This window comes from Dendropsophus ebraccatus, chromosome 5 (genome assembly GCF_027789765.1).
Source record: "Dendropsophus ebraccatus isolate aDenEbr1 chromosome 5, aDenEbr1.pat, whole genome shotgun sequence".
In the NCBI taxonomy this organism is placed as follows: Eukaryota; Metazoa; Chordata; class Amphibia; order Anura; family Hylidae; genus Dendropsophus; species Dendropsophus ebraccatus.
Window position 1 is genome coordinate 19572941 of NC_091458.1, and position 221996 is coordinate 19794936.

The window sequence follows — 221996 nt, forward strand, 5'->3', positions numbered from 1 at the left end:
TTTTTCACGGAGCGTGATTTTGTCCGCTCCGTGAAAAACACTGAACGTCTGCTCATTGCATCCGTGCAGGGGAGTTGGGAGCCAGGAGCAAGTGACAGCATCAGGGGGACAGCATGGGGGGAAATGAGAGCCGGTAGCAGGGAGGGAGTGACCGCATCAGGGGAGATGGGAGCAAGTGACCGCATCGGGGGAGATGAGAGACGGGAGCAAGTGACCGCATCAGGGGAGATGGGAGCAAGTGACCACATTTGGGGAGATGAGAGACGGGAGCAAGGGACCGCATCGGGGGAGATGAGAGACGGGAGCAAGGGACCGCATCGGGGGAGATGAGAGACGAGAGCAAGTGACCGCATCGGGGGAGATGAGAGACGGGAGCAAGTGACCGCATCTGGGGAGATGAGAGACGGGAGCAAGGGACCGCATCGGGGGAGATGAGAGACGGGAGCAAGGGACCGCATCGGGGGAGATGAGAGACGGGAGCAAGTGACCGCATCAGGGGAGATGGGAGGCATCCGTGCTGCCATCTGCACTATGTCCTATTTTTCGCGGCACGGATGGTATGAATGCACACATAGGATTTCATGGGCCCTAAAATTGTCCGTGGTCGGATCTGCGACCACGGACAATTTTACGGGCTGTGTGAATAAGGCCTAAGGAGGAAAAGGGTCTGATGATGACCTCCATGTGATTGTGCATGCTGTTCACTGCTAAGCAGAAAAAAGAGCAGCTTAGTAATGGGCTGCAAAGCATCTCAGGGGAGGAAAGTCAGCATTTGGTGATGTCGATACAATGCAGACTCAAAGGGGTGCTCAATTGGTGCTAGAAAATTATACAGATTTGTAATTTACTTCTATTTAAAAATCTCCAGTCTTTTACTACTTATCAGTTGCTGTATGTCCTGCAGGAAGTGGTGTATTCTTCCCAGTCTGACATAGTGCTCTCTGTCCATGTCAGGAACTGTCCACAGCAGGAGCAAATCCCCCATAGAAAACCTCACCTGCTCTGGACAGTTCCTGACATGGACAGAGGTGGCAGCAGAGAGCACTGTGTCAGACTGGAAAGAATACACCACTTTCTGCAGGACATACAGCAGCTGATAAGTACTGGAAAGACTGGAGAATTTTTAATAGAAATAAATTAGGGTCCATTTACACAGAAAGATTATCTGACAGATTATCTGCCAAAGATTTGAAGCCAAAGCCAGAAACAGACTATAAATAGAGATCAGGTCATAAAGAAAAGCCTGAGATTTCTCCTCTCAAATCCATTCCTGGCTTTGGTTTCAAATCTTTGGCAGATAATCTTTCTGTGTAAATGGACCCTTACAAATCTCTGGCACAAGTTAATTTGAAAAAGCCCTTTAAGACACATTGGAGGAGATTTATCAAACATGGTGTAAAGTGAAACTGGCTCAGTTGCCCCTAGCAACCAATCAGATTCCACCTTTCATTTTCCAAAGAGTCTGTGAGGAATGAAAGGTGGAATCTGATTGGTTGCTAGGGGCAACTGGGCCAATTTCACTTTACACCATGTTTGGTAAATAAAAAAAATTTGCTATGGGGCCCAGCCATTTCTAGTTATGCCCCTGACTGGAGATAACTCAGATGGAGTTGTAGTCAGTTAGTGACCATGACATTTAGGGTACCAGGTGTTGTCCCTGTGTGACCGAATTCCCTCGATGTGACAAAATCACAGGGTGCCAATTAGTTGTCATGGTAGCCAGAGCCCTTTCCGCAGACCCGCATGGCTGCCGTGATTGTGCTCCTATTACACCCTTTGATGATGATGAAAACGGAAGTGCACTGCAATACATAAGAATTGCAGTGTACTGTGCAAATAAATGATTGCTTCCTGTTCAAATCCCATAGAGGGACTAAAATGTGACTAAAAAGTTAGTTTTTAAACTAACCTCGTAAACCGATAGCCAAATGCTGTAGTCAGTTATCTCAAAGAGGCTCTGTTGAAAAAAAAACATTTAAGAAATCAACAGGGGTTGCAATCACAAAGGGTTATGCAATATATTTTTTTTTTCCTAGGTTTAAATCAATATTATACATACAGCCAAACTGTCCTCCATGCTTCCTCCGTGCTGATATTTGTTCTTTTCTCTGTTAAAAAAAAAAGACCAAACACAGGAAGTCCCCGTCCTTTGTGTGGTCACACAAGGAAAGACACCTGTTCATCAGGCAGGTTGTATATCAGCTGAGGGCAATTAACTGTAATTATATTATTATTAGCTAATTCTATTACCAGGAGACACTGCTCTTTTTATGTAACAATTCAGTCAGTATAATATCACTGTGTGGCTACAGAGGTTTTGGTGCTGTGTGACAGGAGAGCTGACCGTACAATACAAGCACCCCCAGGATTCTCTGTTACTGAATGTGGACGGGCAGCAGCTGTACACATGTACAGTGAAGACTTGTCCGGCTCAGGAATGGCTGTCAATCAATACCAAGCCATGTCTGTGAGCGCACAAAGGACTGGGACTTCCTGTGTTTTTGTTCTATTTTTTGGACCAAGAAAAGACCAAATATCAGTACGCGGTGGCTCGTATGGTGATGGATCATTGAGGCATTGGGGCTTTGACTGGAAAAAGTCAATGGCATAACGAAGGCAACTACTTTTTTGGAGATTTTCACCCAAAATCTGATGTGGTTGGAGCTTTCATTGACAAAATGGCCCCAAATCCACTATATTACCCATGCAGAAATGCTTGTAGGTAGGCAAAAGAAAGTTTTACATTTATTAGGTTTTTTTTTCTGTTTGTTTTTTAAAAGTCAAATTTTTAAACCAGAACATTAAGGAATAAATTCCATTGAAAAATCTATTTCCGCCCCCCTGATATGGCGGGGTATGCTGAATCCGAAGAGCACGTATATGGGTTAATAATGTACACATTGCAATCTGAGCTTTGACCACTAGAGGCTGCTCACATAATATACATTAAAGGTATTCGCACAATGCAAACAATGGATGGAAGGCGTCCAAATTCGCCATTTAATTATTTTTTTCACAAGTTTTTTTTTTTTTTATCTGACATGTAAGTCACTGTTCATATTACACAGTGTACAGTGTCATTACAGTATACAGTCTGCGTTTTCCAATTTTTTTTTTGTTACCTAAGTCAATTATAAAATGTTTAGATGGTCAGATTATAGTGGTGCCTGGGGAAATTTTATACAGATTTGTAAATTACTGTTGTGTAAAAAAAACAAAAACAAAAAAAAAAAAACAACTTGTAGTAATTATCAGCTGCTGTATGTCCTGCAGGAAGTGGTGTATTATTTCCAGTCTGACACAGTGCTCTCTGCTGCCATCTCTGTCCATGTCAGGAACTGTCCAGATCAAAAAAAGTTTTCTATGGGGATTTGCTACTGCTCTGGATCTTTCCTGACATGGACAGAGGTGGCAGCAGAGAGCACTGTGTCAGACTGGAGAGAATTCACAACTTCCTCTTCTCTTCTTTCATCTTCTCCTTAGTTGGCTTGTCTAGTTGCTATATAACTCCTCATCTGATCAATTACTCTGGATCAGCTAACTTTGTTGTTCAGCTCAAGACTGTCTTGGAGGGGGAGTCTCTAACTGGTTAGTCTGAGCTTTGCAGTATAGTGTGGATTATAGCTTATACTCTGTCCAGACATGATAGGATTTGTAGTTTGTAATAGCTGGAGAGTTCCCCATCCCTGCACTAGACTCTTTGTTCGGTATCTGCTTAGCCTTGTTTTTTTTCCCTCTGGGTCCTAGTGTTCACCTGTTTTTTGTTAGGGTCAGATCAAGGTTTTCATTAGGGATATTTCAGGGACAGTATGGATCAGCAGTGTTCAGTGCTAGATCAAAGTAAAGAGTCAGGGATAGATACTTCGGGTCAGCTTATGTTCATTTTTAGCCTGCTTCACCTCCTGACCGCCTTCTTCATCTTTCTTTTGTGTCATCAACGTCCATCCCATCATCATTTGCTTTTTATCTAATGGATGGTTCCCCTTGTTGTTATTCATTACCTGCATTCATATATCTGTTTCTGGGACTGTCTGGTTGTTCTATAATTCAGCCCTACTGTAAGTCCTGAGGGTATCGGAGCACTGGCAGCTACAGTTATAGGTGAAGTCCAGTTCTATTGTTTTGTTACATATAATTGGCCAATATAAACACATCAGTACAGAAATAAATCACAGTGTTTGCATTAGTAATATAACATTCGATTTTTACTTCTATGTTGACAATGGAGTTTTTCCAAAGTGAAATCAAAACAAATGATTTTACGATGACTTCACCGTGTTCCACCCAAGTGCATGAAAACAGGAAGCGCTCAAAACTGCTCAATAACCCAGAAAGTAATCACTGTCAACATATAAGGATGGTTAACCCAGGGTAGTACAAAATACACATACCGGGGTTCTTATTGTTCATGGAAACACTTACCCCGGGGTTCTTATTGTTCATGGATACACATACCCAGGGGTATCATGGATACACATACCCCGGGGTGTCATCGATACACATACCCCGGGGTGTCATCGATACACATACCCCGGGGTGTCATCGATACACATACCCCGGGGTGTCATGGATACACATACCTTGGGGTATCATGGATACACATACCATTGGATATCATGGATACACATACCCCGGGGTGTCATGGATACACATACCCCAGGGTTCTTATTGTTCATGGATACACATGCAGTGTCCCGGAACATGCAGACTACTACTCCTATTATGCTCTTGTCTATTGCTATGTCAATGCCTGTTCTGGTAAGTGTTTGCACTGCAATTGCTGCTAGTATTCCCCTGGTATTCTCTGGTTATGTGTATTCTCATGCATATTCATATATATTCCTGTGTATTATTACATTGTACAGTGGTCTGCAAGGCTGCTGATCACGTGACCGTGTAACCATGGTTCCTCCAATGTCCGACTAGCTCTGGCCAGGGGCAACCATGTGACCTTCCACTTCCTCCTAACAAGTGAGTCTTCCCCCTGCTTCCAAGCAAGGAGGGTGTGTGTCGTCTCTCTCCTACCTCAGAGGAGTTGGACATGTCGCAGGTCCCACTTCACCACTAGAAGTGTGGATCAGGTGCTCTGCTGTATTCAAGTCTTCGGCTGTATCTGCCTGCTCAAGTGTCCGGAGTTCCTTCTCTCATCTGGGTGTCATTCCGTTGTTTCTCATCCTCGTTTCACAGCAAGTATTATTCTCAAGCTAATCCACCCAGCAACGCTATTTCTCTCATACTCCTACCCCCATCATCCGGCACGTATTCTCCCAGCCTATGCAGCACCACTCCTGCTTTATTTGTCAAAGCCTGCTATATACCCGGTTGCATCCGGACAGAACTGTTGCTACTAGTTACCTCATCTATAATAAAACCGCTGTTACTGAACCCTGGCATTGGTGTCCACTAACTGGTGCCCTGACTAGGTGCAGCGAAGAATCGCATGCCCATCATCACCCGCAGATTCCACAGACCGGCCCTACAGCTGTGCCGCCCTCAGGCCTATACCGTGACAAGTATACACCCTGCAGTTGCCCCGGTTATTGCCCGCTCATAACAACAGCACTGCGGAAGTGGCCCCCAGGGGCCAGGGCATTGCACACATACCCCGGGGTATCATGAATACACATACCCTGGGGTATCATGGATGCACATACCCCGGGTTCTTATTGTTGATGGATACACATACCCTGGGGTTCTTATTGTTCATGGATACACATACCCCGGGGTTCTTATTGTTCATGGATACACATACCCCGGGGTTCTTATTGTTCATGGATACACATACCCCGGGGTTCTTATTGTTCATGGATACACATACCCCGGGGTGTCATGGATACACATACCTTGGGGTATCGTGGATACACATACCCTGGGGTATCATGGATACACATACCCGGGGTATCATGAATACACATACCTTGGGGTATCATGGATACACATACCCTGGGGTTCTTATTATTAATGGATACACATACCCTGGGGTTCTTATTGTTCATGGATACACATACCCCGGGTTCTTATTATTAATGGATACTGTGACAGAGTGTCTGGAGAAATAGTAGATGGGGTGTATATATGCCCAAGATTTATCATGTCTGTGATATAAAAAAAAAAAGCAACCAGGAAAATAGAGTGTCCAGAGATCTGTGGTTTCTGCAGATCAGGTTTGGACAAAACTAATTATCAGGGCCTGTGTTGCTGGAGTGGGAAGTGAGGGTGGGCCCCACTCCATGCAGACAGTCCGGGTCTTCGGCTGTCTTATAAAAGGCCGGGAGTGCAGTGTTAGTGGGGTATCCTGCTGTTTAGTTAGTGCCGGACAGGCATAGGATTTTGTTTGTGTGGTTTTATTTCTGTACCACTATCTCTAAATAAAACTGTCTGAGGTCAGTTGTACGAACTCCAGTGTTCTGTCTGTTCCTGCCAGAGTGTGCCCGTCTACCCAGGAGACGACTACCCCGCTACCTAATCCCTTACAATTGGTGGAGGAGGTTTTAGGCACAAATCTTGGCACAAGAAAACAAGACTGGAAAATTTAAAGGGCCAATGTCACTCTTATTGCACTGGTTTAAAGACTGTGGGCCACATGTATCATCCGGCGAACGGATGATTTTCGTCGGAAAGTGCCGATTTGCATATTTTTTTATTCGCAAATGGCCGATTTGCGAATAAAATATTCGCAAATCGGCACTTTCCGCCGAGTACGCCAGGGGGGGGGCGGAAAGAGGGGCGTGTAGTGGGCGGAACGGAGGGCGCGGACTCAGAGTCCGCGCGATTTACCATCTGTTCCGCCCAAATATACGCCAAAAACCTACTCCAGTCCTCAGCTGGCGTAGGTTTTCGGCGGTGCGCACCGGCGCGCACGGGATTTATGTAGAGGCAGTCCGCCTCTACATAAATCTCCGTAGCGCCGGAGCTGCGGGGGCATTTATAAGTTCGGCGTAAAAAACGCCGGACTTAATAAATGCCCCCCTGTGTCTTTACATCTGACAAAATAGAGGATGTAGTAAAAGCTATTTTGAGTGCTGTTGCATCTCAGCAGGAGGCTACCCGAGTGCAACAAGAGGCTACCAGGATGCAGCAAAGGGTGCTCGAAGAAACAACCCGCAGGCTGACAGCCCAACTAGAAGCTGCCCAGGAGGAGCAAAGAAAAGACCGGGAGACATTAAAAACTGTGGTGCAGCAACTAACCACTGTCGCTGCACAGGTCCCACGTGTTGCAGATGCTGCCCCCACCTCCATAAGGGCTAGCCATTTTCTACAAAAGATGACATCAGCTGATGACGTGGACGCCTACCTGTCAGCTTTTGAAAGAACTGCGGAGCGAGAAAGTTGGCCAAAGGAGCAGTGGGCGGGACTTTTGGCACCTTTCCTTTCTGGGGAACCCCAAAAGGCATATTTTGACCTGGAAAATCGTGATGCTATGGACTATGACAAGCTGAAAAAGGAGATTCTAACACGCCTTGGAGTCACGGTTTCTGTCCACGCACAGCGAGTGCACAACTGGACCTACAGCACAGACAAACCTCCACGCTCTCAGATGCACGACCTCATTCACCTGACCAAGAAGTGGTTGCAGCCAGAGATCTGGTCAGGCCCACAGATGGTTGAACGGGTGGTAATGGATCAGTACTTAAGATCCCTCCCTGTTACCTTGCGCGAGTGGGTGAGTCATGGAGATCCCAAAAATGCTGACCAGATGGTGGAGAGGTACACAGCAGCGGAGGAGCTGATGAGTCTGCCGCAGCGCCCCCTAGCCCCACAGCGGAGAACTCCAGGACATTCTGGTAAGACTGTTCCAAGGGAAGAGGGGGCTGGCAGATCTAATATGGTTGTGCGTGCAAGGGGAGAGACTGAAGGCCCAGGCTCTAGAAGCTGGCAAGCCATGCCAGAGAGGTCTGTGGCTTATAAGAGACTAAATAAAGACTTAGTAAAATGCTTCCTATGTCATATGCCAGGTCATGTTGTTGCCAATTGCCCAATGTATGATGAACCCATGCAATGTGATGCTTCTTGTATAAACCGCCGTTTGTCCCTGTATGCTCAGATTGTGTGTGCTGCATTACCAAATGCTGGGGGGGGGGGGGGGGGAGAAACAAATGTGTGATATTACTGTGGAAGGTAAAGATGTAAATGCATTGTTAGACTCAGGCAGTCTAGTCACCCTGGTAAAAGCTGATTGGGTAGATCCCAGAAAACGCATGGTGAAAACCATTGGGGTGACATGCATACATGGGGACACCTGCCATTACAACACTGCCCTAGTGGACATACATACCCAGTTTGGTGCTGTAAAATTTATGGTGGGGATAGTTCCATCATTAATGCATGATGTCATCATGGGGCGGGATTTCCCACATTTCTGGAGGTTATGGGAACAGAGAGTCTCCAATACACTGCCTGAGAGGGGGGCTCTAGGTGAGGAGGAAACTTTCCCCTTCTCTGTTATGGCTGGGGAGAGTAAGGAAGCTGAACCCTATGATGTTGTGTCCCCTGAGGGTGAGAGCAGTCCAGACCTCCCTAGTGACAATATGCCATTGGTCTGGAGGAGGCCAGATACCTGGGTTACACTATAGGCCGTGGTCTTTTAAAGCCCCAAATAAATAAAATTCAAGCCATACAAAGTTGGCCTCAGCCCATGAATAAGAAGCAGGTTTGTGCCTTCTTGGGGATTACCGGCTACTACAGAAGGTTTATGCCAAACTTTGCTTCTCTTGCAGCCCCGTTGACTGACCTGACAAAAGGGAAAGACTCGGTCATGGTTAGGTGGACACCAGAGGCCGAGATAGCATTTCAGACCCTTAAAAGGCTTCTGTGTGCTCCGCCAGTGCTGATAACCCCAGACTTTGAGAAAGAGTTTGTACTTCAAACTGATGCATCGGATGTGGGACTAGGGGCTGTACTGTCACAGGTGCGGGATGGGGAAGAACACCCTGTACTGTATTTAAGTAGAAAACTTAATGACCACGAGAAAAGGTATCCGATTGTGGAAAAAGAGGGCCTCGCTATTAAATGGGCCCTGGAAGCACTCCGCTACTACCTGCTTGGGCGGCACTTTGTATTAATTACTGATCATGCTCCTCAAATGGATCTGCGAGAATAAGGAAAAGAATAGGAGGGTCACAAGGTGGTTCTTGGCTTTACAGGAGTACAGGTTTACTGTAAAGCATAGGCCAGGAACACAAATGGGAAATGCAGATGCCTTGTCCTGTGTACATTGTCTTGTGTCCAGATGTGCTCCAGCCCTGGGTCTGAAACACGGAGGGAGGATATGTGACAGAGTGTCTGGAGAAGTGGTAGATGGGGTGTATATATGCCCAAGATTTATCATGTCTGTGATATAAAAAAACAACCAGGAAAATAGAGTGTCCAGAGATCTGTGGTTTCTGCAGATCAGGTTTGGACAAAACCAGTTCTCAGGGCCTGTGTTGCTGCAGTGGGAAGTGAGGGTGGGCCCCACTCCATCCAGACAGTCCGGGTCTTGGGCTGTCTGATTAATCAGTCAATCTTCAGGTGTGCGAGCCTTATAAAAGGCCGGGAGTGCAGACACACCTTGGCTCTCAGCCTGGGAACAGGTCATCTGCTAAGAATCTGTGAGAGCCATACAAGTGGTACGTACAACTTCTGTTATGTGTGGTGCCCGGTATTAGGCCGGCACCTTGTTAGTGGGGTATCCTGCTGTTTAGTTAGTGCCGGACAGGCATAGGATTTTGTTTGTGTTGTTTTATTTCTGTACCAGAATCTCTAAATAAAACTGGCTGAGGTCAGTTGTACGAACTCCAGTGTTCTGTCTGTGCCTGTCAAAGTGTGCCCGTCTACCCAGGAGACGACTACCCCGCTACCTAATCCCTTACAATACACATACCCCAAAGTATCATGGATACACATACCCCGGGTTCTTATTATTAATGGATACACATACCCCAAAGTATCATGGATACACATCCCTCGGGGCTCTTAATGGATACACATCCCTCGGGGCTCTTATTGGTTCATGGATACACATACGCTGAATAACCGCATTATTAGAGCTTGATGCCCGCTCAGGATTCGCCCTTCCCTAGATGACCATTAGGGTCTGTTCACACCACAGAATCAGCGCCAAATCCTGCCTTCTATCTCTTTGAATAGGAGGGCTCACGCGCCTCTGCTCTCCACGCCTCTCCGGTCAAAGAATTCACATGTGAGGCACGTAAGACTTCCTATTCAAACAGAAGGCAAGATTTGGCACTGATTCCATTGTGTGAACAGGCCCTTAGACACGGTCATTCCACAGGAGCTGCTATTGTCTCCTCTATCTACTGGTGTCACATCGCTCTGCAATGCTGTACAGATGACTTTACCGCAGCTTCCTCTTATCACCACAGACACAACCGGATGTCTCAGCTTAGTTTCAGCCCCAGTGGTGAGAACGAAAACTAAGATATCAGGATTATTTTGTAATATAGATAGAAAAATGGAAAATTAGAAAAAAATGGAACTGAAAATTAAGTCATTAAGTCATTTTCAATAAGTCATTTTCTAATGACACATCCCTTTAGCTGTATGTGCTCCTGATTAGGAGCGTATGCAGTTAAAGGGCCAATGTCAGCACTCAGCAACATGGTTATTTATGCCCAATAAAACCCAATGGGCCTGGAAATTTACCTGGAATTTCTTGACTTTTGAGTTATTTTTATTTTTTTTTAATAATTTTTTTGTGACATGTATGACTGATCTGAATATGCTTCCTAAACAGGATGTAGCCTCGTAACATGTTAGCCCCATCCTATTTACAACCCATCACCTTTGCATTGATAAATCATTGTTATAGGGCAGGGGTAGGGAACCTTGACTCTCCAGCTGTTGCAAAACTACAACTCCTATCATTCCTGGACAGCTAAAGCTTTAGCTCCAGGCATGATGGGAGTTGTAGTTTAGCAACAGTTGGAGAGCCAAGGTTCCCTACTCCTGTTATAGGAAGAGACTAAATCCTGTCTTTCTGCAGCCACCACTAGAGGGCGTGTAGTCTACTGTACACCTTATATATTGATATCACTCCCTCTAGTGGTGGCTTCTGGCAGCCAGAATTTTATTATTTAATTAGGAGCTCTGTAACAGAAAAAAACACTCTAAAGATATAGATGATACTATACAGAAAGTAATAGGAGAAAAACAGATACGGACAAGCTTGTTTACCACAGTAAATGGATTATAGGGATCAATGCGGAGCCATTAGCCAGATATTAAGCAGCAATACGCCACCTGATCTGCGCACCTTATGTCACAAACAGCCTCAGCAGAGAAGCACATAAGACCTTAATCCTCCGGCTGCACACTGTATTCGTCTCTTTGTTAGGAAAACCCTTTTTAATTAAGTTCTGCACGTTGTATTGTGCTTGTTCTGCAGTCTAAATACAAATGTGTTGGTCAAGTAATTGCAGGATTGCTTCATCTTTGGCTCGGAGCCTTGTTGTATCATGCTGAGCCAGTATCTGGCACCATCTTGCTTCCCTTTTTTTTATGCGCCAGCCATCAGTAAGCAGGGGGTGATAGTGAAGTCGATTAGTGTTTACACTTGATAAAAATGAACGTTACTTATTTAAAGGGGAACTCCGTCGAAAATCTTTTTCTTTCAAATCAACTGAGTTAGTTATACAGATTTGTAATTTACTTCTATTTTAAAGTCTCAAGTCTTCAAGTGCTTATCAGCTGCTGTATGTGCTGCAGGAAAGGTATTCTTTCCAGTGTGACACAGTGCTCTCTGCTGCCACCTCTGTCCATGTCAGGTACTGTCCAGACCAGTAGCAAATACCCATAGAAAACCTCTCCTGCTCTGGACACTTCCCAACATGGTGGCAAAGTTGGCAGCAGAAAGCACTGTCAGACTGGAGAGAGTACACCACTTCCTGCCGAGCATACAGAAGCTGATAAGTACTGGAAGATTGGACATTTTTAAACAGAAGTAATTTACAAATGTATATAATGTTCTGAAACCAGTTAATTTGAAAGTAAACGGATTTCGCCAGAGTACCCCTTCAACTGGTATTTAGAGGGACCGATCACTGCGGCGCAAAACGTATAATAAGAGATGGGTGGCGACTAGAGATGAGCGAACCTGGAGCATGCTCGAATCCATCCGAACCCGAACTTTCGGCATTTGATTAGCGGTGGCTGCTGAAGTTGGATAAAGCCCTAAGGCTATGTGGAAATCATGGATATAGTCATTGGCTGTATCCATGTTTTCCAGACAACCTTAGAGCTTTATCCAAGTTCAGCAGCCCCCGCTAATCAAATACCGATCGTTCGGGTTCGGATCGACCCGAACCTGGTTCGCTCATCTCTAGTGGCGACACTAAGACACCAGAAGATGTAGCATGCTGGTATAAAACACAGTTAAGCCATTTAGATGTTGAGAATGATGACAGCAGGGGGAGAAGAGTGTGCTGATCTTGTGGGAAGCAGTGACCGATATCCTAATGTTATCATATTAGTGAGGACAAGGCCTAATATGGCATTGGGCAGTGTAGTGAAACAGATTTGATTATATCATAGCTCATCTGGTCTTTATAATAAAGAGAGCAGCAGGAGAGGAGTGTGCTGGTCTTGTGAGAAACAGTGACCAGTAAGTAAATGCAATTATATTATTAGGGATAGGGCTGAATCCAGCAGGGGCAAGGTAAAATGTAATGAAATGGATAACAGTATAACATCCTATAACCTATATAGTCACGGCATGATGACAGCAGCAGGATAAGAGTGTGTTCATCTTGTGGGAAGCAGTGACCAATAAGATATTGTGATTACATTAGTTAGGACAGGGCCCAATGTGGTATTGTGCAATGGAATGGAAAGGATGTGATCATCTGTTCATAGGAATATGCAGAGCATAACTCATACAGTCATGATCACAGCAGTAGGAGAGGAGTGTGCTGATCTTGTGAGAAGCAGTGACCAATAAGCAGATGTGATTATATTATTGAAGATAGGGCTAAATACAGCACGGCCATTGTAAAAAAAAAAGTTGGCAGGATTGTATAGGCAGGATTGTCCTATAACTCATACAGTCATGACAACAATGACAGCAGCAGGAGAGGAATGTGTTGATCTTGTGAGAAGCAGTGACCGATATTCTGATGTTATTATATTATTAAGGTCAGTAGGGGCAGTGTAATGAAATGGATAAGAGTACAACATCCTACAACTTATACAGTCATGGGAATGATGACAGCAGCAGAAGAAGATGTTTTGATCTTGTGGGGAGCAGTGACCGATCAGTTACTGGTACTATGTTAGTGAGGACAGGGCTCAATGTTGCACTGGGTAGTATAATGAAATGGAGGGGATTTTATAACCTATATCGGGGGTCTTCAACTGGCGGACTGCAGTCCGAACGCAGACCGCGGAGGCCAGCTGTCCGGACCCTGGCTGAGCTGCGCTGCTCCCCTTTGCACAGTAACTATGAGCACTCGTAACGAGCGCTCATAGTTGCTGTGCAGCAGCAGCACTGACAGAGAGGGAGCTATTGGCTCCCTCCCTGCCAGTCACTCTTGTGATCGCTGCAGTGCGGCCACCAGAGTCAAGAAAAGAAGAGACGCCCAGACCCAGGTGAGTATAAGTGTTTGTTTTTTATGTTATATGCTATATAGGAGGGGGAGCACAGGGGGGGGGCGCTATGTACTACTGGGGAGCACACAGCGGAGTCTCTATACAAACGGCGGGAGCACACAGGGGGCTCTATACAAACGGGGGAGCACACAGGGTGTTTCTATACAAACGGGGAGCACACAGGGTGTCTCTATACAAACGGGGGAGCACACAGGGGGTCTATATACTACTGGGGGAGCACACGGGGGGCTATATGGGAAGGGAAGCACACAGGGGAGCTATATACCACTGGGGAGCACAAAGCGGGCCGCTATATACTACTGGGGGAGCGCACATGAGAGCTATATACTTCTCGGGGAGCGCACAGGGATCAATATACTACTGGGGGAGCGCACAGGGGGGCTATATACTACTGGGGGAGCGCAAAGGGGGGCTATATACTACTGGGCGAGTGCACAGGGGGGCCATATACTACTGGGGGAAAGCACAGGGGGGCTATATACTACTGGGGGAGAGCACAGGGGGGCTATATACTACTGGAGGTGAACGCACATGGGAGCTATATACTACTGGGGGAGCGCACAGGGGTGCTATATACTACTGGGGTAGCACACATTGGGGCTATATACTACTGGGGGAGCACACAGGGGGGCTATATACTACTGGGCAAGCGCACAGGGGGACTATATAAGGACTGGTGATAGAGAAAAAAAATGCCAGTTTTCCCACTAATAAACATCAATTCTGTATGTAAATAGTTTAACGTTTGTGAAACATTAACAAAACAACATGAAGATGCTTTAACCCATACAATAATAGAAAAGGTGGCCGCACCAAGAGAGGATTGTATCAGCTTTGTAGGAGGCTGCGACCTGTGTTCTCACTGGATTCTGTTAATGTGTTGCTATCATACTGATAAGGATATCTATAATACAGCAGGTACATTCATTACAGAGAAGGAACATTTACACAAACATTTTAGCATGGAAATATACTGAAAAACATACATAGCATTATAATGTAAAACTTTGCTTCTATATTTATTCAAAGACTTTCTGCTGATCATCAGCCGACATGTTTCACGCAGGTGAGCTTAATCATGGAATGATGAACCAAAGAGAGTTACACATTCAAAACACGTAGAGCCAATGAACAGTATACATGTCACATGACTGGAACCTCTAACCAGATTGTTCTGACCTAACACAATATACCAAGTTTGCATATATATATATATATATATATATATATATATATATATATATATATATATTAATCACCACCCTGTTCAGGTTTATGAACCCTCTTTATTTAGGTGTTCTGGCCTGTGTATATGCTTCTCTGTAAGTGCCATATAGAAAGCAGACTAGTCAACATAAACAACACCCCGCCCCAAATGCACCAAACCACCTTATTAATTTCAATGAACGCAAAGAAAATTACCTTCATCCTTAAAGGGAACCATTCACCCCGTGGCCCCAGGCAGAAACTGACATACAGTGACATAAAGGTCAATATACTTACCACATCGCTCCCGGTCCCGTCCAGCATCCCGTTGTTGACACGGAGAAATCACCGATTCTTCTTCTCACGCCCATTATGGTAATGAGCCGAGATGAGTCCAACGTCCATAGGAAACGACGGACGAGTCCAACTTATTCATGAGGTCCTCTTCTCGTCGCCGCCCATCCACGCCTCCTGGAACTTGATTGACGTCTTCAGTCTTCTGATGAATTCCCGCGCAGGCGCTGTTGCGATGGTCTCGTCACCTCTTCTTCGCCTGCGCGGTAAACAGGATACATGCTCGAGACAATCCGCGCACGCGCAGTAAACAGTGAAGCTGCTGAGCCGCTCCAATTGTGAACTGCGCATGCGCCGAAAACGACCGTCACGGCGCCTGCGCGGGATACGGCGAGAAGAAAGAAGACGAGGAGGAAGAAGACCCGGCGTCAATCAAGTGTCAGAGGCAGGGAGAAGGCTGGACTTCGGGCCCGGCGGCGCTCATTACCATAATGGGCGCGAGAAGAAGAATCAGAGATTTCTCTGTGTCAACAACGGGATCCGGGACGGGAACGGGAGCGATGTGGTAAGTATATTGACCTTTATGTCACTGTATGTCAGTTTCTGCCTGGGGCCACGGGGTGAATGGTTCCCTTTAACTTCCCGTGCACTATAGGGATATATCAGCTGCTTCTAACCTGCTGATAGTTTCCCTTTAAGTCCCAGTGTATTTCTATGAGATGCAGCATCACTTACATAGAACTTCTGTCTCCTAACGCACGCCATAGAGTCTCAGTGTATTCCTACGATATGCAGCTTCAGTGACATAGAACTTCTGTCTCCTAACTCACACCATAGTCTCAGTGTATTCTTATGAGATGCAGCTTCAGTGACATAGAACTTCTGTCTCCTAACTCACACCATAGTCTCAGTGTATTCTTATGAGATGCAGCTTCAGTGACATAGAACATCTGTCTCCTAACTCACACCATAGTCTCAGTGTATTCTTATGAGATGCAGCTTCAGTGACATAGAACATGTCTCCTAACTCACGCCATAGTCAGTGTATTCCTATGAGATGCAGCTTCAGTGTCTTCTAACTCACGCCATAAAGTCTTAGTGTATTCCTATGATATGCAGCTTCAGTCACATAGAACTAGAGATGAGCGAACCTCGAGCATGCTCAAGTCCATCCGAACCCGAACTTTCGGTATTTGATTAGCGGTGGCTGCTGAAGTTAGATAAAGCCCTAAGGCTATGTGGAAAACATGGACATAGTCATTGGCTGTATACATGTTTTTCAGACAACCTTAGAGCTTTATCCAAGTTCAGCAGCCCCACTAATCAAATGCCGATCGTTCGGGTTCGGATGGACTCGAACCCGAACCTGGTTTGCTTATCTCTAATTCTGTCTCCTAACTCACACCATAGTCTCAGTGTACTCCTATGAGATGCAGCTTCAGTGACATAGAAATTCTGTCCCCCAACTCACACCCTAGAGTCTCTGTGTATTCCTATGAGATGCAGTTTCAGTCTGTCTCCTTGTGATAAGATTCTCTGCATTTTACCCCCTTAAATAATATTATATTTCCTCTGGGCCATGTAGTTCTATAAGTCTACAGTATGTCCGCAGCATTGCACACTCTGGAGAGATGCAAACATATCCATTTTCATAGCTTGATAATGAGTGTCCTTTTGGCATGTTATAATGCAGGCTAGACTGGTGGGTACAATCTAAGGAGTCCCCTCATTTTTTTCCCCCGTAACCCCACAGAAAGTTGTGGACTTGCTGCAGGAGCATCCCTAGGTCATGTATTGGTGTTGGTGGCCTGATGAAGTGAGATATAGTTAGACATGGAACTAAGGCTGGGTTCACACTGCATTTTTTCAATCTGTTTTTTTCATCCATTTTATGCGAAAAACGGATGAAAAAACGGATACATTTGTGTGCATCCCTTTTTCCATTAACTTCCATTATTGAAAAAAACTGATTAAAATGCATGTTTTTTTAGCGTTCAAAAACGTAAAAAAAAAAAATCCATTTTTTTTTACCCTTTTTTTTATAGTGGAAGTCAATGAAAAAAAACGGATGCACGCAAATGCTTCATATCAGAGCAGTAGCAAATAAAAACTCATAAAAACCTCTCCTGCTCTGGACAGTTCCTGACATGGACAGAGGTGGCAGCAGACAGCACTCTGTCAGACTGGAGAAAATACATCACTTCCTGCAGGACATACAGTAGCTGATAAGTACTGGAAGACTGGAGATTTTTAATAGAAGTAATTTACAAATCTTATATAACTTTCTGACACCAATGCTGTAAACCAGTAAGAATGTTCCGGCCCGTCTCTATAACCCAGTCACACTTATCCAGCCGTGTAGATGGCGGTTGGAGGATTTTCGAGTTTTAATCGTGTTTTAATAATGAGTCACGCTGCTTCTCTTCTCCTCTGGAAAGTTGGATGCTTGTGTTTGCTTCTCTATGAAATGAAGCCGATGACTTGAACTTCTCCTGACCCTCCGGCTGGACCTAATCCATGAACCTCTCCAGCATCTCGGCAGCACCGCTAATAAGTACCGTGCAATGTTAAGCCGCCACTCTAATCTCCCATTGAACTTCTATTTCAGAAATGTTCTCAGGGAAGGCGACCCGAACATGGCGGACGGCATCTCACCTTCAAAAACCACTGAAGCTGCAGCCTGAAAATGTCACAGCAAGCAAATAAATCCGGGATTGTTATGGTGGAAAACTCTCCAGTGGGTCCCCATGATAGTACTGCTGGGTAGTAGCCAGTGCTGCAACGTTTCTGTCTCATCACGAGACCTTTCTCAAGCTTGAGAAAGGTCTCGTGATGAGACAGAAACGTTGCAGCACTGGCTAATGTTTTTTTGAAACAATAAATCACAGTTTTTTCACTCTACGGAGGTGCCGCGAAGTCTTTTGTGTATCTATCTATCTCCTATCCTATCTATCTATCTCCTATCTATCTATCTACCTTATCTATCTCCTATCTATCTATCTCATATCTTTATATTCATCTACCTATATATGAATAAAGGGATTATCCAGGATTAGAAAAAGCACAGCTACTTTCTTGCAAAAACAGCACCACCCCTCTTCTCAGGTTGTGTGTAGTATTACAACCCTGCTCCATTCACTCCATATTGAGGACAGGGGGGGGGGGGGGGCGCTGTTTCTAAAGGAAAACAGACATGCTTTTTTAAGTCTGTACAACCCCTTTAGGAACCAGTATAAAAATATGATGGAGCTAAATTTCGCTGGGTCACCCCCACAAGGGTCAGTGTGATAAGAAACCAGTGAGTGTCCTATGATGTTGTACATCTTCAGTCATTGATGTTGCTGTCAGCACATGTGATACAGGAGATCTGCAGAGAGGGCGGCCGAGGAGCAGCTGTGAGATTCTTGGAGTCCGTGTAAATCTCCATTCTGCTGCCTGTGACCTTCTCTGCACCTTCTCCACTCTTACAGACCGCTACATAGGCCTGCTGTGCTTATATAGATGATTTTTGTTATATACAGTGAGGTTAGATCTATGTATACCACCACTACCTGTGTTCAGGGTTTGCCATGTGTAACTCAAAATGCAATTGAGCTGAAAAAGCCCTGCGTACTGGACAGGCAGGAAAAGCTACATGATTTCAGCTCTGGGGTACGGACTTGGGATCCATGTGTAGGAAGAACATCTCCTATGCTGATTAGCGATAACTAAGTAAAAATAGGATGCCACATTGAGTAAATTGAGTACAACTACTTTCTTGCAAAAATAGCAATTTATAAATCTCAAGCCTTCCAGTACTTATCAGCTGCTGTATGTCCTGCAGGAAGTGGTGTATTCTTTCCAGTCTGACACAGTGCTCTCTGCTGCCACCTCTGTCCATGTCAGAAACTGTGCAGAGCAGGAGAGGTTTTCTATGGGGATTTGCTGCTGCACTGGACAGTTCCTGACATGGACAGAGGTGGCAGCAGAGAGCACTGTGTCAGATTGGAAAGAATACACCACTTCCTGCAGGACATACAGCAGCTGATAAGTACTGGAAGACTTGAGATTTTGATACTTAAGGCTTTGATGGGAAGAATAGTGCAGCATACTACAATTTTTCTTCCTTCTCCCTATAGGTCCATATAGTTTAAGACACCTGTACACTTTAGGCTATGTTCACACTACGTAAAACTACGGCAATAGTTCTCGCTGCAGAACTATGGCCGTAGTTTTGCGGTGTGGACAATGCCTTGTGTGCAATGGGATCCCGGATGGAGCGTACACACATGGTATGCGCTCCGGCCGGGATCCTTGCGGCGCTGGAAAAAACTGACAGATCCGGCCAGAGACCGGCCGTTCCGTGACCCAGCCGGGGTCACGGAACGGCTGGTCTAATACGTAGTGTGAACATAGCCCTAGACTGTAGTCAGCTGTACCCGCCATTTGGATAAATCTAAAGGTTCTTTTACATTCAAAGATTTGTAGGCCACAACAATTTTGTGGTTTGTCTATACTTACCATCCACGCTGCTTGTAATCAGGCATCCCACTCTACCGGCTCTCCTATTCTGTATCTTCAGAATGAGAGAGCTGGAGAACAGGATGCCAGATCACAAGCAGCGTGCATGGTAAGTATAGACTGCTGCCTGTGATCTTGCCTCCTGTTCTCCGTCTTTCCTGTCCTGAAGATACAGAATGGGAGAGCCGGTAGAGTGGGATGCCGGATTAAAAGCAGCGTGGATGGTAAGTATAGACTGCTGCCTGTGATCTGGAAACTGACAGCACAGACGTATACATATCCTATATAGATGTCTGTGCTGTCAGTTTCACTTTATTGTTATCGGCTGCACATCCGATGTGCGGTCAATAACTATTAATTATGAAGCCCGCTCTAACAATACGATCAGCCAAGGATCAGCTTGTCACTTTTACACAGGCTGATTATCGGCTTAAGGAGCGTTTCTAGCAAACGTCCTGGCTCATAATCAGCCTGTGTAAAAGGCCCATAATGTGTAAGGGGCCCTTCCGAACAACCACTGACAGATGATGTCGGTGGTGATAAAAAATCACTATTTGACCCCTTTTGTTCTTGCAGAGATAAGCCGCAGCGAGAGCTCTCTGGTCACAGCTTAGGCTGGGTTCACACTGTATTTTTGCAGTTAGTTTTTTTCATCCATTTTATGCAGAAAATGGATGAAAAACTGATGTATTTCTGCACATCCATTCTGATCTGTTTTTCCATTGACTAGCGAACACAAAAATGCGATCAACCACGTTGTTATGTACGCTAAAAAAAAAAATGTATTTTGATATATTTTTTACAATGGAAGTCAATGGAAAAATGGATCGAAACAGATGCACACAAATACATCCATTTTTTCATCCTTTTTTTTTTTTTCAAAAAACAAAAAAACAGACTGCGAAAATGCAGTGTGAACACAACCTTACCCCTCAATGTAGGGAGTACAGGAACGGAGTACAGCCAAACAGTTGTTATTGTTACTCACAATCATCAATGTGAATGAGACCTTAGAACATGTTACTCCAGTTACTGGTTAGTAAATGTAAAGATTATATACTATTATATTACTTCCTCTTGCTGGCACCTAGGGGGCGCTCTTTGACTTGCATTTCATATGGTTGCGAATCCTGTATGTAATATCTATCGACTTCAGCGTGATTTAATACAAATGTGATTCCATAAAATCTTCTTCTCCTTTAGATCCACTCCAAGCCCCCATACACTTTAACAACGATGGAACCTTGGCTCTCCAGCTGTTGAAAAACTACAACTCCCATCATGCCTGGACAGCTAAAGCTAAAGATTTGGCTGACAATGCATGATGGGAGTTGTAGTTTCGCAATAGCTGGACACAGTGGCGGATTAAATGTACCCTGGGCCCCGGGCTGTCCGCCCAACCTGCCACCCCCCCCCCCCCCCGTCCACCTAAACCGCAGGTTTGTGTGGGGTATATAAGAATACAGAGATCTGTGGGGGATCAGTATATAGAAGTGACCCCAGAACATCACTAATAGGGATAGGGGAGATGCTTTTGTTCTATCCCCTATTAGTGATGTTCTGGGGTCACTTCCCTGCACTGAGCCCCCACAAATCTATGTATTCTTAGACGCCACAAACCATCCAGTGTATAATCCACTTAGGACCCAACTACAACAGCTGCAGGCACTACAACTCCCAACATGTACTGACAGTCTGCAGCCCTCAGCATATGCTGGGAGTTGTAGTGCCTGCAGTTGTAGTTGGGTTCTAGTTTAAAAGTTTTTCGCTAGTGTACTGTAGTGACCTCGGGGCTGTGTCAGTACACTACCGCAAACAATATACTGACCCATTTAGACCCCAATGGTACACAGGCTCTGCACACTATAGAAGTGATTACAGTGCAGTTACTAATGACTCACAGGTGACGTCTTCTCCGATTGCCATCACTCACTTTTTGTTTTCTTTTCTATTTGGCGCAGCATCATGAAGACTTCTCCGACCCCAACTCAACTGCAGGCGGGGAGCTGGGGGTGACTGGGGAAGGGAGGCAGCTGGGGCGACAGGGGGAGAAGCTGGGGCGATAGGAAAAGAAGCTGGGGCAACAGGGGGAGCAGCTGGGGCAACAGGGGGAGCAGCTGGGGCAGGGAAGCAGCTGGGGGTGGCAGAAGGGGGAGACGCTGGGGGTGGCAGCAGGGGGAGAAGATGATGGGGGTGGCAGCAGGGGGAGAAGATGATGGGGGTGGCAGCAGGGGGAGAAGATGATGGGGGTGGCAGCAGGGGGAGATGATGATGGGGGTGGCAGCAGGGGGGGAAGATGATGGGGGTGGCAGCAGGAGGAGAAGTTGATGGGGGTGGCAGCAGGGGGGGAAGATGATGGGGGTGGCAGCAGGAGGAGAAGATGATGGGAGTGACAGCAGGGGGAGATGATGATGGGGGTGGCAGCAGGGGGAGAAGATGATGGGGGTGGCAGCAGGGGGAGAAGATGATGGGGGTGGCAGCAGGGGGGGAAGATGATGGGGGTGGCAGCAGGAGGAGAAGTTGATGGGGGTGGCAGCAGGGGGAGAAGATGATGGTGGTGGCAGCAGGGGGAGAAGATGATGGGGGTGGCAGCAGGGGGAGAAGATGATGGGTGTAGCAGCAGGGGGAGAAGATGATGGGGGTAGCAGCAGGGGGAGAAGATGATGGGGGTAGCAGCAGGGGGAGAAGATGATGGGGGTAGCAGCAGGGGGAGAAGATGATGGGGGTAGCAGCAGGGGGAGAAGATGATGGGGGTAGCAGCAGGGGGAGAAGATGATGGGGGTCGCAGCAGGGGGAGAAGATGATGGGGGTAGCAGCAGGGGGAGAAGATGATGGGGGTAGCAGCAGGGGGAGAAGATGATGGGGGTAGCAGCAGGGGGAGAAGATGATGGGGGTAGCAGCAGGGGGAGAAGATAATGAAGGGTAGCAGCAGGGGGAGAAGATGGGGCGGCATGGAGAGCAGCTAAGGGGCAAGGGGTACAGCCGGGCGGCAGGGAGCCGGGGTGAATTTCCGGAGTGCCTGTCACGCAGGCCGGAAGCTCACAGTACAGCCCTGCGGTGCCCGAACTTCTCTGCTTGGCGGCGCCCATGATGTGACGTCATCACGCCTCCAGGAGAGAAGTACGGGCACCGCAAAGACGGCAAGGAATCCAGCAGGCAAGGAATCAGAGAGAGGGGGCGGTGCCGCGGCGGACTCCAACGACAGCGCGCCACAGCAGAACATCACTCGGGGGCCCATTGGGCCCCGAAAGTGATGTGCTGCTGGCGCTGCTATGTAAGATCTTAATGTGGGTGGCGCGGGCCCCGGGCGGCCGCCCACATTATAATCCGCCACTGGCTGGACAGCCAAGGTTCCCTACACCTGCTATAGGTGTATGCTAGTGCCATAGGATGCTGTATAATGGGGATAACCTCCCATAGAGGCAGTAATACATATGGTGGAGTATGGAGGTGCCTATAGGTCCACATATATAGGTCTACATATCTTCATATTGTGGTGCACTGCTTGACTGCTTGACTGGTCACTTGCTAGGTGGTACTGTGAGACGGCACTACTGTGGTGGTTGGTCGAAGTTTAGCTCAGCCAGATGTTGTACTGTTGTGTCGCCAGTGCCAGGTGGGCACACAGGTATGGAGGCACACCTGCTTTTAGTTTAGAGTAGCAAGCTATACCCTTTCCCCTGTGGTCAGTGACCTGCCGGGCTGTGAGAGGTCTCTTAGGTGCTTATCACGGTGGTCCGGAGTGGAGTTGTGACCCACCAGGACTATAGGTACCACCACCCACAGAAAGGGGAGATGACCCAAGGATGGTGTAATTACTGTGTCGGTGTTTAAAGAGAACCTATCACCTAAAAATCACTGACCCTATTATTAAAGGTCCTCTCTCCCTAAGTCTATTCCTGAAGATACAGACTGCCTTTGCAGTCTGTATCTTATTCTTTACCTAATCCTCTTCTTCGGTGTAGTAATGCCGGGCGCCACCATCTTGATGACGTCACGCTGGAACGCACAGCGGTGCGTTCCAGCGTGACGTCATCAAGATGGCGGCGGCCGGCATTACTGCACCGGAACAAAGGAGTAAGTAAAGTATAAGATACAGACTGCAAATGCAGTCTGTATCTTTATGAAGTCTATTTATGAAGATGGGGGCTATGTTCACACTACGTATATGTCCGGCCGCATATTTTACGCGGTCGGACATATACGTGTTAAACTCCGGCCGGGGATTTACGTAAGTTGCGGCCGACTACGTACGGTCCGCGAACTTACGCCCGTAGTGTACTTACGCTTCCCGAGTGCCGTACATAGCGATCTGACAGCGGTCTTTTACTGGGATATCTTCGGCTAGGCCCGGACACCCCACAAAACCTTTTGGATTGGCAAATCAGAGTGCAAAAATGAAGAAATCACCACTCCGTACGGGACCGCATGTTACACTACGGGCGTAAGTTACAGCATTTCCGTCCCGAAACAATGGTCTGGTTCATTTTTTACGGCGCCGTGTACGATCCGGGTGTAAGTTCTTACGTAGTGTGAACTGTGCCGCCGTACATCGTATACTTTCCATTGTACGCAAACTACGTAAATCTCCATCCGCTTATTCACGGAACGCGCTACAGCCGGAAACTTACGTAGTGTGAACATAGCCACAGACTGCATTTGCAGTCTGTACCTTATACTTTACCTAATCCACTTGTTCCGGTGCAGCAAGGCCCGGACGTCCCCATCTTGATTACGTTACTTGCGTTCCACCACTGGAATGCAAGTGACGTATTCAAGATGGTGGCGGCCGGCCTTGCTGTACCGAACAAGAGGATTAGGTAAAGTATAAGGTACAGACTGCAAAGGCAGTCTGTATCTTCATTTAGTCTATTTATGAAGATACAGACTGCTTTGCAGTCTGTATCTTATACTTTACCCAATCCTCTTGTCCGCTGCCGGGCGCCACCATCTTAATTTAGTCACTTGCGTTCCAGTGGTGGAACGCAAAGTGCCGTCATCAAGATGGCGGCGCCCCAGCATTGCTGCCGCTCTGAATGACGGGAGCTTCCTGTCTTGCGCCGTCTCTTTTGAAAAGAGCCGTCGCGAGACAGGAAAGTAAAGTGTGTATATTTCAAAAACGCAGCTGTAAAAAGAATTAAGTCGATTTACAAATACTAATAAAATTTCAATTTACAGCTAATTAGCAAAAAAAAATTTCTTCACGTTCCCATAAATAAACTCTTCTTTACTTTAGAAATACAGTGGTACCTTGGTTTAAGAGTAACTTGGTTTAAGAGCGTTTTGGTTTAAGAGCTCACATTTTTTCAAAATTGTGACTTGGTTTAAGAGCATTGCTTTGGTTTAAGAGCTCCCTGTACTGGGTGGGAGTGCGAGTGGGGGAGGGGCATGGTCTGCATAGCGGGGTCTACAGCACTGTACTCTGACCCAGGAAGTCTCCCTCACCTTCCAAATCATAGCAGATCCACTTCAGGCTGGGGCTTGCATCAGGGGACAGGACTGTGGGGGTAATCTCTCCATAGCTGTAACCCCTCTCTCCCCGGACAGAGAGTGCTGCATGTATGTGCCCACATCTGCCCTGCTCATTCCTTCATGCTCCCTGCAGTCTCTGTTAGTCCTAATTGGTCCATGCTGAACACCCACCCCTTCCCCATTGCTGTCATGTGACTACACAGACCTCTGACAGCAGCCCTGCTTCTCTATTCTAGCCTATTGTACTACGCTACTGCATTATGGGGATCTGCAGCTCCATCCTGTATCTACAAACTGCTGCTGTGTTATCAGGTTTATGCAGTTACTATACATTATACTCCACATGCTGATTGCTATACTGTACAGTAACTTATAATATCACATATACAGCTGTTTTTCATTGTTTGTTTATTTGTTTTACATGTTATTCAGAATATTAAATCATTACTTTTGGGTTGTGGAACCAATTGTCTGCATTTCAATGATTTCCTATGGGAAAATTTGCTTTGGTTTAAGAGTGGATTTGGATTACAAGCACGGTCCCAGAACAAATTATGCTCGTAATCCAAGGCACCACTGTACTTGATACAGTGGTATACAGTAGAATTGTGACGTCACAATATACTTTGGCCTTGACTGACAAGACTTGTGCTGAGAGCTGGAGAGGTAGTATAGCCGTGCTGGCTTGGTTGCATACTAAGAAGTAGAGTAAGTGCAGAGGAGTAGAGAGGAGGATGTCACGAGAGTCCCAACCCAAGTAGTAATGTGCTCTGCCAGAACTTTACAAGTAGAATAAGTAGAATACTTAGTAGAGAGAATACTTGTGCCGTGTTTTGACTTCTTGTCTTTGCATTACCTATTGCCCCCCCGTGTTGAGTGACCCGTCCTATGAGGGTGACACAAGCCCCAGACCTTGTTACCTGGGTTGAACAGAGTAGCCAAGGTTTACTGGTTTGCCTGCGCTGCGAGACACGTAGACTTCTAGCAACTTGGCTCTATCCGGAACAGTTCCTTTTGCTTCAGAATACTGTCCTGCACCTCTAGAATTGTTCTTGGTGTGGGCTGGGATGATCCCTGACTGACTGTGACCTCTCTGTGAGCATTTAGTATTGCATAGTGTGTAGAAGTGCTGCTTTCAAGAAAAGAGTGTCTGTGCTTCCCATGTGTGTCTGTCCACTATCTTGCTTCAGACTACACTGGACTGTCCTCTAACAGGGGACCTGGCATAAGCCAGGGCCCAACGTGATTGTGTTCTGGCTTGTGTCCTCTCTGTACAGGGGACCAGACTAAGACTGACTAAGTGTAAGATCACACTTCCTCTCCCCATGTGACCTACAGGGTATGTAATACCTGTTGTGAGTGGTGGAGAAGAGAGTGCAGAAGATGAAGGAGAATAGAGATAGGTGCAGAAGATAAAAGAGCTCTCATTGGTGCACAAATCACAAACAACAATAACCCCTTGAGTACTACAGCTGAGCAATACATAGGTACAAGATATACATACTAGCGACATCTAGTGGCAAAACTTAGGTACTACTTCATTACCACTTTTTCTTAGAGTACAGGCTTTTGCGAGGGGTGTATAAACTAGTAACACCCATGGTGTGACACCAGAATATCACGTTTCCCCTGCCACTAATGTTCCTGGCTGTGTATCCTTTGATGACCTGAGTGTGAAGTCTAAAGTGGCAGAAGTGCCCTGTCACCCAGCTGTATTAGATACTTCTAAGTAAATCTATCCTAGAGATGATTTATCTGTGATTAAGCGGATGAAGAAATCATTCTAAATATAGTCTATAGAAGGAAAGATACCCTCACTGGCCGGGAGGCAAGGATCCCGAATATTGTAAGAGAAGAGGACAAAACCGCTAAGAACTGACACATTATACCATATAAAATGAAATGGATTCCAAAGAGGAATATAAATATATATAAATATATATATATATATATATATATATATATATATATATATACAGTGGCATAGCCACCGTGGTCGCGGGGGTCGCCGCCGCGACCGGGCCCGCCACAAAGGGGGGCCCGCAAGGCCCTCCCTTTCAATCACTCTTGTGACCGCAAGCATTGTTTTGCTTGCGGTCACAAGAGTCCGACTCTGTCTTCCCCCGGCTGCTGCGCAGCTGCCGGGGATGTCGCGTCTTATCCCCGGCAGCGCACGCATCCCAGAGCTCCCTGCGCGCCTTGGGCCCTGACTTCCGGTTCCGGCGCGCAGGGAGCTCCGGGATGCACGCGCTGCCGGGGATAAGACGCGACACCCCCGGCAGCCGCGCAGCAGCCGGGGACAGACCAAAGGAGTGAGGATCAACGTGGGAGCGCGTTGTCAGGTGAGTTAAGTTTTGTTTTTTATCAGCCTGTACGGGTGGGGGGAAAGAGGGGGGCATCTATGAGGGTGGGGGGAGAAGGGACCATCTATAAGGGAGGAGGGGGGGGTGAAGGGGACCATCTATAAGGGAGGGGGGGGGGGGGGAGAGGGGGCCATCTATAAGGGAGGGTTGGGGGAGAGGGGGCCATCCATAAGGGAGGGTGAGGAGAGAGGGGGCCATCTATAAGGGAGGGGGTAAAGGGGGCCATCTATATGGAGGGGGGGAGAGGAGGCCATCTATAAGGGAGGGTGGGGGGAGAGGGGGCCATCTATAAGGAGGGCAACATGGGGGGAGAGGGGCCATCTATTTGGGGGGGCAACATAGGGGGAGAGGGAATACACAGAGGGGGGCATATATTATTAGGGGGTCACATAGAGTCAGGGCTACCCACTAAAGGAGTGTGTAAAGGGGACAATACAGATGTGCAGTGTGTATATAGATGAGGATGGTGCCAGAGTGAGGAGACTAATATGTCTGTCTGGCAGATTCTGTGGATTCGTGGCTCGGAGAAGTTCTCATAACGGCCCAGGGCAAATGGAGAAGAAGATGAAAAGGGAAGAACTCCGATCAGAGAAGACGTCCCCCTGTGAGTCACCTGATATAACTGCACTGTAATGTATATGGTGTATAGAGCCTGTGTAGAGCTGGGGCCACCTCTATATGACTGGATGAGGTGATTTAGTGTACTGGATTTGGTTAGTAACAATATGGTGGTGATGGTTGTGGTGTGGCAGTAATGTTTCCTTCCTATATACTGGTATTACTGGTAATATAGGTCTCAGTATACAGGATTTGGTCGGTAACAGTACGGCAGTAATATGTACGGTGATAATACTTTCTCTTCCAATATGCTGGTGTTAGTGGTAATATCTGTCTTGGTGTGTGTGTATATATATATATATATATATATATATATATACACACACCAATAGCATCACTTGGTCGTGAAAGGAGGGGGGGGGGGGGCCCAAGTTGGCCTCTCGCACCAGGGCCCAGGAGACATTAGCTACGCCCCTGTATATATATATGAGCAGGGCCGGTTTTAGACTAAATGTGGCCCTGGGCAAAGTTGAAGGTGGGGCCCCATATGCTGAAATATTGTAGCAGCAATTTAAGGTTCCCATACACTTTTTGGTGGTACCTGCTGCTCGTGGTAGGTTCGGCCATCAGTGTAAGGTGAATTTGCTCTTTGTACAGTCCTCTGACAAGATATCAGTGGACATATGGGGTTGGGCTTGATGGAAAATCAACATCCAACCTCTTTGTTCTCAGAGAGACAAGCCGTCATCAGATCTGTCTGGCTATGGCTTACCCCTCCTATAGAGAACACAGAAACGCTCAGCTGTGCCGAACATTCCTGTGTATGGGGAGGATGGGGCCAGATGAGATTTTATATATATTGCTGTATATAGTGAACAATGAAGATATATACTACCTGACCACATTCCCTGGTGTCCTCAGGCCTTGTCTGTGGGATCCCCCAGTCCCAGCTCTCACTTCTGGTCCTCTCTCTGAAGTGATCGGCCATTCAGCCAATCACTGGCCATAACAAACAGACAAGGCCTGAGGACACCGGGGAACGTGATCAGGTAAGTACCAGCTTTGTTATGTTATACGCACAATCATCAGACAATGATTTTTACACTTGCCAAAAGACAATGATCATTTGATTACTGTTGTCTCTATATACACAGAGCGATATCGGCCAGGTTAGGACAATTTTCGCGTGTATTATGGCCCTTAGTAACATTGAGTCAATTCAGAAGGTTACATGCCGGTACTGCCGCTACATGCCGGGACTGCCGCTACATGCCGGGACTGCCGCTACATGCGGGGACTGCCGCTACATGTCAGGACTGCCGCTACATGTCAGGACTGCTGCTACATGTCAGGACTGCTGCTACATGTCAGGACTGCCGCTACATGTCAGCACCGCCGCTACATGTCAGCACCGCCGCTAGTGGTGTAAACACAAAAACTATCTATATGCATTGTTTTAAAAAATAAAATAAAAAAAATCACTATATCAGGACCAAATATTACCTCCATACCGTTATTGATGAAAACATACTATGTATAGGCCAATATTACCACCATAAAGTGACCGCCCCATAATGAAACTATATACACGCCAATATTAGCACCACACCATGACCACCACATAATGATTCTATATACAGACCAATATTACTACTATAGACTGACCATCACATAATGACTCTGTATACACTATATACAGACCAATATTACCACCATAGAGTGACCACCACATAATGACTCTATATACACTATATACAGACTAATATTACCGCCATAGACTGACCACCGCTTAATAACTCTATATACAGACCAATATTACTGCCATAGAGTGACCACCACATAATGACTCTGTATACACTATATACAGATCAATATTACTGCCATAGAGTGACCACCACATAATGATCCTATATACAGACTAATATTACTGCCATAGAGTGACCACTGCATAATGACTCTATATACACACTATATACAGACCAATATTACCGCTATAGACTGACCGCCACATAATGACTCTATATACAGACCAGCACACACCATGACCTCCACATAATGACTCCATATATACACCATATACAGACCAATATTACCACCATAGTGTGATCACCACATAATGACTCTATATACACACTATATACAGACCAATATCATGTGGCGGTCACTGTATGGGGGTAATATTGGTCTGTATATAGTGTATATATAGAGTCATTATGTGGCGGTCACTCTATGGCGGTAATATTGGTCTGTATATAGTGTATATAAAGAGTCATTATGTGACGGTCACTCTATGGCGGAAATAACTCTATATACACTATATACAGACCAATTTTACCACCATAGACTGACCACTGCATAATGACACTATACACACTATATATAGACCAATATTACCGCCATAGACTGACCACTGCATAATGACTCTATATACACTATATACGGACCAATATTACCACCATACAGTGACCGCCACCTTATTTTTTTCTCAATAAAATACACCGTGTTGCCTTAGTGACATCATCATATACTATACATAGGAGCTGCAGCCAATCAGCGGCCTCAGTGGTCACCAGAGAATGGCTGCAGCTCCTATACACAGTCTATTCACCTCAACACTTGGAGTCAGCAGTGCTTATTGTACACACACACACTAATATATATATATATATATATATATATATATATATACATATATATACATACACACACACACACTAACACATCCATAAAAACACATTATACAAATCCAAACCATCCAGCCCACACACTACACACATGACATGTAACAAACACTACAGTCATCCATTATACACATAGCATTCATACACACACTGCATGTACAGTATACTTACCCCCTCTAACAGCATGCTGGGTGTAGTTGTCCTTGTCCATGGCAGCAGCAGCAGGAGGCTGTGATCCTCACCCTGCAGCCCTCTCCTCCATCGTCCCGACAGCTCCACACCAGGAAGAGAGAGGAAATCACATGGTACAGAAGGGAGGGGGAGGGGAAGCTACACACTGAGGGAGCAGAGCGTCCTGTAGCTGCTGTGTGACCCCTGATAGCAGCCATAAGCTGCAGCCAGGGATCAGTGACAGAGGCTGCAGGACGCTGTCTGTGCGCTCCTGCACCTAACACTCACTGTAACTGGGGCAGGGGGCCCCTGGGGGATGGGGGCCCTGGGCAACTGCCCTCTTTGCCCCCCCCCCCCAACGCCGGCCCTGTATATGAGCGCCTCATAGCAAACTTCCAACTCTGTCAGGCTGCCTGAACGAGTCATCAGGGTGGTCCCCTGTGGCTTCTCCTTGCCTTGCCAGCCTTAAAGAATTTCTTAAAGTGTAACTGTCATTTAATGTCACTTTTCTGAAATCAAAATCAATAGTACAAGTGATTTTAAGAAAATCTGTAGGTTTCTTCTGTACTTAGAAAGCTGTTTTGCAGCCTCCCCTCCTCACTTCAGAAGAAGCAAGATTTTCTGTGTCTATTATGCTCTATGCTTTAATGTGGCCAGACAGTCTCCAAACAGCAAAGCTGCTTCTCTCCTCTTCCTCATCACTCATCCCCCTCGGCCCCTCCCCCCTCCATAGGTTATAATGGACTCAGCAAACCTGTATTCACTTTGCTCCTCTGTAATGAAGACGGCTTTGCCCGATAATGCACAGATAAGAAGTGAGGGGGAGGCTGTAAAACAGCTCTTCGAGTACAGAAAGAGGCTTTTTTGCCTAATAAAATCTAACAGTAGCTTCACTCTTCTGCCCAGTTTGGGTGTGAGTTTTGCAGCTCAACTCCATTGAAGTGAATGGAGCTGAATTGTAATACCACACATAACCTGAGGACAGGGGTGGCGCAGTGTCTAATACTGGATAACCCCTTTAATTCATAGATCTTTCCCTATTCTCAAACAAGATTATTGGGGCGGAGAACAGCCATAGGGTGATGACTAGTGGTTCAGGCAGCATTAAAATGCTTAAAACTTACGATGGATTTTTTTAAAGGTTTTTTATAATTACAGACTAATATAAGGTTTATATTTTTGTCAATTACTGTTCATGCGTTTTCATCATTCCTCTTCTGGTTTTTAATGCTTTGGTATAACAATAAGGCATTTATCACGTTGGCAGCTCAGGGCGAGTGCCGCCATCGCCAGTTGTACCACCGCATTAGTTTTTAATAAGAATTTAGATCTGACAATTGTTTTGCCAACAAGATAAGAAGAGAAAGAAAACCAGAGTCTAATGGGAGCGTCGGCATTGGAGAACACATTGGGAACGCAAATGAAATTTACTTATCTTAAGATGAGACAGTCTATATTAAAGGGGTTTTATAGGGGGGGGGGCTTTCTCATATGTATATGGTTATAGTGATGTCACACTGATGTCATCTATCCACAATGATTTCTAAACCTATTTACATCTGCATGCACTGTGCTATGTGTTCCTCTACTCTTCTGCCATCTAATGGTAGAACTGTGAAGTGCTTCTTAGACAGGTCCCATAGGCTTTTAAGGGGTTATCCAGCACAAATCGGCTATAAATCAGAAAGTTATATAGATTTGTAATTTACTTCTATTTAAAAATCTCCTGTCTTCCAGTACTTATCAGCTGCTGTATGCCCTACAGGAAGTGGTGTATTCTTTCCAGTCTGACACAGTGCTGTCTGCTGCCATCTCTGTCCAGGTTTTTTATGGGGATTTGCTACTGCTCTGGACAGGAGAGCCCGTGTCAGACTGGAAAGAATACACCACTTCCTGCAGGACATACAGCAGCTGATAAGTACTGAGCTAAGGATAAGCTAGAGGATTGACTGCTGCATTTCCAAGTGTGTTTTTGCATTCAGGTGGATATATATATATGATAAAAGCAGTAAATAACAGCGCCGCATCACCCACAGGGTGGTAGATTAGTTGTAATTTTTCTACACCTTTCACTTTAAGTAAAAAATACACCTAAAAACCTGAGCCTGTCTGCTGGAGTCTGGCTGTCCCCGTGTCACATAAGGTTACACCAACCTGCTTTAGCAAATACTAATCTAATGCATACATTGTGCTGTGCTAAGAGGCTCCGCCATCTGCTTTACATTAGAAAATCAATGTCCTTCTCATGTTTGGCTCCTGCACAGTCCCCGGCCCCTCGGACATCTCACTGCAGATGGAACCAGCAAATTAGTTTAACAAAATCCATACAAACCTGTTTACAAATCATATGTAAAGTGCTGCAACTTAATAGTCCAGGATACAATGACGGCTCCTACATTACAATCCACCGTATCAGAGGTATCTCCGGCCATACACCTGTGAAGAGTTAAAGGGGTTATCCAGGATTGGACAAAAAATAGATAATTTCTTCCAAAAACAGTGCCACCCCTGTCTTCAGGTTTCGTGTGGTATTAAAACTTATCTCCATTAGGGTGCGTTCACAGGTACAGGATCTGCAGCAGATTTGATGGTGAAGATTTGATGCTGTGTTGTTATTTAGATGAAATCTGCTGCGGATCTGCTGCAGATCCACAGCAGAAAATCCGCGGCGGATCCTGTACGTGTGAACGCACCCTTAAAGGTGTACTCCAGCTTTACCCTTAAAGGGGTACTTTTTCTTTCAAATCAACCGGTGTCAGAAAGTTATATAGATTTGTAATTAACTTCTATTTTAAAATCTCAAGTCTTACAGTACTTATCAGCTGCTGTATGTCATGCAGAAAGTGGTGTATTCTTTCCAGTCTGACACAGTGCTCTCTGCTGCCACCTCTATCCATGCCAGGAACTGCACAGAGCAGTAGCGAATCCCCATAGAAAACCTCTCCTGCTCTGGACAGTTCCTGACATGGACAGAGGTGGCAGCAGAGAGCTCTGCAAAGAACACACCACTTCCTGCAGGACATACAGCAGCTGATAAGTACTGGAAGGCTTAATATTTTTTTATTATAAGTACATTACAAATCTATATAGCCTTCTGAAACCAGTTGATTTGAAAGAAAAAGATTTTCGCTGGATAACTTCAAGGGACCGTGCTGCAATACCACACAGAAAACTGAGGACAAGGAGGGGCAATGTTTTGGGGAAAAAAGCAGCTATGTTTGTATAATCCCTTTAAGAACTCAGAGTAAATGACTAAAGCCGCCAGAAATTGAACACCACGTTGGCCGTAAAGTCCAGACGAGGAATCTGAATAAATGGAGCATAGAGCAACTTGAAAGTCTATGGCTGGGGACGTCTCGAGGAGCTTTGTACTTAGCTCTATATGCAGATAACTTTATTGAGTTATGTTTTGTTTTTTTTTGCTTTGCGTACAGTATTATCTATTATTACCTACCGTTAAGTTACAAACCATACATAGAGCAAGTATGTAATCAAGGCAAAAATGAAAATTATCTTTATTCAAAATGTATAAATATACAGAAAAAACACCCAAAACAATCTTAAAGGGGTACTCCAGCGAAAATCTTTTCCTTTCAAATCAACTGGTATCAGAAAGTTATATAGATTTGTAATTTACTTCTATTAAAAAACCTAAAGTATTCCCATACTTATCAGCTACTAAATGTCATGCAATAATGTTGTTTTATTTTCAGTCTGACACAGTGCTCTCTGTTGACATCTCTGGCCGAGACAGGAACTGTCCTCTATTGTATAAGTCATGCCACTGTACACTTGCACTACATATAGAAAAAATAGAAATGGATCCCACAGCTCCGATAAAATGTAGAAAATTTATTGAAACATAAATAAAAAATAACAAAGTGATAAAAATCGCGCCGACGCGTTTCGGGTATAACCCTTAGCCATGACACTTGCATTACACTTTGTCCAATCCCTGAGCCAGCTACCTCAGGAGCTACTGCCCTATTACAGAGGGTTATTCCATCCTTCTACCCAATCGGATCACCCCTGAAGGCCAAGGTTATACATAGCGGGGTTGGGACTGAGTTAGTTAGTTAGTCTGTAATCTGAGTCTAGTTGTAGTCTGTGTATGAGATAACATGACAGAGAGCCTGCTGAGAGACTTTCCTGAGACTGGCCAGGCGGCCAGGGCTCATGTGCAGGACTATACTCTATCTCTTTATAACTTCTGATACCCTAGCTATGTCCAGCTAGAGCACCGCGAGCAAGGGACTGTGGAACTCCGGGATTAAATCCTATCCACTCTGGGCTGATGTATTCTTTTATCCTGAGGATCATTCCAGGTACAAGTTAGTAGTTTAGCAAAGTGCATAAGCTGAGTCTCTACTGCTAACACGCAGGCCCTAATGGCTCTCTTTACCCACAAGGTGGGGCCTACATCACTGGATCTGTGTCACTCTGTGCCCATAGATAGCATTACACGGAAGTTTATACCCATGGGTGTAGGTAACTCTTCTCTAAAGACCTCCAGTTGAGTGCCAAAATATGCCTGCATAGGATCCCATTCACACTCCTTAGTTTCCAGAATCAACTCAGTACAGCTACACCAACTCTAAAGTCACTTCAGTACAACTCACACTACAAAGGTGATTTCGAACCGTTCTCATCAAGGTCTACAATACTATACAAATCTAATTGTCTGCAGAGACTGTACCTGTACTCCTACACAAGTGTGTCCAGCTGCTGAGCTGTGTAACGTATGGAGTCTTATCTATATCTGCTTCCAGTATGCGGTATACCAACTGTGTCTATTGTATCAAGAGAACGTACGAACATCTACTGTTCACCAAGACCCCTGAAGTTGTGAAAATCTTATATTAAAGTTTATTCAGTGAAGAGACTTTAACTGTTTAAGTCCCAGAGCGTGTCTCTCTATAGTGTGCAACTCTACACAACTAACTACAACTCCTAGCAAGTGGCGGTGTATCCATGGGTGGTTAGCTGGTCCCTCTCCTGGCCATGACCTTGGTACTTCCAACATTAGCCCCCCCCCCCCCGTTTTGCTGCCCCCACGCCCACCACATATGCCCTTCAGGAAAGAGACTACTACCAACATCTATGCATCCCAGCCAACCTGGGGGATCATGAGTGGACCAGTGAGATCACTTTGGTGACCGACATCGGAATAAGTGATACCTTCCGCTACCTACAGCTGTAGGAGTAGTGGTCGCCCAGACAGGAAGTTTCTCAATATTTCGCCCAGTCCATCAATATCATTCTATCCCCTATTCGGCTATGGAGTCATTGGCCTGTTATTCTCGGCTCCCGAGGACTGGGCTCAGTATTGTCAGGAGCCGTGTTGTGATTTATTAAATTGTCTTGCAGACTGAGTTTCCTTCCCACTCGTAGTCGCCCACTCACTGACACCGCACACAAGTGAGAAGAAATAATACCTCAGGATGATGCAACGCTCTGGGCCTACACGCTTCTTGGCTTATGGCGCATCTGTTAGTAAATCCTGACTCATCTGGAAATTTAATGTATGAAACAGATTTGGCCTTATTTCTCTTCTTTTCATCTGGCCACAAAAACAACACTTTCACCTAAAGATCGCTAGGCGTTACATAACAAGCGACCGGCGTCCACGGGAGGCACTGAAATATAGTTGTTTGTTCACTCTCCACCTGCGGCCATGGGCCTAGCTATAGGGGCTGTAACCGGACCACAGAGTCGGAGAAGGTATAAAGGCCCTGTACTATATACATTAGTATCATGAATGGCCCCTGGTCGGTGGCGGCCCTGTTATAGATTTTGCATTGGGACCCAGGAGCTTTAAGTTACGCCTCTGCCTAGGACAAATGCCTGTATACAACCTCTTTCTGCATTCTGGAGATGTGCAGCAGGTGGCAGCTGTATACAGTCTCTGATATCTGCCGGGTTTGACCTTCACTCTTCTCATGGCAGTTCGACCCCTAGATACCATGGTCAATAGGGAATGTAACATCAAGGCCGTTTTTTTTGACAGGTGGTAGTCCTGTCATGTCTCCATTTGTCCTATATCCTAACTGGTCAGTTGTCATGATCACCCATCCATTGTGTAGTCCCTCTTTAGTAGATGGCCCCCTTGTATAGGTCCTCCTATAGTAGATGACCATCTGTGTAGCCCCCTTTAGTAGATGGCCCCCTCTGTGTAGTCCCTCTTTAGTAGATAGGCCCCTATGTAGTCTCCCTATAGTAGATGGCCCCCTGTGAAGTCCCCCTTTAGTAGATAGCCCTCTGTGTAGTCCCCTTATAGTAGATGGTCCCTTGTGTCATCCCCCTATAGTAAATGGCCCACTCCCATGTAGTTCCCTCTTTAGTACATGCCCCTGTGTAATGCCTTATTTAGCAAATGGCCCCTTATGCAGCTCCTCCAAAGTAGATGGGAAAAAAACAACAACTCCCTCTGCATCTATGACACACACTGCCTGTGGCGGAAGACAGAAGAGGAGAGCACACACAATGGAGAGCACAGCAATGGGTGAGTGTGTGAGAGGTGAGTTGTTTGGGGGGAGGGGTTTCCATCATTTTTTGTAATTGACAAGCCCACATCACTGTGGGGCTCACCAGAGGATCCGGTGGACCTGTGACAAATATAGATGTGGGCGGTTTGAATGGCCTTGGACCCCCCCAGAAACCTCAGACCCTGGGCAGCCTCCCAAACTGCCGACATTATGATCCACCCTGTTTCTAGAGGTCAACATGGCTCTGCTAGAGACTGGCAGACGGTGGAGAAGAATCTCTACTGACTGTGATGACTGCTATTCTAGTCAAATCTTAACAACCATAGAATGACATCAAGAGACATCCAAAAAGAATGGCACACGGGAGCTGGGGGTGAAACACATGGCTGCGATCGTCCGTAACATGCTCCTAGAGGCAGGGCTGACATGGTGCAAAAAATGAGAAGCAACGAAGAGCCAGGCTGAAGTTTACCAAAGACAAAAGAGTCTTCTTTGTCAAGGATACATCAGCCTGGAAGAAAACTTTCTTCTGCTCTGTTCCCCTATTGTATTTTTTCAGCAGGACGCTGCCCTATGTAACACATCTCGATCGATCTAGGTGTGGATGAAGGACCACTAGTTCAAGACCCAGTTATGGCCGGCCCAATCTCCAGACATGAACCCTTTTGAGAACTTTTGGATTGTGATCAAGAGGAAGATGGAGGTTAACAAGCAATGAGAAAGATTAACCCATATGGGCAATCAGCTCTTGCTCCAACCCCGTCCGACCTGATATTTTTTAGTGGCAGAATCTAATAAGATTAATAGACTGATCTGACCCCTCTGTAAGTGGTTGCATGCTCTGGCCGGTAGATTGGGGGGTTGACTCCTATGGGCACATGGAAAATCACTGTCTTCATGAGACCATCCCTGGCCAAGGTGGAGTGGCTTGTTGGCACACTCTGGCACCCAGTAGGTTCAGTTTCGGTGCTATTGCTTTTCTGGTTTCATGTTGTGCTTAGTAAGTAAAAATTGTGATGTTCAAAAGAAAAAATAATCTACTGCGGAAACCGTCCTTCCTAAATGATTACTCTGTGATTTTCTGGTCAACAACACAACACGGTTTGTTTTCTGCCACTATTGATACGAGTTCTATGCCGTGTTCTAGAATATATATACACCAAACAATCCCTGCCCAGGCAGCAGTTGGCATCTGTGGCACATGGTGGCCTTGCCCCAAGCGGCTCTCAGATGTGTTGACCTCACCTCTGTATAGCAGAAGGTTGCATTTGCCTGTGACTCGCAAATCTTTGACTGTGAACACATTTTAAAGGTGTGGTGCCTTCATTTCTAAAATAACTGACCTTGTTTTATGATCCTGAAGAGTGAACCAAGACTGGAGGAACCATGGTCAGAAGATAATACAGTGGGTGCCACTGCCGGGGTTCAACTAGCTGGTGATGGCGGTGTCGTGGTCTGCGGAGCAATTTCCTGGGCTGCCCTAGGACTGTTGGTCATCATATCACAATCATGTTGAGCACTAGGTCTGAGGACACACTTTCTTTAAAGAGACACTGTGTTTTAAATCAACAGCAGCATTGATTGCAAGCAGTTGCACAATATACTTGATTTTTTTAAAGTTTTATACATTTAAATCGATGTTATACATACAGCCAAACTATGGTCCACGCTCCCTCCATGCTGATATTTGGTCTTTTTTTGTTCAAAAAAAGAGACCAAACACAGGAAGTCTCTGTCCTTTGTGCACTCACACAAGGAAAGACACCTGTCCATCATGCAGGTTATATATCAGCTGAGGACAATTAACTTAGGTTATTACCTTTTGCTAAACATGACTGTATCCATGTTTTCCACCAGGGTTCTCTGCTACTGAAGTGGACGCACAGCAGCTGTACACATGCGCAGTGAATACTTGTCCCGCTCTGTGCGCGCTCAGGAATGGCTGTCAATCAATACCAAGCCATGTCTGTGAGTGCACAAAGACGGGGACTTTCTGTGTTTGGTCTCTTTTTTTGAACAGACAAAAGACCAAATATCAGCACAGATATTTATGGTCGACCGGTCACTTGCCAGATGGTGATGTGTGACGCCACTAATGTAGTGATTGGGAATAGTTCAACCAGATGGCAGATTGTCGTGACGCCAGTGCCAGTGGGGCACACAGGTAGGGAGGCACACCTGCTTTTAGTTTAAAGGGGCTGGCTATGTCCTTTCCCCTGTGGTCGGTGACCTGCCGGACTGTGAGGGGGTCCCTTGGGTACTTATCAAGGTGGTCCGGAGTGGAGTTGTGACCCACCCGAACTATCGGTACCGCCACCCAGAGAAAGGAGAGATGACTCAAGGATAGAGTAGTGACTGTGTAGGTGCTGGAACAATAGTCACTAAGTTCTGTTGTCATAAATAAAAGCTTCTTTACTGTGAGAATACTTTGTACAATAGCTGATCATAGACTGCAGAATCTGCGCTAAGAGACTTTGGAGCAGAAGAGCTGAGCTGACTTGGTTGTGTGCTGAGAAGTAGAGTGAGCTGAGAATAGTAGAGAGGAGTTGGTACTGCAAGTTCAGAGTAGTGGAGAGGAGTTTGTGCTGAGAGTCCCAACCCAGGGTAGAAGTGTGCTCTGCCGGAACTTTAGAAGAACACGCAATAAGCCCTTGTTCACTACAGCTGTGCGATATACAAATGCATAATAGCAACATCTAGTGGTAAAACTTAAGTATCACTTCATTACCACGTCAACTTGTAGTACAGGCTTTTGCGAGGGGTGTATAAACTAATACCACCTGTGGTGGGACACCACAGATGGACCACAGTTTAAGGAAGTTTCAGGAAGAGAGACACCTAGTTGCCCTATGAATAAGGGCCAGTTCACACAGAGTAAAATCGGCGAAATTCCATGGCGGAATCCCACCCCCCTCAGTGTCCCGCAGTGTCTTTATGGAAGGCGCACGTGCTTCTGCTTTCTCCCCTCTCCGCTAGAAGAATTTCAATTCTGCGGGACACTGAGGCTGGCAGAGCTCTGCCGCGGAATACGGACAATTTTTAGAGTGACTTTATTCCGCCATCATTTTTTGTGTTTTTTGACAATGTTTACTATTCACTATATTCTGTGGGTCATTCTGATTTATATTTTTTGTTGTTCTAATTGTGAAAAATAAATATTTTTGTTTAGATTTAGATTTTGTGTTAAATTATAAACCCATAAAATGTATAGATTGTGTTGTTGCTGGAGCTTTGTGATTGCTTTTTTTGCTAACTACTATTCAGTCTTTATTAGTACCATTTTTTGGGTACATCACTTCCTTTTAGGGTATAAACCCACACACCGTATATGCAGCGTATTTACTGCTGCGATACGCAGCAAATACGCAGCAGATTAGATCTAACTGAACACAGCATCAAATCTGCACCATCAAATCTGCTGCGTATTTCCTGCGTATTTGCTGCGTATACGGTGTGTGGGTTTGTACCCTCAATCACATTTTATCCCCCCCCCCCCTTCCTTTTTTTTTAAAGATAGGATACACAAAAACAACAATTTCACCTTTTTTAATATTATTAGTTTTTATATGGTGTTCACTGTATGTGAGAAATAATATTTTATTTAATCATATATGTCATTATGGCTTTAGTGATACTATTTTTTTTATTTTAGAGGTTTTTTTTTCAACGAGTAAAAGACTATAAGAGTAAAATGTGATTTTTATTTTGTTTGTTTTTTACATTAGGACCTATTAGGACCAGTTCAGACGGAGCAAAAGAGGCAGAATTCCCGTCTGCCTCAGGCTCACACAGTGTCTCTATGGGAGGGCTTGTGCACCTCCACTTCCGTCGCTCTCTGCTCAAAGACACATCCGCCGCGGAATTCCGCCGCTTTTGCTCCATGTGAACTGGCCCTTTGAACCCTCTAACCACTTAGCTGCCACTGTCAGCTTTAACCAAGGCATCTAAGTGGTCAAATCAGACGGATCGGATCAATTCCGGCCATTAGAAAACGGAGTTAGGGTGGGCACCGTAAGACACAGATCCTGTTCTCATACCATCGCTGTGCTGTACTATTATGGCAGCTGGTGGACATTACTAGTCTTAGTATTACTTCCAGTATTAGTATTATTATTCCCACAAATAGTTCCCTTTGCTCACCAGATATACAAATTCCTATAAATGTATTTTTACACCGTAAAACAATGGCCCAGTAAGGCTTCCAGCAAGGCCGGGGGTTTACACTGCCATGAATAGTATTGCAAGCTGCCCTTTAAGATCTGTAACTATGAGACACAGCAGCGTATTTGCACATCTCTTCTGGTCTGCTGACCCTGGGGCCCAGTTTGATATGTAAATGTCCCATTACATGGGGATAAAAGATTGCCGAGCTCTGTGAAAACTGCTATCAATGTTTCAGCAACGTAGATGCTTCAGAGAAGTGCTCTATCAGCAGGATGTGCGCTGGGCTACAATCCATGTTTTCCTTATTTTCCAAAGAGTCATTGACCTTACATTCGGCAGAATGAAAATAGGATGAACAAAAAACCCCGACCAGTCGCGGCTGCAGGGAAATAATGCTCAGTTATCCGGCTGCTTACTTTGTGTTTTCCCACATTGGTTTGTAAGCCTGATATGGTTTCACAGCCACACAACGGTACAGATACCCCACACTGTACAGATACACCATACTGTACATATGCATCATACCCCACACTGTACAGATACACCATACTCCACAGATACACCATACACCACATTGTAGATAAACCATACCCCACCCTGTACAGATATGTGGTGTCCCACCATGGGTGTTGCTATAGGTTGCACCCTTTGTAAAAGCCTGTACTTATTGGCCTGTACTAAGTGGTGATGAAGGTAGTGATAAAGTTTCGCCGCTAGATGTCGTTGTATTAGATATATGTACACAGATGGTGCACGGCTGAAGTGTGTAAAGGGTTATTGTTTATTTGTGTGTCACATAGATCTGTGAACCTATGGGAATCTTTTCTTCTTCTGTCCTATCATCTCTCTCTTTACTTCTTCTATTGCACTCTTAACCCACTCACAGCACACCTTAGATACGCTAGGGAAGCAAGTCACATGGGTAAAGGAAGTGCATAGGTCTTTCGAGCTGAACATTGTAGAGGAAGGGGGCAAGCTAGACAGCTCTCTACAGTGGTCTTCTCTGGGCCCTGGTACTCTGCCAGGTCCCCTACTCTCAAGAGTTCAGTCTTAGGGCCCTATTCCACGAGACGATTATCATTCAGATTATCTTTAAGTCGTTCGAATCTAAGCGATAATCGTTCAGTTGAATAGCAGTTAACGATTAACGACCGAATGAGAAATCGTTGATCGCTTGATAAGACCTGGACCTATTTTATCGTTGCTCGTTCGCAAATCGTTCGCATTGAATAAAACGTCGTTCGGTCGTTCGCAGTAATGACGAACGCAATAGCGACGACAAGATGACCGCAAGAACGATAATAAGTAACCATTATCGTTCCATGTAAATGGGTGGACGATTACAGGTCTTTCGCAATAGCGGTCGTTTGAGATCGTTTATTGTTAACGATTATGAAAACGATAATTGTCCCGTGGAATAGGGCCCTTAGTCAGATCCCCGTATGGGTAGGAAGCAAGACAAGAAACAGCTAACAGTTTCTTCTCAGTTTACGCTACACAACAATATGCAGTGTTAGAACCCTCACAGGAGAGGACAAGTCAGAGACAACCTCAACCCACGCCGTGGACTAGGAGTCACAGTGCAGGACAGTCTCCACAGACAGCAGTAAGCTAGGAACTGATCCGGATAGAGAAAAGTTGCTAAGGCCTAGGAACTCTATCTCGCAGCGCGGTTGTCAGCAAGATATCCTCAGCATTCTGCTCATCCCAGGTAACAAGGTCTGGGGCCTTCACCCTCATAGTAAGGGTCACCCAACACTGGTGGGTCTTAGGTGGTGTGAAGACCTAAAGGTCAATACACAGGCACAAGTATTCTCTTCTTCTTCTAAGTATTCTTCTACCTCATCCTTCAACATCCCAGCAGAGCACAGTACTACTTGGGTTGAGACTCTCACGACATCCTCCTCTCTGCTACTCTGCTTCTTTGTATCTCTCAACACGCTATTCAGTCAGCACGACTGTTCTCTTCACTGTACCCCAATCACATATATAGTTGCTGCTTTATCAAGTGTTCGTCCAAAAGTATTATCAAGTGTATTATCAAGTGCTTTCTCAAGAGAACTTCTACTGTCAAAGCAAAACTGTATAACTTGCTGCACACAAGTACTTGTCAAGTGAAAACAAGCTTATTTATGATAAAGAGACTCTGTGATTCTTCACCCCACGCCGACACACGGAAATGCAGTCCCTATCCCCCAAAATAATGACTGACACCATTTTACTAACATTAGCCGGGGCACTTTAATAAGGGTTAGCATAAAACATAACTGTTACGCAACCATAAATAAATAATTAAAATCCCAATAATAAATATATAACCATTTAAAAAGCCTGACAGTTTAAAGGACCATGCCCGCCCCGCAAAGCAGGGCGACAATACCCCCACTATCAAAGTGCCACGACAGTCCTTGAGACCTTAAAACAAAAAGGGGGGGGGGGGGCTTCTTTCTTCTTCACAGCTCCCTTGCTGAATCTCCAGAGCCGCCGCGACCTCTCATATAAGTAAGCACTGTATCTTCCCGCTCCAGAGGGCCGGCCAGTCACAATGCTGTTCACTATTCTATTTTAAGCGCCTGAAATTCTCGCTCAGAGATCTCCTCCAATCAGCAGGCCGCACCGTCACCTGACTACAGAAACATCTGGAAGGTAATACCACCTGAAACATAAAGAGGGGGGAAAAGGGGGAGAGAGAGAACAACACAGCAAGGAACATACCATTCTTACCCCTATATACCTAGCATCTAAAACATCTTAAGGCCCGGCTGTATCTGGGCCAACCACCACAGGAGTGGCGTCACACTTCACCACCTAGCAAGCGACAGGCCGATCCTCCGACACAACATCCCCAGGGGCATACCACAGATACACTGTACAGATACACCATACCCCCACACCGCACAGATACCTCACACTGTAGATACACCATACCCCCTCACTGTACAGATACACCATACTCCCACACTGTACAGATACCCCACACTGTAGATACACCATACCCCCACACTGTACAGATACACCATACCCCCACACTGTACAGATACCCCACACTGTAGATACACCATACCCCCACACTGTACAGATACACCATACCCCCACACTGTACAGATACCCCACACTGTAGATACACCATACCCCCACACTGTAGATACACCATACCCCCACACTGTACAGATACACCATACTCCACACTCTACAGATACCCCACACTGTAGATACACCATACCCCCACACTGTACAGATACACCATACTCCACACTCTACAGATACCTCACACTGTAGATACACCATACCCGCTCACTGTACAGATACAACATACCCCCACACTGTACAGATACACCATACCCCCTCACTGTACAGATACACCATACCCCCACATTGTACAGATACACCATACCCCCACACTGTACAGATACACTATACCCCCACACTGTACAGATACACCATACCCCCACACTGTAGATACACCATACCCCCACACTGTAGATACACCATACCCCCACACTGTACAGATACACCATACCCCCACACTGTACAGATACACCATACTCCACACTCTACAGATACCTCACACTGTAGATACACCATACCCGCTCACTGTACAGATACAACATACCCCCACACTGTACAGATACACCATACCCCCTCACTGTACAGATACACCATACCCCCACATTGTACAGATACACCATACCCCCACACTGTACAGATACACTATACCCCCACACTGTACAGATACACCATACCCCCACACTGTACAGATACACCATACCCCCACACTGTAGATACACCATACTCCACACTCTACAGATACCCCACACTGTAGATACACCATACCTCACACAGGATGTGTGGTAACCCAGGGCAACCAGGTGGTGTTAGCCAGGGCAGGTGTTGGTGTACGGGCCGGCTTTAGCATTTGTCATGGGGTCTGACTCGTATATGGCCTCCCTGGATCCCAAACACATGGCCATTATAATACAGTCCAGCAGTCACTTCAACAATATGAAGATTTACTTGCAATACTTCTTAAAGGTACAGTACACGATGATAACAGTTTGTTCAATAAAGGTGCAGAAAATACTATAGGTTGAGAGTTTCTGACTGAGACCCCTTGTACTCGAATCACTTTAGACTTTGCAATCACTGCATACACAGGTATACTGGTAAATAATACTGGAGACTGGAGATAAATGACTGCACTTAACAGGTGAACTGGAGATATATATGTATAGGACTTGACTTAGAAGGCAGTGGGCTACTTGCAGGGAGGGGGCTTATCCAGACACTTGGGTACTCAGCTGTAGGGGCTCTAACCACCTTCAGTGGTGTTAAAGGGATAGTCTGTCGAAAATCTTTTTCTTTCACATCAACTGGTTTCATATAGATTATTATATAGATTTGTAATTTACTCTATTAAAAAATCTCAAATCTTCATGTACTCATTAGCTGCTTTATGTCCTGCAGGAAGTGATGTATTTTTTTCCAGTCTGACCCAATGCTCTCTTCTGCCACCTCTGTCCATGTCAGGAACTGTCCAGAGCAGGAGAGATTTTCTATGGGGATTTGTTACATCTCTGGGCAGTTCCTGACATGGACAGAGGTGGCAGCAGAGAGCGCTGTGTCAGACTGAAAAGAAAACACAATTTCCTGCAGGACATACAGCTGCTCATAAGTACTGAAAGACTTGAGATTTTTATATGGAAATAAATTACATACTATATAAGTTTCTGAAACCAAAAGATATAGCTGGTGGAACAGACACATACAACGATGTGCCATTCACAGCCACTCCGGTGCAACTCACCCTCCACTAAGTCAAAACAGAGTTAGTGGAGGGTGAGTTGCGCCGGAGTGGCTGTAAACAGCAGATCATTGTATGTGTCTGTTCCACCAGCTATATTTTTTGCATTTCAAGTGTGTGGATCCTGTCAGGCTCTGTCCCTCACTCTGAGCAGCACCATCTCAGAGGGAGTAGCGCAACTTGATCCCGGTCTGCATAGACGGGTTATTGTTATTTTATTTTAAGTTTCTGAAACCAGTTTGAATTTTTTTTCCCTGGAGTACCCCTTTAAACTTGAACAGCACCTATATCCATGGCTATGAAATTCTGCCTAATGCTGGTGGAGGGAACCAGGTGACACGAATCAAGGAATACAGGCCCCCACCTCTTGGGTAAATCTAGCTATTGGAGTTCTCCTTTAGGTCCTAGCAGGTTTGTAGGAGGGTTCTCTGCTTTAGTTGCACTTTCCTGGCTGCTGACTGTTTGATTTCTGTCTTTGTAATCATCGCTCTGGAAATAGAAGAAGATGATAGCCCCCCCCCCCCAGAACTCCTAGCCTTTACCCCATCTGCTCTACCATACTATATATAGAGTTCAAGGAGCTACCTGATTGGGCAAAAAACATCAGAAGACATCACATCTAACCTCTGATAGGTTAGGGTAATAAAGGAGGGTGTAATGTAGCACTGATGGATGGATGTTATCAGTGTTGCTATACAGCTCAGCCAGAGATGGTATAGTTGTGACGCCAGTGCTAGTAGAGTACACAGGTATGGTAGTGGTACTTGCTTTGTGTTGGGGGTGGCTGTACTCCACAAAATGGTCAATGACTTGCTGGGCTGTAGTGGGTCCCTTAGGCTCTTGTCACAGTAGTCCTGAGTGGAATCGACCCACCCGAACTATCGGTAGCGACACCCACAGAACGGAGAAAAACCCAACCCAAGGTGTGCGGCTAGTGTGTATAGGTGCTGGTGCGTTGGAAAGGATGACCCAGTTATATAAAAATATAACAGCTTTACTGTACAGTCTCTTGGTAGTACAATACATTTTGCAGAAATAGATAAATCTTTACACAGACTTTAGTTTTTGAACTCGTTTGTGCTTAAGGAGATGCTTGAAGAAGTAGAGTAGAGAGGTAGTTGTGGAAAAGTTGAAAGTAAAGAAGAGTAGCATAGAGGAGAAGAGTTGGTCGAGGGAGTCCTAACCCAATGTTGCAATGTATTCTGCCGGAACTTGGAAGAAATGTATTGTAGTGAGAAGTTACTTGTACCTGTGTATAGACTTTGGTCTGACCACCTTGTGCCCTACAGTGTGAAGTGATTCGTCCTAATAGAGTGATACAAGCCCCAGTCGTGGTTATCTGGGTGAAGCTAAGCTCCCGGGGGTGTCCCAGTTAACTGCACTGCAAGATAGGATACGTAGACCTTCCTTGGTAGCTTTGTCCTATCCAGGCTAGTCCCTCTTGTGTCTCAGAATACTGCCCTGCACTTTTTAGACTGGTTCACGGCATGGGCTAGGATGTTCCTAGACTCTTCTCCCTTTGTAGTGTCTAGCACTGCATAGTAGATATAGTAGGAATACTGAAATAACTGGTTGTCTCTAGCTGCATCTGTACACACTTGTGTTTTAGACTAGACTACACCAGACTTAACTAAACTCTTGTCCCGGACGAGGATCCTGGCAGAAGCCAGGCCCTGGCTTGGCTACAGCAGGGATGCTTACTCTGTGTGTCCTTTGCCCACGAGAATCTGGTTAAAGACTGACGCTACACCTCCTCCCACCAAGTAACTACTTCCTACAGGGACTAAGTAATTTACCCTGTGAGTGGTGAAAAGGAGAGAGAGAGAAAGAGAGAGAGAGCGAGAGAAGTCGAGAGCATCTCCTATAGGTTAGCAAAAGCACATGCTACTTACATCTAGTGGTGAAACTTTAAAACTACCTTCATTACCACTTAACCTTCAGTAAGAAGCTTTTTGAGAGGTGCACAGGCGTGATACAAAACACCACACCACAAAGGACTGCTATAAAACAGGGATTGTGATTGTTGGGCCAGGAGATAATATAGTTTAGATCTTTATGTGCTCTGCTACCCACAAAGTGCTGGAAGATCAAGAAGGTCAGAGACAGAGGTCACATGGAGATCTAAGGATGGCACAAGGTGCACAGGCCCCATCTATGATCTAACCTAAGGTTAGCCCTGCACCTGCCATATTTAAAGAAAAAAACTTCATGCATGAACTGGAGCAAAAAGGTAACAGCCAGTGTGAACAAGCTGCAAAAGGAACATCTGCTCCTGTCATCAGGACTTTATCTCACATATCTCCAGTTCTGAGAACCTCCAGTGACATTTACAGACATGTGTGGGATGGGATATCAGCCGCACATCTCACAAGATGCACTTCTCTAAGCTTCTGACTATAAGTCTAGTAGTGCTTCCCTGTCGCTGTGCATGAAACTTCACCAAACATGCTCATCTGTTACCACACCAGAACCCAACACCACAAGATCCTTTTGATTGGATTTTCGATCACCAATTCTCTTAGAGGGTCTGTAAAAGATTCAGAACTTTTTACCAAATAGCCACAGGTCAGGATGTACGGGAATTCAGCAGGAAGAGCAGACGGACATGTTTGCTACATATGCTGGAATGCAACAACACTCAGACAGGGAGGGGTGCTGGAGCTGATTTATATCGGTGCAGGCAGTCCTGAATTGGCGGATGGCAGTAGCAGGTGGAGACAACCTGCCTCTATAAATCCAAAGCAGTTGGATGCAGCCTCAAGCGTTAGTATTACAGATGCCCTGAGACAGAAGCATCTAAGAAGCGCATGGGATCGGTCACTCTATTGGCTACCAAGCAATGTGGCCACACCTGCAGAAGGATGAGCTTGTGTACACGCTTTGGGCCTACTTTGTATCTGATCTAGGGTCTGTGTCCATATCTCCTGCCACATGGGCCAACATCCAGTAGTTCAGCTGTTCTGTTCCTGATTGCACACTGTATATACCCATATACCTATATATCTGCGGCTCTCAGATGTGTGGTGCCCATTTGAAGTGACAAGCAACTGTTTACAGAAGGACGGAAGAATACACAGTCCACTCCCCTTACATATGTCAGCGATTTGCTTGGCTTCTATGGCATGTAACATTCGCTTTTTTTATTCCCTCGTTGTTATAAACAAACAATTTTGCTGTAATTTTCACTTCCAGTAAGACGCCGGGCCTGTTTACAGGAGATGCAAATGAACCCTCTTGTGATGAACCGGCAGAGCCGACATGTTTAGTGTCACCCTGTATAGTAAATGGGTGACAGATGCTTCGTTTCTTACATGTTACTGTACTGAGGTCATTCGGAAATGATGGAGCGTTTAGCTGATGCTTTCTCTTAGCTGCTGGTCCTGCAATATCTTATACTACACTGATAGATCATATATAGTATTTATACCTATGCTCCCAGGGTCTGAGAGTAGGGGACAGAGGCCTGCATCCTAGTAACATAACTTACACACCATGCAAACATAATGCCAAGCAGTGCCTAGACATGTTAAAAGGTGCAAACAGAGTGCTATGTTTTGTTGGAATGTGCCAAACAGTGGTCAAGTGCCAATCACTGCCCAGAGAGTGCTATATACCCGGAAAGTAGTATTGCCCCCCCTTCCCAACTCTCCTACACTGGCAGCAGCATCGTCCCCCTTCCCACCTCTCCCAAACTGTCAGCAGCATCACCCCCTTACCACCTCTCCTACACTGGCAGCAGCATCGTCCCCCTTCCCACCTCTCCCAAACTGTCAGCAGCATCACCCCCTTACCACCTCTCCTACACTGGCAGCAGCATTTCACCCCTTCCCACCTCTTCCACAGTTATCAGCATTGCCCCCCTTCTAACCTCTCCCACACTGGCAGAAGCATTGTCCCCCTTCCAATTTCTCCCACACTAGTAACAGCATAGTCCCTCTTCCCACCTCTCCCACACTGGCAGCAGCATTGCCCCCCTTCCCACCTCTTCCACACTGGCAGCAGCATTGCTCCCCTTCCCACCTCTGTGAAACTGCCCCCCTTCCCATTTCTACCACACTGGCACCAGAATTGCTCCCCTTCCCACTTCTCCCAAATCCTGCACCATTGCCCCCCCCTTTCCCACATTGGCAGCAGCATTGCCCCCCTTCCCACCTCTCCCACACTGGCAGCAGCATCACCCCCTTTTCCTTTAAATTACGAAAAATCCCAGCAGGTGGATCTCCTATAAACCTAAGAACAGGGCATAACTTGATTTCGAGGGACAAACCCTTTAAGCTTATGATATCTGGTGTTTAGTTCATTTACTATGTCACACGGAGACAATGAAACAATTCCTATATCATTAACATACTTAAAAAAAAAGCTTCAGACTGACTAAGTACATCAGTAGTGGGTTGTACGGGGTCTCCTGAGCGTAGCGGTGCTAATAGTTATCCAGTCCTAATAGAGTGATCCCCACCAGATGATCAATGGTCACCATCACAGTCGTGTATACATGCAGAGCCACATCTGTTTATACTGTCAGACCCCGCTCTTCGTGCTTTTCTCGGTCAGATAAAGTACATGGCAAGTTGTTGTGAAAGTCATGATGGAAATCTTATACAATGGCCGACACACAGGACCAGACACGAGAGTCATTTTTCTTTCTTACATATGAGATATATTGTTTGCTGAGGCTTCTACAGCTCAGAATTACTCAATGCAGAGAGCAAGACCACACTTGTCATCCCCATGTGCTGTAATAGAGCTGTTCTAGGGACATTTCCCAGACCTGCGGCTTCAGGAAAAAAATGGCCGACGTAGGGGAATTGTTTACTAGTTGGATTTTCTTCTAATGATCACCAGGGGCTCATGACACCAGACTAGAGATGGGCGCACTTCCAGCACACTCAGGTCCATCCAAATCCAAAGTCTCAGCATTTGATTACTGGTGGCTGAAGAAGTTGGATGCTGCCCTAAGGCGGCCGGGAAAACTTGGATACCGCCATAGGCCATAGGATGTATCCATGTTTTCCAGGACTCTCTAGGACAGCATCTAACTTCTCCAGCCACCGCTAATCAAATGCAGAGAGTTCAGGTTCGCTCACCTCTACACCTCTCTACACCATTACAATTAATGGCATCAGTACAAAATATTGTTGGAACAACCCTTAATTTGTATTTTTATTTTTTTTAACATTTTGGTTTTCTTTTCTTGGTTGTTTTTATTGGGTCTATAGGTATTTATAGTAATATATATCTACAGGTTATAAAAAAGTTACCACTTTGGACACCTACTCCATTGACAAGTTGATTACAAAATGTTTACCTCCAGTAATTACTTATAATCTTTGAGAAAAAAATAAATAAAAGAACTTAAAGGGGTATTCTAGAGAAAAAAGTTTTTTTAAAGCAACTGGTGTTAGAAAGTTATACAGATTTTTAAATTACCAGAATACCTCATTCACTCTTAGTTATTCTTTTTCTGCAGCACTCCCACTGGGCAATTAAAGTATTACACGATACTCTTTTAAATCAATAGGGTGTCTATTAGTGCAGGACAGGACAGGTCCTCCAGAGCAAGAGACACTCTTTTTTTTCTCTCTCCATCCTTTCTACCATAGGCAATCCCATTAAATCTCATCCATTACGCTTCAATAATTAAAGGGGTGAAATTATTGATCGCCTATCCATAGAAAAAGCTATTAACACATGATCGTTGGGACACCAAAGCCAGGAACTTCCACCAATTTTGCTTTTTGGCACATGCGGTACACCGATAAAGAGTCCGGAAGCAGTTGACTCTAGAGAAGGCCCCATGGTAGTGCAGCCACAGCTCCGATTGAAGTGGATCTGAAATGGACAGCTGATCAGTGTAAGTGTGGTGTCCCACAGTTAAGTGCCCTAGGCACCTATCGTAAAATTCTCTCTTAAGGTTCAGGGATCACAAAGGTAGTATTCTTTACCACCACTAGGTGTCAGCATTATTTCTAAACCTGTTTATCTTATGCACAGCTGAAGCTAACAAGGGTTACTGTTGTTGTTTTACCATGTGTTCAGTGCTGACCTGTGTGTGTGTGTGTGTGTGTGTGTCTGTGTGTATGTGTGTGCTCTACACACACACACACACACACACACACACACACAGCCCCTGGGGAAGTAGCTAGTTAGCCTCATGTGGGAGGAAGTCCAGTGCAGATAGTGGGTTTAGTGAGTCAAGTCTAAGACGGGTATGCAGAAGCAACCAGAGACACTCAGTTCTTTCAGTCTATCTACTATATCTATTATGCAGTGCTAGACAATACAAGAGAAAGAAAAGTCGGGGATCAAACTAGCACAAGCCATGAACCAGTCTAAAACGTGCAGGACAGTATTCTACAACACCAGAGGAACTAGCCTGGATAAAACAAAGCTACCAGAAGGTCTATGTATTCTATCTCGCAGTTCAAGTAAACCGGGAAACCTCGGACACTTAGCTTCACCCAGGTAACCACGGCTGGCGCTTGTAACACTCTATTAGGATGAGTCCCTCAACACTGTAGGGCAAAAGTTGGTCAGACCATAGTCTAAACATGCGTACAAGTAAACTTCTCACTCTCACTAAAGTCTGTACAAAGATTTATCTATTTCTGCCAAAGTGTTTTGTATTATTAAGAGACTGCAACAGTAAAGCTGATCTATTTTTTCATCACTGGGACTCAGTCATCTATTCCTCCGCACCAGCACCTATACACACTAGCCGCACACCTTGGGTTATTTTTCCCCTATCTGTGAGTGGCGGTACCGACAGTCTGGGTTGGTCGATTGCCACTCAGGACTACTGTGACAAGAGCCCAAGGGCCCATTTTCTGGAGTACCATCACCGGCTGAGTACTACTACCACACTGCATCCACCACATAAGTACTGTATTCATAGATCCCTGGATAGGATGGATAGGCTATCAATAGTTTTTTCTTTTCCAGACACCCCCTTTGAAACTAATAAACAGTACAACTATCCCATTGCCCATAGCAACCCAATAGAAGAGATCGGTTGCTATGGGCACCAATACCTGTTTTAATAAATGAGACCCACGACCCATGTCTGTGTATTATAACCTTATTATTATCACCACAGCGATATAATAACATATAATATTGTGTACAGCAGAGCGGACGCGTCCTGTGCGGCCCGCCGATCCTGGGACTACAATCTCCATTGGTGATAATGCTATCTCCTGGTGTTAGAAGAGAAATTGATTGCTGGGAGTAAATATCATTTAGCAGAGATGTGTTCCCGGCCATTATCTCCTCACTGTCTGTTTTTCCATTGCACCCGGTGTCAGGCACCAATAGATCTGTAGTTTTATCTAAAAGAATGGGCTATTTCCAGGTAAGAAAGAAAGGGAAAAAAAAAAAAACACCCTGGATTGTAAAAAACTATGAAGTCATAAAGCAGTCAAACAAGGCAAAAGCTCCTACCGCCTGGAGATAACATTGGCCGTGGTAGCTAGAGTAAACTCTTTACTATCTGGAAATTTAGGACCGATAGCCCCAACATTTTTAAAAAAATATCTTAAAGCTATAGTTCCCCCCAAAAAATTTTTTCTTTCAAATCAACTGGTGCCAGAAAGTGGCAGAGATTTGTAATTTACTTTTATTAAAAAATCTCACGCCTTCCAGGTCTTATCAGCTGCTGTATGTTTTGCAGGAAGTGGTGTATTCGTTCAAGTATAACACAGCGCTCTCTGCTGCCATCTCTGTCCATGTCAGGAACTGCCCAGAGCAGTAGCAAATCCCCATAGAAAACCTCTCCTGCTCTGGACAGTTCCTAAAACGGACAGAGGTGGCAGCAGAGAGCACTGTGTCAGACTGGAAAGAATACACCACTTCCTGCAGGATATACAGCAGCTGATAAGTACTGGAAGGCTTCTGATTTTATAATAGAAGTAAATTACAAATCTCTGGCATTTTCTGGCACCAGTTTATTTGAAAGAAAACATTTTTTGTGAATTACAAATGTTTTCAAAGTAACTGGTGTCAGAAAGTTATATAGACTTGTAAATTAATTCTAAAAAAATAAACCTAAAGTCTTCCAGTACTTATCAGCTGCTGTGTGGCCTGCAGGAAGTCGTGTATTCTCTCCAGTCTGACACAGTGCTGTCTGCTGCCACCTCTGTCCATGTCAGGAACTGTCCAGATCCACCATAGACCTACCAAAAGATGTTAGGCACAGATCCTTCTCCCTCTCCCAGTACACTGACTTCTTTATGTTATCGAGCATGCCCACTACATTCTCCATACTCCATTAGGCTGTGTTCTCATGTCACAGTGCCTATTGTATGTAAAGAAGATACTTCCTAGGCAGCTGCTATAAAGCAAATCTCCAATCAGAAATGGGAAAACGAATTAGAAATCTTATTCCTACATTTTAATTTTATATAAAAATATGTATGTATGAATTTTTTTTTAATTTAAATGAGCTATCCAAGAGTTAAAAAAAAAACCCTGCTGCTCCAGGGCTGGTGCTGTCATGGTGTCCCATCGGTCTTTATTCATATTCTACTTCAATGATGTGTTATATCAATGAGGTCACATGCTGGCATGGTGGGCATCACTCCTTATGTGCCCAAAGATCTTTGCTGTATGCCGGGTAGCTTGTGGCAGTGTTGTGGCAGCTGCATGGGTGTAGAATCACTTGGGCACTTGTTACGGTGGCCAGGAGTGGTGAACTGGTGTGTAGGTGTGGGTGCAGAATAATAGACCAGAGTCCAATAGCTTAAACAGGATAACTTCTGTTTACTTAAAATCGCCAGTGCAATACAGGACAAAAATAACACTTTGAAATGCAGGTGCAGGCAAGAGGTAGTTGCATTAGACTTTGTAGTTAAGAGTGGAGTAGAGTAGAGTAGCGTCTTGAGGGCCTTGTCCAAGGTAGCTGGGTACTCTGCCAGGATAGCATAGTAGAGAAGAGAAGAAGGAGAAGCTACACATACTCAAGTATATATAACTCTGATCTGACCGCATTATGCGCTATAGTGTCGGGTTACCCGTCCTGCTAGGGTAGTGCGAGGTCCCTGCCTAGAATAGCCGTGCGTTGCAGTAGATTACCTAGGCGTTAACTGCAGCTTTGTCCTACTGGAGTCAGTACCTAGCCTCAGATATACTGCCCTGTGTAGTGTAGATGGTATTACTGGCATGGACAAGGTTTTCCTCAGAGGACGTTCTTCCTCCTGAGGGGTCTAGCACTGCATGCTAGCGGTGGTTAACAGCATAGAAAGAAATCTATTTCTTGTTCCCTGATAAGGGGCCTGAGCCTTCACTGCAGCAGGAACTGCTCTCTGTGTGTCTTTCTCTCTCCACTAACTAAAGAAGGAGATCCTCCCACCAGAAATCAGCTCAACCTTTTTATAGGGTTCCCTTAGCTACTGTAGGATTGGTGAGGCTGTGTGTGTGTGTGTGTGTGTGTGTGTGTGTGTGTGTGTGTGTGTGTGTGTGTGTGTGTGTGTGTGTGTGTGTGTGAGAGAGAGAGAGAGAGAGAGAGAGAGAGAGAGAGAGAGAGAGAGAGAGAGAGAGAGAGAGAGGTGATAGGGTAGAAAAAAGACCTGCACCTGTGACAGGAGGAAAACAACCATGTGACATAAAACAAGTTAACCCAATGATTCCTTCAGCTGTGCTCAATACAAGACATACAGTGTATACAGCAGCGACACCTAGTGGGGAAAAACAAACAATACACTTTTCCTTCATCCCACTATGAGAACCTGAATGGGTAATTTTGCCCAGGTGCATAGAAGTGGCACACCTCTTCTGGGACACTACACCCTTGTATCAGTGCTGCAGCGGTGGATTTAACCAGTCAGTAATGTGTCTGTGACCTGGCATGTGCCGAGCGCCCCATTACATCAGGCCAAAGATGGACGTCTAACCTGATCTCTCTATATATTATTCTCTTACCTTTCTCTTTTATAGGGTATAAACCCACACACCGTATAAGCAGCGTATTTACTGCTGCGACACGCAGCAAATACGCAGCAAACACGCAGCAAATACGCAGCAGGTTAGATCTAAATAACTGAACACAGCATCAAATCTGTACCAACAAATCTGCTGCGTATTTGCTGCGTATTTGTTGCGTATCTGCTGTGTATACGGTGCGTGGGTTTGTACCCTTAAAGTTGTTGCCAATTGAGAAAATCGGTCATTTAGAAAGTTTATCAAATGGTACGTAGGCTGAGGACGTCAGAGCGGTGTGTGCCCGAATCACTTCCTAACCACAAATTCATCACAGGAAATCTGATTATAATATATCTTTCTATCATCTATCTCCTATCTATCTATCTATCTATCTATCTATCTATCTATCTATCTATCTATCTATCTATCTATCTATCTATCTATCTATCTATCTATCTATCTCTATGTAATTCTGCTGTATATATCTGGCACAGAGTCCCTGGAGCTGGCTGTACATGTCTCATCGCTATGTATCAGGTCACTAGTCAGTCTGCAGCGCTGTTTATAGGATGTGGTTAAGGACATTTAATGGTTTAGCCGCAAAGTTTAATTCAGCTCTGCAGGGAACAGTAAATACCCCATGTGTACTGGTGAGCAAGCACAGCTGTCCTAAATCCTGTCCGCAGCTCTGACCCCAATGTGTTTCCTCCAGTAGTCTCAGGAAATGTATGGAGTTGAAGTGTATAGAAGCACAGGATGCGCTGGGTAGCGTGCTTCCACCTCTACATCTGTACACTATGGTCACCACATCAATAAGGCGAGATAGAAATGGTCGTGTTACGTCCTGCCTCTTCTCTGTCCTCAGTGCAGTGGAAATTTTCTTCATGGCTATCTTTAGCAGTCCAATGATTTTTAATAGAACTGCAGTGTAAATTCTCAACCTCCATTCTTCTGACCAGTGAGGGTCCCAGCAGAAAACCCCATAGTGGTAGACCATGTGTGTCTTTATTGAGTGAGGACCCTGTTGAGAACCTGGGCGGGACTCTCCTCTCTAGAGAAATACTATATACCATACAGTAAAAGTTGCCCCTATATAGTAACAATATCCCCCATGGCCCTATATAGTAATACTCTCCCTGTTTTTCTATATAGCAATAATGTCCCCTGTGCACCTATATAGTAATAAGGTCCTTATGCCCCTATATAGTAATAATGTCCCCCGTGCCCCTGTATAGTAATAATGTCCCCCCGTGCCCCTATATAGTAATAATGTCCCCTGTGCCCTTGTATAGTAATAATGTCCCCCGTGCCCCTATATAGTAATAATGTCCCCCGTGCCCCTGTATAGTAATAATGTCCCCCCAAGGCCCCTTTATATAGTAATGATGTCCCCCATGCTCCTATATAGTAATAATGTCCCCATGCCCCTATATAGTAACAATGTCCCCCATGGCCCTGTATAGTAATAATGTCCCCATGGCCCTATATAATAATAATGTCCTCCATGCTCCTATATAGTAATACTCTTCCTGTGCCCGTATATAGTAATAATGTCCCCCTGTATAGTAATAATGTTCCCCATTCCCCTTTATAGTAATAATGTCCCCTGTGCTCCTATATAGTAATAATGCCCCCCCAATGCTCCTATATAGTAATAATGTCCCCCATGCTCCTATATAGTAATACTCTCCCTGTGCCCCTATATAGTAATAATGTCCCCCATGCTCCTTTATAGTAATAACTTCCCCCGTGCTCCTATATAATAATACTCTCCCTGTGTTTCTATATAGTAATAATGTCCCCCATGCTCCTTTATAGTAATAACTTCCCCCGTGCTCCTATATAATAATACTCTCCCTGTGTTTCTATATAGTAATAATGTCCTTCCATGCCCCTATATAGTAATAATGTCCCCCTGTGCCCCTATATAGTAATAATGTCCCCCTGTGCCCTTATATAGTAATAATGTCCACCTGTGCTCCTATATAGTACTAATGTCCCTTGTGCCTCCATATATTAATAACTTCCCCCGTGCTCCTATATAATAATACTCTCCCTGTGTTTCTATATAGTAATAATGTCCTTCCATGCCCCTATATAGTAATAATGTCCCCCTGTGCCTCTATATAGTAATAATGTCCCTCTCATGCCCCCATATAGTAATAATGTCCTCCTGTGCTCCTTTATAGTAATACTCTCCCTGTATTTCTGTATAGTAATAATGCTCCCCTGTGGCCCTATATAGTAATAATGTCTACCTGTGCTCCTATATAGTAATAATGTCCCCTGTGCTCCTATATAGTGATAATGTCCCCATACCCCTATATAGTAATAATGTCCCCCTGTGCCCCCATATAGTAATAATGTCCTTCTGTCTTCCTATACATTAATACTCTCCCCGTATTTCTATATAGTAATAATGTTCCCCTGTGGCCCTATATAGTAATAATGTCCCCCTGTGCTCCTATATAGTAATACTCTCCCCATGTTTCTATATAGCAATAATGTTCCCCCTTTGCCCCTTTATAGAAATAATGTCCCAATGCCCCTATATAGCAATAATGTTCCCCCTGTGCCCCTATATAGTAAAAATATCCCTCATGCCCCTATATAGTAATAATGTCCCTTGTGCCCTTGTATAGTAATAATGTCCCCCATGCCCCTATATTGTAATACTCTCCCCATGTTTCTATATAGCAATACTGTCCCCCTGTGCTCCTATATAGTAATAATGTTCCCTGTGCCTCCATATAGTAATAATGTCCCATGTGCCCCTATATAGTAATAATGTCCCCCCACGCCCCTATATAGTAAGAATTTTCACATAAAAAGGAACAATAAAATTAGGTACTAATGCACTTCTCACACCTCAACCCTTGGACCCCACACTACAGGAAGACTCGATTACTCAATGCTGTACCCGTAGGGTGCTACAGATCCACTTACTGAATTATAACTAATAGTGGCCTTTTTAAGATAATAAACAAATGTAACGTAAGGAAGAGAAGGAAGTTTTTGAACAGTAGATCAATACTAAGAAAATAAAAGTTGCATTGGAGAAATCTTTGAGACCTTGGAGAGTCCCTGGAGATGGGGGACATTTGGTGACTATAATTCAATGGGAAATAATAACCCTAATCTGCCACCCATTTAAAGGGACACTCACCTCAATTTTTTTCACTCTACACCACTCTGGCCATACATTTGCCTTGCATTGTTATAGATAAGTGCAACAATGTTATATACATAGTCACCCAGTAGTGATTATGGCAGCAGATTCTGATTAGATACGACATGGAGAGAAAGGAGCGACTGCACATCCCACTTATGGCTGACACTAATGCCGCTAGGCCTATTTTAAAAACCAACGCCAGGATGTCGGTATATAATTTAATCAAACCATATTGCCCCGTGTACCACGTGCAGGTCTCCTGGTTCACATGGGTCCCTACGTTAACTACACACTGTGCCGGTCAGCGACTGCCAACCCCGCAAAGCGTGCACATGCAGGGAAGGGTGGCCATGGAATGGACCTGCAACCCCAATGTCACAGATCCAAAACCAAAATGCCCCACCAAAACCCAGCCAGCACCACCGGCGGGGAAGGCTGCCCCCAAACAACACAAGTATGAATATGGTATTGCACTCACCACTGCTGCTGCAGACAGAATGGGAAAGACATAAGGTACTGACGTGAGCACAGGTATATCCTGCCAATTTGGGTCATGTGAGTTTTATGAAGGGGAGTGCCAGCTGCTCAGAAAAGGGAGAACTATAAAATACGACATGGAGAGAAAGGAGCGGCTGCACATCCTACCTATGGCTGACACTAATGCTGCTGCAGTGGTGAGTGCAATACCATATTCATACTTGTGTTGTTTGGGGGCAGCCTTCCCCGCCGGTCGTGCCGGCTGGGTTTTGGTGAGGTATTTTGGGTTTGGTCCTGTGACATTGGGGTTGCAGGTCCATTCCATGGCCTCCCTTCCCTGCATGTGCACGCTTTGCAGGGTCGGCGGTCGCTGAGGTCGCTGACCGACCCAGTGTGTAGTTAGCGTAGGGACCCGTGTGAACCAGGGGACCTGCACGTGGTACACGGGGCAATATGGTTTGATCAAATTATATACCAACATCCTGGCATTGGTTTTTAAAATAGGCCTAGCGGCATTAGTGTCAGCCATAGGTGGGATGTTCAGCCACTCCTTTCTCTCCATGTCGTAGATTCTGATTAGAGATGAGTGGACCGTCGGACTTTTGGTCCGACGGCATCGGCGCTCTCTCATGATGCCTTTGATCCCGGCCGCATACTTGCGCTCCTGCGAATATGCGGCCAGGATATTCCAGGGAATTCAACAGGGATTCCCTGGAATATCCTGGCCACATATTCCCGTGAGCACAAGTATGCGGCCGGGATCAAAGGCATGATGAGAGAGCAAACTGCTTTCGGACCAAAAGTCAGAGCAGTTCGCTAGTCTCTAATTCTGATCCTACAAACCTTCTGGCACTTTCTATAATGTAGGACCCTGTTAGCTATAATCGTTACATCTATGGTAACAAAGCTGTCAGACAACTTGGAACACTTTCCTATGAGGACAGTCATTACTGTTACTATAAGTCATAACTGGGTCTATAACTGTAAGAATAACTGTTGTCAGAAAGTTCTATGGATTTTTTATTTACTTCTATTTAAAAATCGCAAGACTTCCAGTCCTGTATGCCCTGCAGGAAGTGGTGTATTCTTTCCAGTCTGACACATTGCTCTCTGCTGCCACCTCTGTCCATGTCAGGAATTGTCCAGAGCAGGAGAGGTTTTCTATGGAGATTTGCTGCTGTCCTGGAAAGTTCCGGACATGAACAGAGATGGAAGCAGAGAGCAATGTATCAGACTGGAAAGAATACACCACTTCCTGCAGGACATACAGCCGCTGCTAAGTACAGGAAGACATGATATTTTTAAAAAGAAGCAAATTACAAATCGATATAATTTTCTGACATTAGTTGATTTAAATTGTTTGCCGGAGTATCCCTTTAAGAAAACCCCAAATTGCATTGAAATTGGTTATCTATAAGGGCCAATTTTCTAAAAAGAAAATGGCCACTATATATATTGTATGACATTCTGAAAATTCATCACATGAAACCTGGTCTGGATAACGGGGGGGTGATGAGTGGTTTTTTTTGGAGGGGGTTCACTGTATGTCTTATTATAGATTTATAATAAGTAAAATATAACGTAATATAATACCTTTAAAAAATAAATCTTCCACCACTGCCGCCATTTTATTTCTGAATTCTGACTTCCTACTAGGATCACTGAGGCAAAAGCAAGGAGAGGAGATAGCTGCTCCTGAGATGAAGCTTATGTATTTTATTGAGAATCTGGATAACATACAGTGATGCCAGGCTGGACACATTACTATTGATAATACTATTGGTGAACAACTATAGAAACAGATGTTCAATATAATAGTTTTATACTGTATTATTGTTGTCGATGCCATATTTATCGTCCTCGACCCCCCCTCCCCCACCTCATATCTGTACCAGAGCCCTGCAGCCCACCATGCCTATATAATGGAGCCTTGTGCTGCACTTCCTGATTAGTGGGTGGTGCAAAGCATGCCAGGCATATCTTGCATCAACGACTAACCAGAAAGTCCTAACCAGGCCTATGTTATAGAAGTCTGGCAGGCAGCGGCGCTCCCGTACAGACACCAGGTGGGGGAGCAAGGAAGGTAAGTATGGCCCCACCTGCCGAACACCATGTCTAAAATTAGGTTATGAGGTGGAAAACCCCTGTAACCTGTAAATGTTTGCTAACCAGATACAACTGGAAACTTTCTTAAAAAGGTTATCCCAAGATTTACTCATAGGATAGGTGGTAACCAGCTGATTGATGGGGGGGTCTGACAACTGGGGCCCCTTCACATTGTGATAACAGAGGTCAATTGTCCCAATGAGAAAATGGAGCAGAAGTGTGCATGCTCAGCCGCCACTTCATTCACTCTCTATGGGACATCTAAACAGTCACACTCAGCACTTAGTCCCATAGAGAGGGAATGGAGTGGTGGCTGAGCATGCCCACATCTGCTTTGTGCACTTGGGGGACCTCTGTCCTTGTGCTCAGAATACCACTGTTAGTTCTCCCTATCCTGTGGATACATGATAACTTTTAAGCTTGATAAAACCCATTTAAATTTTACTCTTTAGGTTGAGGCAATGGATGGTGATATAGTTCCCAATGGAAAAAGAGCTGTATACCTTATAATTTAAACATATTATTCAATACAAAACACAGCTTCAAAAAGGAGTGTAATAACCTCTAGTCTGTATCTTGGCCTAGGCCCTCGGTCTCAGGTTGTCATGACGACTTTTCCATACCCATGTAGCAGTGCCTTTCCTGTGTGTACTAGTGGAAAAAGACACATTGTAGGGACATCATTCACAAAGCTAAGAGACATAGAGAATATAGGAGGAAGAGAGGGGCACAGGAAACTATCTGCAGTCTTGTATGTAGATTCTGTGACCGGATGACTATATACAGTCCTCTATAGGTTCCAAAATGGCCGCCTTTAGCTGTAACTTCCTGTGTCAGTGGAGAGAATGGTTCTAGAAAACAAGTTGTCGTCTATCAAAGAAATATCGTGCGGGGGCAGGAAAGAAGAAGACCATTGTTTAGTTTTTCTGGACAGATCTCTCCTTTAAGGCCCTGATTTTCTTGTCCGACCTGGCAGGATTTCATGGCCGCTGTATCAGAGAGGAGGATCATAAAAGCAGAAGTGATATTTTATTATTCAGCCAAAGCCAAATGACCTAATAGAACTGATGAGACTGGTGTCATTTCCGCCACCCACTGCATTATCTGAAGTCCAAACCAAACCCTTCTGTTAGGGCGTAGACAACAGGGTTAGACTCTGTATTATACGGTATAAAGGATACGTTTCCTATGTCCTCGCCTAGTCAGCACAGAGGAGGAATAGATGGACCATCAATAAACTCCAGCTGCCCTTCAGCTGTCATGGTCATATAAGAAGCCGACTGGAGTCAGTGCCCACTCTAAGGGAGTCTGTACATACCAGACAGTCCAATGCTATTACAATTGATATCAGTTGCATGTGGGGGGGATAAGGGTGGAGAACTTAGAGAATGAGGGATCAAGGTAAAGCCTTATAGATTGTGCAAAATGGAGACATTGTCCCCCTTTTGCCTTTAAGGAACTATCAGGATGCCACAAGGGCAACATCACGGACTGTGGAGGCATAAAGTGAACAAATAATAGCACCATACGGTGTGTAAATAATACCGTCATACAGTCCAAAAAGAATACAACTGCTATTGCCAGATAACGCCTGCCATTTGCCCATCATAAAGGTGAATGCCCACTTGAGTCCCCCACTATTCCCATTTTTCTGGACATGAGCTATCTATCCTCAACACTGAAATTATGGCACCAATAAGGACAGGCTGTAAGGTTACAAAAATCGAAGAAGTAATCGGTGTCGCTAAGATCTGAAGATGATCACATTTTTGAGCTCCACATGTGTGGGATTTCAATGGTATAAAATGTAAAAAAAAAAAAAAAGCTCATTTTTTTTTCCAGTTACATGAAACCTCAGATACGGGATGGGGTTGGTGCAATGATTGTGTGATGACTCCTGATCATTGACATGCCAGTGATCACTACTGAAAGGGATAAAATCCTTGAACTGAGAGACCATGGTTTATCAGATCGCTATGAGGGTAGGCTGAGGTGTCAGCACCGTTTAATGTTGCGTGGCCCCCTGAGGTCCGGAGACCAAAGATAAATAGCGACAACATCAAGAGGTTCACAGACGAAACTCTGCACAGATAGGCAGTCAGAGTTTTAAAAATGGCATGTAGTGATCCATTCTGTAAAATTGAATGTTACATACCAAGCCCAGGGCGTCGAATCATGTCTATATAAACCATTAGAAGACAATGACATTAGGCTATGAGACAGCCATCTAGCTACAGGTGTGCCATTGACTTCAGATCACCACTCTCAGAAGCTATAATGGTGTAGAGTAATGCTGCGTTTACACAAAACGATTATCGTGCGAATTTGCGCAATAATGATCTAATTCGAATCATCACGTTCGAATAATCGTACGTGTACGTGTAAACGCAGCGAATGATCAAACGACGAGCTAGAAATCGTTCATTTTGATCTTTGAACATGTTCTCAAATCGTCGTTGATTGTTCCGTGTGAACAGTCGTTCGCCAATTTAACCAATTTGTGAGATAGGCTCAAGCGATCGCAAAACGATTGCAAAACAAATTTTCCGTACGATATATCGTACCGTCTAAACGCTGATCGTTATGAGAAGAAAACTGTTACTCCAACATCGTTAATCGTACGATCGGGCCAATTATCGTTTTGTGTAAACGGAGCATAAGACGGCAATGGAGGCTGGAATGGAGGAAGCAAGGTGGGCTTATTTCAATCCGTCGTTCCAATGTTGAGATTTAAGCTTTAGAAGTTTTATGCACATTAGGCATTGTACTGGGTGCAAAAGCCCAGCAATATTCGGAGTGTCGTCTGGCGGACATCTATTAGTGGGAATTAGGGCCCAGGTGAGCTTTATCTACAATTTGCATAAAACTCAGCACTGGAACGCTGATCCAGGGTCAGAAGCAATAGTGTACACTGCCTTGACTTAAGTCAGCAAACAGCTACTGGCAGATTCACTTTACAGTGTCATTGTCATTTCAAAAAGCTTTTGACATCATAGAGACATATCAGAAATTTTGATCAGTCCGGTTCTGAGTGTTCAGACTGATCGGCAGTAGCGGATTATAATAGGTCCGTTTCGGGCGGGAGCCCGGGGCCCTGAGCTCCTAGGGGGCCCATGGGCACCCAAAAAGACTTATACTTTCAGTTCTGCCATGATTTTTACCACAATTTTGCACAAATCGGGACACCATGACATTATCTATCCTGTACTATCAACACCACACTAGTGTTGCCATAGTTACAGTAGGGTTAGTGGGCCCAGGCTTTGTGAACAGCCCAGGGCCTATGGTAAAGTTAATCCGCCCCTGCTAAACGGGGAAACTAGCGGGGAGAAGACGCACTGTAGCGCGGTCCACTCTCTGCTCGTTCTCCTGATGAGTACGGGTCTGAAATCTCAGAACCAGACCGATCTAAATTTTTGACATGCCTCTATGACATGTCAAAAGTATTTTTGTAACGACAGTGACTCTTTAAAGTCAATAGGACACAGTTGTTTTTTGGCATTCCAACCAACCATTGTGGATGATACGAAGTCAGAAAGAACCATCAGGTTCTTAATTTACCTGACTTTCATAACGCCATACCCTATGTATAACACAATGTTTTGCCCGGAGTGTTCCTTTAAGATAATATCATCAAGTTACCATCACTCCTACGTAAAACCACAAAAGTTGCGCAGAACGGCTCTGCTACATTCGCAATACCATATTAGTGAAATTACTGTTTTATAAACAGTGCTGGTAACAAGTCTTTCATGTCCCAAGATACGTTTCAGAACATATTGTTTAGCAGATGTCATCTCTGTCTAAACCCCCAGGAAACAAGAGCATCGCATCCTCTTCAGCCGAGATGGTTAACGCTTTATTTCTGTACTTTTTTTGCAGCATACACTCGATGTCCTTTTCTTTGCAATAGCCGAGACTTGTTGTCTGCTATACGGCAAGTGCAAAGGAAATGCAAATAACTGTCAGGCTTCAGCATACTTGTTTTGCTAGGAAACAACCTTAGCTCATACGATCGCCTGTGTGCAGCCATTGGCTGCTCCTCTCCGGCTGCTGACGACACCCTGTTGCTGGGTGGACTTCACATCTCAGCAGTTTATTGCTAAACTTGAAGGGAAAAAAAAGAACAAGAAACAATCAATGTTTTCAGCAAATGACACAAAGTTGTCAGAGTGGAGTGCAATCTGCGGCTCGCCAGGGTTGTTGTGAGACTACAAGTTTCAGCATTTACTGCAATCCATTGAAAAGCCAAAACGGGTGATCAGGATTGGTCCTAAAAGTCCCCAGGGGGCCACAGATGACCTGATCCTGGACTCTTGTGAAAGTGGGAACCCTTGAAAAGACCACTCATTGGACCCATAGGTGATCTGAAATAACTGGTTGCATATCCAGGCTTTACCACATTACCGCAAGATGGAGGAGGAGACTTGCAAGAAGTATTAGGGGAAGATGGTTCCAGCACATGTCATGCTGCCCGTTCGGGAAAGGAGCCATGCTGGAGACTCTGAATGAGACAATGAGAGAGGAACCATGAATAACCAGGAATAAGTGGGAAGCCTAAATGAGGACCAAGAATGAGATAGAGAGCTATGCTGTAGACTAGGAATGAGATGGGAGCTATGCTGGAGACTAGGAATGAGATAGAGAGCTATGCTGTAGACTAGGAATGAGTTGGAGAGCCATGCTGTAGACTAGGAATGAGATGGGAGCTATGCTGGAGACTAGGAATGAGGTGGCAGCCATGCTGTGTAATAGGAATGACATGGGAGCCATGCTGTAGACTAGGAATGAGATGGGGAGCCATGCTGTGGACTAGGAATGAGGTGGGAGCCATGCTGTGTAATAGGAATGACATGGGAGCCATGCTGTAGACTAGGAATGAAATAGGGAGCCATGCTGGGGACTAGGAATGAGATGGGAGCCATAATGTAGACTTGGAATGAGCTGGGAGCCATGCTGGGGACTAGGAATGAGATAGGGAGCCATGATGTAGACTAGGAATGAGATGGGAGCCATGCTATAGACTAGGTATGAGAAGGGAGCCATGCTGTAGACTAGGAATGAGATGTGAGCCATGCTGTAGACTAGGAATGAGATGGAGCCATGCTGTAGACTAGGAATTAAATGGGGAGCCATGCTGTAGACTAGGAATGAGATGGCAGCCATGTTGTAGACTAGGAATGAGATGGGGAGCCATGCTGGGGGCTAGGAATGAAATGGGGAGCCATGCTGTAGACTAGGAATGAGATGGGGAGCCATGCTGGGGACTAGGAATGAAATGGGGAGCCATGCTATGTACTAGTAAGGAGATGGGAGCCATGTTGTAGACTAGGAATGAGATGGGAGCCATGCTGTTGACTAGGAAAGAGGTGGGGAGCCATGCTGGGGACTAGGAATGAGATGGGGAGCCATGCTGTAGACTAGGAAAGAGATGGAGAGCCATGCTAGAGACTAGGAATGAGATGGGAGCCATGCTGGGGACTAGGAATGAGATGGGAGCCATGCTGTAGACTAGGAATGAGATGAGGAGCCATGATGTGGACTAGGAATGAGATGGGAGCCATGCTGTAGACTAGGAATGAGATGGGGAGCCATGCTGTAGACTAGGAATGAGATGGGGAGCCATGCTGTTGACTAGGAAAGAGGTGGGGAGCCATGCTGGGGACTAGGAATGAATGAGATGGGGAGCCATGCTGTAGACTAGGAAAGAGATGGAGAGCCATGCTAGAGACTAGGAATGAGATGGGAGCCATGCTGGGGACTAGGAATGAGATGGGAGCCATGCTGTAGACTAGGAATGAGATGGGAGCCATGCTGGGGACTAGGAATGAGATGGGAGCCATGCTGTAGACTAGGAATGAGATGAGGAGCCATGATGTGGACTAGGAATGAGATGGGAGCCATGCTGTACACTAGGAATGAGATGGGAGCCATGCTGTACACTAGGAATGAGATGGGAGCCATGCTGTAGACTAGGAATGAGATGGAGAGCCATGCTGTAGACTAGGAATGAGATGGGGAGCCATGCTGTAGACTAGGAAAGAGATGGAGAGCCATGCTAGAGACTAGGAATGAGATGGGAGCCATGCTGGGGACTAGGAATGAGATGGGAGCCATGCTGGGGACTAGGAATGAGATGGGAGCCATGCTGTACACTAGGAATGAGATGGGAGCCATGCTGTAGACTAGGAATGAGATAGGGAGCCATGCTGTAGACTAGGAATGAGATGGGAGCCATGCTGTACACTAGGAATGAGATGGGAGCCATGCTGTAGACTAGGAATGAGATAGGGAGCCATGCTGTAGACTAGGAATGAGATGAGAGCCATGCTGTAGACTAGGAATGAGATAGGGAGCCATGCTGTAGACTAGGAATGAGATGGGGAGCCATGCTGTAGACTAGGAATGAGATGGGGAGCCATGCTGTAGACTAGGAATGAGATAGGGAGCCATGCTGTAGACTAGGAATGAGATAGGGAGCCATGCTGTAGACTAGGAATGAGATGGGGAGCCATGCTGTAGACTAGGAAAGAGATGGAGAGCCATGCTAGAGACTAGGAATGAGATGGGAGCCATGCTGTAGACTAGGAAAGAGATGGAGAGCCATGCTAGAGACTAGGAATGAGATGGGAGCCATGCTAGAGACTAGGAATGAGATGGGAGCCATGCTGGGGACTAGGAATGAAATGGGGAGCCATGCTGTAGACTAGGAATGAGATGGGAGCCATGCTATGTACTAGGAATGAGATGGGAGCCATGCTGTAGACTAGGAATGAGATGGGAGCCATGCTGTAGACTAGGAATGGATGGGAACCATGCTGGAGACTAGGAATGAGATGAGAGCCATGATGTGGACTAAGAAGGAGATGGGAGCCATACTGGCGACTTGGCTACTTCTGTTTGCCATACTGCATTGCTTATTTATGCAGCCTTATTTCTCACACCATTTCAGTTTATTTCAATCCTATGCTATGCAGAGTCACTGTGACCAATATGGAGGCCTAGTAAACGCTGCCATAGTAACCGATCAGCAGCCTGCAATATATCATTTGAGAGGTGCTGATCTGGCATGGGACACACCTATTACAGGTCAGTGAGGCATTTAAATACAGTGGTCGCTACTGATCATGGCATTTAAGTAGTTAAATGGTGGACATCAGCGTGATCATTGATGTCAGTCATTAGCAGTAAGTGTTGGCTACTGATAGTATGAGCTTATACTGGCCCACCATTCTTATGCCTTATATATATGGCAGTCAGCGTGAAGGACTTATAGTTTGGATGTTGATTTGAAGGGAAGCATCCACCAGTAGGTGGCACAGTAGAGCAATAATCTAAGGGCCCTATTCCACCAGACGATTATTGTTCTGATTATCGTTAAATCGTTCGAATCTAAACGATAATCGTTCGGTTGAAATGCAGTTAACGATTAACGAACAAACGAGAAATCGTTGATCGCTTTATAAAACGTTCGCAAATCGTTCGCATTGAATAAGACACCGTTCGGTCATTCGCAGTAGATACGAACGCAATAGCGAAGAAATAGCAAAGAAAAAACAATCGCAAATACGATCATAAGTAACGAATATCGTTCCATGGAAATGAGTGAATGTTTTCAGGTCTTTCGCAATAGCGGTCGTTTGAGATTGTTAATCGTTAACGATTATGCGAACGATAATCGTCTGGTGGAATAGGGCCCTTAGTCTCCTAAGAACTGGAGCTTAAACCTATTTAGGGTGCGTTTACACAGAGAGATTTATCTGACAGATTTTTTTAAGCCAAAGCCAGGAATGGATTTGAGAAGAGGAGAAATCTCAGTCTTTCCTTTATCATCTGTTCTCTGTTTATAGTCTGTTCCTGGCTTTGGATTCAAAAATCTGTTAGATAAATCTCTCTGTGTAAATATTTAAATAACCATTAGTCTCTACTGCAGAATAAGCAGCTGGAAAGGTTCTCAGAGTTGTAAATCAATGACTGCCTTCAGCCACCAACAGGGGGAGCTCTGCAGCTTAATGCATACTGTTTTATCATTGAATTCAATGTATAAATGATATAAAGCGACTCCGAGTCTCTGTACATAACTGCTGTATGTATACCGTTATGTCATTTAGCACAGTGTCTATGAAGCGCGGTATGAAAAAATGAAGATCCATCCACTCTGATGAGACATTAAGAAATTAGTAAGCACAGAATTCTGGACCTACAAAGGACATTCATCTTGAGGGTAGATTCACACGTACCGGATTCTCAGCTGATTTCACGCTGTGAGTTTACAGCGAAATCCTGGTACTGTTTCTTTAATGGAGTGACATACCCCCAGAGGAATTTTCATTCCGCTATATGTAACGCCGGCCTCTTTAACCCCCCCCCCCCCCCCCCCCCCCCCCCCCCGCTGCCTGCAGGTTGCAGCATACATTACCTGCTCGGCGCCGCGGCTACATGTGAGGCTCCCATCTGCCGTTGGTCCCGCTCAGCCAATCAGCTCCCATCTCCCGTCGGTCCCGCTCAGCCAATCAGTGACTGCTGAGCGGGACCGACGGGAGACGGAAGCCTCACATGTAGCCGCGGCGCAGAGCAGGTGATGTATGCTGCGGGCTGCGGGGGTTAAAGGGGCGGCGTTACATACTCGCAGAGGAATGAGAATTCTGCTGCGGGTATGTAACCCAATTGAAGTGACAGTACCAGGATTCGCAGCGGATTTCGCTGCAAACTCGCTGGCACATGTGAAGCTACGCTAAAGGGGTATTTAGGCAGGAATTATTTTTTTTTCATCAGAAAGTTATATAGATTTGTAATCTATTTCTATTTAAAAATATAAAGTCTTACAGTACTTATCAGCTGCTGTATGCCCTGCAGGAAGTGCCTTACACAGTGCTCTCTGCTGCCACCTCTGTTTATGTCAGAAACTATCTAGAGCAGGAGAGGTTTTCTCTGACGATTTTCTTGGACAGTTCCTGACATGGACAGAGGTGGCAGCCGAGAGCACTGTGTCAGGCCGGAAAGAATACACCACTTCCTGCAGGACATACAGCAGCTGATAAGTACTAGAAGACATGAGTTTTTTAAACAGAATTAAATTAGAAATCTCTATAACTTTCTGACACCTATTCATTTGAAGGAAAAACAATTTAGACAGAGTACCCCTTTAAGGATCAATGGTACAATGACAGAGATAGCAGAATGGTCACCCTAAAGGCTTAGACATCGGGAAGGGAGTAGGCTGGGAAAATGTAGCATAGCATAGTCAGCACCTTTAATATCAGTCTTTGACTCCAAATATAAATGGCAAAATCATCCTGGGAAGAGTCAATTACTTTCTTGGCTTTGTCGGGTAATAATGCTATTTACAGTGAAGGTTTCGTAACAAGTTTTCTTCCAGGATAAAGTTTCCTTAACCAGGAGAGCTGGAGGGTTCCTGCGAGAGTGTTGATGTTCAGGAAGAATCCATTCATGAGCACATTGCATTTTCCAGCTGTTTCCTTTTTTTGTGCCTTTACACTGGAGAACATTAAGGACCCTCTATGACCCCTCCATGGAATGTAGAGACTGGAAGCAACTATCCCTAAGGGCCCTATTTCACAGTAACGATAATCGGCCGGATCGGCCCCATTTGGCCCGATTCGGCCGATTATCGTTCGGTGAAATAGAGAGAACGATCAGCCGATGATCGTGTCATCGGCTGATCGTTCATTTAGGACCAGACCTAAAATCATCGTTCCCCCGCCGCGCAACGCTACGGTTGAATAGCGGTGCACGGCGGGCGACTGACGATTTCAGCAGCAGCATACATTACCTGTCAGGTCTTCTTCTCCGCGCTGTCTTCATCCCCGGGTCCCGCGCACTCTATCTTCCGAATGGCCAGTCAGCTGACGGAGCGCTCAGCCAATCACAGGCCGGGACCGCTGCGGCCTGTGATTGGCTGAGTGTGGCCTGTCAGCTGACCGGCCATTCTGAAGATAGAGAGCGCGGGACCCGAGGATGAAGACAGCGCGGAGGAGAAGACCTGACAGGTAATGTATGATGCTGCATGTCCTTGCAGCCCTCGCTCAACGATCATCGGGCCGTGGAATAGGCCCAGTAAACGAGCGCCGATCTAGCAGATCGCCGCTTGTTTACATCGTTGATCGTGCCCTCCTCAGCCCGTGGAATAGGACCCTAAGGCAATGCCAGCTGCCCACATGGCCACTCTGCCCTAGCTGGGTAAGATGGTGAGGCAGGCAGATGGAAAGATAGATATGAAAAAGACTGTTCAATAATTATAGACAAACACAAATCTAACTATATGATAGTTGTACTGTTCATATCTTTTAGTGTGCACAATACGTAAACATCCACAGTGCAGGGAGAAACAGTAAATGAACCCAAATTATCTGGATTTCTGTGTAGATTACTATTACAATGTGCCAATGATTGTGCCCATCTGAAGGATGACAATTCCGCCGCGAGTACGTAATCCTATGGAAACTAACAGGAGGAGAATCGCAGTGGATTTCAGTGCGAACTCGCAGCAATTCCGTTACGTGTGAACCCACCCTAAAAATATGTTAAACATTAAAACATTGGGGGAGATTTATCAAACATGGTGTAAAGTGAAACTGGCTCAGTTGCCCCTAGCAACCAGATTCCACCTTTCATTCCTCACAGACTGTCTGTAAAATGAAAGGTGGAATCTGATTGGTTGCTAGGGGGCAACTGACCCGGTTTCACTTCACACCGTGTTTGATAAATCTCCCCCATTATTCATACAGTAGGCCATTTTCTGATGACACATTCCCTTTAAGGCCTTATGCACATGTTATTTTTTTCTTGCCCGTATATTGTGTGCATCAATCAACATTTCCGCAAAAAATTACAGATTGTGCCTCTGTACTGTGTATCTGTAATCCACATTTTTTGTAGATCCCCTCCAAAAAAAATAAAATAACTGTGCTTGTTAAAGTATTGTATTGCCCCCCAAAATTATACAAATCACCAATATACACTTATTACGGGAAATGCTTATAAAGTGCTTTTTTCCCTGCACTTACTACTGCATCAAGGCTTCACTTCCTGGATAACATGGTGATGTCACTTCCTGGATAACATGGTGATGTCACTTCCTGGATAACATGGTGATGTCACTTCCTGGATAACATGGTGATGTCACTTCCTGGATAACATGGTGATGTCATTTCTAGGATAACATGGTGATGTCACTTTCTGGATAACATGGTGATGTCACTTCCTGGATAACATGGTGATGTCACTTCCTGGATAACATGGTGATGTCATTTCTAGGATAACATGGGGATGTCACTTCATGGATAACATGATGTAATTTCCTGGATAACATGGTGATGTCACTTCCTGGATAACATGGTGATGTCACTTCCTGGATAACATGGTGATGTCACTTCCTTGATAACATGGTGATGTCACGACCCGACTCCCAGAGCTGTGCGGGCTGTGGCTGCTGGAGAGGATGATGGCAGAGGGATGCTCAGTGTTTCTCCAGTGCCCTGTGTCCCTCAGTGTCCCCCTGCCATCATCCTCTTTAGCAGCCACAGCCCACACAGCTCTGGGAGTCGGGCCGTGACATCACCATTTTATCCAGGAAGTGACATTACTATGTTATCCAGGAAGTGACATCACCATGTTATCCAAGAAGTGACATCACCATGTTATCCAGGAAGTGACATCACCATGTTATCCAGGAAGTGACACCACTATGTTATCCAGGAAGTGAAGCCTTGATGTAGTAGTAAGTGCAGGGAAAAAAGCACTTTATAAGCATTTCCCGTAATAAGTGTATATTGGGGATTTGTATAACTTTTGTGGGGCAATACTATACTTTAATAAAATATTTTGCCGGACTTCTCCTTTAATAAAGTTGAACTGGTTCAAAAGGTCACATGATTGCTTTCAGCCTTTCTTTGGGAATTCTTTTTCTTCTGTAAAAAATTGCGCATCCCATAGATTTCAATTGATGAATCAGTAGAAAATTCTGGGTCTGTACTAGGACATGTGCTTGTTTTGTTTTGTTTTTTTGCGGATTGGATTGCGGACTTGATTATGTGACTAAGGGTGGTATTACACGGGCCGATGGGGGCCCGATAATACCTGTAAACGAGCAGCGATCTGCTAGATCAAAGTCTTTTGTTGCATCTTTCCAAAAGAAAATTTACCCAGTTATCTCCAGTTTTCTCCCTAACCTGTGGATGTTTACTCAGTGTTGTTCATAAAATATATAATACAATGTTTGTTTCTTTGTTTTTTAAATGATCAGTTTAGTAACATTTAGTAATTCCATGCAGGTAATAGCTTGCAGTTATAGATAGAGAATTATCGATAGAAAATCATTCTCAAGACATAGATCTATACAGATCAATCACAGTACCCAGTGCCTGGGAAACCTGAAGGTAACTCATGCAAAATCTGGAAAGTGCTAAACTGGCTGTGTCAACAATACATTTTGTACAATTTGTGTTATTCCAGCTTTCTTTACTAGACTGATGCCGGGCTGTGACACAATACAGATACAATGATATTATACAATTGGATGGGAGGGGCTTTGGTAAAACTATTGGCACCTTAAAGCATCTTCACATGTGTGGCCCCCAAGGACCAGATCCAAACCTGACCAGTCGTTAAAGGGGTACTCTGACATCAGGTAAAAAATAAACCTGCTGCTGAAGCATATACTGTAGCATTGCTTACTGGTCTGCCCCACAATTATTGTTTTGGGGTCTTAGTTCTGTACTTCCTAGTTAAACAGTTGCTCAGAACTATAATTACTAGAATGCATTGCTTCCCCGCAGCCCACCCTGCCTACTCCCCTCCCCCTAGCACTCCTGCTAGTTCCCCCACCCAAAGCTGTTACAGAACATCTTATTTTGCTGCAGACTATTGCACAGTGATGTTGCAGCACCTGCTGCATTTTCTTCCTGTCTCCTCTTTATGTAGCATCATTAATCACAAGGCAGCATGCTGTAATCATAATATATATATATATATATATATATATATATATATATACCTCCTATTGCTGGGGCTGTGCAAGAGAAAGAGGAAAGAGAAGTGTAGTTGACTGTGAACTGAGGTATCTGCACCTGTGATTGGCTAAAACAGTGAACGTACAATATAAAAGTTAACCCTTCATACTGCAGCCGTGCTCTTACAAATAGACGGTTAGGGGAAAGTGAGACACCAAGTGGTGAAAATGCAAAAGGCAGCTTCATCCCCTTTGGGTAACACCTGACAGAGTTACCTTTTACCTAGGTGACACAAAACTTTATGGCCTACCCGTGCTGGGACAGTACAATATGTATTGGGGTCATAGATTTTATTTTTTTTTTATACATTTTTGAGACCGGAGAACCCCTTTAATTGAATATCCTACTGCTAGGTTTACACGGAGCGATAATTCGCCCGATCGTACGATTAATGATTTTGAAGTAAAGATTTTTTTTTTATAACGATCAGCGTTTAGATGGAACGATATATCGTACAGAAAATTCGCTTTGCGATCGTTTTACGAACGAATTTTTTTCGAACGACGAACGACGATTTAAGAACATGCCCAAAAATCAAAATGAACGATTTCTCGCTCGTCGTTCGATCGTTCGCTGCGTTTACATGTACGATTATCGTTCGAATTCGATCGTTATCGTGCAAATTCGCACGATAATCGCTCCGTGTAAACGCAGCATAATGATACACTATCGATGTTGAAAAGTCACACAACCCCATGGGTTCATAGGGACAGAGTAGGATCCTGTACATGTGGATGTCTAATATTCAGGGCGCACTGAGGCGCGGTATGGGCCCATGAGGTTCCTTAGATTCCATACATGAAATCCAGATAAGTCTAGTGGAGTCACATACTGCTCTGACCCTTCCTCTAAGCAGACATTTTGCTGACTCTTTTGCCCCACTGTGCTATTCCATCTCACAGTATGCCTCGACATTTTTACTACCTTGCGGTCGTGTTATTCTGGGCACGATCCTCCCTCGCACGTGGATGTGACTTTTCTCAGGGTGGAGATGATTGACACAAGACTTTCCTTAAAGGAGTCAGCAAAAGTGCATTGTGTGAAATGCCAGAAGCGCATTACTCCATGACATCACCATATCTGGAACTTGTGTTACGTGACATATTCAGGTATTTAAAGTGAAAACCCTCGAAAACAGAAAATGTTCCCTCCCACCAAAATGATTCATTAGGGAGCCTATTGTTTCTCTGAGGGAGACGCATGTTTCCTGCTTCATCGGGAAGGTCTCATTTATCTTATTTATCCCTACAGTCCAGTGTCAGGTGGAAGCTTGTAAGCCTACAAGATAGCGTATTTATTGGAATCCCTGGTAGGGTAAGAGGAGATGACATTGCCATTGGAACTGGTGTATCTGGAGATGTGTCACAAGGCTATACTCTGGAGATTTGTCATTTACTATTTGTAATTTACTCCTATTTTATCAACTGGTGTAAGAAAGTTATATAGATTTGTAATTTACTTCTGTTAAGAAATCTCCAGTTTTCCACTAATTATCAGCTGCTGTATGTCCTGCAGGAAGTGGTGTATTCTTTCTAGTCTGACACAGTGCTCTCTGCTGCCACCTCTGTACATTTTAGGAACTGTCCAGAGTAGGAGAGGTTTGTTTGTTTTTTTAAAGATATTTTATTAAAGGGTTTTTTTGTTATAACTGTGGGATTTGTTACTGCTTTGTGCAGTTCTTGACACGGACAGAGGTGGCAGCAGAGAGCACGGTGTCAGAGAGGAAGCTGCATTGTGTTGCTCACAGTAGTCCTTCTGAAGACAAATGCTTGTTTGTTCATCTACCTCCCCCAGATGGCCCCAAAATTACTCATGCCTATTAGAGATGAGCATGCTCGAGTCTCATCATTTGGGATTTAAGTACCGGTGGCTGAAGAAGTTGGATGCAGCACTAGGGAAGTCCAGGAAAGCATGGATACAGCCTATGGCCTATGGCCTGTCTCTAATTCCCATCTCTTACAGCCCTGTCTGTTTCCTACAATATATACACTTTGCAGTTGTGTGGCTGCTGGTGGATTCATACTATATACATTATTAGCATAGCCCGGAGTGACCCCTGTTATATGAATAATAACCTTGTACCTGAGGGAAATAAAGGAAACTAAATGCGTGGCTGCTTTTAACAAATTGGCATTGTTCATTTTGCAAGCGATATTGGTACATGTAATTCTTGTTTACTGAGCTCTATACATAATGACTCAATGTGTGACTCATAGAGCCATAGAATAGTGCCGGATTGCTTAATAAATAAGGTGAGCGCCTCCATGGAGAACAGTGGCTACTCTAGGTTGTGTAGCACATAGTTAAAGGAGAACTCTGGCCTCCCGGTGTGTTTTTTTAAATGGCAGAGGCACAAGGGAAAATTACACCGGGTACTAACTTGCCTCTGCAGCACCGGATCGCTGCTCAGGGACCCCGCCGGGCACCAGGAACTCTGATGCTGCCGACGTAATGGCACGACTGATGGACTGTCAGTGACAGGGGGCAGGACGCTGCTCCAGTCACTGATTGGCTGAGCAGGCTGTCCATCAGCCAGGACTGGCATTTTCCTCCGAATCGTGAGGTTGTCACAACTCAGGGGTAGTTGCCTTGAGGCAGGGGTCTCGGAGCCGGTCATTGTGGGCACGGGGAGAGGTAAGCAATGCTTCATGGTTAGGGGCCTATTCCATGGACCGATTCGGCCGATTATCGCTCCGTGGAATAGAGAAAACGATCAGCCGATGATTGTGTCATCGGCTGACCGTTTATTTAGGTGCAAACCTAAGATCATCGGGCACCGACCACACATCGCTACGTGGAATAGCGGTGCGCAGTGGGCGGCCGGCAATTTAAAAACATCATACTTTACCTATCCAGGCTGCAGCTCTTGTCCTGCGCTCCTTTTCCCGCTCCCACGCGAAGCAGCAGCTGTGCACAGGACCGGGAGAAGGAGTGCAGGAGAAGAGCTGCAGCCTGGATAGGTAAAGTATGATGTTTAAACAAGGACTCCAAGGACAACAATGTCCCTGCAGCCATCGCTAAACGATAATCGGGCAGTGGAATAGGCCCAGTAAACAAGCCCGTTTACATTGTTGATCGGGCCCCCAACAGCCCGTGGAATAGGACCCTGGGCCCTATTCCACGGGCCCGATCAACAGTGTAAACTTGTTTACTGGGCCTATTCCACGGCCCGATGATCGTTTAGCATGTCCTTGCAGCCCTTGCAGCATCTATTACCTAGCAGGGTTTCTCCTCCGCTCCGTCTTCATCCTGGTCCCACTCGCAGCATCAACTCCGGAACTGTGCTGTCAGACCGCTCAGCCAATCACTGGCCGCTGCGGTCGCGGCCAGTGATTGGCTGAGCAGTCTGACAGCTTAGTCAAGCCGCACCGAAGCTGATGCTGCGCCGCGTGACCCGGGGAGGAAGACGGAGCGTAGGAGAAGCCCTGCTAGGTAATGTATGCTGCTTCTCAAATCGTCGATCGCCCGCCGCACACCGCTATTCCACAAAGTGATGCGCAGTGAGTGACCGATGATTTTAGGTTTGGGCCTAAATAAACTTTTCGTTATAAGAGCAGAAGAACGGCCAAGTCACTTAGATGTCGGCCGTGTATGGTGCCTGAGGGGGGTTGACATTTAACTTTGTAAATGCCGCCCTAGTCTGGTATTTCATACCACAGCAGGAACACCCCAAAACATGGACCTGAGAAATATGGGAGCCTCTGTTCTATGTACGGTCTGTATCTATACGTCCTCTCCAGGTGCACTCCGCACTTTGTCCTCTCTGAACTCGCTCACCATTGACCTCCTACTTTTATATGTATAGCTTCTATTTTTATACTGCTAATGATTTACTGTAATAAAGATAGGACCCATGGGGCAATACAGTTCATTGGTGGCATTGTTACCAGGGGGCACTGCAGTCTATATAGTTGTAGTGATTTTAAAGGGACAATGTTTTCTTTCAAATCAACTAGTGCCAGAAAGTGCCAGAGATTTGTAATTTACTTCAGTACTCATCAGCTGCTGTATGTCCTGCAGGAAGTGGTGTATTATTTCCAGTCTGGAGAGCAGGAGAGTCAGTGCTGACTTCAGAGGAAAAAGACGGTGATGTAGCTGTAAATTAACTTGTTGTTGTCCTGTTTTATTGCCTCATCTCCCTCCACCCCTCCCCTCTCCCTAGAGAACCATGAAGACAGAAACAAACTGCTTTTTCATGATAAAAATGCATTTTTCGGCTAATAAACCCAATTTCAAAGTTTCTTACAATCGTCTGTACTATTGATTTCTGCAAACAAAATTTAAACAACAGTGACACTTTAAATCAAAAGTACTTTTAAAAAAGTGTTGTTGTTTTTTTTTTTTTTTTTACAGTAGTAGATTAACGCCACGTGGTTCCTAGTGGCATGGTACTTTTTTGTGCTTTTTTTTTTTTTTTTAAACGCTGCCCGGTTGCCGCGCTAGGCATCATTCTTTGCCTATGCAAGACTCTGCTCTATGCACTGGGGACAGACCCGCCAATTGGACCATTTCTCCTCCCCTTTGTGACGCAACTTCATTAGAATCAATGTAGCTGCGTCACAGACGGATGGGGATAGGAAAAAAAAAAGCAATATACCTAATGATACATTCACTTTAAATTGACCGTGTCATTTGTTGTTCATTGGAGGTTCTAAGGAGCAATTTCCTAATAAATATATATATATATATATATATATATATATATATATATATATATATATATATAAAATTTTAAATTATGTCTTCTTATGTAAAACCAGAGAATTCAAAGCCCTTCTTCTTCCCATGACTGTAGCTTGCCATACAATCTGCTATATGTTGATAAAGTCCATGAGGCTTCCCAGATGTCTCCAGTTGTCGAATAACCAAGTCACGTCCTGTGACCCCGACTGGAGCCATCCATTGACTTCCATACATGGCAGCTTAGGAACCATTTTTTTCTCCTTGTAGAGCAGGAGATGTCTGTGCATGCCATGGTGACAGTCCTCCCTACTTTCCTGCTGGTTCTCCCTGAGGAGAATCAGTATTCCGTGCGGCTCTGCATGGTGGGTAATGTATGCCGGGGGAGACATTTACATTTTGTTTTATTCTGTATTCTTGTTGAGGCTGCTCAGGGTGCGCTAATGCTCAGGAGCGGCAGAACAGAGACGGGAGATTTATGGTATTTGCTCTGTGAATTTGTGGTTGTGAGACAAACTAAACAGGCACTAACTTATTCTGTCCTCCGGTCTGTCGTGTGGATTTCCCAGGCACGGCCGGAGCAGCTTTCTTTCAGACCTTTATTTTCTGAATGTGAGTAAGCAGAAGGTGGAGAACATGTTTGCCGGCTGTGGAAATTTCCAACTAAAAACAACAACAATATAAAGTATAAAGTAGACATCGATAGCATTAAAACCACCTGCCCAGTAGTGTGTAGAGACCATTGTACTTACCTGTGCAGGCCTGGATTTTACATGACCTGAGACGGTGTCTTGGGGTCAAAACGTCAGACCAAGATGGTGTGAGGTGCGGCCTCCATGGATGGGACATGTTGCTGATCGATCAGATTGAGATCGGGGGAATCTGAAGGCTGAGTTACCATCTTGATCTCTTTGTCCTGTACAATGTCTGCAGTGCGACCCCTGGGATATTACCTGCTGCCATGAGGGGGAGGACTTGGTGTGTACAATGGTCAGGTAGGTGGTCGGTGTAACAGTAACACCCACATGATACCAGGACACAAGGTCTTCAGCAGAACATTGCCCATCATACTGCCCCCCGCCATCTTGTCTTCTTCCCATAGTGCATCCTGGTGCCATCTCTTCCTCAAGTAAGTGGCGCACGCGCACCCGGCCTACCATATCATGTAATGTGATCCATCAGAACAGACGCCTTCTTACATCTATTCATGCTGTAATTTGATGCTCAATGTAGAAACCTTAAAGGGAATCTGTCACTAGATTTATTCCGCCTTAAATGAGGGCAGCATAAACTTGTGACAGAAACGCTAAACAAATCGGTGTTTTCCTTCCATCATTCTGCGATGCCCTGGCCCCTGGGGGCCACTTCCGCAGTGCTGGTGTTATGAGCGGGCAATGACCGGGGCAGCTGCAGGGGTTATACTTGTCACGGTATAGGCCTGAGGGCGGCACAGCTGTAGGGCCGGTCTGAGGAATCTGCGGGTGATGATGGGCATGCGATTCTTCGCTGCACCTAGTCAGGGCACCAGTTAGTGAACACCAATGCCAGGGTTCAGTAACAGCGGTTTTATTATAGATGAGGTAACTAGTAGCAACAGTTCTGTCCGGATGCAACCGGGTATATAGCAGGCTTTGACAAATAAAGCAGGAGTGGTGCTGCATAGGCTGTGAGAATACGTGCCGGATGATGGGAGTTGGAGTATGAGAGAAATAGCGTTGCTGGGTGGATTAGCTTGAGAGTAATACTTGCTGTGAATCCTTGCAGCGATGAGGAGAGATAACGGAATGACACCCAGATGAGAGAGAAGAATCCGGTCACTTGAGCAGGCAGATACAGCCGAAGACTTGAATATAGCAGAGCACTCGATCCACAACTCCTCTGAGGCAGGAGAGGGACGACACACACATCCTCCTTGCTTGGAAGCAGGGGGAAGACTCACTTGTTAGGAGGAAGTGGGAGGTCACATGGTTGCTCCTGGCCAGAACTAGTCGGCCATTGGAGGAACCATGGTTACAGGTCACGTGATCAACAGCCTTGCATACCACTGTACACTGTAATAATACACAGGAATACATGACAATACACATGAAAATGCACAATACCAGAGAATACTAGGGGAAAACCAGCAGCAGTTGCAGTGCAAACACTTACCAGAACAGGCATTGACACAGCAAGAGAAATGGCCATAATAGGAGTAGTAGTCTGCATGTTCTGGGACACTGCATACCTCCCTAGCAAATTTGAGCCGACCTCGGCGAATCTAGAAGGCAGCAAACATGAATAGACTGGACAATCAAACAACAGGAATGGATGATGAGAGTGAGTGTGATGAGGTGTGTGTTTCCCACGCCCAAAGCACAGGTGAAAAGAAAGAATGAGAAACCCTAGTGGCAGGACTTCACCTAGGGGTGCCTTACGTACTCTGGCGACCAGGTAGCTAGTGCGTGAACCATCTGACATGTAAGCCAGGACAACTTAACTGCTGGCGGGGGACCCTCAATATTCCAGCCAGTTAGACAGTAGGTTTTCTGTTAAATGTGTTACCCTACTGGAAAAGAGAACTGTGAAGACCTGTGTACTACCTTGGCGTGTCTGAGTAGTGTCTTGGATACCTGGAAGAGAAAAGAACAAAATAATAAAAGCAAACATACATGGGGAGCTCCCTTTCATACCACTCAATCACACACACAAGCACTCCACAGGCCAAACACACGAAAAGGCATCCAAAGTGCGATATGTATGGACCAGTGTGAAGGTTAGGTATGACTATGTGTGATAACTACTGTGTTGGGACAAGACAGAGGAGAACAAATACTGGAAACAAAAGGAAGGGAAACACAAGGGACAACAAATACTGCGAGGTCTTGAGGAGAACTGGCTCACATGAATCTGAATGAAAACCTGAGAGAAATCTGAATGAAAATCTGAGGAAAATCTGCATACGAACTGGCTCAACTAAATCTTTCCAGCTATAGATATGATAATATAGACAATAATGAGACTGGATGAGAAAATACACTCCTACATAAACTGGACTTTCTCTGAGGTATATATAAACTGACTTCTCTTACTCAGAGGAGGAGCTATCTGACTTAGACACTGGAAAAATATACTGTTTTACAAAAGAGGCACTCTACTCTGAGGCAATCTAAATAACCTTTTGCTTACTCAGAGGAGGAAATACAAAGACTTTGATAACACTGGAATGCAATAGTAGAAAAAAATGCAATAATGAAATAAGCTCAATAATACCCTGTGTGGAACACACAATCACAGGAAAGTGCATTAGGAAGGAATGGGTTAAGTGTCTCTGTTAGGTAGAGTCTCTTTTAGGCAATTAGACATCGTCCATGTAAAAGGCTCTGGGACAGGCACTAGAGAACCTTTTGTTATTGTAAGTGTCCATCAGCTCATGGCTGGTTAGTACAGGGAACTTGGTCAGGAGGACCAGGCACGAACCTTGAACGTTGCAGGAACTGGAACAAAACAGTTAGACAACAAAACAGTTTAAGGGCTCTGGTCTCTGTAGCGAAGTGGAGGAATTCCTCTGGTAGAGCGCTCAGACCGTCTCAGCGGAGGATCCTCTTCAACAGTGATTGGTGCAGGTACCGGTGGAAGATCACCCCCAGTGTCTGGTTGTAAAGATGGAGTCGTTGGAGGCACAATTGGAAGTGGAGAAACCGCTGAAACGGGTACAGGGAACGCTGGATAGCCTACGGCCATGAGGAACGGTTCAACTCGGAACATTTCTTCCAGAGAGAGAGGTTTAGCTGGAGCTGCCGGGGGAGCCGGAGGCGTGGATGCAGGTACCGGACACGGTGCTGTAAGGCCCTGTAGGTCCTCCTTAGTGCAACGTTTTATCCTATTCCGATGCACCGTCTGTGGGGCTAGCCCAGGCTTTTTGACTTCATACACATCAGTCTCTGGGTAAGGGATAGAGGAGATGACATAGGGCTCAGGCTCCCAAAGGCTTTCAAGTTTGTGAGAGCGATGATATTTCTTTAGCCAAACTTTATCCCCCACTTGTAGTGGTGTGGCATTCGCCCTTAGGTTGTAGGCATCCTCTTGGCGCTGCTGAGCCTCCCCCATCCTCCGGTCAACAATTTCCCGGGCATCCTGGATTCTCCTCTGATGTTCCCGAACCCAGTCCGTTTCAGGTAGGGGGTTGAAGGTGTCAGGAGCTTGGACTCCAAGAGCACGGTCCTGAGGAAGTTGGCCTTGGCGGCCGAACATCAGGTAGAACGGGGAGTAGCCAGTGGAACAATGAGTGGTATTGTTATAGATCTCCACTAGTTCATCCAACAAGTGGGGCCACTCTACTCTCTTGGTCACTGAAGCCGTTCGGAGCATGTTGATAAAGACCTGGTTAACTTTTTCACACAGACCATTCCCTTGAGGGTGATAGGCCGTGGTGCGGAGCTTCTTACATTCATGGTAGGCACACAGCTCCTGGAAAAGTTGCGACTCGAAGGCCGGACCCCGGTCCGTCAGCAGAGACTCTGGGCACCCATAGTGCTTTACATACTCCTTGTAAAAAGTAAGAGCAGTGGTCTTGGCGGTCAAGTCCCTGACAGGTACCACGACTACCCACTTGGAGTAGTGGTCAACCATGGTGAGGGCGTAGGTATACCCGCATCTTGTAGGGGCTAGCTTCACATGGTCCAGGGCGACTAGCTGATTCGGCCGGTGGGAGGTGATTGGATGCAAAGGGGCCCGGACTTCTCTTCCCCCAGCTTTGGAGATATTACAGGCAGGGCACTCAGCACACCAGTTCTCGATGTCAGCCCTCATCCCGATCCAGTAGAACCGCTGTCGGATAGTGGCCTCCGTCTTGTGTACCCCGAAATGACCGGACCGGTCATGGTAGGCATCTAGCACCATCTTAGCGTCTCGTCGGGGAATGAGGATCTGGTGGCACCTCTCCCCAGAGACCGGATCAAGAGAGTTCCGCAGGATCAGTCCCTTCTGTAAGAAGAGCCTCTTTCTTTGCCTCCAGAGTCGCCTTAGCTCGACATCAGGATAGGGCCTCTTTATCCGCATGGGGACCCGACCAGTAGAGAGGTAGTCATAGATCTCCCCCAGGACACGGGACTCTTCCTGGATGGTCTGCCACCTGGCCAAGTCTTGCGGGGCCCTAGGTGGAGGCGAAGGCGTTTCAGGCCCGGCTACATCAATAGCACTCTGGGTAGCGAACCTTTGATAGAAGGGAGGCATTTCTACGTCTTCCCAATCGCTGTCCTCTGGGGCCTCTTCGCCCTTGGATAGTCGGGACAGAAGGTCTGCATTGACGTTAGCCTTGCCACTGCGGTACTTAATTTCAAACTGGAAATTGGCCAGTCGAGAAGCCCACCGCTGTTCCAGGGCGCCCAGCCGAGCAGTGTTGAGATGCGCCAACGGGTTGTTATCCGTATAGATGGTAACAGGGGTGGCAGCCAGGTAGTCCTTGAACTTTTCGGTGACGGCCCACACTAGGGCTAGTAACTCCAACTTGAAGGAGCTATAATTGTTGTCGTTCTTTTCAGCGCCCCGAAGACTCCGGCTGGCATAAGCTACAACTCTCTCTTGGCCATCTTGAACCTGGGACAGCACAGCTCCCAGGCCTTGGAAGCTGGCGTCCGTGTAGAGCCGGAAAGGAAGGTTATAGTCCGGGTAGGCCAGGATAGGAGGCGTAGTCAACAGGCGTTTCAGGGTTTGAAAGGCAATCTCCTGCCGTTCGGACCACTCGACGGGGAGCCGTCGGTTGTAGCTTTCTCGAGGGCAACCCCGGAGTAACTCATTGAGGGGCTCGGCCACTTGGGCAAAGTGGGGAATGAAGCGGCGGTAATAGCCGGCAAATCCCAGAAAACTTCTCACCTCCTTGACTGTCTTAGGGGTATCCCAGTGTTCCACAGCCGAGATCTTCTCTGGATCGGGTTGTATCCCCTCAGCACTCACAACATGCCCCAGATAGTTCACTTGGGGTTTGAGAAGGTGGCACTTGGAAGGCTTGATTTTCAGGCCGTGATCGATTAGGACCTGGAACACTTCAGCCAGATGATGGACGTGATCTTCGTAGGTACGTGAATAGACAATCACATCATCTAGGTAGAGCAGGACACTCTGAAAGTTGAGATGGCCGAGACACCTTTCCATCAACCGCTGGAAGGTAGCGGGGGCGTTGCACAGACCGAAGGGCATGCTGGTGAATTCAAAGAGCCCCATGGGGGTGGTGAAGGCCGTCTTCTCACGGTCTTCGGGTGCCATGGGCACCTGCCAGTACCCACTGGTGAGGTCCAAGGTGGAGAAGTAGGCGGCTGACCCCAAAGCAGCAATAGACTCTTCGATCCGGGGCAAAGGATAGGCATCCTTGTGGGTGATTGTGTTTATCTTCCTATAATCCACGCAGAACCGGATGTTACCGTCTTTCTTTTTCACAAGGACAATAGGGGCAGCCCACGGACTCTGACTTTCTTGGATAACGTTAGAGTCTTTCATCTCCTTGAGCAGTTTCTTGACCTGCTGATAGTTGGCAGGGGGGATTGGCCGATGTTTCTCTTTGATAGGCAAATGGTCCCCAGTGTTGATCCGATGCTGGACCAGATTGGTCTTTCCGAAATCGAGAGAGTGTTTGCTGAAGGCCTCGTGATACCTTTTGGCCACCTTGAGGATGCCGTGGAGGTATTCAAGTGGGGTATTGGCATCGCCAATATGGAGCTCGTCCCACCAAGGGGCGAGAGCCCTGTTTGAGTCCCTTTGAGTGCCACGGATGGATCTCTGATAGGCAATGGTCTCCTCACAGACGATGTCCTCAGGATCGAGTTGGTATAGCATGGCCACGGTGGTGAACTTGGGTAGGTCAGCTGGGGAGTCTCCAAGGTTCACCAGACGGACAGGGACCTGACCATTGGAGACGGTCACCAGGCTTCTAGCGGCCCTGACAAGAGGTTGCCCCTCAATTTCAATAGCATCCAGAAGGGCCACATAGTCAGCATTGTTAAGGCCCGGACGGACCCTGCACCAGATGAGGAACTCACTGTTAGCTGGGATGATGATCGGACGAGCATCTCTAGTGCGGACACGGCAGATTTCTCCTCGAGGATTGGCAAACTTCCGCTGAGCGGTGAGCACTTTAATGGTCTTCTGGACGGCTTGCCTGTACTGAGGAGAAGCACAAGACATAGAGGCATTCAAGGCATCCAACACTTCAGTGAATACATGACGGATAATATTCATGCCTAATACCACGGTCCTACTATCTCCCTGAGCCTCAGTAACAATGATACCCTGACGTGCTAGCTCTTGCTTCCCTATGCAGACAGTGGGTTCCCAGTAACCTAGTTGCACAATAGGACGACCATTACTAGCAATAAGTTTCAGACGGTATTTCTCAACTGGACCTAGGGTTCTCAGATCCCAATGTTCTTCAAACACATGCCTCGGGATAGTGGTAACCTGGGAACCTGTATCTACCAGAGCCTCCAGGGGGACTCCGTCCACCCAGAGAGTCACATGCGGGCATTGTGAGAGGAACCTTGAGAACCACTGTGCTTCCTGCGGGCCTGGATCTCGACCTCCTGGGTATTGGCCCTCGGACCCAGGGGTAGCCCCGTTTAACTGATAGCATTGGGAGCGGTAGTGTCCATGTCGCCTACAGTGGCGGCAATAGGGGCGCTCAGGGGATCTAAGTCTCTGTGGAGGAGGCCGATCGGGAACTGCATACTCAGGGCAGGGGTCCTGTGGTGGTGGAGGTGTTGGATAGGCCCCTTGTAGCCCCCTTAGGGCTTGGCAGAGAGAGTCAACCACTTGCGTAAGGAGAGCAGGGATCGCTGGTGAGCTAGCCGGGATAGACTGTTGGGCAGCTTGTATAGCGGAAACCGGCGGAACCATATTGGGCACTGGAGGTGAGGGTATAGATCCCACCGGGTCCGGGCAATCTGAACCTGGAGTACAGCCGGCACAGGGATTGTCAATGCCAACCACCCTCAGAGCCAGAGTCTTGAAGTCCAGGAAAGGCATTGTAGGGTTTTGGGCAGCTAGCATACGCAGTTGGCTCTGGATGAGTCTAGAGTCCACCCCCTCTATGAAGCGGTCAGTGATCATACTCTCCACAGCCGAGGGGGCTATGGTATCAACCTGTCTCAGGGCCCGGTAGGCAGATTGGAGGGCTAGTGCATAGTCTCTGAGGGTCTCACCTGGCCTTTGTCGTCGGTCATAAAACTTAAGACGGACCTCCGTGGGTGACTGTACCTCAAATTCTTTACTCAGCCGGGCCAGGATCTGTTGTACATTAGCTTTCTCCGTAGCTGGCCACGACCGCACCTCCTCTGCAGCGGGACCCTCAAGTTGTCCTAGCAGCAACTGCACCTGCTGAGTGGGAGAGAGTGAGACAAGTTCAAGGGTGCGGGAAATTTTTTCCTTGAAATCAGCCAACGTGTGGGGTTCCCCTTTATAACTGGGAAGATTGTTGGGCCCAATGAAGAACGGGACCGCTGCGGTAGCCATAGCAACGGGAGCCGCGGGAAGTCTTCGCCGGGCCATCGGCGGACTGCCGGACCCGTCAGAGTCACTGTGATGGCCGGTGGACATGATGAGGGGTTCTGGTGTAAGGCGTCTGGAAGAGAGCAGAGGTGAGGAGAGCTTGCGGGAACAGCAGGCACCGATAGGCAGGGTGTCCGGGACCGGAGAGGGATAGGGCGGAAGTCAGCACCAACACTTCCGGCGGTCCGGGCACAATCTCCTTCCCTCCTGCAACAGAGGCTTGGATACTGCAGGGCCGGGGCGGAGCTTGAGTGGAGCGCGCGCGCGCGAAGACAGTGCGTCACAAGCTGACTTGACCCCTTAGCAGGCCGCAGCGCGGCAATAGCAGAGTCTCTGAGGATGATGAGGGGTAGCAGTACAGTTCTGGGGACACTGACAGTTGGCACAACACAGTCTGTATCCTGTTCGTGACGCCAAAAATGCGATGCCCTGGCCCCTGGGGGCCACTTCCGCAGTGCTGGTGTTATGAGCGGGCAATGACCGGGGCAGCTGCAGGGGTTATACTTGTCACGGTATAGGCCTGAGGGCGGCACAGCTGTAGGGCCGGTCTGAGGAATCTGCGGGTGATGATGGGCATGCGATTCTTCGCTGCACCTAGTCAGGGCACCAGTTAGTGAACACCAATGCCAGGGTTCAGTAACAGCGGTTTTATTATAGATGAGGTAACTAGTAGCAACAGTTCTGTCCGGATGCAACCGGGTATATAGCAGGCTTTGACAAATAAAGCAGGAGTGGTGCTGCATAGGCTGTGAGAATACGTGCCGGATGATGGGAGTTGGAGTATGAGAGAAATAGCGTTGCTGGGTGGATTAGCTTGAGAGTAATACTTGCTGTGAATCCTTGCAGCGATGAGGAGAGATAACGGAATGACACCCAGATGAGAGAGAAGAATCCGGTCACTTGAGCAGGCAGATACAGCCGAAGACTTGAATATAGCAGAGCACTCGATCCACAACTCCTCTGAGGCAGGAGAGGGACGACACACACATCCTCCTTGCTTGGAAGCAGGGGGAAGACTCACTTGTTAGGAGGAAGTGGGAGGTCACATGGTTGCTCCTGGCCAGAACTAGTCGGCCATTGGAGGAACCATGGTTACAGGTCACGTGATCAACAGCCTTGCATACCACTGTACACTGTAATAATACACAGGAATACATGACAATACACATGAAAATGCACAATACCAGAGAATACTAGGGGAAAACCAGCAGCAGTTGCAGTGCAAACACTTACCAGAACAGGCATTGACACAGCAAGAGAAATGGCCATAATAGGAGTAGTAGTCTGCATGTTCTGGGACACTGCAATTCTGTTCAGCCGTTCTCCTTATATGCAGGAGAATAGGATTCTAGCCACACCCCTCCACCCGCCCTCCAGCTGCTGATTGACCGTTCGCTGTCTATACATAGTATGGATAGATAACTGCCAATCAGCAGCTGGTGGGCGGAGTTTCCTGCTTCTCATGAATATTGAGGACTACTGGGCACATAATGGAGAGGACTACTTATTGTCCGTGTTATTCAGGAGGAAATTTCTGAATCAGCTGTACAGAACAATGTAAGTGATACATCATTCTGTTCAGCTTAGGACAGATAGGACACCATAAACCTACTGACAGAGTCTCTTTAAGTGATGAGCACTCAACATAGACAATCTGATCTGGTCTGGTCTGCAGTAGAAGAAGATGGATGCAACCCTAAGAAGTTGCTGAAGAAGTTGGATGCAGCCCTAAGGATGCCTGAAAAGCATGGATACATGTCTCCATGTTTTCCAGGACTACCTAGGGCTGCATCCAACTTCTTCAGCAACCGGTAATCAAATGCCGCACACTTTGGTTCAGACAAATCAAAGTGTGCTTGAGATTCCCTCATCTCTACAATACAGTATAATATAATAGTATTACATTGTACTGTAAAAGAAATGGTCCTAATACATCTAAAAAAAATCTTTACTGTCCCTATGCATATAAAATGAGAAAAAAAGTCTTAATAAAAAAAAGTCCTATTGTTTTCTTTTAACAGACCCTAAGCCGACAATGTGTCTACACAGTAACAGATTACAAAAAGAAGATTTTGTATAGTGTCTTCCATTTGTCCCTAGTTAGTGGTAACATAATTTGGTAGGTTAGCCAGAAGAAAAGGACAGATAGACGGATATACTGTATGACTGCAGGGTCAGACTACGCATTGTTTTGTGTGTAGTCTGTTACCATGGAGATTCACAGCCTGCACAGGAGCTGTAGAAACAAAATGGTTCAAAATGTTTCCTCTCTATTTTATATAAACTGAGAAAATAAAACATTGTTTGTGAAGGTGGTAATAGCCTTTAAAGGGAGCCAACATAATTTTCAAGCAGACTGAAGCATGAGTTATTGGAGTGGTCCCCCCCCCCCCCCCCCCCCCCCCGTGGCTACTCCTGTCCTGCTTTTCTTGACCAAACCAAAGAGAGATCTATCAATTAAGAGAATTGGGGCAGAAGGAAACTGCCAGGGACTGTTCCAATGACAACATGAAGGTAATGACAGGTTTCTTTCAAGTGACCATCTGTGGGGGAGCTGTGATGGTAGTCATTTGTCATTACCTAAAGGGGAACTGCAGCAAAAAAAATAAATAAATAAATATATATATATATATATATATATATATATATATATATATTTACAATCAACTGGTATCAGAAAGTTATACGGATTTGTAAATTACTTCTATTTAAAATACTTAAATCTTCCAGTACTTATCAGCCGCGGTATGTCCTGCAGGAAGTGGTGTATTCTTTCCAGTCTGACGCAGTTCTCTCTGCCGCCACCATTTCAGGAACTGTGCAGAGCAGGAGAGTTTTTCTATGGAGATTTGCTGCTGCTCTGTACAGTTCCTGACATGGACAGAGGTGGCAGCAGAGAGCACTGTGTCAGACTGGAAAGAATACACCACTTCCTGCAGGGCATACAGCAGCTGATAAGTACTGGAAGACTGGAGATTTTTAAATAGATATAATTTATAATCCTGATTTGAAGACAAATAAAATTGCCATAGTTCCCCTTTAACAGATACAACTTGGCAGTTGCTAAATGGGAAAATGACAGCTCAAAAACTATAGACAATTTATTTTTTTTATGTTCTTTTTCCTGATAATTTTTCACTTTACTGAGAACGCTTATAAAAAATCATAATTGGTTTGGTCGGCTATAAATGTCCCTTTAAATTTTAAGCCTCCATTTCATCAGCCCCATCCATATCCTTAATCATCTCGCCATAGACTCCGTTTTATACGTCCATATGAATTAACAGGAGCCATTTGCTCGGTGAGATAGGCTTCCGCTAATGCGAAATATAAAGTATCACCCAAATGCAATGACCGCCTAATAATCCGTCCGACAAACTGCCCATCCGGAATAAATCATTGTCAGCCAGGGCCTAACCCGCCATCGCGTACCATCCGGAATTCTGACAAATATTTCACAACATGTTGTTTATGAACGTGTGTCACGTCAGTCCCTCCGGGCCGAGCGTGTTATTACACACACAGAGGCTTATAATGCTCTTCAAGTCGACGCAGAGAATTAGCAGCATCAAAGAGATGGGAATGCGTTAATTTTTAATGTTGGAATTCACGCGGCTTTAATGTAGTCATAACATCTTGTAATTACTTCTCCCCCCCTCCCCAAACCACTAAAAGTCTTCCAGGTAATCGCCGTCAGGTTGATGGCAGCAATGAACTTGATTGTTCTATATCCTTAATGGCTATGGAGTAAATAGTGTTTAAAGCCTAACTCCACTTGTAAAATACATTTGTACTATTATAGTCATTGGATACCTGGATTCAGGCTTTTGTGCTTTTCTCTTGTCTTCCAATGGTCTATAAATCATGGGACTTCTCAGGCTATGTGCGTCTGCGAGGTGACCAGACCATCGGCGTTAGGAGTCTGGCAGCGATTGGCCCGCAAGAACAATGGCACTGTGAAAAAAACTCAATCTGGACACTGAAGGTTACTTAGAATTCAACTAACAAGGAGGCAACCGACTTAATAGTTATTATTTTACACTTTAAAGTAGTTGTCTGGGAAAGTCTTAAACTATACGTACTGCCTTCCCATGGCACAAAACAAAACAAAAAATTAAAAATAAATACTTACCCTCCCCTTGCTCCCCCTGCTGCTCCTGCTGTCAGGGCCGTTGTCAGCACAGGACTTACCTGGGCAAGTGCTAGGGCCCACAGCGCCTCTAGGGGCTCAGAGAGGGAGAGGGGCCTGGTGTTCTATTGTTCATCCCACTCACTGTAGTGCAGGTTGAGCGCTGAATATCAGAAGGCACAGGAGACAGAGCAGGACCTGCACAGCGAGAGAGAGGAGTGAAGGACCTGATCATATGACCTGAAGGTCCTTAACCTTACAGTATGGAGAGCAGCCCGACAGAGAGGAAGAGTGTGAAGACTGAACTGTAAGTGGTGTGTGTAAGTGTGTAAATGTGTCAGTCTGTCAGTCAGTCAGTCAATCAGTCAGTGTCAGTCAATCATCAGTCAGTGTGTCAGTCAGTTTTAATAAATGTGTGTTTGTGTATGTTAGTGGTGTCTCAAGTGATTGTGCATATTGTATGGATCATGGATGCATACTGGATGGATGAGGGGCCCACTGAGGGACTGTCACCCGAGGGCCCGCAAAAGCCTGGAGCCGCCCTGCCCGCTGTGTGGTCTTCCGGTCCCAGCTGTGTTCCCATTATGTTACTTTCTACTGACATCCTGCCTGGACATCATTGGAAGAAGAGAACACAGTGGGGACACCCTACTGATCAGAAACTGATGATTTATCCTGTGGCTAACATAGTAACATAGTTAATAAGGAGATCAGCAGAGGACCAGAAGCAGTGTGGCAGCTGTAAGGGCAAAAAGAGGAGGTGAGTATAGCATGTCTACTATTTTTATACAACCCTTTTAAGTATAAAATTAATGCTCTGGAGTACCCCTTTAAGTTATATAAATAGTTGAGAAAGATGGGCTGTGCGGTAGACCACATTTGCAGCTCTCCTTTCTTTGGGGCAATAACATCCCTTACATGAGGATGATTCCCTCACTATCTGACAGTATCTGTCAGCGTCTGTGACTACATAAGAACATAGAAAAAATGCCCCCCCCCCATAAATATAAGATTTTTCATGGGGTCTTCATCTATGGTTGTGCGCAGAGTCCCATGGCCAAGATTTCAACCATAATAATAGGAAAAGTGGCCGCCAGTAGTTATAGGTCAGGCCAGGGTACATCTATACTCGCTGGCAAACTGAGACAGGCCGATCAGCGTTTAGACAAATAGATTGTTAGAAAGATCATTGGAAAAGCGATCTGAAGAATCTGCGATCTGCGAATGACGAACAACGTTTTGAGAACATGTTGAAAAATTTCTCGCTCGTCGCTTGACCGTTGGCTATGTTTACATGGAACGATTATTGCTCAAATGCGATCGTTATTGCGAAAATTTGAACAATAATCATTCCATGTAAACGCAGCATAATAGGCCCAGTAAACGAGTGCCGATCTAGCAGATTGGCGCTCGTTTACAGTGATTATCGGGCCCCCATCGGGTCGTGGAATAGGACCCTTAGAAATTTGTACAATTGAAAATTTTTGTTTATTTTGCAAATCTCGGCAAGAGTGAAAAAAAACAAAAAAAGCAACAACCCTTTGAAAAAACAGGAGACATGGCCGGACTTGTTCACACCAGACATGTCTGTGAGCAGCTCTGTAATGATCCACAGCTTCTAAAGGGTTTTTTTGCTTACAGGGTTTTTCTAGGACTTTGCTACTAATGGACGGCCCATCCTAAGGACCATCAATGTCACAGTCACGTCAAGTGCCTCTAATTTTCATCATGAATGTCCACATGCTGCTACCCTGGCCGGCTATGATCTCTGACCACTTACAACCCACAGAAGTCCTGTAACCGGCAGGTAGGTTGCAGCAATTGGACTTACAGTGTAATTTAAAAAATGTTTGGCAGAAATTAATAGTACGAGTGATTTTAAGAAACTCTGTAATAGGGTTTATTGGGCAAAAAAAGCCTCTTTCTGTACTCAAAAAGCTGTTTTCCAGCCTGCACCCTCGCTTCTTATCAGCTCATTATCTGGCAAAGCCTTTTTTATTACAAAGGAGCAAAGTGAAGATGGGTTTGCTGTGTCTATTATAACCTATTGAGGGGGGGGGGGGAGGGGAATGTGTGAGCAGGGAGAGCAGAGAAGGAGCTCTGTAGTTTGCAGACTGGGCAAATAAAATGCTGGATTTACAGGTCAGAAAGGTCAGTGCTTATCTGGGATCTTGGTGAGAGAAGATTGCAGGATGTTGTGCTGTGCAGGGCTTCATTTTCTCCTCTCTGTGCTCACGCATCCCCCTCAGCCCCTCCCCTCTCCATAGACCATAATGGATGAAGAAACCCTGCTTCTTTTAAAGTGAGGTAGGAAACTTTTTTACTTAACCCCTAGACGACCTAGGATGTACCGGTACGTCCTGGAAGCGTGACATTAACTCCTTAAACGCCACGATTGCGGCGCGGCCGCGGCGTTTGAGTGTGACAGGGGGAGTCCCCTGTCACTTACCGATTGGGACCCCCGCAGTGTGACTGCGGGGGTCCCGATCAGTAAAACGGACCGTCGGAGGTCTCTCACTTGCCTCCGTGCGGTCCGATCGGCGCTCTGGTCACTAAACCTGCACAGGCAGGATCAATGAACAGATCGCTGATAACACTGATCAATGCTATGCCTATGGCATAGCAATCATCAGTGTAGAAAATGAAAGTAGTGTATGTACAAGTCCCCCAAAGGGACTTCAAATGTATAAAAAAAAAAGTTAAAATCACTATTACACTGCCCCAAAACCCCTCCCCCAATAAAAGTTTAAATCACCCCCCCCTTTCCCATTATATAAATAAAACATATAAAAATAAATAAATAAACGTATAATATACCGTAGCATGCGTAATTGTCCGATCTATTAAAATATAACAAGCGTCATTGCAAACGGTGAACGGCGTACACGAAAAGGGGGGGGGAATTGCGCGGATTACCGATTTAATGTTACATTATTTATAAAAAAATTTATAAAAAGTGATCAAAATGTCCGATCTTCACAAATATGGTATTAATAAAAACTAGAGATCATGGTGGAAAAAATGACACCCCATACAGCCCCGTAGGTGAAAAAATAAAACCGTTATAAGCGTCACAATAGTCCCATTTTATTAATATTTAATTGCCAAAAAAAAGGATTTCATTAAGGATTTCAAAAATATATATAACATTAGAGAATATGTGTAACCTGCATGTGGTTGTGTTCGGACTGACCTATAGAATAATAGTATCATGTCACTGTTACCATATAGTGCATTACGTAGACACAGGAACCCCCCAAACGTTACCATATTGCATTCTTTTTACCGATTTCACCTATTTATATCTTCATAAATAATATATTTGGGATTCCATCGTACATGTTATGGTAAAATGAAAGACGCCATTACACAGTACAACTATTCCTGTAACAAACAAGCACTTACATGGCTTGTAGATAGAAAACTGAAAGTGCTGGAGCTCTTAGAAGGGGAGGAGGGAAAAACGAAAGCGCAAAGATCAAAATTTGCGCGGTCCACTGGGTCATTTTGGGCCTGGTCCTCAAAGGGTTAATAAAACCTATTAAACTCGCTTGTGCTATTGATATTTATTGATTTCTGAAAAATTACATTTAAATGACAGGTACACTGTAAAGTGAGTGTCAAAATACAGTGTGTACACGTAGCCCAAAGGCCCCCCATAGAAAAGTTAACAATATATGGGGGCCTCATGAGTGTTCCCCGACAGATGTTGTTGGTGGAGATAGGGATGGAGTGTGATGGTTTTTTCCGCTGCAGGACCCCTTTGTTCTTGAAGATAAGCCAGAACCTGAGCTTGTTTGCTGCAGTGTATCCCTCCCCATAGAGAACACAGGAATGTTCAGCCGTGCCATATGTGTATGAGGACGGGAGAGAAAACTCACGGCCAACAATTATTTTAAATAATTTAATACCAGAAAGTTATATAGATTTGTAATTTACTTCTATATAAAAATCTCCAGTCTTTATGTGCTTATCAGCTGCTGTATGTCCTGCAGGAAGTGGTGTATTCTCTCCAGTCTGACACAGTGCTCTCTGCTGCCACCTCTGTCCATGTCAGGAACTGTCCGGAGCTGTAGAAAATCCCCATAGAAAAACCTCTCCTGTGTCAGACTGGAAAGAATACACCACTGCATTGTGGCTGCACAACATAAGATGCCTGTTTTTAGCCCGACTAGTTGCATCTTCAGTGATCTAGTGTCTCTTAGTCACGAGTGGTCAGCTGCCTACAGTATGAAATGCGTCGGCCACAGCACATCAGCGGACAATTATGCAGATCCAGCCGTATTGTGTAACAGCTGCAGCATATGTGTTTGTAGGGCCCAAAATTCTTGGCCATTTGGTGTCTTGCTTTCTCATTAACTGATGTCTACTGCCTGTTGTTAGGGTAAATCTGTCTTTAGTAAGAACCAAGAAACCAAGACAGAACACAGGGAACTGGGGCGGGGCTTAGCTACTGATATGTGCAGAAGAGAGATATTTAGCTTGGGCTGTGTACTTACAGTCTGTAAGGATCACTGTTTAGTGTAACCCCTTCCTTGCTGTCCCCCTGCTGTTTCTTTCATCTCTGCTGGCATAGCGCCTCAGTAACCCCTTCTCCCTCCACATGCCATTCATGCTACTGTACTGTAAATCAGCCTCTAGCACCTCATCTTGTTTAGTCCAATGCACTTTTTTTCCCAACAATATGTCATGCCATAGCAGAGAGGATTAGGCGCTGTGCTGTGATTAGTCAGAGTAGTAAGGTAGGAAGTCCATGGATGTGTACTACTGGCAAACGCACCAGCTCTGGTCCCTGCTGACAGTAGCCGAATGTTTTTGCGCGACTAGTCACTTTATTCCTAACAAAGTCTCAGGACCCCTATGTCCAGATTGCAGGCCCGGTGGTTGGACCCCCTGTGGTCTGACACTATCCTGTGTATAGGGAATAGGTTATTTTAACATTGAACGACAAAATCTTAGGCTAGCGCCATATGACGACTTTGTCCGAGATGGCAACTAACATAAGTGGATGGGGTTGGACTGCGACCGATTAGACCTCGTTCTTTACAGCCTTGCAGCCTGAGCCTTATGCTGCGTTTACACGGAGCGATAATTCGCCCGATCGTGCTAGTAACGATTTCAGAGTAACAATTTTTTTTAATAACAATCAGCATTTAGACGGAATGATATATCGTATGGAAAAATCGTTTTGCGATCGCTTAAGTCTAGCTCGCACATAGGTTAAATCAGTGAACGACTGTTTACACGGAACGATCTGCAAATTTTTTGGGAACGACCAACTACGATTTGAGAACATGTTCAAAGATCAAAATGAAGGATTTCTCACTCGTCGTTCGATCGTTCGCTGCGTTTACACGTACGCATATCGTTCAAATTCGATCGTTATCGCGCAAATTCGAACGATAATCGTTCTGTGTAAAAGCAGCATTACATTAGGGGTAGGGAACCTTCTGTCCTCCAGCTGTGGCAAAACTACAATAGCCATCAGCCTTTGGCTGTCCAGGCATGATGGGTATTGTAGTGACGTGTCAATTCTTTGGCCGAATTCCGCTAGAGGAATCCTATAGAAGTGAATGGGGCTTGAATTCCGCCCGAGCTGAATAGGCAAGGAAATTCAAGCAGAAAACTTTCCTCTACAATTCCTCAGTGTGAACCTACCCTTAGAGGGTGTACACAGCACGCTATTACTATACGTCGGTAGTTTACGTCTGCATTCTGTTGACATGTACCACCCTATTAACCTAGTCATCTAGCGACCGCTTTAGGTCCGTAAACATTCATCAGCCGACCACATAAATGGCTGATACAGTCCTTTACATTAAAGCCAATGAAGTGGACACTCGTATGTGACGATATATGTATGTATATATACATATATATATATATATATATATATATATAAATATATATATATATAGGGAAGCGCTTATTTGCCCCTAGCAACCAATCAGATTCCACCTTTCATTCCTCACAGACTCTTAGGAAAATGAAAGGTGGAATCTGATTGGTTGCTAGGGGCAACTGGGCCAGTCTCACTTTACACCATGTTTGATAAATCTCCCCCATACTCTGTACACATAACCCTAAATCCTCAGATATTTTTCATTCAGGACTCTAGGAAAGCTGGGTGAGCCTTCTCTGAGGGCAGTAGCGGCGGCCATGTTGTTTTTCCACAGATATGGGATATAACTTAGAGGTAATATGGATATTTTTTATTTAAAGGGCATGTTTTCTTAAGCCCCGTTTAAGCTGTCATTACTCCCAATTCCTCCTGTTTACTAAAACTTCGCTAGTCTTCTCCCTCACAACCCCCACGGCCGGCCCCCCCTCTCCTCCTCCTCCCTCCAGCGCTGCGCCCCTTCTAATCACTGTTCTCTTTGTCCTGCAACTAAAAAGCTTAAAAGCTCCGGTGGGCGTGGCCTCGCCTGTTTTCGAGTTTTTCCTATTGGCCAGAGCGCCGTTCTCTTTTCTCGGCCTCTGATTGGCCACCTGCAGCAGTTACCAGGGGGCGTGACGCAAGTAGCGGCCCGCTCGTTATTGGCCGGCCAGAACGTGAAGGCGAAAAGGAGGGCGGGGCGCTGTCAGAATGACAGAAGCTGAGCGAGAACATGTACGTGGGCGGGTTTAGCTTCGCAAAGGGGGCGGGGCTATCATTGAATGTGGTAAATTTCCCCACTGCGTGGGCGTGGTGATTGTGAAAGAGGGCGTGGTCTCGTCCGAGGTGATAAAGGCCGGCGCGCTGTGGGCGTCCGCGGGGCCTGTCGCTCAGTGTATCCCTCCGCCTCCTGTGCCCGGTCTGTGCTCTCGGGTCGGCCCGCAGTGTACAGCTCGCCGGCTGCTCTCTTTCTCCCCGACGCCACAACCGGAGCACCGGACGGGGAGGTGACACCATGAACAGCACAGAGAGCAGCGACTATGTCATCTGCAGCAACTGCCACAAAGTGCTGAGGAAGGTGAGCGCCCCAAACTGCTGCCAAAGCGCCAGAACCCCCATTCAACTGGCCCCAACTACTTCTGCTTAGTCCTGGCATATCCCTGCAAGGGTTTGCTGGTCCTTGTAGTCCTACAGGTCACTTTACAGCCTTCCGTAGACGCCAGATCCCGTGCGTCCGTTACTGCGCGTCGTGTCCTATTTTTCGCCATGAAAATTTAGATTTTTCGTGCAAAAATCCCCAAACGATATATTTTTTTTACGTTGTGCAGAATTTTTTCATTGGTGGAAAACAATGGTCGCTGCGCCATTAATCCCGATCTACGAGCGGCTGTATACCTGCGCTCCATGGTTTCCGTGCAGCGCCGTCCTGTTGCTACGTGAAAAACATCTTCCCTCTTTTCCCAAAAAAACATTGTTGCCCCATTGGCAATGATAAGATTTGCCCCCCCCCCCCCTTAGTGTTCTGTACCTTATCATATACGCCAAACATTCGTCCGAAGAGGGTTGTACGTCGGGGCAAAAAAATAAGGCTGTGGCCCTTTAAATCCCTTGTATTATTTGTCGCAGAGCTTGCAATCTAATTTTCGATAGGAATAGTTGGGATGTTTGCATGCACTATAAGCTGTGTGATTTGTCATTGTCCGTGTTCTGTTACGGTTATGCAACAGTGATAGATGTAGCAGAGCCGAGTGGGTTATCTGCTCCGTTCCGTCCTGCAGGGTGCTTGCTGCATTGTCTCAACTCTCTCAGCTCTGCTACATCTGCTGTTTATCTCGCTGTTGCTCGGATTGGTGGCCGTGTTGTTGCCCTGAGGTGGCAGGTAATATGTGCCCCCTCCCTGGCTGTCACTAAAGTCTCCTGACCCTCTCTTGTGGTATTCATCCCGATTGTTCGCACCTGACAAGATTATGTCGCTGTAGAGGTAGTAGCGGCACCGTTCCTCCTTCTTCTACATTTGTTGAAGAAATTTAAATTCAAAATTTTTTATTTTTTTTTATTTATTTTTTTAAATAACCGGTAAATAAAAGTCCTTGAGTCGTCCTCCGGTCATCCGGGATTTCCGATGAATATATTCACCTGTGGGGGTTGTCAGTAGCTCTGACTGTTTGCGCTGTGATGCGAGGACCCAGGGGTATGTGGCGGCATAAATAGTCTCTGTAGGGAAGCTCGGCTACAACCAGAGATGAGAGAATTTCAGGAAATTTGTTTGGGTGCAATTTGGTTGGAAGTCGGTTAAAAAATCGAAATCTCCCTGAAACGTTGAGTACGACATTCTGAGGTCTCCTAGGACTGTATCCAACTGTATCCAAGCTTTTCAGCTGTATCTAAGCTGTTTTACACCAGGAGTGTGAGAAATAGAAAATGTTATGAATACTAGGGTTAGGGTCCCAAATGTTAACCCTAATTTAGGGTTGGGGGGGTCCCTAAACCTAATCTAACCTAATCGCCATTAGCCCAGATTGAAACCTAAAAGTTTTAGATGCTCCAGTTTGTTCTGAATCAGTGCAATTTAGGGTGCGTTCACACCTACAGGATCCGCAGCAGATTTGATGGTGCAGATTTGATGCTGTGTTCAGTTATTTAAATGAAATAGGTGAAATTCTCCAGTTCTGATAATTGGTGACATACCTTTCAATAATAAAGGTGAAATCCCCCTTTAAATACTTAAAGGTGTTATCCAGCGCTATGGTTTTGAAACTCAGTTCCATTGAAGTAAATGGAGCTTATTGCAAACCACACCTGACCTGGAGACAACAGTAGGGGGAAAAGTGGCCATGTTTTTGTAGCGCTGGATAACCCCTTTAAAGGAATTGTCCGATTCTGATAACTGGTTACATGCCTTTAAAGTGTCACTGTTGTTATTGCAGAAATCAATAGTCCAGGTGATTTTAAGAAACTTTTTAATTGGATTTATTAGGCAAATATGCCATTATCTGCATTCAAAAAAGACTTTCCCCAGGTTCCCCCCCCCCCTCTTCTCTCTCATTCACTGCTCATTATCAGGAAATCTTGACTCTTTTACATCAGTTGAGCCCTGTGTAATTTATGGAGAGGGGAGGAGGGAGATAAGTCGCCAGCAGAGAGCCGAGAACAAAGGATAACACAGCGGGACCTGTGTGAAAGCCGGTATTAAGAGGTCAGAGAGGTCTGTGCTGACTTCAGAGGAGATAACCCAGTGATGTAGCTGTAAATTGACTTTGTTGTCCTGTTTTGGTGCCTCATCTCTCACTTCTCCATAGAGGACAATGAAGACAGGGGGGAGAGCTTCAAACTGCTTTTTCATCATAAAAATGCATTTTTCAGCTAATAAACCCAATTACAAAGTTTCTTAAGATCGCCTGGACTATTGATTTCTGCAAAAAAAAAAAATAATAATAATAATTAATCAACAATGACACTTAAATAATAAAGGTGAAATTCTCCTTTAAAATACTTAAAGGGATTGTCCAGATTTCGGTTAATCTTATTAAGTATAGGAAACTTCTGCAGCTTTAAAGCATCTCCGCTTGCTGTCAGCGACTGATTCCAGTGGGGGGAGAGAGCGCCATGGATATAACATTTTGCTGTTGTATAGAATTCTACGAATCGCTCAAGTTCTTGGAACTGGCGACATGCCTTATCAAGGCGGAGTTCCCCTTTAAATACTTGAAGGGATTGTCCAGATTTATGTAACACACACAGAATATTAGAAAGTTTTACCAGCTTGGGTTTCGGTTCCTTACGGCGAGGGGGAATAACTCTCTCCAGTCCTAGCCACTCTACTGTCCTGCACTTTGCAACAATGTATCTGTCTGGAATCCAGGCCGTATAGATTAGATTACATTGTAGCAAAGTGCCAGCTGTGAGACCCATTTGATCTGTCTGGATGTGATCCCATTTCCCCTGTATTGACAGCAGCAGAGAGTATTGCTTTTATATGGTCGGAACAGTTGTTGTTTGTATTCGGTTGCAGAGTGATCTAATCTCGGCCTTGCCGAGATGTTATATATTATATTGTATCCAGGTGCCGGGGAGCCCCATACCTCCTCTGCACCGGCCCTGGCTCCGGCACATTCCTGCACGCGCGAGAACAGTAGTCGGATCCCGCTACTTGTTCAGACACATCCTATTTACGTCCATTAATTTCTTTGTTTGTCTCATTAGTCTCCATGGAGAATCAGACGTTGTTTATTTCACGCGTTTAAACCCAACATAAAAAACATAAAATAATTTGGGGGGGGGGGGGCAGGAATTGAAATTAATTTAGGATTTATTACCGGTTATGTATTCAGGACCATCGTGTTGGATGGGGGGGAAGGGAGCTCTTGGCATCGGCCGTGTCCACAGTAGAGCTCATAATCTGATTTCTAGGACCGGGTTAATTACGAGCCAATTCGTTTAAAGGGGAATGTAGCCTCCGAAAAGGACCGATTATTTATATCAAGTCTAAATGTAAGAAGGAATAATTCAGATTCAGAATTTAAAAATAAAATGAAGATTTAAACTTTTGCAAAAGGTTGACACTTCCTGTACTGTAGAGATCACTTCCCTGCAGTCATCTCCTTATAATATGGTCGGATTCCAATAAGGAAGATAACACAGAATCCACCATTCACCATAGGCTGACGCTTCCTGTACTGTAGAGAGCACCTCCCTGAAGTCATCCCATTAAAATAAGACAGGATTCCAATGACACGTATATAAAGATAACACAGGAACCACAGTGGGGTGACTCTTCATGTACCGTAGAGATCACTTCCCTGCAACCTATATAATGATAATACAGGATCTACCATTCAGCATCCTCGGCATCATAATAGGCATTGACAAGTAACTTCTATAGGTAGGATTACTATGAGAGGTAACACCTGTATATAGCTAACACGGGATCCGCCATTCACAATAGGCTGACACTGCCTGTTCTGTAGAGATCACCTCTCAGCAGATATGTGACCCTCATTTACAGACAGGATTACTTAGACGTAACTCCCCTATTATAAGCCGGAGACGGATAACATAGGATCCTCACTGATCTTTGCACAGGTCACAGAGCATGCTCACAACATTAGCCCATAGAAGTCAACAGGTCAGATTTATGCAACTGCTGTAAAGCACGTCTCCAAATGCTGTCAACAGCCAACTCATAATAGTAAACAAAAAAGTTTTAGGGTACGTTCACACTTACCGGATCCGCTGCTTATTTTGCAGCAGATCCGCAGCAGATTTCATTTAAATAACTGAACACCGCATCAAATCTGCTGCGGATCCTGTAGGTGTGAACGCACCCTTAAACTGATGTCAGACGTGAAAGAAAACCATACAACCATGGGCAGAATTGGTGTTTTTTCTTTACCTTGGGCAACCCCTTTGTAACCACAACCTCCAAGTGACTTTGCAGATGAATGTTACAGCCCACAATGATGGTGGGTGAAGGGTGAAGCCGCCACCAAGAGATTCGTGGTCAGGGGAAGGTTTTAAATCACAGCGTGTTTTGTAAGATACAAGACAGACCCCTGACTGCGGCCACGGAGGTCAGGGGGGTCACTGATAATGTGCTCATTGTTTACCACCATGCTCCCAGTCCGTGCTCTTATCTCCCAGCTGCTCTGTCTACATGTTTCCCATACCCTCCATATCGTAGATTACACCTCTGTAAAATGACTCTCTAATCCTATACTTTATTATGGATTAAGGCCTGTCCACACTTGAGGATTATAGATTTAAGCCATTACGAATGGTTGTCCAAAAAGGCGAAAATTGATCATCAATCGATCGGATGTATAGATGAAGCTGTTCTGTGCCTGCTTTATTTCCCTTCTGGGTGTAACGCCTGTCATGCCTCAAAATGCCTTTGCCTTTGGGTTGAGCTTTTTCAGAGCTTTTTTCTTTTTTTTTTTTTTTTTTTAAATATGTGCTCAGTGTTGTCCTATACAAAGGCTGGGGGAAGGCTGTCATGGCTTGATGTTAATAATGTGAAGTATTGACTAGAGCATGGATCTCCAAACTGCGGCCCTCCAGCTCTTGTGAAACCACAATTCCCATCATGCCTGGACAGCTAAAGCTTTGGATTTGGCTGTCCAGGCATGATGGGAAATGTAGTTTTGCAACAGCTAGAGGGCCGCAGTTTGGAGACCCATGGACAAGAGTATGACTCTGAGCATCTAAGGCAGGGATGGGGAACCTTCAGCCTTCCAGCTGTTGCGAAACTACAATTCCCATCATGCCTGGACAGCCAAAGCTTCGCTTTGGCTGTCCAGGCATGATGGAAATTATAATTTCGCAACAGATGGAGGGCCCAAGGTTCCCCATCCCTGATCTAAGGGGCAGTAGCATCATGTTTTGGGTATATGTTGAGATACAGTCAAAAAGGTATAGAGATCAGTACCATATGTATGCGCGTCAATGCCTTTGACTTATCTTCACTATAGAAGGTCAAAAGGATACTAGGTCTCCTTTAGGAGACTGCCAAAACGACATGTGGAGACTAATATTGAACAGACTTTTAAAGGGGTTATCCAGCGCTACAAAAACATGGCCACTTTCCCCCTACTGTTGTCTCCAGTTTGGGTACAGGTTTTGAAACTCAGTTCCATTGAAGTAAACGGAGCTTAATTGCAAACCGTACCTGAACTGGAGACAACAGTATGGGGAAAAGTGGCCATGTTTTTTGTAGCGCTGGATAACCCCTTTAAGGAAACTGTCCAGGCAACTTCTCCGAACCTGAATGCTCAACATTATATTTCCAGCATCTAGAGAAGTTTGATGCTGCCCTAGGTAGTGCTGGAAAACATAGATATAGCCTATGGCCTATAGCTGTATCTATGTTTTCCTGGCAGCTCAAGCTTCGCCAGACGTCTGTAATCAATTGCCAAACATTCGGGTTTCGGAGAAGTTGCCAAACCTGGACAGTTTCCTCAAGTGCGCTCAACACTAGTGGAGACTCAATGCCATTCCTGTTCCACTGGGAATTCTGGGAAGAAAGGATATGTAAACTAGCTCTCACACCACCTAGGAAAAGGTGTCGTTTAGTGTTTCAATCCATCTCGGAGTCTTAGAACATTGACTGGGGATATTATGCCAAGCCAAACAATCTCTCCAAAAGGAAAGATCGCCCCTCTGCAGACAGCTGTTTCAGGGTTGTTACCCCTCATCAGTTAAGAGCAGGGCGTTGGTTGGCTAGCAGGAGGTCTATCGTCTTTGGCATTTGTCGGTTTTCTTAAGGAAAATTCATATCCTTTTGACTACGTCGATAAGTCTCTTATTATCCAGCCAACACCCTGCTCTGCACTGATGAGGGGCAGTCACCTCGAAACACCTGTCTTCAGATGGGAAGCCTTTCCTTTTGGAGAGATCTTTGGCTTGGCATTAGAGATGAGAGCAACTCCAGAATACTCAAGTTTGATCATTCGGCATTTGAATACTGGTAGCTGAAAAAGTTGGATTCAGCCCTAGGGAGTATATAGGTTGTATCCAAGTTTTTAAAGGGATATTCCACTCAAAATACCTTTTCATATGTTGCTGCCCATGGTGAGACTAACAATTCTTTCCATACTTGTTATTATCTATTCAGCCTCCTTCCAACAGTTCTGAGCTGCTGCTTTCTGCTGAAAACACTAAAATCTGTGTGTGAGCGTTTCTCACCCTTCTTCCCCCTCCCTTCTGAGACAGATAAAGCCTGCCAGGGACTTGCTTACATTATCTGCAACATTGTAGCTTCTCTGTAATGCTGGGAGGTTTAATCTGAGGTCAAGTTGCTGATGAACTCAATGTGATTATCCTTCCCAGCATTACAAAGAAGCTACATTTTTGCAGATGTTTACAGTTGTACAGTTGTTTACATCAGCCGTCTCAGAAGGAAGGGGGAGACGGAGAGAAAAGCTCACACACAGATTTTTGTGTCTTTAACAGAAAGCAGCAGCTCAGAACTGGGGGAAGGAGACTGATTAGATAATACAAGAATGGAAGGAATTGTTAGTCTCACCATGAGCAGCAACATATCAAGTTATGTTTCAGTGGAGTACCCCTTTAAGGACTCCCTAGGGCTGCGTCCAACTTCTTAAGCCAAAAGTATTAAAATGCAGAATGATCAGTCTAGCATCCTCGAATTGCGCTTATCTTTACCTGGCATATATCCCCAGTCAATGGTCTAAGACTTCTAGATGGAGTGAAACACTGACTCTAGTATAGTTGTCTTTTTGTCCTTTTTGTTAGTAGGTGTCCAGGGCCATTTGGGGGCGCTGTGTAGCAAACTGCACCAAAAAAAAAAAAAACTTTTTGGTGACCTGGACTTCAGAGACCGGTCGGGAGTGGGATATAGTCTCAGGTCACATGGAGTTTTTCCATTTGCTGTGCAGAAATATTTACAGCGATGTGTTAAACATTAGTATCTCAAAGTCCAGAGCAGCGAGCGTTGCCAGGAGGCCGAGCCCTTACGGCGAGAGGTTTGGATGCGGGTTCTGTTGCGCGGAGCTCATTGCAATGTGCGGCTTCTCTGGTGGAGAATTTTTGTGATCGTCCACCGGCCTGTAACTCTGCTACAGGAGTCCTGTTTATTGTCTCTGTGGTGTTTATACTCCAGGGATACAAGTTACTGTATAGTTCTGTCTGGATCCAGGACGTAACAAGGCAGTAGATGATATCAAGAGCTCCGAGCTTTGTTTTGTATACAGAGGATGATACTTAGTAGCCCTAATGGGTTTGGCTACGAGGGAGGCTTCAGTTTTGGCTCTGGATCTTTCATTACATTTAAAGGGGTTATCCAGCGTTAGAAAAACTTAGCCACTATCTTCCAGCGACAGCCTGTATCGTGTCTCCAGTTTGGGTGCAGGTTTTGCGCTGTCTCTGGCAGAAAGTGGCCATGTTTTTTTTTTTTTTACGCTGGATTACCCCCTTTAACAACCAGAAATCTTGCCCTGACCTCGGGTCTAATAAGTGAAAGTGAGCTTTCACTTTAAGGGGCCTACTCCACGTAGCAATAATCGCCCAAATCAGCCTGATTCGGCCGATTATCGCTCGGTGGAATGAAAACAAAGATCAGCCGATTACAACGATCCTCGGCTGATCGTTGATATAGGTTTGAACCTATAATTGTTGGGCACTGACCGCGCATCACTATGTGTAATAGCGATGCGTGGCTGGCGGCTGACGATTTACATTACCTATCCATGCTGCAGGGCTCCCCTTGTGCTCTGCTTCTCCCCAGGTCCTGCGCTCTTCAGCTTCACCACCGCAGCCAGTGATTGGCTGAGCGGCCTGTCAGTGGAGACAGGCCACTCTGAAGCTGGAGCGTGCGGGACCCAGGGAGAAGAAGACCGCAAGAGGAGCCCTGCAGCATGGACAGGTAATGTATAAAGTTTAAGCAAGGGCTGCAAGGACATCAGTAACGATGTCCATGCAGCCCTTGTCAAATGATAATCGGGCCGTGGAATAGGCCCAGTAAACGAGCACCGATCTAGCAGATGGGCGCTCATTTACAGTTATTATCGGGCCCCCATCGGCCCGTGGAATAGGACCCTTAAGTTATCAGACCCGGGGTCAGGCCAGGACTGGCATAAGATGGGTGCAGAATGAGTCCTTATCACATTAGTGTGAAACTGACCTTATTTTTTTGTTTATAGGGTAGAGTAGGTGGTCTGGACAAGCTATGGTGGTCTTCCTCCGACCTCATTTTTTTTCCTTTTAATAAAGATCTGTATTGAATAATTTCACAAGTAAGAAATTAATAATTCGTAAACCCTATCAAAGTCACCCTTAAAGTCGTACTATCTAAACTAAAGATAATCATGTTATAACATTCCGTTTTACTGCAGGCTGTAAAACGAGATGCTCTCTGCACTATTAGCTCTCTGTACTGACACCTAGTGGACGGTATGAGAATGTTAATATTTTGATGGATATGAAAAATAAGTTAATAATAAGGAAAAATTATTTCATCAGGATTAGATAAACATGGCTTATTCTTCTAAAAACATTGCCGCCCCTGTGGCTGTGGTTGGTACTGCAGCTCCATTCCTGAAACCTGTTAAACCAATGCATCTAGCCGTGCACCTCTTGATTGTTAAAAACTAATATACCTGGTCTTCCGTTCTTCTACTAAAGATGGGGGCAGCTCTGACCTCAGTGTAGAGAAGCGCAGGTGGTCGTAGGACTAGCAGATGCCTCCGCAACCATCAAGGTCTTGAAGACAAAGTGTGTTTTGTGGCTGCCCTTAGTTCACTTACCAGATGGATTCTTCCCCCAGTGACAGGTTCACTTTAACAAGGCAGATGTGGGCTGGAACAGAGGTTTGTGTGTCACATAGTGACACCGGATCAGATGCTGTAGCATGGGGGCGAGTGACAGGTGGGGGATGAGGAGTATGGAGGGCAGCACTTGTTCTTAGTTCAACCCTGGAAGGAATGCCAGGAGTGACCTCTCGGGTCTTAAAAAGGTTAATTCACCCATAGTGTCCACATTCCAGCGTCCTCTATAATCTTATTGGAAAAGTAAAAGATTATCCCCTGTATTTGGTGTGTAAAGGGCCAGCTGCGTAATCTGTCTAATGCAGCGTCATATAACTCACACCGTCTGCACAGCGGCTTAAAGGGTGTTCACACCTAGGCGCACTATATCACCTTCTACACATACAAATAATCAGAATAATAAGTGACTAATGGTGCGTTTACACAGGCAGATTTATCAGACAGATTTTTTAAGCCAAAGTCAGGAACAGACCATAAACAGGGAATGGGTCATAAAGGAAAGACTGAGATTTCGCCTCTTTTCAAATCCATTCCTGGTTTTGGCTTCCAAAATCTGTCAGATAAATCTGTCTGTGTAAACGCACCATAATACCTAACAATTTACAGATCCTGTGTTATACCCCAGAGCTGCACTCACTATTTTGCTGGTGGGGTCACTGTGTACATACATTACATTAATAATCCTGAGTTACATCCTGTATTATACTCCAGAGCTGCACTCACTATTCTGCTGGTGGGATCACTGTGTACATACATTACATTAATAATCCTGAGTTACATCCTGTATTATACTCCAGAGCTGCACTCACTATTCTGCTGGTGGGGTCACTGTGTACATACATTACATTAATAATCCTGAGTTACATCCTGTATTATACTCCAGAGCTGCACTCTCTCTTCTGCTGGTGGGGTAACTGTGTACATACATTACATTAATAATCCTGAGTTACATCCTGTATTATACTCCAGAGCTGCACTCACTATTCTGCTGGTGGGATCACTGTGTACATACATTACATTAATAATCCTTAGTTACATCCTGTATTATACCCCAGAGCTGCGGTCACTATTCTGCTGGTGGGGTCACTGTGTACATACATTACATTAATAATCCTGAGTTACATCCTGTATTATACTCCAGAGCTGCACTCATTAATTTTGTTGTGGTTTGGGGCTATAATGGAATACACATAGCAGTACCAGATCCGTCAACAGCACGTGATGAATCCCACTAATGCTACGTTTACACGAAGCGATAATTCCCACAATCGATCGTTTAACGATTTTGTAGCAACGATTTGGTTTTCATAACGATCAGCGTTTAGACGAATAAATCGTTAGAAAATTTGTAAGAAAAATCGTTATTGCGATCGTTTTTAAGATCGCTTAAGCCCAACTCTCACATAGGGTGAATCTTTGGAAGACTGTTTACACGAAGCGATCTGCGAATTTTTAGCGAACGATGATTTAAGAACATGTTAAAAGATCAAAATGAACGATTTTTCACTCATCACTTGATCGTTTGCTGTGTTTATATGGAACGATTATCGCTCAATGCGATCTTTTTTGCGAAAATTTGACCGATAATCGTTCCGTGTAAACGCAGCATAACTTGTAACAAAATCCGTCAGCATCCACCAATGTGTCTGCTGTTTTGTCGAAAAGACTGTATGTGTGTTACTCAGACAGCGCCGCCCCTCTGGCCTGGGCCGGTATTGCACCTGATAGACTCTGGGTCACTCTTGCCTTCTCCACCCTTTGGGGCTCCGGACTGTAGTGCCGGGGGCCAGAGCTGCTTATTCCTATCTGGCTGTTTGAGCTCTTAGTAAGGGGGGGGGTAATGTTTTTGTAGCAGAGCCCTGGCTGGGGGCCAGCAGCAGTTGTTTGTCAGGCCCCGCTCTGCCTTTGGCAGCTGGATTCTATGTAAAAGGATCTTGTTGTTGAAGTGAACAGTTGCAGAGAGAAGGGGTTTTTGCAAATTGCAGACAGTTTCGAGTTTTCACTTTTTTTTTTTTATTTTAATTTTTTAATTTTATTTATTTTTTTCTGAAACCGGGGAGAGGAGGCCGGGCCGAAAAACACCAACAAACCCCTACTGGCCGTGTATGGAGAGGGTGCTCCGCCATGGCCCCTCAGGATCAGGTTACATCTAATGCTTTCAAGGACCCCACACTGCAGGGGGGAGGGCTCCTGGCTTTAACCCTCGCCTCCCCGCCAGCCTATTTTTACTACTTGTTTTTCTCTTCAGGAATGCTTTCTATTCATAAGGTTGGAGGAGGCGTCAGGCTGCAGGGACTGGCACTGCTGAAGTGTGTCAAGGGAAAAAAAGTCAATGGCTCCCGCTGAGAGGGTTATTGCTCAATGTGAGATAGAGTTATAAGAAAGTTATGTGGATGGGGTAAACAACAGCGAGCTATGGGGCGGGGGCGCTAGAAGGACTACTGATCCCAGCATGCACTGACAGCTGCCAGGATGTAACTCAGGATAAGTAATGTATGTACATAGTAATACCACCAGCAGAATAGTGAGGGCAGCTCTGGGGTATAATACAGGATGTAACTCAGGATTAGTACAGGATAAGTAATGTATGTACATAGTAATACCACCAGCAGAATAGCGGGTGCAGCTCTGGAGTATAATACAGGATGTAACTCAGGATCAGTACAGGATAAGTAATGTAGTGTATGTACACAGTGACCCTACCAGCAAAATAATGAGTGCAGCTCTGGAGTATAATATAGGATGTAACTCAGAATCAGTACAGGATAAGTAATTTGTGTACACAGTGACCCCACAAGCAGAATAGTGAGTGCAGCTCTGGGGTATAATATAGGATATAACTCGGGATTAGTAATGTATGTACACAGTGACCCCACCAGCAGAATAGTGAGTGCAGCTCTGGGGTATAATACAGGATGTAACTCAGAATCAGTAGGCAACAAGTAATGTAATCTATTTTTAAAGCTGTGATTTTTATTAATGGTCGGGCAGGCCATGCTGGGAGTTGTAGTCTCACATCAGCTTGCTGCAGACCTCTGCTTTAACCCTCTGTGGAGCAGTAACCCTGCTGGCGCCTCTGTCTCCTCGCACAGTCTCGCTGAGGTCAGTGCTTGCTGTCTCTTGCATAAGAGAGGGTGCAGTACAGATAAGTGTTGTATCGGTCGCTCCCCTCGCGGCCTCCTGTGTTTTTATAATACCAGAAGTCATATTCTGCTGACACGGCTGATATATCATACATGATAGAGCTGTGTACAGTAAATGGACTGTACAAAAAAAAAACCCTGGCCAGTTACTTGTGGTATTTACCAGTCAATCCCAGAGACTGCAGCTGACTGACGACTGATGGGGGACTGATAACCGCAACCATTTGTCATTTATCAGATGGGGGCGTTCTTCTCTGACCTCTGACCCCACTGCCTTGCAGAATATCCCTTGTCAATAAATAACAAGAACAATGTCAGATGCCGCCTGATTGTGGGAATTCTCTATATCTTTTATATGGCATTTATCACCAGTTTTCCCCTCTGCAGTTTAGTTTCTATGTTGGCCCTCATATTCTGCACACACAGAGGAGGGGATCTAGCTTCCTATATTGCTATAGCACACCCTTAGAGGTAGTATTCTGGAGGACATTATAGAGCACAACCTTAGAGGCAGCATCCTGCAGGACAATATAGAGCTCACATCTATAGCACACCCTCAGATGCAACAGCATCCTGGAGGACAATGTAGAGCACATATCTATAGCACACCCTCAGAGGCAGCATCCTGGAGGACATTATAGAGCACATATCTATAGCACACCCTCAGAGGCAGCATCCTGGAGGACAATATAGAGCTCATATCTATAGCACACCCTCAGAGGCAGCATCCTGGAGGACATTATAGAGCACATATCTATAGCACACCCTCAGAGGCAGCATCCTGGAGGACATTATAGAGCACATATCTATAGCACACCCTCAGAGGCAGCATCCTGGAGGACATTATAGAGCACACATCTAATGCACACCCTCAGATGCAACAGCATCCTGGAGGACATTATAGAGCACTTATCTATTGCACACCCTCAGAGACAGCTGCCTGCAGGACAATATAGAGCTCACATCTATAGCACACACTCAGATGCAGCAGCATCCTGGAGGACAATGTAGAACACATATCTATAGCACACCCTCAGAGGCAGCATTCTGGAGGACATTACAGAGAACACATCTATAGCACATCCTAAGAAGCAGCAGGATGGAAGATATTATAAAGAACACATCTATAGTACACCCTCAGAAGGAGAAACAGCATGGAGTACGTTTTAGAGTACACATCCATACCATGCCTTCAGAGGCAGCAGCATGGAGAGCATTATAGAGCATATATCTATAGCACACCCTCAAAGGCAGCATCCTGGAGGAAAATATAGAGCCCACATCAATAGCACACTTTCAGAAGCTGCAGCAGAGGTTATCCTGCTCCTGCCTATCTCTATTGAGACTCTGAAAAGCAGCATGAAGGACATTATTTTATAGAGTAGTACTAAGCAGTATAAGCTAAGAATCCACCAGCAGAATAGTGAGTGCAGCTCTGGAGTATAACACAGGATGTAACTCAGGATCAGTACAGGATAAGTATTGTATGTACACGGTGACCCCACCAGCAGAATAGTGAGTGCAGCTCTGGAGTATAATACAGGATGTAACTCAGGATCAGTAATGTATGTACATGGTGACCCCACTAGCAGAATAGTGAGTGCAGCTCTGGAGTATAATACAGGATATAACTCGGGATGCATTTTGTATAAATTTATATAGAACATTCACTTTATGGCAGAGAATACAATGATATGATGTGTGGGTTGTGGTAAGACGAGGATATGGTCGGCTGCCAGCTGGTTTCGTCTGATGATATGATGAAAACATGTGCAGGGTGATATATGCCAGTTAATAGATTACGGTTATTGATTCCAAGAACGGGTCTGGGCGCAGTGATGGCTAGGACAATAAACACAGCCTCTGCTTCCCTTATTACAGTCCTGGAAAGCCTGGCATCACCCGGGGTACAGGAGGCATCCAACGGGGAATCCTCTACTGATGGATAAATAATCAACAACCAGGCAATGCAGCCGACTAAGACAACCCCCATCTTCTCAGAAGAATGGTTACCATCCTATCAGGCAGGCATTATTGGCGATGGCTTCTGTGGTTTTAGCCAACTTTCTGTTTTTCTCCAGCTGTATCTTCTGTCCGTACATTTGAGGTGCAGTACCAGACACAGTCTATAGAGTGGCGCTGTTTCTGAAAAAAAAAAAAAAAAAAAAAAACCCTATTCTGAACATTGTCAAGATAAGTAAAGTATGTACACAGTGACCCCACCAGCAGAATAGCGGGTGCAGCTCTGGATTATAATACAGGATGTAACTCAGGATCAGTACAGGATCAGTAATGTAATGTATGTACACAGTGACCCCACCAGCAGAATAGTGAGTGCAGCTCTGGAGTATAATACAGGATGTAACTCAGGATCAGTACAGGATAAGTAATGTAATGTATGTACACAGTGACCCCACCAGCAGAATAGCGAGTGCAGCTCTAGCGTATATAACAGGATGTAACTCAGGATCAGTAATGTAATGTATGTACACAGTGATCCCACCAGCAGAATAGCGAGTGCAGCTCTAGCGTATATAACAGGATGTAACTCAGGATCAGTAATTTAATGTATGTACACAGTGACCCCCACCAGCAGAATAGTGCGTTCAGCTCTGAAGTATAATACAGGATGTAACTCAGGATCAGTAATGTAGTGTATGTACACAGTGACCCGACCAGCAGAATATTGAGTGCAGCTCTGGAGTATAATACCGTTTGTGATAAGGGCACTATTACACGGAGCAATAATTGGCCAATCCGGCCCGATTTGGCCGATTATCGCTCCGTGTAATAAATACAACGATCAGTCGTTGTCATCGGCTGACCGTTGATATACAGTATGTTAGAACCTATAACCGGCCTTTGATTGGCTGAGTGGCCTGTCAGCTGACGGGCCACTCTGAAGCTAGAGCATGCGGGACTCTGAGAAGAAGCCGGCCCCAGCAGCCCTGCAACGTGGATAGGTAAAGTATATGGTTCAAACAAGGGCTGCAAGGACATCGTTAACGATGTCCTTGCAGCCCTTGTTAAACGATTATCGGGCTGTGTAATAGGCCCAGTAAACGAGCGCCGATCTAGCAAATCGTTGCTTGTTTACAGGTATTATCGGGTCCCCATCGGCACGTGTAATACCACCATAAGTAATGTAATGTATGTACACAGTGATCTCACCAGCAGAATAGTGCATGCAGCTCTGGAGTATAATACAGGATGTAACTCAGGATCAATAATGTATGTACACAGTGCAGCTCCAGAGTATAATACAGGATGTAACTTAGGATCAGTAGTGTATGTACACAGTGATCCCACCAGCAGAATTGTGAGTGCAGCTCTGGGGTGTAATACAGGATTTAACTGAGGATCAGTACAGGATCAGTAATGTAATGTATGTACACAGTGACCTTACCAGCAGAATAGTGAGTGCAGCTCTGGAGTATAAATACAGGATAGATATTGTGTGTACACAGTGACTCCGTCAGTATACTCATCCCATGGAGACTGGTTACAGAGTGCGCCTCTCTTTCTTGAGATCATGCCATGTATTATACCCACAGCCTGTTGATGTGAATGGGCACAGTGTAATGCTTTATTTCCCCTGCGGTGGCGCTGTGGAGAAATGAGACCCTTTCAGTTAGGATTCTGCACTCATCACTGGGGATCTCAGCAGATAGTTTTGCATTCAGGGGATCCACCTAACACATAAGACCTGTCTATGCCGAATCCTCCTACTCTCTTCTGAATCCCCGTTCTTGTTCCCTCTCGTGTTTACTCAGCAGCATCCTGAATATACTCCGTCCGTTGCTTAGCAATATAACAAAGTGGCAAGTGGGTGGCACAGTGATGCTTCTTGATTTAGCAATATCTGAGCATTGTGCTAGCATATAACATACTGAGCAGTGGGGGTCTGACCTTTCCAAACCAATACCATCTCGGGTGGCGGAAGGTGTTGCCATGATCGCCTCCTTTTGCGGTATTGCAGTTACATATATAATGGGGGTAACCCATTATAAGTGGCTAGATTGAACATGATGGTGGTTGTAGTGCAGAGATGGGGAACCTTCTGTACTCCAGCTGTTGCAAAACTACAATTCCCATCATGCCTGTTCACAGTTCCTGCAGCTGCCTGTTAAAATCCAATTTTGATTGCATGAATAATTGTTTAGCGGAGGTCACTACGTGGTCTCTCCCCCCCCCCCCCCCCCCCCCCCTTACATAGCTTTCATAGTTTTGCTTGCCCCTCCGAAAAAAAATAAAATTGTAATTGAATAGTCCCGGCTGCACTTTGGGTTTAACATCATGTTATGTGCCGCCGGTGTCAGGTTGTGCTTACTATGCAATAAGCCGTAACAAGATTCCCTGCCGTTATTGCACAGTAAACCCCCCGTCTGTATCTGATTTTATTGTTTTGTACAGCTAAATCATCACTTCTGTATGTTCGGGGAAAAGGGACTCGACACCAGGTCTGCGTGCCCCACAATGGTACTGTTATAACTGGTGCTAGACAGCAACTCTAACAAGGCAGTGTTGCGAGAGAGAAAATTGTGGTCGCAAGCCGTTTTGCAATATACTCTAGGCGGAGATTTATCAAACATGGTGTAAAGTGAAACTGGCCCAGTTGCCCCTAGCAACCAATCAGATTCCACCTTTCATTTTCCAAAGAGTCTGTGAGGAATGAAAGGTGGAATCTGGTTGCTAGGGGCAACTGAGCCAGTCTCACTTTACACCATTAGGGAGATTTATCAAACGTGGTGTAAAAAGAAACTGGCTCAGTTGCCCCTAGCAACCAATCAGATTCCACCTTTCATTTTCCAAAGAGTCTGCGAGGAATGAAAGGTGGAATCTGATTGGTTGCTAGGGGCAAATGAGCTAGTTTCACTTTACACCATGTTTGATAAATCTCCTCCTAGGTTTTTTTTATACTCTAGTTTTTCATGTTTAAATCAACATTATACATACGGCCCTTTGTGCTGATATTAACTGTTTAAAAAAAGAGACTGAACACAGGAAGTCCCTGTCCTTTGTGCGCTCACGCAAGGAAAGACCCCTGTTCATCATGCAGGTTGTATATCAGCTGAGTTCAATTAACTTCGGCTATTTATATGAATTTTTTGCTAATTCTACTATCAGTTCTGCAGATTCCCAGTAGACAATGCTCTTTGTTATATAGTAATTCAGGCAGAATAACGTCACTGTGTAGTTACAGAGGTTTGGGTGCTCTGTTACAGGAGAACTGACCATACAATGCTAGCACCCTCTTCTACTGATTGTGGACGGTCAGCAGCTGCACACATGCATAGTGAACACTTAGGGCCCTATTACATGAAGCGATAAAAGGCCGAATCGGGCCGATCATCGCTCTGTGTAATAGAGACAACGATCAGCCCATGACAATGATCACAGGCCTAAAAACGTTGGGCGCCGACCGTGTATCGCTATGTGTAATACCGATGTCCATGCGGCCCTTACTGCCCGATTATTAGGCCGTCTAATAGGTCCAGTAAATGAGCTTGTTTACTAAAATGATCAGGCCATTGTCGGCCCGTGTAATAGGTCCCTTATCATGGCCCGTACACAGTTAGGAATGGCTGTCAATCAATACCAAGCCATGTCTGTCAGTGCTTAGAGGATTGGGATTTCCTGTGTTTGGTCTTTTCTTTGTTCAAAACAAGAGACGAAATATCGGCACGAAGGGAGCATGGACCAAAGTTTGGCCGTATGTACAGTATAACATTGATAGAAATCATAACTGGGTATATTGCAAAACTGGCAATCACAACCTCTGTTGATTTCTTTAAAAAAAATTAAAAAAAAATTTCGGGGCACTGCCTTTTTAATCCTGCTAAAATTTTTGAGGCAGAAGCGTACTGTTGGACTAAAAAAACAAGGACCGCAACTCCTTTGTTCTCTCTGCCCTTTGGACACCTACCAGTCAGAAATGAATAGCGATTATTTTTGCATTTAAATTATTTTCTGTTGGACTTTCGTAGTTGCCCCACTGTGATATGTCACACTAAAATGGCAGTCAGGCGCAGCTTAGTATCAAAGTTGTTTTGAGTCGCAAGAACATTCCAGCAATTGTCACGAAATCACAGCAAAAGGCGACATTAGTACATAGAAGTTGTTAGGAGGTCGGCACCTGTCCAAACCCTTTAATCCTCCAATACCACCGTAAAGTGACCCCTGCACAGGTCACAGAGCATGCTTACAAACCTGTCCCATACACAGAATTGTGTCTGGGGATGTTTGTTGTGTCCATGGGGCTTGCTGTAAAGCATATCACTAAATGCTGTTAAAACAACTGAGGCAAGCCACCATAATAATTTACTTAAAAAAATACAATCAGAAAATAGAAACTGATTAGAAAAAGAGACGTTTAATATCTGGCTCTAATCAGTGTAAAAAGGATTCTCCAGAAAAATAAGTGTTTTTTTTTTTTATTTGCCAAAAGAGGAAGTCCTAAATGTTACAACATTTGTATGTGTGGATTATCAGTATTGTCCCCTAACTTTATTGGGTTTCCCCTTACTCCACAATAGATTATGATGAGAGGCGTTAGTAGTATAGTAAAATGTTTGAGAAATTACCACAGTTCCCTTAAGAGTTTTGTAGTTGGCGACAATGATCTAAAATACACAAAAATAAACAGAAAAGCCAATAGGGACATCTACCATCTAAAGAAGAGAACAGCTGTAGAGAGTGTCTTTCATGCTGGAGGACCCAAACAATTAATTTCAATGGTTCCTGTGTAATACTTAATTTCACCTGTTGAGGTGCTGCAGGGAAACGTACATTTGTCAGACAGAGCAGATCGCTAGGGATCCCCGCAGCGAGACACCCCGGCAGGTGACTTTGTTAACAAAATTAGGTCTAGTGGGGTTACTGTACTCGTATAAAAACTCGTATAGAAGATTTTAATTTCCAAGAATTCACATTTATATAGAACACGGCCTATAGGCACATATGGATGCATAGACTAACTGGGAGCTAAAAACTCGATTCAGCAAAGCAGAAGTGTACAAAGTTCAACAAAGTGATTACTGACCCGGCGTGTGAGTCATAACACCGCGATAGAAGGATCTGCTGTCTATCTGCGGTTTCTGCACGCTCAGCAAAAAAAAGAAACAGCCAGAAGAGATTGTAAAAGCGAAGAAGAGGGGTTATCTGCTTCATACACATTGATACATACATGGTAGGAAGAAAAACAGCCGTATCCCAGTGACACGCTATATACTCTACGTGCACAGAAACACACACCGCCGCCTGCCAGGAATCTTCCACCGACATCTGCTCGCCTGCTCGGGGCACAGGACTTTCAACCCTTCTGGAAATAGCTGGGTCACTGTACAGAGTTCACGCTCGGGCTGGGTATCATGGAAGGATACAAATGTTTTGTAAACAATCTTATCCCGAAACAAAAACATTACCCCTCACCGTTCCCCCTCTCCCCTTCATATTACGACCAAGTCGTTATAAGAAAACAGAAGCCTATGCTGGAATTTGGAGTCTTGTTTTTGTTATACTATTTTACACTAGCATTCTATGGATAATAATTTTTGTGAATTCCCCCCCCCCCCCCCATATATATATATATATATATATACACACACTCACCGGCCACTTTATTTGGTACACCTGTCCAACTGCGCTTTACCACTTAATTTCTAATCAGCCAATCACATGGCGGCAACTCAATGCATTTAGGCATGTAGACATGGTCAAGACAATCTCCTGCAGTTCAAACCGAGCATCAGTATGGGGAAGAAAGGTGATTTGAGTGCCTTTGAACGTGGCATGGTTGTTGGTGCCAGAAGGGCTGGTCTGAGTATTTCAAAAACTTCTGATCTACTGGGATTTTCACGCACAACCATCTCTAGGGTTTACAGAGAATGGTCCGAAAAAGAAAAAACATCCAGTGAGCGGCAGTTCTGTGGGCGGAAATGCCTTGTTGATGCCAGAGGTCAGAGGAGAATGGGCAGACTGGTTCGAGCTGATAGAAAGGCAACATTGACTCAAATAGCCAACCGTTACAACCAAGGTAGGCAGAAGAGCCTCTCTGAACGCACAGTACCTCCAACTTTGAGGCAGATGGGCTACAGCAGCAGAAGACCACACCGGGTGCCACTCCTTTCAGCTAAGAACAGGAAACTGAGGCTACAATTTGCACAAGCTCATCGAAATTGGACAGTAGAAGATTGGAAAAACGTTGCCTGGTCTGATGAGTCTCGATTTCTGCTGCGACATTCGGATGGTAGGGTCAGAATTTGGCGTCAACAACATGAAAGCATGGATCCATCCTGCCTTGTATCAACGGTTCAGGCTGGTGGTGGTGGTGTCATGGTGTGGGGAATATTTTCTTGGCACTCTTTGGGCCCCTTGGTACCAATTGAGCATCGTTGCAACGCCACAGCCTACCTGAGTATTATTGCTGACCATGTCCATCCCTTTATGACCACAATGTACCCAACATCTGATGGCTACTCTCAGCAGGATAATGCGCCATGTCATAAAGCTAGAATCATCTCAGACTGGTTTCTTGAACATGACAATGAGTTCACTGTACTCCAATGGCCTCCACAGTCACCAGATCTCAATCCAATAGAGCATCTTTGGGATTTCCATAGTGGTGCCAGTTGAAATGTTTGTGATGGCAAGGACAATTATCCCTGGTGCAATTGGGAAACCTTAAACAGGTTTTATGGCAGCGCTTAAAAAGGGATGCATTTTTTTTAAAGTCAAATGAAAAATGTCTTGATTGGTTGGTATCGAGTTGGGGTCGGGGGTCAAGTGTTCAGACCCTGAACGATCATTAGAAGCGACAGGGAGAGAAGTGTGGCTGAGCACTTCTCTCCCCACTCTATGTGCTTGCGACCGAGACGATCTTGCTTTCATGGTTTGTTACCTCTTACTTTTCTCACCTTGTTCTAGGGATCAAAACTTTTTACCTGTTTTTATGACAGGTCTAAAGTTTTGTTGTTTTTTTTTTTTTTAAAGAGAGGAAAAAGAGGATACCCACCTGCCCAGTCTACAGCTGTCGCTGTTGTGACAGTGCCTCTTTCCCCATAAGGCTGGGTTCACACTGCATTTTTGCAATCCGTTTTTTTTTTTCATCCATTTTTTACAAAAAACATGCATTTGTGGGCATCCGTTTTGATCCGTTTTTCCATTGACTTTCATTGTGAAAAAAAAAACGGATCAGTTTTTTTAACGTACACAAAAACGTAGGTGACCCTACTTTTGTGTCCATTAAAAAAACGGACCCGTTTTGATCCGTTTTTTTTTTTTTACAATAGAAGTCAATGGAAAAACGGATGCTCACAAATGCATCTGTTTTTTGTAAACAATGGATGAAGAAAACGGATTGCAAAAATGTAGTGTGAACCCAGCCTTGCTCAATGCTTCTTGGCTCCATCTGGACACTGAGAAATTGCCAATCATTTTCTGCAGAGGGGACCCACCTCAACCAATAACTTGCAGAGCACATATCTCGAGTGTGTCAAGACATCACCAGAAAGTGAGAACAGTGGGTACCCGAGCACTGTTTGAATAGAAATTATGATTAGTGTTGACCAAAACCACTTCCACACAGCGCCACCCATGTGGGTTGTGTCTGGTATTGCAGCTCATCCCCAAACACAACCACAGCTATTGGGATTGGAGATCCACCATAGACAACCCCTTTAATAGGTGCCAACTACTAACATAAGGGATACTACAGGTCTCATTCATTGTCATTATTGTTGAGCAGACTTGACAAACTATTGGGGTTCGGCAACCCAAATGGTTTGGCAAGTCTACTCAACACTAATGACGATGAATGAGACAGGTAGTATCCCTTATGTTACTTCTTTTTACACCACCCCGCACCTTTTTCACCAAACAAGTCCTAGTGGGACAAATAGTCGATCACTATCTATCTGGTGTGGCACCTATTAAAGGGGTTGTCCATGGTGGATCTCCAATCCCAATAGCTGTGGTTGTGTTTGGGGATGAGCTGCAATACCAGACACAACCCACATGGGTGGTGCTGTGTGGAAGTGGTTTTGGTAATAAAATCCTTTTAAGAAGTTAAAATTGCCCACCCTCCCCACCTGTGCACTGTACTGCATAATGTAGGCTGTATCCTCCATTAACCTGAATGTGATCTGTGCTTACGCCCTCTCAAAGCCATTTAGGTCGATTAATAATTTGCATTGAGTTTGTATAAACCACAGCTCAGATGATAAAGCAGTTCTGTGAGAACACTGTAATGTATGCGCAGGAAGAGAACGATATCAAACGCTCTGCAAGTGGTGACATATACTGCCATGTAAATACCCAAACCAGGCACCATCCAAACCCATCAATCATGGCTGTGCCACCAGCGCACATTGAGAACCTTACTTGACCTGTGTCATGTACTCACTAAGGATGAAGATCTACATAAAGGTAGGTAGGCTGTATACTGGAAGCTGGGACTACTTTATACTCCTTTTAGATTGGCCATTTGCACTCACTTGGCTGTAGCCCCCCAAAAATGGCTTCACATGCATATTAAAGGGGAAATATTTTCCTTTTAAAATCAACTGAATTCAGAAAATTCTATTGATTTGTAATTTATTTCTATTTTTAAAAAAATCTTTCAGTACTTATCAGCTGCTGTATGTCCTGAACAAAGTGGTGTATTCTCTCCAGTCTGACACAGTGCTCTCTGCTGCCCCCTTTGTCCATGACAGGAACTGTCCAGAGCAATAGAAAATCTCCAGAGAAAACCTCTCCTGCCCTGGACAGTTCCTGACATGGACAGAGGTGGCAGCAGAGAGCACTGTGTCAGACTGGAAAGAATACACCACTTCCTGCAGGACATACAGCAGATGGAAGACTGGAGATTTTTTAAATAGAAGTAATTTACAAATCAAAATAACTTTGTGAAACCAGTTGATCTGAAAGAAAAAAATCGTTTGAGTACCCCTTTAAGAACTAGGACGAGTTCTTTTGTAGAGGAGCAGCGACAAATCTGATGTAGCGCTTGTGACTATTCCCGTGGTTTATATTTATTTGGCAATTCACAGCAGACTTTACACTGCGAATTGAATTCCTGCCCGGGAGATTGTAATCTTTTTCTGCAGTCAGCGTTTACGAGATAAGGAAATATCAGCAGATTATGTAGAGCCGGAGAGTCAGGCGGTTTCGGAATAACTAGAGACATTATGTTGTGGTTTGTGATCCTTTGTTTTGCCTTGCATCTTACTAAATGTATTGATAACCTCATGTATAGGGATCAAAGTGAATCGCTTATTTGGCAGCCATTTTTCCTTTAATTTTCGTATGATCCGTTCCTTAATATTATGTTATTTTTAGGAAATGTAACAGGAACAACTCCATTAAAAGCCAGCGGGGTGCAAAAACATCGGATTGTTCTCCACTTCCCGATAGGCAGTGTCAGAAGAATTAAGTGAATGGCCTTCTTAAAGGGTTAGTTCACAAAAAAAAAAACATTTCTTTCAAATCAACTGGTGACAGAAAGTACCAGAGATTTGTAATTTACTTCTATTAAAAAGTCGTCTTAGCTTCTTAGCTGCTGTATATCCTGCAGGAAGTGGTATTCTTTCCAATCTGGAGAGAAGATTTTGCTTCTGCTTTGGACAGTTCCTGACATGGACAGCGGTGGCAGCAAAGAGCATTGTTGTCAGACTGGAGAGAATACACCACTTCCTGCAGGACATACAGCATCTGATAAATACTGTAAACTTGAGGTTTTCTTAATAGAAGTAAATTACAAATCTCTGGCACTTTATGGCACCAGTTGATTTGAAAGAATTTTTTTGGGGAACTACTGCTTTAAAGGGTTGTCGTAGTGCCCATTGTGGTACCTCTTTCACTTCTGATAATGTTCTATTATATATTTGCACATAGGTAATACTTTTTTGTTTGTCAAACGTGAATAGGACATGTGACTCCTGTTAGCCGGGTTGTGACGTACCCGGAAGGGAGCTGAGAAGACAGCTGGCTGGGGTCCTGGAGCAGGACACGGCGCTGTGCAGGCTCTGAGACATGTGAATATACCTTTTTTATGTTTTCCCACCCCGGCTTGAAATAATTTTTTAAAGGAAAGGTCCGGCGAAAATTTTTGTTAAAGTGTTGTATTGCCCCCCAAAAGTTATACAAATTACCAATATTTACTTATTACAGGAAATGCTTATAAAGTACTTTTTTCCTTGCACTTACTACTGCATCAAGACTTTACTTCCTGGATAAAATGGTGATATCACGACTAGAGATGACCGAACCTCGAGCATGCTCAAGTCTGTCCAATCCCGATCGTTCGGCATTTGATTAGCGGGGGCTGCTGAACTTGGATAAAGCCCTAAGGCTATGTGGAAATCATGGATATTGTCATTGGCTGTATCCATGTTTTCCGGACAACCTTAGAGCTTTATCCAAGTTCAGCAGCCCCAGCTAATCAAATGCCGAATGATCAGGTTCGGACGGACTTGAGCATGCTCGAGGTTCGATCTTCTCTAGTCACGACCCGACTCCTTGAGCAGTGCGTGCTGTGGCTTTTGGGGAGGATGATGGCAGGGGGACACAGGGCACTGGAGGGACACTGAGCATCCCTCTGCCATCATCCTCTCCAGCAGCCACAGCCCGCACAGCTCCAGGAAGTGACATCACCATGTTATCCAGGAAGTGAAGCCTTGATGCAGTAGTAAGTGCAAGGAAAAAAGCACTTTATAGGCGTTTCCCATAATAAGTGTATATTGGTAAATTGTATAACCTTTGAGGGGCAATACAATACTTTAATAAAAAATTTTGCCGGACTTCTTTAAAAAGAAAACTGTCCCGGAGGTGTCAAGTGTTGGGCTCCGCAACGTTCTCCATTTTTTTTCTGCATTTGATTCTCTACAGCTGCAGAAGTTGGATGCTGCCCTAGGAAGTCCTAAAAAACATGGGTTCAGCCGTAGGCTGTATCAATGTTTTCCTGGCAACCCTAGGGGAATGTTGCCAAACCCGAACAGTTTGACAGGTTCACTCAACACTAGTAAGTCTTTGGAGATGGATATTACAATGAGCCGGTAAGTAAAGCACTTAGCCAAGCACTCTTCCTGGCTCTGTCTAAGGTTTGGTGGGGGTCGGAATACCCACATCTCTAGGACTTGTCAAAAGTTTTTTTTGACAGGGACACTTTAAAGGGATTGCCTGATTTAGAAACCCATTAGATATTTTTAAAGTGTTACTGTCATTTGTCGAAGATTTTGACAGGTCAAATGTTACTGATCGCATTAGGTCTCACCTCTGACACCCACTGCAAAACCGATATACAGTTGGTGGAATGGACATTTTGTCTGTCTGAGTTCTTGGAATAAACCTCATGACTTGAATTGCTAGCTGGAGCCTGTGTGTCATCACCACCCCAACCAACAAACAAAAAGTAATTGTCCAAAGTGGACAAACCCTTTGAGTGATCCCAGACCTGAAAGTCTAGCACAAAACATGAGAATCCTTTGGCTCTTAATAAGACAATTGAGCTCCAGCTGATGTCAACAAGATAGTGTATATATCATTATCAAAAGTAGTCTAGAACAAGGTACAAAGCCTATAAACTTTCAGTTTTGATGTTGGACAAACATTTATTATATAACCCGGCATGAAGCTGATCCCAGACACAGGGGGCTTGTGTGGTACCCATTGCGGTACCCTTACATTCAGGATTTCAGTGGCTGTTTAGCATTGTTAAGTGACTTGTAAATAACATGCTGGAACACCCTATTAATGTATTATCTCTACAGGGCCTAGATTTTAGTATATTATATAACATTATTATAATGAACACTCTATTCTTTGATCAGATAAAAGTCCCATAGTAAATTGGCTACAAAACGCAGAACATTTGACTCCACCAACAACAACAACGAACATGTCTAAACCAGTAATAAGTGTTTTTTATCGAGCCATAAAAGCTTGTTCTAAGCCTCTTTATATGCGTTATTCGGATGGTCTGAATGTGTCTGCTGAGACATGTACAGCGTCAGTGCGTTCTCTATGGGAAGATCATGACTGTGCAAACATGCCCCATTAGAATAAGCACCATCAGGTAATATTACTAAACCTTCTTTCCCTGGGAACTGTGCCCATTAGGTACAACAGAACACCGTGGGGGGTTGGGGGCTAAACCGACATCACCATCTGTAGAGTTGCCAGGACATGCCGTATTATACTGAAAAGCAAAAAAAGGACTTTGCTTGAGAAGCTACAAGAAGTAATGAACTTACATATATGTCTTATTCGTCATCGATCGATGAAGTGGAAATTCCCCTATTTTTCAACTTTCTAGTTGTGTAGTAATAACGTATGTTGTTTAGAAATACCTTTTGGTTTTGTTTTGTGCTGTTTTTTGGTGTTTTTTTCCATTTTCGCAATACTTATAGGTGCGGCTTTGAGGGAGATAAATGAAGATCTAGATATCTGATATCTGTGTATAGCCTTGGACCACCGCTGTAGAAAGAATCCAAAGCCCTGTGGCACTGCTCAAAGATTTGTTACTGGAGCTCCCAATCTCTGTACAGCTGATCATGGGGGCTTACAGTGAGACCATCTCTTGTGATCAGCATGCCTGAGGATGACCTGCAGCTTGAACAGGGGCTTTCAAAATAAGAGGTGATTTGTTTGAGGGATACACTGGCTAAACTGTAATGGAGTCCCTAGTTCTCATAGTAGATGAAGGGTGGAATCTTCTCTACCTTCTTTGTCAATGATTGATTGGATTACCCCATCAATTACTCAAAGCAAAACAAGTGCCAGTAGATAAGTGCACACTGGTGTAAGCGTGACCATGCACATTTGATATGCCGAATGCCTATATGGTTAACAGCTTTTTCTCCCAATCACTTCCTGCACTTGCAAACTTGGTTCTGAATTTATTAAACTTTTTATATATACAGAACACAATGCACCTACAGAAGTCACATGAAGTTGGGTACATTGACAAGACAACATCTAATACATATGACAGTAAGGGTATGTCCACACAACGGAATCCCAGCAAATCACCCTTCGCAGATTCTGCAGCTCACGGCCGCGCGCCTCTCCACTGGTCCCATAGGCTTCATTCTATGGTTTGGCAGATTCCGCCATCTGCCCGAAGAATGAGCGAGTTCATTCTTCTGGTGGGCAGCAGAATCTGGCAAACCGTAGAATGAAGGCTATTTGACCACTGAAGATGCGGGCTGCGAGTGATCCGCTGGGATTCCATAGTGTGGACATACCCTAACAGTAACCGGTCAGAGGGGGAAATACACTTTACAAGAAGAACAATAGTCAGCTTCACCGACACAAAAAAAAAAGAAGAGAGAGAGTAGGAGAATATGCACCACTCACTGAGCCATTAGGGTTTTATATTCTGTGGATTTGGTGAACTGATCCCAGTAATACTATGTTTGGAAAAAGTGGGGAGAACGGTCAGATCTGTGAGATTTTCCAGACCCCTAATGTCCTCGACTCTACCCGTCCATGTGCATGTATTCCTAATGAAAAGTTTGGGCCCAATTGCATGGGGTGATTATTGGCCCATATCACTCTGCTGACGTACAAACAAATGCGTGTAATGACTTTGTATAGGAGTGTTGGTCAAAGAGGTTAATACTTATCTACAGACCACTTCCAACCTTTCAATAATTTTTTTTGTTTTACATGGGCCAGTTATCGGGATCCAATGTAAAGTGGTCTTTATGTAGGTTATGGGAAGAGGACACAAGAGAAGACATGTTGTTCTCTCTTAATAAGCCATGCATCTGATAAAGACTTCTATGTGATTGATATTTGTTGAACAACCATGTGAGATACAATGAGTAGAATCGATGAATGGAACTGAGCTTTACGAAAGACCGTCGGAATCTGACCAGCTCTGAGCTAGGCTTTTATGGCAACATGGATGTTTTAAGTGAAAGAGCAGTTAATAGGCTGGTAAGACAAGGTCCTACGTAGAAAGTTAGGTTAATGGATAGTAAGCAAGAATTCCCCTTATTTGAACAGGTGGATTTCCCCTTGTTGGGTGGTTCTCATTCATTTTCTCTGCAAATACTGAGCGACATTCTCAAGTCCTGAAGAAGTCAGTGGATTCAGTTGATCCGCTGACCATGTCGAGTAAAGAAAGATCTCCTCAAGCAGAAGAGGTTAGTTATAACTGCGGTCTTACCAATAAAATGTTTAGAGCTATATAGGTGATATTACCTACACGTCGGTATTGATTCATGGCTGTTTTTCAGGATCTTTTTTGGGGGTGGGGGGGTTGTGTTTCTTAGATGGGTTCTTAGAACTGTTAACGTTTATGAATGATATTTTTTGATTTATATTTTTATACTTATTTAATTAAATAAGTTGAATATGATATTTTTTGAGGCCGAGTAACTGATGTGCCCAGGGATGTCCCAAAAATTCCCATACTTAGTAGATTTATCCGCCAAACCTGATGGTCTTCTAATGTGTACGGGGCCTCCCGAATCTCCCCTGACAGATAAGGGAAGAGGATCAGGCATGTTTGAGTTCATCTGTCCAATCCTTTTGTTCTCGGAGAACCGAGTTGCCACTGGATGAGTCTGGCAGTAGCTTAGCCTCCCCTCTCTCCATTTTACAAAATGTAGATTCTGAGCCAGCATGGATATGTCACCAGCTTCCAATGCATCCGTACATTGATCAGGCATCTGCGGCGGTGGCTTATCAAATATTGAGGCCAAAGTTCTCATCTTTCGAGGAAGATTTGGCACACCTCTGTGCTCTTAAGATTGTTGGCTGGTCTTGACGAAATCAACGTCTTTGGACGACTTAACTTTTTATGTGTGTTAGTGCCAATCTGCTTGAGTCTTTGTCAGCTTTTGGAAAATCCAACCAGAACGAAAGAAACTCTGATGGTTAGAAAAAAGCCGAGACTTGCTAGAATCAGACAGAACTGAGTTTCCAGAAAATAGGAACCAAAACCTTTAAGAATTTCTAGGACTGACTAAGATCCATGAATTGCTATATGTGCCCTATGTAATGGTTTTGGAATGAAGTCGTGTTTGGGCGTCCGGCCTTGAGCTTGTTGTCAGAACGTTATGACCTTTGAGTCATACTATATACGATTTACACCCTGAACCTTGTTCATGGTATGTAACGTGTAGCTGTGTGACAGTAACCCACAGGAGGATCTCTGCAAATAGCATATTCTGTCTTCCTAAATGCTGATGGTGATGTTTTTCACTTATTACCAACATAGATGTTGTGATGCAGTACAGGTGATAAAGTATCGGTATGACTTTAGTAGGTGACTCACGATTGGGACTGTGTAGGGTGTTTTTCTTGAATTAGTAGATTTTGTGAACTTTTTGCTTGGGATCCAAAACCTACAGATAGTTCTTGAGCTCCTACCCCCTAAAGTGGTCCAAATACTTGACTAGTAGAGCGATTCTGGAGGCAGAATGTGCATACTTTCCAATGTCTAGCTAACCTGTTAGGACATTCATATTTTCCCAAGGGTATCTGATTCACAAGTAATAAGCTTTGTTCACACCAAAAGATATACCAATATAATATATATACCAATATAAAGTTGACCGTAGTTGATCCAGGAACACTGGTGACCTCTACACTACCAGTTACCCGTTGAAATAAATAGGGTTTATGCAGTTATAGAGTTGCCCAAGGCTTTTTGTACGTATTTGTGGCACCTAACATATTTGCCATAGGTTTGGCTCTGTACCCCGTTTCAGCCTATGGAGCAACAGGTGGGACACTGGATGCAAAACTTCTAGCTTGTGGTGGAAACTCAGACCCAATTAAAAGCTTTTGATATATCTCTTGGAACACCCCCTTTAAGGCCTGTTCGCATGCATAAAAAAAATTTTATTTGGTAAAACGTAGTGCAAAAGTTTAAACTTTTTTTTTTTTTTTAATTCTTCAAAACTTCGACTACTTTTGACTTTTTATTATTCATATCTGTATACTTTTATGTTGTGCAATGGCATAATATAGAATACCATAAAATATGTACATAATTCTTGTTGGTTTATTGTGTATATTACTATAAATCACATGATTGGCTTTCAATAGATCTAGCATGTACAATGAGCGTCAGCTCTAGGTTTCCTGGTCAGACGGGATTGATCACCCTGGTCAGGAACACGTTGGGTTCCTAAAGGGCAACATCAGCAAAAAGTTGGGGAAAAAAAAACAAGAAGTAAAAGTTGATGCGGGGTCAATGCGGGGCCCCCTCGACACTTTTACTTTCTGTCTTTTTAAAAATTTCCCTTTGTCCGACTTCATATTCTTCCGCTTAGTAGACAAATAGGTTAAGAGCCAAAATGCCAAGAGTTCAAATAGCAGAATGGGAGAGTGATATTAAAAGTTCACATGCTGCGATAGCTTAGATAATCCTAAAAAGCAAAATCCCTGTGGCGTTCAGCCAGTCTACGTCTTCAGAGAGTCATGTGGTTACATTATATATGCTGAATGCACCGCGCTCAGGGCAGGATTTATTTCACTTTTTTTTTCTTTCTTTTAAATTTTATGGTTGGTTTTATGTAAGGAGTAGTGATGAGTGACGGCTGTAGCTATGTTTTAATGGCCGTTCTAGGGCTGCATGCAACGGGTTCAGACAGTTCACTTATCACTAGTAAGGAGTCTTATTCGACCTGATCATTCATGTATCTGTTCTCTAGAATTCCCACTTGGGAAAAGATTTTCTACAGGCTACTCTGCAGGTGTTGGTTATGTAGTATTCGAAAGTAGTTCCACAAGATACTCGCCTTTTAAAAAAATCTTCCTCTTTCTTGCACTGCCCATCTTGATGGTAAATAACGGTGACAGATTTAATAAGATTTTTCTTTTATCTGAGCCATCCTGGAGCACTACTACTCCCTGCCAAACTTCTACACCCTTCAGCCAATGACATCTAATGGTGGATTGTCATTTTTTTTTTAAATTGATACAAACTTGTAGAAATTTCCTTTGCGACTGCTGGTTGGTTCCACTATTCTGCACTACCTCAAGTCCTGGGGATATCTGAGTACTGGGAGCCATTGGTTGACTGCTAAAGGTGAAGCCAGGTTTTGTAGTTTAGCACTCCATCTCTTGTCACTTTCCAAGCCTATTGGTTGTCTGAAACTTTACTATTTTTCTATACTTTATAATAGCACTCACTACATACAGGAATGCTCTAGCATTGGTTACATATTCAGCAATTTGTTGGATGGAGAAGCAGAGAGCGAGCGATGATGAAGCCGGGGCACTTTGCACGTTTTCTTACAGTAGACAAGGTTGAAAGATTTAACCAGGTACAGGTAGCTGACTCATATCACACCAGTGGCAAACCGCACGAAGAGAGGAACTTAGTTTTGTAATGGAACATTTTGCACAGTCTGTTCTATAAAAAACAACCTGGCGTGACATATATATGCTGCAGATTTATTGCTTTGAAGGCAATTCCAACAGGGGGGGGGGGTGGTCGGCGAAATTTCAACACGCCTGATCCTACTTGGGGAAGACCCAGGAGGCAACCAAGCATATTAGACAGTTGGCCATTTTGACGATTTTATTACACGGTGTATGGAGACCACTTGACTATTCGCTTACCTTGTTGGAGGTGGAGTGATCAGGATCAAGAGGTGAAATGCATACTCGTAGGTGGAATAAAATAGTTTCAGCTAAATTATTGTTCCCCCTACGACTATCCTCGGTGTTAAAGTTTAGAAGGTATGTGGTAACGGCAGAGATCCTTGAAAGAACTACGAGTAAATGTTCTGCTGACTATGAAGGTTTGGGTTAAGACACTGAAATAAAGGAGTCATAACCCAAAGCCTATAATGGTTGGACTTAATGGTTCGTTTGCTCCTCACTGTCGGCCTGTGGAATAGGGCCTTTACTAGTTGACTACATAGATGGTTGGGTGGGTATATTCTGAAATATTTGGGTTGATATGTACAATTTTGCAAGCTTCTAAAGGTGATGCCAACCTTCCTTTGGCATACCTTGCGCGGTCTTAAGCCCTAAGGCAGCCTGGGCTGCATTCAACTTCTTCAGCCACCGGTATTCAAATGCCACGCGTTCAAGATTCACTCATCTCTAATTTTATCCATTCTGCTCCCAAGCGCTTACTTGCTCCCGTCTTCTTGTTTCGGAACAAAACTTTCCAAGATGAGAGGAGGGCGGGCGCCAGTTGCCATTATCACAGGGAAACGATATAAGCGCTGAGGAGCAGAACGGGTATGACCTTTTCAAACAACTCCTTTAAGAGCTAAGTTGTCTGAACCCCCAATATTGGCTGTTTTCTCTGTGTGGGAAGATGCCGACTCTTCTCCGACAGATGATGATTGGGTATAGAAGGATCAGGCATCTTATATTAGAGGGAGATAAGCCAATTTCAGAGGTATTTGGCCGACTCCCAACCGTAACCATGCACGTTTCAAGATGGAGAAGGGAACAAGGGTTATGGTTAAGTCCAACATTCACGTTTTCCTGGCATCTTCCATCGAAGTAGACTCAAGACCCTCATCCTCAAAAAAACATTAGGGTATCCCACCAAAATCAGTAGATTCAGCAACATTTATTTTAGCTCTATTGCCAGGTTTACTCGTGCTTAGTTTTTTTTTTTGTTTTTTTTCTTTCTCGGTCCTGTATACATGTATAATTTATGCGCATATTCTGCATTCAAGATAAGCCACATCATGCTAAAAACAGCAGAAGCGTGCTCTCAAAAGGAGATGTGGCCAGTGAAAAAAGGAAGTAGCCAGATGGGATTAAGAAAAACCTATATAAATAGTTACAAGACTCTCGTGTGTATGTGCGGGGGTGATAGCTGGGCATGCATGCCAACGTATACAAACAATATGCAAGAAACCTTTTTGGGTTTAAGGAGCTGACAATACGGAGTTGGCTCACCGCGACCCAACCACTGTGCGGCAACCATTGGTTTATGTAACTTAAACCGGTATTGGAGTATTACATTACGGCAATGGTATAAATAGGAATTCTCCCATAGTCTAGACCAGGGTGAGGAACCTTTGCCGCTCCAGCTGTTGCAAAACTACAATTCCCATCATGCCTGGATAGCCGTCGGCTGTCCAGGCATGATGGGAATTGTAGTTTTCCAACAGCTGGAGGTCCAAATGTTCCCCGCCCTCCTCTTTATGCATACCACCATCCGTTCACGCCATTGACCTCCAAATAATCACAACCAATTAGAACTGCGATATTTAGCGCTTGGTCAACGCTGGTTGCTTCATTGGGTATTTACAAACCGGGAAATAGCTGATACAGTCTAATCTGCTTCCTGATAACACGGCTCTGGCGATACGGTTTATATTAACTAAGCAAAGCTGTGCTGGGATTAGCCAAGGCCGGTTGTATCCTTGGTTTCACCATGTCCCGTCCCTTTGATCGTTTTGCAGAAAACGAGGCTAGGACTGAGAATTTTGGGGGTGAAATGGGCATGGCAGCCATTGTGTTATTAACATGATAATAGAAAACAAAATAAATAGTAAGGCAACTGTTCCCTACCCTTAGCTATATAACATATTGCGTGCAAGTCATCGGAGTTACTAAACTTATGACAAAAGAATCTTCCCTCATTGTTGGTTCCCGGGTCGGGGGCACCAGAACCACTTGGAGATGCCACCATTGTCTTCAAGGCTTCCCATCCTAAAGAGCTCCAAGACAGCCTATAAAATATTCCTGTAAAATTCTTGGCCATCCCCTTGATGAAAGCCCATCAACTATACTACCTCCTGAAGATCCTTTAAGGTGGAAGTGTCTGGTCTGTCAGGATGGTACGTGAACTGAAGAGAGATTGTCATGGGATTAGTACATGCTGTCTGTCAGTGGAGCCTAGCAAGGCCTGAGATAATACTGACCATCATGGATGTGGGACCAAATAGAGCAGTGCTCTCTGCTGCCACCTCTGTCCATGTCAGGAACTGTCCAGAGCAGCAGCAAATCCCCATAGAAAACCTCTCCTGCTCAGTTCCGACCATGGACAGAGGTGGCAGCAGAGATCACTTTGTCAGACTGGAACGAATACACCACTTCCTGCAGGACTTACAGCAGCTGATAAGTATGGAAAGACTGGAGATTTTTAAATCCAAGTACTGGAAGATCGAAGATTTTTAAACAGAAATAATTTACAAATCTATATAACTTTCTGACAACAGTTGATTTAAAAACATTTTTTTCCTCTGGAGTACCCCTTTAAAGGGATATGGTTAATTTCCACATAGTGACTGGATACAGACCTGAACTCACAACACTAGATACGGCTGTACGTTGCTGAAACACAGGTGCATCCTGTTTAACTGCAGCTGAGCTTCAGTGTCAACTACTTTCTTCTGTTATTTCCAATGTTTTGTTGTTCAATTTCAGGTCTTAGCATTCGTGTGTTAAAGGGGAACTTTATTACTTTAATCTTGATGGCCTATTAGGTCGGCTATCAGTATTAAACTGGTGGGGGTCGGAATTAGGTAATTAAAAGGGCCACAGCACATAAGCAAGTGCAGCACCTGATTCGTTGCTCACTAAGAGCAGCGCCAGGAGTTTTTTAGTGGCCGTGCCTGGTACTGCGTCTGTCCTGTTTATTCATTTCAGCCCAAACAGCAGAAAACTTAAGAGTTATCCAGGATTACAAAAAACCTAGTTGCCTTCATAGAGGAATAGCTCACACCTGTCCTCAGGTTGTATGCAGTATTAGAGCTCCGTTCCATTGAAGTAAATGCAGACCAATTGAACTTAGGACAGGGGTGATGCTTTTTCTGAAAGAAAGCAACTATGTTTTCATAATCCTGAATAACCCCCTTTAAGTAGACGTGCTTAGCTAAATTTTTTAAGTTTCCCAGCAATTTTACCCCATATAATATCACTCTGTTGTAAGGGTTAAATTTTCCCAGAAGATCTATGACTCCCAGAAGCCACTGAGTTTTATCTGTCAATTCTGGCAAGACCAAGGCCGAGGTCATGGAAGTATTGCGGCTCCGTCCTCCGGCTTCTGCAGCGATATCATAGACATTAGAGGCCTATCTGCATTGTGAAAGCTTCTCTGTTACCGCAACCCACTCTAATCTGAGCAAAATGCAACTCTTTGTAGGAGAAAATCCCTGACTTGTCACTTCTCTGCCGCTGTAATCTAAGCTGGAGAAGTTTCCACTCCCAGAATCCTCTGTGATAATATACAGGCAGACATTCCTGCACGTGCTGAGCTATGGCTTCCTCTTCTGGTTTGTGATAGCCCTGGCTCAGATTCAGAGCGAAAGCTGAAAGGCGGCGAAACTAGCCTGCCCTCCAGTGTGTACGACCCCCAGCCTTCTAGAGGTGCCTGTCCCATATATCCTTTTTTCTATCTATCATATTTATCTGTCCGTCCGTGCATCTATCGATCTATTAATCCATTCTATCTAACCAACTATATATATATATATCTATATATATCTGTCCATCTAATTCATCCATGTCCATCTATCTATCCGTCCATACATCCATCGTATCTATCTACCCATCCATCTATCCATTCTCTATCTATCTATCTATCTATCTATCTATCTATCTATCTATCTATCCATCCCTCCATCATATCTATCAACCCATCCTCTATCTATCCATCCACCCATCTATCCATTGTATCTATCTACCCATCCTTCCCCTATCCATCCATCCATCCATCTATCGTATCTATCCATCCATTGTATCTATCCATCAATCGTATCTATCCATCCATCTATCGTATCCATCCATCCATCCATTCATTGTATCTATCCATCCATCGTATCTATCCATCCATTGTATCCATTGTATCTATCCATCTAATCATTTTATCTATCGCGTCTATCTGTCCATTCTCTATATATCTATCCATTCATCCACCCATCCATCGTATCTATCTACCCATCCATCATCCATCCATCTCATCAATTTATCCATCTATTGCATCCCATTTTATCGCATTTATCGCATCTATCTATCCATCTATGTGTCCCACGTTTATCTTTTTTCTATAGTCCACACCCTGTTTTTTGTATCTATATCGCTGTACTTCACATAGCCGATCACCCAACTAGAAGTTTGTCTCTTTGCATTTATAGATTACTGTCACAAGTGATGTCAGCGCCCCCTATGGTTGTCCTCATATACAGTGTGACCCCCCTGGAGATAAACTCCCTGATCTGCCCATAGCAACCAATCACAGCTCCGCTTTCATTTTTCACCTCCTTCTGGTATACTGAAAGCTGTGCTCTGATTGGTTGCTATGGAAATAGTTTTTCTCACAATTTTTGTTAATCTGCCATAGTGTGGCCCCTGGACTACATTTATAAAAGGCAGAGAACCCGCCTCCATTGTTCACTACTGTTATGGTGGATTTCTAATAGGTGGTGCCAGCCATATCACCGTCCATATGACAGGTACCCACGTACCGCACTGTGGTGCCACATTGTCATCCCGAGCTGCAGATTGGGAGACTTTTGTGGTCCAGAGGTCACTCCAGGTCGCTGCACTTTTCTCCTACATATAAACAGGAAGGTGTGTCCTTCCCGTCCAATAGCACATGGCCTGGGGGCAAAACGTTGAGCGCAGTTGCCAGCGACCTATGTATCAACAAGTTATGGGAGACTTAGTCATGGTGGCCGGAGGGTGTTGTTTACTAACCTTTCACCGAGTGATTCACAGCCTGGATGAAGAAGCGTTTTTTTTTTTTTTTTTTTCCTTTCCAAAAACAGCGTCATTCTTATCCTCAGGCTTCATCTGGTATTGCATTCACCGGAATGGACTCAGCTGCAATACCGGACATAGCCATGGACCAGAGTGGCGCTCTTTCTGGACAAAAAGCAGACCTTCGTTGCTAAGTTCAAACAAGTTGCCTATCGCTCATCTCAAGCAGTGAAGGAACTATAGAGGTCACAAACCACTCACGCCACAATCGCAAAAAGGTCACATATCCTGGATTTTAGCCCCAGATGCCTAGGCGTTCACCACTTTTAACCGTACCCAAATCTTTGCAGGACCACTGGCATCATAGACCAAAATAGGACTCACTGCTCGTCATGGGATCAGGGGTCAGAGAGTATTATTTTATTAGGGCACAGATGTGGGCAGTGGGGCATGCAAAGGGGTAGTTAGTACTGTTTGGGGCAGACAGGGTATTATTGTAAGAGGGCAGGTTTACTGTGTGATGGGCAAGACTGCTTTGTGGGGCCTAAAGGGAATACTATTACTAAATTGGGGGGAGGGCACAAAAATGACACTCTTAATGTGTGGGGGTATTATTTGGTCCTTGTATAGTATTAATGGTAATATTGGTCTTTTTATAGTGTATGTTGTTCAGTAACCAAATGAAGTTAATCACAGTATGGTGGTAATATTTTGCTCTGGTATAGTAGTGTCATGTGTATCATATATACACATATATAGGTAGGTTTTGATCCTGTAATGCTTCATTTTTCCTCTAGAGGCGCTGTAGGGAAATTGAGCGCTTACTTGCCAGATTATCCCAGAGATCATAGCTGGTCTTTGGTGAGGAATGGGGGGGTGGGGGTCTCAGCATGGGAACGCTTTTTGATCAGCTTATTGTCATGGGACCTTTCTAACACCTAGGACAACCCCTTTAATTATGACCTCCTGACAATAACCAGGGATTTACCGTTTGTAACCACCATGTTTAGACAGATTATAGATGGTTCACGGTGCTGACATTCAGGCTCAGGCCTCTTTATGTTCACTAAGCCTCCAGGTTAAGTCAGCCATGCCAAATCAAGTTCATCAAAGGCCATGTAAATTGTATGGCCCCTGTTTGCTTAGTGGGACTGAATGGCATATAGCATGCCAGGTCAACAAATAATCAAAGGATTAGAGTTGGCAAGTAAAGTGGACGTCCTTATCTTTTCGTTCTTTTCCGTCTTGCTGTGGAAGTTTGTAACAAACTTAATGTCAATACTTACAGGGTTCAATTCCCAACAGAGGCCAAAGCCGCATGGAGTATGAATGTTTACATGGCCTTAAAGGGGTACTCCCATCTCTACGGATAGAGGAAAACAGCGTGAGATGGGAATACTCCTTTAAGTAAGATACTACTGATAGCTTATTTGCAGAGATGATTGAATTCCCTGATACTTGTTTTGGGTCCAATTTGGTTCATTCGACTTAGAAAAAAAATCTAAATAATAAAATTTAAAAAAAATCCAAATTGCGCTAACAAGTGTTCCTTTTGTCAATGTGGAGTGCCCCTAAACCCTTGGATGGCCTCCAATCGCTGCTGACATTATCAGTGTAGGGACACACCCTATTGCCGACAGGAAGGGTAACGCCTAGTTGTCAGTTTATCAGTACATTTCCAGGAGGAATAGCTAGAAACAACGCAATGCTTTATATTATAGGAGTACTAAGTATTTGCTAGAGCACACGAATGGAGCGTTATATTTTTTTGTTAATTTTTTGTGGCATGTGGTATTGCATAGTCATGTATGTGTATAGCGCTGCTTGTGTGTTTTTCTTGTTGTGTGTATTGTGTCCTTTCTAAATTGTTGTAGAAAAAAAGATCGATATTACCGAGTTGTCTTGGGTTTCTTTACCCTTTATTAAGTGTTGTCGCCACCTATTGGCAAGTATATTCTTCTTCCTTGATCATACAGCGGTCTTCTATAACTTTAAGGGGTTATACAAGTTTAGAAAAAGCTCAGCTACTTTCTTGCAAAAACAGGCCCACCTCTGTCCTCGGGTTGTGCGTGGTATTATATTTCAGCTCCATTTACATCAATGGAACTGAGCTGGAAAACCCACACCCAAACTGAGAACAAGAGTGGCGCTGTTTCTGGAAGAAAGTGGCTATGTTTACTAAACCTGGAGAACCCCTTTAAGTTTGGGCCTACACAATGATTTTGACCGCAGCAGGGGTCATGAGACCAAAGACCACCATGCCACATTGCACTGATCACGCTGTGTTGTACCTAAGGTCACTGAGTCAGGTTGTGACCTACGACAGTGGATATCGGATGGATTTCTTGTGACTACAGGGTCACATTTGATGCCACTTTTGGGTCGCAGTGTGATCCAGCCTATTTACCTCGAGCACGATGGCGATCTTTGGTTCGATGACCCCTGTCGCGGCATAAATCACCATTTAGCCCTAGCCTTAGAGGGGTGGCATGATATTAGTTAGTGAGGCAGGCATGGGGCAGAGGTGCACTAGTAGACCCAACGTATGGGAAAGAGAAGCGCTATTTCTGAGAGAGGGAGCCTTTTTCTAATCTTAAAGGTGAACTCTGTGCTAGGGAGGGTGAAAGAAGTAACATGCTCTCAGCTCTGCCACTCCAGCGCTGGTGCCATTATCCGGTCTGAGTGGGGACCTGGGTTGTGACCTGTTAGACCCGCTCAGTCGAGGCGGACCCCACTGCAGCTGCTGACTGGCTGAGCAGGCCTAACAGGTCATGACCTGCGTCCCCACTCAGACGTGGCAGGGACAAAGCTGCGGCATACTGGCACCAGTGCTGGAGTGGGAGAGGTAAGAGCATGTTACTACTTTCATCCTCCCCAGCAATCGCTAGCCCGGAGTTCCCCTTTAAACAACAAAATTAAAGGGTTAGTCCAGCGACATGGTCCCATGTGCTCTCCACAGTTTATCATGGAGAGGCGCACAAATATTCGAACTATTCGGACTCTTGGATTAAACTCACCAGGCGTTCCTCTGTTGCCTTGGTAACAAGCATTGTCACCCAGCTTTTTCAGAACCAGCTGGAATTCTTTCTCTGTATGAACTAGGCCTTAGGGAACTATTAGCCCTGCTATGAACATGGTGGCACACCACACTATCCGCACAATGTCACACCCTGAAGCACTTCATAGAGGACAGGTCAGACGTGTTACATGAATTCAGTATTTTATAAGACCTTTTGTCCATTTTATTTTAGGATAAGAAAATCATAATGTCCCAACCATCAAGAGGACCAAGTGCCTATATACCCGAGAAAGAGGTAAATGCATTCAGCGGCTTAATATAGAGCGATGGGCCAGGCCTTATAGATGTGATCAGAGATCATACAGTCACATGTCAGTGATCGATTCTACAATAATCTAAGAGCTATAGGAAGCCGCCATATATGTAAGCTGCTGCTGCTGTCCGTCACGTGCCGTGGTCCTGTGTGTGTCTGTGTGTCTATGTGTTGTGTGTCTACAGATATGGAAAAGACCACCAGAAATATAGTATATGATGGAAACCTTTTTCGCTGTTCTCCCTGAGTTCAGTGATTGGTGTGTTTTGTTGGTCTATTTTTCATTTCTCCTGGTAGCCAGAATCCTGCTCCACACTGATGATGGGCAAATACCCCGAAACAGCTGTCTGTGGATGAATGCCTAGCCTTGGTAAACCTTGTCTTATATTACACTCGCAACAGGGTTAGACTTTGACTTATAAGTCCCAATGCTCGCATTATCAGGGTGGAAGGCACCCCCCTTGGCAACAGGCTTCCTACTCTGGAGTGAGGGATATCCGGCTATTCCCGTGTTTTGAGACTCACAACTGAGGCTCCACGGACCCCTTCTTTGCACATTCAAATTTTGTTGGGGGCAATCAGTGGAGACTCTTAAATGAGAACTCCATTGGATTTTTTTCACTGATTTCCCTAAGTTCAGTGATAGGTAGATAGGTAGATAGATAGGTAGATAGATAGGTAGATAGATAGGTAGATAGATAGGTAGATAGATAGGTAGATAGATAGGAGATAGATAGGAGATAGATAGGAGATGGATAGATGAGACATAGATAGATAGATAGATAGATAGATAGATAGATAGATAGATAGATAGATAGATAGATAAGGAGATAGATAGATAGATAGATAGATAAGGAGATAGATAGATAGATAGATAGATAAGGAGATAGATAGATAGATAAGGAGATAGATAGATAGATAAGGAGATAGATAGATAGATAAGGAGATAGATAAGGAGATAGATAGATAAGGAGATAGATAGATAGATAGATAGGAGATAGATAGGAGATAGGAGATAGATAATAGATAGGAGATAGATAGATAGGTAGATAGGAGATAGATAGGAGATAGATAGGAGATAGATAGGAGATGGATAGATGAGACATAGATAGATAGATAAGTAGATAGATAGATAGATAAGGAGATAGATAGATAGATAAGGAGATAGATAGATAAGGAGATAGATAGATAGAGAGATAGGAGATAGGAGATAGATAATAGATAGGAGATAGATAGATAGGAGAGAGATCGATAGATCCTGATTATGTAACATAAGTATGACTATATATATTTATATTATACAAGCTGTTCTTGCTGTCCGCTTTATCATTACTCCATTAATATACCCCAGCACACTTGTGAGTATAAGGAAGGAAATAGGAATAGGAAACAGGAAAGGGATGAGCATCAGGGAAAAGAGAATGCACTTATTATTATGCGTCCATGTCTGCGACCTGCCGGACATCACGCTAGCTCAGTGCTCTGTCATAGGTGAACAGCTGATATGTGTATATGAGCCTGGGGATACACTGGGGAGCAGTGTGGGCGTGCTCAGTGAGGGGTTTAGGGCGTCCTGTGTGCTGCTGGGTTACATATACATATTACAGGGATCTAGTCCTAGCACAGATCTTCAGTTAAAGAGGAGACCATTTCCAGGGTCTATGAAAGGTGGGCACTGGGGTGGTGAGTGGGCACTGTGGGGTATGTAATGGGAACTGTGGGTGGTGAGTGGGCACTGGGGGTAAGTTGTGGGCTCTGTGGGTGGTGAGTGGGCACTGGGGGTATGTCGTGGGCATTGTTGGGGTGGTTTTATGCCCGTCAGCACATGGCTCCTGCTATGGGGGAAGCCTTTGCCTCTTGTCATCCATCTCTTTCATGTTCTCGGGTTTCTCTGTGATCGGGGTCAGTGGGTTTGTCAGTGCTGAGCTTGCATCTCTGCCGGGTGGAGGATACAGGCCATGTGTTTTCATTCCAGCTTAAAATAACTCCCAGCTGAACAGAGAGGGGACGGCAAGTGTCAACTAATGCACAAACTATACAGATATATATATTTTTTTTAAAAGCCCATGAATGGTTGTAAGGTCCCTTTAAGAGACCCCTTATCTAATGGTGGGTATGGGGTTTCTCTGGCAGCCCTCTGAAGAATACCAGAAGTCATATATAAAACATTGGCGCCTATATGTTTTTTTTTGTTTTTTTTTTTTACTTTATTCTGGATTTTCCAGTGGAGCAGTTTCAGCCGTCAAACATAGCAAAAAGTTTCAATTTAAACTTTATTGTGAAGCCAAATAAGCCCACAGGCCCTGTATATCATAGACGCATGGATCTTCTATGGGAGCCTTGTGGCTAAAGCCAGCAGAGTTTGGAGCTGTGTATCAGATAATTAAGCTTTGCCTCTGAATTGGACAGGTTCATCATCTATGTGACGTAGTGTAGGATATATAGTGTCAGGCTGTGTTATACGGAGGGGGGTGGTCACCCAACTGGGTATATAGTGAAGTTCCTTTAATCTGGTATCCTATAGTCCAGAAGTGCTTGGGCAATCCAGGCATAATGGATTGTAAGACTTCAGATGTAAAGATACAAATTAGCGAAGATAGATAGGAAATGAATGGATGGATGGGGAATGGATGGATGGATAGGAAATGGATGGATGGATAGGAAATGGATGGATGGATAGGAAATGGATGGATAGATAGATAGATAGATAGATAGATAGATAGATAGATAGATAGATAGATAGATAGATAGATAGATAGATTGATAGGTAGGAGAGATGGAAGATAGAGAGTCCACAACACACCAGCTCAGGTGGTACAAAAAGTGTAGTTTATTCCAAAATGGTGAACAGACAGATGCAACGTTTCGATAGCCTCACGCTATCTTTCTCAAGCAAGTTGCTTGAGAAAGATAGCGTGAGGCTATCGAAACGTTGCATCTGTCTGTTCACCATTTTGGAATAAACTACACTTTTTGTACCACCTGAGCTGGTGTGTTGTGGACTCTCTATCTTCTATTTGCGGAATCCTTGGCCTGAGGACTTATTCCCTGAGCATCCGCCTTATTGGATCTGGATGTGCGGCTTGTTTTCTACTTTCTATCTAGGTAGGAGAGATGGATAAATCATAGATGGATAGATCATAGATGGATAGATCAGATTTGAGATCGATATAGATGATATATGTATAATATAATGATGTGCAACAACCTGATTGGTTTACATGGATAATTCCTCTGTGTGAACAATGGCGTAGTGAAAGCTCACTGTCTTTTTCACTAAATCCTCTGGAAGACAGAACTATCTGGAATAGACGTCTGGTTTTCTTATGACTGTAAATCTTGATGCTAGGACGTTGGTTTATATAAGGAGGCGTCTGCCTTCTAGGCTCCTGAGTTGTCTTCTTTCTCTGTTAGTTTGGCCAAACCAATGATGTGGTGACGCTCATCAACCGGCTGGTGGAGGAGTACAGCACATCCGGCCGCCTGGACAACATCACCCGAGTCATGAGCCTCCACCCGCAGTACCTGGAGTCCTTCCTCCGCACACAGTTCTATATGCTACGTATGGACGGACCCCTGCCTTACCATTACCGGCACTACATCGCTATCATGGCAAGTATTCCTGTCCATGTGTTCTGTTTCAGTGGTTTTGTTATGATATTGCATTATTTCCTGGGACAAATACTGCTTTGTTGCCCTTTTGTACATGCAGATACACAATGGTGTAAATCTTGAGCACAATTCATACACCTGCCAAGACTGTTACATCGCTGCCTCATACAGCATCAGTCAAAATGTTTTCTAATACAGTGCCAGGTATATTTACCTCTTATACAGTGTCAGATGCAGTGCCCCCCTCATCGGTGTAGGCCACAGTGCCCCCCTCATCGGTGTCGGCCACAGTGCCCCCCTCATCGGTGTCGGCCACAGTGCCCCCCTCATCGGTGTCGGCCACAATATTGTGATTCAGCATAACCCAGCGTCCTCTAGTTGTTGGTGAGGCCCAGCTGGGGAGGCAGTTTGCACAAAAGTTACTATGATCTGCGCAGTCCTTTTGCTGTTTGCAAATATCTCCATTTCAGCAACATTATTACTGGCTTTATTAGAATCTAGAGCTTGGGAGATAGGTGAAAGGTAGCCCTTGCATTATTTTCAGCTTTTAAATGGACTTTCACCACAGATAGTGAGGCCCAGGCATCCTCTTGGTCAGTCTGGTGAGGCCCAGGCATTGCCTTGGTCTGTTGGGTGAGGCTTCTGTAAAAAAAAGTTTGAGAAGCACTGCTCTATACACCGCCAGCCTCAACGTGCCCACAGAATACTATAGTTACAACACACTCTCTCATAAATATGGATGAACCTCCAGAAAGCAGAGATATGGAGGCTCCTCTACTTCTTCTAGAAGTTGGCCCAAATTGGGAGCCTCCCAGTAGCGGCCTATGACAGATTGCTTATGCTGACAGAGATGGTCATCGCCTATGAAGCATCTATGTATAATCAGCCATAATACCTAAACACCAGAGCACCCCAACCCTTCACAGTCCTGTGGCGGCTCCGGCTAGGTGGGCAAGTGTGCGGTTGCATGGTGTACCTTATGGTACGTCTATTGCATGCACCTTTTTGAGGCATTCCTCCATATTTTTGCACTTATTGCACACCAGACCCCGCCTTGCCCATTAAATGTAATGGCATCTTCTCTCTCCTTTCAGGCTGCGGCGCGGCACCAGTGCGTGTACTTGATAAACATGCATGTGGATGAGTTCCTGAACACCGGCGGATCCTCCGAATGGCTTAACGGGTTGGAATACGTCCCACAAAGGCTAAAAAATCTCAACGAAATCAACAAGCTCCTCGCACACAGACCATGGTTAATAACTAAAGACCACATACAGGTAAGTGTGCCCACTATGACGCTCGCTCCAGTGGCCACTTACCATCGCACTTGTGTAATCCTGAACATATCACTAATGTTTTCCAGAAATTGGTGAAAACCGGAGAGAACAACTGGTCACTGGCAGAGCTGGTGCACGCGGTGGTACTGCTGGCTCACTATCACGCGTTGGCAAGTTTTGTTTTCGGCAGTGGCATAAATCCGGAGAGGGATCACGAACCTTCCAATGGGCTCCACCTAGTGGTGAAAAACAAGCTTTGCGTTTGTGATCTTGCCAATGACAACAGTATAGAGAACACGGGCCTGATGAGTAACAGCACTGAGGTCAGCAGAACCCATGAAATCTCTGTATATGTTCAGATATTGTATTGTTAGTATTCACTTCTTATGATGAATGTACTGGTAGTCCAGAGCTTCTTCCGGTCAGTAGCCCCAGATCATCCGCCTTAAAGGGGTTATCCAGGCTTAGAAAAACGTATTTGTTTGTTTTCAGCAACAGCGACACTCTTGTCCTCAGTTTGGGTGGGGGGATTTGCAGCTTTGTTCCATTGAGGTGACTGGAGGTGAATTGTAATATTGCACACAACCTGAGGACAGGGGTGATGCTGCTTTTACAAGAAAGTAGCTGTGTTTTTTTCTAATCCTGGATTAACCTCTTTAAGTTACAAAAGCTATCAATGTGTATGGGGATATTGGGAGAGATAGCAGTCTAATGTGTATTGATCTATCGGGAGAGATAGCAGTCTAATGTGAGTGAGGATATTGGGAGAAATAGCGGTCTAATGTTAGTGAAGCTATTAGGAGAGATAGCGGTCTAATATGTATGGGTATATCAGGAGAGATAGCGGTCTAATATGTATGGGTATATCAGGAGAGACAGCGGTCTAATGTGAGTTGGGATATTGGGAGAGATAGTGGTCTAATGTAAGTGGGGCTATTGTAAGAAATAGAGGTCTAATATGTATGGGTATATCTGGAGAGATAGCGGTCTAATGTGTATTGAAATATATATCAGGAGAGATAGAAGTCTAATGTCTATGGGTATATATTAGAAGAGATGGCAGTCTAATGTCTATGGGGTATATAGGGAGACATGGCAGTCTAATGTGTATAGGTATATATTGGGAGAGATGGCAGTCTAATGTCTATAGGTATATAGGGAGAGATGGCAGTCTAATGTCTATAGGTATATAGGGAGAGATGGCAGTCTAATGTCTATGGGGTATATAAGGAGAGATGGCAGTCTAATGTGTATGGGTATATATCGTGAGAGATGGCAGTCTAATGTCTCCAGGCAGGCCCGGACTGGTAATCTGGCAAGGCGGGCAAATGCCCGCTGGGCTGGCCAGATTACCAGTCTGTGGGCCGCCCGGGCTGTCTAATAGAAAAAAAAAATAATCACCGCTGCGGCCCGCTCCTGACATGCTCCTCCAGTCCAATCAACGTGGGGCCGATGCGGCCCGCCGCTGTGGCCCCTCGTTGATTGGCGGAGCACGTCAGGAGCGGGCCAGCCGGGCCAAGGTGAGCGGGCTGTGGTGGCGGGAGGGGGCTGCGGTGGCGTGTCTCCGCCCCGTTGTTCCCCTCCCAAGTGCCGAGGGCCGCAGACGTGCCGCGCGCAGGCACGTCTGCAGCCACCTCCACCAGGCCCCCAGCGGTGACGTCACTTCCCTGACGCGCCGCTGAGGACCTGGAGGAGAGAGAGGAGAGCCGCCGCCGCCGCCGTGGACCGAAGATACAGCCAAGGAAGAAGCTTCTGGGAGCGAGGTGAGGTGAGAATTTTTTTTTTTTTTTAACCCCTTCACATGTGGCCATGCAGGGGGGCTATTCTATATGGCAGGGGGGGCTATTTTATATAGGAGGAGGATGCAGGGGGGCTATTCTATATGGGAGGGGGTGCAGGGGGGGCTATTCTATATGGGAGGGGGATGCAGGGGGCTATTCTATATGGGAGGGGGTGCAGGGGGGGCTATTCTATATAGGAGGAGGATGCAGGGGGGCTATTCTATATGGGAGGGGGTGCAGGGGGGGCTATTCTATATGGGAGGGGGTGCAGGGGGGGCTATTCTATATAGGAGGAGGATGCAGGGGGGCTATTCTATATGGGAGGGGGTGCAGGGGGGGCTATTCTATATGGGAGGGGGATGCAGGGGGCTATTCTATATTGGGGGATGCAGGAGGCTATTTTATATGGGAGGGGGATTCAGGGGGCTATTCTATATTGGAGGGGGATGCAGGGGGCTAATTTATATGGGAGGGGGATGCAGGGGGCTATTCTATATGGGAGGGGGATGCAGGGGGCTATTCTATATGGGAGGGGGATTCAGGGGGCTATTCTATATTGGAGGGGGATGCAGGGGGCTAATTTATATGGGAGGGGGATGCAGGGGGCTATTCTATATGGGAGGGGGATGCAGGGGGCTAATTTATATAGGAGGGGGATGCAGGGGGCTATTCTATATGATAGGGGGATGCAGGGGGGCTATTCTATATGATAGGGGGTGCAGGGGGGCTATTCTATATGGGAGGGGGATGCAGGGGGCCATTCTATATAGGGGGGGGGATGCAGGGGGGCTATTCTATATGGGAGGGGGATGCAGGGGGGCTATTCTATATGGGAGGGGGATGCAGGGGGCCATTCTATATAGGGGGGGGGGATGCAGGGGGGCTATTCTATATGGGAGGGGGATGCAGGGGGGCTATTCTATATGGAAGGGGGGGTGCAGGGGGCTATTCTATATGGGAGGGGGATGGACAGGGGGGCTATTCTATATGATAGGGGGTGCAGGGGGGCTATTCTATATGGGAGGGGGATGCAGGGGGCCATTCTATATAGGGGGGGGGGGATGCAGGGGGGCTATTCTATATGGGAGGGGGATGCAGGGGGGCTATTCTATATGGAAGGGGGGGTGCAGGGGGCTATTCTATATGGGAGGGGGATGGACAGGGGGGCTATTCTATATGGAGGGGGATGCAGGGGGCTATTCTATATAGGAGGGGGATGCAGGGGGGCTATTCTATATGGGAGGGGGATGCAGGGGGCTATTCTATATGGGGGGATGCAGGGGGCTATTCTATATGGGAGGGGGTGCAGGGGAGGCTATTCTATATGGGAGGGGGGTGCAGGGGGGGGGCTATTCTATATGGGAGGGGGATGCAGGGGGGCTATTCTATATGGGAGGGGGTGCAGGGGAGGCTATTCTATATGGGAGGGGGGTGCAGGGGGGCTATTCTATATCGGAGGGGGATGCCGGGGGCTATTCTATATTGGAGGGGGATGCAGGGGGCTATTTTAAATGGGAGGGGGATGCAGGGGGGCATTCTATGTAGGAGGGGGATGCAGGGGGGCTATTCTATATGGGGGGATGCAGGGGGCTATTCTATATGGGGGGTGCAGGGGGGCTATTCTATATAAGGGGATGTACAGCAGGGGGGCTATTCTATAGGGGGGGGGGATGTACAGCAGGGGGGCTATTCTATAGGGGGGGGGATGTACAGCAGGGGGGCTATTCTATATGGGGGGATTTATAGATGAGGATGTTGCTGGAGCATGAAGCCTAAAATGTCTGTCTGGCAGATCCCGTGGAGAGGAGTCCTGGCCAGAGAAGCCTTCATAATGGCCGGAGCCAGATGGAGAAGAAAAGGAAAAGTGGACGTCTCTTCATGCAGAGAAGACACCTACTGTGAGTCACAGGATGTAACTGCACTATAATCACTTATAATGTCTGCAGAACCTTTATACAGCTGGGATCTACCTCAGTATCAGGGGTGTCACACTCCGGCCCTCCAGGTGTTGCAAAACTACAATTCTAATCATGCTTTAGCTGTCCAGGCATGATGGGATTTGTAGTTCTGTAACAGCTGGAGGGACAGAGTGTAACACCTGTGTTCTATGGTCACTGCTTTGGGAGAATATTGGTCTTTATATAGTGGCTGTTATTTGGTGCCAGTATAGTGGTATCCAGTCACTGTATGCTGAGAGTAGTGGGCATGGTGTGATGGTATAGGGGTATTATCCAGTCACCGTATGGTGAGAGTAGTGGGCATGGTGTGATGGTATAGGGGTATTATCCAGTCACTGTATGGTGGGAGTAGTGGGCATGGTGTGATGGTATAGTGGTATTATCCAGTCACTGTATGGTGGGAGTAGTGGGCATGGTGTGATGGTATAGTGGTATTATCCAGTCACTGTATGGTGGGAGTAGTGGGCATGGTGTGATGGTATAGTGGTATTATCCAGTCACTGTATGGTGGGAGTAGTGGGCATGGTGTGATGGTATAGTGGTATTATCCAGTCACCGTATGCTGAGGGTAGTGGGCATGGTGTGATGGTATAGTGGTATTATCCAGTCACTGTATGGTGAGAGTAGTGGGCATGGTGTGATGGTATTACTCGTATTATTGGTAATATTAGTGTTTTATATATGGATTGTATATATGGATATATATATATGGATTTTATATATGGATATATATGTGGATTGTATTCAGTCACAGTGTAGCGGTATTAGTCATTATGTGGTGGTAATGGCCGTGTTCATGGTGTGGTGATATTATTTGTTACTTATATACTGGTAGTATTGGCAATATTGGTGGGTTTGCTTAGTAACAGTATGGCAGTAACGTGTACAGTATGGTGATAATATTTGCTTACTGGTGTTATTAACTATGACAGTGTTATCATGCACAGAAAATTCTTACCCATGTTACCATTATATATCCTTCAATTTTTCCTGGGGCCCTACTGATAGATAGATAGATAGATAGATAGATAGATAGATAGATGGATATCCAGTAGGAAATGGCTATCTAGCAGCTTATTATGTAGCTTTGACCGCCATTATATGGTGTGCAAACATAGTCAGGATAAAAGGTATTTAAAAAATATTGTAACTTTTGTCCAAAAACAGCACCACCCCTGTCCTCAGTGTATGGTTATTACAACTTGGCTCCATTCACTTCAATGGAACTGAGCTGCAATACCTCACACAAACTGAAGAAGAGTGTGGCGCTGTTTCTGGAAGAAAGTGGCCATGTTTTTCTCCTATAAAGGGAATCTGTGAGGTCCGTACCAGGTCTAGGGCTGTAGCTCTTAGCAGACAGGGGTGAGGGAGATATCACTGATCTTTAGTCCAGTGTAAACTTATATAATTGTCCTTTTCATTTCCAACTAAAGTTTCACAACAGCAGCGGCAGCAGCAGCACTAACCTATACGTCCATCAGTCAGAGCAGGAAGGGGCGGGGCAGAAAGTGCTGCTGTGGCTCCACCTCTGTGACACTTCAGCTGGTAATGAAAAGAAAGATTATAGAGGTTTACAGTGGACTAAAGATCCGATCCCTGATCTGTACGCTGGGATCTACAGCTGTGTTACCTGGTATAGACCTCACAGGTTCCCTTTAAGGGCACGTTCATACCTAATCCAATGCGGATTTGATGCTTCTGATTTAATCAGTTGAATGAGTGCATATATATGTGCCACATCAAATCCACAGCAGATCATGTTATATCATTGTTTTTAGGTGCTGGTGGTGGGGTTCACATGTTAAAGGGAGTAGTGGGGGACATGGCTAAATAAAGTAGAATTTGCAACAGCTCGTATTTTATACCGCTATCCATGATATATAGGGAGGGATATGATATGTGGGCTGCTGGGGTTTGATTGCCAGGGCTGATTTTAAGTCCCAGTCCGGCCCTGTCTCCAGGTATTTAAGGAGAGATGGCAGTCTAATTTGTATGGATATGTAGGAAGAGAAGGCAGTCTAATGTGTATGGGGTGATGGGAAGAGATAGCGGTCTAATGTGTATGAGTATATAGGGAGAGATAGCAGTCTAATGTCTATGGGTATATATGGCGAGAAATGTCAGTCTAATGTGTATAGGGGGATGAGGAGACATGTCTGTCTTGTATATATGGAGAATCAGGAGAGGTAGCGGTGTAATGTGTACTGAGGATTGAGGAGACATGATTGTGGCTTGGCTGGTCTCCGTCTATAAGTAAGGTGTCTTTCCAGCTTTTACCTCAGCTGGGCTTGAAGTTGATTTGACCCCTGTCAATGACCCGTAATATAAAGGTCTATATACTTAGAGTTGATAATATTGAATCGTTTGCAGAATACGGACTATGAAAGTGAGATAGAGCTTTTAATGGAAAGAATGAAGAAGTTACAAGAAGAACGAGAAGAGGAGGAGGCATCGCAGGAGGAGATGGCCACCCGCTTCGAGAAAGAGAAAAAGGAAAGTCTGCTAGTTGTCTCCGGGGGTGAGTGCGGCACAATTATTATAGATTATAATGATGTAGTATAGCATTGTTACATCCAGCTCAACATCATCATTCCCAGAGATAACGGGCTATTCCAATCTTAAGTGTGACTTTAAGCAGATTATTTTCCCATTGAAATCAATGGAGAGTTTGTATTGCTGCAGGTTGGCTTAAAACCAAAAATGATGGAAATAACAAAGTGCATTAATCCTAATGGGTAGAGAAGAATTGCAGACAGGTCACCAGGTCTCCTTTTTTCCAATAAGTGTAGGAGACTTTGAATGTGTTAAACAGGAAAAATCCCTTTAAGCACCTTTTTGTGCTATGCACCATGTTCAGGAAACTGTGCCGCAGTTCACACAATCTGTTTATCTGATCTATCTAAAACCAGATAGAGATCTGAGAGGCGGAGCGGAGCGGGCCGCCCCTAGTGATTGACCCTGAACTGGTTATACATTAAGTTATGTAACAAGGAGCTATGACGGGATTTCATAATTGGGAACAGGTAGCGGCCTGTGTCTATGTGTCTGCGGATATTGGATCTGGTAACCTTTGCTTTGTAGCAGCAAGCTGCACTCCTGTAACATTTACCAGTCATTTATCTCCCAGAGAGACCGCGCTTCTGGAAAGGCATGACGTAGGTTATAAATGGTTAAATATTAATAGAGCGCTCCGAATGAATAATGACGGCCACTCCCCCGGCCTGATATGACTGATAACAGGGAACAATAGACTGCATTCATCTGCATGGCAAATACAAAGGTCGTCTAAACTTTAGGGTCAGCTGTCCTTTTATTGGAAAATTTCACCCAAAAACTCGCTAAATCTTATGGCTGATAGGGAGATCTCTCCGGTGTACTGAGGGGATCGGTGCTGGTTGGTGCTACGGGCTGTAGTGGTTTGTACCATTAGCTATGTGGTTCTTAAGTGCTGTGACTTCCTGCTGAGGTAGGGGAGGAAGAGCTGCTTCATTCACTGCCTCATACACTGCCGAGTCACATTATTATGACCAGCAGATAATATCCAATGGTTAGGTTCATCCCACAGATGATAATTCAGGATTATGTCTGAGGAATTAGGGGACCAGGGTAGTACATGGAAGTCTTGGCCAAAGTTGGACATTTCTGGTTATATTGCATTGTCTTGCTGGAAGGTTCCATCCGCCCCAGAGAAGACAATGGGGGAGATTTATCAAACATGGTGTAAAGTGAAACTGGCTCAGTTGCCCCTAGCAACCAATCAGATTCCACCTTTCATTTTCCAAAGAGTTTGTGAGGAATGAAAGGTGGAATCTGATTGGTTGCTAGGGGCAACTGAGCCAGTTTCACTTTACTCCATGTTTGATAAATCTCCCCTAATCAGCATGTGTGGGTGTACATAATCTGCAGGGATGGAGTCATACCCATATCGCTGAGAGCACCTCCACATGGATGAGTGTGATGTTTCTCTCCTGACACGCCAACGTCCAGAAGACTCCAATCTTGATTAGGGATGAGTGAATTTACAGTACTAGTAAAGTGAAGTGCCTCGCTGGGCTCAGCAATCGGCTTGTCAGCTGGCTGCCATTGAACTCTGTGCCGCTCTGCTTCGGGTGCCTGGAAAAGCTGGATCCAGTCGTGGGAAACTTTAGTCCTGGGAAACCTTTCCAGAGTCCAAAGGCAGCTGGCTGACAAGCCGAGGCACTTAACTTTCCTAGTACTGTAAATTCGCTGATCCCTAAGGCTGGATTCACACAGCGTTTTTTAAATGAGTTTTTTCTATCCATTTTATGCAACAAAAAAAAAGAATGAAAAACGGATGCATTTGTGTGCATCCCTTCTGATCCGTTTTTCTATTGACTCTCATTATTAAGAAAAAGGTGTTTTTTTTTATTTTTTTTTAAGTGTACACAAAAAATGTGGTTGAACATTTTTTTTGTACGCAAAAAAAGATGCGTTTTGATCCATTTTTTATTTTTTAAATTGGAAGTTTTATAGAAAAACAAATCAAAATGCATTCCTTTTTTTTTATCAGGTTTTTTTTTTTTTCTTGCATAAAACAGATGGAAAAAAGCAATGTGAACCCAGCCTACTCCTGATACTACCAGGAAAACTGAAGCGTTTTTTGCTGATGTAACTTCATTATAAGAGGAGCAGTGACCATCCATCTGCTCTGGAGCCCCATACACAGGAGAGTTCACTGATCTCGTGTTAGACACGTCTGGTAGCTCATTATGGTGGTGAGCTGCTCCGCTGTAGCATGTCACCCGCCCTCGCCGATGTTCACCTTTCACATCAATGGCTCCATGTCACTTATTCACAGTGTCCGCTCACCATACGGGGTCACCACAGCAGCACAGGATGGCAAACTCTGCTGCTCACAAATACCCCCACCCTGGCCTGAAAGCCAGTGATCATCCCTTACTGCAATTCCGATAAATCAGGGATGAGGGATATGTGTGCAGACTATTGCACCTAATATACTCCCCACCACGTGTCTCCTTCATGGGATCGGTCATATTAATGTGACTCTGACCGCTATAGAGATCAGGCATATTGGTAACACAAAACCTAGAGATTCTCCACAATGAAAAGATCACCTTGTTCTTTTATTGAGAGTGACGAATTTAACACAACTCCGTATAATCTGTACGTCCCCCTGAGGGTCACTTCACGCAGATCAGAGCTAATATTTGCTGAGGTCAATACCTGAAAAGTCGATGTTTGTCAATCATTCCTCTTTTTACGTAATCTCTATTTTTAGCATTCTAGTTACCCAAGAAAACTTGTATTTCTGGATTTTTTTGTATTGGTTCCTTTATTATTATTTTTTTTTTTTAGATTCTCTGTGTCAGCTGAAGTTCAGATTCACTGGCTGACGCAGAAAGATAAAGCACCATGTAATAGCATGAAGAGCACCGACTAGTCAGACCTGAGACTGATACTGTGGGGGCTGCTGTTTGCCTGACCGCCTTTCAGGAGCGTCTTCAGGGACTTGACGCTTTCTGACCAGGAAAACATGGATGCAGCCATAGGCTTTCTAGGGCTGCAATTAAGTACAGTGGTGCCTTGGATTACGAGCATAATTCGTTCCGGGATCTAAATCACTCTTACACCAAAGCAAATTTTCCCATAAAAAAATCATAGAAATGCAGACAATTGGTCCCCCAAAAATAATGATTTATTATTCTGAATAACATGTAAAGCAAATGAAACAAACATTCAGAAACAGCAGAATCTGTGATATTATAAGTTACTGTACAGTAATGGAGAGGATGGGAAACACAAGGGCGGACAGAGACTTCAGGGAGCAGGAAGGAATGAGCAGGACAGATGTGGGCACAGTATAGCAGCGCTCTCTGTCCGGGGGGCGAGGGGTTACAGCTATGGAGAGATTACCTCCACAGTCCTGTCCCCTGATGTAAGCCCCAGCCTGAAGTGGATCCACCATGATTTGCAAGGTGAGGGAGACTTTCTGGGTCAGAGCACAGTGCTGTAGACCCTGCTATACAGACCATGCCCCTCCCCCACTCCCCCTCCCACCCAGTACAGGGAGCTCTTACACCAAAGCAATGCTCTTAAACCAAGTCACAATTTTGAAAAACTATGAGCTCTTGAACCAAAACGCTCTTAAACCAAGTTACTCTTAAACCAAGGTACCACTCTATATGATTTTTTAAGAGGGTTCTCTGGAAATGAATGTTTCTGCGTAAAAGTGTTTTTTTTAGGCTGGGTTCACACACAGTATATTTCAGGCTGTATTTGGTCCTCATGTCAGGTCCTCATAGCAACCAAAACCAGGAGTGGATTAAAAGCACAGAAAGGCTCTGTTCACACAATGTGGAAATTGAGTGAATGGCCGTCATTTAATGGCAAATATTAGCTGTTATCTTAAAACAACAGCTGTTGTATTGAAATAATGGCCGTTATTTAACGTTATATGGCGGCCATCCACTCAATTTCAACATTGCGTAAACAGAGCCTTTCTGTGTTTTTAATCCACTCCTGGTTTTGGTTGCTATGACGACCTGCCATGACGACCAAATACTGCCTGAAATATACTGTGTGTGAACCCAGCCTTAAACTGTACTCACCTTGCCATTCCCTCCTGCTGCATATCCCAGTCCTGCTGCTGTGCCTTTCCTGGTGTTGACACTGGGAACTGCCTGTTCAGCCAATCGATGGCTAAGGTGGATCACCACTTTGCCCACTGATTGGAGTGATCACTTTCTTGTTTTAAGGCCAGGACTTGCAGTGACAGTAATTGGGGCAAGTGAGTATACTTTCTTTTTTTCCCCCAACTTTTTCAGCCACCCAGTATTCAAATCCCGAACAATCGGACTTGAGCATGTTCCAGTTATTCTTAACTCCCACCATAGAACCCATTATTATGCCCCAAATGTCCACCATAAAACCCACTGATGCCCGAATTTCCATCATAGAATCTGCTGCTATGCCCCAAATTCCCACCATAGAACCTTCTGCTTTGCCACTAACTCATGCCGTAGCAAATACTGCTATGCCTAGGACTCCCAGCATATAGCTGACTCATCATAGCATCCATCTTTATACCCGAACTCCCACATCAACATTCCCTGCTGTGCTCGGACTCCTCCCATACTACCCGCAAGTATGCCCCAAACTCCCTCCAAAGCACCCGCTGCTATGCCTAGAATGCCCTCCATATTACACATTGCTGTGACTTGAATGTCTGCTATGTCTCCAACTCCCACCACAGCACCTGCTGTACCACCCGCTGTCCGCTTTAATAAAGCTGGCGTCTGCTTTTTTCACCATAGCATATTTTTAGCTGGCAACATTGTACCTACACATTATCTGGAGTCAGAGATCACGGCTGAGAGCTCCGTCTTGTCAAGCCTGAACTGGTTCTTGCTACCACCCTAACTCCGAGCACTGTTTACTGATCACATTGCTGATATGTATTTCATGCACATGGAACGTCAACACTTCACAGAGCACAGGCTGCGTCTTCCAAGGACGGCAATGTAGATTTCCCACTGTAATCACTCTCCATGTATTGACAACAAGCTGTTCACCTCAGGGCTTCAGCTTTGGCTGTCCAGGCATGATGGGAGTTGCAGTTTTGCAACAGCTGGAGAGCCAATGTTCCCTTCCCCTGCTATAGAGTTTGATTGTCATGCTGGGAGTTGTAGTTTTGCTACACCTAGAGAGTGATTACTTTCTTGTTTAAGACCAGAAAGTGCTGACAAACAGGACCAGGCATTGTCAGGATTGCAGTGGCAGGAATTAGGGCAGGCGAGTATGCATTTTTAAAAAAAAAAAATTATTTGTCTAGTTTGGGTGCATTTATTCAGAACATTACCATTCTAATGTACACATGTAGTTCATTTCTAGACTAGGACCGAAAAAAAGGACTAACAATGGCATTCTAATGCCAACCACAAATAAAGATGCCACTGCAACAGGTCATTCACATAAGAAGGTCCAAGTGTTGTCATGTAATGCCAACTGAATAACTTCTCTCTGGGATAAGCTGGGATAGAGTATTTCCCAACATATCTAAAGGGTCCCTTTCAACCCACTGTATACCAAAAAAGTGCCGTTTTTGCTTACACTGGGTCTGTATGTGTCAGCATACAGCAGAGATCGGGGGGTCACTTTGTCAGGAGGACCCAGTATGTCCATGCAGTACATAAGCTGCTCATTGATTTAAAATAGACACCATGCAATACTTCATTTGCCCTGCGGAGGCTCTGCAGGGAAATTGACCACTTGCTGTGCAGCTGGTTGTTAGGGGTCCCTGCACCAGGACAGCTTGTGATAATCTTCTTTTCCAGGGGGTCCTGATGCATTTTTCCATAGCTTTTTATCCTACCCTGTAGTTAACCCTTGCAGAATGGCATTTTGATTAGTTAATGAAGCAGAGGGCACAAATCCTCCCTCGTGACTGTATTAACAAGAGACTGTTAGCAGCTAGTGAAGGCCATATGGCGGCTATGTTCTGCACGGCTCGGAGGAGCTGAGCATCACCGCCAGGGTCAGATGCAGTCAGCCAGGAGGTGATTAACTCCATGGAAGTTAGTTACACAATGCAGCCACCTGCCTCTTCAGGAATAAAGGACGCTCTTTATAGATAGAGGAACGTTATTTGCTTAGTAACACATTATTGGAACTCTAGAGAATTGCCTGGCTACTGCAAACACCACAGTCACATCAGCCTTCCCTACCTAGACACCAGTCCATAAAGCTGACAATTTAGTGACATCTCCAAATGATTAGTTACAATCCATGCATCACTGTGAACAGCAGAAAGGATATGTCACCTATAGGTACCAACGCATATAGGTTTCCATGAAATCCAATACAAATATTGCAGTGCTTATCCTGTACTGATCCTGAGTTACTTCCAGAGCTGCACTCACTATTAAGCTGGTGGAATCACTGTGGATATACATTACATTACTGATCCTGAGTTCCATCCTGTATTATACTCCAGAGCTGCACTCACTATTCTGCTGGTGGGGTCACTGTGTACATACATTACATTACTGATCCTGTACTGATCCTTAGTCACATACTGTATTATACTCCAGAGCTGCACTCACTATTCTGCTGGTGGGGTCACTGTGTACATACATTACATTACTGATCCTGTACTGATCTTGAGTTATATCATGTATTATACTCCAGAGCTGTATGCAACATTTTTTTTAAACTGATTCTGAGATTGATTCACATGTGAACAAAGCCTTAGTTGTTTGTACCTATACTGTTGAAATTTGCCCTATGAACTCCAAAAACCTGACGTTTCCTGTAACTTTCTCTTATCAGCTTTTGATGACGACGTGGTTTCAATGTCAAATGCCTCCCGTTATATAGAAGATCCAGGGTTTGGATATAAAGATTTTGCGAGGCGAGGAGAAGAACATCTGCCCACATTCCGAGCACATGTAGGTTTACGTTATCGGTCTGTACATTGATGCCAGGATTAAGGAGAATTTGTCAAACTGAACAAGCAGTCTGACCATGTTATAGAGCAGGGGAAGCTGAGCGGATTAATATATATTGGTGTGGGGAAAGATTCAGTAGAACCTGTTATTTATTCATTTATTTTTCTGTTTATTCTGGGCTTAAGAGTCCAGCAGGTGGTCCTAATCAATGAGTGAGCACGCCCACTGGACTCCTAAGCCCAAAATGAGCAGAGAAATAAATGAATAAATAATTAATTAACAGATTCTACTGAATCTTTTCCTGCAAAAATATATATCAATCTGCTCAGCTCCTCCCACCATATAACACGATGATGGTAGATTTTTATGGTGACATGTTCCCTTTAAAGTGAACTAGCCATCCATGTAGAGGATTGGAGCTCAGTATCACTAAAACAGGGTTTGTGATAGAACCAACCTGTATCCTCTGCAACATTGATAGGACAAGACTATGTAACAGCCAGTCTGACAATAGAAATATTTACTAGGCCCAGAGCCAGCGCTCACCAGCAATAAAGTTCAGACGAATGCCGCCCCTAGCGAAGGAAAGTTCATGCACCCGTCACAGTTTGCAGTAAAATTTTCACAGATCATCACATGATGGAGGATACAATGGAGGTTATAGATATGCTGAAGAATAGACCAGTGAGATTGTGTCTCCTTTATAGTTGTCTGCTTTTTCTTCTGCCCCAGCCAATAAATATTTCCTTGGTTTTGTTTATCTGGAGGATCACACCACATCAGCAGACGTGTCTATAAATTTAAAGGGACACTACCGACAAATTCTATAACAATGTTTAGCTTATTTAATAGCCCTTACACTCCAAAAGTTATGCAAAAATAAAATCCTGAAGGTTGCAGGTTGCTTTGATTACAGATATTATACAGTTTTGTGTGTTAAGCTCCTGTGCAGACTTGTGTTTCCATGGTAACAGACTACACATGAACCCTTTGTAGTCTGATCTTGCTGTTATTTATTATTCCGCTCCCTATTCTCCCTCTTCTTGCCAGCCTACATAGACCTCATGATCAGAAAACACACAGGGTTTCCCTTTTGATTACAGTCCTGTTGCACCATTGTATAGTAAACTTCACAAGGTATCTGTATGTGTTCTCATCTTATGGTCTATGTGGCACAGGACTACTCCTGGGAGGATCACGGTTTCTCACTGGTGAACAGACTTTACTCCGACATTGGCCATCTCCTCGATGACAAGTTTCGAATGGTCTATAATCTCACCTACAACACCATGGCCACCCATGAAGACGTGGACACCACCATGTTGAGAAGAGCCTTGTTTAACTATGTTCACTGTATGTTTGGAATCAGGTATGTACGGCACTTTACATAAGACCGCAGATTGAAGAACACAATATTGGAAATCTAAAAATAGCAGACATGGGCAGGGTGACTCAGGAGGAGTGCAGCTGCTTATTGTATGGACTCCACTACTATATCACTGCTGTCCTGCTCCCTTAAAGAATACAGAGTCTACAGTAGAGCTAGTACTTTTATTAGAGCAAGTACTTTTCTTACATGACCCAGCTGCAGTAATGCAAGGCCTCTATATATAGATGCAACTGAGCTGGGACGAAACAAATGACACTGTAGTAATCCTGGTCAGCATTATATGTGCAAATATGATTTTTTCCGTAGTGCTTCTTTAATGAACCTATCAGTAATCACTGTGGTCTCCCAGGCATCACATTAGGTTAGCCAGTGGCTCATGTGCAGGTGGATGGCATGTAATCATTAATGAAGGTGTCTAGGGTTGCTATATACTGTACATGTACACTCGAGAAATTGGCTGACTTGTTAATTGTTTGTCTCTGACCTGATTTTCCCCAGGTACGATGACTATGACTACGGGGAAGTTAATCAGTTACTTGAGAGAAGCCTTAAGGTTTACATTAAAACTGTGACCTGTTACCCTGAACGAGCCACCAAACGCATGTATGACGGGTACTGGCGCCAGTTCAAGCACTCTGAAAAGGTACGCTGAAGCCAGCCTTGTCTCGAGGGTTTTTTTTTGGCTATATTCATGGATGACCTGTCCTCAGGATAGATCATCACTATTGGTTGATCAGCTGCTTGCCAGTGGTGTGGGTCCCGTATATACAGAGAATAGAATTGCAAGCAGACAGCTCCATACATTGTGTAGTGGTCATAACAGCTTACTGCAGCTCCCAGTGAATTGAATGAGAGCTACAGCAACCTGCTATGGCCACTACTCTGTACAGAGCTGTCTATAGGAACAACGTATTCAGAATGTTACGTGCATTATGTCAGTTTCTATATGTTTTCAAGACCTTCGCTTCCAGTCTGGACTGTCTTCTAGCAACCCCTCAGCTTTATAGTACTTTTGTTATCTCATAAGATGATAGCATATTGCGTGGATATGCTTGCTGTCAATGAATGGGAATATGTGGTTACAGAATACAGACTGTAGCGGGTGACATAGCGGAATTAAATCATACCTGCACGCTGCAGCCCCCTGTATCTGCCTCATCCGGACCAGTGTACATGAATAGAGACATGTGCATGTATTGTATGCATCGCAGCTGTCTACACTACCAGAGCTGGGAGTCCGGCAGTAGAGTCCCTACTACTGTACGTACTGGCTGTAGCTTACTATGCTGAGGGTAAAATGCCGCTAATGTGTTGTGCAGCTCCTACATCTCTACCTAGATAGACCTATTGTATGGTATTCCTGTGTCATAAAGTGATGGTGGAAGACTGATTGCTCTGGGTCCTCCTCATACACATAAACATTCGGCATTGGCCAAACGTTCACATGTTCCCCCTACGCTGCCTGACTTTTCTACCACCAACTCATCCCTTCCAGAACAATAGGATTGGGTGTTAAAAATACATTATCCCCAACCCTTCTCTCCACTAGCCAATCCTATTTCTCGGAGGGATGAGTCAGTGGAGAGTTGGGAGGCCCCCATACACCTTATACTGATGGCTGACTTTAGCATGAAGTGTATGGGCACTTTAAGTAGTGCTTTTTTTTTTCCTGCACAGCAAAGCTCCTAGATACAGCTGTGCGGCAAAATACAGCCGACACTGCTGTGCAGAGGAATAAAAAGGTGGCAGGTCATAAGGTGATGGCATATCCTAGTCATATGTCATCACTTGGGGAGAGTACCCCTTTAAATATAAATTGGCTGTATCCAAAAATGTCCTTATTCCCTGACAGCAAGCAGACGCCATAAACTTTGTGAGGGATGTATAACTTTTCTTTACACTGCCATATAACCATGTCGAACCCGTACTTGTACTGTAGTCACATCCAGAGCTGCCAATTCCATTTGCCAGTAGGAATTATGGGGAAGATTTATCAAACTGGTGTAAAGTAAAACTGTCTCAGTTGCCCCTAGCAACCAATCAGATTCCACTTTTTTTCCTTCACAGATTCCTTGGAAGATAAAGGTGGAATCTGGTTGCTAGGGGCAACTGAGCCAATTCTACTTTTCACCATATTTGATAAATCTCCCCCTATGTGTATTTGTATGGTAGGCCGCCAACTTTACAGCCATCTCCTAACGTCCTCTCCTCTGCTCTTCTTTATGTTTTCAGGTCCACGTCAACCTGCTCCTCATGGAGGCCCGTATGCAGGCGGAGCTCCTCTACGCCCTACGCGCTATAACCCGTCACCTGACCTGAGGTCATGCACGTAATTATAGAACGTGCAACACACGACTTCAACTCTCAGTCCGATCCCATCGGCCGCCTGTCATGTAGCATCAAACATATATGCATTTCTAGTGTCCTTGCTGGCCCCAAAACAATGTGGCAGTAATGTGCAATGAACGACCTGTGTTTGATTTTTTTTTTTTTCTTACAGTGCTTTATCTAACGTTAGCAAAATGGCACTACTATGATGTTTTAGTTTTTTACTACTTTTCAGCAGTAATTAATCCCCACTGCTTTGTAAGATTTTTTTTTTTTATAGACACAGGATTAAGATTTTTTTTGGATTTTTTTCTCCCCCCTCTTGTACAGACATACATTTGTATATGTATAACCCACCCTCGGTTTGCCTTGTTCCAGTTACGTGTAGTGCTTTTGTTTTATATACAAGACGGAAAAAAATAACGGAAAACTTTAAAAAAAAAAAAAAAAAACGGAAAACGAAAACAGTAAAATAAGCTGTACTGTCTAATTCATAGAGAATATATAAGCTTTTTTAACCAGGTATTTTGCCAGCGACTCGGTTAAAAAGCAGAATGTGTGCCATAAAGATGTAGAACTGTATATACTGGTATTACGTTATAGCTCTGCGGCCTCCGCATCCTTCGTGATGTCGCGTCACACTTGGTAGTTAGAATTCACAGATTCTGCCAAAAAAAAAAGACTTCTTTTTACTGAATGTGGATAGTAGCTGTCGGCTAAAAAATAATAATAATGTGAAAATTTTTCCTTATCCCTATGGAATATCCCGCAGCTTCCTACTGAGGTGCAAAGTTTTGCTATACTTTTGATTATTGAATATCGTAGAGAGTACTTTGTAGTCGAGAGACTCTCTAAGTCTTTATTTTTTTTTAAACAGTATACACAGAAAACAATTATAAGCTAATGGAGGGTGTGAAAGTCAGTGGTGGGCAATGGGTGGGGGGGCTTGGACCTTCATCCAGTCCGTTAGACGATGAGAATAAGACAATGCTAACCAAAGCAGACACTGTGTATAGGGCGTTGGTCTGTGACTAAGTCCTCTCGTATCGGAGGTGGTAGATTCTGTTATGGTTTAACATGGAACATGTACTGCATATACAGTATGGTGGCTTCAACTTACCAATTAGTTTAGTATGACCCTTGGTGTCTTTCTTGATTATCTTCTGACCCATTATATGACTATGAATACCTTGCATAACCCAGATATGACCACCATTGGTCTCTATAGAAACCTAAGCACCAATGGCCTCTGTAGGATCCAAGACATGGCCACTAGTGGTCTTTATAGCAACTAAGTCATGACCACCAGTGGTCTCTACAGCAACCCAATTATAACCACCAGTGGTCTTTTTCCTGTCCCTGTAGCAACTTAACCATGACCCCTAGTGGCCTTTTTAGCAAGTGTATGGCCAGTAATTGTCTCACTACCAACCTAGGCATGACCACAAATGATCTCTTTGCTGGCGCCCAGGCGTGACTTCCAGTTGTCTCTATAGCAGCCCCCAGACATGACCACATATTGTTTCTCTAGAAAACCAGGCATGACTACCAGTGGTCTTTACAGTACCCAGATGTGACCACCAATGTCCTTCATATTATCCCAGACATGCTCTCTCTATGTCCAACCAGGCATGACCACCATTGCTCTCTAAATCATCCCACACAGGACCAGTGGTCTTGTAATGACTTTCACCACCTTGCATAGCCCAGCCATCATTTTTTTCTAACCCAGACATGACCAGAGTCTCTTGCCTGGCCCAAGTACATCTAAGGTGGCATTCACACATTCTGTGCACGGACTGTAATATGGGTGAAGTGCTACAGAGTTCGTAGCTCCCAGCATCATAGTTCACAATGATGCTGGGATCTCCGAAACTGTTAAAATCTTTTTGCTACTGTCCTGACATGCAGTTTTGGAGCTCTCGGCCTCATAATGGATGGTGATGCCAGGAGTTCTGAATACCAGTCCGTAGCACTGACTGGGTCCCCTAAGCCTTGTTACTGACAAATATTTGACCAATGACTCTTGTCTGAACCGTACTAATTCAGGCATAACCCATGGTCTACTGACAATCCCCAAGACTGAGAGTCCCTTGACTGGCCCATACATGGCTGTTGGCTGACTATCAATGGTCTGTTTTCTACTGACCTGGCCACCAGTGGTATGTTGCCATGACCTGTACCCAATAGGTTCTGAGTAGGCCATGTCTTTTTGACCCACACTTGACACCTCCCAAGCAGTGGTCTTATTTCTGAACTTGACCCATTAAGAATAGATATTGCCCACCCCTGACCTCTCATCCAGATCTTACAGGAGCCGCTTTGCTCCTATGACGCTCTCTTTCCCTGCAGCCCGTAATTGCCTACCTAGACTGTGCTTGAACTGGGCGCCATCTAATGTGCCATATTAGTCAACACAGATTTAGAAGATGGAGTCATGTATACTGAACGGAAAAAAAATATATATATATATAAAAAGCTGTTGTAACATTCACAGATGTATTGTAAAAAAGAGATGTGATGTATGTAATATAAACCTGATATAGGAAATAATAGCGGAAGGTATTTACCAGCGCACACCAGACTTCCTGCCCCGCAGAGCCAGACGCTGTGTTGTAAGGGAATGCAGGGAACAACTGTTTGCACTCCGGTAACATGTAGTCATGGCACATGGCATGATAATTTGTGAATGTAGTAATATAGCTTCTTTTTTTTTTTTATAGGGTTGGTAGAGATCTATTTGGTATTGACCTGTAGCTGTATACATTTTTGTCCACTTGTTTATGTGTCAGATACTCGCAGTGTAAGCCTCTATCTTGTGTGCCAAACCATGACATCTAAGAACGTCATCCTGCCAGCGGACCAGCATGGGGCGCCACTGAGGCTTCATGCAGAATACTCTTAAACTGGTTCAGCCCACAGAATCTATGCCTGCACTATGAGGAGTTTACTCTGAATCCTATTGCTGGGAGTTGTAGTTTTGCAATAGTCAGAGAGCCACAGATTGGCAGTGCTGCTCTACTAGGCTCCTATATCGATTATTCGCAATATCTTTGACTTCCTAATATACATGACTGGTGGTCTATAGTTTACATTTTGGGGTGCAGACTACAGGCTGCAAGCTATAGACTACTGTAGTTTGTCTAAAGGCGGCTGCAGTTAGGAAGAGTACATTAAGGAGTTATTAACAGTGTAACTTCCTATTAAATTTGTTTTGATACCTCCAAACACAGATTAAACGGGTTATCCAAAATTAGAAAAAAAAACACTATTCCTTTCTTGCCAAAACAGCACCACCCCTGTCCTCAGGTGGTTTGTGGTATTACAATCCAGCTCTATTCACATCACTAAACATGTGCAGCAAAACCCGCACGTAACTGAGGACAAGAGTGACGCTGTTTCTCGAAAAAAGTGTTTTTGTTAGCTTGGAAAACCCCCCTTTAACAACCCCATATATCCAGGGTACAATGTATAGGGGCTTGGATGAAAACTCTCAAATACCCCTATGAAGGGAGTTCCCCATCAGATAACCAGAGCGGAGAGGGGGAGGACCTTTTTTGTCTGTATATTTTTGACTGGCACCATGCAATGCTTCTTTTCCCCTGCGGAGGCACTGCAGTGGAATAAAACACCTCTTGCAGATCAGAGGATCATCCTATATTTTTACAAAGAGCATGGGGGTGCCAACACAGCAGTCAGTCCATTGGTGCTCCTTATTTTGGGGTCTGAAACATATCTGAGGACTGAGGACAGGCAATAAAAAATATCAGAGAATTGCTGTGCCAGCACATGTGCCCATGCAATAGCGTCCTCCATTGTGCCATCCGCACTTTCTTTTTCTTTATATAGTATTAAAGCACCCTCTCAGTGAAATATATATATATACAGCCTTGCAGCGGGGTGTTTGCCTATGTAACTATGTAGCTGCCTCATACTATAAAAAGGTGTTGGGTAAGGAAAAAGCTGACCAAAAAAAAAAAAATACATAAAAAAAATTTTAAAAAAAGTTTTGCACATACTTACAGCGCCTCCTTCTCTTCCTATACAAGAGCAGCGGGCGCCTGTCGTACTTGATTGATATATTTGTATGTTTTTTTTTGTTTGTTTTTTTTTGTAATGTACGAGATGTTTACTCCAGATCATTTTACCTTCATTCATCAGTGTGCTCACGATGGCTCCAAGCTGTGATATTTTGTATGCAATGTTGTTAAGTGAACAAAGGTAAAGTGCAATATTCACAGAAGGAAGGTGACCACCTTGCCCCCCCACCCCCCCATTGTAATGAAGCTGAAGTGTCCTTCATAACCTATAAGCAGATTGGTGGCGATGCACAATGTGATTTTTGTGGTTCAGGTTTTTTTTTATTTCAAAAATGTAAGTAAAAAAGAGGAGGTCTAAAAAAAAAAAAAAAAAAAAAAAAACAATGCAAACGCCAAAGCCGTACATCATGAGCCAACATGTATTGGCAGCAGGGATTTGGGTTCGGAATTAATTGGGTTTTGCCATCATGGAAACTGGATAGGTTTCTGATCGATAGCGAGAACAGTGCTGTTCCCCATAGACAATAAATAGAGGCGGCCAACCATGGGCACTCATAGATGAAGTGCCTATAAATAGTGCAGTACTCTTTGGTAGGCCTATCCCATATTCTAATGGTGCTAAAATAAAGGGTTCCCATAGGACCCCCACCCATGAGACTAGCATGCACTGTTAGGGCATGGTGGGCATGGTCTCCTCCAAGTGTGGGACCCGTAGCCTTTAACACTTTTCCCAATACCCTTAGGGTTTCCCACTAATATAGATGATGGCATATCTGACAACTTTTTGGTTGGTTCTTACCACCACCCAGAATTCAGAGTCCACACTTCTTAGTGGGTCGGTCTGGTTTGGTCAGTTACCCATATATATTTTGCACATTCTATTAGTTTTACTGAAGTTAAATGGGAGTTCAAATGATGAAACCTATTTATTATATCTAAAAAAAGAACATATTGGTCTATGTTATGTTACAACTTTTCTGTGTTTGATTTGTTTTTTTCATTGCCTCACTTCCTGTCAAGTGTACGTCCTGCAACAGAGTTCCTGTTATACGCTCTAGCTGGGAATGCAGCCAACTCTGTCTCCTTTTTAAACCATGTTGTCTATAACCCTGCCCACTACACTCACAGGTATTTGTTTTTTTACATTATGGGAAGGAGAGATAGTTAGCTGAATTCCCAGATGGAGTGTACAACAGGATTTACACCTAACAGGAAGTGGGGCAGTGAGAAGCAAGGAGCGGACAGTTTGCGTCAGATCTAAAGGAAACCATGAGAGACCACAGAAAAATAGTAAAATAACTGATATGTTTCCAAGTCAAGTTATATAAATTTTATTGTTGGAAAAGGGGTTCGTCTAGGATAAGAATAAAAAAAGGCTTCTTTCTTCCAAAAACAGTGTCACTCCCTTCAGGTTGTTATATGGTATTGCAGCTCAACTTTATGCACTGAGCAGAGCTGCAATACCAGACACGACCCATGGACAGGTGTGGCGCTGTTTCCGGAATCAAGTAGACAATCTTAGCGTAGGAAAGAGTGTTCTGTGCCAGCACAAGTACTATTAGGAATGCAGTTAAGGAAGTTCTACAAGGGAAGTCAACATTTAAAGGGGTTCTCCATAGTTGAGCACAAATCATCATGTGTGGCCTTCATTCCAATAACTGGGATTACTCTCTCAGCCATTGGGATGCAACAGATGGGAAAAGCACAGTGTGGATGGGAGGCCTTTCCTAGCTATGTACCATCTGTAATACTGTGTATGTGTGAACAAGGCCTAAGAGTCATTTTGGTTCTAGTATGTTTCAGTGTTGTATAATCTGACAATGTGACCGATGGGGACAGGTACATGTAGGGTTTGTTCGCTCAGGTGGCCGTGATAAATATTGGACACACTATATTAGACCTGCCGAAATTCAAAGAGGTGGTTTAAGACAAGAGAAACCAAGGCCTCGTTTTGATCTGGAAACGGCGCCACTTGTGTCCGCAGGCTGTAACTAATATTGCAGTTCAGCTGTAATACCGGATGCAGCCCGTGACTAAAGGTGGCGCTGTTTGTAAAATTAAAAAGAGACCCTGGTATTCTTCTGTAATACCCCTTTAAAGCTTGATTTGGCGAGCAGAGACCTCCTACTGACCACCTAGGCTTTTTTAATACGTGGCACGCACATGGTGGGCTGTAGTTCTTACCAATCAGCCGTTCTACAGCCAAACCCTTGCAGCACATTGCAGCATATCATTGCCATGTTATTGAATAAGTCCCAAATGGCAGAAGTTTTATCATTTTGCTTTTAAAACTTTATATTGTTACCGTGTCATTTGACTGATTGCTAGCAGTAATCCGATTACTGTATTCGGTGTATCCAACATCTTATAGAGACTCTGTATTTTATGTAAATAAAGAGAATTTTGCATAAAGAGGAGTTTTATGTCATCATTCTGTAGCTTGGGATATAAGGTGCAGAATGGGATTGAGAAAGTGTGTGAGGTCTGATGTCCAAGGGCACTGTGAGTCCTGCTCGCCCCCCCCCCCCCACCACTCATAGAGAAAGCCTGGGAGTCCTGCTCGCCCCACCACTCATAGAGAAAGCCTGGGAGTCCTGCTCGCCCCACCACTCATAGAGAAAGCCTGTGAGTCCTGCTCCCCCCACCACTCATATAGAAAGCCTGTGAGTCCTGCTCCCCCCACCACTCATAGAGAGAGCCTGTAATTCCTGTATCCTCCACCACATAGAGAGAGAGCCTGGGAGTCCTTCTTCCCCACCACTCATAGAGAGATCCTGGGAGTCCTGCTTCCCCACCACTCATAGAGAAAGCCTGTGAGTCCTGCTTCCCCCACCCCTCATAGAGAAAGCCTGTGAGTCCTGCTCCCCCCACCATTCATAGAGAAAGCCTGGGAGTCCTGCTTCCCCCATCACTCATAGAGAAAGCCTGTGAGTCCTGCTCCCCCCACCATTCATAGAGAAAGCCTGGGAGTCCTGCTCCGCCCACCACTCATAGAGAAAGCCTGTGAGTCCTGCTTCCCCCACCACTCATAGAGAAAGCCTGGGAGTCCTGCTTCCCCACCACTCATAGAGAAAGCCTGTGACTCCTGCTTCCCTCACCCCTCATAGAGAAAGCCTGTGACTCCTGCTTCCCCCACCCCTCATAGAGAAAGCCTGGGAGTCCTGCTTCCCCACCACTCATAGAGAAAGCCTGTGACTCCTGCTTCCCTCACCCCTCATAGAGAAAGCCTGTGACTCCTGCTTCCCCCATCACTCCGAGAAAGTCTGTGAGTCCTGCTTCCCCCATCACTCCGAGAAAGCCTGTGAGTCCTGCTTCCCCACCACTCATATAGAAAGCCTGTGAGTCCTGCTTTCCCCACCACTCATAGAGAGAGCCTGTGAGCCCTGCTTCCCCCACCACTCATAGAGAAAGCCTGTGAGTCCTGCTTCCCCCACCACTCATAGAGAAAGCCTGTGAGTCCTGCTTCCCCCACCACTCAGAGAAAGTGACAACAATGGTAAATGGGCTGCAGAATCCTAGGATGAGTGAGTGCCTCACAGTTTGGATCACCTAATTTATAAAAAGATGATGTAGTCTAGTGCCATGCCATCACTTTATAAGGCTCTTTTAAAAAGTAAGAAAAAAAAAATAATTAAATTATATATATATATATATATATATATATATATATATATATATATATATATATATATATACATATACATATACACACACTGAATAAGAAAGAGGCAACTGAGGACCCTGAAGGGGGTGGCAAAATAAAGTACACCGGCTTGTTTGCCTAACTACCCCTTCGGGAAGAGTCTATTAATATATGTGCCCATCTACACCTGAATGTACCTTGTGCTCATGCATCTGTGCAGTGAATGTTTGCGTGTAGTATGTGAGCGAGTACAATGCATAAGAGCCCGTACTCCTGGATGATCCTACTACTAATAGTATACCCACTGAAAGTCTCTTACAACATCAGGGATGGGGAAACCTGTGGCCCTCCAACTGTCGGCTTTAGGACTGCTCGATGGCTCTAGGCCCCCAGTCTTTTACAGCAGTGATGGAGAACCCTGTGGCCCTCCGTCTGTTAAAAAAACTACAATACTCATGAATTTTCTTTTCTGTATCTGCAGAAGTTGGATGCCAACCCAGTGCTGCCAGGGAAACCTAAATACAGCGTATGGCCATAGGCTGTATCCATGAGCACATAAAAATATCTATTACAACTGACAATAAAATCAACAAAACAGCCCTTAAAGGGGCTGTCTGTGGGGAGTAGAAAAGGTGGTGGTTTAAAGGGGTACTCCAGTGAAAATCTTTTTCTTCAAAATCAGCTGGTGTCAGGAAGTTATATAGATTTGTAATTTACTTCTATTTAAACATATCCAGTCCAGGCAGTGGTTTATTCTTTCCAGTCTGACACAGTGCTCTCTGCTGCCACCTCTGTCCATGTCAGGAACTGTCCAGAGCAGCAGGAAATCCCCATAGAAAACCTCTCCTGCTCTGGACAGTTCCTGACATGGACAGAGGTGGCAGCAGAGAGCACTGTGTCAGACTGGAAAGAATACACCACTTCCTGCAGGACATACAGCAAGTACTGGAAGACTGGAGATTTCTGAAACAAGTTTATTGGAAAGAACAAGATTGTTGCCGGAGTGCCCCTTTAACAACATTGTGCCGCTGTTGGAATCACATTTGGACATGTTTTTTTTCACATAAGGCTATGTTCACACATAGCATTTAATGCCCACTTAATTAGCGTTAATTTGCACCACTTTGTCGCAATTTGGTCAAAATCGCTGTAAAAATATGGCTACTTTACTGTATCGTGGTAAATACTTGTAATCAAAGTATTTTAGGAGCGATACCAACAAAAAATTATTAGAGCTGTTCACAATTTCACAAATGAAGTTTATGGATTTTTCTGGCTAACACGGTACCATACTATACATTTTTTCTACCTATTTTACTGTGAAATTGTGACTTTGTGGCAAAATAGCACTAATTAATGCTGAGTAAATGCTTTGTGTGAACATAGCCTGAGGTGATTGTGACTTGGTTCCTGTCCTGGCACGTCTTAGGAGGTATGCTACCGTGATGATTGGTTAGCACTCTGTGATTGACCACTTCATCACCAATGACCCAGCTCTTAAGTGTATAGAAGTCACCATCACAGCATTTACTTAGTTAAATGGCTGGCATTCTGTGGTTGGGAGGAGAAGGGGTTACCGATAGTGATGAGCGAATACGATTCGATCGAGATGGTATTCGATTTAATATTGCGGTATTCGAAAGATTCGAATTCAATCTAGCAGTGTGACAAATACGCGGGAAACATTCAAAAGCCCTCCCATCGCAGTTAGCGCTTTTTTATAATCCAATGACCATGCAGGGAGGTCGTGAGGGATCCTGGGAGTACGCACGCAGCGCGAAAACAGCGCCTACCCTCATTGGATGGCTGAACCACATGACCTCGAATCTTAAATACTTGACTTCTGCCTCTCGACCGCAGATGAGCTTTCAACCTAGTCAGGGAAAGATCTTGCAGCAGGGAGAGAGAGGTTTTAGTAGTGTTTTGGTCAGGCAGGATTACTAGAGAACCCAAAAGTCCTTGTCAGGGCTAAGATCCAGCGAAAAAGTCATCTCTGAATCCAAAGCTTCTCAGTGCTAAGAAATAGATGATATAACAGCAGCAGCATCAGCAGGTGGATTCATTCCAGTACCCTGTGTGTACAAGTGACTTATAGTGTCCCTGGTTTAGCCCACTAAGGGCACCTGATATATACTGTTCCAGTAGCCCAGTAAAAGGCACGTGATACCTATTGTGCCAGTTGCCTAATCTCTGCTGTTCTGCGGCCTAGCGTTCGTACAGCGAATAACATGAAGCTCTACGGACGCACATTGGAATCATGTATGTAATGCTGCGCACGAAATACGAAGGGAATGTGTGAACATTGCCATAAACATTCGTAAAGCGTTCGCAAATATTTTTCCTTCGCAACTGCAGAGAGTGGCATTATACTGCGATTTTGGGGTGTTGGGTGCACCCAGGCATGCTCCCCCTAATGTCCCAGTGTCATTCCGGAGGTGTTGGCATAGTTTAGGGAGGTTTCATGGGGGACTTGGTGACCTCCAAATGGTCGAATTTGGATTTCCAAGTGCCTAAAATTTTTTTCCCATAGACTATAATAGGATCGAATATTCGTTCGAATAGTCGAATATCGGTGCCTATTCGATTTGAATTCTCGAAAGTGGAATATTTCACTACTTGCTCATTGTAAAAGCACACTGTAAAAGCACATTGTAAAAGCACAGAAAGGAAGCAGTTACATTAGGCACTGAACTGCTGCTGCTGCGGCTGAGATAAGAAGGAAGCCATGATTTTAGATGTAGGTGACGATGTTCTGGAAACAATCAGCAGTCATTGGTATACCTGAGCAAGCCACTAGGTGGCAGCAAACACAAAGCCAATAAAAGATGAGGTCATCTACTGCAATACTTTATTGTTAACCTACCATAGACACAACAGATGACGCATTTAGTATCATTGGTTCACTGGGTGATTGGAGTAGTTAGCAATGAAGCGATCATATAACTGCAATGATATAAGCAATTACTATAATAATAATAAAATAAAAACAACACAGCACCATCTTTTTTTGTCCCCAAAGTTAGGAGACGTGCTGGTTACAGGGCCAGTCTCGGTCATATCACATCCACAGCTACCTGTACATGTCGTCTTCTTTTTTCATCATGTTATCAACCTTTTATTTCTTGTTCTTAATACCTGAAGCACCTGGTCACCAGTGTGTTTAGTGACCTCTACAGTAAAGTGCATTACCAGTCAGTAAAGGGTGAATACAGCAGATCACTGTGGGCACCTGTAGTCACCATGGCAACCGTGAGCTATGGGGACAATCACTTATGTCATAAAGAAGGTTCCATAAAAGAGAGGCCCGCTGCCTGAATCACTGCCATCTTGGATGCGCCAGTGGACCTTAAAGGGGTAATGCGCCGCTAAGAAATTATTCACAAAATAACACACATTACAAGTTATACAACTTTGTAATGTATGTTATGTATGTGAATGGCCCCCTTCCCCGTGTTCCCCGACCTCCGCCCGTGGACCCGCCCGTGTCGACCCCCTTTCCGCCGTCTTTTGACAGTGATGTAATCTTCGGGAGGCCGGCTGACCCACTCCTGCCATCCCTCATGCCGGCCCCCCTCTGCTGCGTCATAACTATGCTCAGAAACGACAGCCAGCTCTTTCTTACATCCGGTGTAGTATAATTAGTCTATTTTTGTTATTGTCTGTAAATTAGATAAAATGAACAAGTTCTTAAACTATGCTTTATAAGTTCTACCCTACCCTTAAGCGCTGGGGAGGGGCAACTCTTCAGCCATGACTCGCTTGAGGTTTCCTCCACTGAGGGTTTTTCTTTGCCTAAGTACTGGAGGGTGACTCTTCTTGAGTTGGGGGGGGGGGGGCTGCCCTGTTTGGTGTCATGTGATTTTGAATAAAATTGTGACCATTTGACACCTGATTACAATTTGTTGTGTCTTTATTTTGTGTTGTTTGGTTTTATTCATGTTGCAGAGTTATAATGCAGGACATCTGCCTGCCAAAGAAATACCTCCTTGTTCCATCTTCAAAAGGAGATGTCTGATATCTGTCTATGAGCTCACCATCAAAAATGGTAATTTAGGGCAAGAAGAATAGAGGCTTAGAGCCCATTCACTTTAATACTCAAGTAGACAGTGCCCCCTGGAGGTGACTTTTTAGAACACATCGCACCTGACTATACGGATCGCCATGACTATATGGAGCACAGGTCTCCAAAGTGTTGCAAACTACAACTCCCATCATGCCCAGACAGCTGCAGTTCTGCAACACCTGGAGAATATACAGCCAGTAATATAATGGTGACTGTGTGTGTATATAAGGGTGTACGCTAAGCCAGTACGGACTTTGCTCCTTTTCATAGACTGTATGGAATGTTCTATAGGGTGGGAGCGGTATAACTCTCAGCAGGTTTATCACTAAACACACATGTCACCATTGTCGACCATAATATGATATAGTGGAAACCAACAGCAAGTATGGCAGATGCTGCATGGGTTCCTTATATGCACCAGTGCAATGATCTCAATGTACTGTGAGTGATCGTGGCTTAGCTGCGATACCACCGACAACCTGTGGAGAAGTGTGGTGCTAATAGTGGAGTAAAACAACCATGTTTGAGTCATTCTGTACCACCCCTTTAAGTGGCTATACTTATCTTCATACTCATCCCCCTTGGGTGCAGTTAGAGAATTTCATGTCATATGGCAATGTAAAAAAATAGCAAAGAGAATCTAAGCGAGATGTTCATGTTTCCACTTATTTGGAAGTGACTGGTTATTTTTCAGAGTAGACTGGATCTCTGCCATCACTGTACTGGTGCCAATAGGTGCCAACGCCCGCCGCTGAGTCACATACTGGTGTGGATGCTGAGGGGTCGTGGGCCGAATCCTTTCCGGAGGTGTCACCTTTCCCTCACATGGTGGATATAACATATACAGTGTGATAGGCCAAGCTTAGATCTTTAATAATACAAAAATATCCCCGTCCTAGAGGAATTATAGGGAGAGCGATAGAGCAGCCAAACAACAGGAGGGAGAAATCTCTATCTAAATAGATTCCTTGTTTTCAGGATTTCGCAATAGAAAAAAAGAAACATTGTGTATGAAGTTATTGAATCAGACAGCTGTGATCCTTCTGAATACACCCCCTCATATAGCGAGCCGGATCAAGGCAAAAAATACCGCCATACAGAGCACTTATAATACCTCTGTACTGTGCGCTAATAATACTGCCATACAGTGCACAACATGAGAATGCTATGCAGTCAGTAGTGGATTATAATAGGGGCGTTTTGGGCGGCAGCTCGGGGCCCTGAGCTCCTGGGGGGCCCATGACCACCCAAAAAGACACATACTTTCAGCGGTGTACTGTCTCCTGGCTACACTTCCGCCATGATTTGCAAAAAAATCTGTTTTTCTATGGCAATTTTGCACAAATCAGGACATCATGACATTATCTGTCCTGTACTATGAACGCCAGGCTATTGCTACCATAGTTACAGTGGGGTGGGGAGGCCCAGGCTTGGTGAACCGCCCGGGGCCTATGGTAAAGTTAATCCGCCCCTGTATGCAGTACACTTATAATGCTGCCATATAGTGTACAACATGAGAGTGCTATGCAGTGTACTTATAATGCTGCCATATAGTGTACAACATGAGAGTGCTATGCAGTACACTTATAATGCTGCCATATAGTGTACAACATGAGAGTGCTATGCAGTGTACTTATAATGCTGCCACATAGTGCACAATATAGGAATGCTATGCAGTACACTTATAATGCTACTCTATAGTACAAAATATAGGAATGCTATGCAGTGCACTTATAATACCACCACATAGTGTACAACATAAGAATGCTAGGCAGTTTACTTATAATGCTGCCATATAGTGCACAACTTGAGAACGCTGTGCAGTGCACTTATAATGCTGCCATATAGTGCACAATGTAGGAATGCTATGCACATAGTGTACAATATAATTATGCTATGCGATTTACTTATAATATTGCCATATAGTGCACAACATGAGAATGCTAGGCAGTGCACCTATAACACTGTTGTAGATTGCACAAGATAAGAATGCCATGCAGTGCACTTATCATATTGCCATTCAGTACATAATATAGGAATGCTGTGCAGTAAAATACCGCCATATAGTACAAAACATAAAAATATGTGAATTTCCAGTAAGTTTGGGTTCACAAAACCCTGAACGCTTGACATTTTAATCCCGGTAGCTGGAGAAGATGGGCTGTGAACCTAAACTTACAGGACAATCACTCATCTCTAATACCACCACATAGTGCATAGTATAGGAATGCTATGCATTGCACTTATTATACCACCACATAGTGCACATAAGAATATTCTACAGTGCCCTTATAATACTGCCATACTGTGCACAACATACAAATTATATGCAGTGCCCTTATAATACTGCCATACTGTGCACAACATACAAATTATATGCAGTGCCCTTATAATACTGCTATACTGTGCACAACATACAAATTATATGCAGTGCCCTTATAATACTGCCATACTGTGCACAACATACACATTATATGCAGTGCCCTTATAATATCGCCATACTCCAGTTAATTCTTGAGGATTGTAGAGAATCGGACTGTATTATGATTAGTGTCCTGTTGTTCTATGTATAGAGTATACAACAATTGTATTATGGCGACATTGTTGGACATTGAAGTTTAGACTATATAATTGTATTATGGTCATGGGTTGGGTCATGCTGGGGGTTGTAGTGTGCTATGTAAAGAGTATAATAGACTTGTATTGTGATCATGTCAGGAGTTGTAATGTTCTACGTATTATGGAATTCTACTATAGTGATAACCAGTGGTCAGGTGATGTTGGGGGTTGTAGTGTTCTATAGATCAGTGATTTTCAACCTTTTTTGAGCCGCGGCACACTTTTTATACTTAAAAAATCCCGGGGCACACCACCAACCAAAATGGCACAAAATGACACTAAAACAGTACATATTATACATATAGTTAATAATACAGATTCTAAATGTATTTATACTCACTCAGTGTGAAACCTGGGCCTGTTTTCTTCTCCCCCCTGTGCTTTTCTCCACCATGCTTCTCTCCCCCATGCTTCTCTCCACCATACTTCTCCCCCCTGCTTCTCTCCACCATATTTCTCCCCCCTACTTCTCTCCTGTGCTTCTCTCCACCATACTTCTCCCCCCCTGCTTCTCTCCTGTGCTTGTCTCCCCCATACTTCTCTCCACCATACTTCTCTCCCCCTGCTTCTCTCCACCATACTTCTCCCCCCTGCTTCTCTCCTGTGCTTCTCTCCTGTGCTTCTCTCTCCTGTGCTTCTCTCCCCCATGCTTCTCTCCTGTGCTTCTCTCCCCCCTGCTTTTCTCCACCAAACTTCTCTCCGCTGTTTCTCTCCCCCATCCCCAGGTTTCTCTCCCCCATTGTTTTCTCCTGTTTCTCTCCCCCATCTCCAGGTTTCTCCCCCCCCCCCTTCCTCCTCACCTCCTCTGAGATGGTCGCCGCTGCTGTCCGCCTCACCTACTGGACGCCCATAGGGCCCGGAGCACGTCCGGGCGCTACAGGCGGACAGTAGGTGAGGCGGCCAGCAGCAGCGGAGCGATCAGCAGGGGCACCATAGTTTGGGGAACTTTCCCCGCGGCACACCCGACCATGTGTCGCGGCACACTAGTGTGCCACGGCACACTGGTTGAAAATCACTGCTATAGATCATACATAAGTTGGATCATGGTGAGGCGGGTGTATGACCCCCTCAGTCCATTATGTATGGGATATGAATGACCTGGGGATGTTTCCTTCTCCATATATTATTGCATTGATTTTCAGGCACTTATGTCTCCTATACCAGAAATGTAAGGATCTGACCAAATTCGATGGAATGAATAGAGCGTTGTGAGCGGGAGCCTCCGATAAAAGTCATGGGAATCCTATTATAGAAATACCCCACACACTGGAACAAATTACCGCTTGTAATGTAATCTAATAATCTGCTTGATGAGCTCAGGCCCGGCTACAATTATAATTAAAGAGATTAAAGCCGATCCTCGGCCCCCAAAGCTGGAGATCTACCCAACGCAGAAGAATACGGGTCCAGCATCAGTTTTACCGGATAACGTGGCATAGCATGGGCAGTGCCACAGGGGTGGGTTTTACAAGTCATGCAATGGGCGAGTGCACTGTTCGGATTAGAGAGCACCCCATGCCATATTACTGGTCTGGAGCGCCCCTTTAAATTGTGATCCAGCGTTAGAATGTCGTCCTACACAGGTGGTTCTGTGCCCATGGAGGTATAATGGCCATAGACTGCCAGTAGGTAAGATGTGGATATGCTGACTGAAACAAAAGTACCAAAAAACAGTCCAAAATGTTGGTAAATCTGATGACCTGAAATGACAGCCATGAGATCAGGTCACCCGCAACGCGTTGGTCTAGGCCCTGCTGCACCAATAGCATAGTTGCCAACATTTGAAATTTTTTTCCAGGGACACTTTAGCGTTAAAAAGGCATGTGGCTTATTGCAGGTGTGGTCTTGGTGGGGTGTGGCCTATTATGGGAGTGAGTTCAACATTTTCCAGTTAGAATTTACAGTCAGAACAACACAAAAGGAGCATTACACACCCCAGTATTAGGTCCCCAGTATATTACACACCCCAGTTTCAGGTCCCCAGTATATTACACACCCCAGTTTCAGGTCCCCAGTATATTACACAGCCCAGTATCAGGTCCTAAGTATATTACCCCACTCAGAGCAGGCTGAGACTCAGAGATAGCAATCTACCGACTGACTGTATATACTGGTAGTTTGTATCCATATGATGCAGCTGCACCCCATATCATCATACTACTACCCCTTCATCTTACTGCTCCTCCACCATCATACTACTACCCCCTTCATCCTCCTTGCCCCTCCATCATCATACTACTACCCCCTTCATCCTCCTGCCTTCCATCATCATAGTTCTACACCTTTCATCCTCCTGCCCCTCCATCATCATACTACTTCCCCCTTCATCCTCCTCCTGTCCCTTCATCATCATACCAGTACCCCCTTCAGCATCCTCTTTTCCCTTCATCTGTATTTAAAAAAAAAGAGCTATACTTACCTCATCAGTATGGTTCCTCTAGTCCCCCAGGGACTCCTCTCCCTGCTCTGCATGAATGACAGCTGGAAGGGGGCGGGGCTTACCGCGACAGGGGCGAGCTTCCCGGGACTTGGTTTTGCCGGGGCTGTCTCCTCAGAATCGGGACAGTCCCGGCAAAACAGTGACTGTTCGCAACTATGCAATAGGGAATCCAATCTTAGGCCTCCTTTACATGCCATAGCTTTGTGGACTGCAAAAATGCTGATGTGTCTGTCTGTACCAGATCCCTAAATATGGAAAGTAATCAGTATGCCATCTGTATTTTTCATGGATCCATTGACTTCTTTGGTATGTTCTGCAAATGAAAAATTGTCGTGCATATTGGCTCTGCAGACATTGCTGTAAAAGGGGTCCCGGATGGAGTACCCCTTTCATCCTTGTTATACACTTCATTCAATTTACTAATTTTGAAAAGACATTGTTAAAACCAAAGCAGGGACCCTTACCCATTAAGGGCCTATTCACATGAACAGGTTTGTCCTTGTTCATCGCCATTGGAAACACAGTAGGCCTCCTTTTTCACAACTAAGAGTAAACCTGTCCTTGTTGCCTATAGCAACCAGAGCTCAGCTTTCATTTTATCAGAGAAGTTCAAGAAATACAAACTGAGCTGGGATTGGTTGCCATGAGCAACAAGGACAGGTTTACTCCTGATAAACAAGGCCTGGTTTGTTTCCAATGGCAACAAGCAACATTTTAACCCCATCTCTGTATGTGAATGGAATACATCAAATAACTACATCTGTATCAAAATTATTTGCAAAATTACTCCTCACAGGGGCCGTTATGTATCCTTTACTGAGCTCTGACGTCTTTGCCGTGCTGGACATGTGCAAAATGGGCAGTGGGGATTGGACACTGATTTACTACACTGAGAGACAGTGAGGTCCCGGCTATAAGACCCCTACACAACAGCTAGGCATCAAAAGCATAGGATAAGGCTGGGTTCACATTGCATTTTTGCAGTCGTTTTTACAAAAACCAGATGTAAAAAAGGATGCATTTGTGTGCATCCGTTTTACCAAGGACGGATCAAAACGCATCCTTTTTTTTTTTAAACATACACAAAGACGTGGTGAAAAAACAGATGCACTTTGATGCGTTTTTTTCTAATGGTAGTCAATGGAAAAACGGATCAAAATGGATGAACACAAATGCATCTCTTTTTCCATCTGTGTTTTGCAAAAACGGATGAAAAAAAAACAGTCTACCACGTTTTTTGTGTATATTAAAAAAAACATGCGCTTTGATCTGTTCTTTTATAATGGAGGTCAATGAAAAACGGATACACACAAATCCATTTTTTATTTTCTTTTGCATAAGGCTTTTTCGATAAAACGGGTGAAAGAACCGTCTGCAAAAACTTAGGGGGAGATTTATCAAACATGGTGTAAAGTGAAACTGGCTCAGTTGCCCCTAGCAACCAATCAGATTCCACCTTTCATTTTCCAAAGAGTATGTGAGGTATGAAAGGTGGAATCTGATTGGTTGCTAGGGGCAACTGAGCCAGTTTCATTTTACACCATGTTTGATAAATCTCCCCCATAGTGTGAACCCAGCCGTACCCCTTTAAATGAGCTATTGGGCACCCTGCACTATACAGGAGCCCTGCGCCATTCATTGTATAGTGGTGGCGTCTGGTAATTGCAGCCATTTCCCATGAGATTGAATAGGAGCCGAGTTGCAGTTACCCAGCACTACCACTACACAATGGATGATGAGAGGCTCTGAGCAGCTGATCGGCACTGATCAGAGATTGAAGACTTTTACTGTAGATAGGCCATCAATCATGTAAGCCCAGAAAGATGGGATTAACGGTTCATCTCTTTTATACAACATCAAAAGTGAATGAGGCCTTACAAACAACTCCCTTTAAGCAGCCATACTTCCACCCACTTCAATAACAGAATGCAAACCAGAAAATTGACGTCTTAAGTTACTTTATTTCCTTGTAACCATACATGTGAAGAAAAAAAAAAAAAAAAGTACGAACGTGAACATATTTTACATACAGGACATGGTAAATGGTCACATGACAGATTCCACGAGGGGGGCACAAGCACACTGGTCAGCTGTAAGTAGTCTGTATGTTATTGCTGTGCAGCATGGATGGTAATGCGTTTCGCCCTCGCACCATTGTTCCTTCCTAGACCGAACGGTAAAGGTTATCCTGTTGCTTAGCAGCTCTCACAACACTAAGGTCAATGCTGCAAAAGCTGAAGATGTTCTGCTCACCCATCGACCACTTAAGCCATTTTGTACTCTGGTTTACTGATGATGCTATGGAGGCGGCCATTTTGTGGGACTAATCTGCAAGCATTAGATTCTAGTATACACTGGTGTCTTTTGGTGTCGCTTAGAGGCATCACCGCTGCAAGAGGAGAGGACCATCGATAATCCCAAACCCATTTGGGAAAAACATAAAAAAGAAAAAAAAAAACTATATATATAAAAAAAATTATAATAGTCCAAAATGGTAAATTTTACAAATTATTTACAATCGTGATTCTACAATCTTTTCTTGGCGCCTAGATCTTGTGGTATATGGCAAACGCCAAGTCAGGCAGGTCCAATCTCCACAGCACATACTCAGCTCGGCCTAACAAAACCGGTCCAGACAAACCAATGACACACGTCTAATATGGCGCCATCACGTGGACCCAATAAAAAAGACCCTTGGTAACAGTAACACAGACCACCACCCCAATATTTCCCCCATAAATAACACGAGATCTGACAAATCATGTAGGCTACAAACAACTACATAAAAGAAAACATTAGGGGGGAGATTTATGAGACACGGTGTAAAGTGAATCTAGCCCAGTTGCCCCTAGCAACCAATCAGATTCCACTTCTCATTCCTCTCAGACTATTTGAAAAATGAAAGGTGGAATCTGATTGGTTGCTAGGGGCAACTGAGACAGTTTCACTTTACACCATGTTTGATAAATCTCCCCAACGTGCGCCATTTTCCTCCATATAATACACAGGGGATTGTAATATACATGTAATAGGTTACCCTTACACACATTTAATGCTGGGGTTGGCATGATACTAAGAACTTAGAAATCAGGAATTAAAGGGGAACACCTCTTTAGGACAACTCAGTCTCTGAGCAGTGTCGAAAGGGTTCGGAAGCTCTATGTAGCATTAAGGCCTCAAGTTTAGCGTGGGGCTCAGTTTACCTCAGATGATCATTCATAACATAAACCAGAAGACAAATATAGGTGGAATACCCCTTTAAGGACACAATCCATAATACTTATCATGGTTCATACATCGTAAGAAAATATAGGCCCAAATATATCATTATTATAATGGTTAGAATTTTCAGGTGTTACTATAATAAATGGCGAGTTCTGATGACCTCACTAGTTAAGGAGTTATCCAGTGACAATCTTTTTCTTTCAAATCAACTGGTTTCAGAAAGTTATATAGATTTATGATTTACTTCTATTTAAAAATCTCAAATCTCTACTTATCAGCTGCTGTATGTCCTGCAGGAAATGATGTTTTCATCCCAGTCTGACACAGTGCTCTCTGCTGACATCTGTGGCTGAGACAGGAACAGTCCAGAGCAGGAGAGGTTTTCTATGAGGATTTGCTCCTGTTCTGGACAGTTCCTGACATGGACAGAGGTGGCAGCAGAGAGCACTGTGTCAGACTGGAGAGAATACATCACTTCCTAGGTGCAGGACATACAGCAGCTAATAAGTATGGGAAGACAAATTTATATAACTTTCTGAAACCAGTTGTTTTAAAAGAAAAAGTATTTTATGTATTTTTCAGTTGTGGAGCCCTCTCAATAAAGGGGAAATATGCATACAATTTTAAAGGTCTCTATCAAATTCTAAAAAAGGGGGTTACTCCTCTATAGAGCAATTTGCCAATAAGGCAACTAGTTACCCTCAATTGAAAAAAGTAACTATAAATAAAAATAAGACACACTGGTGGTGTCTATCTATATTTCTTGTGGATTTACAGATTCCTGCCCCCACCTACATATTTGCCCTCTGCTGCATTACAAGGTTTAGCAGTGTCCCTCAACGTGTTTCACCGCAATAAAAACAGCATCCTCAGGGACTAATGGGACAATGACCTATAATCTTCCTCTGAAGAGTAGCACTGCTCTATGAAGCGCTCATATTCCTACTAGGGCTACTATGCTAGCCTTAAACAGCCGCACATCTCCTGCCCTATCCATCTTGTCCTATACTGTACTACTACTACTACTATCCTACACAGCTGCATACCTCCTGCCTTATCCATCATGTGCTATACTGTACTACTACCCTACACAGCCGCACATCTCCTGCCTTATCCATCTTGTCCTATACTGTACTACTACCCTACACAGCCGCACATCTGCTGCCTTATCCATCTTGTCCTATACTGTACTACTACTACTACTATCCTACACAGCTGCATATCTCCTGCCTTATCCATCTTGTCCTATACTGTACTACTACTACTACTACTACTATCCTACACAGCTGCATATCTCCTGCCTTATCCATCTTGTCCTATACTGTACTACTACTACTACACACCGCACATCTCCTGCCTTATCCATCATGTACTATACTGTACTACTACCACACAGCCGCACATCTCCTGCCTTATCCATCATGTACTATACTGTACTACTACTACCCTACACATCCGTACATCTCGAGCCTTATCCATCATGTTCTATACTGTACTACTACTACTACCCTACACAGCCGCACATCTCCTGTCTAGTCCATGTTCCATAATGTACTACTACTACTACACAACCACATATCTCCTGCCTTATCTATCATGTCCTATACTGTACTACTACTACTACTACCCTACACAGGAGCACATCTCTTGTCTATTCCATCATCTCCTATACTGTACTACTATTACTACTACCCTACACAACCACACATCTCCTACCTTATCTATCATGTCCTAAACTGTACTACTACCACCCTACACAGCAGCACATCTCCTGTCTAGTCCATCATGTTCAATACTGTACTACTACTACAACCCTACACATCTCCTGTCTTGTCCATCATGTTCCATACTGTATTGCTACAACCCTACACGGCCGCACATCTCCTGCCTTATCCATGTTCTATACTGTACTACTACCCAGCCGCACATCTCCTGTCTTGTCCATCATGTTCTATACTGTACCACTACTACTATCCTTCATATCTCCTGTTTTGTCCATCATGTTTCATACTGTACTACTCCTACCCCCCTACAAATGCTGTGTGTGATATTGCAGCATGGCTCAATTCACTTCAATACCAGCTCATCTGCAATACCACATGCGACCAGTTGTGGCGCTGGTTCTGGAAAACAGCAGTTTTGTTTTTCTTAATAAAGAGGCGCTTTGTATGTGTATTATGGATGTACGTCCCATCACAACCCTGGGTCTGATGACCCTAATGGACTGTTTTACCAAAGACTGCGCATAAACATAGAGGAAGCTCAAAATCATATAAAGACACATTACATTTTATATGTTTATTTCTCAACAGGTTGTTAAAAAAAATTCCCTTTTTTTGTTCCTCAGGAATAATGAACGCCATTTTCCTGAATTCAACAGGACATTTTTCTTTCAGTGCAAACAGAACAAAGTCAGAAATAAATAATACGAGCTTAACGCGAGACGTAAAATGCAGGAGCTTTCAGATTCTCAACAGAGCAAAACGCTGGTTTCTAAATTTAAAATTTAGTCATTTTGTTTTTTTGTCAAATAATACTGATAGTATATTAATGGAAATCCATAGAAAATAATAGAGATACAGAACGGCACGTTAATAGTTGGCACAAGATGCCCAAAGAAGGCCGGATATAAAAACCGGACAACTGCCATAAAGCGGTCATATAAGCATCGACCAAAAATCATTCCGTATTTATCCTGATTTTAGTGTTAGATTAATTATAATCCACAAAAACATATGGTATTCTTTGGATTTAAAGACAATATCTAACTTCCGGTTAAAAAAAAACGAAAACTTAATTGATCATAGTGGTGACGATCACTTAATTTGAATTCAAACTCAAAAATTTCAACCCAACATTATTCTACATCTATTGGGGGAGATTTATCAAACATGGTGTAAAGTTAAACTGGCTCAGTTGCCCCTAGCAACCAATCAGATTCCACTTTTCATTCCTCACAGACTCTTTGGAAAATGAAAGGTGGAATCTGATTGGTTGCTAGGGGCAACTGAGCCAGTTTAACTTTACACCATGTTTGATAAATCTCCCCCATTGTGTTGAAATTTCCCACTACGTTAATGTCACATGTATAAACTGTATTGGTCAGAAAGAATTGGCAGATCATCCGGCTGTAGTTTGGGGTTCTCCCACCATTGAAGGATCAGGCCAACATGGGAATATTACGGCTCCTACCACCATAATGCGGTGTCGACAGATTTCTACTTATTCACACAGAAGAATACCATTAGGTGCCATATTTCAAAGACACTGCTTCTAGTGGCTTATCTTCTAGGAGAGAATACCCCCCCCCTAGAGAATACCACACACTAGAGAGACCATATGGTGGCACATTTTATGACCCTATTCCAAAAACTGTACATCTAAAACACAAAACAAAAAATAATGTGATGGTTAGAATAAAATGTTCCCCAAATTTTAATTGTGTTCAAACAAAATCAATTAAAAATTTGTTTGAATTTAGGGGAAAAAGAAAAAAAAAATTACCCCTTCAGCATGCAGTGACTTGATCCCCGGCTGTTCACCTACAGTGAAAGCTTTCACCAAAGAGACCGCTATGTTGTAGTATAAATCAATAGTTTTCCTTGTACCATAAAGTAGTAATTTTGTAACAATCCTTTAAAAAAAAAACAAAAAAAAAAAAAAACACCATATACACCTTATAATTTACACTGGTCTGCTCTCCTACCAAAGATTCTCATTATTTTACATCACTGCCTGGAACACCATCTACCTGCGTTCTCCATCTACATAGCCAAATCATCCTAAAAAAATTTGCCCAATTTTAAATTTTTTTCCGAGCGATAAAGCACTTACTCAACCCCGCCACAATAAAAAAAAAAATATATCAGACTGAACGCCATTTGCTCGATTCTATATAAATTTACTGAGAAGCCAGCATTACCATGGCATCTAAAGGAGTTGAATTCTCATGGGCTGATGGGGAAAAAAAAAGGCAGATAAGCAGGATAAAAAATTATGGAAATTTTGTAGAAATTCCACAAGAATTCCAAATGACTTGCGGTAAAGTGCGAGCACACCTATCGGTCGGCACTCGGGTTGCCCGGTCAATTTTCATAACCCTCAGACTGTCCAATGAACCTCTGGAAAACACTGCTCCCCGCAAAGGAGGCCACTGAGAACGAACCCCCAAATGCACCGAACACGGCCGAGAAGCCCAACATGAAGACCCCCCAGACACCGCTTAGTATATCGATACCGACATCCGGTATGGCGCAGAGAGTATAATACGGGAAGCTGGCCATGTCACAGAGGAATCTCGTTGGCAGCCTAAGTATGAGACAGACCACTGATAACGCATTGTCGAGGACTCGTACAAAGCCGCAAAGAATGTTGGCAAAGACACGGAGGACGTCGCAAGGAATGTTCAGCAAGACTTTGCTCAGGGCGAAGATGTAGGTGGTGAGCGCGGTCCAGATCCAGTACAGCCGGCCAAAGATTATGTTACAGACTTGTTTGACAAGGAACCATACCAAGCACAGGACACTCTTAATAATTTCATATACAACACAGAAAATAAACTGGAAAAATCGAGAAAATGCTCCGGGGGTCTGCTCCGCTGGTTCCTCCTCAGTCTGAGTTGAAGCTTCAGACGTTGATCTCAGTTCAGGGTGTAGAGCGCCACTGCCGCACGGGCCGGAAAACAACTTTACACCGCCAGAGAGTTGGTTCTCCAGCTCCTCCACCGAGACCTGTTCTAGTCCATCGATATCTCCAGTTCTCTTAATAACCGCTAAGGACCAAGCGTCAGGGAGGTCACAGCATGCCGCCAGCCAGATATACTCCGGAACAGCAACCTTATCATTTACTTTGGTATCAGATGGGACAGCTCCAGCCAGAAGATGAAGGTTCTCTCCGTTCCCACAGTGAGGCAAAAACTTCTCCTTAAGCAAATGATCCACATCTGAGGCCCACTTCTCCTTGAAGTCTGGGGTCAATGGCACTGAGCTGGTGAGGGTTGGTGGAGCTCGATGGTAGAGTGGACCAGGCTGGTAATCCGATGAGGCATAGTCTTCTTCTAGGGCTTGGTTTGTTCCCAGACCAGGAACCTGTTCTGCCACCTCAGATGCTTTGCTGACTTCATCCAGGCTGCTCTTGGAATCGTCCACCTGTAAAGATCAGACAAAAACTGCTGTAAGTACATGCCAGATGTATGACTTATGTAAATGATGTAAGCAACATAACATAAAAGTCAGGAAAGGTGCACTAGCCCAATGCTTGAAAATGTATGAAAAACAACTACAGAACTGATGTCAAAACTTCAGTCCTCCAGTTGTTGCAAAACTTTAATTTCCATCATGTCTCAACTGCCAAAGCATGATGGGAACGGTAGTTCTGCATACAGCTAGTAGTCATATCAGACTTATCAGGTCTGTAGTTTAAGTAACACTAACACTTTAACTTTGGCATTATTAGAGCGGAGTTCCCAATTTGGGCTCTTCATCTGTCCCAGAAAGGCTGTAAAGTGTATCTCCCATTCTGGAGGACGCAGACCTAATCATTTAAATTAGAATTATGTAATACTCCATTTCCCCTGTGGTGGCGCTGCAGGAATTAAAACACTTGTGCCAGATAACTGCCGATCATGTGGTGTTCCTGCAGCATAGTACCTTATAGTGTAGGAGATAGATAGATAGATAGATAGATAGATAGAGCTAAAATATCCTTTCTTATCTCTCAGTTTTTTGCCTTCTCTCTAATAGAGGATGGTGCTCATTGACATGATGGGTGAAGATAAAGTAGTCTTCCCCCTCCCCCCACACCAGATTTTCGCTCTCCTCCTCAGCTTCTGACCTTGATACATGACACAGACATTTCCCTGCTCTCCTGAGTGACAGCGCGGTCAATAAGAGCCTTTAGCAACCATTCCTAATGCTTCCCTATGTGCAGTGAGACGCGCTAACCAGGCGGTGCAGAGTACACTGATGGATCTCCATTTACCGCCATTAGCAAATGTTCTAGAATGGAGGAATACTGATTCTCCGGTGTCATCAGGGACATCTCACATGATGATTCAGCAGCTTAGATATTGATTGGGGAAAACATTGGACAGCTGCTGCGATACAGGCACCAAAACTGCTGCAACAATGACATTAGGGATGATTGCTAATCGATTAGGCCACCCTATATACCATCTGCAATCTTGTACATATAGAGAGCCCATACACATTAGACATGCGGCAGCTGCACCCACCGTCTACTGCAGGGGTGGGGAACCTTCGGCCCTCCAGCTGTTGCAAAACTACAATTCCCATCATGCCTGGGCAGCCGAAGCTAAAGCTTCGGCTGCCCAGGCATGATGGGAATTGTAGTTTTGCAACAGCTGGAGGGCCGAAGGTTCCCCATCCCTGGTCTACTGTGTATGGCGGGATGATAGAGAAGAGAACAATCAGGCATGTTGGATTTCAATTGTCCGATCCTTTTGTTCTTGGGGACATTTGTCAGAAAGACATCTGACTGCCAGAGATTTTGTCAAAATTTTTGTCAGCCAAACCCGGCTACTTCAAGCTAAGGAAATATAGAATTAGGCTAAGTTCACACTCCATTTATTTAATCCGTTTTGCATTTGTGAGCATGAGAATCTCCTGTTGTCGAAAAACTACAACTCCCAGCATTCCCCTGACTTTAAACATTACTTTTGAAAAGGTTTTATGGACCACAGCGCCACTCTTGTCCAAAGGTGGCATCTGGTACTGCAACTCAATCCCAGTTACGGGCTGAGCTGCAATACCAGCTGTGGCCCTTGGACATGAGAGGCGCTGTAGTCCAAAAAAGCCACTAATGGAGGAAAGCTACTCTGGTTCGCTTATCTCACACAATATAAGGACAACATTACTACAGTAACATTTATAGAAACCTTTGTTGATTTACTCTTCGCCAACAAGCATGTACATGGGTCAGGGCACAATCTGAGGCGCCTCTGTTTGTACTAGTCCCTGTATGGTTACCAGGTATGCGCCGCACCCTCACTACAGCCGTCGTTCCTGGCACACATAAAGCTGGCACCATCTTGTGTCTCAACAAAAGGCACAATAGACACAGAATCGTATATATATTTTTGTGACTTGTTACTGACTTTTTTTTTTATTTTTTTTTATTTTATTATTGTGACTGCCTATATAAAATATGAAATACTGCAGTATTTATAACGACCACTAGATGTCAGCACAAGAGGCTGGGTAAAGAAAAGCATCTCGCTTTACAGCCTAATGTAAAACCTAGCATTATGATTTTTTTCATCCCTATAACAGGTCTATTGTCCTGCGTGCATCCAGATGGAAAGAGGAGAAAAGAGGAGAGGAAACATGGCCCCCAAAATTACACAGAGCACATTCGGTGTGTGAATGGTCCTTTATCAATTCACAACCAATTCTGTCGTGTGTGAGAAGAGAAAAAACTTGGAGGCCTCCTATATAATGCAGCTCCATGTATACAGGATATATTGTGTGAGTAGCACTGTACAATGGCCCCTCTGAGCACAGTTCTGCAGACCAGCTGCCTAGGCCTGAGGGCTGTAGCTTTTCCTGTTCATTTAGGGGTGGATTTATACACGCCAGGTTCTCCATTGCATTTTCCCTTGAAGGGGTTATCCAGGCTTAGAAAAACATGTTCGCTTTCTTCGAGAAACAGCACCACTCTTGTCCCCAGTTCCATTAAAGTGACTAGAGTTGAACTGTAATACCACACACAACCTGAGGACAGGGGTGGCACTGTGTTTGCAAGAAAGTAACTGTGTTGTTTTTTTTCCTTCTAATTTTGGATAACCCCTTCAAGACCTAAAAGTCATAATAAATCCCCTACCCTCTATTGTGTATAAACCTGACTAACCTCCTAGGTGGTTATATACAAGTTACTCTTCCCTGTGGCTCCTGCAGCCCTAAAGGCGAGGAGCGTCCCTATTCTCCTAATGAAAGAGAAAGAGCTTTCCATCCCATGCGGCCCATTATACGCTGCCGGATGCCACGGCACGCCCCGGAGGTGTAGACTGCATGGCTAAGGTAACACTGCTGAGCAGCAGAGCTTGGTATGTGGTCATCCCAGCTATTATAGCTCTACTAATATAGAGGTAGCCATTATATTATATGAACAAGATATAAACACCAGATGGATGTAACCTGTCACCCTGCAAAGTAAAGTTTATATAGGTGTGACTGGGGTTAAAGGTCATGACCTATGGCTTTATACAACCATTCGGTATGGTGCTGTAGTATAGTATCTATAGGCCTCAGACTCCACTAGAATCAATGCTTTTAGGGACAAATACATCCGTACTATGGTGTTGAATGAAGTACTGTGTGGCGGTACAAGCCGTCCCTAGAGTCCTGTAGTATGATATATATATATATATATATATATATATATAGGTCCAAAAGTAGGTGGACAGTATGTGTAACAGGGGTATGAAGGGGGAGATTTATCAAACATGGAGTAAAGTGAGACTGGCTCAGTTGCCCCTAGCAACCAATCAGATTCCACTTTTCTTTCCTCACAGATTCTTTGGAAAATTAAAGGTGGAAGCTGATTGGTTGCTAGGGGCAACTGAGCCAGTTTCACAGATCCAGTTAAGGGTAGTTTCACACGTACCGACTCGCAGCATTAATAGCGCTGCGAGTCGGCTAGGTCCTGGCAGGTCACTTTCACCACATACACACAGCGGTCTGAAAGACCGCTACGTGTATGTAATTCTGCCGGCCGCTTAACCCCTTCAGCTGCCGCCCGTCTCCCGCTCTGTATACATTACCTGTCCTCGCTGCACGGGGTCCAGGCGTACTGCTCTCCCGCCCGGCCAATCAGTGTGTTGCCCTGCCGCAGCCACTGATTAGACAGTTAATGTATACAGAGCGGGAGCCGGGCGTCAGTTGAAGGGGTTAAGCGGCCGGCAGAATTACATACACGTAGCGGTCGTTCAGACCGCTGTGTGTATGTAGTGAAAGTGATCTGCCAGGACCTAGCCGACTCGAAGCGTTATATATATATATGTTTTTTTTTTTCTGTGATTTATGTAGTTGAAGAAGATGGAGGCATCCCTCTGCATTTATCTCTCACCCTGCTGCAAGCATGCCTCCTGCTACTTGATTGACAGCCCTCCCTGCAGTGACATCATCACAAGCTGTCATCATCACAGGAGGCGTGCTTGCAGGAGGTGGAGAGACGACTGTGTAACTACAATAACTCCAGCTACTTCCCTTACAACACAGAATATACAGCTTAATATCTAAAAACATAAGACTCAGATGTACAGATGCTCCCTGCAGCAGCTACAGATCTGGGACAAGTCATATATCACACAATGATCTCAGGTTGAAGCATCACTGCATTCTGTAACAGGAACACGATGAAGCAGTGCCGAGGAGCGGCAGCGGGCACGCCCATCCATGGTATTCATATCAGTATGCTGGCAAGCCCCACAACATGCAGAAGAGCCTGCTATCTGCGTACTGCCAGACATGGGCACCAGCCACGTGAGCGGCTTCTCCTAACAGACTTATGATCTCTTAAAGGAGACCGCCTGCTTCTATATAGCATCTGCTGAGGATATAGTGCGCCCTGGTAGTGAACGATCTGCATTTAGTATATTCGTCCCTTCAAGTCGAGAATCAAGCAGCTGCCAAACATCCTTAATCTCAGCTAAGTAGGCTGATCACAGAGAAGAAGGCTGGCACTAGGCTGACAGGGATATCCAGGATTACAGAAACATGGCTGGTGACTTCCAAAGAGAGCACCTGGATGTATCCAGATACACTGAAGTATATGGGGCCGAGCTGCAATACCACACACAACCTGTGGACAGGTGTGGCGCTGTTGCTGCTGTTGTTGTGTTGGAGTTGTCCCACTATTAGATGTCATCCCCTATCCTCAGGGGTCTGACTGCTAGGACCCCCCACAATCGTGGGAACAGGGACCTGTCAGAGCAGAGGTCATGCGTGTATATTGTCGCTCCATTTATTCTTTGTGCTTGGAAATGGCGGCCCCATAGACAATGAATTGAGTGATGGCCACCATTCATTGAAGGGATAATTATTTCCCTTCTTAGGATTGGTGGGGGTCCCAGCAGTCAGACCCCCCAGCAACCCGTATCCTGTGTATATGGGATAACTAACTGAGATAGGGGTACCTATAGTTAGGTTTTTTTTTTTCTTCTTTCAAATCAACTGGTGTCGGAAAATGCAAGAGATGTGTAATTTAATTTTTATTAAAGAATCATCAGTCTTTCAGTACTTATCAGCGCTGTATGTCCTGCAGGAAGTGGTGCATTCTTTCTAGTCTGACACAGTGCTCTCTGCTGCCACCTCTGTCCATGTCAGAAACTGCCCAGAGCAGCAGCAAATCCCCCATAGAAAAACTCTCCTGCTCAGGACACTTCCTGACATGGACAGAGGTGGCAGGCCGTGGCCATAATAGAGACAAAAAATGCATAAAAATATAAAGTGCTTTGATGCTGTCAGAACCAGTCAGGTCAGAGTTTAGCTGCAGCCATACTATACTCAGGCCTAAGGCCATTGTCACACAAGTATGGTGCATTTCTGTGCAAGTCCTGACCTGACTGCGGCTTTAGAGACACAAAGTGACAGCATTACAGATATCTATCATGCCAACAGGTTATAGGACCTGCAGAAGGCCGGAGCTTGCAGCTGTAATATGATGTAATATAATGTAGAACCATGGCCTGGCTAAAGAGGACCATATATATATATATATATATATATATATATATATATATATATATACATATACACACACACACATGAGAATGCTTAGTGTAGGGAATAGTATGGATACGTCACTGCGGGACACTTCTGGTGGCAGCTTATCTTCCTGAGGACAAAGGGAAGAGGGCAGCTGAAATCCAACATGCTCAATCCTTGTCGTTATATACATTAGCTGGTCAGACCATCCTGCCAAAATCACCAAATTCAGCACAACACATGGTCCCAGCAAGTGCTAGAGATTTGTAATTTACTTCTATTAAAAAATCTCAAGTCTTCCAGTACTTATCAGCTGCTGTGTGTCCTGCGGGAAATGTTGTTTTCTTTTCAGTCTGACACAGTGCTCTCTGCGGCCACCTCTGTCCAGAGCAGGAAAAGTTTTCTATGGGGATTTGCTGCTGCTCTGGACAGTTCCTGACATGGACAGAGGTGGCAGCAGAGAGCACTGTGTCAGACTGGAAAGAATACACCACTTCCTGCAGGACATACAGCAGCTGATAAGTACTGGAAGACTGGAGATTTTTTTAATAGAAGTCATGTACAAATCTCTGGACTTTTCTGGCACTAGTTGATTTGAAATAATTTTTTTGTGAACTACCCCTTTAAGGACTTGTTCATTCATATATTTATTTATTTTTTTCAGTGAATACGGGAACACATGATAAATATTCTCACAATTTTTGGAATTGCTGCTATAAATATTGAGATCACATAATAGTCATCCATGATGTTACACAGAATATTGTCCTCAGGAATTCCCAGCCTTATGGTCATACACCTGACTACCCTGTCTCGGCCTATAAACCTGCAGGATTTCTATGAGACACACAAAGGCAGAGAGCCACGCTGAGTGTAGCTGCGCCATAGTACCCGCTGACGCCTGCTGCCTCACCAGTCACACAATGACAGCAGTGGCGGGCGGGCGGGCAGCCAGCAGGCGTGGTGACAATGCCTCTTGTTCACAGCTGACGTCAGGCAAATCCGTGACAGCAGATACAAGCACTTAATTCTATTCAGCTGATCCGTCAGGAATTTATTCCCTGCCTGTCACAACATGCTGCCTGTCATGGCAGGCGCTCAGCCGAGCTGTCATCTGGACAGCCAGAAATAGGGGAGACCTGGGCTATATCCCTCATATATTATTGTATTCTGAGATCAGTGGTTGTATGATCTATGGCAGGAGGCACATTACATAGAGAGAGGAAGGAGTGATCAGCGACATGATACCAGCAAAAACCCCCGCTGTACAATGGCATGGTAAGGGGGGCCGCAAAGGGGTTACAGTAAGTAGTCAATACTAGAACAGGCCTGTTCTGTACTAAAGGGTCACCAGCTATACTATAGAAAAGTACTGTGAAACAGCGCCATCCCTGTCCTCCGGTTGTGTGTGGTATTGCAACATAGCTCTATTCACTTATATGGAACTGAGGCTACCATATAATGCCCACTGGGGGGTAAGGCTGCTGAGGCTACCATATGATGCCCAGTGCCCATATGAGGCTACCACTGGGGGGGGATAGCTGCTGAGGCTACCATATGATGCCCAGTGCCCATATGAGGCTACCACTGAGGGGGATAGCTGCTGAGGCTACCATATGATGCCCAGTGCCCATGAGGCTACCACTGGGGGGGGATAGCTGCTGAGGCTACCATATGATGCCCACTGGGGGGTAAGGCTGCTGAGGCTACCATATGATGCCCAGTGCCCATATGAGGCTACCACTGGGGGGGGGGGGTAGCTGCTGAGGCTACCATATGATGCCCACTGCCCATATGAGGCTACCACTGGGGGGGATAGCTGCTGAGGCTACCATATGATGCCCACTGCCCATATGAGGCTACCACTGGAGGGATAGCTGCTGAGGCTACCATATGATGCCCAGTGCCCATATAATGCCCACTGGGGGGTAAGGCTGCTGAGGCTACCATATGATGCCCAGTGCCCATATGAGGCTACCACTGGGGGGATAGCTGCTGAGGCTACCATATGATGCCCAGTAAGTATTATGCAAGGGCCAATCATTAGACAGTTGCCTTGGGAACTGTATCTCTCCAGGCTGGGTGTAAGACTAGTCAGGTCAGTATACCTGGCCATGCAGCACACAGCTCTGTACCCTCCTACTATTAAAGGCTCAGTACAATTCCACTCTGTTCATCCTGTTCTTCCTGGTTCCTGGCCTATGCTATAAGCACAGAAAAAGCAGGACTACAGTGCTGCATGCAAGCTGATCTCATGTCATTCTGGATCTGGGAAAAGCTGGGTTGAAGTTTAGAAATTGGTAACTGGTTTAGTAACTGGACTCTTATATGATGTGTAATAATACAATGAAGAATACAATGTAGAAGACTGTGGGCAGTGTATAGATTAGGGACACAAAGTATAAGAATATAGAGTGAACATGATCTATATGCTGTAAAGGATTGTGGATACACTATAAGGATTTGGATACACTGTATAGGATTGTGGATACACTATAGGAATTTGGATACACTGTATAGGATTGTGGATACAATTGTGATGTCTTTGTTTGGAAACAATGTATCAGCCGCCTCCCCTGTGCACCCACTGTATAGGGGAAGGGTCCACTCTATATATACACACCAGTATATACATTATACCCCCCATCTCTAAAGCCAGGCACAGCCCTATGTGATGCTGCAGGTTGCACATGATGTCATATATAGCAGGTTCTCCATCATCTCTCTGTATACATATATACACATGATGTCATATATAGCAGGGTCTTCATAGCCTCCCCTTTATACAGGGGCAGGGGACACTCTGTGTAATGCTGCTATATATATATATATATATAAGGGTTTCCATTGTCTCCCCATGACATAGGGGCAGGGGTCTCTGTATATATGTGTGTGTATATATATATATATATCCCCCCTCTCTGGGTCTCCATCCTCTATAGGGGCAGGGGTCTCTCTCTGTATATATACACACACCTATCCCCCCTCCCTCCTCAGGGTCTCCCCCTTATATAGGGGCAGGGGTCTCTCTCTGTATATATACCCACACCTATCCCCCCTCCCTCCTCAGGGTCTCCCCCTTATATAGGGGCAGGGGTCTCTCTCTGTATATATACCCCCCCCCCCCCCCCCCCCCCCCCCGCCGCCCCTCAGGGTCTCGATTGTCTCACCTGGGGCTCCACCATCCAGCCTCCCCAGGCTGCCCCCGCGTCCTCCCGGTAGGTGTAGGCGGAGTAGAGCGGGCTCCGGTGCTCGGTGCTGTACAGGGTGGCATAGTGCTTGTCCCCCTGGTACCGCTGGCAGATCTTCACGGTGCCCGGGTGGCTGAAGCCTTGGGGCGGGCTGCTGTGCGGGAAGAAGCCGTTACACTCGGAGAAGCCGTCCTCCCCCGGGTGCACCAGGCGGGGCAGAGCACCGGGCAGAGCGGCCAGGACCACGAGCAGCACGGCGGCCGTCATCCTCCTGCAGCGCTCACTACTACCTGCCTGACCGGGAGAGAGGAGACAAACCGGGGGGAGGAGGAGGATGGACGAGCCGCTCCCCTGCAGCCGCTCCTCCTCCAGGGCTGTGCTGCAGTGTACGGCGGACTGCGGGCCCGCACAGCCTGCTGGGAGATTCCTGACTGCTGAGGATGCAGCCTGTGCCAGTTGTGCCAGGGTCTGTACCATGTAACCTGCCAGTGCCAGGGGAATACTGTGCCATGGTCTGTACCATGTAACCTGCCAGTGCCAGGGGAATACTGTGTCAGGGTCTGTACCAGGCGTGTATCCTGCCAGTGCCAGGGGAATACTGTGCCAGGGTCTATACCATCTCATATAACCTGCCAGTGCCAGGGGAATACTGTGTCAGGGTCTGTACCAGGCTTGTATCCTGCCAGTGCCAGGGGAATACTGTGCCAGGGTCTATACCATCTCATATAACCTGCCAGTGCCAGGGTCTATACCATGTCATGAAACATGCCGGTGCCAGGGGAATACTGTGCCAGGGTATATACCATCTCATATAACCTGCCAGTGCCAGGGTCTATACCATGTCATGAAACATGCCAGTGCCAGGGGAATACTGTGCCAGGGTATATACCATCTCATATAACCTGCCAGTGCCAGTGTCTATACCATGTCATGAAACATGCCAGTGCCAGGGGAATACTGTGCCAGGGTCTATACCAGGCATGTAACCTGCCAGTGCCAGGGTCTATACCAGGCATGTAACCTGCCAGTGCCAGGGTCTACTCTATACCAGGCATGTAACCTGCCAGGGTCTATACCAGGCATGTAACCTGCCAGTGCCAAGGGAATACTGTGCCAGAGTCTATACCATGTCATGTAACCTTCCAGTGCCAGGGTCTATACCATGTCATGTAACATGCCAGTGCCAGGGTCTATACCATGTCATGTAACATGCCAGTGCCAGGGGAATACTGTGCCAGGGTATATACCAGGCATGTAACCTGCCAGTGCCAGGGTCTATACCATCTCATGTAACCTGCCAGCTGTGCCAGGGGAATACTGTGCCAGGGTCTATACAATGTCATGTAACCTGCCAGTGCCAGGGTCTATACCATCTCATGTAACCTGCCAGTGCCAGGGGAATAGAGAACCAGTGCCAGGGGAATAGAGAACCAGTGCCAGGGGAATAGAGAACCAGTGCCAGGGTATTGGGAGATAAATACCTACAGCTGCTCTAATAGCACAATCACCTGTACCCGGGGGATATGCAGCGGGGTACAGAGCAAAATGATCTGTGCCAGGTTATATCATATGGCAGATGTGGCTACAGAGAATGATCCCCCATGCCACACCAACAATCTGCTACCCCATACCACATAATGTAAACGGCTTGTGCCATTGCCCTCTAGCACCAGGGGGATAGGCAGCTTTACCCTGTACTGTGGGCAATGTGCATATCACCTGTGCCAGGATACTGGCCGGAGAGATGGCGACCAATGAGGAATGAAACCTGAACTGTAATTCTGCTACATCAGGTGCCATGGTAAATGCCAGGAACAGCTGCCACCTCTCTATAGCCAGATCTATACTATATCTTGTGATCCGCCTGTCCCAGGGACCGGCCGCACCCTATCAGGCCAGCTTTCCCTTCTATCTTGCACGATGACTGTTCCAGGGGAATTGTCTCTATGGCTGCGCCCGTATGTGCCACCTGTGCCAGATTACCTTGTCATCTACCATTGGGCAACCCTGGCTGTGATAGTCCTAGAGGGCCTGTGAGGAATTGCAGAGATGTCACTCATCCCAGTATGCATAGTGGATCCACATCTTCTACCATGGTTTGGAGTTGCTCAGCTGTTACTGGGAGCACTGGGAAAACAACAAAAAAAAAAACTCCCAGTGGTCTATTATATCATTGGCAATAGATGACGTCACTGTCAGGCACCATGAAGGAGTAGTGAGATGATAACCTCCTCAGGTTTCCAGACGATTAGGTTAGCAAGGAAGGAGCCGAAACAAAACCCGCGCCATTAACCTTTGACCTCCGCTCCAAGAGTAATAGGTACAAGAGGGAAAGCTTTAGAAGACAGGAACACAAGAAATTAAAGGGGTACTCCAATTTTTAAAAATGTTTTTAAATCAGCCGGTGTCAGAAAAATACATAGATTTGTAATTTACTTCTATTTAAAAATGTCATGTCTTCCAGTACTTATCAGCTGCTGGATGTCCTACAGGAAGTGGTGTATTCTTTCCAGTCTCGGTATATTGTTTCTCCGACAAGTATTGTGCATCCAGGACATGGACAAAGATATAGCGGTACTTCTTCCATGTATTTGTCTGTATCATCCGCTGTACGCAGTGTTTATGTAACACCAGACCCTATAATCATCCGACATGGAGGGCATATAGTCACACCGGCAGGAGATAGTCACACCAACAGGAGATAGTCACACCGGCTACAAATACAGCAGTCACACCGGCAAGAGATAGTCACGCTGGCTGCAGATAGTCACGCCAGCTGCAGATAGTCACACCGGCAGCAGGTAGTCACACCGGCTGCAGATAGTAACACCGGCAGCAGATAGTCACACCGGCTGCAGATAGTCACACCGGCTGCATGTAGTCACCCCGGCAGGAGATAGTCACACCGGCTGCAGATAGTAACGCCGGCTGCAGATAGTCACACCGGCAGCAGGTAGTCACACCGGCTGCAGATAGTAACGCCAGCTGCAGATAGTCACACCGGCAGCATATAGTCACACCGGCTGCAGATAGTAACGCCAGCTGCAGATAGTAACGCCAGCTGCAGATAGTCACACCGGCAGCAGATAGTCACACCGGAGGAGATAGTCACACCGGCAGCAGATAGTCACACCGGAGGAGATAGTCACACCGGCTGCAGATAGTAACGCCAGCTGCAGATAGTCACACCGGCAGCAGATAGTCACACCGGAGGAGATAGTCACACCGGCAGCAGATAGTCACACCGGCAGCAGATAGTCACACCGGCAGCAGGTAGTCACACCGGCTGCAGATAGTAACACCGGCTGCATATAGTCACACCGGCAGGAGATAGTCACACCGGCTGCAGATAGTAACGCCAGCTGCAGATAGTCACACCGGCAGCAGATAGTCACACCGAAGGAGATAGTCACACCGGCAGCAGATAGTCACACCGGCAGCAGATAGTCACACCGGCTGCATATAGTCACACCGGCAGCAGATAGTCACACAGGAGGAGATAGTCACACCGGCAGCAGGTAGTCACACCGGCTGCAGATAGTCACACCGGCTGCATATAGTCACACCGGCAGCAGATAGTCACACAGGAGGAGATAGTCACACCGGCAGCAGGTAGTCACACCGGCTGCAGATAGTCACACCGGCTGCATATAGTCACACCGGCAGGAGATAGTCACACCGGCAGCAGATAGTCACACCGGAGGAGATAGTCACACCGGCAGCAGATAGTCACACCGGAGGAGATAGTCACACCGGCAGCAGATAGTCACACCGGAGGAGATAGTCACACCGGCAGCAGATAGTCACAAAGGAGGAGATAGTCACACCGGCAGCAGGTAGTCACACCGGCTGCATATAGTCACACCGGCAGGAGATAGTCACACCGGCTGCAGATAGTAACGCCGGCTGCAGGTAGTCACACCGGCAGCAGTTAATCACACCGGCAGCAGATAGTCACACCGGCAGCAGGTAGTCACACCGACAGCAGATAGTCACACCGACAGCAGATAGTCACACCGGCAGCAGATAGTCACACCGGCAGCAGATAGTCACACCGACAGCAGATAGTCACACCGGCAGCAGATAGTCACACCGGCAGCAGATAGTCACACCGACAGCAGATAGTCACACTGACAGCTTGTATTACACCTTGTTCAGGAACATAACTGCTCGGTGAGTCACTGGGATAGAGAAAGTAAAAGGGAGATCACCTCGGCGCTCACATGGAACGCTGACTTCAGTACAAGGACCCTAAAGGCTTTAACCTCAGATGGGATATTGTGCTGCGTGTTATAGCAAGTAAGGACTGGCTTATGTGTGAAATGTGTCGTATGTTTTTATAGGTTTTCATAAAACTTGTGTTGGTCAATGGTACAGTAACGTCCGTGTAACGTCTGTGTAACGTCCGTGTAACATCCATGTAACAGCCATGCCCGATGGGGCTTCAGCACCATCCTCTGTCTATAAAGTTCGGCAGGGGATGCTCTGTTGACTATGACTGTATACATATAATCGGGGAGATTTATCAAACATAGTGTAAAGTGAAACTGGCTCAGTTGCCCCTAGCAACCAATCAGATTCCACCTTTCATTTTCCAAAGAGTCTGTGAGGAATGAGAGGTGGAATCTGATTGGTTGCTAGGGGCAACTGAGCCAGTTTCACTTTACACCATTAGGGCGCGTTCACATTGAGGAATTCTCGCGGATATACTCTGCGGAATTCCGCCGGCTGTACGCACTCACGGACGCACGCCTTTCCACCGGCTCCATAGACACCATTCTATAAGCCGGCTGACGCCGCATTCCGCCGAAAGAACTGACATGTCAATTCTTTTGGCGGAATGCAGAATGACGGCCCATAGAATGGTGGCTATGGAGCCGGCGGAAAGGCCGTGAGCGTGTACAGCCGGCAGAATTCCGCGGAGTTTATCCGTGAGAATTGCTCAATGTGAACCCACCCTTATTGATAAATCTCCCCCATTGTATTTTGTCTTCCATTGGTCTCAACACTGCTTTATATCACTCTTTGCTGTGTTAATTAGATTCTACCACACCCAGCTGTTAACGTAGAATTTCAGCAAAAATCTTTTACTTTAAATCAACTGTTTTCAGAACGTTATATAGATTTTTAGTTTACTTCTATTTAAAAATGTCAATTCTTCCAGTACTTATCAGCTGCTGTATGTCCTCTAGGAATTGGTGTATTCTCTCCAGTCTGACACAGTGCTCTCTGCTGCCACCTCTGTCCATGTCAGGAACTGTCCAGAGCAGGAGAGGTTTTCTCTGGGGATTTGTTACTGCTGTGGACAGTTCCTGACATGGACAGAGGTGGCAGCAGAGAGCACTGTGACAGACTGAAAAGACAACATTTCCTGCAGGACATACAGCAGCTGATAAGTATTGGAAGGCTTGAGATTTTAAAATAGAAGTAAATTACAAATCTATATAACTTTCTAAAATCAGTTGACTTAAAAAAAAAAGATCTTGGAATACCCCTTTAGGCTGGGTTCACACTACGTATATTTCAGTCAGTATTGTGGTCCTCATATTGCAACCGAAACCAGGAGTGGATTAAAAACACAGAAAGGATCTGTTCACACAATGCTGAAATTGAGTGGATGGCCGCCATATAACAGTAAATAACTGCCATTATTTCAATCAGGGGCATAACTACCACTATAGCAGCCATAGCGGCTGCTATGGGGCCCGCCGCATCAGGGGGCCCCATGGCCTGCTCCTGCAATACACTGGGCCCCCTGAGCCGTCATCATTTGCAGCACCGGGTGGCCCTGCTGGTCTCCTGGTCAGTGGTCAGTCGGGAGGGGGGGGCCCAATCAAAAGTTTGCTATGGGGCCCAGCCATTTCTAGTTACGCCCCTGATTTCAATATAACAGCCATTGTTTTAAAATAACAGCAAATATTTGCCATTAAATGGCGGCCATCCACTCAATTACAACATTATGTGAACAGATCCTTTCTGTGTTTTCAATCCACTCCTTGTTTTGGTTGCAATATGAGGACCACAATACTGACTGACATATACTGTATGTAGTGTGAACCCAGCCTTATAAGGCCGCATATTTTCGCGGTCGGACATATACGCGGTAAACTCCGGCCGGAGATTTATGCTACTTGCGTCCGGCTACGTACGGACCGCGAACTTACGCCAGTAGTCTACTTACGCTTCCCGAGCGCCCTACGTAGCGATCTGACAGCGGTGTTTTACTTGGAAAGCTTCGGCTAGCCCCGGACACCCCACAGAACCTTTTGGATCGCACAAAAAGCTGCAAAAATGAAGAAATCACCACTACGTACGGGACCGCATGTAACGCTACGGGCGTAAGTTACGGCATTTTCGTCCGCAAACAATGGTCTGGTTCATTTTTTACGGCGCCGCGTACGATCCGGGCGTAAGTTCGTACGTAGTGTGAACTGTGCAGCCGTACATCGTATACTTTCCATTGTACGCAAACTACGTAAATCTCCGGCCGCTTATTCACGAAACGCGCTATGGACGGAAACTTACGTAGTGTGAACATAGCCTTAAAGTGCATGGTAACTGCACTGCAATATCCAAGTGCAACCACTACACAACACATGCAGCCAGAGGTCTACATTCTTTACATCTGGGCACCATGACCGTTGGTTACAGGTTGCCAGCTGTTGAACCCTGCAATTCTGATACTTATGGCCTATGCTTTGGATAGGCCGTTAATGATTGAATGAATCAATGAAAACCCCTTTAAGTCTTCAGGCCAAATGTACTAACATATAGGGGGAGTATTATCAAACATGGTGTAAAGTGAAACTGGCCCAGTTGCCCCTAGCAACCATTCAGATTCCACCTTTCATTCCTCACAGACTCTTTGGAAAATGAAAGGTGGAATCTGATTGGTTGCTAGGGGCGACTGAGCCAGTTTCACTTTACACCAGTTTTATAAATCTCCCCCCAAGTGTTATTTTATTGGACTCAAAGGCCAGCAGACCAAAACTGGACATAGATTGAATGTAGTGGCTATTGGACTACAGTGTGTTTGACCCGAGAGGAATTCAGCGTCTACATTTTATGGGAGTTCAGAGGTAGCCATCTAGTCCACTAGAGATCTCCTGGGCCTGGTATAGAAGGGCAGAACAGGTTTGACCTGTATTTGCTTTAAATGCAATAGCCCCAGGTGTATTATGCAAGATCCTGAGTCAGTGACTTCTTTTGATGAAAACTAAATGTGTCTTATTTATATCTCCCGAGCCGCACCCTGTCGCTATATACCGTATACCGCACTTTGAACATGGCTTTTACTGCGCGCTGTAAAAACATTGTGCTCCCTGTATTGTTCCAGTATTGTCTCCACATGGTAACAGCCAGCGGCTACTGTTATAGACCGGCGGATTCACAATAGATTGTGTTGCGTCCCAGGAGCCTCTGAGTGAACTACGTTTTTTAGAGGAATCCTCATTTTTTTAGATTAAAGGAATCGGAGCCATTGATATGAATGGACACTTTGCACTATTTAGTTTCTCCTGTGGTGGTGCTGTTGGGTAATTGAACACTTAGGACCCTATTACACCAATTGATTGTCGGTCGTATTTGGCCAATTTCTGGCTGATAATCTGATGACCTATCAAAATGATAGTGACGGTCTGTTGCCTGTCGCTCCGCACAATAAGAGCGGTGGCAGAGGACAGCAACTCTCTTCAATGGGCCACCCAGACAATCTAAAGATAGTCCGGGCAGCCCCAGGCTGGATTTTGTCTCTGAGCTATAACTCTGCCCCCTGAGTGATGTCACAATCCCTAACCAGCCCCTCCAGCCTACTTCACCATCTTTCCGTCATGTACACATGCAGTGTCCCAGAACAGCCCTTCTTATGGTCGCACTTGTATTATAACCAGTTCTGTTCTGGAAAACTATGATCCACTGCAAACTGTGTGTATTGTGTTACCCTTCTCAGTATTCAGGTCTGCTATTCCATTCATTTATTATATATCTATTCAGGTATCAGTGCCTAATGGTATTATGTCACCCCCCAGTGTTCAAGTTTGGTACTTCTCATGTATATTTCTCTGTATGTGCCTAATGGTGTGATGATGCAATGGCTGGATGTCACGTGACTGTGCCCCTGCTTCCATGGTAACTCCAATGGTCATCGAGCTTTGGCTGGGGTTACCATGTGACTTCCTGTTCTACCTCAGTCTATCTCCTACCCCAGAGGGGATAGAGTGTGTTGCTCTGCTGTTCCTGTTCAGTCTAGTCTTGTCTTCCACCTTCAGGGAGACAAGTGTTTTTTTCGTCCTCTCTCCCTGCTAGGAGAGAGGCCTGCGTGTGCTCTGCTGCTCCAGTCCACTGGCTGTGTTCCTGTCTCAAGTCTCAAGATTTTCATCTGGGTGTCAATTCTTCAGTCATTACTCTGCTTTATTCAAGATTGCCTTATTCCCGGTTGCATCCGGAGAGACTGTTGCTACTAGTTACCACCGTTACAATAAATATACAACTACCATTGTTTCTAAACCTTGGCATTGGTGTGATAATTGGTGCCCTGACTAAGGACAACGAAGAATCGCATGCCCAGTATTCCCGCATGGTCAGGAGCCCGGTTTCCAGCTGTATCACCCTTGTGCCTACACCGTGACAACCCTATACCCTACAGCTGCCCCGGTTAGCACCATCTACACTGCGGAGTGGCCCCTAAGGGCCAGGGCATCGCACACAGGCACATAAATATATATATATATATGTTTGTTGGTATATTTAGGGAGAGTGTGGTGTGATTACAGCATGCTGCCTAATCATGAATGATACTACAGAAGGAGCAGACAAGGAATGAATACAGAAGGTGCTGCAACCTTACTGTGCAATAGCCTGAAGTGAAATACGCTTTGGCAGGAGTGCTTGGGGAAGGTAGTAAACAGGGTGGGAGGACTGAGGGAATGTAATGCATTCTGGGAATTGTAGTAAGCAACTGCTTAACTAGGAAGTACAGAACTCAGACCCCAAAACAAATGAATTTTTAGCGGTTTCAGAACTGGGGCAAACAGGTGAGCAATGCTATATGTTTCTGTAGCATGTTTTTTTTGTTTTTTTTTTACCCAATGGCGGTGTACCACTTTAAGAATGCAAGGATCTATCGCTATGTAACAGTATCTATATCAAGGAGCACTGCCTGGTCTACATGTTCCTCTGTCATCACACAACACACAAAGAACAGATTTTCTGGAAATGATCTGCAGATGTGATCAGAGCGATCATCCTGACAGACTTCCCGCCATGAGAAACACATGGTTAGCGATGGATGGGTCTGTGGCTGCAGACATTAGTCAGAGATGTTCGGGGCTGCTCACCATAATAACCTGAGGTCATTATATTCTCCATGAATAATTCATGGCATGGAAGCCGCTCTCTGTGCATATCCGTGAGCATGTTCTCTACAGGAAATGTAATCGTCTATTCCAGACACCATTTCCTTAGAAGCCATGTGATGATAGCAGCTACAGTGCGGCTCTGTGATGGGGCGGCATCACACGGAGAGTCACATGAGAAGTTTTACATGTTATTATAAAGAGGCCCTCTACAGTAACCACACAGGAAATGTAAATCCATACATTCTATACATGTTCAATTATTCAGGTTGTTGCTATATAGTTATGGGAAAGATGGCTGAAAACTGCAGGTGGGATTACTACCCAGCTCTGCTCCATAGGACCGGACGTGGGAGATTCATTATTGAACATATGTCATTCAGGATCCCAGGAAAGCTGTGTGACAACCCCTGGGATCGCTTCTCATCCTGGAGGACTGAACACTGTAATGCTTCTTTTATTCTGGGGAGGCGCTATAGGGAAGCTGAACCCACTGATCATTACTGATCGATGGGGATCCCTGCGGTGATAAAACCTTTGATCATCTTATTTTCAGGGATTCTTCTATCTAACAGGTATTTGAAAATCAACTTCGAAGATTTTAATGGAATTGACTGTCTAATGCTGGAAAGAAGAACCTGCGGCTATCTAGCTGTTGCAGAACTACAATTGCCATCATGCCTGAACAACCAATGCATTGGCTTCAGCTATCTCTGCATGACGGGAGTTGTAGTTTTGCAACAGCTGGAGGGCTGTAAGGGTCCTATTAGATGGAGCGATTTTTAACAGTTACCGATAAACGATCGCAAACAAGATTGTTTATGGTTAACCTGAAATGGCTCACCATATTACACAGAAGGATAGTCGTTAGTTACCATCGTTACTATGATCATTTACTCCATCTGATCCCAGCAAAGGCCCCGTTCACACTGAGCAAGAACGTCGGAATTTCTTTGACATGTCATTTCTCTGAGCGGAGAGCAGCGGCAGCGGACGCACATGCGCCTTCTCCTTCACTCAAAGCAGCACACTGAGCACGGCGGGATTCCGACGTTCTTGTTCAGTGTGAACAGGGCCAAAAGAAGGTAAGATTTGTAATTACACTGAACGATTAGTGAACGAATGCGGAAATAAAGCGATTGATTAACGAACGATTGACAATGATTTTAGGATCAGATCTGAATCAACGATCAACGACATGCAAGCGATTTTTCGGTCATTGCCTGCAATTACACAGGACGATTATCGTTTAAATTCAAACGATTTAAAGATTTTCGGCACGATAATCGTCCCGTGTAATAGGACCTTAACTTTCCCTTCTCTGGTCTAATGTTTAAGAGGGTCTCTTGAATCTGCTGCTGGAGGAGAGATCAATCAGACATGGTGGATTTTCAATATTTTTCTATTCATGGTTATATGATGATAACTTCCTATAGTCTATATTCTTTGCTGTATACTGGTGATGTTTTTGTTTCTATTTAAAAAAAAAAAAAAAAAAAAAAAAAAAAAAGTATTAAATAAAAAAAGTAATCTGCAATCTGATCATCAAATAGTGCAAACCCACCCATACCGCTAAGAGCAATGTTGCTGAACCCGCTGAACCTGGATGACTGCTTTATAAGCATGCGGGTGTGCCACTTCTTCCCAATTAGATGATATTGGGGGAAGGTAGGCTTGACAAGACGTTCATGTGTTCTGCTGCGTTTGCGCGGAACGATTATAGTTCGAATTTTCGCGATAATGATCGCATTTGAGCAATAAATCGGCTCATGTAAACACAGCGAACGATCAAGCGACGAGCGAGAAATCGCTCATTTTGATCTTTCAACATGTTCTCAAATCGTCATTTGCTAAAAATTCGCAGATTACTTCTTGTAAACAGTCTTATACCGATTTACCCTATGTGTGAGATAGGCTTAAGCGATCTTAAAACGGTTGTAATAACTATTTCTCTTACGAATTTTCTAACGATTTATTTGTCTAAACGCTGATCGTTATAAGAACCGTTGCTTCAAAATTTTTAAACGATTGATTGGGTGAATTATCGCTCTGTGTAAACGCATATGGAGGGGGATGAGTAAACCGCTATCACAGTCCTCTGGTGGCGGTAGATCTCACCATAAAAAAAAAAGATCAGGCATAATCTGGGTACTTTGCTTTTAGAAGGCATAAAAACATACACGTGTCATAACCAAGTAAGGGTACGTTCACACTGAGGAAAACAGGCAGAATTTACAAGCGGAACCCCCTCCATGGACTCAGCTCGGAATCCCGCCTGCCTCAGTGTCTCAATGTGATGTATGGCGCGCCTCCACTTTCTGCTCAGAGAATGCCATGATATGTCATGAGGCGAGATTCTGAGCGGAGTCTGTGGTGGAGGTTCTGCTTGGAATTTCCACCTGTTTTCCTCAGTGTGAACGGACCCTAATTGTGAACTGTAAGGAGTACACAGCGTGTGTGTACGTTCTCCTGTCCAGTGTACAAACACGGTGGGGGGAGATTTTTTAAACATGGTGTAAAGTGAAACTGGCTCAGTTGCCCCTAGCAACCAATCAGATTCCACCTTTCATTCCTCACACACTCTTAGGAAAATGAAAGGTGGAATCTGATTGGTTGCTAGGGGCAACTGAGCCAGTTTCACTTTGCACCATGTTAGATAAATCTCCCCCAGTGAGTGAGTGTACTCACAACACCTAAGTAAAGATCCAGTAATGGCCGTACAGAAGCTGAAGGCTCAGGGGAGGCCAGCATGACTGTGGCTTATTGGGACAGTGGTGAGGGGTCATGGATGAGGTGGGGGGGAGGACTTATGAGGGGGTGGTAGGGTATGTGGGGTCGTGATGGCAACAAGGGGATAGGGGGTGGGGGGTTAGGGGGGGTAAACCCCAGGCATTGGTCAAGAAAAGGTGGGGAGAGAAAAAGGGGGGGGTTTGATAAGGGGGGAGGATTGATATATAAAAGTAGTAAAAAGGGGGTGTGATTACTCACTTTTAGTCAGTACCTAGAAGAGCTGACAACCGTTATCTTGCTGCTGCATAATGGAGGCTGTGGAAGTGTTATGGGATCGTCTCAAGAGGGCAGCCGAAGGGAGAGATCCAGAATGGTTGCAGGCTCAGCTTCAAAGCCTGCTTGGGGGGTCGGAGTCGCCTGCTGCTGAGGCGTCTTCATCCCGTCACCGGCCGAGGAGGACCAGGCCTCCTGCGCGCCTAAGTCCTGAAGAGACCCCCAGGGCCAGGCGCCGTATAGGGAGCCCCTCTAGGGACCCTCCGGGCCCGGCCGCAGCCGGAACTTCATCCGTGCGCCGGTCGCGGCCCGGGAGGAATCCCGTTGTCAGGCGTGGCCTACACCCAGGGGAGGAGTCCCCCTCCCCTGCGACATTGCGATCGGCGGTGGTGGCGGGACCTGGAACGGTCGCGGGCCGCGGTGGCCGGACCCGGCAACGTGAGGTGGCGGATCGGAGGTCGCAGGAGCGACCGTTGGAGCCGGCGAGAACCGGGCAAGATGGCGCTGGCCCTGCCTCCTTTGGCCTCGGCCCGGCTTTCCTTGGTGGACGCGTCACTTCCGGGTCCGCCGGAAGTGGACGTCATGACGTTGTCTACGCCGCTGATCCCGGAAGTGAACGTGAGAGTGGAGGACTTCCGGCCCGGCCTGTCGAGGAGGCCCGACGTGAGATGGGAGAAGACCGGCTGGATGCAGGACCATCGGCTGCTGGGGACACAGCACCCAGGCGGCCAGGTGAGCTACATACATCCCCGGGGGGGGCCAGCGGGGGGTGGCATGGGCCAACGGAGGGTGGGGGAGCCGGTAATCAGGGGTCACTGGGGGCATTGCTAGTGGGGTTACAGGGTTTGGTAAAAGGGCTGGAGGCTTCCCTAGGGGTGCGGAATCCGTCACCGGCGGCAGCCTGGGTCCCGGGGGGGGGCGGGCCGGTAGGGTCTGGCACACAGGGGGGGGGGTCGCTGGGGGTACCGCAGTGGTGAGTGGGGGTATAGTTGTTGGTACCAGTGAGTCGGGGGTTGTTACGCCAGTGGGGGAAGGGGAGGTGGTCAAATTGGACGACGCGGCTAAGTCCGAAGTATATGTGTGCTTCGAGGGGCCCTTGGGGGCCCACCTGAAGAAGGAGGTTAGGGAGCAGATATGGCGGGGAGACTATGTAGAAATATTCTCCCTGTTGCCGCTGGAGAAGTTCAATCTGGATAGGGGAAAGAGGGTGGAGGAGAAGACTGAAAAGGAGGAGAGGAGGCGGTATAAATTGATCCCGCGGACGTTTGCCAATTGGTTGCAAGCGTTCGCTATATTAGCCAGCGTGATTGGGGAAAAGGCCCCGGAGAATTGCTCGGGGTTGTTCTGCTACCTCGACGCGATAGGGGAGGCATATCGGGTGTATGGGGGACAAGGGTGGCTCCGCTATGACGAGCAATTTCGTCAGCGGAAGGCGCTGCGGCCCGGTATACGCTGGGACCATAAAGACATCAGTCTTTGGTTGAGGGTTACGGCGCCGACGCGCCCTGGGGGGAATTTTCAGTCCTTTCCCGGGAGCGCAGGTGGCTCTTCACAGTCAGGGCAATCGGCGGCACTGCAGAAGGGGCTGTGCTTCATGTTTAATGATGGGTCCTGTAAATTTGGGTCAAAATGTAAATTTAAGCATGAATGTTCAGTGTGTGGTGGGGGGTCTCACGGGGCTTCCCGATGTTTTAGGGCAGGACGGGGGAGAGGTGGCGGTGACGGTCTTGCAAAAGGGGGAGACGCCGGTTCGAGTGGAAGAGATGGTCCCCTTTCTAAATAGATATGCAGACAGGGCGGCAGCTGAGTTGTTGGAGAATGGGTTTCGGGAGGGGTTCCGTATTCCTGGGGTTAAGGGGGTGACAGGGGGTGTTAGGCGTAACTTGCGGTCAGCAGTTGAACATGCGGCGGTGGTGTCTGCGAAGCTAAGCAAAGAGGTTTCGTTGGGCAGGATGGCCGGCCCGTTCCCTAGTCTGCCGGTGCCTGATTTGCGGGTATCCCCGCTAGGGGTGGTACCGAAAAAAGAGCCGAATAAATTCCGGCTCATCCACCATTTGTCTTTTCCAAAGGGGGCGTCGGTCAACGATGGGATCGACCCTGAGCTTTGCTCGGTGAGATATACATCGTTTGATGCGGCGGTTGAGTGGGTTCAACGGTTTGGGGCAGGTGCTCTTTTGGCTAAGACGGACGTGGAGGCGGCGTTTAGACTACTGCCGGTTCATCCGGAGAGCCAGCCATTGTTGGGTTGTTTTTGGGACGGGAGTTATTTTGTTGACAGATGTTTGCCAATGGGGTGTTCCCTGTCTTGCTCATACTTTGAAGCGTTTAGCACGTTTCTGGAATGGGTAATCAGGGACACGGCTGGGTCAAAGGCAGTCATTCATTATTTGGATGACTTTCTTTGCATCGGGCCCGCTGCTTCGAACGGCTGTTCGATTTTGCTACACACTGTGCGCCAGGTTATGGGGCGTTTTGGGGTGCCGTTGGCGGAAGAGAAGACTGAGGGGCCGTGCACGGAACTATGTTTTTTGGGAATTGTACTGGACACAGTTAGATTGGAATGCCGGTTGCCGGTGGGCAAGCTAGAGGATCTGAGGGCGACTGTGAAGTCGGTTAGACGGTCTCGGAAGGTCACCTTACGTGACCTGCAGTCGTTGTTGGGGAAGCTCAACTTCGCCTGCCGGATTATGCCCATGGGCAGGGTGTTCAGTCGGAGGTTGGCTATGGCAACAGCTGGGGTTCGAGCGCAGCATCATTTTATCCGGTTGTCGGCGGATCTAAAGGATGATCTGGCTGTGTGGGAGGAGTTTCTCGACCGATACAATGGCAGGTCATTGTTTGTGGAGCCGGGGCGGGATGTGGCGGATTTTGAATTGTTTACGGACGCGGCGGGCAGTGGGGGTTTCGGCGTCTATTGTCAGGGGCGTTGGTGTGGGGAGTTGTGGCCGGAAGCTTGGAAAGAGGCGGGGTTAGTTCGGAATCTGGTATGCATTGAGTTGTTTCCCATAGTGGTGGCGCTGGCATTGTGGGGGGAAAGGTTCAGGAACAAGAAGTTGCTGTTTCACTGTGACAATTTGGGGGTAGTGTCTGCGATCAATCAGGTGTCGGCCTCGTCCCCCCCGGTAGTGCGCTTGCTGCAGCACCTGGTGCTGCTGTGTCTGTCTGAAAACATCTGGGTGGTGGCGGTGCATGTTCCGGGGGTCCAGAATTGTATTGCTGACGCAATTTCTCGTTCGCAGTGGCAGCGATTTCGGGAGCTGGCGCCAACGGCAGAGAAGATAGGAGAGCAGTGTCCAGCGGAGTTGTGGGATCTGCCCTTCAATCGGCGCAGCTCCTAGTTCAGCGGTCTCTGGTGGAAGGTACCTGGGTAGCCTATGGGGCGGCTTGGGAGGAATGGGTTGGCTGGCAGCGCGCTGTGGGGGACGTGGGGGACGGTGGATCTTTGTTTTTATTGCTGGTGGGTCACTGTGCAGAGCGGGGGTGGTCTGTAGCGAGAATTAACAAGTTGGTAGCAGGTGTGTCATTTGGATGCAAGGCCAGAGGGGTGATGGATGTGACAAAAACCTTCTTAGTGCGCCAGGCGCTGAAGGGCTATAGAAGGGGGGGAACAGGGATGAACAAAAGGAGGCCTGTGTCCTTTGGTTTGTTGCAGCAGCTAGGGGAGCAGTTGTGTTTGGTTTGTTTTTCGCGCGCTGAGGTAGTTTTGTTTCGATTGGCTTTTTCGTTGGCCTTTTTTGGTGCCATGCGGATAGGTGAGCTGGTGTGTGCTTCTTCCAAGTGTGTGTGGGGGGGATTGTTGGCCGAGGACGTGAATCTGTACCAGGACAGGGTTGAGTTTCGGCTGCGGAGGTCCAAGGCGGATCAGCAAGGGAGAGGGAGAATGGTTGTTTTGTTTGAGGTTCCCGGAGTGGTCATGTGCCCGGTTTCTTGTCTCCGTGCGTACTGGCGGCCTGGTGTAGCGTTGGGTGGGCCGTTGTTGGTACATGGGGATGGGTCCTTTTTATCCCGGTATCAATTCGTGGCTGTCTTTAAGAAATGTGTATTGGGCCTGGGCCTTGAGCCGGGGGTGTTCGGTGGGCATTCCTTCCGTATAGGGGCCGCTACTGAAGCCGCGCGTCTTGGGCTGGGAGAGGAGGTCATCCGTAGAATTGGCCGCTGGGAGTCAGTGCGTTTCCGGTCTTATGTGCGGTTGGACGGTTAATCCAGGATAGGGTGTGGAGGCGGGGCGTTGTGCGGACATGGTGTTAGGGAGCGGGGCCTTGTTTTCTTGTGTACGGTGTTGGTTATTGTTCCTTGTGTTTTTCAGATGGCTCGCCCTGTTTGGTGTGGATTGTCGGCCACTCCTATGTAGCCTGGGGAGCGGTGAGGGCCGATGTGCGGCCGAATGGTCGCCAGCTTGGATTTGACAGGCGTCGGGCGTTGGTCCGGTGGATCGGTAAGGGGGGGATGGTTTGGCATCAGTTGCTACCGGAAGTACACAAGTTTGTGAGGTATGATCGCCCCCCGGATGTTTTACTTCTGCATTTAGGGGGTAACGATTTGGGTGCCAGGCCTTTTAGAGAACTGATTAGAGATATAAAATTTGACTTGTTGCGCCTCTGGTCTCTATTCCCCAAAATGGTGACAGTGTGGTCGGACATAGTTCCCAGGAAGAAATGGAATGGGGCCAGGTCAGTGTCCCGTATCAATAGGGCTCGCATTAAAGTAAACAGGGCGATTTCCCGGTTTATGGTGAGGAATGGTGCAATTGCGGTGCGGCATGTGGAGTTGGAAAAAGGCCAGGGAGCATACTGGCGCAAAGATGGAGTGCACCTGAATGCAGTGGGAATAGATATGTGGTGTCTAGCGTTGCAAGATGGCCTTGAGGTGGCGGTCAATGTGTGGGGGGACGCAAACGCGTAGGTTTTCCGCGTTTGCTCTGTGGCGTGGGGGGGTCCTCGGAATCGGTTGGAGATAATTCGGAGTGGAGGGAGTTCTGGTATGGAACCAACGGTCGGTTCCCTAATTAAGCACTTAGAGTGCGGGTTGGCAGTCACAGGGAATCTCTGGTGGCTTGTGGATTGTAACCCCGGATGGGGTAAAAAGGGATTTTTGGGCCCGCAGGTGTTAATGTTATGCCTCCGAGCAGGTGTTTACCGGCTGGAGGTCCAACCTGTGGGTGGGTGTACTTGGTGGTGACCGCCTATGGCAATTTTGGGGCTTCGAGGACCACCCCGCCGTAGATTATTATTGGGAATGGTATACAGTTATTTATGGTTATGCATTTTGATGTCTTGTTTGTAATAAAAATTCGGCTGCTGTGGCCGATTAAAATCCACATGGTGTCGTCTTTATTTGTAGGGGTTGGTATAGTATAAGGACTCAATAATGCACAGTCATGAAAGTTTTCCTGAGTTGCCACACTATGAGGAAAGTAACGCTTGAATGGGATTCCCAATGGGAAATTTCTTTGAACCTCTCTACTGTATTTATTTGATGCACTTTGGCTATGCCGTGTGGAATCTCTGGTGGGTGTGCGGAGAGCCAAGGTTTGGGATGTAGTGGTCTCACAGCAGTAAGTGGGTGATGAAACAAGGCAGTATATAAAGAGAGCCGCTGCCACGGAGCGATAATACGCCCAATCGTACGAATAACGATTTCGAAGTAACAATATGTTTTTCATAACTATCAGCGTTAAGACAGAAATATATATATATTGTTTGAAAAAGTTGTTATAAAGATCGTTTTAAGATCGCTTAATCCTATCTTACGCATACGGTAAATCGGTGAAAGACTGTCTACACGAAGCGATCTGCGAGTGTTTAGCGAACGAACAACGATGATTTGAGAACATTTGAGAAAGATCAAAATAAACGATTTCTCGTTCATTGTTTGATCGTTCGCTGTGTTTACACGAGCCGATTATCACTCAAATGTGATCGTTATTGCGAAAATTCAAACGATAATCGTTCTGTGTAAGCTCAGCAGCAGATGTGTGGCCAACAACCGATGATCTAAGATGTGAGGAGATATTGTGAGAGTTTTGCCCAATAATTGTAATAGGGCCTTAAAGGGGTGCTCCGGTGAAGATCTTTTTCTTTCGAATCAACTGGTTTCAGAAAGTTATATAGATTTGTAATTCTATTTAAAAATCTCCAGTCTTCCAGTACTTATCAGCTGCTGTATGTACTGCAGGAGGTGGTGTAATATTCCCAGTGTAACACAGTGCTCTCTGCTGCCACCTCTGTCCATGTCAGGAACTGTCCAGAGCAGCAGCAAATCCCCATAGAAAACCTCTCCTGCTCTGGACAGTTCCTGACATGGACAGAGATGGCAGCAGAAAGCACTGTGTGAGACTGGAAAGAATACACCACTTCCTGCAGGGCATACAGCAGCTGAGAAGTATTGGAAGACTGGAGATTTTTAAATAGAAGTAAATTACAAATCTATAAAACTTTCTGAAACCAGCTGATTTAAAGAAAGATTTTTGCTGGAGTACCACTTTAAGGAACTTTATTGATCAAATTTGCATTTTCCACAGGTTACTTGTTGTATTTGGAGGCAACAGAATAAGAAAATGATAGCTGACCCTTTAATAAATCTTGGCGCCTTTTCTATCCCAAGTAATTTGTTGTCTATATTTTATACTAGCGCTTTAGGTTTATACTAGGACAGTGTTACCTCTGTATGGATGTGCTTATTAGCCTTCGTGTCTGTGCCCTGGTAATTGAATCTTCATCATAAATCCGCCATACATTCCTTTTCCGTCTATATTTGTCCTCATCTGGGTGAATACCACCAGGCTTATCTAATATAAAAAGCCTGAACATGTAAGACACTATAAAAAAAGAGGATAATTGTATTAGAGAGGGCTGTGATGTGTGGAAGGAGGGAACAGAGACATCCTGAGAGATGGCTATTAAAGAAGAGAACATGTCTGCTGTAATATAGATTCTCCTACAAAGAGTCTGACCCTAGGCCGGGGTGTGAGAAGAAACTGCTGGACCTCACATGACTTCAGTTAAACTGTCTACATTATAGATAACCTAAAAATTTACAGTTTCCATTCTGCCCACTAAGCCTAATAATAAGCTCACACTTCCTGTTCTGTAGGAAAAACATTTCAACAGTGTCCTCTCTATCATCACAGACAGGATTACAATGAAAGGTGGCACCAGTATATAGCTAAGATGTGGTCAGGTCACTAACAAAATAGTCCCAGCTCCCCATGCCCTCTCTCAGTAAAGTGACCTTCGCATAGGTCACAGAGCCTGCCCTAAAGTGCAGAGCAGTAGTGAATAGGTTTAAAATCAGTGTATTGTACCTATGTCCATGGGGCTTGCTATAAAGCCCCATGCTATAAAGATCGCCAAGCAAAGCAGCCCCATGCCCCAGGACCCTGTTCAGCATGCAGCATATGGTACCATTACTCTTCATGTCTCCAGATCAGCCTGAAGTTCTATTGTATAAAATTTCTTTGATTCTAAAGAGCATGGTTTAATATCAGACAACATAGGGTCTGTTTGTAGTCTGTTACTATGGAAACACTTAGGTGTGGTTAGGATCTGTAGGCTCAACAGAAGATTTTTAAAGGGGATATCTAAAGAGCAGGAAAGGTCCTACCCTTTCTGCTCTCCAGCGCTCCAGTACCTCCTTCTGTCTGTGCTGATAACTGCTGCAGATAAAAGGGGAGAAGGAGAAAAGTGCGGGTGCTGCGGGCATTATGTGCGGGCAAATCCACACCTGCCTGCAATGTAAAATAGCTGCCTGATGTCAACGCAACATCAGTAAACTCTATTGATTATTTCCCGCAACATGGTTCCGCCTCCTCTCTCGTCTGCATAAGTATAAGCATTGATGGGCAGAGAGAGGAAGTGGAGCACCGGAGAGCAGAAAAGGTAGGACCATTAACTAAAGATCCCTATTCACTTTAGACTATTGTTAGCTGTACCTGCCGCTTATGTTGGGTTCATCTGACGTGTATGGAGCCGCCCTGAACAACCAAGACAGATAATGGTGGTGATGGAGGTCAACCGTGATGGAAAGTCACAGACGACCCCTTTGTTCAGAGAGAGATAAGCCCCGTAAACCTCTCCATAGACAACACAAGGATGTTTGGCTATGCCAAACATTCTTGTGTAAGGGGTGGACAGGCGGTGGGCAGGAGATTGGGTACTGGAGTTACTATGACATGAATTATCCTCTCTTATCCCCGTCCTGTGCTACGGATATGCCTTATAAAGGACTAAAAAGTAAAATAAAAGGGTAAATTCACTAAACAAAAATAAACTAATTGTGGTGACCCCCGGTGTGAGGGTACGGCCGGTCACTTGTCAGATGGTAAAGTATGACGCCAGTTCTGTGGTGGTTGGGGGCCCAGTGTTGTTGACGCCAGTGCCGGTTGGGCACACAGGTATGGTGGCACACCTGCTTTTAGTTCAAAGGGACGGTTGTACCTTGTTCCCCTGTGGACAGTCACCTGCTGTGTTGCTACAGGGTCCCTTGGGTTGTTATCACGGTGGGCCGGAGTGGTGTAGTGACCTTCCCGGACTATTGATACCACCACCCACAGAAAGGGGAAATGTCCCAAGAAGTGTGTGTATACTGTGCTGGCGCGGGCCGAAGAATCACAGAATCTTTTTATCATACATAGTCTCTTGTTTACTCTGAAGGTACTTAGGTGCAGCAGAACATACAGCTATGCATTGACAATATAAGTTACACTTGATAATCCACTTGAGAACACACTTGATAATACATTTGACAATACAGGATCCAGATCTGTGATAGGAGTATAGCGAGGAGTACAATCGTGCTGACTGTGTGCGTGTTGAGAGATACAAGGAATCAGAGGAGAAGATTAGAGTATGTCATGAGAGTCCCAACCCAAGTAGTACTGTGCTCTGCCAGGATGTTGGAGGATGAGGTAGAAATAGAGGAATACTTGAAAGAGAACCCTTGTGCTTACTACTTATTGCCCTACCAGTGTCGGGGGACCCATTCTGGAGGGTGACACAAGCCCCAGACCTTGTTACCTGGGATTAGCGGACTGCTGAGGATTTACTTCTGACAACCGCGCTGCCAGATAGAGTTCATAGGCTTCTGGCAACTTTGCTCTATCCGGATCAGTTCCTAGCTTTTCTTGCTTTTTGTGGATTCTCCTAGTCCATGGCATGGGTTGAGATAATCTCTGACGTGTCCTCTCCTGTGAGGGGTTTAACACTGCATAGAGCTTAGTAAGGTTGCTTGCGGAGAAACTGTTAGGAGCGTCTTGTCTTGCTTCCTCACCATACAGGAACCTGACTAAGACTACATACAAAGGCTGGGGACCTGGCAGAGGGTCAGGCACCCAAAGGAACCGCTGTAGGGAGCTTTCTAGCTTGTGTTCTTCCCCTACTAAGTCCAATATCAAAAAGACCTCTACACTTCCTCTACCCACGTGATTTTTCTATCTACAGCTACTGTAAGGTGCGCTGTGAATGGGTGAAGAGTGCATAAGAAGAAGTAAAGAAGAAAGTGATAGGATAGAAGAAAGGGACACTCCCATAGGTTCACAGATCCATGTGACACACAAATAAACAATAACCCTTCCCATACTTCAGCTGTGCAACAACTAAGTGCAAATACTTATAATAGCGACATCTAGTGGCAAAACTTTATCACTACTACATCACCACTTACAATAAATACAGGCTTTTGCGAAAAGTGTAACCAATGGCAACACCGTGGTGGGATACCACACTAATAACACAAAAAAAAATACTGATTCAAAAGAAATGATTCAGGGTGGCCAAACACTAGGCAACTGTTGTAGTGTAAACGAAGAAGGAAAGTGAAACTGCACTCACCGGTTTAAAATTCTCTTCATCTTTATTCGTACATCGTGGTAAAATCCGTACAATTTGGACAAGGTGCAGACAGTGCGGCAGCAGACGCCACGGAGGTAAGGTGACAGGCTGTTTCACGCCTTTGTGGCGCTTCTACAGACCACCCTCCTTCAGAACGTCATCACGTAGCTTAAATCAGTTCATTATCAGTGACGTGTAAACGCAGCGAACGATCAAACGACGAACGAGAAATCGTTCATTTTGATCTTTCAACATGTTATCAAATCATCGTTCGTCGTTCGCAAAAAATTCGCAGATCGTCGTTCGCCGATTTAACCAATGTGTGAGATAGGCTTAAGGATTGCAAAACGATCGTAAAACGAATCTTCCGTACGATATATCGTACCGTATAAACGCTGATCTTTATGAAAAAAAAATCGTTACTCCGACATTGTTAATCGTACAATCGGGCGAATTATCGTTTCGTGTAAACGCACCAATACTGAAATCTGTTATGTTTGTTCCTTATTATCCTGACATTTGCTATACGGTTCAGCCAACAGTTGCCTGAAATTGGTGGCACTACTGATATCTGCAATCCTCTTGCTCACAGTCTATGAATAGCAGCAAAAAACGGTGGTGCTAGTTTCTGAGTATGCAGACACATAAGAAGTAGTGTAAACGAAGAAGGAAAGTGAAGCTGCACTCACCGGTTAAAATTCTCTTCATCTTTATTCGTACATCGTGGTAAAATTCGTACAATTTGGACAAGGTGCAGACAGTGCAGCAGCAGACACCACGGAGGTAAGGTGACAGGCTGTTTCACGCCCTTATGGTGCTTCTACAGACCACCCTCCTTCAGGACGTCATCACGTAGCTTAAATCAGTTCATTATCAGGGACGTCAGTGACATGTGAAAACAATAATATATACACAAATATATACACACAGATTAAAAAACATAGGACCCACTACTGTTACTAGAACTACAACAAGAGGCTTCGATCTACTCTTTCATTTAAGCCTCCTGGACCTTCTGCCTCCGTTCGGATTATCCATGCAAGTTTTGTTCTTAATAAAACTTTTTGTCTGTCCTGCCCTGCTCTGGCTCGGACTCTTTCTATGCCTGCAAAGGTTAATGCTGCGTTTACACGAAACAATAATTTGCCCGATCGTACGATTAACGATGTCGGAGTAACGATTTTTTTTTCATAACAGTTAGCGTTTACACGGTACAATATATCGTACAGAAAATTCGTTTTGCGATCGTTTAAGCCTATCTCACACATTGGTTAAATCGGCGAACGACTGTTCACACGGAACGATCTGCGAATTTTTTGCGAACGATCAACGGCGATTTGAGAACATGTTCAAAGATCAAAATGAACAATTTCTCGCTTGTCGTTTGATCGTTCTCTGCGTTTACATGTACGATTATTGTTCGAATTCGATCGTTATCGCGCAAATTCACACGATAATCGTTACGTGTAAACGCAGCATTAGACTGAGTAATCGTTACAATGGCTTTCCTTCATGTGATTAATTAATCGGGTGGCTCCTATCCCAGTCTTCAGGGAATATACATGTTCCCTGAATCTGGTACACATAGCTCTTTTAGTTTGGCCACACGGGCAACATATACAGTAAATCACATAATTAGATTTCAACACACGAAATCCTTTACGTCTATATGCAAACCATTTAAACGCAAAGTAGGACCCCTTATTATCGCTGGACACCACTTACAAGAGCCACATCTATAGTTTCCCTTTAATTCATTCTTTAGCCAATACTCTTTTTTTTTGAGACATACTTGCTACGAATTAAATTATCTTTTAAATTTGTACTCCGTTTAAATGTTACATATGGTTTGTTTTTTTACCCATTCTTCCAGGCTAGGGTCTCCCTCCAATAAGCTTCAATATTTGTTCATAACACTTCGAATCTGCGGAGCCATCGGGGATAACTTAAACGTAAAAGCAAATCTATCATTTTTTTTCGTTCGCCTACGATTAGATGTCCCTGAAAGGAGGAGATTTCTATCTTTCATTTTGGCCTTTTGACATGCCTCGTCGAGTAATGCTCTCGGATATTCTCTCTGCAACAGGCGTAGAGTAAGATTGTCCGCCTGGCGCAGAAAAGACTCCATGCTACTGTTAATCCGACACAGATATTGGCCTTATGGTACTGCTCGTTTAGTTGTTTCTGCGTGATAACTGTTATAGTGTAGTAACGTATTGGATGATGTAGGTTTTCTAAAACCTTCTGTTTCCAGGGCCCCTCCTTTTTTACAGACTAATAAGTCTAGAAATTCTAATTTTACCCTATCTGTCTTCGATGTAAATAGCATATTCATAGTGTTTGAGTTATTTAATGTATCTACAAACTGAGAGAATTCATCTGTTGTACCTGTCCACACTATAAATACGTTGTCGACAAAACGCACATATTTATAGATGAATCTAAGAAAATGATTAGAAACAGTAAAAATAATACTTCATTTCAAAGGCAGCCAAAAACAAATTAGCCACACTGCAAGCCACCGCAGGCTTAAATGAAAGAGTAGATCGAAGCCTCTTGTTGTAGTTCTAGTAACAGTAGTGGGTCCTATGTTTTTTTAATCTGTGTGTATATATTTGTGTATATATTATTGTTTTCACATGTCACTGACGTCCCTGATAATGAACTGATTTAAGCTACGTGATGACGTCCTGAAGGAGGGTGGTCTGTAGAAGCACCATAAGGGCGTGAAACAGCCTGTCACCTTACCTCCGTGGTGTCTGCTGCTGCACTGTCTGCACCTTGTCCAAATTGTACGAATTTTACCACGATGTACGAATAAAGATGAAGAGAATTTTAACCGGTGAGTGCAGCTTCACTTTCCTTCTTCGTTTACACTACTCCTTATGTGTCTGCATACTCAGAAACTAGCACCACCGTTTTTTGCTGCTATTCATAGACTGTGAGCAAGAGGATTGCAGATATCAGTAGTGCCACCAATTTCAGGCAACTGTTGGCTGAACCGTATAGCAAATGTCAGGATAATAAGGAACAAACATAACAGATTTCAGTATTGGTGCGTTTACACGAAACGATAATTCGCCCGATTGTACGATTAACAATGTCGGAGTAACGATTTTTTTTTCATAAAGATCAGCGTTTATACGGTACGATATATCGTACGGAAGATTCGTTTTACAATCCTTAAGCCTATCTCACACATTGGTTAAATCGGCGAACGACGATCTGCGAATTTTTTGCGAACGACGAACGATGATTTGATAACATGTTGAAAGATCAAAATGAACGATTTCTCGTTCGTCGTTTGATCGTTCGATGCGTTTACACGTACGATTATAGTTCGAATTTGATCGTTATCGCGCAAATTTGCGCGATAATCGTTACGTGTAAACGCACCTTATGACTCAATAGCCAACTAGGTGTTACCGATTGGAGGGGCGTGTCCCTACACTGACATCAGAGCTGACACTGCTGCAATTTGTAAGGACATGCCCCCAACTAATAACACCCACCTGGCTAATGAGTCCTACAGAGACATAAAACACTTGCTGGCAGGTGATCACAGATGTTTCCAGCAGTAGGACACCCTTTGATCATATTATCACTGGGGAACGCTTTAAAAAAAAAAAAAAATAATGGCCGCCACCTTTAAATGGTCCTGTTAGTAATATCTCTAGCCTGTTGTTATTCTTCGGTGACATGTGATAAATACTACACAGAAAGGATCTGTTCCCTTCACATCCTGTGGTAGATTGGGAGGCGCAGTCTGGGTGTAGCAAGTGAATTAATTAATCTTGGAACAAGGTTAAAAAAACCCTGCAGTGTTCCAGCATATGAGAGTCTCCTGGTAATGTCACAACCTTGTGAGCGAGAGAAAGCCTTTCCTGATTTACATACGATCCTCCGAGGAGGAGAGCGCTGATATCTTTTCTAGGCAAGATGCCAGACGGCAGACTCATCAACCAGCTCCATCTTTTCATCACTGTTTTTTTCTTTTCTTTTTTCCAAGATGTCGATTTGTTATAATATACAGTGGTGCCTTGGATTACGAGCACAATGCTTTCCGAGACTGTTCTTGTAATCCAGATCATTTCTTTATGCAGCAGTGTGAATGGTTGAGTGTGAGTGCAGGCACATTATAGCAGCAGTGTGTATAGCTGAGTGTGAGCGCAGGTACATTATACTGTAGCAGCAGTGTGTATAGCTGAGTGTGAGTGCAGGCCCATTATACTGTAGCAGCAGTGTGTATAGCTGAGTGTGAGTGCAGGCACATTATAACAGCAGTGTGTATAGCTGAGTGTGAGTGCAGGCACATTAGAGCAGGAATGGAGAGGATAAGTAACACAAAGGCTGACAGAGACTGCAGGGGAGAATGAGCAGGACATATGTGGGAAAAGTATAGGAGCACTCTCTGTCCAGGAAGAGAGGGGTTACAGCTATGGAGAGATTACCTCCACAGTACTGTCCCCTGATGCAACCCCCAGCCTGAAGTGGATCTGCT

The 221996-nt window shown here is 45.1% G+C and overlaps 2 protein-coding genes and 1 long non-coding RNA gene across 4 annotated transcripts; 1 reads left to right on the forward strand and 2 right to left on the reverse strand.

Moving 5' to 3' along the window:
- The first annotated feature begins 99083 nt into the window (after positions 1-99083).
- Positions 99084-166341, forward strand: SESN3 (sestrin 3). Of its 2 annotated transcripts, XM_069969631.1 has the most exons (10): positions 99084-99280; positions 139513-139575; positions 143008-143205; positions 144300-144482; positions 144569-144805; positions 150592-150739; positions 157531-157649; positions 158828-159018; positions 159538-159682; positions 161272-166341. In XM_069969631.1, the coding sequence occupies exons 1-10, from the start codon at positions 99218-99220 to the stop codon at positions 161356-161358; spliced, it is 1434 nt and encodes a 477-aa protein (XP_069825732.1). In that variant the 5' UTR covers positions 99084-99217; the 3' UTR covers positions 161359-166341. The 2 variants fall into 2 exon arrangements, with proteins under 2 accessions (XP_069825732.1, XP_069825733.1); XM_069969632.1 differs by lacking the exon at positions 139513-139575.
- On the reverse strand, positions 113296-118925 carry LOC138792336 (uncharacterized). Its single transcript, XR_011363124.1, has 3 exons — positions 118812-118925; positions 115032-115231; positions 113296-113770 (listed from the first exon to the last, which is right to left on the reverse strand). It is a non-coding gene; the product is annotated as an uncharacterized lncRNA (long non-coding RNA).
- An 18063-nt stretch (positions 166342-184404) lies between the features above and the next one.
- Positions 184405-195662, reverse strand: ENDOD1 (endonuclease domain containing 1). The gene is made up of 2 exons (XM_069971973.1): positions 195292-195662; positions 184405-186544 (listed from the first exon to the last, which is right to left on the reverse strand). Exons 1-2 carry the CDS (start codon positions 195577-195579, stop codon positions 185483-185485), a joined length of 1350 nt encoding a protein of 449 aa, XP_069828074.1. The 5' UTR covers positions 195580-195662; the 3' UTR covers positions 184405-185482.
- Between the last annotated feature and the right edge of the window lie 26334 nt (positions 195663-221996).

What these genes read in the sequence shown, in the direction of transcription:
- SESN3 (XM_069969631.1), top strand. Translation starts at nt 99,218, where the DNA reads ATGAACAGCACAGAGAGCAGCGACTATGTCATCTGCAGCAACTGCCAC. An exon ending in GGCACTACATCGCTATCATG is followed by an intron (nt 143,206 to 144,299) that starts GCAAGTATTCCT and finishes CTCTCCTTTCAG; the next exon opens with GCTGCGGCGCGGCACCAGTG. An exon ending in TCTGCTAGTTGTCTCCGGGG is followed by an intron (nt 150,740 to 157,530) that starts GTGAGTGCGGCA and finishes TTCTCTTATCAG; the next exon opens with CTTTTGATGACGACGTGGTT.
- ENDOD1 (XM_069971973.1), bottom strand. Translation starts at nt 195,579, where the DNA reads ATGACGGCCGCCGTGCTGCTCGTGGTCCTGGCCGCTCTGCCCGGTGCT. An exon ending in GCTGGATGGTGGAGCCCCAG is followed by an intron (nt 186,545 to 195,291) that starts GTGAGACAATCG and finishes TGATCTTTACAG; the next exon opens with GTGGACGATTCCAAGAGCAG.